General features: G+C 46.4%; 1 protein-coding gene across 1 annotated transcript; it reads left to right on the top strand.

Moving 5' to 3' along the window:
• The first annotated feature begins 51,324 nt into the window (after positions 1-51,324).
• On the top strand, positions 51,325-280,507 carry DDX47 (DEAD-box helicase 47). Its single transcript, XM_078640767.1, has 12 exons — positions 51,325-51,478; positions 107,065-107,158; positions 136,356-136,544; positions 178,003-178,074; positions 178,674-178,792; positions 179,342-179,413; positions 209,640-209,756; positions 218,612-218,758; positions 220,109-220,246; positions 276,075-276,145; positions 276,890-277,019; positions 279,776-280,507. Exons 1-12 carry the CDS (start codon positions 51,413-51,415, stop codon positions 279,899-279,901), a joined length of 1,341 nt encoding a protein of 446 aa, XP_078496893.1. The 5' UTR covers positions 51,325-51,412; the 3' UTR covers positions 279,902-280,507.
• The last annotated feature ends 7,851 nt before the right edge of the window (positions 280,508-288,358 follow it).

The raw sequence follows: 288,358 nt of genomic DNA, 5'->3' as shown, positions 1-288,358 counted from the left end.
CGTAGAAACTACCATCAAAATGCATTCCTAACAGACTGAAATCCCAAGGATGAATGGGCAATAGCCGGAAAGCCGACTGAATGTCGCTCTTCGCCAGCAAAGCCCCAACACCAGCCGTGCGCACGAGCCGTAAGGCATCGTCCACCGAAGCATAATTGACAGTTGAGTCAGCTGGATCAATAAAGTCATTGATTGATGAACCCTCGGGCCAGGACAGGTGATGGATAAGACGAAACTCCCCTTCCGCCTTCTTGGGCACCACACCCAGGGGTGATACAATCAAGTCAGGCAGGGGACAATTCACAAAAGGACCAGCAATCCTACCAGCCGCAAGCTCTGCATCCAGTTTCTTCCGCACCACATGTGGACTCTCCTTCGCAGACTTCAAATTATCCGACCACCTGCCCACCCTGGGTCCCTGATACCCAATCCGAAACCCAATTTTGAAACCCCAAGACAAAATCTTAGCGGCCTCAAAATCCGGATAATCCACCAGCCAGAGATCGAGAACCTCCTGCCTAATAGGAGTAGGGGCCCTTGTAAACAGACTGATGTTGCTGCCCCCTGCCCCCAGAACCCCGTCCCTGATCACCCCATCTCTGGCCGGGAAAACACTGGGTGAGGGCATGCTTCCCTCCACACTGTGAACACTCATGTTTATACCTGCAAGCGGGTCTGTTACAGGAACCCCTGTTAAAATGCCAGCAAGTGCCAGAAGCGGCTGATTGACCTCTGCCCCAAACCCCCGCCCCAGACTGAGCGGGGCGAGCTGAAAAGGGCCGATAAAACACAGGCTGCCCGCTAGCTGTGTGGGTCGTAGCAGGAGGGTTTGCCGATGCCATCCATTGCAACCATAACTCAGAGTCAACCGTACCCCACGAACGCTCAGGGAAAGCGGCCATGCGCGCCCTAAATTCGTCATCGTAGGACAACCAAGCAAAGCCGCCAAAATAACTGTGAGCCTTGCGGATGACATCTGCATATTTAAACATGTCTATTGCTTTCTCAGGATGACGTTGACAATAAACGCTGGCATAAATGAGAAAGGCCGAAGTCCAGTTCTCTATGGACTTCGGAACACGAGGCCTCCGAGCCAATTCTAATTCCTCCTCTTTCGACCCTTCTTTTGCCTGGACATCCCTGTGGAGAAGTCGAAAAACATCCACAAAAGCCCCAGACCAGATCAGATTCTTTGTTTTTTCGGACAAATGGGACCCCAAGGGCATCCCCACCCCAGAATAAGGCAACTTTTTCGGTAGGATACTATCCTCCGCTACCCGAGTGGCAGCCACCCCGCCATCCCCCGATATAGAAACTTCTTTTGCAACTTGCACAGTAGAAACATTTGAAATTACGGGCCGCTCAAGCCTCGGTGCCAGAGCGACTCGCTCAACCACAACCCCATCACCCGTACCAAAAGATCTTGTACTCTTAACCGGGAGACTCTCCCTAGGTTGAACATTTGAAATTACGGGCCGCTCAAGCCTCGGTGCCAGAGCGACTCGCTCAACCACAACCCCATCACCCGTACCAACAGATCTTGTACTCTTAACCGGGAGACTCTCCCTAGGTTGCCACACTGACCACCACCCATCCTTACCTCTCGGTAACTGCTCCGACTGCTGTGCGACGGCCCCACGATCCCGCTGAGAAGGTCCAGACCACACTGCCCCTCGTACACCCGCAAGGTCCGCTCGAGACTCCTGCAAAACACGAGAAACAGCGGGTTGCCCTAACCCACCCCCCTGGGCCCGTGCTGCCAAAAGCCCAACATCCTTCTCTCTCAATTCCCCTTCTTCCAAATCATCATCACGAAAACTCCCACAGAAAGCTTCATCAGAAAATGCAACTTGTTCACTCCCACTGGGCATAGCCCCATCACCGATACCCCCATCATAAAACTGCCAGTCGATGTCGTGAAAGCTATGTGCACTGAAAGCTGTAGAAGAGCCGCCCGCTCCAGGCAGCCCCGTAGCAAGCCCACCACTGGAAACAGCCGTGTGGACAGTTCCCGGGCCCGTGGAAACAGCCAACAGCCGCCCAGCCGAAGGCGCAGAGTGAAAGCTGCGGCCGCTCGAGCCAGACGAGGAAACAGCCCCTAAAACATCACCCCCAACATAGGAACCGCACTCACCCCCCGACGCCAGACCAAATCCACCCACCGACCCAGCCTCAGGACCACCCAGAAGCCCACCCGGACAGCCCCTGGGGACCGGGAACAGAGACTGACCAGTGGCCGGGGGCGCCCCCTTGCGCAGCAAACCCTTACCACCCAGGGACATGGACTTGAGGGTGGGGGGGGCCGGGGGCAAGGAGCACCAGTTACAACAGCCTCGGGGGCCGTGGGAGGCGGCGTGGCATGTGCAGCACCCACCTGGACCACAGCAGGAGCCGGGGGCGGGGCCTCAGGGGGGGGGCGCGTCGGCAGCGCAACCCGGGGGTGCCCAGCATCAATGACAACCGAGTGAGGGGGGCCAACAACGTGGGGGGGGCAGGGACAGGCCCCGACATGGCAGGGGAGAGCAGATAACACTGCCCATTGAGCCATAAGCATGGGGGGGCCCCATCCGGCAAAGGCGGCACAGAGGACAGAGGGGCAAGAGGCACCGCAGCAGTGGGGGGGGCGTGCGCGCGCCCATGCTGCTCCGCGCTGCGCCCTCGCTTGGGCCTGGGCCCCGCCTGCTGCTTCCCCGACGTCCCAGAAGAGAGACCGCCTGGACGCGGTGTCAAACGGCCCGCAGAACGTCCCCGCCTCTCCCCGGGCGCCCCTCGGGAACCAGCAGGGAAAAACGGGAATTCACATACCTGCTGGAGGGCGCCCGGGTCACACGGCGGGGGTCCTGCCTCCTCGGCATTCAAAACAAGCCCAGGCCCATCAGCCGGCATGGCCGCCTCGCCGTCGTCATCGTCCTCGGGGCCCGGCGACAGACACGCCTCCACCGCCCTGGCGACGCCCTCCGCAGCCTTGCGAGGGGGGCGGGACAAGCCGACCCACGCCTCCTCCGGGACGCCGGGCATCAACAAATCCTCCCGCCCTGCTGCACAGAGGAGTTGAACAGCCCGCCTGACCTCCGCCGCTTCCTCCATGACCCAGGTACCCGAGCGCAAAACAACCTCCCTTCACGCCTCCCGCCACGCAGTCCTAACCGCCCGCCTAACTTCCCCTTTTAAGCCCTCTGCTAATCAGCCCCCACCTGGAATGATCCTCGCGCGAACCCGCCCAGGAAGAGACCGGCTCGCGCCTGGCTCTCCCTGGGTCCCCCCTTTGTCTGTTTCAAAATTGTGGTATAGAATATATCACGTGTTGTGGACGTACAACACAAGTTTAGGGACCTTAGATTGACTGGTTGAATGTATAGTGAGGATTGCCTATGAAATTGTAGCATTAAGCAGAGGGACCTGGTGAGCCTGTTTTAAAACTTTCTGGGAAGAGAGTAGTAGGATTTATTCAAGCTTGAGAGAAGGGTGAGATAGCGTCGTCTATTCTTATCAATGCCTGACGTTTTTCTGTGGTTGGTTCAAGTCCTGCCAAGAATTCGTGTGTGTATGATCAGGGTTTTCTGTGTGAAAGTGCGTGAATGATCTGTAATGTCAACTGGGTTAAGTTTGAACTTGCTGGATCTAGGTGTCTGCTTTTAAATGAGGCTCTTTTGATTATTACCTGTTAGAAGGGTAGGGTAAGAATTGCCTTACTAGTGAATGAGATTATTCTGTGAGAATAGCGTCGTCTATTCCACGCTGAGAATACTTGAATGAATATATATAAAACTATCTCCTTGTTAGGGAAGCAGACAAATGGTTTCCTTTATGTAGTTATTAATTGCGTTCAAAAAGTAATAGGAAAGCGTTTTGTGGAGCCTTCATGGTAAAGAATGCGCTATTTTAAAATATTGTAAAGCGCTCTGAAGCCTTTAGGTAAAGTCTGCGCTGTTTAAAAGCATTAAAGGGTGTTTTGCGCTATTTAAATCCATTTAAAAGCATTGCGCGCTATTTAAAACCATTCAAAAGTGTTCAGCGTAGTTGGAATGTACAAAAAGGTGATCTGTGCTATTTTAATGCATTTAGGAGCATTTAGGAGTGTTCTGAGTTAATTAGGTTATAATAAAGGTATTCCACGTTGTTAAAAGTATTTTAAAGAATTCTGCGCTATTTTATGAGCATTTTAGGGTCCCGATCGAAAATTCTGAAGGGAGGGGCCGTTTACCGAGTGAGGAGCGAAAGGGGAGAGCTGCCAGCTGCAGCAGCTGTCTATGTCACAGCTGCCTCGCTCTCATTCGTCAGGGTGCCGCAGTGTCATAGCTGAGCTGTGCCTTGATTGGTTAATGTGCCGTAGTGTCACAGCAGAGCTGCGCTGTAATTCGTGTGGCTCTCATAGTGTCACAGCAAGATCGTGTTGTGAATGGCTTGGTGGGCGTGTTGACTGCCGAGTTGTTTATTTCCATTATGAGTGTCTCAGCTTTCATCTAGATTGTGGCACAAGTACTTTAGAATTTAAAACCATTGTGCAAGTTTGAATAAATGACTGTTTAAAGCGGTGAGAACCTGGTGTAAAATCTGCCATAAAAAGCTTATCTGAAATCTGTCATCGCGCTGTGTACAAAAGGAACAAGCTTGCTGTTACACTAATTAATTGAAATAAACACCGTGTTAATCTGCGCAGCCAAGCGTTTATTAAGACTTGTCATATGTGACTGAAAATAAGCAGGCAGGCGTTGAGGAAGGTCGTGTTGGAGCCTTACTGTTATACTAATTGAAAGTAAACATTGCATTCAGCCGAGTGTGGGGAGAGGCTCGTGCTGAAATATATGCTGTGCCACTAATGGAAAGTAAACATCGTGTGCAGGGAGCGTGAAGGTGAAACCTTCTGTTCTATAATTAGAAAATATAGATTGTGTGGAAAGCGTGATATTAGGAACTTCTCAAGGCATTGTGTGAATATATTTCTCTGGTACACAGTTTGCATAGTGCATGGTATCTAAATCAACACTGACACAACGAAGGAAAAAATAATAATTTAAATGTGGTTTCTTTTCCTTTAAAAAAGTGCTTGTTACAGCTGACTCGTGTTGCAGCAGCCAGCAAGTGTTGTGACATAAATGGAATTAGTGATTAATGGGGTTTAAATAAGTTCAAGGGAAACTAATTTGATGCTGGTTGACAGAGGGGAAACACTGAGGATCTTACAGCAGTGTGTTTAAATAAAATGTTACAAATCTTTCTCAAAGAAGTAGTGCACGAATATGTGCAAACAAGCATTCCTAAATACTTAATCATTTTTAAGTGTTTCTGCTTTTGTTAAAATAAGGTATTTTTATTGTTGTCTTTTGCCAAATATATTTACCTGTGTATTCAATTTTATTTACAAGTACTGTTGCAGTAAGGTGTGTAAGTGCAGAAATACATTTTAAACATACCCAATCACATTTAGGTGTTTGTTGTTGCAAAATAGATGTTTTACATTGCTGTTTTGTAAATGCATATTTTTTCCTAGGTTTATTAAAAATAGTCATACAGGTAAATTAGGAGTTGAATTATTTTGAGCAGGGTATAACATTTTATTTCACCTGTCCTTGATAATTAATTAATTAATTGATCAGCAAAAGATTGGAAGGCCAAGTGAACGCATTTACTTATTGTAATTATTTTAAATTGAGATTAATTATTAATAAAGGTGAGTATTTTAAATCACGGATAATTATTATCCAAAGAAGAAGAAAATGTTTTTCTGCCATCAGAAAATGAAAAATGTATTTAAAAAGGTTAAAAAGGTTGTTGCTACATGTGAGAGCAAATTAATGAATAAACAGGTGAGTAATGAAGTAACTAGTAAGCATAATAAAAATACAGATGCTAAAGATGCAGTTTTAAATGACACATATTCTGAAAGAATACCACCTCCCCCAAAAGAAATAATTTTTAATGAAAATTCGATTCCCAAATCTGTGAATGTAAATAATAAACATGTCAGAGAAGAATTAATTGATCAATGTAAAATTGATGTTGTAAATATAGATCAGGACATAAATTTAAGCAGACTCTCAGAACAGATTAATGTAACGCCAAGAGTCCCAGTTCAGATTAATGGAGTCCCAGTCCAGATTCCTTCTCAAGGTGTCACAAAAGGTAGGTATGATGAGATGCCTAGTACTTCTGAAATTATTATTCCTGCTCAGAAATTTAATACAGATACAGGATTCAGTGGAGACAAGGAAAACAGACCAGATCTAGTTAAAATTGCAAACAAGCAGGGAAACTCATTTCCTAATGTTCCACAGGACAAATTGAAATCAGAAACAATTGAAAGAGTTATTTTTGAAGAGATTGAAAAGAGTCTTTGTAACTCACCAGATGAAACATGCAGAATAGTGCAGGGTCAGAAAGAGGTTAATGAGATAATTATTCCTTGTTGTCCTATTGTGCCTAACCCAGCAGAGATCCTTTGTCAGATACCACATGATGCTGAGTGGTATTCGGTCCTAATGCACCCAGAGAGTCAAACAAATTTTGCTTTCAGGTTCCAAGAGAGAATTCCCAGACAGGTAACTATTGAGAGAAATATAATGATTCAGGCAATGGAAGCCCCAATGTCACAAAAACAGGTAAGAATGCTCCTAGGCATGGTTGGATACTGTTGCCAATGGATTAGTGCTTTCTTAGTATTTGCAAAACGATTGCAGGGACTGACAAAAGCAGATATAAAAGACCAAATTGTCCTGACAGAAATTGAGCTTGAGGCCTTTGAGCAATTTAAAAAGAGTTTGTGTGAAGCTCCTGTTCAGGGTATGCCAGACTTCAATAAAGAATTTGAGCTTCTTGATAAAATAGCAGTGATAAAAAATGCTGCAAATGGAGAGAAAAATGATCATGTCTCAAAAGGCAATGAGCACGCAGGTACCATTGCTAAGTCCTGTGCTCACGAGAGGGTTGCAATCAATGGGAAAAAATTCGATGAACATGTTTCAAGCATCCTCATACTAATCTTTGCAATTCAGACATGGCAAGAATTAAAACAATTACAAGATGAGGCAAATGATGAGGAGAAAAACACATGGCTCAAAGAAGGTTGCAGACAGCGAGAGGAGGATGAAATTTGGGTTTACAAAGATGGCAGACCTGTTATGCCCAATTGCATAATTGCTGACATGGCACGGATGTACCATGGTCCAGGTCATTTAGGAAAAGACACAATGATTCAACTGTGTAGGGAACCATGTCTGACATGCCAGAAAAACAATTCAGATCAAAAGACAATTGAGAGTTTGGGAAGCATAGGCCGGGAGGGTGGTTCATTTGTAAAAGTTCAAATAGATTTCTTTGAAATGCCCAACAAAACAAATTGAGATATGTCCTAGTCATCATTTGTTTATTTTCAAAATGGTTAGAAGCTTTTCCAACAAGAAAGAATGATACAATTTTTGTATTCCATCAGTTAGGAACAGATGTGATTCCTAAAGAAAAGAAGCAGGCTCATGATCTATTGTCAAGAGACTTGGTCAGAACAAAGGTTCATCGGTGGAGAAACTGTCTAGTGCCCAGGTGGCAGAAAGCAAGTCAGGTGATACTAGTCACAACAGATACTGGATGGATGCATATCAGTAATACCGTTCGTATACCTGCACCTGATAACCCTGATGAAGATAGTGACAACACTATAATTGATTCAGACTCAGAAGAAGAACGAGAAAATCCAGATCTTGAAGATCGACAAGGTGGTCGACATCTGGATGATGATGTCAATGTGAGGGAAACATTGAATGAAAAAGATCTAGAGATTCTAGATTCAGAAAATGATGAAAATCTGCTAGAAAAAGAATCTCAAGCAGAAAAAGAAGATTCTGAAGCAGAAAGGGATTTAGAAGCAGAAAATTCTGAGCAAGAAGATAATCAAGTCCAGGAGAGTATTGAAAAGCAGAAGAGTAGCTCTGAATGCGGGAACAAGAATTCTGAAACTGGGAAGCTGAAGGTGATCCCTGAAGAGGAAGAATTACCAAGTACCAGCTGTAAGGATGACGTTCCTAACGGAGTGAAGCTGCTGAGTAAAGAAGTTCCTAGGTACAGATTTGAAGTCTCAGAAAATGATACAGATGGGAGTGATGAAGAGTCTGAAATAAGAAAATTCAGAGGAAGGGCTTGGAAAGCTGAATGTAAAGAAAGCAAGCCTAAGAAGAAACTCTTGAGAAAAGGTGATGTCTGGCCTAAAGATTTGAAGTTCAAATTCGTGAATAAATTGAAAGAACAAGTCAAAGAAATGTCAAGTCAGAACAGTGATTCAGACAAAAAAGAGCAAGCTGGAGAAAACATTGAAATGATTACCTGGAAGAGCAAAAGACCATTGAGACCAAATGTAAAATACAAGTCTCCAGAATGGGCCTACATAAATATTGCTCCAGTGCGCTGTAGAAGTCAAAATGATGACAATGACTAGGTTTAATTTTCTTTAAGTTGAGGTTTATTTTTGGCATAAGGCTGAAAAAATTGTGTTAGGGTGACACAAGGTCGAAGAAATTGTGTTAGCTGGAAACACTTATATAAGACACAAGGTCAAAGAAAACATGTTTTAGAAAAAAAAAAAAAATGGGGGGTATATACTAATTTTTCAAAATTTACTTTTTTTTAGTTTTTGTTTTTTATTTTGTTTTATAGTACTCATATTGATATTTGTTTTGTTGGTGCAATTCAAAATGTAGTTATGACATTTAAAACTTAGTTGTCTATAAATTCATTGGGGGTTGGGGATTCAAAGGTGGAAAGGATCCAACTTAGCTGAATAAAGAAAGGGAAAAGGAAATAGAATCAGAAGGTTGTAGATCTGAGAGTTGCAGAAATATAGATAAAATTAGAGTTCAAATACTAATCCTGAGTAAGCCTGAAACATGTTCAATAGATAACATTTTCTAAATTTTGGGATTTTGTTTGGTGATTTTTAAATCACCAGATGAGGGAGTTGATGGAGCGGGCTTCAGAAATAATTTTATTCTGGCTTGTGATGTCAATCTCCCATAACTTGATTAATTCTATTAATGAGTTTGTTGCATGATTTGTTTGATTAATCCAACCTAGATTAAGTTTGCACCACACATGAACACGCGGAAATTAATAACATGTGCTCTTGTTGCATTTGCAAGTCTGTTTTGTAACACATGACTAATATTGTTTTGTTTGTCATGTCTGTCCTATTGTTTTTGTCACTATTAAAATGCGGCTGATCATTCAAGGCATGTGCTTCATTATATGTGCTTACATGTTTGTCCTATGTTGTGATTTGTCTGTCTGTGAAACATTTAATCATCTTTTAATTCTTTCAGATTCATAAAGCTGGAGTATATGAAGAATGGTAGATATTTTATGTGCTGCTTTATTTGTTTGCTTCTGCTAGTTGTCATTTATTAATGTGTTAATTACTAGCAGGGAAGGGTGGGTAACAGAAGGGTTTGTTTTACCTGAATTAATCACTCTTTTTGTGTTTGTTTAATTATTAGCCTGAATGTGGTTTGAGGCCTAGTCTTAGTTCTGATTCTGGAGAAAAGCTGGTCGGCCTGTACGTGAGCAGAGTTGGAGCCAAGTGCAGTCATCTTGGAAACTTTCCATGGAACTTTGCTTTTGCACAACCTTTGAAAAAGACTGTGGCTCTAACAAAAGAGACTTATTCATGAACTGCTCTAGATGTTCTTTTCTCAAGGCCGAGGAATGGCAGGGATGATTTTTGCCGAGCTCTGGTGGAAGTCAGAGAAGCAACTTTTTAAATTGTTGCAAAGACACTCGGAAGCTGATGTCACTCTATGTCAATGGACAATGGCATGGTGACGCTCACACCCTGGACGTAGTGATTTTGGTGGACTGACAGACAGCAACCAATCAGAATGCTGAACTTTTTAGAAAGAATTATATTTTAGTTAGATTAGCGAGCAAATAGGGTATAAAAATTGGCCTCTTGAAGGGATCGGGGCTGACTGTTTCCTGAGGGCGAAGTGCTGTTCGATTTTCCATGGACTTGTAAGCATTCAACTGTTTATTCATTATTTTCCTTTTCAGGTCAGAAAGCTAATTTAGGGTTTAGGGCCATGTTTTCTTTAAATTCATTATTTCATACAATGTTGAACTGTCAGATTTTGAGCCAATGATTAATGCAATAAAGCTTACTTATTAAAAATAAATGTTGATATTAATAAAGAACTAATTGAATTTATATAATTTTAAGAATTTTAAAATAAACGTTTAAAATGACAAGCTGGTCTTGTTTATTGAAAAGAGTTTAATAACAACATATCAGATCCATTCGCCTCATGTTTCAGCTGCTCTGTTGTTTCTTATGGGCCTGGTTTTGATTGGTAAGTGTGGTAGTAGATTATGACGTCATTTATAAAGAATTTCTGTTGGAGCGCTGGAACAGCTGCACCAGTCTAAGTGACCAGCTGTGACAGATGGACGTGGACACAGGCCTGAGAAAGAGAGAGAGAGTAAGAGCAGCAGAGAAAAACAGAGAAAGAGATGGAGAATGATAGAAAGAGAACACAGTGAAAGTAGATATTGCTAGAGTATGATCAATAGATAGATAGACAGGCACATAGATAGATAGATCAGTAATTAGCTTTGTAAAGTGTTGCCTGTCATCGTACACTAACTTCTAAGTGCTGACCGCGATGGATGGATACAAACAGTTAAGGGCGCGCTGTACATGTGATTATGTGTTACAGAGTCAGATCCAGGGATGCATTGTAAACAGTGAGCAATCTCTAACTCTTGGTTGCAGTGAAGTTTTTTCACGTGGGCTCATTCACATTAACCACAGTAGCTATAGGGTGTCAGAGAATAGCCCTAGAAGAAAAGTAAAACAACAACTCACAATCTATTGGTGTTTTGCCTGAGATGCCAAACTTGTTACTAATTATGAATGCAATTTCCTGAAAATGATGACAAAACAGCTGTGTGCATGTGTTGTCTGCTTGTCTTGTGCGTTCACGCATACGAGAAACAGCTGCAAAATTTTTATCACCACTTGCCCATTACCCCCAGTTCCTTATGTCCTCGTCCCATTTATTACAAAGTGGAGTTGACCATCTCCCGACAGAAAAAAACAAGAGGAATGCTGGGACACTAATACTGCCCCTCCCCCCGGGAGTACATAAGCAGTACTTACCCAGCAGCCCTCCTGTTCTTTTTTTCTGTCTGTCGACAGAATGGTTGGTGTGCTGGTGCTGCTCCTGCTGGGATGGAGTGGCAGTACTCTTTCTTCACCCCCTGCCCGGCTGCCTGGCTGTGCGGGTGTGGGGTTCCCTGGACTGTCTCCTGGCCTGCCGGGCTTGCTGGGCGACAGTCTCTCTTGGAGCCGGTGTTCTGCTGTGCTCTGCGTGCACCTCCCAGTCCTTTGCGGCTGAGGCTGGAGTTCCCGAAGTTGCTTCGGGGTCGCGGGCTCGTCTTCCCGAGCTTGGCCGGGGAGGCATGCCTAGCTGGATGGGCTCCTGCCGGTGTCCTGGATTTCTTGCTGTTGGAGTGGGGGCCTTGTTCCTGGGGTCGGCCCCCACTCCGGGTGAGTCCCGCTTGCCGGATTTCCTCTTTTAGTGCTTTCTGTTGGCTGCACTGTGGGGAGGCAATGACATGCTGTTGCTGGCTGTCCGGGGTCGCAGTAAGGGTTGGGTATCACATGCTTGCTCTCTATTATGTTGATGCCACGGTCGATGTATTCCCTGTGTTTCTGCTGTGTGGTGTCGAACGCTGAGGTGATGCGTTCGTTTCTGGATATTTCAGGGTCTATTTCTCCGTTGATGTGCATGTGATGCTCCTGTTGCAATTTTTTGTGGTGGAGGCCTTGTTGTGCTGTTTTTCTCCCGCCCTGGATGATTTTTTCTGTACTGGTGCCGGTCCTGGATTGCTGGCAGGATGGCGTTATGGGATTTGCCTGCCTACGCACAGAGGGCTCCTGGGGTTGATGGGATTTGACCCGGGGCCTCGTACGGAGGCACCTGCGTGTCTCCTACTCCTCATAGCCCGGTTGCCATTTTAGCGCTGGTGGCCGAGGTTCTAGCCTCGGTGTGTAATCCTCGTTCTGTGTGCTGGGCTGCTCGCTTCTCTGCCGCTGGGCTACATCCCCGCTTCTGTTCCTCCGTGGAGCATTGTGGCGCTTTGGCCCTCGCGGCTGCCTCCTGGGTGCACTGTTCTTCTGGGTGCTCCCCTGCTCGGGCGGTCTCCCTTTGGCCGGTGTTGGTGCTCTTTGGTGGCCGCCTGCGCCTCGGGTCCCGGTTGGGACCGTTTCTCCGGTGCTTGCTTGTGGTATGGGTTTTTGTTTTCCATTCCTGCTTGTCTTGTTGCTGCCACCTCTCCCCCCGCTACTCCCGGGGGTTCGTTGCCCTGGTCGTGTGTGCCTTTGGTTGGGTCTGTGATTACTGGGTGGTCTCCGTCCTGGTGCTCTCTGGGGCTCTCTCCCTGCGCCCCCGCCTTCGGGCTTGGTTGTCTGACCCGGGGTCTGTTTTTGGTGGCGGCTCCTTCTTGGCGATTTTGTGTGGTGTCCTGTCTTTCCCTGTGCAGCAGAGGTCTTCAAAATTTTGGATGCCGAGACCCCCCTGTCAACATTTTCAGGTGTAAGGCCCCCCTCCTGACAAAAATTTCGAAACCTGTAGGCAGGGCTAGTGGAAATTATGAGGCAGGTGAGGACCAAATTATGCGACAGGCTTGACTAAATTGTGTGGGTAGAAAATGTAAATAATGTTCTGTGATGCCACGTATTTTTGGATTTTTGGATAGCATTGCTTTATTATTTTGACATTTTTTTAACACTGAGGAAAGATTTCACCCCATCAGTACCAGTTTATAACCAAAATACAGCAATTAACATCAGAAAGATGTCTAGTCAACCTTTGTGAAGGGCCTCCCACTCCGCACAAATACGCGCTGCCACATTAGAAGCTCACATGGCCCTGGCCGGGAGCAGCAAGGGTTCCTTCAAACCCCGGCGGTCTTGTGCAGAGTTAGGCAGTTTACCCATGCCCCTTTCCTCTTACCCAGTTCCTTCCATCCCTCTCTTCTCTCCTCTCCCAACCCCTGATCCCTCTCTCACATTGCAGGCCATTTTCTTTCGCCCCTTTTTACAACTTCTGAACTCCCCCGATTCAACCTCTCACTTCACCTTTAATCACCTCTTGCCATTCCGTCTTTTCACTGCCCTCATCTCTAACAGTCGCATTAATCTCATGGCCTCTCTGGCCCCGTCACCTCCCGTGCACCTCAGCACTTCTCATTCACCTCAAGTCCCTCCATTCAAATTTTTGTCTATTTGTATCTTACACCTCTCCAGTCCCCCCATTCATCTTTCACATCTCCCCTTTGTCTTCTGCACCTTCTTGAACCAACGACCCTCTCCCCTGTTACCTCAGCACCAGTGCCTAATTTGAGAAGGTGGTTTCCGGTGCTCCGCACTGGCACCTTATTATGCACACTGACACTATGACAGACTTCCAAATGGTGGCTCGGTCTGTGTAATTTAGAGATGAGTAGAACAGCTGTTTATTAATTCAATATACACTAAAAATGATAACCTCCTGACACACATGCCATTCTTTATAGCTTTGGGGGCTTGAAATAGCCTGAATAGTCACACTTGTACGAGTGTTCTGGTTGGTCATTGCATAGGTATTTTCATTGGCTGCACAGGCCAGGCAATGGTGGGTGGTTAAAGTTGCAGTGGTCTACTGGTGAGGGCCTTGGCATATGTTGTATTAAAAATTAATCACTGCTCAGCACACACCCAATACTCCCTCTCTTCCCCTATCACTGCTGTCCTTCACCTATGTCGCATCAAATTATCTTTTTAGGTCACAGATCATCTCTCAGCTATCTTATCTCACAGTTTAACAGTAGCCCTCATCTTTTGCTCACACACTTCTTGCGTGTCTGCACTTCGCTTCAGAACTTCACATTTCACCTCATCCCTGACCTCTTCAATCGAATTCTCCCACTCCCGTGCTGTTCTCTCATTTCTCCTCATGAAGCATACTGGTCGGACCCGTATGCTCCTCTCGCCCTGTGCCACTCTGCTTATTGTTCTCTAATTCAGGAAGGCATGAATTGTCTGTCTCGCTGTTTTGATGCAGGCCGCGCAGTTATGGAACTTGCACCCTCCTTTGCTTCACTCGACCAAGAATCTATTATCCTTGAGGAAGATATAAAAACCTGGCTCTATGCTCTGTAGGTCACCCCATTTGGCTGGTTCTCCTTCCCCTTCTGTTTGTTTCTCGTTTGCCTTCAGGCAGCAGATGGTTATTAGCCCCAGGACACCTTTTGGTAACAGTAGTGCACTACAAATGTAAATAACCGAAAAACTATAGAACAATATCCAGGATCCCTTTTGGGGCCAAGGTACTGGAAAAGCTGAATGGGCAAATGATACCCTTTATCGCACAGGGTGAACTATTAGATCACTCACAGTATGGTTTCAGGGAAGGGCAGGGAACCGAAACTGCCTTGGTTATGGCAGCAGAAGAACTAAGAAAAACAATAGATGAGGGTAAGAAGGCCGCCTTGATCCTATTAGATCTCGGCGGCTTTCGATACCGTCAATCACCAAATTCTGAACAAAAGATTAGCTGAACTGGGGTTCCAAGCGAGGGACACTAAGCTACTGACGTCATTCTTAAACAATAGAACATTTGTGGTAGAAATGGACGGCAAAACGTCTAAATTCTTCAAGTTGCCATGCGGGATGCCTCAGGGCTCATCTCTGAGCCCTACACTTTTCAACATTTATGTGGCCCCGTTGGCAGATATCATCAGGCAATTTGGCTTTGCTGCAATATCATATGCGGATGACACACAGGTGGTGATCTCGTTATCCGACAATGTTGATGAGACAGCCGACAGTTTTAACAAATGCATGCTGCTGATTAAGTCCTGGATGCAGAAGAACTGTCTTAAATTAAATTGCGAGAAGACTGAGGTTTTGTTACTGGGCAATCATACTCCCTTCTGGTACCCAAAGTGGTGGCCGGATGATTTGGGTGATTGTCCAGTACCAGTAGCAAAGGTAAGAAATCTGGGGGTCATATTTGACCAAAGATTAACCTTTGAAGGGCATATCAACAAACTTACCTCCACCTTCTGGGGGATCCTCAAAATCATCAGGAAGATTCGCCCATATATTCCCAGGGATGCGTTAAAAACGGTGGTCACCGCATTAGCCTTATCAAGGCTGGATTACGGAAATGCTTTGTTTACAGGGCTTCAGACGCAGCTCCTGCTCAGACTCCAGCGAATGCAAAACGCAGAAGCAAGGCTGATACTAGACATTCCCAAATACGAACCAATTTCATACCGACTGAAGGATCTTCACTGGTTGCCAGTGGGCAAGAGAATTATTTTCAAATCGCAATGTCTTGCATTCAAGGCATTACAGGGGAAAGGACCCCTGTACCTCAGAACACATCTTAGGAAATACCTACCCTCCAGAAATCTACGATCAGCACAGGCTCAGCTATTGGTAGTTCCCAGGTATAGACAGCTACGCTGGGGAGGGAGGAGATTTGTCGTCGGCACGGCTAAGGTATGGAACTCCCTTCCCTTAGAGATTAAAAATAGCAACTCTTTGATGATGTTCAGAAAACAGCTGAAAACCTGGCTGTTCAAAAATTAATTAGGCTTTCAGATTTAGATCTAGTTGGTACTCTAGTCCGCAGACTATTCCAGTGCCAAGACGCCTTCAGGCATTCACTGCGCTTTATAAAATGTAAAATCAAATCAAATCAAATCAAATCATAATAATAGGCAGAAGCAGGGGATCCACTAGACCCGAAATTCGGGCGGCGGGCTAACACTTCCAGCCAGGGCTGGCCCTAGCACTGGTCGCACATGGTGCAACAGTCTTTCCACCTTCTCCATGAATCCCCTCACTACCACTCACCAACCATACACCTCATCTCTCTATAGCACCTTTCTGACAAACATTTAATTTTTTATAGCGCTACTCATAGTTTACTCACACTCAGTTCTGTGATGTGCATGGTACATGTTCTTTGTACCAGGCACTTTAACCTTCTGCACTGTGTGGGTGACAAGAGTGCTCATGTGACTGCACGGTGAGCGATGCAACAGTGTGAGAGTAGGGTAAAAGGAGTGACTGCAGGGTGAGTGAGGTGACCATATGAATTTGGGTTTGGCTGCAAGTGCAGAGTGGTACGAATTAATGCATGGTTAGTGATGGCCTTGTTTGAGTGAGCTACAGATTGAGCAGTGAGGGGGGACAGGTGAGTGAAGTGTCACATGAGTGCAGGGTGAGTAGTGTGCTTGTGTGACTGCATGGTGAGGTACATGGTGAACAATGCAAGCGCATTGTTAGTGCAGAGTGATCACTGTGAGTGCAGGGTGAGCGGGTGAATGTTGTGAGTGCATGGTAATCAGTGTGAGTGCATTGTGATCACTGTGAGTGCATTGTGATCACTGTGAGTGCAGGGTGAGCGGGTGAATAGTGTGAGTGCATGGTGATCAGTGTGAGTGCATGGTGATCAATGTGAGTGCAGGGTGAGCGGGTGAATGGTGTGAGTGCATGGTGATCAGTGTGAGTGCATTGTGATCACTGTGAATGCAGGGTGAGCGGGTAAATGGTGTGAGTGCATGGTGATCAGTGTGAGTGCAGGGTAAGCGGGAGAATGTTGTGAGTGCATGGTGATCAGTGTGAGTACATTGTGATCAGTGTGAGTGCATTGTGATGACTGTGAGTGCAGGGTGTGCGGGTGAATGGTGTGAGAGCATGGTGATCAGTGTGAGTGCAGGGTGAGCGGGTGAATGATATGAGTGCATTGTGATCAGTGTGAGTGCATTGTGATCACTGTGAGTGCAGGGTGAGCGGGTGAATGCTGTGAGTGCATGGTGATCCGCGTGAGTGCATGTTGATCCACGTGAGTGCATGGTGATCCGTGTGAGTGCATTTTTATCAGTGTGAGTGCATTGTGATCACTGTGAGTGCAGGGTGAGCGGGTGAATGGTGTGAGTGCGTGGTGATCAGTGTGAGTGCAGGGGGAGCGGGTGAATGGTGTGAGTGCTTGGTGATCAGTGTGAGTGCATTGTGATTGCTGTGAGTGCATGGTGATCAGTGTGAGTGCATTGTGATCAGTGTAAGTGCATTGTGATCGCTGTGAGTGCATGGCGATCGCTGTGAGTGCATGGCGATCAGTGTGAGTGCATTGTGATCGCTATGAGTGCATGGTGATCAGTGTGAGTGCATTGTGATCGATGTGAGTGCAGGGTGAGCGTAAAAGTGAAGGTGAGAATGAGGAGTGAGTTGTCTGAATGCAGGGTGCATTCCCAGAAACTTGAAGGGTAGGATTTCAGATATAAGTTAAACTATTGCTATAAAGGCATTAATCAAGGATCGAGGGTGGAGGAAATAAATAATGTGCTGATCTTGCAACAAACTTCCAGCCTTATGATCAGGGTTGCCAGCTCATTATTTCGATGGCCCAAAAAACAGCAGTCCCCTAAAGCTGTATTTTTAGGACTTATCTGTGAATACTAAGAATAGCAAATATAAATAGAGAGCACTTTTAATTGTGTCACTTTTAATTGTGTTCTAGGGCTGCCTCAATGATCCATGACTGAAAATTAAAGAGAACAAAGAAAAGTCACATAACTAATTAATATATACTTTTTTATGTATAACTGTATTTAGTGTCAAGAGCAGGTCTCTGCAGGCTCTTTAAACAACACACATCAGGCATTTTTCTTTAGGCAACCCAACTTTATATTCCTTTTCATTAAATGCGTTCTCGCCCTACAGCAGTAAGTGTAAAAATACAAATGTAAGGAATAGGCAGAGTGGGGGCTCAGGGGGTACTGGAACCATAACAAAAACTAAGCCTGGTTAACAAGTTAACAAAGGCATGTAAATATGCAAATGGTCTTTAAAGACCTGTGAAAACTCGGGCCTGCTGGAGATAAGACTCCAGACACTGCCCAGCCGAGCCCCCAGCAGCGCGAGCTGCACTGCAGCAGCCCGGGCTGAGACACAGGACGGGGGAGGAGGAAAGCTGAAGCCCTGTAGGCCAGGGCAGAAGTGTGACTGTGAATGCGCGACCCCCTTCACATCAATCCACGGCCCCCCTGGGGGTCGCGCCCCACAGTTTGAAGACCCCTGCTGTACAGGCTGTGTGGTTTTGTGTAGTGCCGCGATGCCCATGTCTAGGCGCTGGCCGTCTGCCTCCGAGTGCTTCTTGTACATGCTCGCATCTGTTGAGGTTTTGCGCTGCTGTCCCTGGTTTTTCGCTTCCAGTCGGGTGCTGTGGTTCCTGGTTCGGTTTTTTGGTCTGCACAGGTTCCTGGGCTCCTCTCCCTTGGTCTGTGTGGTTGGGGTTTCTCTCTCTGGCCTGTGGCGTTACCTCCAGCTCTGCCCTGCTCTTGTTTGTTTTATGGGGTGGGTCGCCCGGGGGTTCTTCTCCCTTTGGGTCGCTTTTTCCTGCCTCGGTTTGGTGTAGGTTCCTGTCGCCTCGGTGGAGGCTGGTTCCTTTTTTCGCTGGCTCGGCCTGTGTTTACTTACTGGGTTCCCGGTGTTGTTGGGGTCTCCCTGTCTGCTTGCTTCCACATTGACCTCTGCGGCTCTTGCGTCGGGAGCATGTCGCGGATGCGGGTGTCCTGGCCTGGCCTTGGGTGTTAGGCGTGCGCCTTTCTTTCTGGTGCCCTTTCCTATGATACGGGCTGGCTGTTGTGTTAAGGCCTCTGCTCCGCTTGGGTGTCCTGGTTCTTCGCTTCCACTTCCGGGCTTCTGCTTGGTTGGTCGGGCCTCTGTCAGGGTGGCCGTGTAGTCTCAGGCGCCGGGTTCTGGTGCACTTGTTCTTCGGCGTGGCTGTGCCTTCTGGTCTCCTGTGTATTGGGTTTCCTGGTTCCTGGCTTGGTTGATCCGCGTCTGGTTCTTCTTGCTTCCGGGTCTTTACTTCGCTCTGGCCTGGGGCTTCGGGTTTTTGTCCCGGTGCCTTCTGTGTGCTTGAGTTGCTTCTGGGTTCTGGCTGCTTCTGCACATCCTCTCCCTGTGCTTGCCTTTGGCTTGCTTCTGGTGTTCCGGGTCCCACCCTCCTGGTTCTGTGGTGATTCCTGCTTGGTTTGTTCCCGGCTGGGGGCCTCCTGGGCACTGTTCCCTGTAACGCGCGCGCATTTTGCTTCCCCCGAGCGCGCAGAGTCATGAGGGAAGCGCGCACACATCCTCGCGCACACATCCTGTGAATGCTCTCGCGCCGCCGCTTTTAAAACGGAGCGGCGCGAAAACGGTAATCCCAGCTGTGGCTGCGGGCTGTTTGTGGCGCTTTGTGTAAACATTTGTTAATTGCAGCACCGTCATGCGCTGCAATTAACAAACATTTTCACAATGGCTCACAACCGTGCTCCCTTAAGAGAAGACATTTAGCAAGTCCAAAAGCACGACGTTGTGCTTTTGGACTTGCTGCAGCCAAGCCTCCTAAAAGTTATACACAGCAGTAGTTGGCTGCCAGATTGTGAGCTGTGCATGGAGATAGACGAAGGCCACTGCCAGGCTTTGCTGCATGCAGCTGACTGTACATATAATAAGGGTGTTGTCCTCATGTGAAGAGTTGGATGCCGTGCATGTTCCTGGCCTCCAGCAATTTTCAGGCATCAATTAAAATGTCTAGATAACTCTGGTTATTAATCGTCTTGCTGGAAAGAGATAGAGGTTTGTCTAGTGGAAGTTTTGACTCATCCAAAGGTCGCACAGTGGGTTAAAATGCCTGCTGCTAAGAACTTGTACCCTGAAGATAACAAAGTGCATAAATGTAAATAGGTCAGTGGGTTACTGCTTCTGTAAGAGAGCTCATTTTGTTACTTGTGGTTTGTAAGTCAAAATCCTAATATAGAGCATTGAGCTATTAACTCTCATCAAACAGCTGCATGTTAACTGCAAGTATTATATTAGAGCAATATGTTTTATTGCCCAGCCTTTTATTATCCTAATTTTGCCAAGAGGGTTCATTTGGGTAAAAAAACACTGGTATGAGTGGTGCTATAATACTTAATGAATCAGAGAGCCAGTGGTTCTGGAGACTTGAGGGCTGCTGTTAAAGGGTGCTAGTGAGGGAATCCGTGGTAGAGGTGGCCATTGGGGGGCGCCAACAAACATTGACGCACAGGGCGCCACTAGTGTTAAAGGTGGCCCGGCTGTGCATGGGCGTCCGCAGCATTGTTTCCAGGGGGGTAAATGCTTAACTTCATCACCATCCCCCTTGCACCCTTTTCTACCTTGAACCAGTCTCCCTTCTGCCTTACACCCTTCTCCTCTCTGCCTTGCACCCTTCTCAGCCACCCCCTTGCATTCTTCCCACCCAATGGTGGGGTCTGCCACCTGGAACAATGGCACCATTTCAAAAGCATGATGACCTAAGGCTGACTGGGCCCACACCGGACGCACTGGCGATCCAGGGGGGGGGCAAGTGCCTCCCCTTGCCCCCCCACCCCCCTGCGGACGCCTATGCGGCTGTGCCTAGTTGAAGTTGGCTGACCAAAGTCCAACTGAACAACCTGTAAAGCAAACGTCGTTCTTTTGGACTTGCTGCATTTCTTTTAGGTATCATGTTAGTTCAAAATCTCTCTGCTTAGCCTAGTGTGCAGCCTGGCTGGTATTTTGTTGCTTCTTTCTGTTTGTGCATCCAGATATACAATACAAAAAGTTACATTACACCTACAGCAGTAAAATCTTATAATGGTACTATCATTGGAGTCTTGTGCTTTTCTGAACCCGAAGTGTACTTGTCTGTGTAACTAATTCATGTCATGGCGTGTGTCTAAATTGCAAACCTGCCATAAGACCCTTAATGTGGCGATTTATGTGTGAAAATGCAGTCTTTTCACTTGTTTAAGCATGAATTTGGAGTGATATTTGGCACTGCACCCACACGCGTGGTCTGGTTCCTGGCGCACCTAACCATGGCTGCAGCGCACAGAGACCCCCATAGTGCCGCACACAAAGGAAAAAAATTAGACGGAACATTGCTCCTGGGGGTGTCTGGTGGAGGTTTTTCTGGCTGGTGTGGTTGGGCGCCTGCTCTTCTTTACCTGACGTTCTCTCTCTCGCCTCCCACCCCGGTGGCGGTTCGCCTTTTGGTCCCTGGGGTTTGTGCCGCTGCGGTCTGGGCCTGGCCGTCTTTTGCTGCTTCCTTATCCTGGAGTGCCACCTGTTTCTCATCTTCTGGTCTGCAGTTCTCCTGGTTGGTGGCCTGTGGCTGTGCGCCCCTATCTGGGCTTGATTTGTCTGCTCTCTGTTTTTGTGCGTGGTCGGGCCGGGTTGGTCCCTGCCTGGCCTCCTGGGGCTGTCAGGTGCTGTTGGCTTCTTGGTCCGTCTGCACTTGAGTGTGTTTGCTCCCTAGGTTATTCTGGTCTCGTCTGGTTCCCTTGGTGGGTGCCTGCTAGGGCCTTTCCGCTCCTGTATGTTGGCTCTGCTTCCTTGCTTGGGCTCTCTTTTGTGTTCTGGCGGGGTGCTCTTCAGTTGAGGCCGAGTCCTGGTGGGTCCTTCGGGGTCTTCTCCTGCTGGCGGTTCTCTTCCCGGGCTAGTTTTGCCTGTGTTTTGGGGCCTGTGTGGGGGCCGGTGGCCCCGGGCCTGCCGGCTTCTTGCTCGTTTGGGGTGGCCTCTGGATGTGCCTCCTGGGGTTTCTGGCTGTGCTGTCGCTTTTAGGCCTGCTCTGGGGAGTGTTTGGCTGGGTGTTTCCTGGTTCTTTCTTGGTTCTGGTGTTCTAGCTTGCTTCTTCCTCCATTGCTCCCCGGGCTTTGTTCCTGGTGGGGGTCTGTTTGGGTGCCCCCTCCTTCTGGTTGGGGTGCTGGTCTGTGGTGCTCTTGCCTCTGTGGGGTCCTCCCTCCTAGTTGCGGGTTGTCTGGGTTTTTTTGCTGCTTGCCCTCTGCCTTCTCTTCTCCCTCCGGCTTATGTTTGGGGGTTTTCTCTGTGTCCTTCCGGCCTTTTGGGTGGTCGGAGGTGTGCTGGGGGTTCCCTGTTCCTCCCTACCCTTTGCTTTGGCCTGGGCGCTGTGTGGGCTCCTTCCGGGGTTCTGTTGGGCCGGCGGGTCCTCCTGCGTGGTCAAGTTGCTTGGCTCTGGGCCTGGCTTCCTGGTTCCTTTGGAGTCTGTTGCCCTGGGGGTGCTATTTCTTGGCTCCTCTGCGGCGTTGCTGGGGTCGGGCTTTGTGGGACTTTTTGTTGTGGTTCGGTGCTCCCTGGGGCCTTTTCTTTTCTGCTGCCGCTGCCTTTGCTACTTGCTTGGCCTGGGCGTGGGGTTCCTGTTCGGTTCTCTGCCATCTTGGCTCCTGTTTTTTTCTGCCCTTTGTGCCTGGTTTAGGGGCTGCTGGGTGTTCCCGGTTGCTCTGGGCTTACATCCTGCCTTCCATTCCCTCCCTATTTGGGAATTTTCTGGGGGTTGTGGCCGGTGGCTTTGTCCCCACCCTGGTTGGGCTTGTTCGTGGTTGGTTTCCGGTCTTGTTGGCCTCTCTTTTGTGGTCGGCTTTGGGCTGGTTTTTTCTGGGGGCTTCTCTGGCCTGTGGTCTTTGCGTTGGCCTCCTCTTCCCCTTCTGTTCTGGGTTTGGTGTCCTTCCTGGTTGTGTGGTAAATAAATAAATAATACCTCTCTTTTTGCATGTATAAATGAATAACAGATAGCTCAATAAATAAGAGTCAAGATTCGAGGTAGTAGGAGTTTTGCAGGTTTAATACAGCATAAGGACAGGAACAGGACAACCTGCACAGGAATAGGATGGCAGGGCCCTGGCAGCGCTGCCAGGATCAGGATCGGGACAAGGGAACGGATAACTTTTAATAACAGTACATGAGCATATATACATAACGCAAACACATAGCATTACATTGCAATGGGCGTAGCAGCGGGTGGAGCAATAGGCGTGACGCGTAGCAGTCGCGAAAGATAAGGGTGAAAAGAGGTGTAACAGGGCGTATACACAGACATGTGATGCAAACGTAACAGAATATGTCATGAACGGGGCGGAAACCCATGGAGGGGGCTACCTAAGGAGCCGGGACCTCTAACCTGATGGTGCGCGCAAACTGGCAATGACGTATCACTAGGAGAAGCTGGGGGCTTCGAACTCTGTGCTAGGAGCAGAGACTGAAGTCTGGAGAGTCAGGGCGACATGTACCTAAACAGTATCTAGTATCTGATGTTTAGAGAACATGTTGATATAAACTAGAAGTCAGGAGGGGAAAGGCTAACAGACACTAAGACTGGACCATGCATTATTCTACATGTAGTGCGTGATGAAGAATATTAAATGACCATTAATACAGTATTTCTCTAACATGGGGCCGTAAAGGCTAGACAATGACGGAAACTATTGATGCAGTTCAGTAGCTTTAGGAATGCAGAGGAAGAGGACTGAACTGATAATCTGGAATCATAACATACTCTTGGCAGACTCAGAGGCAGGGCCAAGCTGAACCGGGCACTGCGAGGCAGGAAGTAAGTGAAGGGTCGAGGATACAGGTGGGGGCTGTATCGCTCCTCCGCGAGGCTTCAGGAGACAGGAGACAGGAGCTGAATCTGGTGTCCGGGCCCTTTTGAGGCCTAGAAACGGGGACTTTACAATGGAATAACGTGCACACTGAGAAACGTGGCAACGTAGCTTTACATAGGCCTGATATTCGTAGTATTCACGAGAACTGGAAACTGCCATACTAGAGGTGGACACAACTGTAATTGCGTCTTTAATCAAACATGGGGAATAACATATGCATATTAATCATGCACATATAACATATGATGGATGACATGTAGGGACACAGAACATGGCAAAATTTACTTTTCCACATTCCCTCCTTGTCACTACGTTTCATCAGGAAACATCAATATTCATGATACCATCTATCATTTCATACAGTATCATTTGTTCGTCTCGAATTATCTTGGAATGGGATTTAGAACGGGGCTTGGGACTAGGAATACAAGAGGTAGCACAAATGCCGCAAATCGCAGGGCCACATTGTATACAGAGGCAGCAGCTGAATATGATCGCTACTGCAATACCTAGAAAGGACAAGACTTTCCATCCCCAGGCGGAAATTATATTCCAGAACCAACCGGACCATGTCCAGGTGCCTGGATCTTGGTGTAACAGATGGGCAATTTTATGGAGTCTGGTTATAGCTGAATAAACAGACGGCGCGTTATTTGGAATGAAAATGCAGCAACTAGATCCGATGACTCTACAGGCCCCGCCCCTATCGGCCAGTATGACGTCAAGGACGAGACGATTCTGTAAAACGACAAATCTCATAGCAGATTGCTCTTCGGTTAAGTTACCTAGAGCAGAGGCAGTCTCATTGACTACAGCTTCAAGGGTTCTGGTTAACCTACGGATTAGCTTACTATTCTGGATAGGTCCTATAAAGAAAAAGAAACCTCTGTTGAAATCTGTATACTGTTCTAGGGCAGTTTCAGTATAATCGACAATGGGAGACTCCCTTCTATGTCTAACGTGTACTAGATGTGTGTTTCTATGATAATCAGATGGGGCTAGGAAAACTGGTGGCAGTAGGAAGGCAATGTAACAGGTTCCCTCCCAATCGAGGGGCAGACGAACATATGCGGTCTGACCACAAATAAAATAAGAATGACGTGAAGCTTTGAAAATAGATTTCCTACTGTCACTATACTTGACAATAGTAGTACAATCACTATGACCTACGTGTACGGAACCATTATTTCGGACACATAATTCGCCTTTGACTGGTAGTACTGAAATTGCAGGTAAATCTGGAGTAGTATCAGACTGAACATTCAGGACCATGAAATTCGAAGAATAATTACCTAAATTGTAAACTTCATTTTCTAGATCTAACCCGATTCTGTGGGGAAGACCTTGCTTGTCTGGAAAACACGTACTGTTAAGAAAAGACATATCTGTTGAGTATAACGTTAACGTGGACCATGCTCCACACGAACCATTATGTGAAAATGGATAAGGAAAGAGTGGCAGAACTCCCTTCGGCGTCTGGAAAGGGGGGAGTCGACCACACACCCAACAATTAGTGGCATTGCTGGTCTGGTGTGAATAATGTAGCATGCGGATGAAAGAATTATTTCGCATAGCGAGGCGGTAAGAGAGTTCATGAGGAGGTAGATCACTAAACGTGTGCTCTACTGTAGCATTAGAAGACGTATTTACATGAGAAACTGGGAAACACAGGTAAAATGCATAACTGGTGCAGGAAATCATAATGCTGAGAAATAATATGAAACTTAGAAAAATGATACATCGGATTGAGTTTTGACTAACTCTCTCACTATGGGGGTCTATTTTATACATGTCAGAAACAGTCTAACCGTTTCACCTAGGGGAGGACTTAGACAATCAAACTGGCTGACTTATTTTACTAGACCTTAACTTGAGTTTATACTCCTGTTGCGGAGTTTTCTCTAGCAGGGGAGGGTTTGTAGCAATGTCTTTTGCGGGACAGTCCTTGAGAACAATATTTTGGCAATCCTTCAAATCCTGGGAAATGTTCTTTGAGACGGGTTTCAGTCCATAAAACTTCTTTATATGTGAAAGGTGCACCCAGCCTTTGCGACCCTCCAACTTCACGGCTGTACGGGTGGCGAGGAGGACCTGTCGGGGCTCCTTCCAGCGTGGCTCCAGCGGACTTGAGCGGTCAAAATTCCGGACAAGGACCATGGATCCTGGAACGATTTCATGCGGTGCCACCTCGGTGTTGTCTGGAAATGCGGCGGCAACCTGTGAACGACAAGAGTTGAGGGCAGACATCAAGGAAGCTAGGTAATCTGTCAGCATATTACTTGAAACATCGGTAATACTTCGGGGTCTAGGAGTACCCCACATGTTAGGGGGGCGGCCGAAAACGACCTCATACGGGGACAGACCTGATCTGGAATGTGCGACCATGCGCATATAGAACAAGGCAACTGGCAGAGCTACTAGCCAGTCCACACCTTTCTCTCTACATACTTTGGCGATGCGAATTTTCAGGGTCTGGTTATGTCTCTCTACGAGACCTGCTGCTTCAGGATGGCGTACACAATGGAACTTCCACTGGTATCCTAACAAAAGGGAAACGTGCTTCATTAACTCAGATGAGAATGGCTGGCCGTTATCAGAATATACGACCCTAGGGAGTCCATAACGGGGGAAGAACTCACGAACTAACTGCTTGGCAGTGGTCGCGGCTGTGTAATCTGGGACTGGATATGCTTCTGTCCACCTGGACAAGGCGCATACAACTACAAGGACATACTTGAAACCTCGACATCGCTCCATCTGAATATAATCCATCTGGAGGACTTCAAAAGGGTGGTCAGGAGGCTGGAATCCCCCTTGTTCCACCGGGACACTTTTACCTGGATTAAACTGACAACATATCATACAGGTACGGACTTTCTGCTTGGCTGCAGCTCGTAAATGCTTGTTGAACCAAATGTTCTGGATACTGTCTAGCATAGCTTTTTCTCCTAAATGTGCTGGACTATGTGCGGTATTGATAATGACTTGAACCATAGAGTCGGGGAGAAACCATGTGGCTCTACCCTTCGTTAACCATCCTTGATCTGTCTGGACCCCTCCTTGTTCGGACCATTTCTTGATTTCTTCAGGAGTAGCATGTAACTGGATATCTATGACATCTTGTGTAGGGTCCTTAACTGTCATACATGTAGTCGGATCTGGAGTGTGTGTCTGTGTCGGATTAACTGGAATGTCTGGAGTCTGTGCTGTAAGCTTGGCTGTGCGATCTGCTAGATTGTTACCTTGAGAAATAGTGTCAGTAACTTTCGTATGTGCTTTGCACTTCATGATAGCAATGGATGTCGGTAAATGTATGGCATCTAACAGAGCTTGAATAAGGAGACCATGCTGAATCTTGGTTCCATGAGAAGTCATGAAACCTCTCTCCTGCCAGAGCACTCCAAAGTCGTGTACGACTCCAAATGCGTAGCGCGAATCTGTGTAAACATTAACTTTCAAGTTCTTGGCGTGTAGGCAGGCTTGTGTCAGAGCAACTAGCTCTGCTGCTTGAGCGGACAGGGTGTCAATACGGTGTGTTTCAATAACTTCGGTGTCGGTAGTCACTGCATACGCGGCGACTAGTTCTCCTGTACTTGTTCTCATACATGAACCATCCACATAAAGTGTCAGGTCGGGATCTGGTAACGGAATATCTGTCAGATCTTGTCTTGGCTTTGTCGTAATGTTAACTACTTCCACACAGTCATGTCTGGCAGAATTCGAAGTAACTGATGGTAACAATGTAGCAGGATTTAAAACGTTGCAGCGTCTGATTTCTATGTGTGGCTGGAACAGTGTCAATTCATAACCTGTTAAACGTGCAATTGTCAAATGCTGAGTCTGTGTTCGGTTTAAAAGAACTTCCACGGAGTGTGGAACTTGTACTGTCAGGGAGTGTCCTAAGACTATGGAATCACTTTGTCTGATAGCTAGTGCTGTGGCTGCAACTGACTTGAGGCACGCAGGCAGAGCCTGGGCTACAGGATCTAATGTGCTCGAAAAATAAGCACATGGCTTGTATTGTCCTGCTTGATCTTGTGTGAGAACAGATAATGCTGTACCTTCGCGTTCTGTGACGAAAAGTGTAAAAGGCTTACTGTAGTTTGGTGTAGCTAGAACTGGAGCTTGGCATAAAGCTTTCTTTAACTCATTGAAACTGAGTGTATGTTCAGATGTCCAAGGGAGGACAGTCGATACGGCTGCCTCCTGTGTCGTTAACTGTATCAGTGGCTTGGCTAGGAATGCATACTGAGGAATCCATTGTCGGCAATAAGAAGTGAGGCCGATAAAAGCACGTACCTCCTTCTGGGTCTTGGGCTGAGGAAGACTCGCTATTAACTGGATACGGTCTGGTGTCAACTGCCTACCCCTCTTGGACAGTAAGTGTCCTAAGTAGACCACTTGCTGGACACAGAATTGAAGCTTAGAAGGGGACACCTTGTGCCCCATCTCGGCTAGGAAATACAAGACTGTAAGGGATGCTCGCTCGCAAGCACGTTCAGAACGGGCTGTGATCAGTAGATCATCGACATACTGGAGCAGGGCAGTGTCAGTTGGCATGTGAATGTTGTCTAGTTGTCTCTTGAGTGCTTGACTGTAAATACTGGGACTTTCTGTGAAACCTTGAGGAGCTCGTGTGAACATATAGCTTCTTCCATTTAAACAGAATCCGAAAAGAAACTGGCTGTCTGGATGAATGGGAACACTGAAAAACGCGTTCTTGAGGTCTATGACAGTGAAAAATGTGGCTTCGGAATCAATGGCTGTCAATAGGGAAGAGATATCTGGGACAACTGGATACTGGGGAATAATACATTTATTAAGTTCTCGTAGGTCAATCACTAATCGATATACTGGGGGTGCATTTGGATCAGTACGTTTCATGACTGGAATGATCGGAGAATTGCATACATTGGAGTCAGTTTCTACAACTACTCCTTGAGCGATGAGCTCGTCAATAATTTTGGATAAGGCTGCTACAGCCTCAGGTGGCAATCTATACTGTCTGATTCGTGGTAACACTACACCTGGCTTGAGAGTCACACGATGGGGTGTGATTTGCATATAACCAACATCAGTTGGACCTTGCGCCCATAAATGCTGCGGAACATTAGACAATCTGGGATCAAAATCTCGTAATACATAGTGACCCTTAAAGTCACGTAGGAACAGACGTATTCCCTCTGGGGAACAGCATATAACTGCACCTAATTCTTTCAGTGTTTTAATGCCTAATAAATTTTCTGGACATGACTTAGTAAGTAACAGATCAGTAGTACGGGACAATGGACCTACTTCTAGAGTAACTGGCTTTGATATTTCATTTACAATAGGTTTTCCTGAAAATCCAAGGGAAACATTTCTTGAGCCTGAGAGCGGAGCCCCTGGAACTTCGGCATGGCTAATTGTGGTCCTACTTGCCCCTGTATCAATCAAAAACTTTCTATCTTTCCCTAGTACTTGACTGTGAACATAGGGACCTTCTTGATCTACAGGTATCTCGATGAGAGGCAAGCCTACCTCCCTCTCTAGGCTGTTTCATGAATACGGTTGATACTCTGGATACTCAGACTGTGCATACTGGTACATCTGCTGTGTAACATGCTGTGTTGCAGCGATGGGCTGCGGTGCTGTAACTGTCTGTGGTGCATTCTGTGGCTGAGGAATCTGTGAAACTTGTTCTTGTCTAGGCGGACGTGGTCTTTCTTTAGTCTTACCGGTAGCTATGTTATGTTTCAGAACTGCACACTCGTTTATAAAATGACCTGGCTGTTTACAATAATTGCAGTTCCCTTTAACGGGAGCTGCAGGATGACTGGCTTGATTCGGACCCCTCTTCTGACCGTCTTGAGGAACAGATTGTGCAACTAGTACTTTCATTTTCGTGTCTTTCATACGCTTCCTTTCGTGTTCTTGCTCTTCCCTGATTCTATTCTGGTGGTATTGGAGCATCTGTAACATCTGGGACGGGGTATTAGCTTGCCAGGTACTTTCGACTTTCAAAACTCGATTTTTAATTTGTGGACTTGAATTCTCGACTAATTTAGTAACAAAAAGGTGAGGGTATGACTCACTACTTGTCTTGAGGCCACTGTTGATGCTAAAACATTTCTCAAATCTAGAATAAAAATCACTAATGTCTTCATCTTGTTTCTGTTTACAGGCTGAGATTGCATCCCAGTCTTCTTTTCTAGTTGTCAATAACCTAGGCAAAACTTGTATTAATAATTCTGGTAATTCTTTACATTTCGCTCCAAGACCGGTACCTGGTACTCGTGCCTTATCTTCAGCTTCTAGAACTGCCCAATCGATCTTTTTCTCTCCCACCTCCCATTCTTTTTCCTTGAGCTTTTCATACACCCCTGCGGGCAGCAGAACCTTTAACATTTTAATTATATCTGGATACGTGTATTCTCCCATACGGAGCATGTCTTTTAATTCTCGGTGGAACCCTGCTGGATCTTTATCATGACAGGGAATTAATTTCTTCATCTCTAGGAGTTCCATCTTTGTAATCGGAGTGTAAACAAACACTCGTTCTAGTTCGCCACCCATTCCTCTAACTGGGTGGACTTCTCGTAACGGATTCTGTCTCTCCATGTAAAATGGTTTACTTTCTGGGGGTGAGACATGAACAAAATGCGGGTTCAAAAACGTTCTATATTTGTGACGCTGTTCTAGAACGACACTAATTAAATCGGTACCTAAACCTTTCCATCTATACTGGAGTAACTCGTTCAGGATATCATGCAACAGGCCTGGATCAGAGTGCTGACCCTCATACAATGTAATGAGGTGCTGAATCATATACATACCCGCCAGTCGTTGCTCGGCTGGGGGCATTTTCAGAAACATTTGTGCCACTATTTCGTCTGGAAAAGTGGTAGAATCAGTAATCCATCGGACTGCTGATCGGACTAGTTCTTGTTCATGCATGGTACTCAACTCACTGTAACCGATTCGTGATTTCAGAATGTGATCGGTAGCTTGGAATACTTGTTCTAGAGAACCTTGTTCTGGTGCTGGATGATGGAAAGTAGACTTGTGTTCTAGGCGTAAATGGCGATCTGGAAATCTAGATTTTCCTACATACGCTATTCTGTCGGGATTCTCGTCCTCTACCTCTTCAGTATCAGAGTTACTTTCTTTCTCGCTTACTTGTGCTGCTTTACGTTGATCGTGTAACCTTATTATTTCTTTACGAATTTTCTTGTACATACTTTCCATAGCACTGATGGTTCTGTGCTTACCCTCGGCTATATTATCACTCCACTTTGTCAGGGTTCTCATTTCGGCTTGATCTTTGGACGGGTAATCTTGTTCTCTTATTAGACAATTGATCAGAAACTTTAATATCATGAGCTGGGTCTCAGCTTTCCTTTGAGACATGGCCTCGCCAATGCTTTCTGAATCATCCCCTGTACGGATGAAACGATATATTCTGTCTAGGTCTTCTTTCATATTCGGTAGGGTGACTAGATACTCGGCCACCCTTCTTACACGTAATGAATATAAAACCATATTATCCTCTCCTGGGACTGGATCATAGCCGCATTCATTAAGGGCTTTTCTTATTTCTGCTACAGACTGATGTCTGGGCGTACGCTGTGACGCTTGCATATGTAATTCGGCTGTTGTTAAACGCTTATGTGGCGGCGGGGTCTGAGGAGGACCTCCCCCTGCGGCCCCTAAACTAGAGTCGTCTACTGATGCTCTTCGTCCTGGCAGAGTGAGAAATGGAAATGTAGGCTGGACTTGTATGGCGGGCTGGACCGGGGGTACCGTAACAGGTACTCCGGTGTCTGGAGGAGCGGGAAGTGCCTGATTTACAGGGACTGGCGGAGCGCGAACAGGATTTGCATATTCTGGGACTGTGTCGTCCAAATAGGACGAAATAAAAATATCAGCTGCGGTCGGTTTGTGACGTAACTTAGTCGGAACTAATGGTGGCGGGAAATTACTGGGTGCCTCCGGGGTCGCTTTTGGCAGGCCCTCGGCAAGGAGAGGATACATACCCTTAATAAGGGCATTCCTCTGTCTCTCTGATTGTTCAGTTCTGACTCGTTCACCAATCTCGATTAATTCCCTTTCTTGGGCTCGTTCCAAGGATTCTCTACTTAATTCTGACTTTCTGATTTCTTTTTCGGTTCTTTTATGAGATTCTTTGCGCCATAACTCGATGGCATCTTTCTGTGACTGTCTGGCTTTCTTTTTCCATAATGCCTCTTCTACTCTCATGATGCACTCGGCATCCCATGTGCCTGATACGGGCCATCTATACTTTTCTTCTAACTGTTTGGTATAATCCACCCATAAATCTAGATATAATATGGCACTTATGCCATGCTTCTGATACATAAAATGACCTGGACTGTCCCTAGGCGGAACTGGAACTGCTTCTTCTAACAAACCCTTTCTAGTTTTTAACTGACGTAATCTCGAATAGAGAGACATTGTAAACTTGAATCGGAACACAATACAATAGACGAGGAACAATAACAGTTGGGAGAACAATTCAGGCATACCACGACATTGGAAATACATTGAACAACATCATAACATAACAGTTCGGACAGAATATTACCTGGAATACTGAGAACAGAAACACAAGAATTTCTCGAGAACGGAACAGACTAGAGTTACTAGATGCACTGCTGAAACAGTACGGAACATACCGGTCCCATAAAGGGACGCATCAAGACCCGTATCCACCTAGGTGAACACTTCGTTTGTGGGTCTGTGTACCACCAACCCACGGACCAGAGTCAATTTAGATTGACCCTGTCTAGATACTACCCCAGCGACGGTACTCACCGGGCAGCAAGAACGGAAGGCCTCGGATCGGACTGGACTGCTACGACGACGGACGATGAACTTCGGACTTCAGTTACGGGTGGACCTCCGGATACCTCGGACCTTGGACTCTCGGCTTGGGCTCTGGTCGGGACTCGCCGCGTTCCTCCACCGTCTCGTCTGGATGCTGGACCGCCTCCTCCGTCTCCTCCGTGGGCCTGAGGGATACTTGAAGCAGAAATATCTGCCGGTGCGCAGAAGAGTTCCGTCACGACTGCAGAGGGTCAGGGGGTCGGCGTGGCTTCACCGACGCGTGGGGAAAGGGCAAGTCCCTGTTCGGGCGCCATTATGTGGTAAATATATAAATAATACCTCTCTTTTTGCATGTATAAATGAATAACAGATAGCTCAATAAATAAGAGTCAAGATTCGAGGTAGTAGGAGTTTTGCAGGTTTAATACAGCATAAGGACAGGAACAGGACAACCTGCACAGGAATAGGATGGCAGGGCCCTGGCAGCGCTGCCAGGATCAGGATCGGGACAAGGGAACGGATAACTTTTAATAACAGTACATGAGCATATATACATAACGCAAACACATAGCATTACATTGCAATGGGCGTAGCAGCGGGTGGAGCAATAGGCGTGACGCGTAGCAGTCGCGAAAGATAAGGGTGAAAAGAGGTGTAACAGGGCGTATACACAGACATGTGATGCAAACGTAACAGAATATGTCATGAACGGGGCGGAAACCCATGGAGGGGGCTACCTAAGGAGCCGGGACCTCTAACCTGATGGTGCGCGCAAACTGGCAATGACGTATCACTAGGAGAAGCTGGGGGCTTCGAACTCTGTGCTAGGAGCAGAGACTGAAGTCTGGAGAGTCAGGGCGACATGTACCTAAACAGTATCTAGTATCTGATGTTTAGAGAACATGTTGATATAAACTAGAAGTCAGGAGGGGAAAGGCTAACAGACACTAAGACTGGACCATGCATTATTCTACATGTAGTGCGTGATGAAGAATATTAAATGACCATTAATACAGTATTTCTCTAACATGGGGCCGTAAAGGCTAGACAATGACGGAAACTATTGATGCAGTTCAGTAGCTTTAGGAATGCAGAGGAAGAGGACTGAACTGATAATCTGGAATCATAACATACTCTTGGCAGACTCAGAGGCAGGGCCAAGCTGAACCGGGCACTGCGAGGCAGGAAGTAAGTGAAGGGTCGAGGATACAGGTGGGGGCTGTATCGCTCCTCCGCGAGGCTTCAGGAGACAGGAGACAGGAGCTGAATCTGGTGTCCGGGCCCTTTTGAGGCCTAGAAACGGGGACTTTACAATGGAATAACGTGCACACTGAGAAACGTGGCAACGTAGCTTTACATAGGCCTGATATTCGTAGTATTCACGAGAACTGGAAACTGCCATACTAGAGGTGGACACAACTGTAATTGCGTCTTTAATCAAACATGGGGAATAACATATGCATATTAATCATGCACATATAACATATGATGGATGACATGTAGGGACACAGAACATGGCAAAATTTACTTTTCCACAGTTGGGTTGGTGGCCTCCTTCCCTGTTGGTTTTTTTGGCCTCCTGGGGTTTAGGTTCTTATTCCCCTCCCTGTCTATTCTGTTTGGTTGGGGTCTCGCTCCTGTCTGGCTCCTGGGCTCTTGCTGCTTCCTGGTCCTCCTCGGTGGCGTTTTGGTGGGTTTTCTCCTCTAGGATTCTCTGGGGCTGGGTCCTTCGGTTTGATGGTGTGGGCCGGTTTCTGGCCTGCGCTTTCCTCTTTCCTTGGTTGGTCTTGGTGCTTGTGCCTGCCTCTATTGGCCTTTTCTTTCTTTGGCCTTCTTCGGGGCTGTCTCGGTTTGCTCTGTGTCTGTGTGGCTACCGGGTCCTATGTGCCTTCCCGGTGGTTCAGGGCTTGGTGGCCTTGTCCGGTGGGTTGCCTCGCCGTGTCCTTTTGTTCCGCTTGCCCTGTCTCCGGTTGGGGTTCTGGCCTTCTCTGGTCTCTGGTCCTTGTTTGGTCTCTGCTGTCCTGTTGTGGGTTGCGGGCCGGTTGTTTCTGTGGTCCCCCTTTCCCTCCTCCAGTGTTCTCCCTTGGGTTGCTGCTTTCTTGTGGTTTCCTGAGTTTGCTTGTGGATGCGGAAGGCCATTTTGTTTGCTTTGGTATTCTCCACTTTGTAATGAATGGGACGAGGACATAAGGGACCTGGGGGTAATGCTCTATTACTTACCGGTAATCTTCATTACTCCGGGTCCCACTGTCCTTGTCCCAAGCAGGCCATCGCATCCACCAACTACACCCTGCTGGGAGACCTCAACTTCCACCTCGACAATCAACTGGACCCCAACACCACATGCCTCCTGGACAACCTCCACAACATTGGACTCCGCCAGATCGTGACCGAGCACACGCACTCAGCAGGACACACCCTCGACCCCCTCTTCACTACAGAAAACTCCATCACCTTCAGCCACACCACCGAACTCCCATGGACCGACCATCGTTGCGTCCACTTCACCTTCAGAACACCCACCATCCACAGACACCAGCACCTGCTTCCACAAAGAAACTGGACCAAAATCACCGACGACCAGCTCACCTCCTCACTCAACAACTCCACCCCAACTATCGCGGAAAACGACGACCCCAACACCGCAGCCCAAACCCTGCATAGATGGATCTCGGACAGCACCAACACCATAGCCCCCCTCAAGAAAAACAACAATAACCGTGCCAAGAAAGCCAGATGGTTTACCACCGAACTTCGAGAATCCAGGCGCAAATGCCGCCGCCTCGAAAAGGCCTGGAGAAACACCAAATCCACAGAAGCCCACAACAACTTCAGAGCCGCCACCAACGCCCACCATCAACTCATCAGAGAAACGAGGAAAAAAGCGATTGAAGACAGAATCTCCACCCACGCACACAACAGCAAGGAACTCTTCAGCATCATCAAGGAGTTCGCCCAACCCACCAGTGAGTCTACCGACATCCCTCCCTCACAAGACCTCTGCGACAAACTCAGCACCTTTTTCCACCACAAAATCAAGAGCATCTACGACAACCTCGACGAAGACAACCAACACACTGAACCCTCACCAACCACCCCCGACACCCAGAAACCAGCGATTGATGACTGGACAGCCCTCACCACCGAAGACACACTGAAGACAATGAAGTCAATCCACTCAGGGGCCCCCACGGACCCCTGCCCCCACCACATCTTCAACAGAGCCGCCGACACCATCGCACCCATGCTCCCCCACACCATCAACCGCTCCCTGACCACTGCCTCGTTCCCCGACGACTGGAAACACACCGAGGTGAACCCCCTCCTAAAGAAACCCTCAGCGGACCCCACCGACCTCAAAAACTACAGACCCATCTCCCTGCTCCCGTTCCCAGCGGAAGTCATCGAGAAAGCCATCAACAGCCAACTCGCCACATTCATTGAAGAACACAACATCCTCGACTCCTCCCAATCCGGCTTCAGAAAAAACCACAGTACGGAAACCGCCCTCCTCGCCGCAACAGACGACATCCGCACCCTACTGGACAAAGGAGAAACAGTAGCCCTCATCCTCCTCGACCTATCAGCGGCGTTCGACACAGTCTCCCACCGCACCCTAATACGCAGACTCTATGACGCAGGAATCCAGGACAAGGCCCTCGACTGGATCTGCTCCTTCCTCTCCGGCAGGACGCAGCGGGTCAGACTCCCCCTATTCCTCTCTGACCCCACACCTACCACCTGCGGAGTCCCCCAGGGCTCCTCCCTCAGCCCGACGCTCTTCAACGTCTACATGGCTCCACTTGCCCCCATCGTCAGAACCTACGGACTCAACATTGTGTCATACGCAGACGACACCCAGCTCATCCTCTCCCTATCCAACGAGCCCAACACCGCCAGACGCAACTTTCAAGAAGGCATGGAAGCCGTCGCCAAATGGATGAAAAACAGCTGCCTACAACTAAACATCAACAAAACAGAAGTACTCATCATGGGCCCAAACCCCGATGCCTGGAGCAACACCTGGTGGCCCACCGCCCTCGGAAACCCGCCAACCCCCACAGACCACGCACGCAACCTGGGAATCATCCTGGACTCCGAGCTCAAAATGGACCGCCAGATCAACTCTGTCTCATCTTCCTGCTTCCACACCCTCCGCCTCCTTCGTAAGACCTTCAAATGGATCTCCCTCGAACACCGAAAGACAGTCACTCACGCCCTGGTCACCAGCAGACTCGACTACGGCAACGCACTCTACGCCGGAATAAACAAAAACCTCATCTGTAAGCTACAGAACATCCAGAACGCCGCCGCAAGACTGGTCCTCAACCTGCCAAAACACTGCCACATCTCCCAGCACCTGCACACACTCCACTGGCTCCCCGTCGAGGCGAGAATCACCTTTAAGATGCTCACCCACGCACACAAGGCCCTCCACGGCACCGGACCAGCATACCTGAACAGCCGACTCAAATTCCACGCACCCCAAAGGACCCTACGATCAGCCCAGCTCTCCTATGCCGTGGTCCCCCGCACCAGAAAGACCAGATCGGGAGGCCGCTCCTTCTCCTTCCTCGCTGCCAAAGCATGGAACGCCCTTCCGCTCCACCTCAGACAGACAACATCGCTCCCCATCTTCGCAAGAAACCTCAAAACCTGGCTCTTCGACAGACCCCCTACTTGATGGAATGGAACCTGCACCCCCCCCCACCCCTAGCGCCTTAAGACCCTTACGGGTGAGTAGTCACGCTTTAACAAACCCCTGATTGATTGATTGATTCATACGCCCCTCCCTCCCTCCCGGGCGGCAGGTCTTCCTGTCTGGGCTTGGTAGTAGAGGAGAGCTACTGGGTAAGTAATGCTTATGTACTCCCGGGGGGAGGGGCAGTATTAGTGTCCCAGCATTCCTCTTGTTTTTTTCTGTCTGGAGATGGTCATCTCCACTTTGTAATGAATGGGACGAGGACAACGGGACCCGGAGTAATGAAGATTACCAGTAAGTAATAGAGCATTGCTGTCCATGCAGCTTCTCACCTTCAATCAATCCCGGACTACCTCACTGATTCATAATTACTGGACTTAAACACTTGGACCAGTGCATGAAGCATCAAAGAACACACTTCGGCTACAATGGTGGTGCATACATACCCTTGTTGAAGAGGACCATGCACTTGTGTGCAGGCGATATATCTACACAAACTATGACAACAGGGGGGCGTGGACGGACAGAGCACCAAGATGGCTGCTCGCTCTTGGAGCTCCGGAGCTGCTGCCATAGAAATGCAGACATGATCTTTCAGCGCGGCAACCCAACCGCTAAGTAACAGCTTGAGAACCAGAGCGCCGATCGGGGAGGGCCCTGTGTTGGATAGGAGCCGCTCCTCGACATCGATGGCAGAGCGCAGCTGCTCGCCTCCTGTGGACTGACGCAGCTCTCAGAAGCTCCGCGACTATAGTGGTTGCGGGCGAGTCTGAGGGCAGGGCTGCGGCAGGGCGCAGTGGCCGTGCTATTACATTGAGGCACGGGCGGAGGAGCGAAGTGCTGGCGTCGCGGCCCATAGACCGCATATACAGTGACCGCCTGGAAACGTCTCCTGCTAGCTAAGCTCTCCTGTAGGACTGCGGAGCGGAAATGGAGGAGAAGTAAAGACCCGACAGACCTTAATGACTATAAATGTATCCACTGCAGCTATATGGAGAACATTAGACAAACAAAAAAACTGTTTCTCCTAAATGGAATCGAAAAGGCGGCAAATTCAAACAAGGAGCTATATCAAATACTAAAATAATTTACGATGCCCCCTGTTCATACACAAACCCTTATCTCACAGGATTGGACAGATTTCCTCTCCAAATTCTTTGAAGATAAAATTATTGCGATTCATAACTCCTTTCCGCCACAAGAAAACATAAACCTTTCAGGAAATGACTCAGTTGCATTATCTGGTCCTCCTCGTGTTCTAGACAAGTTCTCCCACTGTAGCTCAGAGGAAGTGAGGAACCATTGTAAAAATCAAATTGGGTTCACATATTGATCCTGTGCCATCGAGATTCCTTCCAATCATCGCTATGGTGCTGTTGGATGGTCTCACGATCTAGTTAAAAGGTCACTTTCATAATCTGAGGTCCCTAAGATTATGAAAGCCGCCAGAGTCAGGCCAATTCTCAAAAAACCTATTGCAGACCTCAAACTTCCCTCCAACTATCGTCCCATCTCGCTGCTTCCTCATTTCGGGAAGATGCTTGAATCGCTGGTCAATCAACAACTCATTATCCACCTTGAGAGTCATGGAGTACTGGACCCTTCACAGTCGGGCTTCAGGGCCGCTCATAGCACAGAGACAGCTTAGGTTGAAATAACAGATAACATCAGGCTAGCTCTGGACAAAGTGCAGTCATCTTTCTCGTTCTGCTGGATCCATCAGCAGCTTTTGACACCATCTCCCACAGCATTCTCAAACTCCGGCTCTGGGAGATTGGTGTCAGAGGGGAGGCCCTGAAATGGCTGAGGAGCTAGTCAACAGATCGAGTCACGACGGTCCAGATTGACAACACCATCTCATGTAGTAGACCTGTAAAGATGGGAGTTCCGCAGGGCTCCATCCTGAGCTCGACACTTTTCAATCTTTACGTCACCCCACTGGCCAGGGTGATCAGATCTTACGGCAGGAAACAGCACAGGTATTTTCGGCAGAGAGACGGGGCTGCCATGGGGCGTGGAGACCCCAAACAGCGACAGTTGTCGTTTGATGCGGTGAAAACTCCCAGACGCAATGAGAGTAAGATTGGCGACCGAGGAGGGGCGCTGGGCCCGCCGAGCCCATCTGAGGATGGCCTTACATCTGCGGACAGCGCCACTGCCATCATGTCGGAACTACGGGTTGGCTTTAAGGCCATCGATACCAGGTTTAATATGTTGGACACGCACATCGAGGACATGCGGGCCAATTAGACCAGCATGAGAACAGGATCGAAGCAGCTGAGCAATGTATTTCAGCGATGGAAGACACCCAGATGACGATGGCGAAGCGCCTGGAGAAGGTCGAGCAACTCCTAAAAGCGACGGCCTCCAAAGCGGAAGATTTGGAGGCCAGGTCTCGGCGCAATAATGTTCGCATAGCTGGTGTAGGAAAGTAGTATCTGCTTCTTATGGGTACCCCCACTTTTTGCTGATATCACACGGTTTTTGGCCTAGTCTGACTGGGATCCTGCTATCCAGGACCCTGGTCTATCTGCTTTCTCCCTTTAATTGCAATTAATGTACTTTAGGTACACTCCTGGTTTGGATACTGGGGTACCCCTATCAGTCCCTAGTATATGGTACACTTTGTACCTAGGGCATAGGTATCCCAGGGGCCTCCCATGGGCTGCAGCATGTATTATGCCACCCATGAGAGGCCATCCAAATTGACACAACAGGTCTACTACTGAAGACTGTGTAAGATGGTGCTTGCACCACTTACTGAGATATAGGTACACTATATCTCTCTAAATCACTACACTTAAATACCTATCAGTCACCCCATGGCAGGCCTTAACAATCCTGAAGGCTGGGTGCTGGGTTTTACGTGAGAGGGTGCCCCAGCATGAGCAGAGCCCCTCTACAGCCTTCGGAGACCATTCTCTGGGGTAGTCTGTGATGCAGCCAGACATATATGTTTATGTGCATTATAACCTCACGGTAAATGTTAACTTTAAAACGGCTGCTTAGAAACATGTTGTGTTTGGTGTTAAACACCTTGGAATCATACCTCCACACCAGTAACTGGTATAGGAGGTATGATTCCACCCTTCTATAACCACTGCTGTGGGTCACCGGTCTACCGGGTACCAGCTTTCTCAATCTGGGCAGCACAAAATGGACGCTGCCAGCCACAGACACAGGTCTGCCCTCCTGCTGCTGAGCCAAGCTCGCATAGAGGAAGGCATGACAATAGGCATCCAGTCACAGGGAGGTGTAACCACCTCCCAGACAGGATTTAGTTAGTGTATTGGGGCTGGATGGGTGCACTCTCTGAGTGCCAGGATGTCTGCACTGGGGGCACATTTGGTGTCCCTGTGCATTGTCCAGCTCAAACCAGTTCTGGGAGCCATTAGCTCCTGCTCTGGCGCGAAACTGGACAAAGGACATGGGTGTAGCCTCTCCTCTGTCCTGCCCCTCCCATAGGAGGGTCCACAGAATCTATCCAACCCCATCCCATGGATATACAGTGGGTTACCTGATCACAGGACTTTAGATTTGACCTGGACAAGATTCTGCTAAGAAGAAACCAAGTACTTCGACTGCTTGCACGACGCTGGACGATTGAAGAATCTCCCTTGGAGTAAAGGAGTTACTGCCCTGCAAAAGCAGGCCCCTAAACGCATTGACCAGGTTTGCTTCTCCCGAGCTCCTGAGGACACCAAAGATTTCAGCCTCACAGGAGGTGGGTTCCCGAAGGTCTCTGAGGTCGATCTGCCCTCTCAGCGATTCTGAGACCTGTATCCCTCGTGGGGACCGTGCAACCCGAACCCCTGTGCACCGCGTACTTTTGCAGTTGCATATGCTTAGTTCACGATACCTGGGTCTGTGCTTTGGACTCCGTGTAGTCCCAACCCAGAGCAGTATTTGCACTGCGATTTCCGACCTCCACTCTGAGTGCCCTGTGGGCTGGTCCTTTGCATACTTGCTTGAGGTCTCCTCACGATCCCTGGTCCGTTGGCCTGTGGGTCCTATCGAGGGTCACCTTGTGAATTCTTGGGCTTACCTGGTTGCTTCAGACGTGCCCTGACTCTCCATTGCTTGGAGAGTCCCCTGGACCTTACTGGTCCACACCGTAACCTGTTTCTTCTGACCGCGTGGGTTGCAGTTGCCAAGGCTTGTTGGTGCTCCAGCCGTACATAGTCCCCTCAGCTCAGAACATCCTTCATGGGACAGCTTACCTCCGGATTCTGGTTGTCCTAGACGTCTCCTGGTCCCCGTGACTGCAGAGCCAAGCAACCCTTCTTCTCACCTGAAGCACCCGACATCTGTGGGCATTCGACTATCGAGCTCATGGTCACCTGACGGGACCCAGACTCTGTCCCCACTGCTTTCGGGTTCCTCTCACCTTCAATCCAGGCTTGGATTCCACTGGACACTCTTTGTCTTCCTGGCAGCAGTACTTTTGTGCAGCTCTCCATTGAAAACGACAAAGGTTTCCGACACCACTTGGCACCTATGCACCCGGCTCCTCTGGGATATGTAACACTGGTATTTTTTTATTAAACAAAGAGGGGGGGACCAAGGAGCTATAAAGGTCCAGTGTCCATGCTCCTAATATAAGTCTATTTATCAACAGGAGGACAAAGTTCCTAGATCAGGGTGCAAAAGTCACCCATGGATCAAGGTGCAGACAGTCACCACCAAGGGTGCAAAAGTCACCTAGACTAAGCTTAGGGATTTGTATAGCGGATCCGCTATACAAATCCCTAAGCTTAGTCTAGGTGTTACCCAGGAGCGGCTTCCATGTAGCAGCTGTACCACTTTGAGGGTATACAGACCCGCCCTGGCTGAGTTAAGACGGTGTTACCCAGGAGCGGCTTCCATGTAGCAGCTGTAACCACTTTGAGGGTATACAGACCCGCCCTGGCTGAGTTAAGAGGGTTCTCATTTTAATCTTTACCTATTATAGCACGTGCACTACACTGTTTATTATTGTGGTCCTGAAGAAGCGCCAATGACTTACGGGCAACAGAGGCGCAAAACATGTTGGCCTTGACTTTTGATACCTAGGCCGAATGAGCCCTTTTAGGGTCAGTCATTTTTTACACTATCACGTGCACAGAAATTGATTTACCCTCCTTTTACCCAATCCCCACACACCCGCATGCAACATCCGGCAATCCTAAAAAAAGATCTCCGAATAAGTGACCCTTCGGGGGACCCGTAGGGAATTGCAGCGCCGGCCCTACGAGGAGCAAACGCCCGATGATGAAGCATGACACCCCCCGGGGTGTGTGAGGGCAACAGAGGATGTAGAATTATTTCCCTCTCACATTAGGACATTTTTACACCTAGGATTACTTTAGTCTACCTTCTTTCTTAATTTTTCTTTGTTTTAAAATATGGGTGACTGTTAGCACCCTGATACATGGGTGACCTTTGCACCCTTGTTGGTGACTTTTTGCACCTTGACACATGGGTGACTTTTGCACCCTTGGTGGTGACTGTCTGCACCTTGATCCATGGGTGACTTTTGCACCCTGGTCTAGGAACTTTGTCCTCCTGTTGATAAATATGTAACACTGGTACCTTGGTACTCACTGGTGGGTTGGCCTTAGAATCTCCTAAGTTCCAAATGGTTTGCTCAAAGTCCTCTCAGAAGTGTCCTTAACTTGTAAATTTCCAACCACGACTTTCCCATAGAGTTGTATGGAGCACGCGTCTGTGTTTCCTCACTGCACCCGTCCTCCATGGGCTCCCTGTGTCACTCCTCTAGGTGGTTCATTGGGGTCCCAGCGATTCTACGTGCTCAAGGCACTGTATCTAGTTAAGTCGTTGTTGTTATACAATTGTTTTAGTATATGGTTCGGTCTCCCCCTGGAGCCCGCTGTGTATTGTGCTATTTACGAACTTTCTATTCGTTCGGTATTGTGTGGTTTGTGCTCTAGTCTCATATAGAGACTAGTAGAGAGTGTTCTATTAATAAATACATATTTTTATATAAACACTGTGTGGTTCTCCTTTCATTTAGTCATTTAGGAGGTGATATTCTGGTAAAACAGGGTGCTTTACATTTCTTCAAGATTAAGCCTGAAGGCTGCTCTCCATAGTTACCACTAGGATAGCTTTCAATAAGGTTATCTTTGACCTCATACATCATAAGGTTCGTGTGGACTAATACAAGGTGCCCACTTTAATTAGTGGACAGCATATACCAACCCACCTTCTCACAGATGGGATACCGGATCCACAAACATGGGCCCCATGGCGGAGTACGTTGTGAAACTACTGGCTGAGCTGTTTGGAAGAGATGCTTTCTTCCCGACGTTTGCGGTTGATCGTGCTCATAGAATTATTGTCCCTCGTGCTGCCCCTGGTACCCATTCCAGACTGCTGATTGCACGACTCTTGAACTACCATGATCGAGACATTGACTTATGGATGGCTAGTGAGCTGGGTGAACTCCAACATCAAGGTATGACACTTTTGTTATACCCAGACTTCACCCCCTTAATTCGGGATGCACTACGCAAATTTCAAGAGGTAAAGCGCCTTCTAATAGCAGCAAATATAAGATATGCTATGCTCTACCCCACACGTCTGTGTGTCCATGTCGATGGGAAGACTCACATTTTTTAATCGCTCTCAGAGGCCTCTGATTTCTTGAAACGCCGCAGGCCGAACTCGACCCCCTCTGTTGAGGGATGAACTGCTTGCTCTGAGTGCTGGACCTCAGCGTTTTATTGTAATTGCATTCTATTCAAGCAGATGTTTCTGAAATTCCGTGGCTGTGGTGTCGTACTGCCACTGGCGGTTCCACTGCGCCACTACATTTATTATCTTTTTCTCTGTATGCCTGCTCTTGCCTTTATACGCCGGTTGCATTTGACTTAACCCCTTCCGCGCTCATGACGAGCTCAGCTCGTCATGAGTTACACCGTTCGCACGCTGATGACGAGCTGAGCTCGTCATGTAACGTGGCTTTTTCAAAACCGCCACGCACAGCGGGAAAACCGCTAGCGCGCATGCGGTTAACAATAATATAATAAGTAACGTTGACATGGCGGTCTCCTGTGAGCGTTGCCTCACCCCCTAGGAGATCTCCTAAGTTCAAGCATTGGGGTGATGGGATTCACCGGATACAGGTTGGGTGGTTATCTGATGTAGGTGTGGGGTGGAAAGTTTGGGGATATTTTTTTTGTGTTGTAATGTTTGTAGATCACAGGTGTAGTATTATATGCATAGATACTCAGTCATATGGCAGGATAAGTGATAGCATCATTTTTCATGGGTTGGGATGCCAGCTGTGATGCAGTCAAGCAACTGGTCTGGGGGATTGGAGCTGGTCTGTATGTCCTGGAATGTGAGGGGCCTGTTGAATCCATGGACGGGAAGGCAAGTGCTTGCCTATTTGGCCAGACATGCAATGAAAATTGCCTTTCCACAGGCAACCCACAATGCCCCCACCTCCACCGACCATTTCCCATCCACCTGGGGGGGTCAGCAGGTTTTTTGCCAACTATAGCACTTATCCAGGGGGGTGCGCATCCTGGTACACAGGTCGGTCCCCTTCAAGGCTCGAAAAGTGGTCAGGGATCCAGAGGGATGTTATCTGCTAGTTGCTGGGAATATTAGCCACAGCAGGTACTACTTATCGATATATATGCCCCAAATATTGATGCACCAAATTTTTTCCCTGACATTTCTACACATATCACTAATCTACAGATCGACTCTATTATAATGGGGGGCAATTTCAATTTGTCAATACAACCGACCCTAGACACCACCGGTCCTGACCACATCACTAAACTGCGCTCAGTGAGGGCGTTGCAGGAGCTGCTTCAGTCCCACTCATTGGCTGATGCGTAGCGACATAGACATCCCACGGCCTGTGAATTTTCCTTCTTCTCAGCGCCACATGGCACTCAATCCCGGATAGACCACTGGTACCGCTTCACTGATTTTCTTATGAACATGCTAAAGCTGAAATACCTCACCCGAACTTTGTCAGATCACGCCCCATTACTTTTGACCCTCACAATCTCCAGTATGGCACGACCACTCACGCATGGGCGATTCCCGTCGGAGGCTCTTATGATGCGGTTTTTAATACTGAAGTCAGAGAGGCCGTGTTAGACCTTGCACCATTGGCGTGGGTCTCCCTTCTATTTTTGCTGCTGCCTCATGTTTTTTTGCTGGTGTTAGATGCTTTGGGCACTGTGCCACTGCTATCCAATGCCACAGTGCAAGTGCGCCCTATTGTAAATTGATGTATTAATCAGTGGTTCCATGTTTGGCTATTTGGTTTACTTGTCAGACCCTAGTCTAGTGCACTGAGTGTGCCTAGGGCGTGTACATCCAAATGCTGCTGGTGGGCCTGCATCACTGGTTGTGCAACCCACAGAAGCAGCCTTGTAAAATGTGTCTAAGGTCTGCCATTGCAGAGCCTGCGTGCAGTCCGGTTCTGTCATGCTGACTGGGCAACTGCACCCACTTGCCAGTCCCTAAACCTTCCCTTTTCTTCATATCAGTCACCCCTATGGTAGGCCCAAGGGCAGGGTGCATTGTAAGTATAAGGTAGGACAAGCCCTGATGTGTGTGGCATGTCCTAATAGTGAATTACAGCCATTTTCGTGTTTCACTATTGCAAGGCTAACTGTTCTCCATAGGCCAGAATGGGCTGTTAGATTATTACATGTTTATAATCCTAACTGTCTCAGAGAACATGGTAGAAATTCGAGTGTAGTATGCCTGAAATACACCTTTTAGTGAAGTTGGTTTTAACACTGTGTTTGCAAATACCACTTTTAGAAAGTAGGTATTTGCTTGTCTAACCATTCAAACCTGTCTCTGCTAGGTTGTGAAATCCTTTGTCTGGTTTTGTAAGTGACAGGGCTGGGGGATTCCAAGAGACAGGATGAGTCACCCAGTGGTGAATAGAGAGATCTGCATCTAGATGGGAGAGAGGAGTTGCACCTGAACCTTGAATAGGGCTGTGCCTGCCTTCCACAATGCTGGCTCCACATCCTGGGATGTGTCTCTGCCCTGTACACTGAAAGAAGAGAGGAGTCATGTAAACAAAGTGCTCCAGGACTGTACTTGCCTTCCACAATGCTGGCTCCACCTCCTGTGGGGCGTCTGATGTGCCTGCCATGCACTGTGAAAGGAAAGGAGAAGTCTGGTAAACAGAGTGCTTCAGAACTGGTTTGATCTGGGCCCCTCTCCCCTCAGAGAACAAAGGATTTTGGGGTATAAATATGGGGACCCTGATCCCATGAATTTAGATCACTTTTGGACTACAAGAAGAAACCTTTACTGAGGAGAGGAACTTGAAGAAACTGAGGAGAGACTATTCACAAGCTGAAGTGCTGCTTGGGGGGTTAGCCTGCAGTGGTTGCCTTACTGCCAAAGGAAGGAGAAAGGAACTTTGTGTACTTTGCTTTCAAACTTGTGAAGGATCTCCAAGGGCTTGGAAAGAGCTTGCCTCCTGCTGAAGTCTCAGGGACAACAGACTTCAACCCCCAGCTCCCCAGAGTTCTTTTGGAAGTGCCTGCTGCTGTTTAGGGCCTTCTGAGGAACTGCGTGTCGCAAGGAGCAGGAAGCGCGACTCAACAAGAAGAAGCGTGTCGCCGTCGCTGGGCCTGCCGTCGCAACTCCGAAGGAGGGTGTCACCGCTGGAACTGTTGCACTGCACCGCATCGGAGAGAAGCATGCCGCAACGAAGAGGAAGGGTGTCGCTGTCGTCGCAGCTCCGAAGAGGGTGTCGCCGCTGTAGCTGTCACATTGCACTGCATCAAGCGAAGAGTCTCGCAACGAGGTCGGAGCGTGTCGCCGTCGCTGTGTCTGCCGTGGCAATCCGAAGGAGGGTGTCGCCGCTGGAACTGTCGCACTGCACCGCATTGAAGAAGAGCACCTCGCATCCCTGAGAAACGCGCCACCATCGGAGCTGCTGCCGTTGCATCGTGGATGTCGCTGCTGTAGTTGTCGCATCGAGCGGAAGCTTCACGCATCGTGGGTGAAGAGTGTCGCCTATGGAGCTGCTGCCGTCGCATCGTCAGGGTGTCGCCGCTGCAGTCCACGCATCGAACCGAGAACTCGCATCCCCGGAGAAGCGTGCCGCATCTGGAAGATCTTCATGTCTTTATTTCTTTGCACCTGAACTTTGCCGCATTTCCCATCGCTGCGACATTGCTTGTCGTGGAAGCGCAACGCAACGTAAGGTACATTGACGCAACGTGTCGCATCTAAGAACTGAACTGAACTAAGCTTAAATCTACCATCTTAAAGTATCAGTATTGTGTATTTTTGTCGTTTATGGTCTTGTGGTAACTCTATATAAGATATACTTATTTTTTATATAAAACCTGTGTGGTGTCCATTTGTAGTGTTGTCACTGGGTTACTGTATGTGGTCACAAATGCTTAACACACAATGCCTCTGAGATAAAGCCTGTCTGCTCGTGCCAAGCTACTAAGGGGGTGAGCAGGGGTTATTTTAGGAGTGTAATCCCCTTATCCTGACTAGAGGCGAGGGTCCCTATTTGTCACAAGTACCTACCTGTTCCAACTAGAGACCCCCAAATCTAACAGGCCATAGTCTAATATTTTCGTACAAATGTAGGCTCAGTGCCTTGTTATGCTACGTTATGGGAAGCATTCAAGGTTTATATACAAAGAATATGTATGGCTAAGAAGGCAGGAAAACTCCTCACAATTCGCCAGGATCTCAACACGGTTGAGGGGAAGCTTAAAAACATGGATGCTCAAAACCCAGCGGGCGACCAACCCTCCCCTCTACATCAAAGGGCGTTGCTCCTAGTGAAGTTTCAGGGACTTGCGGAGCGTGAAATTAACTATTTGGGTAAATATAAACATGCTAGGATATATGGAGAAGTGGAGCAACCTGGCCGGGCTCCTTAAACCCACCAGCACTCGTCCTACATCACACAGTTGCAGCTAGATGACGGCACTATACTCACCGAGAGCCCTGAGATTGCCGCTACTGTTTGGGCCTATTATTCCAACCTATACACAACCCGCTCCGCCCCCCCCCCCCCCCCCCGGCTGGTACAGCCCTCACTGAATACCTGGCGGAGGTGGCAGTGGCTCAGGCAAATGCGTGTCCTTGTTTTTCACTACAGTAGTCACAGGGGTATTGAACTGTTTCAAGAGAGTCTAAACATGTATTACTTTCCCCTTTGTACATATTAAAATCATTAGGGCATGCTGAGCCTATTAGCAAAGGTCCAAATGTTTCATTGCCTAATGTGTAATGGCAATTTCTTTAGGACAGGAGGAGCAAATTAAAGAAAGAATGTCTCTGATGAATGCACCAGTGAAAGACAAGCATTTGTCCTTGTAAGAACCAGTACCGAAAAGCTCACAGGAAGTATTGTGCAACAATTAAAATTTGATAATGAGTAGACCCTATGGCGGGCATGCACAGAGAGTGAACCAATAGACATGTACAATCTCTTGATACATTTTATTCCTCCATAATTACCATAGTGAAAACTGAGGACATGCATTTATTTGACTAAGGTAATAGATATCCCTTGGTTATTTAGACAGTAGAAGTAGATAGGTTAGATATCTGCAGGTACCCTAAAATTAAGGGCGTTTCGGATGCTAATATAAAAAAACTCTTTTTGCCTTAGTGACATTTATTTCTGCCGTCACCCGGGTACTTGACACCAATTATGAAAAGCATAACTGGCATCTTTGTGCCCATCAGGTTGCCCAGTGAGGTGTGTCCTAGATTTCATGTGAACCCCCTGTTCTCGTGTTTGGGGGTTACCCAGTTCTGCTTCTTTTTCTCAATGTTGAGCTGCACCTCCTTGGTTTCAATATTTCAGTGGTATTTTAGGAAGAAGTTTTCCTTCCTCAGGACGACAGTGTTGTTGTGACTTGGGTCTACTTGACTGGGTTTGTGATAACTTCTCCTATACCTGCATACGTGCCAAAAGACCTGATTGAGGCAGGAGACTCCTGATTTTTTTAGGCAAAATGTTATTTTGGCTGTCTCCCATCTCAAATTGCCTCTTTAACAGAAACCAATGGGGGAAATACATTCTCCCGATTCGTTTTTTTTAAATCTCCCACTTTCTTCTTCTAAAATGTTGGCATGTATGTACATGCCAACAGACCTGATAAAGATGAGAGACAACTAAATTTTGAAGCAGAAAATGGCTTTGGTTAGATTTCTCCTGCCTTAAATCTTCTCTGCTTCAATGTAAGTCTGCTGGAAAAATCAATTCCCCCGATAATATTTTTCAAAATCTCCCTCTTACCACGTTCAAAATGTTGACATGCACGTTCCCCCATACTCTCATGCCTTGTGGACAGACTAGAGAAAGTCTTTAATTAAACCGATAAATAAGTGATTAAACATTTTCCATCATCTAAGGTAGCTGACTCAGACTTGTGGCATGGCAACAAGATTTTCCTGAATTTTGGGTCCTCATCCACAAAGAAATGCATTGTATCAGTACCAGTGCTTTAAATGGGCCGGTACTCTCTGATATTGACTACCGGCACTTGTTCATTTCCTCGCATCGAGTACCGGCACTTTTCCTTGAATAAGGAGAGTACCGGTACTCACGAGGGCCTGGTTTTGATGCAGGTGGCGCTCCTGTCATCAATCACCTTGTACGTCGGCAGCTCCTTACACTCTTAATCACAGTGGAAGCCTGGGCCGAGCTCGTACAAGAGTGCTCTGCATATGCTGCTCTGGAAGCCATCAGAGCAGACGTGTGGCTGCAGGGAGGTTCGATTAGCCTTTGTTTTTACACAGCGAGGGCAGAGAGGTAGCTATTAAATCTGATGGGCGAGTGTGTGAGAGGCATTGTTCAGGGTAACACAGTGCTACAATAACGCTTCTGTAGCAGAAAGCGCTATTTGTAAACTGCTACCATTAGAATTTTTCACACAAATTCGCCAGTACATCTATCCCAAGACAAGATGTTGAGCACTATGTAAAGTCAAAGGCTTGATATTGTGCATCTTCAAAACACATACAAGCATTTTTTCCAGTTACTGATGCCTGTGGTGGACCGAGAATGAAGAGTGTCTGATCAATTGCTAGCTTTTTTGCAGCTAAGCATTTACTAATCGTATGACACAGGAAGCCAGTGCCTTTCTCTTAAGTAAAATTGGGGCACCATAAGTAGCAAGAAAGTGGATAACTCTGGTTGTTAATGCGCTTGCTAGAAAGATCTGTGTGCATTCTAATCTAAGATTCAACTCACAATAAAATTACATCGAGCGTCATTGTGCCTGCTGAAAAGCATAGCATGCAACATGTAGTTCAGAGATTTTTTTTTATGTAGATAGCTCAGTAGGATACTGTTTTTGTTGCATAGATCCTTGTCTTCCATTTAGGTCACAAGTTAAAATCCTTGGCATATATCTTAGTGAATTATGCCCCTGCAGCAAGGACCTGCATGCAAAAACAAGGCATATATATATAGAACCTTACTGTTTTTTCTCAATCTTTTCATTTTTTAAGGTTGCTAAAAAGGGGTTACTTTGGGTAGTAATAAACACTTAGTAAGTGCTATATAAATGGTTATTAATGTAAAAAGCTAATGGACAGATACATCTGTTATTCTAACAATGCATGCATATTTATTGCATAAAAACCTTAGAAAGGTAAAAAAAAAAAAAGTAGCCCCGCCCCTTGTTCCGCCTTTAGCACCACCCTTATGCCCGCCCCAAGCTCCATCCCCAGTCTATCCCTCCTTTTGATGAGTACCTGCACTTATTTTTGTCCATTTAAAGCACTGATTAGTACTGATTAAGAGGTTCTATCTTAGGCCCAGGTGCAAGTCCTAGTCTTTTATCCTACCTCATGTTCAGTGCCTGAATATTTTGTATCTCATATGCATATGGAGAACTAATTAGAAAGTAAAGTTCAGTCTGCAATACAACAATTCCAAAGTGCTTTATCAATGTCTAAAATGTCAGAGGTAACATATTGCAAGCAGCGCGGTCTTACGGACGGAGCCTCATAATCCTCAATGTATACTTTAAATTACAATTCTTCTCAGATAGGGTGCCTAGATTAGATTGGCCAGGAACCAGAACACGTCGAAACCAGGATGGCCATCACACACTGTGGGCTACAGTTCTTTTTGTTCGCGGTGCAGCTCATACATCCGGAAACGTGTGTCAACACACAATGCAATGTAAAGTTTTCAAAAACTGCACATGAGGAGTCTTAGAAAGAGGGGAGCTCCCCCTCGGCGCCCGTTATCTTCGATGGAGTTGCCGTTGTCGGCGCGCACACCGGTGTACCGCAAAAGAGCCAGAGTCCTCTCTTTGTGTATGTGATCAGTTGACTGAACTGCAGTTCCCAGCATGCTCCTTTGCGCCTTCGCTTCCGGGTGAAAGGTGTATCGGGGCATACAGCATGGCGGAGGCACAGGAGCAGCAGATCGAGGATGTAGTGGTGGAGAGCGCGAGCTTCAAGTCGCTGGTGAGCAGCCTGACGTTATATTTTTCTGTTTCTTAGTTCTGTACAGCTAAGCCTGGTGGATGGTATTTTCTCGAGAGTTACAATTAAGCGTCTTTTCCTCGAACGTGTAAACTGACAGACAGTTTTCCCATCTGGGCATTCTAGGGTGAGTTCTATCTCATTTTCAAGTGCGCCACGAACAACCTTCCACACCCCAACCAGTTAGGTGCTCCCTTTTGTAGTTTCACGTTGCCTCTCGTGGTATTCCTTAGGCTTGCTGCGCCCCCACCCCCCTTATGAGATGGGGGGGGGGGGCTCACCTGTCTTCCATATCTCTGGTAGACTGCTGTCCCGGCACATCCATTTTTGGTGTAATGTCGCACTCTCCTGTTATGTTATGCAGATTTGTAGAGCTGGCCTTCACCAGGGAGGGTATTCTGGTGCTGAGCAAGTATGAGTCTAGTGAAACCTAGGGTCTAGTGGGACTACTCGAAAAATCCAGGTTCAGCTTTTTATGAAATTCAAGAAGTGAGAAGCGGCTGTTATGTGTAGCAGCAGGTTCCACGCTTTAGGAACAATCAAGGAGAAGGCTTGAATGCCTGATCTGGTTTTTCATTTGTGTGAAATGTGTGCAAGTAGGAGTTTGGACCAGTGGAGGTGCCTGGAAGTTTTGTGGAAGCTGTTGTGACTATTTAGCTATGCTGGCCCAGCTTACTAGTGTTTAGGACGTATGTGACGGTTTTGTGGGTGCTAATTGGGAGCTATTTGAAAATCTTCCTCGGAATCTTCAGGGTATGGAAGCATAAAGTAGTGTCAGAGTTGAGATGGGCTGTTAATGACGATTCTGATATTCTTGGCATGGGTGGTGGGTGTCAGTCCTTGCTCTGTTGACTACCAGGTGGCATTCCATGATGAAGTGATCGTCCTGAAGATCACTATTTTGGTCTTGTTGGTGCTTAGCTTCAGAGAGTTAGTCTTCATCCGGTGTAAGATTGAGCGTCCCTTTCCTGCACCTTCTTTTCTCTGGCTCACCCGGTCGGTATGTGTCTAGGAGACCGGGTAGCTTCATGTCATCGGAATAGCACTTTACCAGTCAAGGGCTGGCCATTCACCGGCAGTTATCTTCAGGTTTGTTAGTACAATTGGCTCAACACAAGCTTCTACAGTTCATGCTCTAGTCATTTGTTAAATTATATCCCAGAACTAGAAAACTGATTTACCGGCAATATGGAGTCATCTAGTCGCCCTATACATGCGTTTTTCTCAGCTTATTCTTCCCATTTTGAATCCTCTTTAGCTCTCTTCTTGACACTTCTCCCACCTTTTCTCTGGCTTGTTCCCCGCCTCTCTCTGTGTTGACACCCTTCATTTGTTTCCCTGGTATTCAAGTCCCTTTTTTCTGGCTTGTGCTCCCCCTCCCCTTTCTTTTGTCATTAGTTTATTTAAGAGCTATTTTGGTGTATTTAGACATGGTGCCATGTAAGTTGAGTGCTTAATTTGTAAATGAAGATATAAAACAGTAAATAAGTGACAATACCCACAGTTTTTCTTTTGAGTGGGTGGTGTCTATTGCCGCTACTGAAGCACCCCACTTTCACCTCTGGTTCCCCCACTAGTCTTAGGGCTGCCTTCTAGTTTTTGGTGCTAGAGCTAGACTAAGCTGCAAACAGTGATGTCTAGTAAAGCTGTACAATGCATTTGCATATATCTGTCTTAAATAGGTCCAGTTTTAAAAGTGAGCAAGCTCAATCTTTTTGTAAGTAGATTGTGGGGGGCTACACACTGAGACAGTTAAACACCAATTGGTTAATTTTACTGTGCATATTTCTAATAAATGCACTAAAAATCCTGCTGTTCGAAAGGCGCTCCAGGAAAATATTCCAATACATTTATGGTTGTAGGAAAGTAGAGTATTATGTAGTGAGGCTGATATGGCTTCACTATGCAATACTCTCTCAATACCCCAAATAGGTCCCTAAACTATAGGAGAGAGGAGCACCCAAAATATCAGTTTGTGTCACAATAAATTATTGAAATCCTTCTAATAATAAGTCCTCAGGCAGTAGATTCAATGCAAAGTTCTTCTTCTATATTATAAATCAACAGAAGTTTATTTCAAACATGCTGGACTTTCATTTCCAGTAGCTGAGCTGTGCTCCATAAATTCGATCAAACCCCACATTTTAAGTCAGCCAACGCATTTCGTCCTAAAAGGACATCATCAGGGCTCAAATAATAAACATATAAAAAAACTGTTCTCGTTACATCTTCACAATCACAAAGAATCCAATTTAACCTATCCATTATGCATGCTTGTAAAAACGACATCACCTGCCTATATCCATTCTATAGTGTTCTCTAAGTCAAGATGGAGAAGAAATCAATATAGTAGGTTGGCTGTTTCCTCCTCTGGGAGTCAACCTGGTTGCATATCGGAGGCAGTGTAAGCTTTAAAGCTCACTGCCTTATTGTACTACTTCACTAGCCCTCCTGTCAGGGAGGGGTGTCGCCTCCCCTTTCCAGACGTCTTTGTTTTTGACTCTTGGGAGTGTTCACACCTCCTGGCAGGGGGTCACATTCCTGTTTTGGCGTCAGCAGCTGTAGGCTGTCAGCGGGGGAACAGGAAAAGCTGTGGGCAACCAGGTGGGCAACCTCTAAGGTAGCCACCTGGGTGCAAGTCACATTAATTCCGACTTTAGAAAATGATTCGGTTTGATTAGACACGGTGTTTGATACTAAACGTGACATATTATAGTGGCTCCATAATGATGCTGGCAGCCTCTGGGTGCCCTGGTGCCAGCCCATGATAGCCGATGGCCCCCTGAACACTTATTGTAGCTCCTAATGGAAGGAGGCTACTATAGGGACATATAAGCTTGCACATATGCCCATGCCTTTAATGTAATGCAGTCTGCCTCCTGGGCTCAGGTAGCCTACCTTAGGGATAACTGACATATATTAAAAATAGTGCTCTGACCTTGCCATTCATGGTGAGGTCAAAGTCAAGTTGGAGCAGCTTGCACTTATCCTGCAGTCTGCAATGACAGGCCTGCTGTCATCTGTTTACTTGGATCACTCAGGATGGCACAATCAGTGCTTCAGACCCTGGTGACCCCTTTAACTTCCATGCCATGGGTACCTCTGGTACCACTTACGAGGTACTTATAAGGGGGTTAAAGTAATTGCCAATTGGGACTACCAATTCAAATACTGTAGTGTAGTTCCTATTATCCCAATAGGCTCTGCGCATTGGAATAATACCTTCAATAGTAAAGGCCTAGACCAGACGTTAACTAGGTCTACTACTGACGATATTAGACTTAAAGTTTTGGGTTTGCCAGCTAGCTCAGAGTTCACTAGAAACGTTCTCGAATGTTCAGGAAGGAATTAACTTCCCTGATTAGACAAGAAGGGATTTAGTTTCTGACAACCATAGAACATGACAACTTTGCTCTCCCCTAATCAAGAGTGTATCTCGAGAGTCGTGTGAACAAAAGGCAATTTATTTTACTCAGTCAGTACGTGCATTCTTAGTCTCATCAGATTGTAGAGAAAAAGGAAGAGACGGGCGTGTTCAATAAAAAGGTGTTATTTATTGATCAGTCTCTTTTCTCATACAAGAGAAATGGATCGGTATTATTGCAATACTTATAGTTAAGTAAAGTGCATACATTAAAAGCAGAAGTATAAAATAATACTGTAAAAACATTGATATGGTTTCTAAGCCATAAGATGTTTTAAAATGAATAAAATATATTACATACACATATACATTTGACTAAACGTACTCAACTGGTGTTTCTAAATATGCCTACCCCGTGTACCTGACCTAAGCCTAATACGTGGGCGGGAATAGAAAGTTACAGTTTAAGTTAAGTTTGTTTTTGCCAAGTGAATAACTAAAGAATTCTCTGCGAGGGGTTATTCAGTTCTGTACCTGGAATTAAGGATGAATGAGGGATGGTATCTCTCTCTCTGGTCTCGATATTCCAGGCTGCCTGCGAGGGCTACCCGGAAGCGCCGGTGCTGGAATTCTCGGCAGGAGAAAGCAGCGCGTCTCGTTCTCAGCGCGTCAGGAAGGCGGGGCTGCGCCAGCGGGGTCTGCTCTGCTCTGGGCTTCGGCAAGTATGGCTGCTCCGTCTCGTCACCACCGCGTGTGTTTGCATAGGGCAATATCGGTAATATTTATACCTTTAAGGTGCCGAGATTGACGTAAGGATGGACATAGATACGTCAATAAGGATGTCATACGACTTGCTCGTTAGCACATTCTTTTGCTAAAGTTCTCGGTGAAATCAAAACAATGGCCGCAGGGTTTTGCCCAGGTTGTCATAGGTTTGATTTGTTATGAGAACTCCGTATGCCTTATCAGGGGCTGGAGGAATATCGCTTGTCTAATTAGATCGCAAGCGTTATGACCTAATCAGATAACACGTTTCTGTGCCGTAGTGTGACTGCGTCAGATAACGGTATCTGCATCATGGGGGTTTTCTGCCTCATGGGCTGACTGCTAGTTAACTTGTTGGTTTGTTTAACCAGAATAGGGTCAGGAATAGGGGGATCGATTCAGAACCTATAGGAATACATCACACCCACTCCACGCTAACTATGGACATATTTACTAATCTATGCATAGTAAAACATACTATAGAGTATAGTGTATACCTTACCACCCCAAAATACATAAATGCATTTTGAAATTTTTCAAATATACGGAAGAATTGCAATCATATGTATTGTATGCACTCAAGCTGTAGAATAATGGCAAAGTAATCACGCATTTGTATACATTATTGCTATTTGGTATATGAGAATCTACACATGAAATGGCTCTTAATACAGAAAAAAGGTTCGAGACCATTCCATCACACAATAAAATATTTATGAACATACCAGCGGGCAGCTAATGTCTATAAGCTATCTAAAATTTAGAAACCTTAGTTCTCTAAGAATAGTTCTTACTTTAAGCAGAAGATAGTGTCCCGAAAAATATGCAAAAATATTTTGGGGCTGCTGAAAAATTGCTGTCCGTGAACTGGAGGTAAAATTGTTCATGTGACTTTATTTTTAAAGTTGAAGGCCGAATTCAGGGAACGCCGTGTGCGAGCTCGCTCAAAAGTCTCTATTTCTGCTCTGGTGAGAACATCATATCATTTAGGCTTTCGAAAAAGCTGTCAACCGCTTCCTGGGAAAGTTCCACTAACTCGGAAAAAGGTGTAACCATGCATTCGTGCGCATGATTGTCTCCATTGACATTCTGATTCGCATTGCTGACAGAAGGTCGTACCTGTTCGATGCTGCTTTCATCTTGAACTTCACTACCCCTTAATCGTAGTGGTGAAGCTTCCACGAATGCCGTTATCAGGATTGGTAGCCTTTGAGGGCAGCACAAAGCGTGAACCTTGATCGGGCTCAACAATGTTTCTGCATCCATTGGCGCATCCGATTGTAGCGTCAGACAGGTGTCGAACACGCATTCTTCTCCGCATAGCAGACACCTTAATACAGGTAAAACACATCTTTGCCACATTGGTCGAAATGATAGAAACCAAGTCATGTTCAGGTCTCTAAGCCGGGAGAGTCCCAGGATTTTTGATATCCGGTCCCGGTATCCAATGGCTAGGATTGTTTCTTCCCTTGTCGCAAGAGTTTGGTCTGTGACATGGGTTGCCATAACGAAAAATAAGGACTAAGAATAGGATTCCTGCAATTAGTCCCAAGATCAGGGGAAGTCCGCCAAAAATCGAATGGACGAAATCTGGAAAAATACCCAGTATGGCTTTGAATGGTGTTAATGCCATCGAAAATACTGTCTTAAATACCTTTGAGACCCCATTGGTATCAGAAATATTTAAGATTTCATTCAGGATCTCTGCGAAATGTATGGGGGAATTAGTTGATAACAATGAATGTATCTCTGCAGTCGTCCTTGCGACTTGTAGATCATACGTTTCTTTTGATGACGTGAGCCTTGTAGGCGTCTGAAGAAGCACTGTTTTCATTCTGCTTAAAGTATCTATTCGAATAGAAGTAATTTTCAAATTGGGCCATGCCCTTGCCTCCCTGTCTGGAAAGGAGCTGGGGAACAGTGAGCGTCCACAGCACTTGACCTTTGCAGTCGTAGTTACGAGATAAGGAGTCCCGGGCATAAGACTACAACATCTGCGATCTACAATTAGAATGTAACTCCCATTATAGAGTCTTTGAAAGAATGGTTCTATCTCTGTTGCAGGTGCGCCTTGCTGGTGACATGAAAGGTTGTATGAATTCCCTTCACAGGCTCCATGCAAACTAATTCCGTTACACAGAAGCGTGCCGCTTAGTGACATCGCACAATTATTGCCACTAAGAAACACTTTCTGTCCTTTATTACTGACACATGCATGTGAATAGGGCAGGTTCCATGTTGTTTTAATGTACCCCTTTCCCAATTTCTCGTACATGCCAGCCTGTATATATTTTTGGCAGTATTGAAACCTGAAGGTTGAGATTGGAATATTTATTATCCCATGTATTATCCATTCACTGACAGGTCGTTCTGACATTGTCACTGGTAATCTTTCGAGTTTTTCAATGCTCAAGATTGTATAATCAGCACCCTTTTGTGCCATACTGATTTGTCTATCAGTAAGGTTAAAGATTTGGAATAGTGACGTTGTGTTGATTAAACGCCAAGGCACATAGCCTGAACGTAGATTTTGTAACGTCCAGCCAAGCTGTACAATAGAACGCAATTGAGACTGACCGTGTTGTAGCAACAGTAAGTCTTGCGATAATATGTCGATTGCTGAAGACACAATGCTGTCCAAAGAAAAAATTCTGGAGGACAGAGTCATTAACCCATTGTCCACTACAGAAAGTGATTTTTCCAAATTAATACGGTCAATTTCCCGTATTCTCTCTGCTGTTTCAATTTGAGTAACCTTCCAGGCCTCATTGTATGCTGCATATACAGAGGCTGCTATGAAACGTTTTTGACGCTGTTTGCGCGGTCCCATAATGAAATCACGCAAGTCAGCACCATCAGTAAGTAAAGTTAGGTGTTGCTTAATTTCTGTCAGTGTGGAAGTTTGTAGCCACTGAAGGCATAATTTGCCCACACTGTAGGTGGTTATTATCCCTGGGTGATGTCTTTGAGGATATCTAGGGTCTGGCCTGGTCATTTTGAACCCCTGTGTTTTGTTCAGGAATCTGTCTTGACAGTTATTAGTATCTGTGGGCCAGATCAACCACTGTTTCCAATCTGGATGTGTTCTTTTTTGGTTTAATACATAATTTACGTCTATCTCTTCATCTATAGAGCTATTGCTGTACATTGTTGGTTTTGGAATAGACGGTTTATTTAAGTCTTTAATTTTGGCTAGGCCAAGACAGGTAGTTTGTTGAACAGTGTCATTTAAAAATATCATTTGTTCTGGGATCATGCAGGCTCTAAACAAAGATTCTATACCCTGTACTTGCCATTCTTTTGTACCCCAAACACTTTTCAATTCAACATTTTTGTCCCAATAATCAAAACGAAAAGTATTCATTTTTTCAAAGAATGAGTCTGAATATATCAATTTTGTGTTAGTTATCATGGTCTTAGTTCCTGTCTTGTTTGACAATTTGAAATAAAATGCTTCAGCATTACTTATGTTAAAACCTGAAAAGTATGAATATTTGTCATAGAAGGTTCTTGAGCTTCCTTTTGGAGGGGTTGCACAATGTTCCCATTGATTATAATTTAAAACATTTCTAGGTTGTGCAGATCTATGTAGAAAATGGTTACCATAGTGGTTATAACAGTACATACTATCATAATTTGTAGAACCCTGCAAATAATCATGTTTGGTAAATTTAGCAGACATTACTAAGTCAGACATCATATTATTAATGCTTTCGAAGTCCCAATCATCAGCAAATGAGCTTGGTTTTGCAAAGTCACTCAATGAGATCTTAATTTGGTGTGGATATTTCAGGATTTCGACCGGACCATAAATTTCATAGTCAGTGTTGTCCCAGGCTACCCCACCCGGTATCGGATTGGCTGTGAAGTTGACTGAAGAAAGTTCTCTTTTCTCGACGTGTGACGATGTGTGTGGTTTGAGGATCAAGTTGATTTTCTGACTTGCTGTGTCCATTTTAGCATATTTTCCCTCAATGAAGCGTCCCAAAGTAAGTACCATGATGAGCCAAAGTATGAGGATAAATGCACCAAAACCCACCCAAAATTCGATCCATGGAGAAATCAGATATGTTTCTTTCAGTTGTTTCAAAAGTTCTTTAGCTTTATCTTTAAAGGTTTTTGATGATGTCTGTGTCTTTGATTCACTGAAGCCTTCAGAGGAATCATCGAAGTTTATGAAGTAGCCGGATGCAGTTCTGTCAATTGTTCCAATTGTATCATGATTACTGTTTCCTGCATTTTCGCTTGGTACTTCATTGTAGATTGGTGTGTCTCTGCTAAAAGTTTTTATTTGGGTTTTCAGAGGTCTGAGTTCTATTGCATTGTTGCATAGTCCTTGTTGTTCTTCTGTAGGCGTTTCAAATGTGATGAGCCTCTTCGTTAGGACCTCTGTACTGGTAGCAAACCTTGGTGTTCGGCTACTTATTGGGAGTCCACTTGGCCTACTGTTTGTTATCGGCCACATGATTGTGGTTTTACCAGGTCGATGGATACAACTCGGTTCTCCTTTTTACCAGCAAGTGGCGGTAGTACAACTGATCTTGTCCCGTTGATAGACAAGACAGGAACTGCTTTTCTGTAAGAAGGCCCAAATTCCTTCTTTACCGCGATCTTTTCCCTGACTAGATCCCCGACTTTTGGAATCCAGACAGGTCTTGCTGGGACAGGTGGTGGTTCTTCAGTGGTTGTTGGCTGTTGTTTCAACTTTATGTTGCTCAGGTCTTTTCTTGTTTTGTTTAAGTCCTGCAAAATAGCCAAACGGTCTTTGATATCAAAGCTTTTTTCTTTCACCACTGAAGTCTGACTATCAATGTCAGAGATCAACATCCTAGTTCCAAATAATAATTCGTACGCACTGAATCCCTTCAGAGAATTTCTTGGCAAGTTATTTAGACTACGTTGGACACTTATTAGATGTTTGACCCACCCAGCTCCCGAACCTAATATCCTTTCCGTTATAGATTGCTTTATGCCTTGGTTTTTTCTTTACACCATCCCGTATCCCTCAGGAAGGAAGTGAGAAGATTCCCGCTGTGCTATGCTCATTTGGCCATGTTTCCCATCAGGCTGGAGGGCTAGAGTGAAAACAATGGTCAAACGTAGCATGCTCTTAGCGTATATGCCATTTAGACTCGCAAATCTTTGTATAACAGTCCAGACGTCAGCCGAGTGCTGGTGATCTACATTATAAGTGGAAACTAGCCTGTATATGTTAATCGCAAGCCTTCCATTTTACTCTTGATTTTTTCTGGAGTAAAACGACGAGGTATTAAACTGTTTCTCTCCCCACTGCGATCTCTGTTGCAGTTTGGGCAGTTTTTTACAAACATGGTGTGACGCAGGCTCATGCCTGGCCACCAGTACCGTGATTGTAATTCTTCCAGAGAATCTTTTAGTTTGAGGTGTCTGAGACCCTCGCCCATATGTGCGTCTGCGATTAACAAGTTTCTCCTGTCCATGTTTGGAATCACTCTATCCCCCACTCCAGGGATTCGAGCAAAAGGGACGGAGTTTGCATCGATTATGTATGTATAATTGAGTGGATAGTTGATCGGTAGCGCTGAGCAGTCGCCTTTTGATGACGTTTTCACCGCCAGCACTGTTTCACCGTCAATGTATTTTAATGTACGCTTTTTTCGAACTACGGGAGCCGATTTAGTGGCTGCCGCTGTGGCTGTCTCAGCCAATGAATTCCCTGCAACGTGAACGCCATCACGCTGATGACTCAGTGAGTGTGTCACGTGAGTCTTTGGTAGCTCTTTTTGTAAAAGAGCTATTTGTTCCCAGAGCAGTTTCTGCTTTATTGGTGCATCTGTGTCATCTTTGTAACCGTTCTGAATCCATGTCTGCAAATCCTTGTTATATGATTTGACGCAGTAATATGAATCTGACACTATAAGTGTCGGGAATTCGCGATCCGCATTATCTAGCGCCATTTTCAATGCTAGTATTTCAGTTTGTTGTTCTGAATTAGTTTCTACTGAGTGTGTTTTTGTTAATAAAGGTTTTAGTTTACCTCCGCGCCACACTTCTTTTGTAATCCCACATGTTGGGTTGTATGCCTGTTCTCCCCAAACGGGGGGTTGAGCATGTCCGTCTGTATAAATTACACAGGCGTAATGTCGTAAAGGCAGAATGTCGATTGGCAGAGGGAATGTTCTTTCATATTCTAGATTTTTTAATTCTTCTAGTTCTGGATCAAAGTAATAGTATACTTTGTCCGTTGTGATTGAATTCACCCATTGTATCTATTCCGGATTCAATGTTGTTGTTGGTAAATTACACGGTGTTGTTAGTGCCTCAAAGGCTGATTCTGCTGTTCTGACTGTGATATGTCTACCGTCAGCTTGATCTTTTTCTCTAGCTATTGCGGTTTGAACTGCATGAACAATTTTTTCTTTGTTGCTGAATTTCTGTTCAGCTTCTGTGTACAAGTGTGATTTGAATGCAATTGGTACCTTTTCTCCCTCATTAGAGGTCAGGTATGTGAATCCGCATCTCCCTGGGATGACTCGAATCACAAGATTGCGTGTGTTATCACGTGTTTCTAATTTTGTTTTAATTAGCATGTCTGTTTGTAAGGATCTCAAAATTTCTGTGTGTATTTGAGTCCAATTGGATCTTTTAAAATCTGGTTTTATCAGATCATAAAAGGGGTTTGACCCTTTCTGCGTAATTTGCAATGTATGTTCTTCCGAAATTTAGGAAGCCTAGAATCGACTGTAGGTTTTTTAGTGTTCTAGGTGCTTGGATTACGGCACATTTCTCTAGGAAATTGTCATCCAGGCTTTTGCCTTCACTTGATAATTCATATCCTAAGAACAGGACTGTCAGATGGGCAATTCTGGATTTTTTAAAGTTGAATTTGTAACCCTCTGCTGCGAACCCAAGTATTATGGTGTTCACTCTCTTCAAGTGAGTCTCCAAGTCATCATCTGTTAAGTAAATGTCGTCGACATAAGATAATGCTTCATCATCATATATTTGTAGTAATTCTGTTACTCTCGCTGAGAATACTCCCGGGCTGTTCTTGTACCCCATGGCTAACTGACAGAATTGTTTTTGAGTGCCATTTATTGAGAACGCAGACAAATATCTGCTCTCTGGTGCTATGTTTTGACAAAAGAATCCATTAGAGATGTCTAATGTTGTTTTGTATTTTTTGCGCACTATGTTATTCATTAGTGCAGCACTATGCGAATTTTGCACTGCAAAAGTTTTGCAACATGTGTTAAGGTGTCGGTAATCCAAAACTAGACGATATGAATTGTCTGGTTTGGAGACCGGAAACAAAGGGTTGTTCATTTGTGAGGTGCAAGTTTCAATCACCCCCTGATATTCTAGCTGATCTAGTATTTCTTTTACCTGTTTTTTAGCTTCTTGCTTAATTGGGTACTGCCTTTGTGCAGTAGGTTGTGATTTTAACTGGATTTTGTGAGGAGGAGAGTCCTCATCCCATCCCACGTGATTTTTATATAAAGCAGGAGCTAGAGCCACTGCTCACTTTCTAGCAAGTGTGTATTTTTTATGAATTGGGATGTGATTTGAGAAGGCAGGCATAATTACTTCTTCGCCATGAGGGCACTCCCTGACAAACTCTGGTGGCCAGTCTTTTTCAGCTAGAAGGATGTCATAGCCCTTGGAGAGATTATCCCAAAATAGTCCCCTTATTTTTCTAGTCTTATCCCCCTCTATACGTAATGTTATTTCGTATATTTTGTGAGGTTTGCTAACTCTGGTGTCCGCAGTTTCCACTTGAAGATATTCATTCGTGTCCACTGTCTCCAGATGATTCATAAGGACTTTGCGAGCTATGCTCACTTCTGCTGCGCTGTCTAGCATTGTCTGAGCCCATTCCCCGTTTTTCAGTTGTGTCCTCAGAATTCTCGGCATTGTTAACTATTTTAAGGCTGGCTACCTTCTTCTTTGGAAATTGTAATTTCTTTTTTAGCTGAGCAGGTTCCTTGTCTTTGGACTTGGCGTGCTCTTCTCTTTGTTCTGATCGTCCTCTTTCCGATTTCTGCGAGGAAGTCTGAAAAGATTGAGAGGGACGTGTATCAATGTCTTGATATCTATCAGGCTTTTTTATATTATCCCTGTTTCTAAGGTTATATCTTTTCCCAGAGGGGTCACTCTGGGGTGACCTGTGTCTTTGGTTCGGAGATTTCTCTCTTCGCCTAGGAGACCTTCCTCTGGACTGGAATTTCTTATCTTTGGGGTTGGATTGTTTGTTTCCATCCCAGCTCTTTTTCTGTGATGTTGAATTATTATTAAAAAATATTTTTTCAGGACTTTCAATTAGTTGTGGTTTTACTGGTATTCCACCTAAACTATCTCTACCTAGTTCCTCATAGGATTTTTCTATGATTCTGGCTATTTCAGCTGGTTGGTCTGCTATATCTGTCTCCTTTAACCTCTGGCGGATCGCCACGTTTGCTGCTTCTCCCTTTATGTTGGCTAATAATATAGCCGAGACCTGCTTGAAGTCTTTTAGTAATTTCATACCAAGAGTTAAAGCGGGCTCTGGACCATATTCGTCTTGAATTTGTTTTAGCACATCTGGTATTACCGAAATGGATGGAACACCGTGCGTTTTTGTGTAGATGGAAGCAAAGACTGTACCCCAAGTGTCACAGTCCTCAATGTGTGGTGAGATTCCCATTGGAAGACAGATAGTCAGAATCCTGTGCTTTTCTAGCGGGGTGGTGTCTGGAAACACCGCCTCTATTTGGGTGATTTTCTGCGCTAGCCAGAATGGTATTTGTTCCCGTTTAGCCGGTACTTTACCTAGGCAGGACTGGATGTTCTGTGGTGTAATTTTATTTGTGTTCCCCTGGTGAGGGGTCAGCTGTGGGAGTTTAATCGCTGGCTGAATTGTTGAAGTCCGCATCACATACTGGACTAATTGTCTATGTATTTTTATTAATTGTTTTAGCTGTGTTAACAGGTTAGCTGCAGACATCCCATCGATGTCTGGATGTGGTGTGTATCCGGCTTGGACCGGCCACGTTGCTCCTGGTCTACCTAAAGGACCGAGCCTGGTGATGTGATTATTATGTTTTAGGGCGCCATCAAATAAGAGCAAATGCTCTTGAAATTTGAGTGGTACTTCCACCTCCTCGAAAGGAGTGTACGTTTCAGGAGGTTCCTCTATTTTGTAATAGTGGAAGTACTTTGTTACTGGATTTGCTGCTGGAAAATTTATCCATGAATAGTATACCTCTGTCTGCCGATATTCGTGTGCCTCAATTACGAATATGACTGTACCACCTCTAGGTGTCAGTCCATTTTCTATAAGTTTTATGGTTATAGATTTCCTTTTAATGACCGGGATGAGTATTATATCCTGGTCTGCTTCCTGCATGGTAGCATCAGCTGCTGCGAGTTCAGTTGCTAATCTAACTGCCTCTCTTTCTTCATCACTGTCTACCATTTTACCGACAAGATGGTTATTTTGTTTGTTTGCAGATCAGGTTTCTTATGGAAACAAAGATTAGATGCACAATATTTTGGAACAGTGTATCCTTCAACGTTGACTATACCAAGAACCATACATAGGAGTTCCCTCCTGCGAGGTCTGGCGGATATAACCTTTTACCCACTCCAGACGTCTTTGGAGTATTATGGGAGAAAGGGGTCTGAGTGAGAAAGCACGACTGAGTTACTTTAAATGTCTTACGTTAGTTTTATCGCCCTTTCCAAACGCGTTGGGCGCCATGTAGTGTAGTTCCTATTATCCCAATAGGCTCTGCGCATTGGAATAATACCTTCAATAGTAAAGGCCTAGACCAGACGTTAACTAGGTCTACTACTGACGATATTAGACTTAAAGTTTTGGGTTTGCCAGCTAGCTCAGAGTTCACTAGAAACTTTCTCGAATGTTCAGGAAGGAATTAACTTCCCTGATTAGACAAGAAGGGATTTAGTTTCTGACAACCATAGAACATGACAACTTTGCTCTCCCCTAATCAAGAGTGTATCTCGAGAGTCGTGTGAACAAAAGGCAATTTATTTTACTCAGTCAGTACGTGCATTCTTAGTCTCATCAGATTGTAGAGAAAAAGGAAGAGACGGGCGTGTTCAATAAAAAGGTGTTATTTATTGATCAGTCTCTTTTCTCATACAAGAGAAATGGATCGGTATTATTGCAATACTTATAGTTAAGTAAAGTGCATACATTAAAAGCAGAAGTATAAAATAATACTGTAAAAACATTGATATGGTTTCTAAGCCATAAGATGTTTTAAAATGAATAAAATATATTACATACACATATACATTTGACTAAACGTACTCAACTGGTGTTTCTAAATATGCCTACCCCGTGTACCTGACCTAAGCCTAATACGTGGGCGGGAATAGAAAGTTACAGTTTAAGTTAAGTTTGTTTTTGCCAAGTGAATAACTAAAGAATTCTCTGCGAGGGGTTATTCAGTTCTGTACCTGGAATTAAGGATGAATGAGGGATGGTATCTCTCTCTCTGGTCTCGATATTCCAGGCTGCCTGCGAGGGCTACCCGGAAACGCCGGTGCTGGAACTCTCGGCAGGAGAAAGCAGCGCGTCTCGTTCTCAGCGCGTCAGGAAGGCGGGGCTGCGCCAGCGGGGTCTGCTCTGCTCTGGGCTTCGGCAAGTATGGCTGCTCCGTCTCGTCACCACCGCGTATGTTTGCATAGGGCAATATCGGTAATATTTATACCTTTAAGGTGCCGAGATTGACGTAAGGATGGACATAGATACGTCAATAAGGATGTCATACGACTTGCTCGTTAGCACATTCTTTTGCTGAAGTTCTCGGTGAAATCAAAACAATGGCCGCAGGGTTTTGCCCAGGTTGTCATAGGTTTGATTTGTTATGAGAACTCCGTATGCCTTATCAGGGGCTGGAGGAATATCGCTTGTCTAATTAGATCGCAAGCGTTATGACCTAATCAGATAACACGTTCCTGTGCCGTAGTGTGACTGCGTCAGATAACGGTATCTGCATCATGGGGGTTTTCTGCCTCATGGGCTGACTGCTAGTTAACTTGTTGGTTTGTTTGACCAGAATAGGGTCAGGAATAGGGGGATCGATTCAGAACCTATAGGAATACATCACAATACCTCATATTTAGAAAGACCGCAGTAGCTCAGGGACGTGGTTAACAGGCTCCAGTGCACTTTCAGAGTCAAAAACCATCCAAATTGGGGTACAAACAGCACAAAATGTAAAGGAGGAACCTGCAAAAAGCCTGTTTCCTTTCAGTGGCTTACTAGACATGCCGTAGAAAGCTAGGCTTACCCTCCCCAAAATATCTTTGAAAAATGAATGTAAAACATTGGCTAAAACGCTGCATGTCTTAAAGGTGGGAGAAAAATCAGATCATGCAGTTTCACGTAGCATATCCTATATTAAAATCTATAAAGCATCTTTCTTAATTTCATTTCATTTTTCCATCCCGACACGTCATCTTGTCTAAAAACCTGTGTACCTGAAGAAAGACTGCACAGGTCCGGGACAATGATTCCTAGTTTGGCGTTTGAGTTTCGCAGGGAGTTACTTGTTGGGGTTAGGGGGGGATCCGAGCGGGACCAGGGGAGAGGAGAGGGGGGGAGGCGGGAGGCGAGGGGGTGGTTGGGTTGCGATTGAGGGGGGAAGGGAGGGGGAAGGGGCAGGGGTCGGTCTTTTGAGGTCGGGGTTGGGGGGTTGGTTGTTGCGGGGGGTTACCCCTTGTCCACCTATCTCAGTTGCTTCCCAGAGGAGCTCTTTTGTTTTTGTTCCTTGCACATCACTCACTGCTCCAGAACCATCTGGTTGACCGATGCCACACACCAAGCTTAAAATTCTCTTCTTGAATGTGAGGGGCCTTAACAACCCCATTAAGCATAGGGCAGTCTTGTCCCTCTTAGAGTACACAGCAGCCGACATTTGCCTCCTACAGGAGACACACCTCCTATCCAAAGACCAGCACCGTCTCAAATCCCGGGCCTTCCCTATACAGCTTTTTTCATCCTCCTCCAAGAAAGCAGCAGGGGTGGCTATCTTGGCGTCTAAGTCATTCACAGGCAAGGTCCTGCAGCGGGAGTTAGAAATCAAAGGGAGACTATTAGTACACCGCTTCCTCATAGTAGGGCAGACTTTTATACTGGGCTCAATATATGCACCTAACGAGGGGCAGGAAACATTTCTCAAAACCGCACCAGCGGTGGCCACAGCAAACTCGGAGCGCCGGCTCTTACTGGGGGGGGGGGACCTTAACTTAGTCTTTCATAACAAACAAGATCGCTCGTGCCAACGGTGGGGTCAGGTTGGGGCCCTCTCCAAAGCCAGTCGGGCCTACCTACATGATCTTGACCTGACTGACCTCTGGAGGCATATCCACCCACACAGCACTGCCTACACCTATCATTCCGGGGCCCACAAATCATACGCCAGGCTAGACTACTTCCCATGCACCTCCCCTTTGGTGGCGCAGGCACTGGAGATGGACACCCTGCCAGCCTCGCTCTCCGACCACTCCCCAATAGTGACCACGTTCCTCGTACAAGCAACACCGCCACCGCGCCGACATTGGCGCCTCCGAGAGGCCCTCCTTCGTACCCCCTCGACAGTGGAGCGGATCAAAACCGCTATCGCACAATTCCTGACCCACAATCCCAATACCGACATCTCGAGAGCCACTCAGTGGGCGACCCTGTAAGCGGTCTTGCGCGGCGAGTTTATATCTGTAGCCGTGGCCAACAACAAGGACAGAGCGCAGAAGAGAGCCGAAATCACGCAACGAGTGTCGGAGCTGGAGCAAATGCACCAGCGCACGGGGGCAGCACGGGCCTGGCGGCAACTGTGCACCGAGAGGAAAATGCTAGCCGCGCTAGACCAGGATGCCGCGGGGTATGCAGCTCTATGCCTCAAACAGGCGTACTACTCAGGGGGAGACTGATGCGGTCGGCTCTTAGCGAGCAAGCTGCGGGAACAGCGCCAGCGGCAAGGGGTACGGGCCATACAGACAGAAGGGGGAGGCCATGCCACAGACAATACAGCGATAGCCTTCGGGGAATTCTACGAATCCCTCTACTCCGGAGACACCCTTGACTTGCAAGCAGGCCAGACTTACCTGCAGGAGGCACGTCTCCCTTCTCTGAATTCGGCATAGGCAGATCACCTAGACAGACCGATTGACCTGGAAGAGGTGATCTCTGCGATTTCCCGCCTAAAACTTGGGAAGTCCCCTGGCCCAGATGGCTACCCCGCAAGTTTTTATAAAACATTTGCCACCAAATAGCCCCTCTCTTGCGGGACCTTTTCAATTCCTTTGACCAGCCTGGCGCGATCCCCACGGAACTCCTGGAGGCATCAATCTCAGTCATCCCAAAACCCGGCAGAGACACGACCCGTTGTGGATCATACCGTCCGATCTCGCTATAGAATATCGACTTTAAACTCTATACGGGCATACTAGCGAGCAGGCTGGCCCCCTACATGCAACAACTAGTGGAGCCAGACCAGGCGGGCTTTATACCCCAGCGACAGACCAGTGACAATACCAGACGTGCCCTCCACCTCATCGAGGCTGGATCTCGCGCTCGTCCAGACTGTATGCTACTCACGATCGACGCTGAAAAAGCGTTCAATAGGGTGCACTGGCCCTACCTGGAACAGGTCCTGCAACATTTTGGCTTCGGGGAGGTCCTCTGCACCCGCATTCTGAACTGCTATAGACAACCTAACGCCACAGTCAGTCAACGGGCATACCTCCTCCTGCTTCCTGATTGGAAGTGGGACCAGGCAGGGTTGCCCCCTTTCCCCTATTTTGTTTGCCCTCTACATGGAGCCGCTGGCGCAAAGGATTAGACAACACTGCCTCATCAAAGGCATTAAATTCGGAGGTGACATCCACAAAATTAGCCTCTTCGCGGACGACATCTTGCTCTCCCTTACCGAGCCAGTTCAATCGCTTCGGGCGCTTTTTAATGAACTCCATAGCTTTGCGCTCGCCTCCGGGTTTAAGATCAATACAGAGAAATCGATTTCCCTTAATATCTCCTTATCGCCTGACACACTCTTCGAAGTGCGAGCAGAACACAATGTGCAGTGGTCCGACTCTACAGTCCCCTACCTGGGAGTCCTCCTGGGTCCCACCATTCCAGCCACGGGGGAAGCGAACTATGCCAGACTCCGCGCACAGCTCCGCGACGTGCTCCCGAGATGGAAGCGACACTCCCTCTCCTGGCTGCCACCAAAATGACCCTGCTGCCACAGATTCTCTATCTGTTCCAAACCCTCCCCCTGCGACCACATCGCAGTTGGATCCAGCAGATGCAGTCCGAGCTGACACGCTATATATGGCAAGGCCGGCGTCCACGCTTTAAGCAAGCCATCGCGGTCCTCCCGCCAGGTCACGGCGGAGTAGGGATACCAGATCTTCTACGCGGCAGAACTCCGGAGCCTGGTGGAATGGTATCAGCCGGAATCAGGCAAGCACTGGCTTTTTCAAGATCAGGCATTGGCAGGTAGGCCACTACAGGGGATCCCATTTCTCCCTAGGCGTCATCGGCCACCTAACCTATATGCTTCCCACATCACAGGCACGGTCATGGAAGTGTGGGACCGCGTTGTGACTAAGCATGAACTGTCCTCCTTCCCTTCCCCTCCCCTCTAACACCGTTCTTTGACAATCCCGACTTCACCCCGGGCCTAGATCCGAAAGCATTTACAAATTTGCGCCGCTCCCCTTGCAGAGAACTAGGGCACCTCTTCAATCTCAACGGAATCCTCTCCTTCTCGCAGCTGAAAGAGGATTACGGTATACCGGAAGAAGACCGCCTAGCTTACCTGCAGGTTCGACACTGGGCACTCCACCCTGATGTTAAACCCAGAGCGCATCGGTTTCTTACCCCCTATGAGAAGTGGCTTCTTACTCGTACCTCCGAGAAAAAGCTGATCTCGGACCTATACCAACACCTCCTCCTCACGAACATACATACATACAACGCAGGCAGATGCCGCTGGGAGCGGGAACTGGGCAGAACCCTCACACACAAGGAATTGAGTGGAATATACCACAGGGCACGACACTCCGCATACCACACCGGACTGACCGAAACTCTAACCAAGGTGGCCACCTACTGGTACCTCACACCTGCACGCCTTCATCAAGCTGACCCACACATTAGCGACCGCTGTTGGAGGGGATGCGGAGAATTGGGCACATTGGAACACCTGCTATGGAGCTGCGATCGCATACACGGGTATTGGGAGACGATATTAGATGAAATTGATTCTCACCTGGATACCCAACTTCCCCGATTTCCTGCTTACATCCTACTGGGGTTGCCCAACGGCCTGATGTATCCCCTGAAGTCCCGGAGGGGTCGCCTCATAGCGATTGCATTGGGAGCAACCACACATAACATCCTAGCACATTGGAGGACCTCGCAGGCTCCCCCGCACACAGGCTAGTTACTCAGGTTATGGATGGTGCTTGGCATGGAGAAGTTGTCCCTAGTACAGGCCGGCCGGGGAGACGAATTCCCAGAGTTGTGGCGTCCCTTCTTAACACCGCTCACAGGGGAGTTCCGTGAGCTGAGCTGCCCCAGATACTTACGCCTTCTCAGGCTAACCGACACTCAAATCCCAGTGCCACAGCTGCGTACACTTCAACTACAAAAAGACCACGACCCACAACCACCCACAACCAATTCCCCGAAGAAACTGGAATAAAATTACCACCGACCAGCTCATCACATCGCTTCACCAAAACCCTCCTGCAAAACCATCGGACCCAAACCAAGCAGCCACCAACCTCACACAATGGATCACCCACAGCGCTGACGAATTAGCACCCTTGAAAAACCATCAAATCAAGCAAGGCAGCAAAAAAGCCCCACTGGTTCAATGATGACCTTAAGAAATCCAAGAAGATCTGTCGCACCCTCGAGAAAGCCTGGCGAAAAAAATCCAACCACTGACAACCTGGCCACCTTCAAGAACGCCACCAACTGATCCGATCCACCAAGAAATCAGCATTCAAGGATCGACTCGACAACAACGCCCACAACAGCAAAGAACTATTCAACATCGTCAAAGAGTTTACCAACCCCACCGCCGGCACCAACGACATCACTCCCTCCCAAGACCTCTGCGACTCTCTAGCCTCGTTCTTCCATAACAAAATCGCTGACATTCACAACAGTTTTGGAGACCAACCCACCCCATCTACCTCCGAACTAAAACCTCCCTCCAACAACCTTTGCGCCTGGAACCCACTCACCACTGAAGACACCATCCGCCTAATGAACACCATCCACTCAGGATCACCAACCGACCCTTATCCCCACCACATTTTCAACAAAGCAGACTCCATTATCGCACCCCATCTCCGAGACGTCATCCACTGCTCCCTCAACTCCGCCACCTTCCCGGAAAGCTGGAAACACGCCAAACTCAGCGCCCTCCTGAAGAAACCTACAGCCGATCCTACTGAACTTAAGAACTACCGCCCCATCTCGCTCCTCCCATTCCCTGCCAAAGTCATCGAGAAAGCAGTCAACAGTCAACTCGCCGCCTTCCTCGAATCCAACAAATCCCTCGACCCTTCACAATCCGGCTTCCGAGCCAAACACAGCACCGAGACCACCCTCATCGCAGCAACAGACGACATTCGAACTCTACTAGACAACGGAGAAACTGCTGCCCTCATCCTACTTGACCTCTCCGCAGCCTTCGACACAGTCTGTCATAGCACCCTTAAACAACGCCTCAGCAACGTCGGAATACAAGGAAAAGCCTTGGACTGGATAATTTCGTTCCTCGCCGGAAGAACCCAGAGAGTCCGCCTCCCTCCTTTTAGATCAGAGGCCACCGAGGTCATCTGCGGCGTGCCCCAGGGATCTTCACTCAGTCCCACCCTATTCAACGTATACATGAGTCCTCTCGCATCCATTGCGCGCCAACACAACCTCAACATTATCTCCTACGCAGACGACACTCAGCTGATCCTATCCCTTACCAAAGACCCAAACACCGCCAAAACCAACCTACACGAAGGAATGAAAGAAGTAGCCGAGTGAATGAAGAACAGCGGTTTAAAACTAAACTCGGACAAAACGGAAGTCCTCATCTTAGGATCATCCCCCTCCGCCTGGGACGACTCATGGTGGCCACCGGCCCTGGGAACCGCACCCATACCAACGAACCACGCACGTAACCTGGGCTTCATCCTGGACTCCACCCATACCAACGAACCACGCACGTAACCTGGGCTTCATCCTGGACTCCTCCCTATCAATGACCAGACAAGTCAACGCCGTCTCATCATCATGCTTTAACATCCTACGTATGCTCAAAAAAATCTTCCGCTGGATCCCCACCGAAACAAGAAAGACGGTCACTCGTGCACTGGTCACAAGCCGACTGGACTACGGAAACACCCTTTACGCCTGCACCACAGCCAAACTACAGAAAAAACTCCAACGCATCCAAAACGCCTCAGCCAGACTCATCCTAGACATCCCCCGTCAAGCTCACATTTCCGCTCACCTGAAAGACCTCCACTGGCTCCCCGTCAACAAGAGAATAACATTCCGCCTCCTCACCCACGCACACAAAGCCCTCTATGACCTAGGACCCGAATACCTCAACTCGCGTCTGTCCTTCTACACCCCCACCTGCCAACTTCGATCGTCCAATCAAGCCCTCGCCGCAATTCCACACATCCAAAGATCCACCATGGGAGGAAGATCCTTCTCCTACTTAGCGGCCAAGACCTGGAATTCCCTCCCCACCCACCTCCGCCTCACACAGAACCACCTCTCCTTCAGAAAACAACTAAAAACTTGGATATTTGATAAGTAAAGCTCCCCCCCCCCCTCCCTCAAGCGCCTTGAGACCCTCTGGGTGAGTAGTGCGCTATACAAATTTTAACTTGACTTGACTTGAGTGCCAAAAGCAACCACTGGAGTGCGACACCACAAACACTGATGCTCCTATCATACTTCCTATTTTCTGGTTACAATGGACTTTTTCCTTTAGATGGGTGGACGGAGGGGGAGGGAGGAAGGGAGGGGGGTTTTCCCTACTGTTTTGTGTTTACAGACATAGACGGCCTGCATCGCTATTCACCCAGGCAGGCACTGAATGTACCTATCGCCTCTACACCGACACTTGCCTTGCTAAACTTGTTTAATGGACTATGGCCCTATTGTCTTGTTCTTTGTGAAAACTCAATAAAAGATTTAAACCATAAAAACCTGTGTAACAAATCTCACAACCCCATGCCCCAAAGAGCAGTGCTCGAGAAATCCTACAGACTCATACAGCAGACCTGCTGACCAATTCCACACAACTGTCCAGATCCGAGGACAGATGCGTTGCATCACTTTTATGTTCTCTGGCTTCAGAGAGCATCAGTTTCATTGTAGAAGATTTTCTCAATATAGAAGGTACGTCCCTTAACGAAAGTTATGAAACAGCCATAGCCAGCAGTGGATTTAATAATCTACTGTGTGTACACAAATAATATTCAGAACAGACCTATTTTCTTATACATCCCAAAGTTCTCACTTCGAATAGAGTGGTGGAACAGAGCTGGGCACATGCTAGGGTAAATGGACTGCTACATCTTTTGCATTTGTTTATTTGTTCACTGAGCCAATACTAGGCCGCAGGCCACTTTAAATAATTTTTTATTTTTTTTTCATTATGTTCACTGTAATGTTTCATAAAATCTGGTCACTTTGTCACACTGCCATTGGCAAAATTTAAGTTGTTGCTTTGTCTAAATACTGTACCCAGTAGGCAAACACCACACCATCAGCTAACCAATTAACTTTAAATGCAGTGACTTGTCGAACCCTCTCTAATCAATTAATAATTAATGCCAGTTAATAACTTTTTACATTTTATAAAAAGAAACATTACAGATTTCAAATGAAACTATTTTTATAACCATATTTCATTTTGTAAATGTACTAAAATATAAACAACGTTAATATAACCACTTTAGCATTTTTTACTCATTAACCTTTAATATTGTAATACAGTGTCAAAGATAATTCTGAAGATTTTGCAAGAAAATCCCAACTTTCAAACTCAATAGTTTCACGCATGATAGGCCTTTTCATATTAATTAAGGCAAGTGCTGCACCTTTGGTTTCTGTTTTGCAATCCGCAGCACCATCACTCTGACTGCAGTGTACTCAGGGTTGCTTGTCTTCCAAACCCACTCCAACTGCCTCCCCTCAATCACCTTGCAACAGTATGAGCTAAGATCTTCCTGTGACAAGGGGTGCATAGGTGCCTGCATTCAATAACCGCACCCGGGCTGAGAGTCACTACATATGCAAGTATATATAAATGTACAAAAGAAAGTACAGTACCTTGACCACACGTTTTACTGCTAAAACTCTTTCCTAGTAAGTGAAGTCATTTGAGTGAAACTATTGTAAGTGCAGTAAGGCAGTTATGCCCGCAGAAAGAGCTTTCAGAAACGTCTTCCTTATCTGAAATGTAATTGTATTGGAGGGACCTTACAATAAATGCAGCATTCCCTAAGGACTGAGGCAAGGTATAATATCCCATTACTCACATGGAGTATGAATCTCTTCAGTGCAGCTCACTGTCGGTATTAACAGGCTGGGACAGTCGTACAGGTGTGCAGAGGTAAAAAGTGTGTTGGCATATCTGACCCACTCAAGATAATGTCTTGGCTCGTCTGGTCAGACTATGCATGGGCTTTAATTGGAAACCTTTCCTTTTGTATCTGAGTCTCTCCAGAGTGACACAAACTGGAAGAGCAAAGAAACAGCCTAGGGCAGCAGGGCTCAACAGTTCATTTCCTTGCACCACAGCGGTATTTCATTCAGCTTACTATTAAAATAGTAAGCTAAAAGAAGCGCCACTAATGGGCTCCATGAAAGAAAATTCACTGATGGACACTCTATCCGTTTTAACACTTCTTGAAAGAACTGGAGAATTCCTACTTCTCTCTGAACCAAGAGCCTAATTTAAAAAGCAAAGATGGCCTAATTTGTTGGACCCCTTAGGAAACTTAAAATTGTGTTCATAAAATGACAAACTTCAGCATTGGTTAATTGTTTACGGTGGTCATACTAGACCTTGCTTCTAGGATTTTGGAAGAATTCCCATTCCCAAAAGCGCTGGCCGTGGTCACTTGCTCAAATTAACCACTGATTGAACTTGTTGTTGTCTAGCAGCGACTGCCTTAATATGTAGCCATTTTAAAGGCAAGTTTGATGATTAATTTATTAGAAGAATAAGATTAACCGTATTGCAGCAGCAAGGCTAGCTTTCAGAGGTGCCAGGCTACTTTTTGGATGGCCCTATGGAAAGAGTATTGTCTAATCTAAGCATTAGAGGTCAAGTGATTGCCCTGTTGTTTTTTTAGGTCTTGTAGGAGGGGTTTACAGTTAGAAAGTATTTGAAGTTGAAAAATGTATCCGTTACCAGGTTTTTAATGTAGGATACAAAATGAAGGATTTTGTTTGATACAAAGCCTAATGATGTAGCAGATTGTGCAATTTGTGGCTTAAAACCAGCGGATTAGGTTGCGATTGTCCTGTCCTCATTCAGGGTGCATTTCAGGATTGGCTAAAGAAGTAGAAATGTAGTTCCCATTTTTAATTACTTTTAAGGTGTCTACTTTTCAGGCATCTTTCGGTGTCGCATAGCACAGTGAATGTGTTGTGCTGCGAGACACATTGTTAACAATTCAGTGTGCTTACAACCTATCCAAAGAATACTGTTAGCTGCATGAATACTTTTCTGGATTCATGTGCTGTGCATTATTCTGACATCTATTGGCTCTGGGTCTGGATTTTTATAGTTAGTCCTTTTTTTCCTTTTCTTGGGCGGCGTCTGTAGCCATTTGGTGGTATGTCTGTTCTCCCATTATCTCACATGTGCATCCCATAGGCTTCTACATCTTCAGCTTCCTTTTTCCACCATTGGCTCTGGAAGCACCAGCTGAAGCTCTACGGGTGCAGAAAGAATCGTTGAAGGAAATATGACGAATCATCGAGACATGGAGAGGAAAACAAGAGCAAAAGTTAGATAACTGTAAACCACAGAGAGGGTGACTAAAGATCACTAGAGAAGAGTACCACCTAAAGTTTGCCCAGAGGGAAAACTTAGAGGTCTGCCAAATCTGCCTGCTAAGGGATCGCAACACGAAGAGCTTTGAAGCGTGCACCAAGTTCAGACTGAAAACCTTGACAGGAAGGGAGAGGCAGAGGAGAGAACACCAAACAACCACATAGACACAGAGAAAAGAGGGCCTCTGCCTGTCAAACGAGGAGAGGGACAACGTTGAAGAGACAGAAGTGGCTCTAGTGGAAGGCTTCAATGCTGAGATTGAAGAGGCCAGTAAAACAGCTGATAAAGAAACCCAAGGATGGGAACCTTTAAAAACATCAGATAAAGTAAAAAAAAAAAAAACACTTCATGCGGCTGAGCCAAAGACTTCTTACTCGAAGGTTCACAAGAGCACCTTGGTGACAAAGTATTCAGAGACCAAAGAGACGTCAAAGACTAAAAGGCCCCACAGGTCCCAAAAGAGAGACACCAAAGGAGAAAAATCTTCAATGGCGAAAGGCAGTCTAGAGAAAGAGAGGGCCAAGGAAGGCTCTGCGGAAACGCCAGACTAGAAGAAAAGGGCATTGAAGTCTCGACACAACGAAGAGCGGGCCCCCGAAATCGAAAGATAGAAGAGGCTACTTGAAGACAAATGGCTGCTACCCTGCTGAATAAGAAAGATTTTGAGGTTTCTGTGAAAGAATTACGAATTCCCTCTAAACCTCCAGAGGAGAGGAGTTGAGAGGAAGAAGTGTATTGGGAGCTCGGCTCACCAGTGACCCCTGAACCGCAAGAAGAGCTGTTCCTGTATGAGAAGGACCTGGAGGGCCACAGGGTCTTCCAGGACACTGAAAACGACTACTAACGGTGGTAGGGCTTCAGAAGGCACTCTCCCTAGGAATCTGTTGACATGTATCCCTCGAGGCTATCACCTACAGTCAACATTGCGATTTATAATGCCATGGTGACAAGAGCAGCAGATAAGTGCAGTGTACAACTAGCAGAGGAGAGGACACAGGTCTTTTTCCTCCTAGAGACACTCATACTATCCCAGAGCAAAAATCAATACCTCCCCATGCTGTCAAGCATTTTGGATCAAGGGATGGAAGCTTTTAGAGAGCCAGAATCATGCAAGGCTGTAACACAGAATAGAGGAAAAAATATAACAACATTCGTCCAAGGACCTGTTTACATCGAGGACAATGCAGTGGTGGATTACACCATTGGCCAAGGTAAGAAAGAGAGCAAATGTTCCAACATCCACAGATCTCCCACCAGAAAAAAGAAATCAAGAGAGTGGAAATGGTAGGTCAAGAAGTAGGGAGGGAGGCTGCGACACAATTGAGGATCGTAATCTCAAACTCTTTTTTATGACTCTTTTTGTGAATGGATTTCTCATGCCCTTGATTCTCTGATCCCATTGGTCTGGTCTAAACGCCGGGCTAAAGATCACAGCCCTTGGTATGACAGCACTCTAGCGTCCCTCAAGAGAGAATGTAGGCAGGCCGAAAGGCGTTGGAGAAAATCCTTTGACCCTGCGCTCAAAATTTGTTACACGGGCAAAACAAAAGTATATCATAGAGCGGTATGCAGAGCTCATGCAGCTTATTATGCACAGGAGTTTCTGAATAGCTCCAATCCCTCTAAATTGATATTCAAGGTAGTAAAAGATCTTATGGCCAAGAGGATCACTGCAACAGAAATATGTTCGGACCCCCATTGCGAACGTCTGGCATCTTTCTTAGACATCACGGTTACTGGTGTGATTTAGTATTTCAGATTTTAGTGTTTTTACATTTGTTCTATTCTCCACACACTTACATGGGTTGGGGGTTCTGACTTCTCGGTTATGGGGAATAAGGGAGTTAGCTTAGGTTCTACTAATGATGCCTGGACGCAAGAACCCTTTAACAACCTGGTGTTGAGTCCCTAGGCAGGCCTATGTCCTCTGAATGCAAGATAAAAGCCTTTCAAATTGGATTACGTTTAAGAGCTGTTCAAAGAAAACCCGTAAAACGTGTCTATGCTGTCCCTTCAGATGTTACTGCATATCACTCTGCTAGCCTTTCCATTCTCGAGAGACCATGTTCTTCTAGGAGGGATGAACAGGGCAAAGTTTCGTTCAGCAAGAGACCTGCCAATTAATCAATCAACCAAGTAACTTTATTCGATCCAGTTAGGCGACACAGATATTGAAAGTACAATACATATTAAAATACAGCAACGGGTTAAAATACACAGTACATTACCGGTCAATAAAATATAGTGAGGGATTAAAATACAACTTATATATTACAAACCTTAGACAGCAGGGCTTCAGGTCTGGCTATTCTTCGACAAACTGAATTTAGTTAATTAGTCCCGCTAACCATAGTAGTGAACACAGTGCAGATTCAAATATCTCCATTGCCAGCATGATCCCCAAGGTATAAATGGCTATAAATTGGTTGCAGATAAACAACTACCAGACTCATAAGAGAAATAACAAGCGGGAGTTGTGTGAGCGCGTGCGCAGCTGATGGCGGCGCGGCCGCCTGGGCTTGGAGGCTGCTGGAGCGCGAGACGGGCGCACGGACAAAGAGTTGTGCGGGGGGCACGCGGGCAGCCGCGAGGAAGCCGGAGCCTCAGGAAGACACGCGGGTGGAACAACGGGGCACAGTGGCGCCTCCCGCTGCCGCCAGCAGCCAAGGCGCGGGCCAGGTGTGAGACCTACAAAGAGCGGGCCGAGTCGGAGAGCGTGGGCTAAGGACTGTGCATCAGAAGGGTACTTAGGTGAGAGCGTGACCTGAAACGCTGGAGGGAAGAGGGGAAAGGGGCAGGGGGCGTCTGGTGTGTGTGTGTGTGTGTGTGTGTGTGTCTCTCTCTCTGTTGTTGAGTGAGATAAGTACGGGTGCACTGGTCGGGGGCGGCTGGTGCGTGTGTATGTGTGTTTTTCTTGCCGCATGCAGCTGCCTTGCCTAGACTGAAGAGGGACAGGAGATATGCAACGTGGTGAACGCACGCGTCCCGATCCGATCGGCCTGCAGCCTGTGCGTGCCCATCTCCTTTCCCCCTTTAAGCCCTTGAAAGCATAGCAGACGGCTATAGGTCTCGCTGCGACAGCGCTTCACGCTGTCGCAGGTGCGAGACCTAAAAAGTGCTTTCTGGCCTGAAGCCCTGGGTGGCCTTTTGGAATAAACTCCCGTTGTCTGTCACAGCAGGATTGCAGTGGCAAAGATGGTGCTCCAGCCCAGATGTGTCTGTGTTCTTCAAAACACACAATGTCCATTAAACCGGTGTACATTTTAAACATCATTGATAGTTTACTAACTACACTCATTTTAGTAGGCAAGGGCAGTAGAGTTGAGCTGAAAACACTAAAACTTGACACAAATGTGAGGTCTCAGCCTACCAAATATGTACGTTTATTATATAGAGGCACAATTACAACATACTGCCAAGTGGTGTGAGGGGATGGCCCAATTTGGGAAAAATGATTACTGGCTGCAGCACAGGGTGCAGACAATCTGCCCTAATGTCTCATGGAAGCTGCCCGCCTGAGCGACCGCTGCCCCTACATAACAAGGCAGGTGGCATGAACATGGTGATTAAGACATATACTCCAGAAACCTCTGTGCTCTAAAAACGTACTGATATGGTGGCCAGCAGCGGCCGCCACTGGAGAGCACCAGGGCATCGTCCACCTAGATTTCAAAGTTATGTGGATGGTAATTGCCAAGAGCAATTACCATCCACATAAAGTTGCTTTTCAATCAACTAAGGGCTTTAAGCCCATGCTGGGCACTGCCCTCGGTGCCTGGCTGCCGCTGGTCCTTGCAGAGATAAAAGTCAGGTAGCCAGGCACTCTCAAGAGGGACATAGCGAGCATGTGCCTCACAGCCAGCATAATTTTTTAATTCCTAAACAGACTAAGTGCAGACTTGCCGCCAGCCAAGGCCTGACTTTTCGGGATCTGAAAAAACCTCCCATTCATGAAACACAGCAGTGTCATATTAATAAGCTGTCCGGGACGTCTAGGGCATAAGCCCTGTATTCCTGGGACTGCCTGTCACTCACTTCACAGGCTGCAAAAAACACCCCTGTGACGAGTTGGGAATGGGTGTTGCTCGGAATGGGTGTTGCTCGCAGCCTCTGATTGAACTGATAGCATGTGATCTTAGGTCACACATTTACAGCTCGGAAAGGGATCATGAGCAAAGAATTAGAAGAAGGACGAATTCTACAAAAGCAATGTCACACCTACCAGGCAGGCATTTTAAAAAGCATAACATAAGTTTAAATGCGTGTCCCTGGAACATCATAGCTTATGTATACTCTGACAGCAGGTGAAGAAATGTAACGGGGGGAGCGAAAGCAAACCTGCTGTGCCCCAGCATACTTCTCAAAATGAACTTTCCTTTCCCTTGAACTCATGTTAGGCCATACATGTGTGTGGTTTGCTTATTTGGGATGGCATCTGGTGCACGTGTCGCTCTTGCTCACTGTGAGAAATCTATACATCAATAATGTAATAATGTATTACATTATTGAATGTAATACATCTGTTTCAGATGTATTACATTTCAAGCGAGAGCAGGACTTCTGTCAGGATTTAGTTTTTGGTGCATGAAATAGTCATTTATGACAGACAAGTGATTTTGAAGCTGCCCCCTTGAGTAACATTTGATCCGCCGAGAGACGGCTGCTGCAGCTTCTTCGAGATAAGAGTTCGGAGGTCGGTGCGAGTTCACTGCCACCAGAGATGTGATACACACCTAATAAAATATCTGTTGTGTATTCACAGCCTCGTAAAAAAGAAAATGACTGCATTCTCCAAATTTCGCGGGCAGTTTTGTAAAAATCGCGGCCTTATTACAAAACTGCCGATTTCGCGATTTTTTTGCAAATCGCGAAATTCTGGAGGGACTGAATGCCACTGCCATACCACCAACAATCCGCTCCACACCAGGGAATTCAGCAACAGTGCAGTTCAGAAAACTGTAGCATCAGACCTTTTGGGCAGAGACAGAGGAAATCCTTCCAGGGGGGTAGTCCGCTCCTCCAGCAAGGGGCTTCGTCTATCATGCACCCTACCTCATAAAACACCAGTGGGGGGCAGGATAGAGGCCTTCCTCCAGTAGTGGAGTACGGTCACATCAGACAAATGGATCCTCAACATCATCCAACAGGGTTACAGCATAGACCTTTGTTGTAAATATGATTTTACTTTGTCTGGTTTACTCAGTCTGTTTTCCTTGTCTTTGGTAGTTTACATCATCAGAATATTGTGAGTACTCTTTCTTGCTGGTGACCTCGCTAGTATTCCAGCTGTGCCAGTTGGAGCCCGGCCAGATGGTGGGAGGCACGTTTGTTCCTGTGCTGTTATTAAACTTCTAACCTACTACAGAAGTCTCTGCTTCCTTCATATCTAAGGATCTACAACAATTTGGCGAAGAGGTTGTGAATTGGTATCTGGCCAGGCAGTTTGATGTATCAGCAACACAGCGGTATTTAAGAAACAGAGAATAAACGGTGCGACCATCTCCAACGAAGCCACAGCGTGCTAATGTGAGTCTGCATAAATATCTCACTTTGTGGAAGAATCCGACTCTAAAGGAAATTGATCTCGTAATTCTTTCAAGTGGAAAGACTTAGTTCTTGACTGAGCCACGTTTAAATTACAGCGCGAGCGGACTTTCAACTCATCAGCTGATGAGCGTCATCGTTGACAACGTTGCTATGGAGTTGTTTTCCTGCTAATTATCACGAGTTTTGTGACGTACCTGCCTAGGAGCGTCCTTCACGACGAAGTCTCCAAGCAGCTGCGCTTACGTTGGATCGCGAGTAGCGAATCTTCTTCCGCACGCAAGTGACATCTGACCCCATGTGACGTCAGTGCGTAGGACGTCGGCGGCCATTTTCGAGTGACAGCTTCCATTCCCTGAAGTGTTCGTGTGTTGCCGACGCTGCATTTATCTGACTTAGCGTTAAGCCGGAGACTTCATCGAGGGGTGCAGTGATTACTCTGAAGTGTGCTGTTTCATGTGGCAGTGGCACGCTTATCATTATTTTGCTGTCGGACTTCGGAAAATGTCATCGGCAATAACAGTAAGACCATCGTTTTGTATACCTGTAGAGTTCTTTCATTTTAAAACTTGAAACCGACCTATTGTACAGGCAATCCACAACTATTGAGGTTGGTGTATTCTAAGAAGGGGACTAATCTAAAGTTATCTAATTATTGAGTTATTGGTCATCGTCCTCAGATTTAAGTTTGGTTTTCCTCATCTTAAGAAATTTTAAACATTTCAAATGTCTCAACAAGTTAATGTAGCTTTGCCACCTCAGTTCCTGAGTGAACCAGGGAATCCCACAATTTCCTCGGAAGATTGGATAGCTATGTTTCATAACTACATAGAAGCATTGGATGGAGAGGATTTTTCACCAAAACGTAAGAAGGCTTTGTTGATGACCACATTAGGTAAAGGTCAGAGAATTTTTAAATATTTGCCTCAGGTTCTGCCTTCTAGTTCTCAATCTGCTCTTGATGAGTTTAAGGAGGCAGTAGCTAGACTGGAAACAAGGTTTGCGAAGGAAGAGAACCTGGTGATGAACAGGTACAAGTTTTACAAGAACAGACAACGTGAAGAGGAGTCCATTGATGATTTCATTACACGGTTATGTAAACTGTCAGTAAAATGTAATTTTGGTCAGATGACTGACAAACTCATTCGTGACCAACTAATCGTTCAATGCAACAATCGCAAAATACAGGAGAGGTTGTGGGCAGCGAAGAACCCAACCTTGAAGGTTGCAATCGACCTAGCGAAGATAGTCGAGGAATCCGAGAAGTGTAAGAAGGAACACCAAAGAAGCAGTTCAGAGCATAAAATTGCCGAATTGTCTCACAAATGTTTAACTAATAGTGACAATAGTGATAATGATGGTGGAGCCGTAGCTTTGGTTAAAAAAAAAAGGGTATACTTTACAAAAGAAAAATGTTCAGCAAAGTAACAAATGGCAAAGCAGGATATGCTCAAGGTGTGGCAGTAACGCTCATAGTTCAGATGCGAAGTTTTGCTTTGCCAATAAGAAAGAGTGCCTGAAGTGTGTAAAAATAGGGCATTTTGCCAAAATGTGTAAAAATAAGACTAGTGTGAAAGTGAATATTGTGCATGAACAGGTCTTGAAAAGGGATTTGAACAAAATTTTAGTTGTAGAGGACTCAATTGTAGGGTCTTGTCATGAAAAAAGAGAGAAACGTCCCAAAGCTGACTTTGCTATTGATAACAAAAATGTCAATTTGATGGTCGATTCAGGTTCTAAATGGACCATCATTCCTGAGTCTTTATTAAAGCAGATTTGGGGTCATAGATCCCTTTTGAGTATTGATATTTCACCCACTGGTTACCAAGCGGTAAGGATAGATTTACTTGGTTATTTTGAAAGTGAGATATGTTTTAAAAACAGATCAACTGTTTGAAAAGTTTATATATCAGTTGATGGCCCAGCTATTTTAGGTTGGATGCATCAATATGATCTTCACATCATTGTCAACCCCAGGGCTGATGAACAAGTGATGGTTGTAGATGGTTTTAGTATCAATGATATTTTACTTAATTTCCAAAGGGTCTTCAGAGAGGAATTAAGGGAGTTACTAGGATATGTACATAAAATTCTATTGAAAGAAGGTGCAATCCCAATTCAGCACAAAGCTAGGAGAGTGCCTATCGCTGTGAGGGAGGATGTCAAGGGTGTTTTAGAGGAGATGCTTCAAGGGGGGGATCATTGAACCCGTTGAGACGTCCTCGTGGATTTCTCCAGTGGTTATTTCCCAGAAGGCTGATAAAAAAATGAGGTTTTGTGTAGATCTGAGATCTTTAAATAAGTGTGTTGTGGCTGATGTCTTTCCATTGCCTAATATAGGTGATCTTGTCTCCACCTTAAAAGGTGCTAAGTTTTTCAGGAAACTCGACCTCAAACATGCTTACCACCAAATCCGACTTCATGAGGAGTCGAAACACCTCACAGCATTCATAACTGGTGAGGGGACATTTCAGTTTATTTATTTATTTATTTATTTTGTGTACTTATAAAGCGCAGTCCTGTCACCCAAAGGGCATCCTGGCGCTTTGATCTTCGAAACGGTTGCACTTTTCACTGCTCAAGCAATTTTAGGAAACAAATGCGTTTTTAACGCTTTCCTGAACAGAAGGTAGTCCCTGTGGCTTCTCAAGGATAGTGGCAGGGAGTTCCAGAGTTTGGCCGCTGCAACACTAAACGAGCGGCCACCCATCCTAACTCTCTGAAACCTCGGGACTACAAGCAGTTGCGCCGAAGAAGATCGGAGGGGCCGCGAGGCAGAGTACCAGGCAAACATATTTTGCAGGGGAACTGGGCCCTGTTGATGTACTGCCTTAAACACCAGACACGCAGCTTTATACAGCACTCGCAGGTGTACCGGGAGCCAGTGTAGATCTCTTAGAGCTAGAGTAGAGGAGCTAGACCTAGGGCGGGAGAGAGCCAACTTGGCGACCATATTCTGCACCCGTTGTAACTTCCCCAACAGGTTTTTTGGGGCCTCCAGAAGTAGCGCATTACAGTAGTCTAGACGACTTAGTATGGTACCGCGAACTACTTCCGGCCTGGCTTGGGCGGGGAGAAGGGGCAGAACTTTACGCAACATGCGTAACAGCATCATGCACGTAGAAGTGGTTTTGTTGACGTGCATGTCAAGCTGTAGGTTTGGGCCGAAGATCACCCCCAAGTTACAAGCTGATTCCGCCGCCAACACTGGCTCGAGAAAGGTGGCAGGCCAGAAGTTCTCTGGAAGTACCCGCGGGATCCGATCTATGGAACAATAGAGCACCTCCGTCTTGGAGCTGTTAAATTGTAAGGAGTTAGCTCGTAGCCAGTCCGCTGTGGCTGCCATGCAGCGATGAAATGTCTCCAACGAGACCGCATTGTTTCCTTCCAGAGAAAAAAACAGCTGGGTGTCGTCGGCGTAATTAAAAGCCGAGACACCAAAAGATTTTATAAGCTGGACCAGAGGGCGGAGGTACAGATTAAAAAGTATAGGGCTGATGGCTGAGCCCTGTGGGACCCCCTGCCCTACTTTCCAGATTACCAGATTGCCGTTTGGGCTGATATCCGCGGCCAGTGATTTTCAAAGAATGGTCTCTGAAATCTTCAAGGGTATTGAGAAGGTGATCTTTTTTTCAGGATGACATTTTGATTTTTGGGGATACTATGGGTGAACATAATGTGATTCTTGAACGAGTTTTGATCTAGGATTGACGAAGCTGGGCTCACCTTGCGAAAGGAAAAATGCTCATTCTTGGTACGTGAAATAGAGTATTTGGGTTATGCTCTTTCCGCTGAGGGAGTTAGACCTAAGGAGAATCTACTATCTGCTATTGAATTGGCACCTTATCCTGCTGATAAAGATCAGTTGAGGTCCATTATGGGCTTGATCGAATTTTATTCAAAGTTTGTGAAAGATTTTTCTAGCAAAACTGCTGTTTTGAGAGGTTTGTTAAAAAAGGAGTCAAGTTTGTCTGGGGGGCAGAGCATGCGAGTTGTTTTGATCTGATCAAGAGTGAGTTGTCTTCTGCTAAGGTTTTGACGCCATTTGATATTAAACGCTCTTCAATTGTAATGGTGGATGCTAGTAGCATTGGTTTAGGAGCGGTTATTTTACAAAGACATGGTAATGAAGAAAAAACCATTGCGTTCGCTTCTCGACCTCTGACCTCCTCAGAACGTAATTATTCTGTTATAGAGCGGGAGGCACTCGCTGCTGTCTGGGGCACGTATTACTTCAGGACATATCTGTGGGGAACAAGGTTTGTTTTGCGTTCAGACCATAAACCCCTAGTGAATGTATTGGCTCCTGGTGGTGCTGGGAAAGGTTCACCCAGGCTAGCGAGGTTGGCTTTGAGATTGCAGGATTTTCAGTTTGAATTACATTTTGTTCAAGGTTGGAAAAATATCCAGGCCGATTGTTTGTCCAGGCTCCCTGTTCGACTAGAGGGAAGTGCTAGTGATATTTTGGAGCCTCCGGAAGAATGTGCTGTTGCTTTTACCCAAGATGTTGTCTCTCTTAGTGGTGGTTCATTCACCTGGGAGGAGTGGACCTCTGGAATGGAGAATGATGTTGTTTTAAAGAAGGTCATTGACCTTATCAATTTGGGGACCAGAAGAGAGAGTACTGTTGAGCCGTCTGTCCGGCCTTTCATCAAGGTGTTGGATGAGTTATCGCTAAATAATGGCAAGGTATTGATGAGGGGTGATAGATTTGTTCCTCCTTATTCTTTAAGACACAAACTACTTTCTTTGGCTCATAAGGGGCACTTGGGACAGACTCTTACTCAACGAAGAATAAAAGTGAATTTTTGGTGGCCATCTATTGAAGCAGATGCTGTGGAATGTGTTGAGCGTTGTAGTTTTTGTAAGGAGGGCGAGAAGAGGCTAAAAGTTGTGGGTGCCCAAGATGTTGGTAAGATTTCCTATCTTAATCGGCCATGGCATTGTATTTGCTTGGATTTCATAGGTCCAATGGATGAATTACCCATTAATCAACGCTTTGCTATTGTTCTAGTAGACTGTTTTTCTAAATGGCTCACTGTAAGTTTTGTCAGAGATATCACTACCGATTCCACTATTAATTTTCTGAAAAATGTTTTTATTGATGAAGGTTTTCCTTCTATTTTAATAACTGACAATGGGACGCAATTGACATCACATAAAATGAAATTGTTTTTGGAGAGTTGTGGAATAACTCCTCATCGGACCAGTCTGTATAATCCTCAGGGCAATGGTTTATGTGAGAGGGTTAACAGACTTGTGATGGGCATTATTCAGATGACTTGTGCGCTAGGTTGTTTTTCTAACGATAAAGTTCAAGAGATGGTGTGGGCTTATCGCTCCACTCCCCACAAGCAAGATCTCAAATCTCCTTTTGAATTAATGCGAGGCAGACCGCCCAACTCTAAACTGACACCTTCTTGGTTAAAACATGTTAATGAAAAGTGTCTCTCCCAAGTAATGGTAGATAAGGTCTCTTTGCCTATTTCTATTGGGGATTTGGTCAAAGTTAAACCTGGGAGAATTTCAAAGGGGCTTTCGAAGTTTAGAGGTCCTTTTTCTGTCAAACAGGTCTTCCCTCATTTTGTCCTTCTGGAAAACGGTGAAAAATTGAATTATCGTAGAGTTGCCCTATATCGCAAACATTCTAATGTCAATTCTAATGATGTTATGTTTGATTTGTTTGGCCGTCCTGTTTCCTGCAGACGCTGTCGCTCCCCACGCTGCTCCCCGCCCTGCCTGCCTTACAGCCTGGTATCGTAGCACATCGCTGCGGCTATTGCTGAATTAAGCTACTCATTCAAATTGATTGCTGGACATAGGAGCGCTAGAGTGCTTTAATTGCTTTTCATTTTATTCACTGGGACATCGTAGCGCTAGACTGCCTTGACCGCTTTATCTTTATATTCATTCAGACTTCGTAGCGCTAGATTGACAAAGTGCGCAGCTAATACAGTTTCATTTGCCTGCTTGTAAATTTAAAGGTGTGCCTGACTGTACCGGTGCCACTGCCATTTGCTTCGCATTGGCTTACTATCGCGTTTTAGGCTGCCTGCCATTTTGTTTTTGTTGTTGTTGCTGTGTGCCCCCCTGCCCGGGTGTCCGCCCCGCTACCGCCTCTCAGCTGATCCTCCCTCCCACTGATACTCTCAGGCCCGCTCTCACGCGTTAACGCTGTGACCGTCCTGTTTCCTGCAGACGCGGTCGCTCCCCACGCTGCTCCCCGCCCTGCCTGCCTTACAGCCTGGTATCGTAGCGCATCGCTGCGGCTATTGCTGAATGAAGCTACTCCTTCAAATTGATTGCTGGACATAGGAGCGCTAGAGTGCTTTAATTGCTTTTCATTTTATTCACTGGGACATCGTAGCGCTAGACTGCCTTGACCGCTTTATCTTTATATTCATTCAGACTTCGTAGCGCTAGATTGACAAAGTGCGCAGCTAATACAGTTTCATTTGCCTGCTTGTAAATTTAAAGGTGTGCCTGACTGTACCGGTGCCACTGCCATTTGCTTCGCATTGGCTTACTATCGCGTTTTAGGCTGCCTGCCATTTTGTTTTTGTTGTTGTTGTGTGCCCCCCTGCTCGGGTCTCCGCCCCGCTACCGCCTCCCAGCTGATCCTCCCTCGCCCCTCCCCTTCCACTACCCACATATGACAGATGCACTCTCGCGCAGCGGACGCACCCCATGCGCGCCGAAGGCACGCCAAAGGTAAGCCCGTCCGCGCCCAGCGCCAGACCCCCTGCCCCCCGCAAAACCCATTCCACCCGCATTACGTACGACACCGCAACCCTCTCAGCCCTTAACCCCGGCCGACTCCCAAACTGCTATCTAGCCGCGCCTGGACACACCCATGGACCCTTCACCTGCCACTCCTGCAAGTTCGACTGCATCAGGACCCACACCAATTCCACAAACTACAAACAGAGCTCCGACACTAACCACCTAAAGTGCATCCTGCTCAACACCCGCTCGGTCCACAGACACTCCATTGAACTCTGGAACCTACTCGAAACCACATCGCCGGACGTCGCCTTCCTTACAGAAACATGGATGAACGCCTCATCAGCACCCGACATCGCCATAGCCATCCCGGACGCCTACAAGATCATCCGAAAAGATCGCACCAACCAAACAGGAGGAGGCATCGCTATCGTCCATAAGAACACCATCCGCATCACGACCAGTTCCGACGATAACCTCACTTCCGCCGAACACCTTCACTTCCAGATTCACACCGACCCCAAAACCACACTCGGAGGCACCCTCATCTACAGACCACCAGGACCCCGCACACAATTCAGCGAAGACATCACTGACTTCATCAGCCCACATGCCCTCCCCTCCGAGAACTACATTCTACTGGGAGACCTCAACTTCCACCTGGAAAAGAAAAACGACGGCAACACCACCACCCTCCTAGACAACCTGGCCAATCTCGGACTCAAACAACTTGTTGACACCCCCACCCTCCTTGCCGGACACACGCTCGACCCTATCTTCACCTCCAGCAAGTACGTCTCCTTCGATCACACCACATCTCTCCACTGGACGGGCCACAGCTCGTTCACTTCAAGTACAAAAAGACCACGACCCACAACCCCCCACAACCTTTTCCTCGAAGAAATTGGAACAAAATCACTACCGACCAGCTCTTCACATCGCTTCACCAAAACCCCCCTGCCAAATCATCGGACCCAAACCAAGCAGCCACTTACCTCACACAATGGATCACCCACAGCGCCGACGAACTAGCACCCCTGAAAAACCATCTAATCAAGCAAGGTAGCAAAAAAGCCCCCTGGTTCAACGATGACCTTAAGAAATCCAAGAAGCTCTGTCGTACTCTCGAGAAAACCTGGAGAAAAAACCCAACCACTGACAACCTAGCCACCTTCAAGAACGCCACCCGCAAACACCACCAACTAATCAGATCCACCAAGAAATCAGCATTCAAGGATCGACTAGACAACAATGCCCAAAACAGCAAGGAACTATTCAACATCGTCAAAGAATTTACTAACCCCACCACCGGCACCAACGACATCACCCCCTCCCAAGACCTCTGCGACTCTCTATCCTCATTCTTCCACAACAAAATCGCCGAAATACACAACAGCTTTGAAAACCAGTCCGAAGACCAGTCCACTCCACCCACCTCCGAACCAAAACCGCACTCTAACAACTTTTGCACCTGGAACCCAATCAACACCAAAGACACCATCCGCCTGATGAACTCCATCCACTCAGGATCGCCAACCGACCCATGTCCCCACCACACTTTCAACAAAGCAGACTCCATCATCGCACCCCACCTCCGCGATGTCATCAACTGTTCCTTCAACTCCGCTACCTTCCCGGAAAACTGGAAACATGCCGAACTCAGCGCCCTTCTGAAGAAACCCACAGCAGACCCCACCGAACTTAAGAACTACCGCCCCATCTCGCTCCTCCCATTCCCCGCCAAAGTCATTGAGAAAGCCGTCAATAGTCAGCTCGCCGCCTTCCTCAAATCCAACAAATCCCTCAACCCTTCACAGTCCGGCTTCCGAGCCAAACACAGCACCGAAACCGCCTTTATCGCAGCAACAGACGACATCCGAACACTACTGGACAACGGAGAAACAGTTGCCCTCATCCTACTTGACCTATCCGCAGCCTTCGACACAGTCTGTCATAGCACCCTCATACAACGCCTCAGCAACGTCGGAATACAGGGAAAAGCATTGGACTGGATCATCTCATTCCTCGCCGGAAGAACCCAGAGAGTCCGCCTCCCCCCTTTTAAATCATTGGCCACCGAAGTCATCTGCGGCGTACCACAAGGATCATCACTCAGTCCCACCCTCTTCAACGTATACATGAGTCCCCTCGCATCCATCACACGCCAACACAACCTCAACATCCTCTCTTACGCAGACGACACCCAGCTGATCCTCTCCCTCAGCAAAGATCCAAACACCGCCAAAACCAATTTACACGAAGGAATGAAAGAAGTAGCCGGGTGGATGAAGAACAGCCGTCCTAAACTTAACTCGGACAAAACGGAAGTCCTCATCTTAGGGTCATCCCCCCCTGCCTGGGACGACTCATGGTGGCCACCGGCCCTGGGAACCGCACCCATACCTACGGACCACGCACGTAACCTGGGCTTCATCCTAGACTCCTCCCTCTCGATGACCAGACAAGTCAACGCCGTCTCATCATGCTTCAACATCCTACGCATGCTCAAAAAAATCTTCCGTTGGATCCCCACCGAAACAAGAAAGACCGTCACCCACGCACTGGTCACAAGCCGACTGGATTACGGAAACACCCTTTACGCCGGAACCACAACCAAACTACAGAAAAAACTCCAACGCATCCAAAACGCCTCAGCCAGACTCATTTTGGACATCCCTCGACAAGCTCACATTTCCGGCCACCTGAGAGACCTCCACTGGCTCCCTGTCAACAAGAGAATAACGTTCCGTCTCCTCACCCACGCTCACAAAGCCCTCTACGACCTAGGACCCGAATGCCTCAACACGCGACTTTCCTTCTACACCCCCTCCCGCCAACTACGATCGTCCAACCAAGCCCTCGCCGCAATTCCGCGCATCCACAGATCCACCATGGGGGGGAAGATCCTTCTCCTACTTAGCGGCCAAAACCTGGAATTCCCTCCCCACCCACCTCCGCCTTACACAGAACCACCTCTCCTTCAGAAAACAACTCAAAACTTGGATATTCGATAAGTAAAGCACCTCCCTCCCTCAAGCGCCTTGAGACCCTCTGGGTGAGTAGTGCGCTATACAAATTTTGGAACTTGAACTTGATTCTTGTTCTAACAGTAATTGATACATGTTCGTCTACCCAAAGTAATTTAAATTCATCTGTTTTGTCTGAAATAAGGAAGGAAGAGGGTGGTGGTGATGCTTCGTGTTTTGGAAGTGTCCAAGATCAAAGCTTTAGTTCTTGTGGCACAATGATCCTGCCAATAATAGTATGAGGAGTTCTCGTACTCGTCGTCCACCTGTATATCTTGATGATTATATTTGTTGATCCTTTGTTTTGTTTGTTCTGTTTCCGTTTCTGTGTTCCAAGGGAGGGAGAAGTGTTGTAAATATGATTTTACTTTGTCTGTTTACTCCGTCTGTTTTCCTTGTCTTTGGTAGTTTACATCATCAGAATATTGTGAGTATTCTTTCTTGCTGGTGACCTCGCTAGTATTCCAGCTGTGCCAGTTGGAGCCCGGCCAGATGGTGGGAGGCACGTTTGTTCCTGTGCTGTTATTAAACTTCTAACCTACTACAGAAGTCTCTGCTTCCTTCATATCTAAGGATCTACAACAACCTTGTAAAGACTCCACCTGAGGTAAAACCAAAGGAAAGACCTCACTAGGAGTATGAAAGATGCTGCCTGCAAAGCAAATTGCAGGACCTAATCAAAAAAGGAATTGCCCACAGCAGAAGCTGATCAAGGAAAGTACTCTGCATACTTTCTCGTCCCAAAATGGAGCAAGTTTCGAACGGCAATCCTGGACCGGCACTTAAACAAGTTAATAAAGACTCAAACATTCAAAATGACCAGACTGCAAGAGGTCATCCCAAGGCTGAGGCAAAGGGACTATATGACCAACATAGACCTAACGGACGCTTACCTACACATTCTTATGAACCACAAAGGCAAAAGATATGTATGGTTTATAGTGAACAAGAACCAGTACCATTCCAGGGTGCTCTTCTTCGGAATCAAGTCAGCACCCAGGTTATTCACAAAATGCCTAGCTGCAGTCACAGCGCACTTAAGACGTAAGGGAATACATGTCTTTCTCCCAGTGAGAACAGTGGACAGACATGGACACACTATGGACAAGAAATAATGAACGACATTGAAAAGTCTTCAGCTAAACCAGAGAGAGATATGACTTTCCTGGAAGCAAGAATCAACACTATGGTGTAAAGAGCCTTCCCCACCTTCAAGAGGATTCGGGCAATGACAGCCCAGGCTCATCGCTACCACAAGGGTCGGTCTCTGACACTGAGAACTGTGGGGAAGATGATGTGCATGATGGCCTCAGGCATCCCCTGATCCCATGTGTACGGATACACATGAGACCACCACAGAAGTGGATACAAAAAAATGGTCCCCAGCAAAGAGTACAGAAGAGATGACATGGTGGAATATGGACAACATAACTAGGCAGACCTTTCAGGCATCTGTAACTACCTGGATAGTGAGAGGATATTACTCAAGCCCTCTTCCAAATGCGGAATTTATCACATCAAAATAGTGCTTGGATTTTAATTACCAAATGAGCAGTGCTCAGTTTCAGTTAGGTTTTGCTTTCCCATGGATTTGGACCTCGTCTGAAAGGGACATTAGCTGGTCGAGGTGGAATACATATATCCCTTGTGGGAAGAGGGAGCTTCAGGGTACCATCCAGTGGGCCTATTTTATGAGAGTCGACAGAGTACAATGGAAGACAAGAGCGCCACCATGTGGTAGTTGAATGAACTGCCATTCAGTCACCGCGTGATGTAGTTTTGCTTTTCACTTTTTAGTGCCGCAGCAGGCTAGTTAATCAACGTAATGGTGTCTGCATGGAGACGGCATATGCTAGACCCTTATGCTAGTACAACCGTTACTGTGCGGATGGCCTCGTCATCCAACCACGGGGTGTATTCTGGAATGTTGGCGGTTGCCTTGAGCACCAGCGCTCTGTGAAGTCACAGGGCTCGGGGGTTGCTGTGCAGTCGTCCCTGGGCAGGCTTGGGCGCCTCCACGGCTCTGCTGTGCGCCTTATAAAGGACGCGGTCTTACTCTGAACCTGGAATAGGATGCTCTCACTTCATTGTGGCGACTCCTTACACCTGCCCACGCGCCTACCTGTAAAGCAGCCTTGGGCAGACCCCACGAGAAGGCGGCCGCATAGAGTCGCTTGGGTGAGCCCCTTTCTTGAAACTAGCCTTCAGATTAAGCTCCAGCAGTATTTTTGCACTATTCGTCAAGGAGCCATTACCACGCAGTCCTAAAGCTGCTTAACTGCCCTCAATGCCGGTCTGCGGCAGCCCAAGGGTTTCAGGTAAGCCCCGAGTAGAGCTTCGGCCTGTCGAGGCCCCCAGTCTTCTCTATTGCTAAACGCGAGGCCCATCTGTCACAAATCCTGAAATTGTGGTGGGGGCATCAGCGCAGCTCTGGCGGTTGTAGGTCACTGACAGCAGCCTTTCTTAATGCGCCTTCACCTGTACTTGAAGAGTGTCCACGCATGCGCAGAGTCGGCGCTGTCTCGACCTATGAACGTGAAGGTAAGGCTGGCGATAATGTATGTGTATGGATGTGCGAAGGGCCTCTCACTGCTCCAACAAGCTACAGGGTAAAACATAGGAGTTCTGGAACCAAAAAAAGAAACGCACTGTTGATTCCCCTTAAAACAAAATTCAAGTCCCTGACAGTCTTCATCGCTATTGAAGGAGTGTATCAATTTCCCAAGCTTCTCTTCGTGGGTTAGCGCCCTTGGCCACTAGATGGAGTCGGTGTCATGTTTTGCTAAAACTTGCATGATCACAAGCCCGGTAAGTGTACTTTTGACAGGGGAAACACGTTCTTTTAACAGTGCCTTTTTCAACATATTTATGTAAACTTTTGGGTAATACAAATTGGGCTTTTTACATAATGGCCATTTTGCGAATATTACTATTTTGTTCCTTTTCATTTTTTGTTTTTGCAAAACGGTAAATCCTGGAAGGTGGCAGTTGAGCCATTGTGTGGCTAATGTCGCTGTGTTCCTTCTGTCTCTCTTTAAAGACTAGATTACTGGCTGCGCTACTTAGGTCGTTAACCTTTGGTCATCTCAGAATACCTCGGTACAAAAGACTCCCTACTAATATCTAGGTGCGAGTTATTGGAAGACCCTTCACTCAGTTTGCCCCATTGGTGATCATCTGGTTATCTGGCTATAGTTTTACTGTCCGACGCCTCAACGTGGTTCTTCCCTGCCTGAGCTTTGCGCTCAATTTCCTTTACCGAACTTCATGGCATTCTACTCGTTCATCGAGTTTGTCGGATTCCGTAGGGTGATACCGGAAGTCTGGAATTCTTGATTCCTGTTGATATTGACACACACAAATTCACTAATTTCAATTTTTCATCTTGGAATAATAAATAATGAGGTACCCGTGAATACTGGGTTCTTTTCTATGTAGTTTTTCTTCTTACGGGGAGATAATAGCTGACCTTCTTAAGAGCAGGCAGAAAGTGTCAGTAAAAGGCAAGTTTGAGTTGGGGATTAGGGTGGAGCTGCCGCGTCTCTGGGGGAGCCGAGGGGTGGTGGTCTGAGGCCTCCTGGGGTGGTGGTTCTGGGGCCTGCTTGTGGGTGGATTCCTTGTATTCTGCCCTATGATGCAGCAGAAGTCTGGCGGGGCTGGGCTGCTTTACTCATCTCAGCCCCTTCTTTACTTCCCTTGTGTGCGTCTGACCCTGTGAAACCAGGCCCAGAGTTTGCAAACTCAGGATTTCCGGATACTGGCACTACTTAGTATCCAAATGTAAAGTACCAGATTATTCCAACAATGCCCCCCATAATCAGTAAATTACATTTTCCCAGCACAGGTCCTTCACCCCAATTATCTGGTGATTCCCCGCCCACTCCAGCCTTCTTGTCTCCATTTCTCTGCAGGAGACGAGAGTAGGGAGGTGCGAAGATGGGGAATGTCTTGGAAGAAGTGTTGCAGTGTACTCAAGCAGATGAGTGTGTGTTATTGGAACCCATATATTGTGTGTGATGATTGAGAGTGTGGGTAATGTGTGAATGTTTGTGAGAAGTGTGGAATACTGTGGTAAGCGTTTATAGCCTCTCTATTGGGCCCTTCAGTCGAATCTCCATTGCTCCTTTCTATCTCTTGAACTAGGTGCCCCTGTCTCTCCTGCGGCCCCCACACAAATGGTGTCTATAACCTCTTTCTGATCCATTTGCCCCTTTTTTGTGCTCTAGAGCATTTTCTCCCTAGCCGGTTTTCACTTCGTGGTCTAGGTGTCCATAATCCGGGCTCTTTAAAAAGGACATTCTTTGGGGACGCTAGAGGGCCTGCGTCAAGATGGCTGCGCCTTAGTGCAGCTCTGCTGGCCAGGTGTAAAGATCTGACAAAAATCCTTGGTTTGGTATGTCATCTTTGTGGTAGAGCTGGGGGACCCACACTAATGGGGTGTCAGGCTGGAAACTTGCCTGCTAAGTCTTGGAAAATCCTCACCATGAGCTGCTATCCGGCGCCAGAGTGGTAGTACTGAAGGATCATGCGGCGTCAAAATGGCAGCCACCCGACAAAGCTTACTTTGACTGGAGACCCAATACAGCTGCACAGAATCTGCGGTCGCTGCGGATGCCCACCGCCAAACAATAAAGTGAGCTGCTGCAACAGAGATGGAGATCAGCGACGGTCCGGTAATGGGCTGCAGGCTGGAGTGGCCCAGCTGGATGTGCCGTGAGGTGTGACGGCTGCCCGCACGGAGCCGTGATTGTGTAGGCGCAGGTGATTAAGTGGGAGCCCCGGGGACACTGCGAATATTGGAAGTGCGGGGTTATGAGACAACGCCGTGTGATTTGATTGTGTAGCACGGGAGCAACCGTAGCAGCCCCATTAACAAGGCCGGATGACCACGACCCATAAATGGAAAACGGGGCCGCACTGAGCCAACGCGTTTAGGGCCCTTGTGGTTTAAACTGGTAATAGCTGCCCCGGCACTGGAGGGGGGAAGGCCCTGATCCTCCGCTGTACATTGAGCTAGTTAAGGGGACGAGGATTACACAGTTTGGCCATGAACTCGCTACAGGATTGATTAAAATGCTGTGAACCAGGAAGAAGGGCGAGTGTGGTGGATTAGCGAGCTGCACGCTGGAAATGAGCGTGAATGTGAATGTGGAGGTGTTAAAGAGACTAACACAGCGTCAGATATAGGAAAGCAAGAGTTATCTGTGGTACTGAGGTGGATTGAGTCCCACATCACATCTACAATAACAATAGAGAGGTTGGCTGGCCGGAAAGATGGCTTCACTGGCACTATGGGGAAAACAGACAAACAACAAGCACTCTTCACCTTTGAAGCCCAAAAACCCTCCAGGCCACAGCAGCATGTGCTCTCTGACTCGGAACAGGAGCCACAGGAAAAGGGTGCCACCGCGCTGGAGGCTATGCTCCTAGCAATACAGAACAGCCTGCAATCAATAGACGAGAAAATGGATGCGTTAAATCTGAGAATGGATCATCTGGTGGCTAAATTAGACAAACAAGGGGCCAGACTGGGGGAAGCTGAACAGCGTATATCAAATACGGAAGATGGCTTACAAACTGTCATCTCTAAATGCCTAAATATGGATATGTGTTGGCAGTAATAGAGGCCAAAAATGAGGATTTAGAGGTGCGGTCATGGCACAACAATCTCCAAATTACTGGGTTGCCGGAGTTAGTAAACACAAGCAGACTGGAGTTGTATGTTGAGACAATGCTCAAACATATTCAGGCCTGGAACTGTGTCTGCGGTCCTGTTAGTTGAAAGAGCCCAAGGGTCACTCGTGGCATGGTCTGTCCCCGTTGCCCCGCCGTGCCCGATCATTGCAAAATTGCTTAACTATGGAGACTGGGACAATGTGCTGCGCCTTACGAGGGAGAAACCGACTATTAACTATGAAGGGAATGACATTGCATTCTACCCGTATTTTACTGCCTCAGTTCAAGTGGCACAACAGGAATTTCTGTCAGTGAAGAAGTTGCAAGCCGAACATCTTCAATACGCAATGCTCTACCTGGCCCACCTGAGTATTGAGGTTTGGAGAAATAATTTAAGATGTTTAGCTCACCAAAAATGGCTATGGAATCCGTCGGATCACTCTCCAAGAACCAGCGAGATCATGCAGACAAGCTGTACGATGACACCTCTAATGGGGACTTGGCAGGAGGCATGAACCGTTGGTGATAGCTGGGCATTGTGGCTGCCAGAAGGTGGCAAGATTGGACACTAAGGGCCAACCATGTCATCTGAGTCATTAACTGTCTGACTGCCGGAGGGGTATTTTGTATTGGGGGCCAGTTTTCGAGGAGAGCTGATATAGAGGCTTTTCAAGTGAACTGGATTGATTTGAGTCATGAGCGGGGCTATATCTGCCTCCATGGGCCTTCGCTCCCTTATGCTTAACGTATATTGAGTTTACAAAAATAATGGGTATACTAGGCCACCTCCCCTATCAACGGGAGGGATCCCCCCGGCGGGTATACCCCTACGACAGATGTGCGATGACTTTAGCAATTTGGGGGTACTGCAGTGGGTGAGGGGGGAGGGCTGAATGTTTATTTGTTGTAGATGCAGTACATGTCATGTATAATGAAGATTGTAGAGCTGCACAACTGGGGATGGGGGACACCTCACTGGTTCGATAAAGACATACTCTGGAATTGCCGGTGCAGGGGGGTGTAATCAGACTGATAACATGGAATGTGCTGGGTTTCAACCCCAAGAAAATAAAGCAGGTGCTGGCATACCGCGACAGGCACGATATACAGGTGGTGTTGTTGCTAGAAACTCATCTTACGAAACACACCGAACAGAACATAGGGAAGAGGTGGGCTGTTGGAGTGGCCTTGTCATATTCCAAATGCTCCAGGTGTCTTATGCGCTGTTACTGATGAAAAAAGGGACCAACTTTACTCTCACTCACATGGAAATTGATGAACAGGGTAGATTTCTACTGATACAGGGTTGTTTGAGTGGGTCAAGGGTGTTGTTGGTAAACCCATACAGCCAATGTAGACAATCCTGCATTTTACAATGATCTTTGGAGACGCATGGTAGCTCTTCCTTCTTCCATGGTGATATTAGGGGACACCTAAATGTATACATCGATCCTCTGTTGGATCGATCAGCTGCGACTGACTGGCATGGGAAACAGGTTGCCGGAATATTACGGGAAATCATGGAAGCTGAGGGATTGGTGGACATATGGAGATTCAGGAACCCCAACTCCAAGGAGGGGACGTATGTGTCCTCTGTGCACGGCACATGGTCCCAGTTGGATTATTGGTACGTCTCTAGAGGTGTGCACATGGGTGGTGGGAGTTTCGCACTTGGCTAGGAGGCTGTTGTATCATTTCCCCGTGCTACTGGAGATGGAGAGCCCCACACATTAGACCTCCGTTTCAATGAGGGCTGCAGCCTATGTATTTGTATTTGTATTTGTATTTGTACTGGGTTTTATATCGCGCCAACTCACCGACAGGTCTCAAAGCGCTACTAACCAAGTGCAGCTACAAGAGGCAAGATGAAAATAAGAGATTATAGATCTAATAACCAAACACTAGGAAGTAAATGCGTCTATGAAGAGTAGAGTCTTCAAAGACTTCCTGAAGTGGAGGAGGTTGGACTCTCTGCGAAGCACCTCCGGTAACTTGTTCCAGATGATCGGAGCCTGAACTGAAAAGGATCTGCCTCCTTTAGTTGCCAGCTTAAAGCGTGGGCAGGACAGCAGGAAAGAACCGGAGGATCGCAGGGCGCGCTTAGGTTCGTATAATTCAAGTCTCTCTTTTATATAGGCTGGCGCCTGTCCATGGATTGCTTTGTGGCAGATGCACATGCTCTTAAATTCAACTCTTTGCACCACAGGCAACCAATGAAGCCTGTAGAGCAATGGGGAAGCATGAGCCCGCCTTGGCACACCAAATATCAGGCGCGCTGCGTCGTTCAGAGTAACCTGAAGACGGTTGGATAGATTTTTTGGGAGGCCAAGATATAGCGCATTGCCATAATCGATTCTCGACACTATTGTAGCTGAGACAATGGTTCGCAGCATATTCCATGAGAGTAAGGGAACGAGCTTCCGCAGTTTCCTGATTAGGTTGGTACAAGAACCAACTACAGCGGACACTTGGTTAGCCATCGAGAGTTCCTGATCGATTTTCATGCCGAGGCTCTTAACGCTAGGGCACGGTCTTGGAGTGGGTCCAAGTTCTTGTGGCCAAAACAGATCGTTCCAGGGGGAGGTCAAGGTTGAAACTACGAGAACCTCCGTTTTGTCTGGGTTGATTTTCAATAAATTGGACGACATCCAGTTTACTGTAAATCGTAATATGTCTTGGGCCGTGGACTGAGCCGATGGTGTATTGTCGATACTCAGCAGCAGCTGAGTATCATCGGCATAGTTAAAAACTTTGCAGTTCATTTTTGCCAGGGACTCTATCAATGGCTGTAAATACAAATTGAATAGAAGTGGAGAGAGCGCAGAGCCCTGCGGGACTCCACAAGATAAAGCACCCTCATCGGAGACCTGATCTGCTACCTGGATTCTCTGCGTCCTCTCAGATAAGAAGGCTGTTAGCCATTCGAGGGCTCGCTCTCCTATCCCAAACCGAGCCAGTCTGCCCAGAAGCAATGCATGGCTGACAGTATCAAACGCCGCTGAAAGATCTAGTAATATCAGGGCGCTTGGCTTTTTACTGTCAGCCATGCATCTGAGCTCATCCAGTACAGACAGCATTACCAATTCTGTGCTATGGTGGGCACGAAAGCCAGCCTGCCGCTCTTGGAGAAGATGGTGAGATTCCAGGAGGGCTGACAAAGATTTTAACACGTGCTGTTCCAACACTTTTGACAGAAATGGCAACTGAGAAATAGGTCTGTAGTTCGTCAGGCTGGATGGATCTGCCCCGGGCTTTTTTAACAGGGGTCTGACGCGTGCCTCTTTAAAGGAGGTAGGTAATGCGCCAGTAGCTAGTGAGGTGTTTAGGAGGTGTAAGATCTGATCCTCTAGGATCGGGATTGCTAGTCGGAGGATATCGGGATATGTCATTGCTGGACCCTGTGTTCCGGGGCACTATAGGCACTGCTATTATGCATTTTGTTCATGAGAATGAGGAAACGGTGCAGGGTGCTGGGATGTTGTGGGAGGCCTTCAAGGTCACAATACAGGGTGAATGCCTAGGGGTGCAGGCAGGGATTTTGAAATCACTGCGCAATAAATTGCAAAATATTGAAAGCAAGTTAAACACCCTAGAGGGGCAATACGAACAGCGACCCACATGTGCAATATTGGCTCAAGTGAGGGATTTGATCTCAGAGCACAGGGATATTGCTTAGCAAGAAGTGTGTCATAGGTCTAGAAGATGGAAGGCAAGGGTATATGGGGAAGGGGGTAGACCAGGGCGCTTGCTTACCTGAAAATTAGCAGAACCAAAGGTGCAGGACCACACAGCAGAGATCGTAGGCCGAGACTCGGTCCCACGCTACAAAACACCAGAGATTATGGCAGCCTCCTTTGAGTTCTATACTGAGTGCTACGATCCTAGTCCCGAGGCATCAGATGGTGAGGCGGCTAGCTATCTGGATGATGTCACTTTGGGCCGGCTGTCCCTGAGCCAAATAGAGTACTTAACGCAACCCATGACAGTGGTAGAGGTGAGGTACGCTATTCTGGCATTACCGAATGGGAAGGCGGCTGGGATGGACGGACTGTCGAGCGCCTTTTATAAAGCTTATGCAGACAGTCTGGCTCCGCACCTGCTAGCTATGTATGCTGAAGCAAATGAAAAGGGTGCCTAGCCTCCCACTCTCCGTGATGCCCTCATAGTCACTCTTTAAACTGGATATGGACTCGAGACGTTGTGAGTCATATAGGCCACTCTCAATGATAAATATTGATACCAAAATCTTGGCGAAAGTAATAGCCACTAGACTGCAACCTCTTGTGCCAAATTTGGTACTTCCGGACCGGTCGGGGTTTGTGGCTGAGAGATCCACGGTGCACAACTTAAGAACCATGTTAGCTGTGCTGCATCAATTAAACCCAGAGTTAAAGGCTGCGGTGATGCTCCTGGATGCCGCCAAGGCATTCGACTCCATACATTGGGGATATATGTTCAGTCTTACATTGTATGGTGATGTCGGGTGCATTTTTGATGTTGGTGCGCCTGCTCTACACCAACCCAATAGCGCGGATACACATAAATAGTGTAATCTCTGATACAATTGGGATAAATCTACAATGTTCCCCCTCACACAATGCACCATCCCATATGATTTGGAGTTCCCGCTGGTTTGGACAACAGAATCGGTTAGATACTTATGTATCTGGGTTTATCGCGATCCAGAGGTAGTGGTCTATATGAACCGGTTATTTCAAAATTAACGGACCAGGTTGCCAGATAGATACATCTCCCACTGTCATTTGTGGACCGCATTGCCATCATGAAAATGACTGTACTGCCCAAGTTTTTGTATTTGTTTGTGAATATACCTGTAACACTGCCCAAAGCATAATTTAAGTCCATCAAATCATGCATGCTGACACTAGCATTGTCAAGCAAGCAACTCCGATGCAGCTGGGACAACCTGATAAAGCTGTGTGAGAGGGGAGGCTTTGGCACCCCAGACATGCAATTATATTACTTGTGTGCGCAGGCCCAATTCACACACTAGTGGCTTTTCGCATTACATGCTCCACCTGCTGGTAGAAGCAGATGAGACCTATCTAATCCCGCTAACTGCCATGGTACTTCACAGCAGGCCTGAGATTTCTAGATCGGAAATAAATACTGTGGCTAGCACCTCCAAAGCTTATAGTGGACTGGTAGACATGGCGGGCAGGAAACATATATACTCACTAGCCATGCCCCTGGCTGCACACCCTCATATATCAGTCACACATGAAACCAGAGCATTGGGAATCCTGAGAGGCGCTGGGTTGACTACACTGGGTGATCTATACACTGACTTGCATTTTGTGACCCTGGATGCACTCACTGCTGTGCAGCCGTATACGGCGATGCTTGGATTTGTCTACATCAGGCTCCATGCGGCTGTGCGGACATTATATCCTGAATTCCCATGCGAGCCGCAGATGTTAAAAGCATTACAGCTGCTACTGACTATTGCAGAGCGGAAGGTGTTGATAACAAAACTATATCACACATCCCTCAGGGAGAACCCAGAAGTTAGATCTACTGCCCTAGATAGATGGAATGGTGTGCTTGAGGCGCCCCTATCTTGGGAGGACTGGGAGTCATGGTGTGCCCTCACAGGATGCCTTACAGCAAACTGCAACCATAGAATAATACACTTTAAGTTCATTCAACAAACATACTACTCACTTGCACGGCTTCATCGCTATGGGCTGCAGGAGGATTCCCGGTGTGTGAGATGTGGGTATTATATGGCAGATTTCTTGCACCTTTCCTGGAGCTGTAAGCTTATTCACAAATTTTGGGCTCGGGTGTCAAAAATGTTATTACAAATGGTAATAGAAGAGGTAAGGTGCACTCCGCAGCTGTGCTTGTTGGGGCTTGTTAAATTGCTTAAGCCGCGCAATCACAAGCAGGTAGCCATCACTGTGCTACTGGCCGAAGGACTGGTGGCAAAAAAGTGGGGGGGCTGGGGTGGGGCTCCTAAGGTGACAAGATGGCTCAAGGATGTTGTCTATTCTAGAGAACAATTGGACATTTATGTGGAGGAATTACGTGTTTCTTCTAGACCTAAAGACTTATGGGCCCCAGTTACAGTATTTTTTATTAGAACACCCTGAAATTTTTATAAATGTTAAATTGTGCGCTGCGGCCCAGTTTGGCTATGTGAGGATGTCATGTACTCGTCGGGCAGGGGTGGCAATGGGTACCACACTTCACTATAAGATTGTATAATACTACTGTGATGCATTGGGCACTGCACTTCATTTGAGGTCCTGAATTGGGGCACCCATTCATCTCTTCTGGGGCCCTGAATCGATTGGTACTGCCTTTTCTATGCTAGACCTAGCTAGGCACTCAGTGCCACTCAGTTGTTCGTTTTTTTTTTTTGTTTTTGTTGCCTCTTTTCTGGGTCATGAATTGAGTTCCCATAGCATCTTGTGGCAGTGGGTGTCCCATCCTGCTCTCCTGGCTCTTTAGCTAATTTGGCTCTGAGATTTCTTCTAATATCCGAGCTGGAGTTTTTTGTATCTCTTGACCCATTGATTTAGGTACCTATGGTTCCTCTGTTACTCTTTCTTTGACTTTCATGTTTTAGCTCATATTTTTTCCCATGTTCAAATATCCCTGTTCTGAGTGGCCTTCTTCAAATCCTAGAGGTGGGTGAATCAAGATGTTCTTGTGATATCTCATCTGCCTTTAGAAAACATTAACTAAACAACACTCTTTGGTCTAGCGGCAGCTTTAGGCTGACTGCTTCTGAATAGAAGAATGTGCAAGCTGGAGATTGTAGAGTGGCTTGTCACTGCTCTCCCTTTTACATTAACACATAGGTAGTTCTATATTTGGGAAGGCTTTGCAAACAAGTCTTTCTGGAGAGCATATGTAAGGCACCTTAAAGAGGTGTAGTACTTTAGATTCCTGCCCCACTCTTTAAAGCAGACAATAATATGTATAGTGCTCAGTGAACAAGTGTTCATATGGACACAGCACCTTCTTCCAGCTTATAGGTCTAAAGATGCAAGATGTCTGTGTTCTTTTGTCTCTTTTAATGTACTTCATGATTTATACTGGTCTCCGGACGAGTGCCTCCACTGAGTAAGCGTGGTGGATGGCTCTACCGAAGACTATTATTGTTATTAGCTGGATTAAAATATAAAAAATTGTGTTAGCAGACAAATTGTGTATACATGGCTTTTTTCTTTTATACTGTTATTGGTAGTTTAAAACTTCAGGTGAGCTTATTTTGAGCCCCATTGGATCGAAGTCTGTAATTTGTTGCACTAATGCATCATCCCATAAAGGAACAATTTAAATTTGTTTTTGCAAGATTTTTTTTCCTAACTGACAATTTTAGTTCACCTCGGAGTCTAGGGCCTTCCAGGAGGTGTGTGCCTCCTTCAGACTTCTGGTGCTAGCTTTACAAGTTTATCTGCTTCGGATCGGTTCATGGTCTCAACTGGGAAATTCATAGCTATGTTGCCAAGCATTCATGTAGGTGCAGTATATGATTAAGCTAAGGGCCTCAAAAAAGACCAGGGTCAAGCCCTCTTGGAAATATATGTTCATATTTGAAGATTCCCTTTTGCCTCTTGGAAATATATTATGTTCATATTTGAAGATTCGCTTTTGCCTTATCTTCAACCTGCTTCTGAATAAGGCATACTTGAATTGTATTCCTTTCAAGGTTTTCACTCCAGCTCAGCTTGTAGTGAGTTAATGGGCAAACCTTGTTTTTTATCTGTGGTGCTTGGTGTTCGTTATGCAAGCTTTCGACTGCCAACTTGATGTCAACCTTATAAAGGACGATGGACACCCATCCTGGTAACCAAGTTGGCCTCAGGGAGCTCAAAGTTTCCCCACTTTTTTGCCTTCCTGCCTGGTGCTCTGTATGGCAATCGGTGCACTCTCCCCCAGAAATGAGAGCTCCATGTTGATCGGTCTTGGGCAGAAACAGTGGGCCTAGGTGCACTCCTCCAACGTAATATATATGCTTCTCCCTAGTCTCAATATCTTACATGCTACCTTCCTTCCTGCCGGTCAAACACCTGAGACCGACTCCTGAATACACACTCAACATCTACATGCTCCCCTCCCACCCCCCCTCGCCGCCATCGTCAGACAGCATGGGCTCCGCATAGTATCCTACACCGAGGACACCCAGCTCATCCTCTCCCTCACGAAGAATCCCAAAGACACCAGACTCTGCTTCCAGGAAGGAATGAAGAACGTTGCAGTCTGGATGAACAACAGCTGCCTGAAGCTCAACTCAGAGAAGACAGAGGTCCTCGACCCTCCTCCACCGCCTGGGACAACACCTGGTGGCCTTATGACCTCAGAAACCCACCTGACCACACCCGAAACCTTGGCATCATCCTAGACTCCTCCCTCACCATGACCCGCCAGATCAACGCCGTCGGCTCAACCTGCTTCAACTTCCTCCGCAAGACCTTCAAGTGGACCCCCCCATTCCCCCCCCCCCCCCGAATGCAGAAAGACTGTCACCCACGCACTCATAACCAGCAGACTGGACTACGGCAACACCGGAATCAACAGAACCCTGCTACACAAGCTCCAAACCATCCAGAACACCGCAACCAGACTCGTCCTTGGAACCCCACGACACAAGCACATGACCCAGCACCTACTAGACCTCCACTGGCTCCCCGTCGAGAAGAGAGTAACCTTCAAGCTACTCACCCACGCCTACAAATCCCTCCGCAACATCGGACACAAATACCTTAGTGAGAGAGTCTTCTTCCACATACACAAAAGGAACCTCTGCTCCACCGACCTCGCCCTGGCAGAGACCCCACGCCTCCGCAGAACAAGAGCAGGCGGAACAGCCTTCTCCTACATCTCAGCAAAGACCTGGAACGAGCTCCCAGTCAACGTCTGACGCTCCCCTACTTTGCACACCTTCAGCACGATATATAAAACCCCTGATTGATTGATTGCTGTGTCCAGTGCATCACTGTCTGGGTCAAAGGATGCTGATAGGAATGGGCAGGACAGCAGGTAACCCTGTTACATGCACTTTTGATACCTGGATGCGTGGGGGGTACAATAATAAGTGGCAGATTGTATGTTAGAGGCTAAGTGATGGTTTTGGAGACTTGGCAATGTAGCCAAGCTTGGGATGAGGGAGGGGGTGCTGGGTTAACGAACAGACTGCAGACAGAGCAGCTTGGTGCATGTAGGACTGGTAAATTGTACAGTGGGGGGATTAGTAATGGGAGTTGTGTGCTGAGAGTGAGTAGTTTTGTGGGATGGAATACAGGGATAAAATGACAGATAAGGGGAGTCACTGGTGTATACATGAAGATGTTGAAGTAGTCCTTTTCTTCATGCATCTCTGATCATGTTTTAATTTTGATTCCTCAGGGAGTGACTGACGTCTTGTGCGAGACATGCGAGCAGCTGGGATGGAAGCATCCCACCAAGATCCAGGTGGAAGCAATTCCTGTCGCCCTGCAAGGTGAGAGCTGGGGTGGTGGCATTGGACAGGCATGCATTGGATACGTATAGACCTGGGGAGTGATGGAGCATCTTTGAGAGACTGAGCTTGCAGCACTCATGGGAGGGCAAGGAATCAGGAGAGACATGGTTTATATGTCCACAGTGGACGGCAGACCACCATTGAGGCACTGAACGTGTATTGCAACAGAGAGGGAAGGGGCATCGAGGAGGAACAGAGTATGTGTGAACACTGGTAAGAAGTCGAGCGACATGGAGATAGCAAGGTTGCACTTCGGAGTTACATTACTGTTGTAAAGAAGACTCTTGAAGCAGATGAAGGTAAGAACTAGTCTTTATTCTGTCACCCACTCTCCAAGACTGCCTGCGAGATGCCAACATTCTATGGCAAGCTCTAAGGGGACACACCAACAGGGAGAGGGTACACGGGGGAAAGGAGTGTACCATTTGAATATATAAATGGGGGAAGATACAACACATCTCCCTTCGCTAATGTATGACAAACAGAGATGTCAGGAGAGACATCGAGGAACAGCATACAACGATGGAGAACCTGCAAAAAATGATGGAGCAAAAGGGAGGGAAGAGAACAAGGTATCCACCACTGGCAAAGAACAGTGACTTAAGGGGTACACAAGAATAACAGGGTAAATGTTGTTCATAGGTCACCCAACTACAATTTCATGACAAACAGCTTCCTGACAAAAAGACCTGAAAAATATATGGAAAGCATCTCCTTAGGATTCCAAGAGTCGCAACCTGTCCATTAATTATTGTTACTCAGACATACTTGATCTACATTAATAGGGTCAAGCACTATTCCTAGCTCTTTTATATGATGCCAGCCTAATAGGTTTGACCCTTCTTTTGCAATACAAACCGAACCACTTGTAGACCTTCCTCTGAATTCTATTTCCATCTTTACCATGCCCACCAGGTGTATGGGTTCCCCAGCATAGCTAGTTAGCGATACATCGGGTTTTGACACATTAAGAGTGGAACAGCTAAACCGATCATTCATCTCACGTAGATTAATCATCGTAAATGGAGAACATGAATCTGCATAAGCGACCAAAGGTTTTTTGTTCAAGAGAATGGTACATTCAGGATACAGATGTTGCATAGTATCACTCTTGGAAGATTTCACCTTCACACTGATCACTTGAAAAACGTACCGAGGAGAGTGTTCCTCTCCATTGCTAACAAGTTTTACTTGGTTACTCTCCCCCTCCCTACACACGCTCGCAAAATGTCCCTTCCTGTTACATTTCATACATGTTGCATTACAGGCAGTACAATGAACATTGTTCGCAAGGTGGTTACTGCTGCCACACCTAAAACACTTTAATCCTTCTGTAACACTAATAGGTTTTTCTGTCTTGACCTCTCTAGCTTTGACTTTCAAAATCTCCTTGCCTAGTTGTCATCCTGATACCCTTTGGCATTACTCACACTACAAACTGGTTCTTTGGGAGGGTTCATTTCCAAAATACACTTAGCAGTGTGTTCAATAGACTGCGCCATACTAATAGCCTCTCTCAAGGATGGGTTTTCGGATAGAAGTTTCTCTCTGATGCGGGGATTGTGGGTACACCTTACTAACTGATCCCTGATAAGGGAGTCGTTGAGTTCCCCAAACTCACATAATTGAGTTAAACCTCTGAGAGCAGCAATATAATTGCTAACGGACTCTTGTTTACCCTGCACCCTAGTAAAGAATTTGTGCCTTTCTAGGACGACGTTTACTTTGTCACCAAAGTGACTTTCCAACTTCATAAGAGTGATTTTGAAAACATCCAAATCAACCTCGTCCTCTTCTAACTCGCGATCAGGTAGAGTATCATATATTTTTCTCCCTTGGACACCCAAGTTGTGCAATAGGACATGTTGTTTTCAAACAGCAGAGAACTCTTTCCCCCCCCCCAATAGCAATGAGGTAGGAATCGAACAGGCGAATCCAATCCTTCCAATGAATTTCAGGATCCCCAATATCATTTAAAAATGAGGGAGGTTTGGTCATGGACGAAGCAGCCATGGAGGAAGGAGAGCGTGGGAGAACCCCCCTTAATTCAAAGGAAGGAGCAAAAGTACAAATATAAGTGCTCACAATATAAATTGCTAGAGGTACAGAAGCACCCAATGGCAGGGGATCCCTACACTTCTAACCCAACTAGAAGGGAGGAAAGGAAAAGGTGTAAGTACACTTACCAAGGGAGGTGCTAACTAAATATGAACACACTAAAGTACTCTGTAGGTACTAGCAGTACAAAACTGACTGTATGTGAAACACTGGGTTACAATGCACATGCTTTCTGAATCAGGATTTCACAAATTGTACGATATCACTGCAGATCCTGATAACAATGAAAAATGCACACACTTGAAATACATTCACAGTAATACATTAAAGTGGAACTAGATGGCCCAGTGCAGAGTGAACTGAAAATCACACGGATCTAGCCTGGTTACACAATACTATAAGTGGCTTTTGAGAAACTATTAATAACTATAAACTGGTACAAAGAGGGATACCAAACACATGAATAACTCGGGTAAGAAATTCTTATACCTGAATAAGCATGGTTATCCAGAAAATGCGAGGTACCATACTGTAACCATTACTGTAAGGAATATAAGCGCACTAGGTGAGAAGGTACATGGTATACTGAAAGTCACAATCAATCAATCATACCACTTGTATAGGGCGCTACTCACCCGGGAGGGTCTCAAGGCGCTTGAGGGAGGGGGTCCGCTACTGCTCGAACAGCCAGGTCTTGAGTTGTCTCCTGAAGGCGAGATGGTCCTGGGTCAGCCGAATGTGGATGGGGAGGGAGTTCCATGTCTTGGCCGCCAGGTAGGAGAAGGATCTGCCTCCGGCGGTTGCTCTTCGCATGCGTGGTATGGCGGCGAGGGCGAGGCTAGTAGACCATAGCTGGCGGGTGGGCGTGTAGAAGGTCAGGCGGTCGTTGAGGTACTTCGGGCCCAGGTCGTGGAAAGACTTGTGTGCGTGGGTGAGGAGCCTGAACATGATCCTCTTGTTGACGGGGAGCCAGTGCAAGTCCTTCAGGTGGCCGGAGATGTGGCTGCGTCGGGGGATGTCCAGGATGAGTCGGGCGGAGGCGTTCTGGATGCGCTGGAGTCTTTTCTGTAGTTTGGCTGTGGTTCCGGCGTAGAGGGTGTTTCCATAGTCCAATCGGCTGGTGACGAGGGCCTGGGTGACTGTCTTCCTGGTTTCGGTCGGGATCCATCGGAAGATCTTGCGAAGCATGCGTAGGGTGTGAAAGCATGATGAGGAGACGGCGTTGACTTGTCTGGTCATCGAGAGGGAGGAGTCCAGGATGAAGCCCAGGTTGCGTGCGTGGTCTGTTGGCTTGGGAGCGGTGCCCAGGGCTGGGGGCCACCAGGAGTCGTCCCAGGCAGAGGGTGATGGTCCCAGGATGAGGACTTCCGTCTTGTCTGAGTTCAGTTTCAGGCGGCTGTTCTTCATCCAATCGGCGACGTCTTTCATCCCTTCGTGTAGGCTGGTTCTGTCGGGGTTGCTGGTGAGGGAGAGGATCAGCTTGGTGTCGTCGGCGTAGGAGATGATGTTGAGGTTGTGTTGGCGTGCGATGGCGGCAAGAGGTCTCATGTAGACGTTGAAGAGGGTGGGGCTGAGTGATGATCCTTGCGGAACGCCGCAGATGACTTCGGTGGCCTCGGATCGAAACGGGGGGAGGCGGACTCTCTGTGTTCTTCCGGCGAGGAACGAGACGATCCACTCCAGTGCCTTCTCTTGGATGCCGATGTTGCTGAGGCGCTGTATTAGGGTGCTGTGGCAGACAGTGTCGAACGCTGCGGAGAGGTCCAGGAGGATGAGTGCCGCTGTTTCCCCGTTGTCGAGAAGGGCTCGGATGTCGTCGGTTGCTGCGATGAGGGCCATCTCGGTGCTGTGGTTGGCTCTGAAACCGGACTGCGAGGGGTCGAGGGATCCGTTCATCTCGAGGAAGGCGGCAAGCTGTCTGTTGACAATCTTCTCGATGACTTTGGCAGGAAAAGGAAGGGGCGAGATGGGGCGGAAGTTTTTGAGGTCGGTGGGGTCCGCTGTTGGTTTCTTCAGTAGGGCGCTGAGCTCGGCATGCTTCCAGCTCTCCGGGAAGGAGGAGGTGTTGATGACGTCTCGGAGTTGGGGTGCGATGGTGGAGTTGGCCTTGTTGAAGACGTGGTGGGGGCAGGGGTCAGTCGGAAATCCGGAGTGGATGGTGTTCATTGTGCGGGCTGTGTCTTCGGTGGTCACCGTGGTCCAGGTGCGGAGGGTGGCGGTGGGGGGCGTTGGTTCGTCGGTTGGGTGCGTGGGTGGTGCGCCGAAGCTGTTGTGGATGTCGGCAATCTTGCGGTGGAAGAACGAGGCGAGGGAGTCGCAGAGATCTTGTGAGGGAGTGATGTCGTTGTTGCTGGTGCTGGGGTTGGAGAACTCCTTGACGATGGTGAAGAGTTCCTTGCTGTCCAGTCGTTGCTGTCCAGTCGTTCCTTCAGTGATTTCTTCTTGGTGGTGCGGATGAGCTGGTGGTGCTTGCGGGTGGCGTATTTGAGGGCGGTCATGTTGTTAGTGGTCCGGTCGAGGAGCCAGGCTTTCTCGAGGGTGCGGCAGGTCCTCTTGGAGTCCTTGAGTTCGTCGGTGAACCAGGAGGCCTTCTTGCTTCTGGGTCTGCTGGGAGGGTTCTTCAGTGGTGCGAGTTCGTCGGCGCAGGCGGTCAGCCACTGGGTGAGGTTGAGGGCTGCTTCGTTGGGGTCCGTTGTGCTGGTGGGTGGGTTCTGGCTGAGGGAGGTGGTGAGCTGGTCGGCGGTGATATTGCTCCAGCTTCTGTGAGGAACCTGTTGTGGTGGTGGTGGGTTGTGGTTCTTCTGAAGATGAAGTGGACGCAGCTGTGGTCGGTCCAGTGGAGTCCGGTGGAGTGGCTGAAGGTGATGTGCTTGCTGGATGAGAAGACGGGATCAAGCGTGTGGCCGGCGTAGTGGGTGTGGGTGTTGACCAGTTGCTTGAGTCCGAGGTTGGCGAGGTTGTCCAGCAGGGCGGCGGTGTTGCGGTCGTTGTTCTCCAGGTGGAAGTTGAGGTTCCCTAGGAGGATGTAGTCAGCGGAGGGGAGGGCGTGTGGGCTGATGAAGTCCGTGATGTCTTCGCTGAATTGTGTGCGTGGTCCCGGGGGTCTGTAGATGAGGGTGCCTATGAGGGTCGTCTTTGGGTCGCTGTGAATCTGGAAGTGGAGGTGCTCGGCGGCGGCGGCGAAGGTGTCGTTGGAGTCGGTCGTGATGCGGATGGTGTTCTTGTGGACGATGGCGATGCCTCCTCCGGTCTGGTTGACGCGGTCCCTCCTGGTGATCTTGTACCCGTCCGGGATGGCGATGGCGATGTCGGGCGCTGAGGAGGCGTTAATCCAGGTTTCCGTGAGGAAGGCGACATCTGGTGATGTTGTGTCGAGCAGGTTCCATAGCTCCACGGCGTGTCTGTGGACGGAGTGGGTGTTGAGCCGGATGCACTTGAGGTTGCTGCTGGTGTTTGGCTTGGCGGGCGCGGTGCAGGTCCGGAGGCAGGTGAACTTGCAGGTTCTGCAGGTGAAGGGTCCGTGAGTGCGTTTCGGGGCGGGCCGGCAGCAGGCGCGGTTCCGGGCGGCGGCGTCGTAGGTCTGTCGGGTCGTCTTGCATTGGTGGGGGCAAGGGGTTCTGGCACTGGGCGCGGTCCAGGCGCAGACGGGCTTACCTTTTGGTGCGCCCGCTGCGCGTACGCATGCACTCTGAGAGAGTGGGGGGTGGCGGAGCGAGGGAGGGGCAGCTGGGAGGCGGGAGCGGGGTGGCGAGTGGGGGGGAGCAGTGATGAGATGCGGAGGGAGCGAGTGTGGGGCCGCGGGGAAGCAGCGGCAGGGAGCGGGGTGGGTCAGGGGAACAGGGGGTGAGTACAGTGATAACACAAAAAGCAATAGGAACAGCAACAGAGTTTAGGGCACAAAAAACAAAGGCAGAGCTAAGTTACAAGGGGCAGGGGATCGACGGAGCAGACAGCAACACGAGGCAACGCAGCAAAGCAGGACACGAGTCCAGACGGCAAACCTTGGCGGCCCGAGCGAGTGGGCAAGAGCAGGGGGCCACTCCACACAGGGGCAGAGACTCGGCCTGGCAGCGGTGGCGGGGGGAGCGATCGGGTCTGACCAGGGCTGGTCAGTCGGTCGCAGCTCCTCGTCCCGCGCGCCGGGCTTAAGTACTACTTAGTGGGAGGGAGGGGCAGCAGGGAGGCGGGAGCGGGGTGGCGAGTGGGGGGGGAGCGGTGATGGGATGCGGAGGGAGCGAGGGTGGGGCCGCGGGAAAGCAGTGGCTGGGAGCGGGGTGGGTCAGGGGAACAGGGGGTGAGTACAGTGATAACACAAAAAACAATAGGTACAGCAACAGAGTCTGGGGCCACAAAAACCAAACGCAGAGCTAAGTTACAAGGGGCAGGGGATCGACGGAGCAGACAGCAACACGAGGCAACGCAGCAAAGCAGGACACGAGTCCAGACGGCAAACCTTGGCGGCCCGAGAGAGCGGGCAAGAGCAGGGGGCCACTCCACACAGGGGCAGAGACACGGCCTGGCAGCGGTGGCGGGGGGAGCGATCGGGTCTGACCAGGGCTGGTCGGTCGGTCACACAATTCCCACTGAGGTACGCAACATTGGTAGGTGGCTCTAGTATCTGAAAACAATATAACTTGGTTTCAGTGGGGATCAAAACTTACATCGTAGATAAGGAGACAAGGGATTAGAGGTGTACGTGTCCTTGTAAGAATCAGGAATTCCACAGGTGAAGACTCTGAAGAGATAGATAAGCAGATTGGTGTGTGTATCACCGTGAGGACGCAGAGACACACAACTGATAGGAAGGGAGAGTGAAGGATGGAGCACGTCAGGGAAAAGAGGCAAAAATACCATGTGTTTCCCTAAGAAACTATGTGCCTCAACTCAAACAAAAGGCATTGCGGAACATGAGGAGGGAACTATGTGAATATCACAAGTTGTTCTCAAAGGTTGACTGGGTATATAAATCAGTTCTTGAAGAAAAGCATCACAAGGGATACCGAATGTAAATATGGAGATACAGGCTAAAATCCATTGACAACAGAACAGTCTTACTTGAGGAATATAGCCGACTTTATGGGAGAAGCTCTTCGAAAACAGCTGAGGGAATCCAATATTTGACCACCACACATGAAGCACCCAGGGGAGGAGCGCACACCGGTGGCAGAGAGGCACTTGGAACACCGCCGAGAATACCGCTGACTGGAACTTGGAGAAAGAATCTGGAATGGCGGCTCAGAGGTGACTGGGGGGCAACGTCCTGCAGCTGACGGGATCCTCTTCCGGGGTGAAAGGCTTGCAGATCGGAACTCTCAACAGGAAACTCTGTCAGGGCAGGAGGACATAATGGTGCATACTTTACTCATGGATTCACCACGTCTCAGATAACTCTTAAAAGTACTGTAATGGGACCCGAAGATCGGATTGCGGTTACTTTATCGTGAACCAGCAACTGGGCACAAATAATTACATTCTTCCCCGCAACTCCCTCGGAACACAAAGACAGCCGGTGACAAGACACGCGAAGCAGCTGACAGGACCAGCCGGCGTACATACACCACTGAGAACTTCTACTGTACTGTAGTTGGACACGACATTCCCCTCTGGAACTGGCACATAGGCACTAATCACAACAGAACTGAACTTCCCACCGACTCTGTCCAAACCACCTGAAAGCCGGTGACAGAACACAGGGTCTGTAGGATGTCGATATCTTGTACTCTGATCACCAGCAACAGCCGTACTTGCCTCCAAATACTCTTGGTCAGCTGATGTCAGTCACACAGAGTACTCCTCCAGGAACCACACCGTCGGCTGATTTCTAGAACATCTGTCACCAAGGTACCGGGCACCAAGTACTGGGAAACTGCAAATCATCAATTGCCACGAAGGAAATCTTCACTCAAAGTACCTTGAATACCATCTTGCACTGAAGTAAACGGAGAGAGTTCTGAAAGGGGAGGTGACAGTGCGGCCCCCTACGCCGGTCTCGTCGCCAGTGTTGTAAAGAAGACTCTTGAAGCGGATGAAGGTAAGAACTAGTCTTTATTCTGTCACCCACTCTCCAAGACTGCCTGTGAGATGCCAATATTCTATTTTTAAAGACAGTGGTCCTTAGACAAGAGGGAGATTTATAAGGGAATGAATATAGACCAAATGGAACTATATTTTTTAATAGGAAATGTCCAGCCGGACAATTTATTATCTTGATGAAAGTAATCACAAAGCAATAAAACACAGAGTGTGATAAAAGTGGGACACCAGCCGATGTCCGACTAACACACTGGGGGGACACAAACAAAAGGGAAAAGTGGTAGGCAATATCGGGTCATCTGAATATCATAAATCATAAAACAGATAATCCACAATATACACACATGCAAGAACAATTTGTGTCAGCTATGCATTTAGTGCATTAAGGTCGACGACGTTTCGAACCATACAAAATATCGGTTCATCCTCAGGACAGAGAATAGTTGCCTAAAGAATTAACAATCACAGTTGTGCCCACTAAGTGGGAATCAATATGCCATACAATAACAGAAAAAATAAAAGGGAAAAAAGGGGAAGACATAAAAGGATAAAACATGTCAATAAAACAGACCCTTATCAAAACTGCGTATACAGTGCAAAACTCAAACCATGCAAGGCGGAGTGAGATGCATGCTAAATACAAGCAGTGAACTGGAAGTTGAAGGAGCGAGGTGGGTGGCGCGACATCCCAATAGTGAGTCAGACTAACTGGTTTTAATTTGAAAAGGGGAGATGAAGAGGATTACTATAGTGCGAATATACAGGTGGTCTGTGTCTATAAATATAGCCAGGTGAAGGACTTCTAAGGGGTTGTGAGAGAGACGGTGCGGGATAGGTCTACACGAAAAATGGCAACAAGTGGCTTACCAGTGGGGTGTAGCTGAAAAGTTCAGCGCAAAACGTAATGTTGAGCAATAATCTGGGGAGGGAGGAATTAGATAATTAAAAAACGATCTACTAGCCATTAATCGAGTTACCATGGTAATGGGGGAAAAAAGGCTTACCGATGAATGGGTCCAAGGCAAAGATTAAGGTGATCTGTGAAGAAAGGGAGAGGGTAAGCTAGGATATCGATAATTGCGTGAAAAGTGAAAAGGTAAAGTGCTCTACTTATTGAGCTTACCAGCGGGAAAATGCCCTCGATGAAAAATCTGTGGGGAAGGAAAGTAACCATGAACCATTATTGTGGGTTCAGAAGGATCGTGTCAATTGCCTCGAGCATGCCGCGCATCTTCGTAGGCTCACCTGACAATATGAACAAGCATTGGCATTGCCAATAGGTCTCGCTTGTGGGACCTTAGAAGTATTTAGTTTTGCAGCACAATATCCGATTATGCAACAAGGATATTGTGCTGCAAAACGAAATACTTCTAAGGTCCCACAAGCGAGATCTATTGGCAATGCCAATGCTTGTTTGTCAAGTAATGCTGCTGCGACAGATGTGTAGAATGAGGGGTAGTTAAAGCGGTTGCCCCCGCCTGTCCAATACCCCGCTGGCTTATTCCGCTTCGTAGTTTCGGTGTCCTGGCATTCGACACACTTTCACCGTATTTCTAAGATGTCTTGTCGTTCCGGCCCTTCCTTTCCGCCACTGTGTTTGTACATTATTATGACTCTGCTCACGTGACTTGCTGAAACTGTTCACCGTGTCAGTATTCCACAACACTTCGCCCTACTAACTGGACGGAGGAAGTGTGAGGGGAGTTTGGGGAATGCATTTTACACCCCACAAACCCCGCAGTCTTTATTAGCACTATTAAGGTGACGGCCTCGAGCGGGACCACCTTCTTGCACTACATGAAGCACTTCTTCGATGCTTTTGGTGCTCATGCACTTTAGTCCAAGGGGCCTTGTCTGGATATGGGAGTGTGACGTGGTGACGGACCTAACCCGAGTTCAATGGTTTGGCACGGTTAGTATTTGGAGTTCAGACTTAGCAGCTTGCAGTTTTTCTTATGAATCACGCAAAAGTTTCCCACGACCACCAATTCAAAGGAAGGGGCATATATTATTCCTGAAAAAGGACTGAGTACACCACCATTACAACACGCAGTAACAATTCATGAAAGCGAAGAAGTGGATGCAGGAAAGGAAGAAGCAGAGCGGGAGGGATGATAGGAGGGAGTCGGGGAAGTAAGGCTGAGAGCAAGCAAGCTAGGGAGTACGGATGGATGGGAGGGGACGACGGAAGAAAGAAAAAGAAACGCGGGAACCGAGGGAATAATGTTTGGAATAGGAAGGAAGGCAAGAAAGGGGACGGAAGACTTGAGGAATGGGAAAGAATTGAACGTAGAAGAAATTAAGGCTATAAACTGGTGGGGGCCTGAAGGAGGAGGGGGTGCGAGGGATGAGGGAACGCGGCCTGGGGGAAGCTGGCTGGGGAGGGGGAGGAGAAATGCAGGAAGGCTGTGTGCGGCGTAATTAGGGGAGGAGAAGCCGCAGAGCGCACGCTGGGCGAAGCCCTTTGATGTACTGTGCGGCAAATGGAGGGAGGCTGATGCGCGTTCATGTTTGAACACGTGGTTCACATGAGCTGCATGAAAACGCCAGCAAAAAGCTGGTGGTTTCATGATGTTTTCGCCACTTGAATTCTCGCTCCGCTCGATGCGCATGCGCGCATCGATAGGTCGCGAGACCTAAAAAGCAGGTCCGCAATGGGGGTCCTTGCAGGTGTGAAGATTCTACACGGCTCGCACTCGGCGAAGTGTAAACAAAATGACGAAGTCATTCGCGATCACGTGGAAGCGAGTGACCAATGGGAACACGGCAGAAAGTGTCGGCCATTTTGGGTAGGTCACGAATTGTAAAGGCTATGCAGCAAGGGCTTATGTGGCGGCCATCTTGAGTATGCTAGGGCCAAAGGGTCCGCAATTAAGAACAGAACATACAATTGCATAAGCGCTCTAAGAATCAAAGGAGTGCATTTCGAAATTCCCACAGTATAAAAGCACACAATGAAATGTTTGCAAGGTCAGGCAACATTTAGACAATGTCAAAAAATGGGCAAGAATTATAAGACACAAAAAGAACATTTTACAGTAAACAAGAAGGGGTGAGACTGGTGGTAGAAAATTAATAAATAAACCAGTCAAAGTCATGTACTACTATGCAAAAGTCAATGGTCCAGTACACCAAAAGACGTAGAAAAGTTCCATTCTATGGCAAGCTCTAGTGGGACACACCAACAGGGAGAGGGTACAAGGGGGGGAAAGGAGTGTACCATTTGAATACATAAATGGGGGAAGATACAACAATTACCACAGAGAGACTAAATATGTATTGCACCAGGGAGGGATGGAGGGCAACAGGAACTAATCAAATGCTGCCTAGGACCTAAACGTAGCTTTTGATACTTGTTTATGTATACATTTTTTACAGTGGTGATGTATTCTTAAAGCTTGGAGTTTCTTTAAAGGTCTCAACTCTACCTGTAGCTCACGGCATCCCCTCTGCAGAGCAGAAGGCGCGGGCTACTTAAAGGAGATTGTCCCATTCTGCACATTGTTTGACCTGACACTTCGCTCTCGTAAAGTAAAATCAGAGAGTTATTTTGTTTATTTTATTTTGAATGTTTTATATAGCGCGGGAAGACCCTTGCGGGTATCAGAGCGCTTTACAGTCATATGTAGGATACAAACAGTTCAGTGAAAGCACACAGTAAGAAATACAAGTTATATACAGGGTTTAAGTGAGTTTAGATAAGGGAATAGATTTCACGGGTTAGGTCTGGTTTCTGTGGGCAGTGCATTCCAATTCTGGGCGCCATTCCTGAGAAAGCCCGGTTACACGTTTTCTTCTTGGCAAAACATTGAGGTTTCAGTAGAAGGTTATTGGAGCTTCTGGAGGATCTGTTGCCACAGGAGAGCACTAGTTTATGTGCTAGGTAGATTGGAGTGTTGTGATATATGGCCTTGTAAGTCAAACATGCGATTTTTAGATGGATCCTAGCTTCGAAAGGTAGCCAGTTGAGGGCTCTAAGGTCAGGAGAGATGTGACCGTTTCTTTTTGAGCCTGTTATGAGTCTCGCTGCTGTGTTGATTGAGGCTCTAAGGGGGGCAGCCGTTGATCTGGGGAGACCGCAGAGAGAAGCACTGCCATATTCCAGTCTTGGGATTACTAGTGCTTGCACCGCCAGTTTAAAGTCGTTTGCGTGAAGGAAGGGTTTAAGTCTTCTCAGGGTGTTTATCTGAAAGTTTGCTCCTTTTGTTGCGATGCTGATGTGTTTCTGCATGATTAGATTTTTATCAAGAGTGATACCCAATGATTTCGCTGAGTCGATTATGAGGGGTTGGCAGTTGAGTGATGTTAAGTGTTTCATCCAGTTTTGAATGATGGTCGATTGTTTAGGGGGAGCGATAGTAGGAATTCGGTTTTCAGAGTGTTTAGTTTCAGATGGTTTTCGGCCAGCCAGGTCTGTGTTTTCTGTAGCGTTAGGTTGAGAGATTTGATGTCCTCAAGTGAGTGGATTTTCAAAAAGATCTGTGTATTGTCTGCATACATGTGATAGTGGACATTTGCGGAGCTTAGAATTTCGGTGAGGGATTCCATGAGTAGGAAGTATTGGGGAGAGGGAATATCCTTGTGGGACTCCTAAAGTGACTGGAACGGTTTTAGACAAAGATTGATTAACCTTGAAACGTTGTGATCTATTTTGCAGGAAGGAGCTGATCCAGATTAGAACTGATCCAGATAATCCCATTCTTTATTTCAGCAGGTCTAGCAGGTTGTCATGTTTGTCGGTATCAAAGGCTGATGATAGGTCCAGCAAGATTAACATACTAGCGCGGGGACACACTGGCTAGTGTAACCAGGCGCTGTATAAGCTTCAGTTATTATTATTATTATTATTATTATTAATATTAATATTATTATTATTATAATACAGGCTTTGTTTTGATCAAGGATTTTTAGGGTGTCATCTATTATGTGGGTTACAGCAGTTTCATAGCAGTTTCAGTACTGTGGTATTGGTTAAGTAGATTGAAATGGTCTATATGGTTAAGCATTTTTCTAGTAGTTTTGCCAGAGTCTGAATGTTGGAAATTGGGCGGTAATTATTTAAATCCGAAGGGTCAGCTTTTGGTTTCTTTAAAATGGGAGATACCTGTCCAGATGTGAGTTGTCAAACAGATTAATCATTCATGTTTGTATTACAATCTGCACGCCACTGTGATAACTGAAAATACTAAACCAGATTAGTTAAAAAGTGAGAAGGACTTGCTTGTACAATAAACGCAAAACCTTATTGGTAAAATACCTCTTATGGGAACAAGCAGTGAGGGCACAAATTAAGCCAGGTGGGTGCTTGAACCGCGAGTAATAAGAGGCTAATTGAGCATCCAGGTACCTCGTATTAGGCTCAAGGCATCTGCCCCTTGAATGGCACTTTTCCTAGTTTATCGTGCTAGCTGATCCATTTTTTTAGGTGATGGCTTTTAGTCCCAAGATCCCCTAGCTATCGGGGATGAAGTTGATTTTGAGTTTTGCATAAACTCAATAACTTCTCGCCATTTCAGTTGATGGCATTGTCATTTTTAATCATGTCTGGTAATAGTGCGTCTCTGTTGTGCAAACCCGCAGTAAATGGTTGAACCCCAGTTTGAAAATAAAGTCTGGATCTGAGTCTCTAGTTTCATTCGTAATGCCACTTAAGGGTTTGTCCTAATCATTGGAAAGTTTCTTGTTCCATTTGGATCATGCACTAGGTCAGAGTATATGTATCGTAGGCGATGCAGCGGGCAATGTGCGCATTAGCTAGAGCACAGATCGTATTCTGATTGTTACTCTAAATTTAGAGTAAAACTTCCTGACAAGGGTGTTTCCCTCAGGGAAATAGCTGCTGCATTCAGGGTGATAAGACAGCAGTGTGTGAACCGTTGTTTATTTCCACATTTATATAATTATAATTTGCAGAGTTAGTTTGTTCTATCCACCCACTCCACCCTTCTGCAGTCTATCAATCCTGGTCTTAGGAGAGACTTTGTCTGAATTCCCTGTGTCAGATATGTTCAAAATCTGACTCCAGCTGATTGATGAAAAATGGGTTCAGCTGTTGCAAATGGTTCCATTGGACTATACATCAGTGCCCCAATACTGTGCAGCACACAAATGCAACTCCCCAAGTGAAAATAAGCACTCTGAGAGGTTCTAAATATCCAGAACCGGTTTCATGGGAGTATTACTATCTATAGGGAAAATGTTAATGCTCTTTTTCCATCTTATTTACAATAATGTTCAACCCCTTAGCACTCCCCATTCTCCTGATAAGTGTATGTCTGTTTCAAGGCTGAGTGGATCAGACACAGCAACCCTATTATCAAATACAATAAGCCTTCAAACATTGCAGGAGTTCATTCTAAGAGTTCCATGATTGTTTTTGGTGGATTTGTGTCTAGGTTGGGATTTAGGAGTGACCATGCCCAGCTGGCAATTGACCTGGTGATATTTGCAGTATCTGGAAAACCAAAAATACATTAGTTCGAGTTCAAGCTCAGGCACATATACATCGTGTCAATATGCTGTTAAAAAAGTTCTTATTTGAATAGATATACAAGCTGTAGTGATGCACGTGGTAGGTAATAATAGCTAGCTAGTTCATAGGTCACATTACACATCCTGGAGTCTATTTTGTACATACATCAGGATGGGCCCATTGTTTTGTTTATTTTTTATTTATTCTTTTTACCGTTTTAATACACTAATATTTTACCCCACAAGACATTTTCATTTTGCTAATGCTGCTTTTTTGGATTAGTGTCAAACAAGTTCCCTGTGAATGTATTCCGCAACGATTGTTGGTTTCATTTTCAGTGCAGAGCTCTTCGATGTCTGGTACCTGTTGAAAATATTGGTACTCTCCTGTATTAAACTGTCTCTAGTCACTATCACAGTCCCCTTTGGGCATAACGTTATGTTCTCTTTCCCTTCCTTTGCCTCTTAGCTTCCATCAGTCTTGCCTGTCTTTTTGTGTGTGTATGTTTAATAATAATTTAGCGGCAAGATGCCCTTTGGGTGAACGTTTGCGCTTTACTGATGTTTTAATTAAATCTATTGTGGTGTTCACCCAGGTTATGGGTACTAGGAGAATGTCTTCATCCATCATGGCCAGTTCTCCTACATTATATGAACAGAGCCATGTTCCATCTTTCCGAAGCAACACTCTGGTGATATCATTCCAGAGGCCTGCATGAATCAGTTCACTATGGAAGCATGCTCCAGAACGTTGGGCTGTTAGGCATTCATTTGTTGATGTCTGACAATAAGGACTGGTTGTGCTTTCCCAGCCAATATGGGAACTGTTAAAGTGGCTATCAGTCGGCCAGCTGACGCATATGCAGTTGAACTAATGGTTGCTAGTTGTCCTCAGTGTTCCCAGGTGATTTATCTATTGCAGCAAGGTGGATTTTTTTTCTCTACTACCCAAATAAATATTGCTCACATTTGCCCTTGCCCATGTTGTCGAATGATGAAGGGTAAAGAAGCAGTTTGTCTTGCTACATTTTTGCGACTCCCCTCTGCACTGTTACTCCCCTTGGCACGGTCTGTGAGGAATATGCTTTGTTGTGATTCAAATTCAAAAATACTTTATTTAGACACTCTAGTCCATTAAAGTGCTAAGGGCCATAAAAAGATTAAAAAGAAGGATCATTACTTAATTTTAACCGTATTATGTTAAAAAGTAATTGGCAAGTAACAGCTTCTCAGTCGTACAGATTCAATCACTTCATGTAAAAGTGATGGTTTAGAGCACATTTTTTAATAAACATGATATTTTAAAATGTACCTTGTCAATAGTGTTTTAAGGGCAGTAATAGAAGCCTCATGCAAATCAAGCTGTGAGAGAACTAATAGGGTATCTTCAAGGGTTAACTTTATCAAGTCCATAGTACCCTCATCCTCTGAGACCAGTGCCCACTTTAATCTACGGCAATCAGTTTTAAGAGTTAAAATTAAGGGGTCATGATCACTCTCCGGTCTACTCTTGACCTTCATATCCTCTAGCCTTACCCACAGTTCCCAATTGATAAAGAAGTAGTCAATTCTGCTACTTCTTATCCCATTATTAAAAGTATGAGTACCCTCACAGTCTGATTTTGACCTTCCGTTTACAGTCCTCGGGCCTAATTCCAGAGATAAGCGTTTTAGCTGAAGGACTGCCTCGGACCATTTGTTAATCGGGGTGTGCTCTAGTAATGCTATACCCCAGGTTGCATCCTCATCCCTGGACAGGCTTCCATCTTCTATGCGCAGGGGCTCAAAAGTACAGTTCAAATCACCTGCTACTTCTAGGTGGTTTGCCCCCTTCAATGGTTTGATGAATAGATCAAGTTTAGGCTTATTTAGGAGAGGCTTTCCCTCCCACTAGCCCTCTTGCGTAGACATTGGCAAATATGAGATCTAGCCCATGTTCGAAACGAATTTTGATAGCCAGGATGTCACGGTCATCTATTAATAGCTCTTCCACCTGGCAACATGCCTGTCTAACCCAGATGAGCAAACCCCCAGATGGTCTCCATTTATGACTAGGAATAGCCGATTTTCCAAAAGCCAAATACCCAGGACGAAAGATCGTGTTCAATGACCAAGTCTCCTGGAACATAATGATGTCTTGATTCTCTATAAAGCACGACCACTCACTAGAGAGAGTTTTTGTTTGAAGACCAGCAATGTTCCATGATATCATATTTAATCGGGGGAGCAATGCTAATCCCCCTTTCTGAAAAAGACCTAATCGCACTTCTCTCTGGGGAAGGTGGTAAAGCCCGCTGGGGACTCCTATCATTCACAGGGGAGGGAACAGGTCAATCAGCAGTATTCTCGAACAGGGGCATGTTTGTGGTTGGTAGTCAATCACATGCATCTAAACCAGAAAGAGGAGCAAATCTATTAACTAAATTTAAGTCATCTGGTCTGTGTAGGATTCTGTGGGGTGCCCTTGAGTTGTTCATTGCACGTGGAATAACCCAACCCATCATGGGGGTGTGGCAGGGTCTATAAAAGAACCCTAGGGGCAGAAGAGAGATTTTTCTTATATCATACTCTAAATTAGTGCCACCTAGGTGGCCCAAAAGAAATCTTACAACAATCTCAGTATTAAAATTAGCAGCTATACAATCCCCTCTTCCGTCGTTTGTAAAATAAACTATCTATGATGATCGTCTGGCCATAATCTTCTGGTTACAGATATCCTAGTTCCCTACCCCAGCCTCCTTCAGTTGTGTTGTAAGCCAGTGCATGGTTTTAGCCATCAGCTGATCGGTGGTTTTGATCTGACCGTCCTGTAATACTGGGACATCCCTCAGAACCACCACCAAAAGAGCTGCGGCCGGGGGAAGATGTAAGACTCTAAAGCCCTCTAGCGCTGGGCTATTGTCTAGTCCCTTGTGCATCCGGGGGTACTCTTGGCCTTGTGGCCCTGGTATAAAGCTAACCCAAGTTACTGGTGAACGCGTAATTGACTGTTGTACAATTTCACCTACTGGCCCTATACATTGTCTACTTTCCTCCCCTCTTCGAGCACCCTGGTTAGCTAGTCCAAGACCACTAAGCACATTCCCTATTTCACCCACTTCACTTCCTACATTCGTTACCCCAGCTTCATGGTTAATGGGGACAGTACCATTGTTCCCTGGCGGCAATGACATTAACCTAGTTGCCGGTAGATTTGATGATTTGGAATTGGTTACTACTGCATTTCTCAGCTCTGAAGATGTAAATAATCGGTTGCCTTTAGTCAGTAAACCTTCTATAGTACTTTGATTTGTCATGACCTTCTGTCCAAAGTTATTTAGTCTCTCCTCGATCTTAGTCAATCTGTGGATAATAGGAGTTATGGAAGTTACAATTAAATCCCCCAATTTGTTCCACATAGCCTCATTGCTTCAGCATACTGAGGGCCGAATCCCCCGTCGCTACCATTGATGAAGTAGTACTTCCACCATTAGTGTTTGTCCTTTGGGTCTTCGCCGGTTTCTGTCTCTGAGGCCCCCTTCCCTGCTTTTTTTTAAACAGTGGATCTGGGATTGGAGCGGGAACTTTGTTTTTACGTTGGGGTGCTGACCTTGTAGCAATGCGTGGAGGTGGGCTGCTTTGAGTGGGTGCTGCATCTGTTTGGACCGACTCAACATGATGGGATATATTATCAGTGACCAGCAATGCAGAGGTTTCCAATGGCCCATTAAAAAACTGACCAGCATCACTTGCCTTATCAGGGGAGTCAGCGTCTACAACCAAAGAACTGTCAGGAGTACGTGCAGACGCTATGACGCCCAAAGATGATCGTTTAGGCAGTTGGGGAGCAAGAGATAGACTGCGCTTGGTCAGCGCTATCTCATGGGCAAGGACCGAGCTGGCTCTAATTAAAAACTGGTCCAAAGTCCCCACCACACTTCCTGAGGGAGGCCCCTTACCCTCTTGCAAGTTCATCCTCAAGTGAGAATTTAGATGGAACAGGGAGTAGAATTAAAGCAAAAACACAGCAGACGTCCTCTGTGTACTCCACTAATTAACACCAATATGCTGATGAGGACTAACCTTATGAGGTAAGCAGTCTCAGAGGGTGGGCTCGGCCCGGCCCCGTCCGGTCTCTAACGGACTCAAATGGGCCCGCCCTTGGCCCAGGCTTCGCCTGGCGTACGTCCGCCCGCGTCCTGCGAAGCCGGAGCAGCGAGCTGTAAAATAGGGTGTGACTGGCTCAGGTGCGGGCAATCAGCAGCAGGCCCCCTGGGACTTGCAGTCCTTCTCTGAAACACAGCAACCTCCTCGAAGCACCATTCAATATTTCACTTCTCCTGTACCATCATCTTTTAACAACAGCTAAAATCGGCCCATTACAGATATTCCCAGCGACTGCGCGTCCAATTTTTTTGTTCTCTAATAAATCCAATATTACTACTTTCAAACCACATTCACCTTCCTTGGATATTTTCTATTATGGTATTCGAGGCAATACTGCATTTTGTTTAACTCTAATCACCACATGCTCTATTTGCATACAACCAGTGTCATTTGGACCTCGCCCCATAAGTTAGGATCAATATTCAACAATTCTGGTGGCATATCTTGTCTTTCACCCTAAAACTTTTACAAAATGCATCCTTTCTCTATGTTAAATAAACACCTACATGGAGTACAGTATATTGTTGCATGCATAAGTTTTGATGTTTTCAATTCCAACACATTAAGGGGGCATTCATCAGTTAACACAAAGGGTATCTGTCCCGTGATCGGTCCTATAGTGAAATCCAGTGACTTGGATATTGTACTGGTAACGACAGTGTTAGGATAACCCACCGGCCTGTTTATTTTCCCCGAGAGAGGAGCAGGAGGGAGCAATCGATGAGGGATAGAGGTGTTTGTGGCACCCGTAGCTAATAAGAATCATTATTCCGTTCCTGCAACTGTCATTTTAACATACAGTCTAGAAGAATCTACAGGTATATACTCGCTCCCCTTCCTCTCTTGGGAAACTTCATGCATTACAATCACAGTAATCCCCGTCCTCTGATTAGTCCTAGGTGCAGTATATTTTAGTATTTCTGTCAAAGTAGTTCCTGTCCTGTCTGTTCTGTAACATCCCTGATAAATTGTCCTCTTCCTCAACCTCTTGCCTGTCCTCTGCTATTCTGTCCTTCTAGAGAAGGACACTCATTCTTCGAATGACCTTCCTGGAAACAATAGGCACATGTATTGTAGCCTAATCCTGTTCTCTGTGCGCCTGAGTTGATACAACTCGGCCAACTCCTTTTCTACATACCCCAACTTTCTGGCAACGTCATCAGTTTAACAAACATTCCATATCAGGGAACATTTGTGCATTAAACCTTTTGTTTTTAACTCTCATCTTTTGATCTTGTTTACTGTTTTCCGCATTTTTTTTTTCTCCATAATAGTCTGCAATTGTCCGCAAGTCAGCTGGTGTCATAGTAGTATGTCTGTATTCCGTTCCTAAATTCACTACTCCGAGTCCTGACAACTTTTGTTGCAGAATGAAGTCTTCCTACTACAGCAAAATCTGTCTGTCAACCTAAATTTTCTGACTCGGGCATCTATAATCCGTTTTATTTTCTGATCTTCATATTCACAATCCTTTTAGTGAACACTTTTCTTCTGCCAAAGTCTATGAACTTCAATCATTGCTGGTCGAACCTTTTCTCTGTGTATTATCTGCTGTAGTTTCAGTATGGGGCCAGGCGTTGGACAATGCTCGAACTACTCTGCCCCCTCCTTTGCTTTATCATTGCCATGTATTATCTTGTTCCAGACCTCTTTTGGTTCCTCATACTCAGATAATGTTACGATGTCCTTTCCAAACATGCGTGTAAATACTGAAGTTTTGCCAAACTAAAGGTACCATTTATCCGGAGCTCCAAATCTTTATCCTTTTCAGTGTATTTCTGGGAGTTGGGACTTTCGGCTAATTTGTTATAGGAAGTTATGCATCAGACCTTGTAAAGTGTACTAGCAACATTTTCCAAAGTCTGCTTTACAAGTTCGTGGCAACTCCCCGTTTAACCATTAAAATCTATTTAATCTTTGTTCCGCTAGTTCCCTTCTCTGTCGACAGTTACCATTTACCACTATACCAGACATATGTCAACAATATCAATCAATTTGGGCATCCCCATTTTCCCAAACCAATACCAGTATTCCAATATCATTGATAATGTAGCGGACCAATCTCACCAATATATCAGTACTTGTCCAACCTCCGACTACCAAGTCTTCAGACAAAACGTCTTCTCCCAAAAAATCAATTCTAGGACCTCTGCCAGGGAAATCCTGTTGTCGGGAGGCCTGTTTCGGACTTCAGATGGCAGCTGCTGAGAAACGTCATCTCTTTAGTGCAGGGGGCCTCACGATCAGTTGGACCGCGGTTGAACTTACTCCACAGTACACAGCCTGTTGGATGTCCCTCGGAGAGGTCCCTTCGTGGTCGCCAGTTGTGGAAGTGCAATTTTTTCTCCACTCTCATACTAGAAGACCAGCAGCCGAAGGTAATTGAAAGTGTGTCAAAATGTATTATTACTAGAGTGGGCGCACCACCTTAAGGCGCTAGTGGACATGAGAAGAGAGCACATGTATCAGAAATCTCACAAGCTTTTATACATTTCTTACACAATATATGCATATGGCAGGAATACAAAAATGTTAATCCCATTCGCACCTGTGGTACAAGGTAGGCGCTCTGAAAACATATAATTCATCACAGATCGGTACAGCTGTCACCGCAGAGTTTCTCAAACGTTACTCTAGGCCAGGTGCAGAATACAAAAATACTGATACTGCTCGAAACTACACGCCTAACAGCCGAAGTTTGGAACATTCTGTGGTCACAAGCAGTTCTTGTAATATTTTCATCAAGCAAGAAGTGCAGGTAACAGAAGCTGATTACTAATAAGCCTAAGGCGAGCAGAAATCAGAGAGGCAAGATATGTGACACTACCAGGTGGGCGAAGATGCACACAAACAATCCTTGTTTCCGTAGGCATGGGGGATTACAAAAGCACCAGAGCTCATGCTACAAAATGTCGGCTAAATACAAAATTGAAGAACTGATGTTCACAATATTAAGAAAATACATTTTCACAGAAGCCCAATTGGGGTTCGGCTTAAAAGAACCACATTGTTCACATATGATGATTTGCTCATTTTGGTGCATGGCCGATGGCTACGTTTAATGCCGGTACCAGGTTACTCATGAACAGATTAAAAAGAGCCGGTACTGATGCGCATCCCTGCTTGACGCCTTGTTCAAATGCTTATTTTGTCAGAGACAGATGTATGACATCCCAGTTTTACTCTGGCCCATGTAGTAGAATTGAGCATCAAAATGCCTCGTAGTAGTGGTTCCGGGGTTTGCCAGTAGTTGGCGATTAACATGGTCGAAAGCCTTGCTATAGTCTATAAAACACAAAAGTTGTTCCTACTTAATTTTTGCTGCGAGCATTCTTATGGCCAGAAAGTTATCAATAGTGCCAGACTGTGTTCAAAAGCCAATTTGATTGAAAGGCACCATGTTGTTTCTAGCTGCCCATTCTTCTAGATCCTCCTGCAAGAGTGACACAAAATATTTTGCCTCGCCATCCAGCAATGAGATGTGTTGATAGCTATCAGGGAGTGACACAGGACCTTTTTTGTATATAGGACGTATCAAACCTTGCCAGGAGGTTGGAATAGATTCACTAATTATACAACATTTGAACAGATTTTCCATTGCGTCTGACCAAAAATTGATGTCCTGTTTGTAAACCAATGCAAGAATACCGTTGGGGCCTGGGGCACTGTCAGCTCTGCTTTTCCGGATCAATGTTGCTATTCTCTTAGCATTGAAAGTTATTGCGTATTGGCGAAGTTTCGCATATATTGCAGCAGATTTCTGTTGTACTTTTTTTGTTTGCTAAGGGCTAGGTGTTGATTGGGCGCTTTAGATGTGGCTTTATACAGAGTGGTGACATGTTCTCTGATGTGCCATTGTTTCAATTTATTGTAGTTGGTCCTGAGCCCCTATTCAGACGGTTTATTGTTATCCAGAAGCATTTTGAGTTTTTGTTTTTCGACATGCCAGTCAGAGTTCAGTCTAGAGTGATTCCTTGTGTTTTTGTTTAGCTTGTTACATTTGTTTTTTACACTGGCTGTGTAGACTTTCGACTTAGGAAAGCAGGGTGGAACTTGATCGAGATTTGAGTGATCATAACTTTTTAGTCCATGTTCTTTTCTGATCCTTAGGTCGTTTGTAAACCATGGTTTAGTAGCAGTGAACTTTGGGGATCAAATGCCTTGTTGACTGCTGGCCAAAGCGAGAATAGTTTTTGAGTGAGAAGTTCTCAATCATTGAATGTATAGATTAAGGGCCTTCCCAGGTTAGATATTATACTTTGTGGCAACTTCCGAGCTCCATTTGAGCAGTCTCCAGTTATGTTGCGAGTCATTTAAGTCAATCAGGCTTAGAGTGGCATAGACTTTGATGTTTTTTTTTCTTTCATGGAGGAAACCTGGGGCATATATGGTTGCTTTCACAGCACGGAAAGCTGGAGTATGAGGAAATATGTTAAAAGGGTGACTGAGCAGAACGTTGATCTTTTCGGGCAGTGATGGGTAGGGCAGGTGAGTTTGTTTTGCCAGAAAACGCCATTCGGTGCTTGCAGCAACAAGGCCTCCAGGGCTGTTAACGGAGTCTGTCCAATAGAGTCTGTTCTTTGTGGCCTTAAGGATCACCCAATGCGTGTCCTCTATTTATCTGCTATGCTACAAAAAGGATTCTGTAGCAGGTTTAAGTTGAATTCTCCAGTTGGGCGAACGTGAGCGTTCACATTATTAAACTTGATGTCGACAATCAGCTGCTCTGATTTCTTCTCAGACCGATTGATGCTTCTCTGAAGATTTTGGATGTATGTACATATCCATCAGAAATTACTTGCACTTGTGTGGTTGTGTTGTCTGCAATTTTTAATTTCTGGGCATACAAAATCTTTGTAGCTTGTGACGTGCTTTGTAGTTGCAAAATCCCATATTGCATGACCCTTTATGTGCAATCTGGCTGCGGGGGATTGGAACTCACAGTAGCCTTCTATTGGTGTGTCTGGATGCATATAATATCATGCACAGTTAAAAAAGATATTGTATCAGAATCTGTTAAATGATTTTCTAGTCCTGCCACTTTCTAGGAACTGAAGACCTTGTTGGGCCTTGGTCACATTTCCTGGTTTGGATTTATCATTGTTCCTTGATGCATGTCAATGTGGGTTTGAGCTGGCTAAAGTTGGTGCAAGCCAGCCCCAGTCCTCATGGGATTTTTCATTGTTGTATAAGTATATGCTGTGTAGCGTTTCCTGAAAACCATTCACTTTTAATTTTTGTTAATCTAAGTAGTGATACCTTCTAACAGTACTACGGCGCTGTACAGTTAGTTGCACTGACTGCTGGTACAACATGAATGTCTGACTCGCAACTTTAGACAATAGAGAGATACGGTGTTCACTCTTTTAGCCTACCCTACACTTTGCTTAAATGTTTATATCTCAAAAACTACTGAACAGATTTCAACAAACAAACAAAAGCTCTCTTTCTGCAAAAAGTTTGTTGAGCTTGCTTAAATCTGTTTAGCGGTCTTTGCTATAGGTGCAAGCAAAATTTTCATTTAGGACTTAAAATGTGGGGACGTTTTTTTTTTTGCCAACCTTCCCTCCCCTCCTAACTTCTTTTCCTCTCCATAGAAGGGCACGAGATTTGACATAAGACAGCTGACAAAACCTATTGTTTGCCGAATTTCATGCAGATCGGTCCATGGTAACATAGGAAGCAAAGTTCTAAATTAATCAAAAATACTTTTAATGTAAAGCGGTCTTAAACGTAACTATGTTGCAACGATTGGACTGTGCTGAATTTTTATATATATATATATATATATATATATATATATATACAAAAAAGGAGAGAACTCTGAGTAGTTCTCAAGTTTAGGTGGAAAGCAGCCCCTGTTAGAGCACTCTCAACACCAGCGACACTCTAGATCTGCTCACCTCAAATGTCTGTTTTTCTATCAAAGTTTTTAAGCATAGGATTAGCACAGTGCTATCCACGCCGAGATAGAATATGACAAAGTCTTTTGCAATTTATACAGCAAAGTCTTTAAGCATAGGACTAGTACAGTGCTGTCCTTGCCGAGCTGTAAAATTACATAAGCCATTTATCACTCCAGGCACAATATTACAGCTTTAAATTGGTGAAATACCAACTCAAGCCAACCTGAAATGAGTAAAAGCAACCCCTGACAGTGCTTCGCTCCAATTAGAGCTCTTCAGAGAAGTATAGCTTTGTCCAGACACAAGGGAGCACCCAGTATTAAGTCAAAACAAAACCCTTTCAGGCATAGAGTGACGGATTGAAGATCTGCGGCGCATCCCCCCGGACGCCCCCTCCCGGCCGCCGCTGCACTGTCCCGTATCAGAGCACTGCCCTCGGGGCGCACCTTTAAGGTTTTGTGTCTACCCTCAGGCCTTAGATATGGAATGTGTCCTGTCCCATATCAGAGCACTCTCCCCGGGGCGCCATCAAGACCCCTGCCTCTGTCCTCGGGCCTTAGATAAAGGACACGCACTGCCCCACATCGGAGCACGGTGAACCCACCCCCGGGCGAACGCTAAGACCCTGGTCCTCGAATATAGGGCATGTACTCTCTCATGTCAGAGCACTGTCCCCGGGGCGCACTCCAGGACCCCTGCTCTGTCCTCGGATATGGGACAGAGTGCTGGCCTCGGGGCGCTCCTAAGACCCCTGTGTCACCCGTCGGTAACCCTTGCAGTGCCACGAGAGGCCACAGGGGGGCGACAGGATGCAACACGTGGCCTCAGGGATGCTCTGGCCTCTAAGGGCGCACACCGGGCACGGGCCAGAGTCATGCCGGGGACCCCCCGGCCCTGAGATCAGTGACCCGCGGGAAACACCAGCCTCGGACCCGGGACCGGTGGAAATACGGAGGATGTTCCAGGTGGGTCTGTGTGTGTGAGAGAGATAGTGTGCGTGTGTGCGTGTGTGTGTGTGTGAGAGTGTGTGTGTGAGGGGGGAGGGGAGGGGGCATACCTCCAAATGACAAGCTTTGCGTTGGGTGACAGTCGCCTAAAACAAGCCACACCAATTGTCTTTGCCAATGCTGGTCTGTGGCATCAGATAAATTAGTTACTGCAGCAATGCTGTTGCTGTGAATATTTAGAGCTGAGAATGTTCTAATTCTGTAAATGAGTGCATTTTTTCTCCACTGCATTTGTAACTCCGTACAGAGTATTAGTACGAGTTCCCGATCTCTGTGGAGCGCTGTAAAGCATTGTGCTGGCTCCAGAGTGGTTTGTACTTGCCCTCGGTGGCAAGCAGTGCTGATGAGCTGCACTTTGTGCGGTTGGTGGCGGAGCTGCCCTTGTGCTCCAGAATCCATAGAAGGGACAGTGTCCTCTGCAGCGTGGCGGGTATCGAGCAGGCGTCCCGGCCCTTCTGGGTGTCAACACAGGGTCTACGGATAAAGCAGCACCCGCTGTGAGCACACATCCCAGCTCCTTCGTGGAAGAGAAGGCAGTTCTGAAAACGCAAGTGTACACAGGCAGCCCAGAGTTGGTGGATAAACTCAGTTCAATGGCTTTTGTCATTGAGCAGTGCTTTATAATTGTATCTATCTCCTTCGTGTAAGCGGCGGGCCCTTTATACAGTTACTGAGCAGATCGCCAAGTAACAGAGCTCTTGCTACAGACGGGTCTTAAATGCAGGGTTAAGGGCCTCGATGTGACGGGGCGGGAGTCTGAGGTCTGCGGCCCGTTCCCTGCACACAGCTCCCCGCTGGCCCCACAATGGGAGCTGCAAAGAGCCGTCAGCCCCCCGGGGAGCGGGGGCAGGAAGCGCTCACTCTTTATGATCCCGAACAGGGTTTGTTTTTCCAACACTTCCCATGTCCCACTTGAGCAGCCACTTCACAATGCGGAGTGTGATAATAAAATTTTTTTTTTAAACATTCCGAGGACAGAGCCCCTCCCACTCTCTGCAGGTGAGGATTTAACGCCTCATTAACCAGTCCATCATGGAGGCCTTCCTTTCGGGCCCAGCCCCAACTCTGGATTGTAACCTCATTTTACGTAAGGAGGAAGAGGAGCCGGGCGGGGGCCTGCGCCTACCTTCCCTAAGATTAGAACGTCTCTGCCGAAGCTCAGCTAAATCTACACAGGGCTCGGATGGCTGTCAATGCATTTTATTGACCAGGCATAAAATACTATGACCGTCGTCATCTGGTGCAACACATAAATACAAATTTTGTCATTTACAATGCCAATAGCTTTAACTTTTCCAAAGGCAAAACCGTTGCATTGTAAATGCTTGTTGCAATTGGAAGGGCTGATATTTCCCTTTTTGGTATCCAAAAGCAGTTATTCTAAGGCTTATAATGTATTCTTCTGATGTAAGCTAAATAAAATGTGGGTAATATTTCCAAACAATTCATCGCTACTGTGCTATAAATGAAAGAATATCTGTACCAGTTGAAAGGAAAATGATAGTCCTCTGAAGTTGAGGGCTACCCTTCCCCGATGGCTTCGGAACAGTGACTTATTCAAAGCTCGCAGAGTGGTAAACTGACAGTATAAAAGCAGCTCTGAGTTCAGCCTCCATGTTGCGGTGCCAACCAGCCCTGCTCACAGCTGAGCAGCCCTGGGCAGGAAGCGATTTTCATTGGTTTATGCCATTAACGTGCAAACAGACACAGGGCAAGAATGGCCATGTAATAGGATGTGAATGTACTCGTTTACATGGGGCAACCATGATGTAAGGGACCCCCACGCTGTTCAGTTCACAGTTTGAGAAGACGGCGGGGAACAATTTATGATAATTCATGAATACACACTTAAACGATCAATTCTGAAGATTTGTAACACATTTCTATTCAGAGTATGAACTGTAATCCAGTTTGGTGTTAATAATTGCCAAATAGTGTAATATTGCTTCATTATGTTATAGCATAAGAATGAGCAACTGTTATACAGAGAGTTTTGTTCTTTACAATACCCAGTCTTCATAACGAGGCATGGGAAGACTGCTTCTGGTCTTTTCTCTCGTTTCAGCAAGAAAGGAGGGTGTTTTCGTAACGTAACACTAAAGTGAGCTGGCAGATTCAGAAGAAAACCAGTACACTCAACGGCCACTTTTTCGTCAAAGTACGCTGTGACAACCATTTTACAGCGGCCGCTTCATTAATAAGCCGCACGCCGCAAACTCAGCCAGGCACTCCACCAATTTCTAGAAAATGAAACCACTCCAGGTGCAATAGCAACGTTTGAAACCATGTAGAAAAAGCGAGGGAAGTGTGCTTTATAAATTCTTAAATACTGTCAAATGCAAATCGTAGAAACAAACCTTAATAATCGCCAGTAGCTTCTATGTCAAGGTCAAACCTGCTCTTAAATTGATCTTTTTCTTGCATACAGTCTCATTGCCAATGAAACATTCCTTATTGAATATGGCCAAAGATATAAAGGACTCGAAAAGCAGCGGCATTGATGTTGAAGAAAGGCTATCCTTGCAGTCTTGCACCCCTGTAAATCATTGCTACTTGCCTCAAGCAAATAAATATGGTTTTCGAGCCTGGAGCTATATCTCTCCAAGGAATCTGGGGTGGGTGGCATCTGTTGTTGGCGTCTTTTCTCACAGCAGGCAACTGTTCCTATACAGCAGTCGAAGTGCATGATAAAAAAATTATCAAACCCCCTGACATAACAGCAGCACCTTTTGAGGTGAACGAAGGAAGACTCCAACATGGACCCAGAGTGAGAGGATGTGATGCAGCAGTCAGAGCTGCCAACTCAGGAGCAGGGTATCTGTGTCGGCGTCTGCTCAACATCCTGTGAATCTGGGCAAATTACAAAATCTTACCCCTGCCAGCGTAAAAATTTACTAATTTAAAAGTTCAAATAAAAAAGGCAGCAATGTCGGAGGGGTGGGGGGGGGCGGGCAGGCAGTGTTGTGGGAGGGGTGGGGGTGTACAGCACAGGGATATTAAGTGGGCAGGCAAGTGAAGCTGCTCAAGCCAAGTTTACAGAACACTTGAGCAAAGGCAGGCTAACACTAAAGAGTGTTCTCGTAGCTCTTTAAGTAAACCGACGAGTAAGAGCACGTAATGAGGACAGTCCTCATGTGAGGATACAAAAGTCCAAAAGGAGGGACTCCTAATCGTATTAGCCAAACAAAAGCCTGCATTTCCAAAGGACATAATAAGGAACCAATTAAAAATATGGGCAGTACTCCAAACCCAGATTCTGAATACAGCATATCTCGAAGATTGTGCATGCGCTGCCTATGCGAGACCTAAATAACTTAGATGACACAATTTTACTCATTTACTCACCCGTTATGTAATGTCCTGCAGTTCAAAGCGTCTCTTTTTAGGTTGTCATCTCCTGAAAATGTAATCTGTTCCTTTTGTTGTTCCTGTGTTCCATTAGTAAATGTTAGCAAAGATTTGGTGTTTTCTTGGGTTTGGCACAGTACAACATTGTCTTGTTGAGCTATGTTTATGGTTATACCTTCATGATCGCTCACTCTATCTCCTCCACAGGGCGCGATATCATTGGACTGGCTGAGACTGGCTCAGGGAAGACAGGGGCCTTTGCTTTGCCCATCCTGCAGCACCTCCTTGAGGCCCCCCAGCGGCTGTTTGCTCTGGTACTGACCCCCACGCGTGAGCTCGCCTTCCAGATTTCTGAGCAGTTTGAAGCCCTTGGATCGTCCATTGGAGTCAAGAGTGGTAAGATAACACCTATATGTAAACAGTGGGGGCCTTGGGAAGAGTTAGCAGTGTAGCACTGCTCGTGAGATATTTTTTTCGAGTACCGGGGCCGGCAGGAGTTACTTGACAGTATCTCGTTTTGGTTGCTGCCATTTAATATTGGTGTCCCAGTGCCACAATACTGGTAAACTCCAAAGTGGACAAGCTTGTTGTTAATTAGACACATGACTCTGAGTGTAAAGAGGGAAAACAGTCAGGGAATGCTGTAGATGTCAGAGGGGAAACCGCCTTTACATCAAGGTAAATACATTGTATGCATTTGCCTCGAATTCTTTAGCACGCATGTTTTCACTGAGATTATGCATTTACATTGCAGATCAATACCACATATTTAAGGTAAGTATGAGGGGTGGGGGGGGGTCTCCCCCTACAAATACATTGTTTTTAAATATAAAAACAAGGCATGGTATTGGCATGCAATGTAAATGCATAATCAAGGTGTAAAAACATGCATGCTAAAAAATTTGAGGCAAAGGCATGCAATGCGTTTACCAGTGTTGTACTGTCGTCAGTGCTTTAAATTTGCCGGTACTCGCAGGTACTGAGTACCGGCACTTCTTGTTTTTATCAAGCTGAGTACCGGCACTTTTCCAGTGCCAATGAGGAGTACCGGTGCTCAGATTGGGCCGATGCCTGAGGGCCAGCTGTGTCCCGTTTATTTGACAGTATGTTTGCCGTTTTGGCGTCTGTCTGTCTCCTTCAGCTGTACGGCCTGCTGAGGAGCTGCCGCAGGGGCAAGTGGGCGTTAGCTCCTAGATGGAAGCTCTTAATGTCATTAACCGCCCCTGCCAGGCCTCCATGCTGGGTCGTCTTGTTGTTAGTGTTTTGCACATCGGTAGCACTCTGCGCATGCCCAGGAACCTGCAGTTCTTACTGTCTGCCACTTCAAACTCTCCGGCCGTGGGGCCTTCTACCGAGGGAAGAGAAGGAGAATGGGATGAAAGAAGGTGAAGTGTGAGGGGGCAGAGATAGAATGAGCAGAGGACAGTTTAAAGGGGGGAAAAATAGAGACATAAGGGGTAAGTGCAGACCCAGATGGGGAAGAGATCGAGATGGCTATTGAAAGAGTAACAGAGGCACAGAGATGGCAGATTAGAAATAGAAAGACTGATAGTTAAGGATTATAGATACCTTTGGGGTAAAGAGAGTGGGGCAGAGACAGAAATGGATACAAATGGGAGAGAAGTGAGGGGGAAGGGAATCGAGAGATTAGAGATGTGAAGTTTGATAGAGAGTATTTGTCTGCTGGTTTGTGTGCATTTGCCTGGTTGTGTGTATGTTTGTGTGTAAGAGAGGAACTAAATCAGAGAGGAAGAAAACCAGGACACTCAGGAGGTATTTGAAAAGAAATACGCCTAATGCTTGTTATTAATGATGCTATGCCCAATCTCGCTCGTCCTGGTGCACATTGATAGTACTGTTGATTGCTTGGCTGCATTCAGGGTTTAGAAGCTCTTTGCATTGTTCCCAGAAGTACTTGACACCACCCTTTATTAGCATATGTACCTGTTAATTTGCACATATGGAAAAGTTTGAGACAACTGTCAAGGGCAATGAAAGGGCAAAATGAATACTCAATAGAAGTGTTTTCTATCAACATGTCCAGGCCCCGCCTCTAACCCCGCCCACTAGCCACGCCCCTAACACAATCTAATGCGTACCTGCACTTATTTTTGTCCATTTAAAGCACTGACTGTCGTACAACCATTTTGTCGGAGGTGTTGGAAACTCAGACAAAATATGACTCATTGAATTCCTCTGAAACTCAATGTTGAGCCAGGACCGTAACTTAAAAGAAAAACAGCTCTTAGTAACTAGAATTTCAACGAGCATTTGCGATGCAGTCTGTCTTGCATTTGCAAGAGTTAGATCTAAAGGTATTGTAAATGACAATGTCTTTTACCATGTGTTTTGGTTTGAAGTGGATGTATGTGGTTTGGAATGGAATTAAGTGGGTTGAATTGGAATTAGTTGTTGAACTGTGTGGTGTACTAGAATTATGCTGCATGGTGGATAGGGGTGAGAGCTGTGCTGCACAGAATAGATAGAAAGGAAGATAGTTTTTTTGTGCACAGAGTATTGAATGAACTCCAGGTAGAGGAGCAGAGTTTTTGAAAAAGAAGGGGAGAGCAGACCACAGACGCATAAAGAGGGTGTGCCTGTGTACGCAGACTACACCCCAAGATGATGAGAGTATGGGTTTGAGGGACGGAAATCTTGAAAAGGCACGGGAAAGAAATTGTGCTTGAAGACCTGAAGTGAACCAGAATGAGAGAGGCAGGAAAGTGCGTAAGAGTGAGAAAGCGGTGTGAGAGAGAAGGATGAGTGAGAGGGGCTTCCAGAGGGAAGGGGGAGGCGAAATGAAGACCAGCGCTAGGAGGTACAAGAAGGAAGCATGTGTGGCCAGTCAATATGGAGAGGAGCTGGGGAGTGTGAGGGAGGGATGAGAGTGGGTAGTGGAATTGCAAGATCAGATGGGGTAGTGGGAGAGATGAGAGAGGCAGTGAGTGTGAGGCGGAGAGATGATGGGGTTGGTGGAATTGCCATGGAGAAATGGGTTATATATTGGAATTGTTTGTTGTGGAATTGTGTGGTGTGGAGTTGTGTAGTGGACATATCTGGCATGGTGTGCAGTGGAATTATGTGATAGTAATTAATTGGTATTACTGTTGTGGAATTATGTAGAGTGAGATTGTGTTATGGAGTTATTTATGTGGAATGGTATTGTGTGTTGAGTGGCATGTTGTGGAGTTGAATTATGTGGTTTGCTGTTAAATATTGTGGCATGATGAAATCTGTAGTGTGTATGGAGGCATGTGTTGTGTTGTGGAATTGTGTTGTGTAGTTGAAATGTGTAGTCTGGTGTGGAATTATGTGGTGTTTTGGAAACGTGTAGAGTTTAATTGTGTGGCGTTGAGTGAAATGATACTTATTTGAATTGTCATGTGTAGTGCATTTATGTGGAGTGCTGGTATGTGGCATAAAGTCCATTTATGTGTGATTTTCTTGTGTTTTGAGTAGAGTGTAATTATGTAGCGTGTAATTACATGATGCAGAGTGGTATTATGTGGAGTGTAATTACGTTGTGTGGTGCAGAATTGTGTGTCATTGGATTGTATTGTGTTGAATCATGTGGGATGGTTTGGGGTGGTAAGGTCATGGTGTGGAGTAGTATTGAAAGGTGTGGAATTATTTTGCATGTTGCAAATTAGAATTTATTTTGTGGAGTGTAATTGTGTTTTGGATTTTAGTGGTAAAATGTGGAGTGTAAATATGTGGTGTGAAATGTTGGTTGGAGTGTAATGTGTAGTGGAATTATCTGGAGTTAAATTATGTGGACTGACATATTGCTTGGAGTAGAGTGTAATTATGTAACATAGTGGTATTAAGTGAAGTGGTATTCAATGGCATGGAGCGGAGTTGAATTATGTGGAGTTTATTTTATTGGTTTGTAATTATGTAGCATGGAGTGGAATGATGTGGAGCTGAAGTGTGTGTAATTAAATTATGTGGCATGTTGTTATGAGCTGTTAACATTTGTTTTGTGTAGCGGATTTATGCGGCATGGATTTGTGTGTTGTGGCATTGTGTGACACCTTCAGCTAGTTATGATACTTTACCCAACTGTGCTTTGCATTTTGGATCTTACAGGTCTATACTTATAATAGGAAAAGTGAAACTACAGGCTCCAACAATCCAAATGCTTCTGAACATCTGTCACTTACCTACATTATCAATAGTTTTTATATTATTTTTTTGGGAATGCCTAGCATATTTTGGAAAATAGGGAAATACCAAAAGGATGTGTTTAAAGTTACAAGTTTGCGATTGGAATTTCTACTAATATTACTTGTGTTAGGACTGCATTGACATTTGAAGGGTTACGGATCTTTGCCATAGGCAAAAAATTATTTTACTTTGTCCTGTTTTGAGATTTATTCTAGATGAAGGCAATGCTTTGGAAAAACAGCACATTAGGTGGAGCAGTGCGACCTAAGAGCTATTTGTTGCAGCAAGAATCTGAGAGTATGTCTGGGTCTTTAACGTGTAGGGAAGGGTTGGATGGTGGCTACGGGGTATTGGGGAGGGGGTCATCCTTCACCTTAATCCTAAAACAAAAGGCTTCAAGAAAGCCAAGCATTGTCATTTATTTATTTATTTATTAGGCTTCTAAAGTGCGACAGCTACCCAAGAAGGGTTTCCCGGCGCTGAAAAGATACTATATCCGTGAGCAGATTCTAAGGCTCTGAGGAGGAGCAGGAGCAACTTACTGATTAAAGAGCCATGTTTTTATGGCTCTGCGGAAGAAGTTGTAGCGGGTTTCCAAACGTATGTTCAGTGGGAGAGCATTCCAGAGTTTGGGGCCCAACAGGGAGAATGATCGTCCTCCCATCCTCGCTCGGCACACTTTAGGCACACAAAAGAGACCTTGAGATGAAGATCTCAGGCAGCGAGCCGGCGTATAGGTCTGCACGAGGGTTTGTAGGTATCTGGGGGCATTTCCCCATTTAATTCTGTGCATAAGGCTCAGTGTCTTGAATTTGACTCTGTTTTCGATTCTCAACTAGTTGAGTGCCTTAAGATGTCCAGACATTCGTTCCATTCTGTGACATTTTCAAAGTAGTCTTGCAGCGGCATTTTGGACAAGTTGGAGGCGTCTCATAACTGCCTGTGATGACCCCAAGTAGAGGACATTTCCGTAATCTAAACGGGAGGTGATCAGTGCGTTGACCACAGACTTCTGTGTGTCGTCCGGCAGCATCCAGATGATTTTTCTTAGCCACCTCAGAATGTTGAAACAGGTGGAAGTTAAGTTGGTAACTTGGGGCTCCATGGTTAGGCCATTATCAATGATAATGCCCAAGAACCTATGCAAATTTTCTTGATGGAACTGTTAATCTTTACGCTGTATCATAGTTATTTTAAGGTTAACAACAAATGGTACCAACAATTGGTCGGAACCTCAATGGGCAATTGCGTTGCCCCTGTATATGCAAATTTATACATGAAGGCATATGAGGAACAATACATCTTGAAAAACGCAACTTGGACCGACAACCTGAAAATGCTAGTTCGTTATATTGATGATGTATTCATCATATGGAAGAACAGTGAAGAATCACTTCAAGAGGCACTAACTGAATCGAATTCTAAAAATGACAGGATAGAACTTACCTGGGAAATTTCTAAGTCTTCAATCACTTTTCTGGATGTTCGAGTGAATTTGCACCAAGGCAAGATAGAAACGGAAATGTATACAAAGTCTACTGACAGAAACAACACGGTTCATTTCCAAAGTTTCCATCAGGATTCGCTAAAAACTCACCTACCCACATCCCAGATGATGAGAGCAAAAAGAATTACCTCGGAATCCAACAAAATAAAAAGCACATTAGAAACCATGGGCGAAAGATTTCGCAAGAGAGGATATCCAACTAGCCTGATTGAACAATCAATTGAGAAGGTGAAAGGCATCCCGAGATCAGAATTAATGAAGACGCGAGTCAAAGCAAGAAAGAATGACTGTAGTATCTAAATACTCAACGATGAGCTACAAATTCAAGAAGATAATACGAACTCATTGGAACATCTTACGAGCCGAAAGTGACTTCGATAAGAGTTTTGAACATCTTCCCATCTTTGCTTTCACCAGAGGCAAGAATCTCTGCGAATTATTAAAAGAAAGGAAACTGAGAGATGAAACTTATCGAGGCACCAGACCTTGCCTACAATGTGGGCACTGTAACAACATCATCAGAGGAAGTGCAATTAGACATCCAATGAAAGGACACAGTATCAAACTCCGTGTAAATGCGACTTGCGACACGGCCAATGCTATCTACATGCTGAAATGTCCTTGCGGGAAGGTTTATGTAGGGAAAACCACCCGCAAGTTGAAAACACGACTAAATGAACACAAGTCAAACATCAGGACTGGCAACGTCAAGTCATCCGTAGCGGCCCATTTTAAGGAAGAAAAGCACAACGTGTCTCAGTCACAATTCACAGTTTTAGAAGTGATCGAAAAAATTGAAGGACGGGACAATAACAAATTTCTCCTTCAGAGGGAGAACAGTTGGATGTATATGTTGAACTCACATAAGCCTTTCGGGCTTAATGATCGTGTGGAATTTACCTGCTACTTATAGACATTTTCCATAAATTCAAAGAAGCACATGTGTGCTCAGCCTTACCTACGTCTATGGACGTCGGAGCCATCTGTCGTAAATTCATTTAATTTAATTGAGTTTGTTTAATTATGCTGTTATGTTTTACCACTTTTGTAGAAACACATCCCTCATTGATAACTTAATGTATTTTATTTTGTGGTAAATTGCGTGGTTTAGAGCGAAGAACTTCCTATATGTCACCACAATGATAGCTTTATTGTACCCTTTTCTCGAACGCTTACACAACATCTGAAGGGATAGACTCGCTCCCATTGGCTATAGTCCCGATCACATGATCGGACATATAACCAATGAGAGCGAAGCATACGAAAGAGCGTGTGTAACGTTCAGTTAAAGCACGAGCAATTGGACCGGCATCGTGCTAATGCCGAAACCCTTCGTTTTGTTGAAAGAGCGAACAGGATAGAGAAGACGTTTTCCATACGTCAATTAAGTGAGTAACACAGACATGTGAACCGGACAAAATAGAGATAGGAACGGTACGTTTTGGATAAGCGTTTTCCCATTTTGATTTTGTCCGTTTTTCTTGTTAATTTCCCATATAGTGTTGTGTTCAATGCGAGCAGTACATACAGAAAAAAGTGAGTGCCTGACAGGCGTTTTTTTGTCACAATAGAGCACTAGAGCATGTCTACACCCGGGTGTCATCACAGATGGTCACAGTTTTGTTTTAATTAGCATTATGAATATGCATGAATGTTTCTTGTTTATATTTCATTATTTCACCACTGATATATAGCATTGTTATGCCTTGTTTCAGCTCAAATGGTCCCAGATGAAGGTCACAACGACCGAAATGCATTGGACTGACATAAGAACAGAAATGTATATATAAGATGTTTAAACGATGAACACAAGCAGCAAAAGAATGAATTTTGTGTGAAAGAATAAAAAACATGAACAGTTAAAACTTAGTGTGGAGTGAATCACAGAGGAACTCTGGGTAGTCCCCAGTAGGATCTTACAGCAGTGCATCAAGGGATGCTCTCACCTCTTTAGTGGATAGCACGACTTTGGATTACTTATGGGACGCCTAAGGCAAGAGGCGCCGCTTTGATTGCACGCTCAATTTACAAAGAGGAGCTTTTTGAACTGAGAATCTTGAGCCATATACTATAGAGGCAGTGCGCTCAGAGCCTCTCAACGTTACGTCTCTGTCGAAAAGCCAGGGCGAAAGCCCGATTGGGAAGGGTGAAGTATGTCATTTACCTCAGAGTACCTAGCAAGGTGACCGTGGACGTGTTTCTCCAAAACTTTGGAGAATGCAGGTAGTAGTGATATAGGACGAAGGTTGGCCAGGATTTTGGGGTCTGCCGATGGTTTCTTTAGCAGTGGTGAGACCATGGCATGTTTCCACATAGATGGAACCTTTGCTGTGGATAGGGATAGATTCAGAGTCTGGCAAATTACAGAAAGTTGCGGAGTGTCCAAAAGTCTTAGTACAGAGATAGGGAGGGGGTCAATTGGGGAGCCCGATTTCAGTTTCCCTAAGATAGCTTGAAGGTCCTGAACATTAAGCTCAGGCCAGGATGACAACGGCTCATAGGACAGATCTGTCGAGCAGGAGGTGTTCACCTCCCTTGGGTTGAGATCTGGGTTCATTGGGGCATGTGTCTGATGTTGCCTGACGATATCCTGATAGATGGTCTCAATCTTATTTGTGAAAAACGGTGCCAATTCTTCACATTGAACATCATTCAACGGAAGAGGTTTGGCTGTGGTGTTAGAACCCGCTAAATCCTTTACTAGATTGAACAGTATTTTAGATTTGCTTGTGGCCTCGGCAATAGTCTTTGCCACATAATTTGCTCTGGCTGTGGTACAGGCTTTGTGATAAAGCTTGAGTTCATTTCTGTAGGTCGAACCCGCTGCAATGGAATAGTCTTTCCTCCATAGACGTTCCAGGCGTTTGCACTTGGATTTTGCGGCCTTCAGTGATTCATTGTACCATGGCGCTGGAGGATTATGGATTTTAAATTTTTTGTGAGCCAGGGGCAGACATGTGTCTAAGGCTCCTAAAAGCCAATTGTTAATCTTAGTGGCTACTGTCTCCATATCCTCCGTGTCAAATATCTCGCCCAGGGGTGCAGAATCTAAGACAGAGATGAGGTGGTTTATATCCAGCTTCTTCCAATTCCTGTTACCTTTGTGACCTTGTAAGTGTTTAGCCATGCAGCACATTAGAACCCTATGTGCAGATTCCTCTTTTACATGTAAACACTGCTAAAAGTGTGAGTGAAAAGTAGTGCAGCATGTAAAGATTTCCATGTTACGCTGTAAATGCCCCATTTAGGGCCTGTGAGAAAGTGCCTTTTTTGACATAGTTAGGCCTCACTTTTTGACTTGTATTGATGTGGTTTGAATTATAGTGCACAGGGTCCCTGCCATTTAGGTCCCCTGTGCCAGTGCGTCTTCCCTAAAACATATTCCCAAGTGTTACTTCTGCCCCCTGTAAGTCCCTAGTAAGTGGTACTCTGGGTGCATTTGGCCTGGAGGCTGAAGAGGGTCCCCTGGGACCCCCTCACTAGGACCATCCCACTGCCCTTGCAGCTTGCAAGTCCTAGTGAGGTGAAAAACGACATTGTCGACATGGCATCCTGCGTGGGTGCCATGCCAGCTTGCACTGCCTGTAGGTATAGGTAAGCTACCCCTCTAGCAGGCCTTACAGCCCTAAGGCAGGGTGCACTATACCACAGGTGAGGGCATAATCTGCATAAGTAGATATGTCCCTACAATACTTAAGTACATTCTTACACATATTGTAAGTGCCAGGGAATCCATAAGGAGTACATGGGCTGGAAACTCGACAGCTGGAGTTCCCCAGCACCATGATGGCTTCACTGAAACCAGGAGTGTCTGGTACCAAACCACTCCTTGTAAGAAAGCCACACTGATGCCAGTGTGAGATTTATTAAAACATGTACTCGGAGGACACCTCAGAGGTGCCTTGGTGAACTGAATCAATGGTGCCCCTATGACCCTCTACATCTCTGCTTACCTCTGCTTGTCATTGGTCTCCTTCCTGCAACCTTCGGTGCGACACCTGCAGCCTGTTTGTCCCGACACCTGCAGCCTGTTTGTCGAAAGCAGAGTCTCCATTGAAGAGCATTGGGTGCCTGATGTCGAAACTGCACCCTCACCTGGCCGCACCAGTGCCGCTGGTGGTTTGTTTGGGGCTGCTTTGTGGCTCCCTCCCCTCGGTGTCTAACCTAAACGCCAAAGCTTGGTCCCTGAAACTGATTTACTTACCTGCAAGCAGTGTGGCTTGGAGTCTCCTTGAAACGCATTGGGCCGAACTCCGATTTTGACCTCTGCAGCCGGCCGCTTATGAGTGCGGCAGGAAGCTTGCGCCCTTCTGCAGCTTCGTCTTCTGTTGTATGTAAACAAATAACGCAAGCGCATGGCTCCCAGGCTGAAGCAAAAGGTCGTTGAAAGGGGGTGTCACATGGAAGAGTGTCTGATTGCCCCAGTATTGGAACTTTCATAGATTCCCATGCTTTGTATCATTCCCTGTCGTCGGAATGGGAGCCTCGGTAGTATAAAAACCATAGAAACAAAAGAGAAACCTAGGCCTAGGCCTCATCTCATTTTGTATCCTATCACCCTCTTTTTGTAAAAAGAGACCAAACTTTTGCCAGGACCAATCAGAACAGCCTCACCCTCTACAACCTTCCTGAGAGAGCTCAGAGCCTCAGATTTTTCTACCGCACGTTGTGCTAGGGAGTCTCCTCTGAGCTCTGCTCAGTTTTTTCTCAACTTTCTGGTTGTTTCTTCACATTTTTCTTCAAAACTTCGAGATGTCTGACAAGGAGAAGAAGGCCTTGTTTAGGGCCTGTGCCTCTTGTGGGAAAAAACGCCTGTTTGTGGAAGATAAGCATGAGAATTGTATTTATTGCTTATATCCGGACCACAAGGCCACAGAGTGCAAGATCTGCAGGACCTTCTCCACCAAGACCCTTCGTGACAGAGAAGGTCGGCTGTTAACCTGGCTGCAGAAAATGAAGACTCGCAAGGAGGTGATCTCTTCAGACGAGGAGGATTCCACATCTTTTGCTTCCTCCCACAGATCGAGAAAGAGGGGTAGGTCTCCTACTGCTGCTTCTACTTCGGAGGCCCCTCTTCATGCCTCTCACAAGATCTCTGATAGGTCTGAGAAGGCTGGTCCCCTTCAATCTCCTCACGGCAGTGAAAAGGAGAGGCAGGGACAGGCTGCTGGTGGTGTTACAGCCTTAAAGGACAAAAAGGAGGTTGCTCTTCCTTCTCCTCCGTCCAAAAAGAGTAAATCCAGTGACAAGCACTCTACTGTCACTTCTGGATCTGGTCAGGACAAAAAACAGCGTCCGTCGACGACGAAAACACCAGGTACGTCGACGACGGTTACATCTGTGAAAGTTCCCGCTGTTTCTGTTCCGCCGTCGACGGGATCGTCGGCGGCAGGTTTGCCCACGACGACGACTTCGTCGACGTTCAAGATCCCGAGTTCGTCGACGCTGACGACTCCCACGTCGACGACGATGACAGGCAAGCTACTGTCGACGGCCGCGTCGACGACAAAAACTACGACGACCACCACTTCCACGCCGACGAGGATGGTGATGACGACGAGTTCGTCTACGAGACCGTCGACGACATCGTCGACGGTGAAGATTGTGTCGACGAAGAATGTGATACCGTCGACGATTCCGCTGGTGGCTCCGCCGACGACGGCGGCTCAGGTGACGACGGCACCGTCGACGAGCCCGTCGACGGGCCAAAAGGTGGTGTTGACGATTCGGAAGATGAAAATTACGCCGGCGATGACTTCTCCACGACAAGTCTCTTCCCATCTCCCAACAATGCTGCTGGATGATGATTCTGAGGCGGATGAGATGGAGGAAGATGATAATTATGGCCCTGCATATAGTCCTTCAGACTTGCATGTCAAGATGCAGGACACGGACACGGAGGAGTATGGTGAGCGGTCTGATGGCCAGCAGTTCCATCCGTATGTTCAGGATGAACGACGCACGCCTGTCTTGGGACAGGGCATGGTGGCCATGCCCTCTTCGCTTATATCTGATTTGCACATGATGATTCAAGATTATCGCAAACGGTTTCCGTCGGAACCGCTTGGACACTCTGCATCTCCTACACCTCCAATCCAGCCACAGGTACAACCGACTACTAGTCTTCCAGTGGTATCCTCTTCACCACCGCCAAGGCCATCGTTGGTGCGGGTCCGTACACCAGACCCCTTACCAGTTCAGCCGGTCCCTCAGGATACCTCTTCGGATGAGGAGGCGATACAGGTGGATCCCGTGGTTGATCCGTTGCAGGACCCAGACTTGGATCAGGGGGACAGTGCACCACATGATCCGGACGCCTCTGGTCGTGACACGTCCGTCTCCCCTCCGGTGGATATAGGTGGTTTTCATCATCTGATGGAGCGGGCAGCAAAGAGGTTTGGTTTACCTATTTCGAGAGAGGAATCGGAATGTTTCCTTTATGACTTTAAGGAACAATATCAACGATCGGTCAAGTCTATTCCCATCATTGAGCATGTATGGGAGGAGGGCATGAAGATCATGCAGAGTCCAGCCACGGTGATCCCAGTACTCCCCAGGCTGGAAAAGAAATATAAAGCTCCGGAAGGCAGTCCAGCTTGCCTTCTTGGTCAACCGAAGCCTGACTCAGTGATTTCTCAGGCGGCACAAAGCAAGTCAAAGAATCCGTCCACACCGTTAACCACACCCCCGGACAAGGACGGCAGACGTCTGGATAATGTTGGAAAACGGTTTTCCTCTATGGCCAGCTTGCTAGTTCGAGCGGCGAACGCTCTTGCCATCTTAGGCCGTTACGACCGCCAGATGTGGTGCAACATGGAACACTTCGTGGAACTATTACCAGAGCCCACAAAGGAGGAAGCCAAGAAGGTGCTGGCAGAAGGGGAAAAATCTTCTGCAGAAGTAATTGACTGTGCAATGGACATTGCTTCCACGGCGTTTCGGGCCTTGGCCGGCTCCGCTGTGTTACGGCGTCAGGGTTGGCTGAAGGCCACCTGGTTTCGTCAGGAGGTCCAGAACAGAATCCTGGATCTCCCATTTGATGGGGAGATGCTGTTCGGGAAACATGTGGACGATACCCTACAGAATATAAAGAAGGACACAGACACGGCAAAGTCCTTGGGCTCACTCTCCTATCGCAAGGTCCCCTTTAGGGGTGCACGAGGTAGAGGATTTGCGTCTTACAGAGGAAACCAACAGCGATATTCCTCAGTCTTCCCAGTCCTATAAACCACAATACTCGAATCAGCGACAAGGGCAATCAGCATCTTTCTCTCGCAACCCTCCGCGAGGCCGTCAACATCGACAAGGTCGTGACAACACCAAACGACAATAGCGGCCTCCCGGCTCTACCTACTGTTCCTCCCCTCCCAATCACATCAGTGGGGGGCAGGATATCACTTTGTCTGGACAGTTGGAAGTCAATCACATCGGACCAGTGGGTCCTAAACATCGTAGAGAGGGGCCATACGTTGGAGTTTCACAACTTTCCTCCAACGCGAGCTCCGGGCACCATCCGCACAGGACATCTAAGATTACTCCATCTAGAAGCCCATCAATTGTTCCTCAAAGGAGCGATAGAACCGGTACCGTTCTCTCAGAGGGGTCGGGGGTTCTATTCAAGATTCTTCCTGGTGCGGAAGACTGCAGACACTTGGCGTCCCATCCTCGATCTTCGGGAGCTCAACACCTATCTCGTAAAGCTCTCCTTCAGGATGGTCACTCCAGGAAATTCTTCCTCTCTTGAATCCGGGCGACTACTTGGCGTCGCTGGATTTAGAAGACGCATATTTCCATATTCCAATACACCCAGCTCACAGGCAATACCTTCGCTTTACAGTGGGAAAGAGCCATTTCCAGTTCAAAGTGCTTCCATTCGGCCTTTGGTCGGCACCGAGAGTGTTCACCAAGGTATTGGCACCGGTGGCAGCTTTTCTTCGACGACAATCTCTCGAAGTTTTCCCTTACTTGGACGACTGGCTCGTCAAGGCACCATCTTTCCAGGAAGCTTCGCAAGCAGTGTCTACTTGCCTCCATTTGTTCCGTTGCCTGGGCCTTCAGTTGAACGAACGCAAGTCAGTCCTACTGCCTTCCAAAACTGCCAGATTCCTGGGGTCAGTGTTGGACACCACGCAATGTACAGCTCGTCCCTCAGAGGAGCGGCAACAAAAGTTGATGGTTTCAGCTCAACTACTCTGCCGCAGAAAATTCCTGTCGGTCCGCCAATACAAATCCCTTCTCGGATCGATGTCATCCTGCATACCATTAATACCGCATTGCAGGCTGCGAATGCGTCCTCTGCAGGAGGAGCTAGACAAGCAATGGCGCCAGGCAGAGGGGTCGTTCAACGACAGAGTGGTAGTGACATCAGCAATGAGGACAGCGAGCGAGTGGTGGCTTCTGAAAACCAATATCGCCCAAGGTCTGACGTTCAGGACTTCGCCTTCGCCCATGGTAGTGACCACAGACGCTTCATTGGAGGGCTGGGGTGCAGTTCTCCGAGAGCTTCAGGTCAGTGGCCACTGGAGTCCAAGACAGCGCCAGTGCCATATCAATTTCCTGGAGTTGACGGCCATTCGGTTGGCCTTGCAAGCTTTTCTGCCCAGAGTGGGCAACCGTTCAGTGCTGGTCCGGACGGACAATACGACGGCCATGCACTATGTCAACAAACAAGGAGGTACGAAATCGCAGACTCTGTCCGCAGAAGCTCAACGGATTTGGGATTTCGCGATTCTCAACAACATCACTCTGAGAGCCGAGCACCTGGCGGGAACTCTCAATGTCAAGGCGGACGCCTTGAGTCGACAGACGGAAGTGACTCACGAGTGGGAGTTGAATCAATCCATTCTAGACAGTGTGTTCTCGGTTTGGGGGCAGCCAACCATCGACCTCTTTGCTTCGCCAGAGAATGCCAAATGCCGGTTCTACGCAAGCAAAGTTCACCATCAGGAGTCCCTGGGGAACGCTCTTTCGATGGCTTGGTACAGCGCGTTCTTTTACGCTTTTCCTCCAATTCCCCTCATTCCTCGAGTTCTCAAGAAATTGAAGGCAGAACCCTGCAAGATGATTCTAATTGCTCCAGCATGGCCCAGACAGTTCTGGTACACAGAACTCCTGAGGCTCTCCCAAGCTCCTCCAATTCACTTGACGCCCATTCCGTCCCTTTTGTCCAGGAGTCAGGGGCAGGTTTACCACCCGGACCCGAGATCGCTTCACTTGACGGCGTGGCTCCTGAACACAGAGAATTCAGTCATCTAACACTCTCTCGGGAATGCAGAGAGGTCTTGGCTCAAGCCCGAGCACCAAGTACCAATAAGACTTACAAAGCGAAATGGAAGAGATTCTGCTTGTGGTGTCAACGGGAGGGTCTCCATCCTTTCACTTCCCAACCTCATCAATTGTTGCCATATTTGCTGTCTCTGGCTAAGTCTGGCCTGGCACATTCATCGCTCAAGGTACATCTGGCAGCCATATCACGGTATCGGCGCAGTTCTTCAGGTCCTTCCTTATGGTCCTCTAGGGTTGTTAAACAATTCTTGAAGGGATTATTCCGGATGTATCCGCCAGTCCGCCCTCCTCCGCCAGTGTGGCAGCTCAACATTGTCTTGGCGCAACTCATGAAAGCTCCGTTTGAGCCTGTGCACAAAGCAGATTTAAAGTTCCTATCTTGGAAACTAGCCCTTCTTGTGGCTCTAACATCGGCGAGGCGAGTGGGTGAGCTTCAGGCACTCTCCATAGTGCATCCATTCCTGCAATTTAAAAGAGAAGGTCTTGTTCTTCGGACCAATCCCAAATTCATACCTAAGGTGCCATCTGAGTTCCACTTGAATGAACCCATGATTCTGAAATCTTTCTTTCCGCACCCTTCTACACCTGCGGAACGTACACTACATTCTTTGGACGTTCAACGATGCTTAAAGTTTTACTTGGAGCGCACACGTCCCTTTCGAAAGTCAACTCAAATGTTTGTGTCCTACAGCGCACCTCGTAAAGGGTTGCCTTTGACAAAGAGTGGCATTTCCCGCTGGATCTCCAGTGCGATTCAATTCTGTCATCAGGAAGCAGGCAAGCCACTGGACGGAAGAGTCTGTGCACATTCCACGAGGTCGGTGGCATCATCTGTGGCTCTCTTTTCGGGAGTTGCCATTAAGGACATATGCAGGACAGCAACGTGGAGCAGTACTCATTCCTTCACGAAACACTACTGCCTGGAGTCTGCAGGACGAGACGACGCGGCTGTTGGTCAAGCAGTCCTGCGGAATCTTTTTCATTGAGAGGTGAGCTTTCCCTACGATCCCTCCATCCTGGTGAGCACATTTTGTTTGTTTTGCTATGCTATATGTATATAAAGAAGGACACAGACACGGCAAAGTCCTTGCCGTGGTTATGTGTTGCCATGTATTTACAAAATGTGTTCTTGGGAATTTACTGCTAGCTACTCTGATACAAAGCATGGGAATCTATGAAAGTTCCAATACTGGGGCAAGAAAACAAGTTACTTACCTGTAACTTTGGTTCCCCAGTATTGGTAACTTTCATAGATTCCCATGCGCCCGCCCGCCTCCCCTGGGAAAGCTGTCTGTTACAGAGTTAGTGGCGGTTTGCACAACGGCTACGAAAATCTGAGGCTCTGAGCTCTCTCAGGAAGGTTCTAGAGGGTGAGGCTGTTCTGATTGGTCCTGGCAAAAGTTTGGTCTCTTTTTACAAAAAGAGGGTGATAGGATACAAAATGAGATGAGGCCTAGGCCTAGCTTTCTCTTTTGTTTCTATGGTTTTTATACTACCGAGGCTCCCATTCCGACGACGGGGAATGATACAAAGCATGGGAATCTATGAAAGTTACCAATACTGGGGAACCAAAGTTACAGGTAAGTAACTTGTTTTCTTCTGTAGCCAGCCAATCCAAGCTGGAAAACGTTCTTATCTTGTTATTTTAAAGCACACAATCACTCGTCCAAGTTCTAGAGCGCTGTAGCAAAAACTTTGCAATAAAAAAAGGGATTTTCATTTTTCAGTCGCTTTAAGCAAATGTAATAAGAGGCTAACTGGGTGCACAAAAAGGCATTTTACTCTATGGCTGTGTATTAAGAGACCCGGCTTCTTCTTATTAAAGATCAAGGGTTCTCTTTTCCTTGAGATTAAAAAAACTGTGTGGCCTTTAATTAGGAAGGAGCATTCAACACGACAACCGCAAATCTTTCCTGGAGTTGGTAATTGGCCCAGGAGAGCCCGCTGTCTCCTGTGAAGCAGAGGGCTGAGAAATGTCTGCATTTTACAGCTCCTTTAATTTCTGGGAAGGAGCGCACATCTGATTGCTGGGAGCCAAAAATAAAGTCAAAGCTTCAAAAGATTCTTCATTTTATTGGGTGTAAATAACGCGCCAAGGAAGTACGATTAGAATATTATGTCTAACTAGCAACCTTCATGTCAGCCTGGGCGTCATCATAAAAGAAAATGAACCGAAACTGTGAGCATGAATAGGTCACACTCTCCAGCCCCCAGGGATCTCATGAGCAGTCTCTTCAAAACCAGGAAATACATAACTTTAAAAATTGCAGAAACGCTACCTTGCCAATCGCGCTTGCTGCGCTCCCCGCCAGCCATGAGGCGCCCTCCAAAGTTTTGAAGATTAAATATAAGAACAGGTCAATGCAGAGCATAAAAAATACGTTTTCTATCGGAAATGTAGCGCATCTGCGTTTTTAAAAAGTATTTGCTTCTTTTTTTATTTATTTTTTTAAAGGCATCGTGCTTATTCCTTGCAATCAAATTAACAAATAGCTTTGAAAATCGCTTAGACGTTACCTTGCACTGCTTACAGCTCAGTAATCTGAACGCTGGGTATTAAAATGTTGCAGAAATGTGGAGCGCAGAAGGCAGGTCTGACCCAAGAACATTACAGCAAGCCGATGCGGACTATTCACACTAAGCTCTGGAAGGAGAAGTCCGAATTTGAAGAACCAGTGCTTGCCCACGCCTACGCCTGCTCCTGAGCTCCCTTTCTGACATAAATGCAAAACAACCAATGACTTTGGGGAGGGATGTGGGGCGGGCAGCAAGAGAGTGAAATGCTGGGTGGGAGCAGAAAGGAAGCGTCACGAGCAAAGCATTTAATATCTATTAAAACAATCCTAGATCACAGCGCGAGCAGCAGAGAAGCGACGGCGGCCAGCAACATGAAAGTAGTGGTAGCGACGGGCGCTGACACGAGCGGGAACAGTGCGGCAACGGATGGGAGGTGGTCGGGGGACGGCACAGTGAGCCGAGACAATATAAAAAGTAGCGCTCCGGAACTAACTAAATGGCCAGAAGTTAGCTGATCCATGCAACTGGGTCAGTCTCCAGGGCGGGAACAAAACAGCCAAAAGGCAGGACAAATATAAATCATTTTCCAAAGAGATCAAAGGAATTTTGAAAGGCGAGCCTTTTTGTCACATAACCCATAATCTTCTGCATAATCTACACATTTTAACAAAACAAAAATTGTTTCTAGCTCAAACGGTTCAAAAGGTACTAAAAACACAGTAACGTGTTTCTGCACAGTGGAACATTGTTAACAAAGGTTGACTGGCTTCCTTTCTGTTGCTTATTGCTGAATTTGGGAGATTAACTGGTACTAATGAGGCGCAACCTATAACCAGACAGTGTTAGGAGGTGTAAAAATGACAAAATAAGGAAGTAATACGATCCCAAGATGTTGAATTACACTGCATAAATGTCCTTTTCTTGCTGCATGGTTTAGTCAACCCTGCTGCATAATTTGTCCGTCCCCGGTCACATAATTCCAGTGCCCCGACTATAATGTTGTCCATGTATAATAGTAACCCAGGCCACCCAGAGGGTTCACAGAACAACTGACTTGCCTCTTAGTTTACTATTTACATTGTTGCCTGGCTGGGGTCTAGTGGAATATTTTAAAATCTAGTTTTAAAACTATAACTTGAAGAAATAAACAGTTCTCATTGCACTCATAGAATCTTATGCATTATGGTGAAACACTGATGTGTGTTAATGCAGTATACTTTTTGTATTTTGAAGCGACTTATCATATTTTGACACGTTTGTTGAAAGATGAGTGTTCCTAAAGTTAAGTGGTGCAGGTCTCTTAAGTTACTACTTTAACTGGAGTTAACCTGTAAATAAAACGTTCTTATTGTTATTGCTGAGTCAAGTAAACAGCAGCTCAGTGCTGCTCTTGAGAAAGGAGAGGTTGGGGGCGCATTTAAATGATGAGGTAAGCTGCATGCTGCCCATGACCGTACTTTGAGCATCACTGCTATTCAGTGACTGGCCATAACGTACCATACTGTACAATGACCGGCCATACCACACTATACAATGGCAGTTCATATCATACTACTCAATTGCAGGTCATTCTATACAATGACATGCCATACTATTAAATTACAAGCCATGCCATAGCATACTATACAATGAAAGAGTATAACATACCATACTATAGAATAACAGACCCAACCATACAATAACAGGTCATCCCATACTGTACAATGACAGGCTAGGCCATATCATTCTATACTATATAATAGTCCATACCATAATATACAATGACAGTCCCTACCATAATACCATACTGTACCCTGACAGACCATCCAATACTGTACAATGACGGGCCACACCATACCATACCATACTATGATATGCAATTACAGCCGTACCATAGTCATACCATACTATAAAATTGCCGGACCTCACCATACTGTACAATAATACGCCATGCCGAACCATTCTATACGACAACTGGCCATACCCTACCACTCTCTGCAATGACAGGTCATTCCATACTCTACGACAAGCCATACCGTACCTTACCATACTGTACTATACAATGATCAGTCATACCATACTATACAATGAAGGACCAGACCATACCATACAAGGCCACACCATGACACCATTCTATACAAAGACCGACCATACAATGACAGGCCATCCAATACCATACTGTACAATGACATGCCTTAACAAACTATACGACTGGCCATACCATACTATACAATGACTGGCCATACCATGCTATGCAATGACTGGCCATACCATGCTATGCAATGACTGGCCATACCATACTATGCAATGACTGGCCATACCATACTATGCAATGACTGGCCATACCATGCTATGCAATGACTGGCCATACCATACTATGCAATGACAGGCCATACCATACTGTACAGTGACAGGCCATAACATACACTGACAGGTCAAACCGTACTATATAATGACAGGCTATCCCATGCCATACAATGACAGGGCATACACTACCATTCAATGACAGGCCATACCTACCATACAATGACAGACTATACTGTACCATACTATACTATGAAATGGCTGGCCATATTATACTATACAACTACATGCTGTACCATACCTTATCATTAAAGGCCATACTGTAATATAAAATGACAGGTCATATCATACTATACAACTACATGCTGTACCATACCTGATCATTACAGGCCATACTGTACTATAAAATGACTGGTCCTATCATACTATACAATGACTGGCCGTATCATACCATACTGTACAGTAACAGGTTATACCATACCATACTAAACACTTACAGGTCATACAATACCCCACTATACAATGACAGGCAATACCATATTATACAATGACAGGCCGTGCCATACCATAGTATACTTTACAATGACTCACCTTGTTATACCATACTACAGTATGCAATTGTAGGCCTTAACATACTATACAATTGCAAGCCATCCCATACTATGAGTGGCCATACCATGCATACTAAACAATGACCGCCTGTACCATACAATGCCAGGGCGCACCATAGTATACAGTGAAATGTTATCATATATTAATCACTGACAGGCCATGCCATACTATACCGTGATGGTGCATACTATACTGTACAATGACATACGATACTATACAATGACTGGCCATGTCATAATATACATTACAATGACAGTCCTTACGATACTGTACAATGGCATTCCATACCATACAGTGATAGGCCATATTATACAGTGATACCATACCATAGTACATACACAATGACAGTCCATGCATGGTCTGGCATACAGTTCTTTACAATAACTGACCATACCATACCATGCTACTGTAAAAGACCTCTTTTTGTATGATCACTCCCCAAAGTTTTGGGACTGATGCTGCTTGCTTTTAGACTGAAGTTCACTAGGCCCTGCTGACCCAGTGCATGTGCTCTGACCCCTCCGTGTGCGCACAGTTGGCTAATCCCTGATTGACAACTTTCACTAACCTAGAAGTCCCCAGTATATGTTACGGCGTGTGTTATTGTTTATACGTCACCCCCAAGGAAGGCTTTAGTAGCCCACATGTTCCTTTTATGTTTGACATGTCCTGAAAGTGAGAACTTGAAATTGTAATTTTCACTCTAACAAGGCCGGTGTTCCCATGGCTAACAGGGAGTTTAACAAGCTCAGCCACTAAGTGCTGACTTCCATTTGGGACCATCAAAGACAGTACACCAAGGTGTCAAATTAATTGTTACATTAAATCAGACTCATTGGTGAATTCTGATTTTAAAGTAACTTTTACTATTAAAGTGACTTTGGAAAATTACCATTTCTGGCCCATAGTTCTGGTAGCTGTTGGTGATTAACCACAGCAAATGTCACCTGTGACAGCCTACTGCCCTCCAGCCTGGAGGTGTGAAGCACTCCCAGAAAGGGAAACCAAGGGTTTGCTGGAAAGAGGTGTGTTCTGATATGATTGCCCAAGGGTGGTGGCCACAGATGTCCCAGCTTCAAAGGAGCCACAGCCTCCGAGGCAATTGTGAGTCACAATTTCCTTTGCCTGCTCCTTTATGTAGGTAGACAGACTTGCATCTCCTCCAGGGGAGGGGAACCAGTTGCAGAACCAGTTTTCTGGTGGGGGGGCTAGGAAGGGGGAGGGGGGATATTTGTACTTGACACTCTGGGGTGAGCCCATAGCTCTGACTCCGGGAAAAAGTGTCCCAACATTTTGGATTTGTGCAGAGATACTCTGAGGGATTGTTTAGCGTCGGTCCCAAAGGAAATAATGTAAGTGTGATTAGGGTTGCCCAGTGGAAATTGTAGCCCCATTGGTTAGGGAGTCCTCCACTCCCACAAACTTGACATTGACATAAAAGTGGAACCCCTGGCTACCAGCTTCAGAACACACCCTGAAATAAACCTGTGGCGACCAGAAAGAAAGGCTTATCCAGGAAGACTGCACCGTTGAACCAAGACAGGGCTTCAGAAAGAGAAAGAGCTTCTCCTACTATCGACTTTGTGGCAAGAGACCCGAAGTGCTGGACCTGCTGCCACTCGTGCCAAGGACCAGTGAGTGGACTTCAAAGGCCAATTGACTAGGCTCTTGTTAAACTTCAGGGACACAAAAGCTAAAGAAACCTGCACAGGAAGTGCCTTGTTGACAGTAGCCACAGCACTTGCCCTGGACTTGACTGGTGTGGCTCGTGAGATTGAGTCCTTGCCCCCAAGATGTACCTCCCAAGTCTTGACTGGTGGCTGGCTAGTCTCTTTCTCTCCACAGAACTGCAGCTTGTTAGCCTAAAGCAAAAGATTTGAGCACAGTCAGAGACTCCTAGTCCAACATGAGAAAGGTGGCTGGGAAAGGCACACAAACTTAAATGTAGACGTTTCAAATGTCTCAATCAGTACATAACATCAAATAATGGGTGCTCTGGAAGGGAGAAGAGCCACCACTACTTCTGTTGGATAGAGTCCAGGTCATAAGTAAAACTTAAAGCACTCCAAAATGAGTAAAGGTTGAGTCGCATAGTACGTTTTCACCAACAGCCTTTATTTCTCTCAAAACTTATTTCAATTCTTTGCCAGCACGTGTTCCTTTGCTGCAGATGTGGCAGCAGACTTCATCAAAGCTACAACGATAAACATACATGACTTAAAGGTCATCTCTGGACATGAAATAACCTGGGAGCTGTCACCTGGGTCACACTGACCCATTTGCCACGTGTACAGGAAATAATATTGTGAAATTGGTGAGTCCCATTGGCAACTAGACTACATTGAGTATAATATAAAGGGAGAACTGTCTTTTTGATATTTCACGATATGATTTCCTGTACAAGTGGTGATTCGGTCAATGTGATGATAAAGTCTGCTACTACATCTGCAGCAAAGCCGAAATGCGTGTTGGCAAAGAATTGAAAGAGGTTTTGAGAGAAATAAAGGCTGTTGGTAAAAACGTACCTCCGAGCTCAGCGTTGACTTATTTTGGAGTGCTCAAAGTTTTGCTTATGGTCAGAGGCTTATAGACTACCACTACTAGCCACTTCGCAGGTAGCCCCGAATGCCACAAGAACGAAGGCTCTTCACCGGATCACTGCCCTTCACCTGTCCATCGCCGTCAAACCCAACACTGGCATCAAGCCACAGAGGATCCCGCCAATCTGTCCATTGCGAAAAAAAAACAGGAAAGTTTCTAAGTGCAAAGTAAAAAGTTTGACTGGGACCAACTCTGCTCTCACATTCGAGACAACCTTTCATCTTGGTTAACCTGGAACTTTGACTTTGCTCCAGACCCTACGTTCGAGGCTCATAGACTACTACTAAAGTGAAAAGCATTGATATAGGAAAATCTTGCAAAAACCATAACTCTGGTTCCCTCCTTCTGATTTTTTTTTTGTTTTGGGGTCTGTTTAAAGATTACAAATATATACCTTTTTAAAATTAATTGGAGTCGGATTTTGTTTTGTTACGTTTCTTGTTGACTGTTTTGTTACGGACAAAGGTTTTATAATTGCCTTCCCTTGAGAAACGCCTGAATGTGCTGTGCCACAGCTACCCAGGACTGAGCTAAGATTTAATTTAAAGAAACCTAATTGGACCTGATATGCAATAGTTACAATATTACTTGATGACGTCTCTCAACCACCCCAATTTATCTCACCTGTTCAACGCAATTAAAGGCCATACCATTCTATAAAATTACAGGTCATATCATACCATACTAACCATACAATGAGAAACCATACAATGACAGGCCATACCATACAATACACTGACACACCAAACCATACTATACAATAAAATTACAGGCCATCCTGTACCATACTATGCATTTAATGACAGGACATACCATACAATTGAATGACACACCATCATTCCATGGCATACTATACAATGACAGGCATGCTATACCAAACCGCAGCGGGCCATACCATATCATACAATGACGGGTCATACCATACTGTACCCTATCATACAGTGGCAAGCCATACTATACAATGACTTACCATCCCATACTGTACAATTACAAACCATACCATGCTGTACAGTGACAGACCATACTATACAATAACAGAACAGACCATACTATGCAATCACGGACCATTCAATTCCTTACAATACAGTGGCAGACCCTATGAATACTATTCAATGATAGTCCATAACATAACATAACATACCATACTATACAATGACATGGCATTCCCTACTATACAAGTACAGTCCATAACATGCCATAAAATGATAGGTCATGCCATAGCAAACTTTGAAATGACATAGCCATACCATACCTTACTATACCATTACAGGCAATATAATACTGTACTATACATACTGTACAACAGCAGGCCATACTACACAATGATGGGGCATACCAAACCAGGCTATAACATACTATAAAATGACAGTTCATATATTATACAATGATTGACCATACTGTATAATGTCAAGACATGGCATGTTATGCCATGCAATTATAGGCCATACCATACTATACAGTGGCATGCCATACCATAATATACAAAGACAGGCCATGCTGTGCCACACTATACGATGACAAACCATGACCATATTACACATTGACAGACCAGATCAGACCGTACTATACAATTATAGGCCGTACCACACCATAACATACTATATTAAATAATGACAGGTTGTACTATACTATAGCATTACAGGCCAGACTATTCCATACTATAAAAAGACAGACCATACTACACAAGTTCAGGCTATACCATAGCATACTGTACTATACAATTACAAGTCATACCTTATCATAAGATTGGCCATACCATATCATACTATTCAATGATAGACCATACCATGCTATACTATACAGTGACAGCCCATGCTATAACATTTCATACTATAGAGTGACAGTTCATACCATACTATACGATGACAGGCCATACAAATCTATACAGTTGATAGAGCGCGCGGGTCACCCGACCAATAATTTCGCCACTTCCGGATTCGGGCCCATATATTTCAAATCACCATATACATTGATCGGATGACCTCACGGTCTACTATCAAATATTTGTGAGTTCCTTTCGTTATTCTTCAGCGTACCCGACTTACCATCCACCGACGCGGGTACCTATGACCACAATGGATCAGGGAGCTAGCTGTAAAAGGAAAGGCAGCAAAATACAAACCCAACAAATAACATTCAATAATCTTTGTAAAATGACCACGGACAACTGGAAGTTTTAAAGTCTTTATCTAATTTAGTAAAATTCAGAAATCATCAAATTCACAGTAATTAAGCAATCGATAATCAGAATGACAGAAAGTACATAGCTGAATAGCAAGTAAGTCAGTGCAACCATTTATAAACTAATGGAACCAGGACACACTTAAAATGAAGGATCAGGAATTAGAACGTTTTAAGATGAATCACTAAAGATGGGATAGGCTTCGATTAGGACTAGTATTCTAGAATTATCTCAGAGAAAAATGAGACAGGAGTTCGGGACATTTATATCTATAGGAGAGTCTATGAAGAGAGACACGCTATGCTTTAAGGCAAAAGTTCTTTAGACAGTTTAAGTAAGGAGGTTCTAGACCATATCAGGAAATGACAAACTGCAATGCAAAATATAATTTCTAACAGGTAGGGTAACATAGGAGCACGTTACGAAACAAATGCAAATGACTTTATGATTCAATGGTTGCGGCAAAGCATGGAAAATTTACATATGCAAAGGTATGTCTTTATTGAAGCAAAAGACAGAAATTCAGAAAGGTGCAAGATTCAGAGTTTTCAGAGTGATATTTACCTAGACTGGTGTGAAAACCAAACCCTGGCCACGGGTCAGTTAAGGACAGGAACCCCTCAAGGAAGGATACCCCTCAATGGACAGCAGGTGCAGAATGGACACCGAGGACAGGACAGGAAGACCAGATTAGGATCAGGACAGGACCGTCAGGACAGGAACCCTCAGGACAGGACCAGCACCCGCAGTTCGGAAGCAACGCCTGCGCTCCACCCTCTCTGCAGCTATCGATCAAGACCCAGATTGGGTCAGCAAAGTGCTCCGCCAGCACTTTAAGGTTTAGTAAAACCTTAGTCTATGGTCAATTTCGGACAGAGTGCTCTGCAGTACTCTGTATCTTTAGTCACCTATTGAGTGCGTTGGGTCAGTGACAGGTCAGCTAAACCAGACAAGTCGGACGTTTTCCCTAGGTGAACCCAGGGTAGATATACTGTTTTGGGACGGTGTACCACCCCCCAATGTTGCAAAGTGTCAGAATCCCTCAATTTGGATTGGTCCTAAGGTAGGCTTTGGGTAACACACCAATCAGAACAGACTATTTGGAGGCCTAATTTGCATCTCTGGGTACCGCCTAGCAAGATTGGGGTTCCCATGGGAAGCTGTACAGCAAACAATAGCGCAACACACATTGTATCATATAAGGAGCAACTTTCTCCGTTCTCGTAGGGCAGAGGTGGCTTTCCCATGAGCATCTTGACTGTGGCTGCCAGCTGGCTGAGTTCCACTGTCCAATGTTGCCACCTTTCAGTGCACCACGAGTATGCGCAGAAGGGACCTTCAATATGGCTCCCAACCGGTTCGGACCCCCATTTCCCGCAGTACATGAAAAGTAAGCGAGAACAAATTAAAACATAGAAATAAATGAATGCATTACATGTCATAATTTTGTACTTCATTCTTATCACTATAAAAAATATACTATGCAATTAGAAATTAGCAAAATATACACTGTCACAAGAGCAACTGCACGAACAGCACCACGTTATTACCAAAGCTGTGTATTACGCATGCGCACCCTTTCCCACCAAACTTATAACTACGTCAGGTCACGTGAGTGTGACTGACGCATGCGCAGAAGCAATTTTCCAAGCGGCGGCCATGTTTTAGAGACATGGATTAGTTGTATTAGAAAACACATAGGCAAGCTTCATCTACTTCGTTCGAATATAAAAATAAAGATTAGTAAGACGTACAAAATTTATTAATTGATTACACACGGGCGAGGTTCATGACTCGAGCAAGTCGCGATGCGAAGCTTGCTCTATCAATCCCCTCTTTGATGATATTTACTATCATCACAAAAATAATGGAACCAGATGCCAACTTCTCACACCTTATACAACTCTATCTCTTCCAACAAGCGATTCAGCTCCTCTTTATCATTTTTGGTAGGGTGAGAATTCTTCACCTTTTTGTATATCTGATTATTCATTTCCTCTAATTCAAGCTCATCCACACTTCGTTTCACTCCTCTGGCATTCACTTGATGCTTTCTGGTGTGCTTACGGCATTTGCAACAGACAAATATGAAAAATAGGATAAGACCTATAATTCCAATTGGCATCAGTACCTTAAACAATAAGCTTTTACCTAAACTAGCAAGCCAATGACCTACATTTGAGAGACCATCTACCAGTCTCTTCCAGGCACTGTCAACCTCGAGTGGTTTGAGTTCCTTTTCCAAATTAGTAATGTTTTTCACATATCTTTTGAGCTGCACACTTTTGTCCGGAATATAAGTGCAACAATGTTGCGCCTTCAACATCCGGCAGACTCCTCCCTCTTTTGCTAATAAGGTGTCAAGAGCAAGTCTGTTCTGCAAAACCCTTGATCTGATCGCAACCATTTCGGTATTGACCAGCAGAAATCCATGAGCTGTGTCCGTAGACAACACATCCACTATTGTGGACAATTTGCAAATTCTGTGAGTGTTCAGAACCACTCCCACTCCAGGTCTCAGTGCACTAAAAATACTACCCATTATTTCGCCTACGCTTTCTCTTTTACTACGCACTAAGCCATTAGTATTTTCACTGCTTCCAGCAACTTCATTCACGTGGTATATTTTCGGGAAGACAATGCCAAAGTAGCAGCTTCCATACCAGTGATCCGGCAATTTGAAATAAGCCTTGTCTCCACATATATAATAGATTCCAGGAAACACAGGCTCTGATCCATTTTTGAAACCCCATCCTCCAATTACCTTGTAATTATGTTCACATTCACTGGAACCAATGAAAATGTTATTATAATAGCTAGTCTTCTCGCGGTGAAGACATAGCTTTCCTTTCAAAATCCAGCAACAGAGCAGGTCCCGCCCCACCATTTGAGGTGCCTTCCATGTTCTCAGACCATTTTGGCGTTTTCTGTCTTTCGTCATCTGCCTTTCTTTGTATTTTTATTCTCCTCTTCTCTGCCATGTTCAGGAACATCTTTTCCTGCTCACGCAAAGAACAGGTCAAGTTATCTCTGTGTGCGTCACCTATGTCGATATTACCTATAGTCAGAAAGTATTCGCCCATGTAGCGAGTAACGTCACTTTTAGTATGTACAGGATTCAGGTTCCCACGTATAGGAAGTTCAGAAAAGATCACGTCATTGTTAGAGTAATAGTACTGTAACGGTCCTCTTTTGTAAAATAAGCTTGCTAAAATACTACAGGATATTCCGTATGTCAGGGGCAGGTGATGGTATGTCACGCCTTCAGCTACAGAGGTAGGTAGCTTCATGCAGACATAGCAATCCTCAATTTCCATAGTCTCTACATAGTGTATTAACAAGTTTGCGAAAACATTTAAATGTGTCTTATTCTTAACTCCATGATAATGTAGTCCTCCCTCATCTGATGCTTCTAGGTCTCGTTTTGTTTGTTTGAGTGCTCTCTCATGTCTTGCTACACTCTGTGTTGTCAGCTCCTCATTGTCAGTATTTACAATCTCAGTAGGGTCAACATTAGTGTTTTTGCTCACCGCAAAAGGAATGAACACTGTTAGTCCTATCCAAACTAATATCACTATAATTATACTACATACACTTACCTTGCAGCATGTTTTGCAACAACTGTGACTAGGTCTACCATTCACGTTTGAATCAGACATTTTGGCTCAGAAGAAGTTTCTCGACCCCTCTTTGTGTCTTTACACAAGTAGCTTACTTTGTGCAATTTCACGGTGGCTCATCTTCTTCTTCGGCAGAGTACTCGGCGACTGGTTCTCCGTCGCTTTCGTCAGTTATATCAAGATCTTCCAATTCTTCCAACACGAGCGTCCATTCAGGAGACTTGTACTTTTTGTTTTGTCTTTTTATTCGATCGCTCCTTCTTTTGGAAGTGTCTTCTGGTTGCTCTGCTATGCGAGAACTTCTCCTTTCTTCTGCACGTTTTTCTTCTACCGTTTTTATCCTCAGTCTCAATTTCTTTATGAATCCAGGCTCAATGTGCTTTCTTTTCTTAAGTCTTTTAGTTGGCACTGGGACTTCGTTTTCTTCTCTTGCCCTTTTATTTTCATTAGTTTGTGGCAATTCTGCTTCTTCTTCTTCCCTTCCTATCTCACTAGTTCCAGGGCTTGCATCTATTTCTTCTGCCTGGTTACTAATCTGGCCTTGTTCAGGAGAATTTTGTGTTTGCTTTTCAAATGTCTCTGTTTCTGTGTCCTGAACACGTTCTTCTAATCCTATCTGATCCTGTTCGAGCACTTCGATCCCTTGATTTTCTTCTGCTCGAACTATTACACTATGTCTAGTCTGTCCCTTTTCGACATCAGGAGTCAGTGGAGGTGTATCAATTATTTGCTCAGTCCCTGTCTGACCTTCTCCTTCCTCAGTTTTGACGTGAATCTCAATAGTCTGAGGTTCTTCGCCTGTGCCTTGCTTTTCCTCTCTATTCCACTCTCTACCTTCCCAAATTCGCTCTCTTGTTCTGATGGGGTCTTCGGTGAGGTCAATCAAGGGCATCCACTCATCTGGCCATATGCTCGGCAGCTCGTCATCAGCTACTTCTGGACCAACTTCTGGGAACCCCTCAGCAGGCTGGACTCTTGGTAGCTCGTCATCAACTACCCTTGGACCAACGTCTGCGGACCCCTCAGCTTGACTGGTACTGGGCTGTACGTCGTCAGTTACTTCTGGTCTTGCTTCTGCAGGCCCCTCTGCTGGACGGCCTTCTTCTCCAGGCTCCTTGTCGGGTAGTACCTTCTGGGTGTGGCTGGCGTGGATCCAATGGGGAACACCTGCACACTTCACTGCTGTGGTCGTTACCAGGATTACTTGGCGCTTCTGTCCCCACCTTGGTTCCAGGCAGCTCGACCGAGTATGCTTCTTGATTTTGACCCAGTCCCCTGGAACCAGTTTGTGGAGAGGAGTCGTTGGATTGGCGACGGCGTCTTCTCCGATCTGGCGAGAGATATAACGCACTTGGTCACCTAATCTCTTGCAGTATTCAAGCACCAAATCATCAGTAATACTCAACAGTTTGCTTCCTGGTACCCACGCTTGTCTCATTACTCTTCCCATCAGGATTTCATGGGGGCTCAGGCCTGTCTTCCGGTCTGGAATACTTCGGAGTCCCATCAGAACCAGAGGCAGGGCCTTTACCCAGGTCATGCCAGATGCATCACACAATTTCGCTAGTCTTGTTTTGATAGTCCAGTTTATTTGTTCCACCACTCCAGAAGCCTCTGGATGATATGCACAGTGGAGTTTTTGCGAGATCCCAAATGCCTTACAGAGTTGGTCGATCACATCATTCTGAAAATGTCGGCCTCTATCTGATTCAATAGTGACTGGAACCCCGAATCTAGGTATCAGTTCTTTCAGTAAACACTTTGCTACTGTCAGTGCGTCACTTTGGGGAGTAGGGTAAGCTTCCACCCACTTTGAAAATAGGCAGACAATGACAAGGACATAACGTTTCCCCTCACAACGTGGCATGGTGATGAAATGAACCTGTATTCTCACAAAGGGACCCCCTGACCTCCCAATTTTCCCTAGTTCCACCATTGTTCTCTTGCCTGCATTGAACTGTTGACATGACAGGCACCTCTGGCAGAGGGACTCTGCTACTTTCCTGAACTTTTTGCTGTACCAAGTCTGTTGGAATACCAGAATCATGGCGTCCCTACCAATGTGTGATCCCTCATGTATCAGTCTAGCCATTGTGCCAAGCAAGTGTCTGGGTAACACAGGCATACCATTTGGGCCCAAGATGACACCATCCTCACGTCTTGGTCTACACCCTTCTTCCTTCCACTTCTCGCTCTCTTGCCAGGGTGCCGCCTGCTGCCATTCTCTCACTTCATCCCATGTAGGCACTTCTTCAAACACTCGAAGTTGGCAGCTGTTTCCGGGCCCCCCCCCGTTTTGTATTTATGATCAATCGATCCCTGGCGCATAATTGTGCCACTCGATCAGCAAAATCATTTCCCAAGGATACAGGGTCAAAGTCCTTCTTATGGGCAACACACTTGACCACTGCCAATTCCTTTGGTAATTGGATTGCCTCTAAAAGGTCTTGAACAACTTTTCCATTTCGAATAGGGGTACCTGATGAAGCCATAATTGGCCAAAGTCATGCACAACTCCAAAACAGTACTGACTGTCAGTATACACTGTTAGGCGTTCGTTTTTCCCCAATTTGCAAGCTTTTATCATAGCGATCAATTCGGCTACTTGTGCAGACTTTACTCCAAATAAATAACCTGCTTCTTCAATTTTGGTTAAGGAGACTACAGCATAGGCAGCATTCAGGCCTCCTTGTTCATGTCTTAGGCATGATCCATCCACAAACAATTCCTTGTCATGTTTAGGCAAAGGTGTTTCTTTAATGTCTGGGCGTGGTTTTGTGCAAAATTCTGTTAGATCAATGCAGTTATGCTCATCTTCCTCCCCATCTTCCATATCCATTGAGTTGGGAAGCAGAGTGGCGGGGTTCAGGATGTTGCACCGGACAATGGTTATATTCGCAGCACCCATGAGAATCCTCTCGTATTTAGTCAGCCGACTAGGGGTGAGATACTGAGTTTTCGTTCTGGTTAGCAAAATTACCACTCCATGTGGAACATACACAGTTACAGGATGTCCCATGACAATGGATTCACTCTGCTCTAAACTTGTGCAAGTAGCAGCTACTGCTTTCAGACATCCTGGTAATCCAGCAGCCACTGGATCCAGGGTGGCAGAGAAATATGCCACAGGCCTTCTGGTTGTGCCATGTTCCTGGGTTAGGACTGACAATGCACAATTATCGCGAGTGTCACAGAACAGGGCAAATTCCTTGGAATAGTCTGGCATTCCCAATGCAGGGGCTGTACACAGACAATCTCGCAATTTTGTGAAGGCTGTTAAGCTTTCATCATCCCATTCTACAATATCCGGTGTTCCTCTCTTGGTCATTTTTATCAAGGGCCTAGCTAGGACTGCAAATCCCACAATCCATTGCCTGCAGTATCCTATCACTCCAAGGAACATTCTGATTTCTTTCTGAGTACGGGGTAACTGCATCTTTTGAATTATTCTCACTCTTTCTGATGTTACTTTCCTGATGCCTTTCTCTATCTGGTGCCCCAGATATTTCACTGATTTTGCACAGAACTGTAATTTTTCAGGGGCCACTTTATGGCCCTTCTCACTCAGGTGATTCAGTAGGGCAATGGTGTCAATCACACAATCCTTATGACTTTTGGACGCCACCAAGAGGTCGTCAATGTATTGCACCAAGACAGAATTTCCAGGTAAGACCAAAGTTTCCAAGCATTTTTTCAAGATCTGATTAAAGATAGAGGGGCTCTCTGTGTACCCCTGGGGGACCCTGTTCCAGACATACACGTGACTGTTGAAGGCAAATGAGAAAAGAAATTTGCTGTCTGGATGCAAGGGAATGGAAAAGAATGCATGACATAGGTCTATCACAGTGAACCACTCAGCATCCCAGGGAATCTGGTACAGAATCACTGCTGGGTTTGGCACAATAGGACAACAAGGAACCACTATTTTGTTGACCTTTCTTAGGTCTTGCACTACTCTGTACTTGCCACTAGGCTTTTTGATGCCCATAATCGGTGAGTTGCATGGGCTACTCATTACTTCCTGTATGATGTTTCCTTCTAGCAATTTCTGTATTTCCAGGGCAACCCCTGCTCTCACTTCTGCATTCATTCTGTAGGGTTTAGTATTAGGGTATACTGCATTGTCCTTTATTGCTATCTGTATGGGGTCTACGTTTTTCATTAATCCTACATCTTTTCCGGTAAAGTCCCATACCTCTGGCTTCACTGTTTCTTTGAGTTCTTTGGGCAAATCCTGCATAGTCATTCGTTTAATTTCTGAGTCAGGTCTGATCAACATTAATTTATAAATGCCATCTTCATCTGGGGTCTGAATTTCAACACCCTTTGGTGTGCAAAAGATGGTACAGTTCATTTTGCACAGCAAATCACGTCCCAGTAAGTTCACTGGACTGGTGTCACAAACGACAAATCTATGCATTTCTTTAAAGTTTCCAATTGAGATCTCCATGGGCTCGGTAACAGGAGTACTAATCAGTTGATTAGATACCCCCACTACTTGGATTGCTTCTCCCGAGAGGGGTAGGTTTGGAACGTCCACTGTTCTTACAGTAGAACGGGTAGCGCCAGTGTCCAACAGAAAAGTGACATCATTTCCGTCAACCTTTCCTTCAATGTATGGCCCTGACTGGTCTACCGGCAAGGAGGCGCCAAGTACGCACTCCTCGTCCTCCCCTCTCAGGCCCCGTCAGTACTGGTCATCACAAAGGAAGGTATCATTTAGTAAATACTGCGAAGTTGCTGTATTTCTGTTCTCATTGCTTCCCCAGACTTCTACGTCATCACCCTGCGTGGATTTTCCCTTAAATACTTGCTTTGGTGCTCGGGGCAACTGAATCGTTTTTACCTGTGGTTGGGTCTTTCTTGGTCTTTCATTCTGCGTCTGTGGAGTTAAATCAGGTGTTTTGGAGTTATCATCCGGCAAATAGGGACACTCGTCTCGCCAGTGTCCAATTTCTCCGCACTGGTGGCAGGGAAATTTCTTCTTAGCCTCCTCCCTGCTCATTTTGGGCCGGGGCTTTCCTCCACCCCTACCCCCAGGACCTTGGTTCTGAGTAGTTTTGGCCATTTTATTCAATTGTTTTTCCTGCTGTTCTGCGAGCTTCACTTGAGCCCACATAACCTTCTCCTTGAGAGCCTTTTTCTTTTCTGCCATCTCGTCCTCACAGTACTTTGCGTACCGTAGGACCTCATCCATCTTTTTAGTATGCCAACAGATTTTGTTATCTTTTATCCACTGACAAATTTCGGGTCTTAAACCATTTACAAACCTGTAAATAAAATGTGTCATCTCCTTCATCTCGATGTTATCTATTCCACTGTATGTTTTGAACACCTGCAACAGCCTTTCATAAAAGGAGTGCACTGTCTCGTCTCTTTCCTGCGTGGTTCTATCTATCTTGGTCCAATCAGTTTCCTTTGCTGGCACTTTTAGTTTCAGATGCTGAATTACTTGTTCATATTTTCTCATCACTTCTTTTGATGGTTCCCCTGTTTTGCCATCTCTCGGGTATTCCTCACTAGGCCAAGCTATGGCTATTTTACACTCGGTCCACAGATCTACCGGGACCACAATGTCGAAAAACCCATCCAGGTCTTTCCACAGGCATTTTTGCACCTTTACGAACCTTTCCACCTGCCTGTACCAGTCAACTGGCTTCTCGCGCAATTTCGGAAAATCGTTAGTAAAGGACACAATATCCTGTCTGGACCATGGAACGTGCACATACTTTCCACCTGGTACTTCGCGCATAGGGCATAACTGTTCTGGTTTCTCAGTTTCCCTTAGAACAAATTCGGGAGTTGCCTGCCTAGACCTGGCCTCATCCTTTTTCTTGGCCCATCTGGCTTTCCACCTTTCCACATCTCCCCATTTTTCCAATACTGTCAATAGTTCTTTGACCTGTGCTTTCTTCCCCGACATATTCAAGTTTTCCAAATCTTTGTCTGAGAAATCTGCCCTGTATGGTTTTCGCAGCGGTTTCGATCTTGAAATATCTATTCCCATGCTAGCAGCAGTGTCTGTCAGTTTTTCATGAAGCACTCGGGTATTTCGAGTGAGACTCTTGCAGATAAACAGCATTTCGTCTTCAGAGTAGGTATTTAATCTGTCTAATCCTACGTTTCCTGCCATCAATTCCTCTATTTCTATTCTCATCTTGTAGAGATCTAAAGGTTTCGTTGGGGACGCTTGTTTTTCAAATTCTTGACTCCATCTTTCGATTTCTTCAGGAGTCACCATTGTGACACTCTTCGTACCTGAGGTCGATTCCATCTGAATTTCCCTCGCATTAAAAGGATTATGTCTTTTCTGTATCCTTTTTCCTGTATTTCTAACGGGCAGATCTAGCAGCGAGACCTCCGACTCGCACTCACTTGTCTGGTCATCCACAATTAATGGTTCTGGTCTGGTCGATGCAATGACAGGAGTAATTACGGGAGGTTTCGGACTTCCTTGACGGTCCCCATACAACGGAACCACCGGTCCGATTGTTACTGGGATCGTCAAGGCTTCAGGACTTGCATTTAGCGGTGACATTTTCTGTATTATCTCAGCTCTCTGATTTCCTAACGCTTCTCGTTCTTTTTCTTCTAATAACCTGTCCAAAGTGTTTCCATGTAACACCTGCGGGGTTAGAATGGGAGCATAACTCGGGGCAGTGGGATGTGTCTCACTTGGTCCTCCGCCATAATTAGGTTTCTGAAACAGACTTCCTGTGCCTAGAATTCTCTGATCTTCCTCATCCCGGGGCTGCAATCGTGGCATTCCTGAACTCAAGGACCTCACCTCACCTCCGTAGGGGGGACGAGAGCAAAGATCTCCTTCACGTGAATATCCCGTCTCCCCGCCCACGGGTCTCCTGGGGTAAATACTTCTGGTTTCTACGGGTCCTAGATTCTCAGTATAAGGAGGAATTGGATAATCCCCTCCTACACTTGCGGACCTGACCTCTTCCCTCTGTAGGGGTCTCCGGGGAATATCTCCTGCACTCGAAGGTCGGTGTCCCTCATTATAAGGAGGCGGACTTCTCATGCATATGTCATCTAACAATTCGTCATCTGATTCTCCCAGGGGCCCCCAGTGTTTGGATTTCTCTGTCCTTTCCCCCCCCCCCCAGGAGGATCTTCTGCTGGCATCATGGGAAACAGTCCCTCAACAATCATGCTCTGTCTCCATTGTTTCATCTTTTTATCTCGGGTTTCTTGTTTCAGTTTTGGGTAATACTTTGTCAGCCCTTTGTCCATTCGGGGCTTTTCTCTTTGGAAAGCCTCAATCTCCCATTCCTCTAATGCCTCATACTGCGTTAGTCTCGGTCTGGGATGTAATTCATTCATTCTGGTTCTTAAATTGAATAGGATCCTACCATTAAAGGTACCTTCTAACGGAAAGGCCATTATTCCGTCGTCTTTTGTGTATTTCACCCAATTTTCTAACCACACACATGTATTGTACCCTCTGTCAAACATCATGAAAGAGGCGGGAGTATTTGGTGGTGGAATAACAATATTTTAAACAACGAAGGAGTGACTTAATGAAAACAAAATAAGACAAAACAAGGTGTGTTAGGTTATGCAATGGTCCCTACCCGGTTGGCATAACTGTAAGGTTGGAAAAATCCAATCCTAACAATCAGGAGGTCGCAACCCAGAAAAGTAGTATAACTACACATAACTGGAAAGGACAAGTAAACCTCTTTGTTAAAAGGACCCTCACTCACCACTAGTTGGTGACATGCTTCATCATAGGGTCCCCGCTGGGGTGGCCGAATGCCCCCCCAGCGTGCTACAACGCCTGATTTACAGCGGAGCGGGTTGGTGTTGAGTGTGACAGTGGTTTAACTCAAAAGAAATTGTTGCAAAATAAGTGAGTGCAGAATTTAAAAATTACTAGGTTGAAACCCACACAAAATCTTCAATGTGGGCCAACCTGTATCCAGATTAAAAAGGCGGACAAAATAGGTTCTGAATTTGGAGACCTGTGTCCTTGAGTGAGATATAAGGTCAACATGTTTCTGCTGTAAAAATGCAGGATCGCACAGCATTCGTCAGGACCATAGACCAATAGCACTCCGGTGGTATGTACACACTAAGGTACACCCTCCCGTGAGGCACTTGATGTAAAAAATTGAAAGAGTATGATGTAATTACTCACGGATATTGCCCGTGTCGGCACACTGTGATTCACAGCAGCCCGAGTTACCTGTAGAGAAAGGAGAGGGACACACTAACACATAGACACACAAATCAACATGTTATCCATTTTTACAACATGTAGCAAGGTAACGTGAGAATTATCACATCACCTCTGTTTCCTTAACACCCTATTAGAGTGGTAGGATAAAGTACCCTCATAATCATGAATTCGATATAGAGGGATGTTTAGTTACAGACTTCTAAACAAAAAATTATTCATATTAGAATAGTGGAACCAAAGAGGGAGGTTCCTGAAACGCAGTAGATTTATTTAAATCAGCGTATTTTGGGCTAAAGTTTTTAGAAAGGCTAAGGATTTCTTACCCCTCCATAGTTTATACTTAAGCCGGGTATATAATCAATAATTAAAGCAGACAAAATATATTATTTTGGAGACTCATAAAACGGCAAAAGGGGGGGCCTCACAATGTGGAAACCAGAGCGACAACATGCATTAATCTGCAAGGTTCAATAGCGTGTCAGCAAGGAGCTCAAAGCACTTACAGCTAGAAGGAGGGAAATTCTCTTCATGGGTCAAAACAATGCCCTCTCTAGTTTGAATCGGCTTGTCCTTTTTGAAGTAATTCTTTACCTTATTTACAAGGGACATTTTTCGCTTATTTCCGTACATAATGCCGTATCTATTAGCCTTCCACTGATCCCTTTCAAAACCTAGGTTTCTTGCATCGGGTCTAGTCTCTGGAGTATACGAGTGCCACATACGATTTCTACGCTTAACCTTGTTTACAAAATTACCTCCAATCAGAATGCGTCTTGCAATTCCGTGCGACCAATGGGGTGCACGAGTTCAAATATTTTCGGCCAATGGGTGCGCGGCCTTTTCGCGAGACAGTTCTCACGCTTCGGCGCTCACCCCTCCTTCACTATTCCAGCCCCGCTACCCGCCCGCTGTTTCTACCAATCCCAGCGCGGCACAGAGTGACGTCAGAGAAGCTTCGCGACTGACTCCCTCCCTTCACAAGGTAACGGAAACTTTCTTTCTTTCTAAAGTGCTAGTGCTTGGTTATTTTACAACGAATACACATTCGCCACAGTGCTCAAGTGTCTAGACAGGAAAGAGTTGTTTTACTGCAAGTAAACTACTTCCATTTACTTTTCACACGCTGCGGGTAGATCTCTTCCGCCTACCCTTCACTCTAGCATCAGTGAACCTGTTACTTCCCTAGACCCATCCACTCTTTCCGGGATATATCCGAGTCTAAGGTTTCCCAGCGGACCCCTTTGCTTTCACCCAAGCTCCGATGAACCTGCTACTCTTCCGATGTGACCCTTACTAGGTTATGCCACTATTGGAATTTTGCCATTGAACCTCGTTACTAACATTTATTCACACATGTATTCAGGAAAAGCCCTAGTTAGTGCTTCTGGTTCTACCTAACCTGCACCTAACTTTCCTTGAGCCTGCGACCTTAAGGCAAATGGATTCTATTCACCACTTTGCCATTCAATTCCCCGGGGAGTTCCGACAACACTTAGCAAAACGTTTTACATACGCATGGATTAATACATATAACAATATAAGAACAAGAATAACAATTTTCAAACAATTCATAAATTTCAAAAGCAACACATTTCAAGAGAGTGATCAATTCCTCGAAACGGCCGCTCTTGTAGCAGTATCAATATACTAGCAGCTACCGACTTGACTTAGCCTAACTAGTCCTACCTAACCTTTAACTATTCCCTAACCATAACTCTGCTACCAGAAAATACTGATCGAGCGCGCGGGTCACCCGACCAATAATTTCGCCACTTCCGGCTTCGGGCCCATATATTTCAAATCACCATATACATTGATCGGATGACCTCACGGTCTACTATCAAATATTTGTGTGTTCCTTTCGTTATTCTTCAGCGTACCCGACTTACCATCCACCGACGCGGGTACCTATGACCACAATGGATCAGGGAGCTAGCTGTAAAAGGAAAGGCAGCAAAATACAAACCCAACAAATGACATTCAATAATCTTTGTAAAATGACCACGGACAACTGGAAGTTTTAAAGTCTTTATCTAATTTAGTAAAATTCAGAAATCATCAAATTCACAGTAATTAAGCAATCGATAATCAGAATGACAGAAAGTACATAGCTGAATAGCAAATAAGTCAGTGCAACCATTTATAAACTAATGGAACCAGGACACACTTAAAATGAAGGATCAGGAATTAGAACGTTTTAAGATGAATCACTAAAGATGGGATAGGCTTCGATTAGGACTAGTATTCTAGAATTATCTCAGAGAAAAATGAGACAGGAGTTCGGGACATTTATATCTATAGGAGAGTCTATGAAGAGAGACACGCTATGCTTTAAGGCAAAAGTTCTTTAGACAGTTTAAGTAAGGAGGTTCTAGACCATATCAGGAAATGACAAACTGCAATGCAAAATATAATTTCTAACAGGTAGGGTAACATAGGAACACGTTACGAAACAAATGCAAATGACTTTATGATTCAATGGTTGCGGCAAAGCATGGAAAATTTACATATGCAAAGGTATGTCTTTATTGAAGCAAAAGACAGAAATTCAGAAAGGTGCAAGATTCAGAGTTTTCAGAGTGATATTTACCTAGACTGGTGTGAAAACCAAACCCTGGCCACGGGTCAGTTAAGGACAGGAACCCCTCAAGGAAGGATACCCCTCAATGGACAGCAGGTGCAGAATGGACACCCAGGACAGGACAGGAAGACCAGATTAGGATCAGGACAGGACCGTCAGGACAGGAACCCTCAGGACAGGACCAGCACCCGCAGTTCGGAAGCAACGCCTGCGCTCCACCCTCTCTGCAGCTATCGATCAAGACCCCGATTGGGTCAGCGAACTCCCCGCAAAGTGCTCCGCCAGCACTTTAAGGTTTAGTAAAACCTTAGTCTATGGTCAATTTCGGACAGAGTGCTCCGCAGTACTCTGTATCTTTAGTCACCTATTGAGTGCGTTGGGTCAGTGACAGGTCAGCTAAACCAGACAAGTCGGACGTTTTCCCTAGGTGAACCCAGGGTAGATATACTGTTTTGGGACGGTGTACCACCCCCCAATGTTGCAAAGTGTCAGAATCCCTCAATTTGGATTGGTCCTAAGGTAGGCTTTGGGTAACACACCAATCAGAACAGACTATTTGGAGGCCTAATTTGCATCTCTGGGTACCGCCTAGCAAGATTGGGGTTCCCATGGGAAGCTGTACAGCAAACAATAGCGCAACACACAATGTATCATATAAGGAGCAACTTTCTCCGTTCTCGTAGGGCAGAGGTGGCTTTCCCATGAGCATCTTGACTGTGGCTGCCAGCTGGCTGAGTTCCACTGTCCAATGTTGCCACCTTTCAGTGCACCACGAGTATGCGCAGAAGGGACCTTCAATATGGCTCCCAACCGGTTCGGACCTCCATTTCCCGCAGTACATGAAAAGTAAGCGAGAACAAATTAAAACATAGAAATAAATGAATGCATTACATGTCATAATTTTGTACTTCATTCTTATCACTATAAAAAATATACTATGCAATTAGAAATTAGCAAAATATACACTGTCACAAGAGCAACTGCACGAACAGCACCACGTTATTACCAAAGCTGTGTATTACGCATGCGCACCCTTTCCCACCAAACTTATAACTACGTCAGGTCACGTGAGTGTGACTGACGCATGCGCAGAAGCAATTTTCCAAGCGGCGGCCATGTTTTAGAGACATGGATTAGTTGTATTAGAAAACACATAGGCAAGCTTCATCTACTTCGTTCGAATATAAAAATAAAGATTAGTAAGATGTACAAAATTTATTAATTGATTACACACGGGCGAGGTTCATGACTCGAGCAAGTCGCGATGCGAAGCTTGCTCTATCACAGTCATAGGCAATACCATATCATACTATACAATGACAGACCATACTATACAACTACAGGATATAATTGCTATTCGACAGGCCATACCATATGTACCGTATATTGACTTGCTTTACTATACCATCCCATGGCAGGCTATATCATACCATACTAAACTATACAATGAAAAGACATGCCATACTATTCAACGACAGGCCATGCCATACTATTCAGTGGCAATTTATACAATACTATACACTTACAGACCATACCAAACCATACTTTACAGTGAAAGGCCATTTCATAGTATACTATGACATGCCTTACTAATCATTCTGTACAATGACAGGCCATACCATAGTATACAATTACAGGCTGTACCAAACTGTACCATACTATGACAGACCATACCATCCCATGCAGTGAAAGTCTGTGCCATACCATACCATACTATCCAATGACCGGCCAGGCACATTATACTAATATACAATGACAGGCCATGCCATACCATGCTATAGTATAAAACAACGGTCCATATCATACTATGCAAAAGGTATCATACAATTATCTTTTACTTTATTGTATTTAGATTTTATTTTATTATGAATCCTTCTGTACAAAAGTTGTACAACATGACCAAATAAAATTGACAAAGCCAATCTATATTACTAAAGCATTACCTGTTCACTTTTACCAATGCTTGTTCTCAACTGCAGAGAGGATGCAGTGTTGGCATCTTGTGTCAGACAGAAGACTTGCTCCTAAGGTTGTGGAATAAGCAAACTATGGGAGCTGTGGTAAGGGCATGGGCTAGACCTTAGCTGGGAGGAACAATAATGGACTTGAAAAGGCATATGTTCCCAGATGTTGTTTGCACCTGTTGTATTTTTTAACCTCTGGATCTCTGGACAGGAAGTAAACATTTCATTGGCTAAGGTGATTGGGGATTATTTCACTTCTTCATTTGCACTGTTAGGACAGACAGAGTTCTGTCATGAAGCTTTCCTGGCTTGACCTGTACTTCTTTTTTCTTCTCTTTCAGCCGTCGTGGTTGGTGGGATCGATATGATGTCACAGTCCCTTGCACTTGCCAAAAAGCCACATGTAGTGATTGGTGAGCCTCTGTTCTCTAGCATGAATCTTTTAATCTTTAGCTCCCCCTTTTTAGGCCCTTCTATCCTTCCTTCTTTGAGCGGTTTCCTCAGCTCTTTATATGATTTCACCATTAGACCAGTTGATAGCATCCATATTAAACTGCAGTTTGAAGACTATGCATGATTTTTACATTCAGCTAAGCTGGATTTCGCACTCTTGCATTTTCATCAGTCTTACTCCATCCCATTCTCAATCCTAGTTTCATAGGAGTCTCTAAGTTGTACTTCTATCACACTGTCCCCCTTTTACCCTTCCTCTCGCATATAATATTCTTACTCCATGCACTAAGCTGCTGTTTTTCACATTTTGCACGTTTCTTCTCCACTTGCCTTCATTCTTTTCTACCACTTTTTCTACTTCTTCCTCTTTCCTACCATGTTTCTCCACACACACTCGCCTTTCCTCATGTTTTTATTTCCACATCTTCTGTTTATCGCCACTCAATCTGCTTCCTGTTTCTCTGTTTCCATCTATTGTCTCCTCTCTCTATCCTTGCTCCTATGCCCCAGTGGTCTCCTTTTGTGCTACCTATCCCTGACTGCCCTTCTCTCCTGACAGCCACCCCAGGACGCCTGATCGATCACCTGGAGAACACAAAGGGCTTCAATCTGCGGGCACTGAAATACCTGGTGATGGATGAAGCTGACCGCATCCTGAACATGGACTTCGAGACAGAGGTGGGGGCAGGATAGAATGGTTGTCTGCATCTACCCATTTCATTGATATCGACTTTCATTTGGGGTTATGGTGTATATTGTTTGTTTATAGAGAAGGAGAATTGTTAAAGTGGCTGAAAGGGTGAACTTTCTGGGCAGGTGGAAAAATTGCAGTGTTTGGTTGTCTAGTGCCATGTAGACTTCAGTTGTATTCTTGTTCCCCTGACTTCTCCCCTTTAATCTCCTCATTTCCCAGTGTCTCCTGGGTAGTTTTGGTTTTTCTATAGTTCCCCTTGGTTCCCTCTTTTTCCTGTATTCCCAGCCCCATTTCCCTGAGCTCTACAGTGGGTCTGCTACTTTGCCTTTGTTCTTCTATAGCTTAATTTATTCTTCCCTTACATTCCTCCAGATTCTCTGCCCAGATTCCCTTCAAACTCTCAAAGTTCCTTTATATGTTTCCGCAGTTCGGAGTCTGGTTATCTTCTCCTGCTTCGATTGGTTCAGTCTGTTCTTCTCACTGATCACTTGATTCTTCTGTCTTAATATTTCTTTGTGTTTTATTATCTCCAGGTGGATAAAATCCTGAAAGTTATTCCAAGAGACCGAAGGACTTTTCTATTCTCTGCTACAATGACAAAGAAGGTGACAAACAAGCTGTGAGCTGCCATGAAATAAGTCACCCCTCTGGAACTGTCTACTAGGAGAATTTTGCTGTCTCAATCTGTGCTTCTCATGTTTTGTATCTCACTCTAATCCAGGGGTCTTCAAACTGGGGGGTCATGGAGTGATAGAAAGTGGGTCCCACCATCCAGGTCACACTTCTGTCTATTATTATTATTATTTCCAAAAAAGTGTCCTGGGGCTAATAACCATATTCTGGCTGAAATGGCAAATAAAGACACAGAAGGGGAAGGAGAACCAGCCAAATGGGGTAACCTACAGGGTATAGGGCCAGGTTTTTATAGCTTCCTAAAGGATAATAGATCAATGGTGGAGCGAAACAAAGGTAGGTGAAAGTTCCATAACTGTGCGGCCCACACAAAAACAGTGAGGCCGACTATTCATGTTTTTTTGCAGTAGGTAACAACAAGAAGAGTGGCACCGGCTGAGAGGAGCATACGGGTATGCCCAGTGAGGAGAGATGAGAGGGTGAGAGTTGGTGGGATGAGAGAGGACAGCATGGGAGCGAGAGAATTAGATTTATGAGGTCAGGGATGAGGAGAAATGTGAAGTGCCGAAGAAGTGCAGAAACGCAAGAGAAGAAGTGAGTGTGAGCGAAAGGTGAGGGCACAGAGGAGGGATACTGTTAAACGGTGAGAGACGATAGCTGAGTGATGATCTGTGACATAAAAAGAGAATTTGGTTCGACGTGGGTGAGGGACAACAGCGATGAGGGAAGAGAGGGAGTACTGAGGTTGCTGAGGTAATAGGGGAGAGGGACGTTGGTTCAAGAAGGTGTGGAAGAACAAAGGGGAGATGTGAAAGATGAATGGTGGACTTGACAGGTGTAAGATACAAATAGACAGAAATTTGAAGGAAGAGACTTGAGGTGAAGGAGAGGTGTTGAGGGGAGAGAGAGGTGATGTGTACAGAGAGGCCATGAGATACATTCGAGAGAGGAAGACAGTGAAAAGACAGAATGGCAAGAGGTGATTAAACATGAAGTGAGAGGTTGAATGGGGAGAGTTCAGAAGTAGTAAATAGGGGTGAAAGAAAATGGCTTGCAAAGTAAGAGAGGGATCCAGGGTTGGAAGAGGAGAGAGGGATGGAAGGGAGGGGGTGAGAGGAAAGTGGCATGGGTAAACTGCTTAACTCTGCATAAGGCTGCCAGGGTTTTAAGGGACCCTTGCTGCTCCCGGCCAGTGCCAGGTGAGCTTCTAGTGTGGCAGCACTTATTCCTGAGGAGTGGAAGGCCCTTCACAAAGGTTGACTAGACATCTTTCTGTTTATTGATGTATTTTCATTATAAACTGGTACTGATGAGATTAAATCTTTCCTCAGTGTTACTGTGTGTAAAAATGTCAAAATAATGCAGCAATACTATCCCAAAATATGCGGCATCACATTATTTTTTCTTACCATACAATTTAGTTGAGCCTGCCGCATAATTTGGTCCTCACCTGCCTCATAATTCCAGTAGCTCTGCCTATAGGGTTAGAATTGTTTGTCAGGAGGGGGTCCTTACGCCTGAAAATTTTGACTGGGGGGTCTCAGCATCCAAAAGTTTGAAGCCCTCTGCTCTAATCACTTGTGTGCCTGGTGGCGTTCCACTTACTCTCTTCACTTTCTCTTTTCCCTCCCTTTGCTGTCTCTCTCCCCTTTCCTTCACAATGTCTTGCTCTCTTTCTCCTTGTTTCATCGTCGCCCTAAGTGGGAAGGGTATGACCAGACATGGGTCTCGTGCCCTCTGCGCCACTGGATTCAAGCTAGCCTAGCTGATGAGGGGTGATGGCTTGAAACCGGTCCGAGGATGCTTTGTCCGGTCCTGGGAGGACCTGGCTTGGCAGTTAAGGCTGGACTGTTCCCATAAGGAACAGGGTCAAGCCTGATTTGCATACGGCTGGGTCCAAACTGGGGTGGCATAGTGAGCAATAGAACTATGGATTAAACCCAGATCCTTGTGACGAGGGGGAGAATGTTTGCATTGTTCAGCATTCCGTACATAATTTGGTCCTTTTGCTTCTACATTGATTATAAAGCAGTATTTCTTCTAGTTAGTAGGCTGAGTCCTTTAGAGTGTGGATTTACAAACAAATGTTTCAGCGCTCTTTGCACCATGTCTGCCTCCTTGTTGATCTGGATGTACTCACATTATTTTTTTGTGAAGGTATGTACTGATGACCATGTGGCAGCTGTACAAATGTCTTCGAGTGCAATGCTGCCTCAAAAGGAGGAAATTGCTCCCTTCATTCTTGTTGAATCTGCCTGTTTTTTTTAATGTAAGCATTGTTCCTCCTGCCTTGTGACAATATTGTATTGTTTGCAATATCCATCTTGCAATAGTTCTTTTGGTGTCCGGGAATCCCCTATTTGCGTGTGTGAAGGACACAACACATTGTTCTCCTTTCCTGATCGGTTTGGTTCTTTCCGTACAGTACATAATTGCCCTGTGGATGTCTAGTGTGTGTAACGCTGTCCCTGCCTGTATTTTCTGCTCACAAAAGGTCTGTAAGTGGGTGGCTTGGGTAACCTGGAACTTCAGTAGTACTTTTGGTATGAACTTTAGCTTTGTCCTCATTGCTACTTTACCTTTATGTGTCTACAGAGAACTGTCCCTGGTTGGTGAACGCTTGTATTCCACTGACTCTCCTCAGTGAGGTGATAGCAATGCGGAATGCAGTCTTGAGAGTTAGGAATTTGAGTTGTGCATTGGTTTGAATGGGATGTCATTAGTTGCATGAGTACTATATTCAGTTTCCATGTAGGCATGGGCGTGCTCTTTGGAGGTGCCACCTTCTTTGTTCTCTTCAAGAAGCGTCTACCACTGGTGTGGTGAAGAAACATCTCCATATTGTGCCTCTTATGTATGCTACAATGGCTGCTAGGTGAACTTTGACAGTGGCATAGGAGACATGCTTGTTCAAGTAGGTGTCTCATGTATCTAATGATTGTGGCATCCTGTCTCCAGTCTCTCTGTGCTTCTCTGGCGTGTTGCACCATTGCTGAAATCTCCTCCACTAGTTGCTGTAGCATTTCCTTGTTGTTTTTAAGCTTCAGAAAAAAAGTTTATTCAAGAAGAAAAGACAAAAAAAGGCATTAAAATGTAAATACATAGTATCCCATGAAGTCATACATAAGGTTATATTTATGCAAAAAGGTTGATAAGAATATATACAAGGTGTGGCAATCTATTTTAAGATTACAACAGTATAACTCTATTAAACAGATTCAATTAGTCAGAAGTATAAAATACAGAAGTCAAGAAGGCTTTGAAACTTCTTGTTCCGAGGGAGCACTTGTGCAGGAAAGTCTGGCATGAAGATCAATAAACTTAGTAACTGGTGACCATAGCTGCAGACGTTTTGTAGCTTGAGAAATAGGATTTTTGCAGCGTGAATCTTTCTGGATTCACTATGCTGTGCATATTCCGCAATCTGGTAGTTGGGTCCGGAATCGTAGTCTTTTTTTCTCTTTTTTTTTTTTTTTTTCGTAGCCCAGGTGGGCGTCGATGTCCCACCATTTGGTGTACCTTCGGTGACGTCGGCGTGCTTCCGGCGGAAGCTACCACCCTTGGGCGCCATCTTCAGATTCTTTTTTCCGCCGTTGGGTCTGGATCGTCGCGTGAAGCTCCAGAAGTTTTGGAGGAGGAAAGAAGAAAATACTGCAAATATTCACAGGTGAAGACCTAAGAACATCGACAGAAGAGGACCTTTAGAGAGGAGACGACGAAGAAAGGAGAGAACTTCGAAATCTTCGACCTCCTTGAAGGAATGCGCACACAGGGGGCCCCCTGAGCGCAGGGATGTACAAGACGCCGTTTAAATTCTGCAAGAACTGCCACCACAAGTTCGCACAGAAGGACCAGCACCCAGTCTGCAACCTCTGCCTGCCAATCGACCACGAGAGCAGAGACTGCTCCGTCTTCAAGCCGAAGACACTCCGAATTCGAGAAGGACAGAGGACGGCTCACCACACGATGCAGTGCAAGGGCCAAGCCCCGACGCTTTACGGACTTGGCCTCTCCACCGACGATGAGGACAACATCGCCGAAGGACCAGATGACTTCACGGTCGCTGAGACCGATAAGAATACGCCTGATAAGGTAGGAGAGTCTACGACCCCGAAAACTCCCACAGGGCCTCAAACCTGAGGCAGACTCTCGAAAGTCAGAGCACAGAGCCTCGAAAGGAGCACCGGCGCCGACCAAATCGACGACCGAAGCTGCATCCTCCGAAAGAGCCCAGCGATCCTCCGAGAAGGACTCCCGGAGGCAGAAGACCAGCAAAAAGCAAAGGTCATCGAAGCAAGCCCCCGAAAAAGGGCCTTCGACTTCGAAAGAAAAAGAGCCGAAGAAAGCTTCGACGCCGAAAAGGGCGGCCGAAACGCTCGACGACTAGCAGGCCGCAGAAATGCAGAGAAAGAAGAGAAGGCTCGAGGCCGAAATGGAGAACATCCTTCAGAGAAAGAAGGACTTCGACGAAAAAATGAAAAGTTAAAAGATTCCCCCGAAGCCGGCACCGGCCGTCGCTGAGGTACAGGAGCTCGAGGAGTTCGACGTCGAAGAGCTGCCGAAAACTCCGGAACCTTCGGAGCACGAAGAGGAGGAGGACCTCTACTACACAGAGGGGGATTACGGTGAACAGCAGTCAAGCTACGGTTCAGGTTCCTCGACGGCCCAAGACCAGGAATGGCAGGACATCGAGGCCGAAAACCCAGAGGAGGCGGTGGAAACCTACCCCTCGAGGCCTTCGCCACCGGATGACATTGGGGCATACAATGAGGTGGTAAGAAAGGCGGCAACAGCTTATGGAATTAAGCTGGAAGAGGAGAAGCCAAAAGCAGACTTCCTGCTCGAGACATTGCTCCCCATACAGACAAGGAGCCAGTTTCTGCCCATGCTGAAGAGTATCACAGACCAGGGAAAGGAGGCCTTCAAGGACCCGGCTTCATGCAGATCTGTAACGCCGAGGACCGAGAAGAAATACAAATTCTCCTCCGAAGACCCAGCTTACATCAAGGGATCCGTCACAGCAGATTCTATCATCGCTGCAACGGCCAGAAAAAGGGCAAACGTCCCAACGACGTCTGGACCCCCACCTGACAAAGAAAGCAGGAGGATGGACCTAACTTGCAGGAAGATTGAGAAGAACGCTGCAACGCACTGGCGGATGGCGAATTCCAACGCCCTCCTGAATAGGCATCAATACCAGCACTGGGAGGAGATGGGACAGTTGCTCAAGCACCTCCCGGAACAATACCGTGAGAGAGCAGCACACCTGGTAGAGGAAGGGAAGAGCATCGCCAACTCATGCCTGAAGACAGCCTTGGATGGGGCAGAAACATCCAGCAGACTGATGGCTATAGGCATCACAGAAAGAAGACCAGCATGGCTCAGGATCTCAGGATTCAAGGCTGAAGTCCAGAACAACATCCTGAACACACCCTTCAGCGGTGAAACATTGTTCGGAGCCCCAGTTGATGATAAGCTCACCCAACTGAAGAAGGACAACGAGACGGCAAGGTCCATGGGAGCCCTGCAGTTCAGAGGGATGAGAAGGGGCACTCCTTCACGGAGGCCGAACGGCAGAGGTGGAAGCCAGCGAGGAGATTCTCACCAGAGTTTCCACCAGGGGCAACAGAGTGACAGCCAAGGCCACCAGGGACAGCAGAGGCAAAACTGGAACTACCAAGGCAGGGGCCAGTCCTTTCGGTCGAGAGGAAATGGACGGGGACAGAGAAGAAGAGGCGGTGAACAGCCCCCCTCTAAGTGACTTCACAAGAGAGAAAGCGCTCCACCACCCACACCCTCCGGGGGGAGGAGCACGGAAAAACAAAGAGGAGAGGGCTACACGGACAAGACACAAAGGAACATACAACTCCGGTAGGAGGACGATTGAGATTTTTTCTCCAAGAGTGGAGAAAAATAACAGACAAGTGGATACTCAATATTATGCAGTTCGGGTACTGCATAGAATTGGAAAAAAGGCCACCAAACAGAAAACCAAAGAAAAGACAGCACTCAGGAAGAGAGCTGCAACTACTGCAAGAGGAGGCCCAAGAACTCCTCCTCAAAGCGGCCATAGAAAGGGTCCCCTTCAAAGAACAGAACATGGGAGTGTACTCAAACTACTTCCTAGTGCCAAAGGTGGACGAAAGCCTAAGACCCATCCTGGACCTACGGTTCCTAAACAAATACGTCAAAACGCTAAAATTCTAAATGACGTCCCTACAAGAGGTCATTCCTCAGATAAAAGCAGGGGACTTCTTGTCCACCATAGACCTCAAGGATGCATACCTGCACATCCCCATGAACAGGCAGCACAAGCACATGCTAAGGTTCACAGTAAACAAGGATCACTACCAATTCACGACCCTAGCTTTCGGCCTAAAGTCCGCACCAAGGGTGTTTACCAAATGCCTCGCGGCAGTGGCCGCCCACCTAAGGAGAAAGGGGATACACGTGTACCCCTACCTCGACGACTGGCTGGTGAAGGCAAACTGCTACAGGACATGCAAAGAGCATGCAGAACAGGTGACAAGAATGCTAGCAAACCTGGGTTTCTCCATACACTGGGGCAAAAGCTCGATGGAACCAGAGCAGGTGAAGATCTTCCTGGGAGCCCAGATCGACACCATACAATGCAGAGTCTTACCGAGCGAAAAGAGAAAGCTCAGCCTACTGAGGGAGAAACGTCACTACCAGAAGGGGCGATCTCTGACACTGAGGAGTGTGAGCAAGATCTTGGGGATGATGGCATCATGCATTCACCTAGTCCCCAATGTACGCCTACAAATGAGACCACTCCAAGAGTGGCTGCAACAACAATGGTCACAAGCTACAGGAAGTTGGGAGGATCTAGTGGTTGTAACGCACAGGGTGCAGGAAGAGATAAGGTGGTGGACCAAGGAGAGAATAACAGAAGGGAAACCTCTAACACCACCGGACCCAACAGTGACCATCACCACAGACGCATCCCAGAAGGGGTGGGGCGCACACATGAACAGGCTCAGAGTGAGGGGTCTGTGGAGCCCTACAGATGCAGTCAGGCACATCAACTACCTGGAACTGAAAACTGTGTTGCTAGCCCTCAAGGCCTTTCAGAAACACCTACACAACCGGAAGGTGCTAATACAAACAGACAACACCACAACGATGTTTTACATAAACAAACAGGGGGGAACTCAATCGTTCCCGCTGTCAAACTTGGCACAGGAGATCTGGAAATAGGCCATACCACTAAAAATAGACCTGCTAGCCATACACCTGCCAGGGAAGGACAATGTAGAAGCGGATTGGCTCAGCAGGCAGACTTCAGCATCCCACGAGTGGGAACTCAACAGTCAGGAAACAGAGTCTATTCAGGAAGTGGGGCACCCCAACAATAGACCTATTTGCAACACACCGGAATGCAAAATGCCAATACTTTGCATCCAGGCAACCAGAGGCACGGTCCCAGGGGAATGCCCTATGGATAAGCTGGTCAAAAACATTTGCCTACGCTTTTCCCCCGATACCACTGATCCCCAGGGTTCTCAACAAATGTATGAAGAGCAACATGACGCTCATCCTTGTGGCACCACAATGGGCCAGACAGACGTGGTATTCTCAGATAATGGAGATGGCGCAGGGGCCCCCCCACAAGTTCTCAAAAAGAAGAGACCTACTCTCCATGGAAAACGGAGGAATTCTACACCCAGAGCCAGAGAGCCTCAACCTCTCAGCCTGGCTCCTGAGGACTTAGAATTTGCACACCTGAAACTACCAGAGAGCACCCTGCGGGTGCTGCGAGAGGCAAGAAGGCCCAGCACACGCAAGTGCTATTGGGAAAAGTGGAAAAGATTCACTCAATGGTGTTGCAAGAAACAGCTCCAAAGGAGACTGACCAAGGAGTCCACGGTGCTAAGGTACCTCACACACCTAATTAAGGCAAAGCTAAGCTCATCCTCACTGAGTGCACCTAGCAGCGATTGTGGCATACACAAGAGGAGAAACAGGGAGAAGCTTCTTCACATCTCAAGTCGTGAAAAGATTCCTGGAAGGGGCTAAGAGAATAGCGCCGCCAAAGAGAATGCCGCCACCGGCATGGAACCTAAATGTGGTACTGACAGAGCTCATGAAAGCACCTTTCGAACCCATCCACAAAGCATCACTGCAAATGTTGACAATGAAGACGGCCTTCCTGGTGCCAATCACCTCACTACGAAGGGTGAGCGAACTTCAGGCACTCACACTGCAGGAACCCTACATCCAGATACACAGTGACAGGGTCGTGATGAGAACTGACCCACACTTCATACCAAAGGTGGTGTCAAGGTTCCACATGAATCGGAGCATTCAGATCCCTAGCTTCTTCCAAAACCCCACTACAAGCGCTGAGAGGTCGCTCCACACCCTAGACGCAAGAAGGGCTGTGAGGCACTACATTGAAAGAACGAAGGAACACAGGAAGACGAAACAGTTCTTCGTGTCCTTCGCTAACAGTTACATGGGCAAACCAGTTACTAAAAACACCATAGCCCGATGGATCGCACAGACAATTCAGTCCTGCCACAAGCAAGCTGGCCAGGAGCTAACGGGAGGGGCACAAGCGCACTCCACCAGGAAGAAAGGAGCGACAATTGCCTTTCTGGCCAACACACCGATTCAGGACATATGCCTGGCGGCAACATGGGCTTCAGTGCACACTTTCACGAAGCACTTCTGCGTGGATGTACAGATGAACAAGGAAGCACAAGTAGGACAAAAAGTGCTTCAACATATTTTTAACAACCAACACTCATCTTCCACCCAACCGCCACAAAAGTAACGAAAACCGCTACAAAATCTATGCACAGCATAGTGAATCCAGAAATATTCACGCTGCAAAACGAATAGTTTCATACCTGTCGGTGTAGTTTTGCGGCTTGAAGATCTTTCTGGATTCACTAGCGAACCCACCCGCCTCCACCAGAAAGATGAGGCTGGAAAAACATGGAAAAGAAAGCAAGTTGGAACAATTACAAGATACGTGGAAAGAACAACGTTGAAAGAACGATTAACAAACATAGCCATGGATTCACTACAAAGACAAAAAAGAAAAAGAGACAGAAAAAAGAATCCGAAGATGGCGCCCAAGGGTGGTAGCTTCCGCCGGAAGCATGCCGACGTCACCGAAGGTACACCAAATGGTGGGACGTCGACGCCCACCTGGGCTACAACAAAAAAAAAAAAGAGAAAGACTACGATTGCGGACCCAACCACCAGATTGCGGAATATGCACAGCATAGTGAATCCAGAAAGATCTTCAAGCTGCAAAACTACACCGACAGGTAAGAAACTATTCGATACACAAGCTGTATCCAATCTGTGATTATGGCAAACTGCAGACCACCAAGCTTGAATGGGTAGTTTGGACGAGTCTTTCCAATATTTAGTTATGTGTTGAAATGCTACTGCTATTAATAAGTAAAAAATGTGTTTATTATGGAGGAGCTTCGCGCGCAACCAAGATGGCCGGGTGAGCTTAGGGCTCCCGAGACCCTCGCAACCTCCCGCAATTATCCTGTCTTATATCCTGCTTCTCACTGCTGTCTACGTGAAGACGAACCACGCGTGAGGCAAAATCTGCAATTGGATCCTAAATCGGACCTCGGGATCCGGAGTTATGGCGCCTTGAAGATTGCGGCCTATCCCTCCATGATGCCCGGCGGTGCAGTTGCCACGCTGCCCGATCTGTAATTGAACAACAGCGGCTTACAGGAGACTGGTGCGACCGATCTGATTGGTTTCACTTTCGGTTTTGATCCCAAAGTGACTGGTGACTGTGAATAGGCTTACCCCTGAGTTCGCGGATAACGATTGGGCCACCCGCGACTGTGATACCGCCTGTTCCCACCAGATACTGAGAACTTTTGACCCGTGCCCACAGTCCTGGGTTGTTGTCGCCCTATGAGACCGGGGGTCGCCTTTTTCCAGTCCAGCTCGACGGAGTCACGGTGACCCGTCACCACCAATGGCGGGGAAACCTGATGGGGACAAGCTGAAATCTAAGACCACTCGTCGAGGTGGCTCCACGCAATCTAACAATATGGACCGCTATACCCAGGTGAAGGGTTCTCCCGGGGGAGCCGGCACGAAGGAGCAGCCTACATCGTCGACCGAACCGACTTAACAAGATGTCATGGCCGCCATAGATGGCATCAAATCCTCATTGGGACACCAAATTGAGGCCCTTGCACATAAACTCGATACCGTGGCAATTGATGTGAATCTGATCCGTGCGGATTTGGGCAAAACCAATGAAAAAGTCAAATCTTTAGACATTAAGACGTCCAGCCTAACAAGTGATGTTACCGCACTGCAGACAGACGTCAATCGCTTGAAGAACAGCAGCGATCTCATTGTACGCCGTCTCGAAGACTATGAAGGGAGGGCTCGCCGGAATAACGTCCGCATCATAGGGGTTCCGGAAAAAGCGGAGGACCCGGCTGCAGACCTTTTCGTGCAGGACTTAATCATTCTCCATCTTGCACCCAAGGGACTGAGTACATTCTTTACTATTGAACGTGCCCACAGGGTCCCGGGTGGCCGTCCAAAGCAGGGAGCTCCTCCACGTCCTATAATAGCCAGAATCCTCAACTTTCGAGACAGGGTCGCTGTGCTGCAGGCTTCACGAACTAATGGCCCTACGCGGTTTGAAAATACCACGGTCAGTTTTTATCCGGACTTCACTCAATCAGTCCAGAGACAAAGACTTGGCTTCATGGGTGTGAAAAGACGACTGCGAGACATGGGTCTCAAGTACGCCATGCTGTTTCAGCCAAGTTAAGAATTGAGCATGCAGAGCGGACCTATTTTTTTCGATTGTCCAGATGTTGTGACTGACTGGCTTGATACTCTACCGAATCAGTCTTCTCCGGAGAGCCAGCCTGGTGGAGCGGAGGAAGGACAGCCAGAACAAGAATAGGTGCCGGCGGATGGTGTCCTGAGGTCTCTTGCTGACCTCGAACTGTGGTTCGATAACTCTGACAATTGACTTGATCATTATATTTCGGGGGTTGCAGGGTCAGTAGCGGGTCTTTTCCTCCTCTGTGTTTCTTCTTGTAGCTTAGTTAGATGGGGGGGGCGACAGGCACACTGCAAGTTTGGGAGGTTTTCTAGTGTTACGCAGGGTTGCAGGGTGGGGGGTATTGTAACGGGTTGTTGCTGGGGGGGTTGGGGGTTTTTGTTGGGGACAGTTTGTTACTTTTTGCAAGGCAACGTATATCTATCCTTTTTGAACGAAGTGCTGTATTCTATCAGGGGTTGGATCTTCTTTCCTTTCCGGGATGGGGGGTTGGTAGCTGAAATTGATGAGTTGGAATGTGAACGGTTTGGGGGATCCGGTAAAACGTAGTGTTGTGTTACAGCTGTTGAAAGGTCTCTCTCCAGATATAGTTCTCCTTCAGGAGACGCACCTGATTGGTAACACCTGTTGTGCTATGAACAGGAGAGGATACCGTCTGGTTGCACATGCTGGGTTCTCCTCTGACTCCAGGGGGGGTGGGTGTCCTGATTAAGACTTCTCTCCCGCTTGAAATTGACGCCACTGTACTAGATGACGGAGGGCGTTATGCTGCCCTCACGGGTAGGTGGGAGGGCCGGACCATTTCCCTGGTCTCTGTATATGTCCCGCCTGGCCTTCAATCAAATACTTTTGCAGACCTGGGGCCGGTTATTCTGGCTCTCCCTGAGGGATCATTGCTTATAGGTGGTGATTTCAATGCGGTTGTCTCTGGTCTTGTAGATCGACACCCACCCAGGGACCTCGGGGGTACGCAGAATTGGCTGTTTGATTTCCTAGACAACCTGGGTCTGGTCGATTGTTGGAAATTGTTACACCCAACGCAGCGCCAATATACCTTCCTTTCTGGTGCACACGGCAGCCTCTATAGGATTGATTATTTCTTGGTACCGGCAGGGCAGGCCCTCTCTGTCACTGAGGTTAAACATTTGGCCCGTGGTATCTCCGATCACTCCCCGTTATGGCTTAGGATGGAGCTGGGCTCTGAGACGGAGGGCCGTGTGGCTCCGATTAACCCCTGGTACTTTCGGAACCCCACAACTCGTAGAGCTTTGGTGAAATCTATTGATCAGTACTTCTTGGAGAATGAGGGTTCGGTTTCCTCGGCTGTATCTCTCTGGGAGGCCTTTAAGACGGTTCTCAGGGGCCAGGCCCTGTCATTGATAGCGAGTGTCACGAAACAGAGAGATGAGGAGGTGGTTAAAATTGAGACGGAGATTTCTGATTTGGAGCTTGAGCGTGGGGTCACCGGTGCTGTGACGCATGTACTACGGTTAAAACAGCTTGAATACAAGACATTGGTCACTGACGCAGCTAAAGCCATGAGTAGGGAGCAGCAGGGACGCCTATATGATGGCGATAAGGCCGGTAAATTAATCGCGTGGCTAGACAAGAGGAATAGGGCCAGTAGAGTGGTACCAGTGATTAAGACGGCTGGTGGTGCTCGGGTTTCAGACCCTATAGAGATTGTTCAGCAGTTTTCGGATCATTTCCAGATGGTATACTCCTCAGTTCAAGGCATGTGGGCTGCTAAATTCATATCTATTGCATAGATCGCCGCCTAGTGTTGGGTCCGGATGATTGCACATTGTTGTCCTGGAAGAGTCTTCGAAGTATCACGAGATGGGTGGCTCCTCCCCTGGACTACAGTGCGCATGGGCATCGACTCCATCCCCAGATTGTTTTTTTCCGCCATTGGGTTCGGATGTGATTTCGACGTCTCCTGTTCGGAATCGATAAAACAATTTCTTTAAGGCCAAAAGGCCTTCTTTACTTCGTCGGTATTGTTCGCGTTCGGTCTCGTGTGTACTCCAACTCTTCGAGTCGGATATCTGAGGAGTCGGGTGACTCTTCGGTCATCGAGGCCCTGTCGACGCAGCAAGACCCGGACGACGCTACGATGGAACGGAGCCTGTTCAAGTACTGCCCCGTGTGTGGATCGAAGTACCCACACATCGACGTGCATCCTGTATGCAACAAGTACCTGTCGCCGGACCACAACGAGGCCAACTGTATGGCCTGCTCGAGATTCAGGTTGAAGAAGACGCTCAAGATTAGGCACGTGGCGCGCCTCGAGGCCCAGCGATCGGCGCCGGCAGACATCTTTGGCGACCCCGAAGCAGACGAGCAAGAGCTTCAACTGCAGATCTCACCTACATCGGCGGAGGTCGAGGCCGACTACGGAGAACCCGTTGAGGACCTGGACCTAGACGAACACGTCGAGGAGTTAGGGGACGACGAGGAAGTTTATGGGGCCGCGGAAGATAGCTCGGAGGAAGAGCTATGCCCCGTGCGTACGTTTTCTAAGGCTCAGGTCACGGGATCGCCACACGGCCTTACCCACGACCCTACTCCTCAGTCCTCGGCCCCGCTTCCTGGCCCGGCTACAGACATACCAGTGGAGCCTCCATTATACAAATCGAAACCGAAACCATCAGAATCGAAAACAACAAAGATGGCTGACAAACCATCGACACCGCAGACGTCTGGGACTACATCGAAACCGTCGTCTTCGGAGCCCTCGAAGCCGCAGAAGGCTGTCGAACAGGCTAAGGTACCGAAAGGGGCCAAGGAGACCGGCTCGAAGAAGGTTGTCGAGCCAGTGTCGAGTAAGATGGTCGAGTCGAAGTCAAAGAAGACTGTCGAGACACCTTCCTCCAAGACTGCCGCACCGACAGGCAAACGGACAGTCGAAGCGAAGTCAGCGAGGGGCACCGAGCCGCAGTCTGGAGCCCCGACGCAGACAGATAAATCTGCTGCTCCAAAGTCTGCGACGTCGACGACTAAGGCCGGGACGGTGAAGCAAAGCGCAGCTGTCGAAGGTGCGTCCGCGTCCGCGCCTCCGCTACCCAAGGAAAAATCGTCGACGCTCGGTTCTTCCCCTGCGGGTGGACAGAGGTCGTCGGTCGGATCGACGAAGCCGTCCGCTTCTTTTACGAAGCATGTCTCGGACTCCCTGAAACGGTTGAGAGACAAGGCGTCGGAGCCGACCACGCCTTCGGTACCGAGGACATGTGTTCCACTGAAGAAGACTTCCTTGCCGATCCTCTATACGCTACCACCGAAGGTGGCGCCGAAGGCTTTTGCACCTCGTACGGTGCCCGAGGACTCGGAGCCATTGAGGCAGACTCAGCTAAGTGGAGGCTTTGGTCGACCACCTTTATCTGACGAACAAGAGGAGCATTTTATCGACGCCGACACGGGTAGATTAACGCTCTACAAGAGGAAAATTACATCCCAGCCTGTGGAATCCTATGTAATACCTCTAAAGAAGAAAAAGCCTGCACCAGACACGCCAGAACTTGTTGAACCCATTCCACAACGGCCTAGGCGGAGTCCTACCCCTTCACCCACTTGCTCAAATGGAGATGAGGATGAACAAGATCAGGGGTATAACTTCCCAGACAATACTGACCCTGATGAGCAGCAGGACTCATGGGTACACTCTGGTGATCAGGGGGACCAACAGGTGGTCGGTGACCCACAAATGTATGGGGTGAAAACTTCTCCAACTGAAGACTCTGCGGCGTTTAATGCTTTAATTGAAAGGGCGGCTGCAAACCATAAGGTGGAGATGCATGCCGACCCTGTGGAAGTTGACTTTTTGTTTGATACTTTCTCTGCATCAGAAAAAACTGTGAAAACACTTCCAATGCTTAAGGGGGTTCTCAAGCATGCCACAGACATTTTCGAGGAACCCACCAGAGCGAGGGTTGTGAACCCACGAATTGAAAAAAAGTACAGGCCGGCACCTGGGGACCCTACTTATATATGAGGCCAGTTGCCTCTAGACTCTTTGGTGGTCTCACATGCCCGCAAAAGGGCGAATTCGCAGACAACGGGTGAAGCTCCTCCCCCGGACAAAGAGTCAAAAGTGCTGGAGGCAGGGGGCAAAAGGGTGGCTGCGCAGGCAGCCAACATATGGCGCATATCTAACACACAAGCCCTATTAGCCAGGTATGATAGGGCGCACTATGACACCTTAGAGCAGCTCTTACAACACCTTCCAGACGAGTTTAAAGAAGGAGCCGAGTTGCTGATACAAGAGGGCAAGCTCATTTCTAACGCTGCAATTAAATGTGCGCTAGACGTGGCAGATACAGCGGCGAGAGCAGTCAACACAAGTGTTATGTTGAGGCGTCAGGCATGGCTCCGCATCTCAGGGTTCAAGCCAGAAATACAGACGACTATCCTCAACCAGCCCGTCAATCCAGACAGACTGTTTGGGCCGGAGGTTGACACCACCCTCGAGAAGATCAAAAAAGATACTGAGACGGCTAAGTCCATGGGGGCACTTCAGTCTCAGCAATTCAGAGGAAACACTTTTCGTCGCTCAAGTGCGCGGGGTGCTACCAGAGGACACTTGGCACAGCAGTCACATTTCGGCAGAGGAGGCGCCCAGGCCTCGTACCCAAAACAGCATAGAGGTGGTTACAGAGGCAACAGCGCCAAGGGCAGAGGCAGAGGCAACAATAGTTCCCGTTCCTCTGCTGCCAACAAACAGTGACTCTCTGTCACTACCCCCCGACCATCCAACACCTGTCGGGGGGAGACTCCAGCAGTTCCTGCCAGTCTGGACGTCCATCACCACAGACAGGTGGGTGAGGAAACTTATCCAGTTCGGTTATTGTTTGGAGTTGACGTCCACTCCACCCAACATACCACCAAGACAACGACCTATGTCAGCAGAGCACTTGCACTTATTGCAGCAAGAGGTTCTTGTAATGCTGCAAAAAGGCGCAATAGAGCTCGTGCCGGTGGAGGAAGAAGGCACAGGGGTTTATTCCCTGTACTTCTTAATCCCAAAGAAGGACGGCTCGCTCAGACCCATTCTGGACCTACGCCCCCTCAACCTGTACATACTCTCAGAACACTTTCACATGTTAACACTACAGCAGGTTCTTCCATTGTTAAACCAGGGAGACTTCCTCGCAACCTTGGACCTCAAGAATGCTTATTTTCACATACCACTCCACCCATCCCACAGAAAGTACCTCAGGTTCACCATACAAAACAGGCATTACCAGTTCAAAGTCCTACCCTTCGGAGTGACCACTGCCCCCAGAGTGTTCACGAAGTGTCTGGCGACTGTGGCGGCGCACCACAGGAGACAGAAAATACATGTCTACCCTTACCTAGACGACTGGCTCGTTCAAGCAAAGTCGGAACAGCAGTGCGCCGCATACATGTCCCACACAATTCACCTCCTTCACAGTCTGGGGTTCTCACTGAACTATCCAAAGTCGCACCTTCAGCCAGCCCATGTGCGGCAGTATCTGGGCGCGACAATAAATACTTTGACTGCTACGGCTCAGCCGAACCAGGTGAGGATCGACAACATCCAGTCGCTCATCCAAAGGTTCAGACCGCAACACTCACTCCCAGCGAGAGTGTTTATGCAGTTGATAGGCATGATGGCCTCCTGCATCTTCATAGTCCCGCACGCACGGTTGCATATGTGTCCGCTCCAAGAATGCTTGGCACGTCAGTGGACACAGGCTCAAGGACAATTGAAAGACCTAGTGTTGGTAACCGGTCGGGTATACAGCTCTCTGCATTGGTGGAATCCACACAACCTTTGCAAGGGCCGACCGTTCCAAGAGCCTGTGCCGCAGATCATCATGACGACGGACGCTTCTCTCCAGGGTTGGGGAGCTCATGTGCTCCACTACACGGTGCAGGGGCTATGGACTACACAGCAGAAGAAGATGCACATCAACTATCTAGAATTGATGGCAATCTTCATGGCACTCAAGTGCTTCAAGGTACATCTGTGCAACAAAGTCGTGTTGATCCGGACGGACAACATGACTGCCATGTACTATATCCAGAAGCAGGGGGGTACGCACTCTCCACAGCTGTCTCATCTGGCTCAGAGCATGTGGAAGTGGGCCATTCAGAGGAACATTTTCCTCATGGCGGAACACCTCCCGGGCAAGGACAATCAGATGGCGGATCTGCTCAGCAGGTACAGCCACCAGATGCACGAGTGGGAGTTACATCCATCAGTACTCCGCCCGTACTTTCAGCAGTGGGGTCATCCAGAGATAGACCTGTTTGCCACAAGGGAAAACGCAAAATGCCAAAGCTTTGCCGGCAGGTTCCCTCACCCACAGTCGCAGGGCAATGCGATATGGATGAACTGGTCAGGCAGATTTGCGTACGCTTTTCCCCCAGCACCTCTAATACCGCTGGTGGCAAGAAAGCTAAAGCAACACTCGATGACGCTCATCCTGGTTGCTCCAACGTGGGCACGCCAACCATGGTACACCACGTTTCTAGAACTCTCCGTGATACCGCATCAAAGGCTGCACCTCACACCCAGACTTTTGACGCAGAACCATGGCGACATTCAGCATCCAGATCCGCACCAGCTCAATCTGGCGATCTGGCTCCTGAGGTCTTAGAGTTTGGCTACCTTAACCTGCCTCCAGAATGCATGGACATCATCAGGGAGGCTCGGAAGCCCACTACAAGAGCTTGCTATGCAGCAAAATGGAAGCGGTTTGTCATTTATTGTACAGCACATAACATAAACCCGCTAGATGCCTCCATTCCTAACATCATCTGCTATTTGCTGCATCTTTACAAATGCAATCTAGCGTACGCTTCCATTAGAATACACTTATCCGCCATAGCGGCTTATCTTCAAAACAGGCAGCATCTCTCTGTTTTCAGGGTGCCTGCCATTAAAGCTTTTCTAGAAGGGCTGAAGCGGGTCATTCCTCCCAGGACCCCACCCGCTCCAGTGTGGAATCTCAACGTGGTCCTCACTAGGTTGATGGGCCCGCCTTTTGAGCCTCTACATTCGTGTGAGGTTCAGTTCTTGACATGGAAAGTGGCTTTCCTCATTGCTATCACGTCTCTCAGACGTGTTAGTGAGCTACAAGCGCTCACAATTCAAGAGCCATTTATTCAAGTCCATTCAAACAGGGTAGTGCTCCGCACTAACCCCAAGTTCCTTCCAAAGGTGGTGTCACAGTTTCATGTCAATCAGACGATTGAACTGCCCGCATTCTTTCCAAACCCAGAAACAGTAGCGGAAAGAATGCTCCACACGCTGGATGTTAAAAGGGCATTAATGTACTACATCGACAGAACACAACACTTTAGAAAGACACAGCAACTTTTCGTTGCCTTCTCAGCACCGCACAAAGGCAACCCTATTTCCAAAGCTGGAATAGCCAGGTGGATCGTTAAATGTATTCAGATTTGTTATCAGAAGGCTAAACGCACTTTAACGGTCCCCCCCAGGGCGCACTCCACACACAAGTTGGGGGCCTCCATGGCATTCCTAGGTAACATTCCTTTGGAAGACATTTGTAGAGCAGCCACGTGGGCTACACCACATACATTTACCAAACATTACTGTGTAGATGTGCACTCCAAACAGCAGGCAGCTGTAGGACAGGCTGTTCTCAAAACTCTTTTTCAGACTTCTGCAGCTGGCACGGGCGGCCGCCGCTAATGAGGGGACTCCTATGTATTCTGTGCAATAGATATGAATTTAGCAGCCCACATGCCTCGAACTGAATATGCTACTTACCAGTATGCATCTGTTCTTGGCATGTAGGGCTGCTAGCATTCATATCGCCCACCCTCCTCCCCGGCGCCTGTAGCAGCTGCAGATTACTTCTTACATTTCATCACTAGCATGGACATCATTTCTACTATCACACTCCATCTTTGCCACAAAGGCTAAAAACAATCTGGGGATGGAGTCGATGCCCATGCGCACTGTAGTCCAGGGGAGGAGTCACCTATCTCGTGATACTTCGAAGACTCTTCCAGGACAACCATGTGCAATCATCCGGACCCAACACTAGGCGGCGATCTATGCAATAGATATGAATGCTAGCAGCCCTACATGCCAAGAACAGATGCATACTGGTAAGTAGCATATTCAGTGTCAGATAGGCCGGAGGAGGATTTGCATCTCTTGCTACGGGATATCTCTTTGCCTCGTCTCTCTGACATGGATAGAGAGCTGATTGACACTGCAATAACGGCTGACGAGGTGGCTCTTGCGATTCGTTTGCTGCGTTCGGGGAAGGCGATGGGTCCTAATGGCCTACCTATTGAACTTTACAAGTTGAAGCCTGATAGAGTTGCTCCCTATCTGCGAGATATGTTTCTGGAGTCCCGGGAGTGTGGCTGTCTCCCTCGTGATCAGCGTTTAGCGACCATTGTGGTGATTCACAAGGAGGGAAAGCCCAGAGACAAGTGTGCATCGTACCGTCCCATATCCCTCTTGAACGCTGAACCTAAGATCCTGGCAAAGATCCTGGCGAACAGATTGATCACTGTTATCGGAGACTTGATCCATCCGGATCAGTCCGGTTTCATTCCGCACAGAAACACCGCTCTTAATCTTAGGCGTTTACATGGTGTTCTCGCGAGAGCATCGACGTTGCGTGAGCCGGCCATCTTGGCGTCTCTGGATGCCACGATGGCCTTCGATACTGTTGAATGGCCTTACGTGTGGGCCGCCTTGGCTAAGTTTGGATTTGGACCTGGTTTTATTGGTTGGGTCAGGCTGCTCTACGTGGACCCCCTTGCGCAAACTGTTGTCAATGGCCGTGTGTCTGCTCCTTTTTCTCTTGAGAGGGGGACTCGTCAGGGTTGTCCTTTATCGCCACTCCTGTTCACCCTGGCGCTCGAGCCCCTTGCCGCATGGATTAGATGGGAGCCTTCGATGAAAGGTATTCGGTGGTCTTCTACCTTTGAAGATCGTATCTCGCTTTACGCGGACGATATTTTATTACATTTGACCTCGCCGCGGAAATCTCTGATGGTACTGTGTGATGTCTTGGCCTCGTTCGGTAGGAACTCTGGCCTCATTATCAATTGGACGAAATCCTATTTATAGGTCCTCTCGGGCGATGTTCCCTCTCTCCTGCGTAACTGTCCCATTCAGATAGCTCACACAGGGTTTAAATACCTGGGTATTTACATTTCCCTGGACCTGGCAATTCGTTATCAGCAAAATCTTCTTCAGCCCTTGTCGTGATTAAAACAGGATGTCGCGGGATGGCGAAGGCTTCCACTTTCACCTTTAGGTCGTGCTGCACGCTTTAAAACTATGTCTTTGCCTCGTTTTCTCTATGCTCTACAGAATGCCTATGATATCATCCCCGCTAGCTATTTTCGAGCGATCGAGGACCTTCAGAGAAAGCTGATCTGGGACGGTAGACCGCGTATTTCTCTTGCTAAGCTGACGCTCCCGTGGTACGACGGGGGTATAGCCCTCCCGGATATAAAGCGTTACTACTGGGCGTCCCATCTGGGAGCTATAAACCATGGCATATATGGTCCCGAACCACACCCCGCTTTCGCCATGGATAGATGGCTACTGCCTGGTGGCGATTATTATAGGGCGCTGTATTCCAGGTCTGTCATCGGGGTGCTGTCCGGCCCCACGAAGATAGCGGTACGCTTATGGCGAGACGCGACCAACGCGACGGGGTGGACTGATCGTCTGACTCGGGCGACCCCGCTTTTTTGTTCAGATAAGCTTGGTAAACTCTGGAATACTAAAGGGTTCGACAAATGGGACCTTATCGGTATTCGCAAGGTGGGTGACCTCTGGGTTAAGGGGCAGGTAAAATCGTTTGAGTCGCTACAGGAGGAGTTCAAATTGAATAGCACTGAATATTTCCGTAATGTACAGGTTCGACATGCCCTGCGCTCGGCCTTCCAGGTTGGGGAGGTGGTTCCAGAGTCATCTCCACTCGAGGACAGGTTATTGGATGGTTATGTGCCGGATAGTACCATCTCCCTAGTTTATAAAAAAACTGATTAATGATAGAACAGACCTCCTCACATATCTCCGAGAGCAGTGGACCCGTGACGGCCTTGAACTGGATGACTGGCAATCTGCGATCTCCTCCCCAAAGGAGGTCGTGATCCCAGCTCGGCTCCGGTTGGTCCAGCTTAAGATTCTACATAGGATTTACGTCATGGGCCCTCGTCTGATCCATATGGGTTTCTCTAAAGATGGTCTGTGTAAACGTGGTTGCGGGCAGGTGGGGACATTCCTTCACATTATTTGGGAATGTTGTGAAGTCTCTACCTACTGGAGTGAGGTGCATGATGTGATGGATGAAGTCATGGGGATTACCCTTCGGCCGGAGGCCAGGCGTTGTCTACTGAATGTATGGGAACCAACTGATCATAATGTAACTCGGACGTTATGGGTCACCCTGGGGGCCATGATTGCTAAGAGGGATATTGCCCAGTTGTGGGGATCCCCGAGGGCGCCCACGATTGCGGCATGGAAGGAAAAATGTTTAGGGAAAAGACGGTATACCTAGCTCGCGGTAAACCCCGAAAATGGAGTAGAGTATGGGGACCCTGGAATGAGTACAGCGGAAATATATGTACACCACCTGTACTAGATGTCCCAGATGGTCTGCTATCTCCCTGAGCCTACATTCCACTATCGTTTTACATGTGTTCTGCAGTTGATTTCTCCCTTCTCCCCCCCACCCCCTTTTCCTCACCTACATTGAATATTGACTATAATGTGTTGTTTTTCCTTCCCCGTCTTGGAATCAGTACTGTAAATGATGTCTCCTCTTGCCTTGCTGTTTTGTATGAAAATTGTCAATAAAAATAAATATAAAAAAAGTGTATATTTAGTGAGCAATTAGTCCAATAAGATAAAGCGCCTAAAACAATATTAGTAATAGAGAGGGAAATAGTATGGTCAAATATAAGGGTGATCTGGCCCCAAACTTGCGTCCAAAAATCATGAACAAAAGGGCAAGTAAATAGTAAATGTTTTAAATCGGACCACATATGGGAGCAGGACCAGCAAGCATCAGATATGTCAACGTTCATCCTGTGTAGAGTCACCGGAGAGAGAAGTAACCTATTATATATATAAAGAAGATGTCTGTGTTGTGGTTGCCCCTCTAGAAGTTATTCTAATTTTGGTCCAGATTTTATTCCACATGGAAATGGACCATTCCGTATCCAGATCCTGTTCCCAGGCGTGACCTGGCGTAATTATGTCCAGTAATTTACTTGTGTGTTGAACTATGGGAGTGGATAATTGTTTGGGTTTCTGAGTGAATAAGTGCTCTTGAAAGGAGAAAGGACTAAGGTAGGATTGTTCAAGCAAGCCCCACAGTGGGAAGTGCTGTGAGGATCCCGGGATCCACCTAGAAGATTGACGCGGTAGAAACGCTTTGTGATAACTGGGGGAAAGACAGGAAATTTGCTCCACCTTCTAGTTTTTGGCTGTGTGAGTTTTAATAGACATACAGACCCTTTTATTGATCCAGAGAAAAGAAGGTAATAAGGAATTGATTTTCTTATTATTTGTTTTTTGATATATCTATTAGTATATTAGAAATAGTCTAAAATAATATGGGGAATAACCTCATCTTGATAGTATCCAAACGTGCCCAAAAGGAAAGATAGAGGGAATGCCACTCATCTAGTAAAGCAGATATTTTCAGTGAACATTTGTCTATATTAATGGAGATTGGTGATTTCATTGACAAAGTAAAGTACATACCCGGATATTTTATATGCTGGGAGTTCCATTTAAAGTTGGATATGTTAAAGTCATCTTTAAATGTAAGTTTGGTTAAGGGCAATGTCTCGCATTTGTCATTAATTTATATCCGGAAACATAGGAGTAAGCAGTCACGTCTTTTAGAAATGCAGGAAGGGATGAGTGTGGTTTCAAGAGAAATAAAATATCATCTGCTGCCAATTTAAGGTGTACATTGTTAAATGAAAAATCATGAAAGTCTAAGTTTTGGCGTATTTTAGATCAAAAATGTTCTAACGCTCGATTAAAAAGAAAAGGAGACCGGGGACAACCCTGTCGGACACCGCTTACCAAGTTAAAATATGTGGAAGTAAGCCTATTGGCAAAAATTGTTGCTCTGCAATTTGAATAAATGAGAGACAGGGGTGTGGAATTTAATAAAATATCTACTTGTCCAGGGGGAAGGTTGCTTCAGAAATCTACTTGTCCAGTAACAAAATCCACTTGTCCCTTTAGTGCCATGTAGTGTGGCGACAAATGATGGCAGCAGTCTCCGTATATAAGAGCTCTGATATAGCCTCTCTGATTATGCCAGGGCTCATACCATGGGAGTATTTGAATACTTGCGATCCCTTTATGTTGCCACATTTCAGCAGATCTACATACTGGGGCTGAAGGTAGTGGTACGCAATAGTTCCAGGGTTAGAATGCCCTTTTGATTCTGTGCAAACCTACTAACTTGCATGTTTTAAGGGTTTTCAACATCTCTTCTCTGATCTTTTCCCATACTGAGAAAGTTTGGAAATGTACTCCTTACAATGGCAGACGTAAACCTTCTTTCAGAGTTGGGAAAAGGGTGATTGGAGGGAAAGTGAACTTGCAAACGCACAGATGTTCGCATGAGCAAAGATACACATGCATATTTGCTCATGCCAAAATGCACTTCACAAATATTTTCTAGGAGTACTATTTTTTGTCCTACTTATGTAAATTCTTGGGAATTCACGAAAGCCATTTAGCTGCATTTAATGCAAGTACATATAACATGGGTGCACTTTTGAGACTTTCTTTAATAATTGGTCCCCTAATTTGGTCTGGCGTTGACCATGACGTTTTGCATTTATTAAAATGTTGTCTCTCTCTCTGTATCGGCTGGCTTCACTGTGAGTGATAGCATTCTGCTCTTTCAGATGAGTATATCGGCACACAGTAGTTTTTCTCAATGCCAGTAACTACTGTGGCAGAATATGCTATTTAAGACCAAAAACAATTGTTGCTTTTGCTAATGTTTGTTATAATGGTGAGGGCCCGGCAGGTCCCACACCAATAAGGTTTTACAAAAACCATGCCAAAACAATTCGCACCTTGACAAAACTAAAAAGCTGACCACCAATTTCACACCTACTGGCTTTGCCGATGCTTGTTTATTTTTGTTTCCCATAATGTTACTGAAACTGGTTACACTGATTTTCCACAATGAATAGTTTTGGGAAATACTAGCGTGCATCAACACATGTTACTAAATGATGCTGCAGCTGCAAATAAATGGTACCTGAAATTTTACAGTAGTTTAGCTAAATGTTTTTTTTTTCTTGCTTTCATTTTTTTATGAACATTTTATTTTGAAAGCAAAGAATCATCAATATTGCTTTCGAGGTTCTTCAAATATTTGCATCAAATCCGAGAGCATTCTTGGAGCATTATACATAGCCTCATATTGCTAAACTTTGAAAACGTGTGTACATGTTTCTATACTGGAACCACAGTCAGAAGTGCAGTCGGAGCTTACAACATTTACTTAGAGCGCTCACCCTAATAATACATGCTTTCAATTACTTAACCATAAATACAAGCTTGAACAGCATTAATATATGGATAAAAATATTACCTTAACTGCAGACAGTGCCCTTCCCTGTTCCATAATGTGGTACTGCAAACTAGCATCCAAAGGGTTTGTGCTGCAGGGGGTTGGGCCTACTTGTCCCAAGGACAAAATACAAATGAAAACCTGTTGCCCGTGGCCCCAAACAATATGTTCTGGGGGTCGGGCTATAGGAATTCCACATCCCTGGAGAGAAATTGAGTTTATAATTTTTGGACCAAAACCAAACCATTGAACCATTTAAAAAATAAATGGCCAATATACCCTATCAAACGCTTTTTCCGCGTCTAATGCAATTGCAGCGATAGATTCGGATATGAGATGTTTTGGACAGTATATCAAAAAGCAAACGAGTATTGTCTGTAATAAAGCGTCCTTTAATAAAACCAGATTGTTCTTTACCAAGTAATTATTTAACAACAAGGGGTGGTGATGGACAGAGTTTCTGAATTAAGCAGAATACTCTCACCCAGTCAAGAGATCAGGGCTAGATCCAACGCCGTTTTTTAGCTCACTGCACCATCCCAGTTCAGAACCTGGCTATATGCAAATTAGTCTGTTCCTGTCCCAGTGCATGATGGGAACAGGGCAAACCAAACTACCAAGCCAATTCTTACACTGGGAAGGAAACAAGCTTCCGGGGACCGGTTTCTGGCATTTCAGCCGTCGTCGGCCCGGCTTGCTTGAATCCTGATGGTGCAATGAGCAAGGGACTCACATCTGAGTATACCCTTCCACGCTTAGGGTGGACAAAATATTTAACAACAAGGGGTGGTGATGGACAGAGTTTCTGAATTAAGCAGAATACTCTCACCCAGTCAAGAGATCAGGGCTAGATCCAACACCGTTTTTTAGCTCACTGCACCATCCCAGTTCAGAACCTGGCTATATGCAAATTAGTCTGTTCCTGTCCCAGTGCATGATGGGAACAGGGCAAACCAAACTACCAAGCCAATTCTTACACTGGGAAGGAAACAAGCTTCCGGGGACCGGTTTCTGGCATTTCAGCCGTCGTCGGCCCGGCTTGCTTGAATCCTGATGGTGCAATGAGCAAGGGACTCACATCTGAGTATACCCTTCCACGCTTAGGGTGGACAAAATATTTAACAACAAGGGGGTGGTGATGGACAGAGTTTCTGAATTAAGCAGAATACTCTCACCCAGTCAAGAGATCAGGGCTAGATCCAACACCGTTTTTTTAGCTCACTGCACCATCCCAGTTCAGAACCTGGCTATATGCAAATTAGTCTGTTCCTGTCCCAGTGCATGATGGGAACAGGGCAAACCAAACTACCAAGCCAATTCTTACACTGGGAAGGAAACAAGCTTCCGGGGACCAGTTTCTGGCATTTCAGCTGTCGTCGGCCCGGCTTGCTTGAATCCTGATGGTGCAATGAGCAAGGGACTCACATCTGAGTATACCCTTCCATGCTTAGGGTGGACAAAATATTTAACAACAAGGGGTGGTGATGGACAGAGTTTCTGAATTAAGCAGAATACTCTCACCCAGTCAAGAGATCAGGGCTAGATCCAACACCGTTTTTTAGCTCACTGCACCATCCCAGTTCAGAACCTGGCTATATGCAAATTAGTCTGTTCCTGTCCCAGTGCATGATGGGAACAGGGCAAACCAAACTACCAAGCCAATTCTTACACTGGGAAGGAAACAAGCTTCTGAGTAGGTGTGGCAGGGTATACTCAGACATGAGTCCCTTGCTCACTGCTCCATCAGGATTCAAGCAAGCCGGGCCGACGACGGCTGAAATGCCAGAAACCGGTCCCCGGAAGCGTGTCTCCTTTCTGGTGAAGAATTGGCTTGGTAGTCTGCCCTGTTCCCATGATGCACTGGGCCAGGGACAGACTAATTTGCATATAGCCAGGTTCTGAGCTGGGATGGGTCAGTGAGCTAAATAACGGTGATGGATCAAGCCCTGATCTTTGGACTGGGTAAGAGTGGTCTGCTTAATTCAGACACTCTGTTCATCACCACCCCCTTTTCTGAATCCTTTACCAAGTAAGTCAGGAAGAAAGGATTCCAACCTCAAGGACAAGGCCTTAGAACATTTTTTATAATCCATGTTTACTAAAGATATGGGTCTGTAGTTTCTACAAAAATGAGGTTCCCTATCTTCCTTGGGTATGAGACCTATTAAAGCTTTCACAAAGGATCCAGATGATGTACCAGCACGTGAAAAAGAGACTATCCGATCTCGTTGCTTGGGAAGAAGCAGATGAGAAAAATGTTTAAAAAAAAATAATCTACCGTAAAAAAGTCCGGTCCTGGGGCAGTCTCTTTTTTGAGTGTATGTAATACAGTGCGTAATTCCTTTCGATGAGATATCAAGTTCCAATTAATCAAAATGTAGTTGTGTATCAAAGGATTTTTCAATAGAAGAAAGATATTCTGAAATCTCCTAGTCTGTAGGCATGGACTCCGGTGTGTACAAAGATTCATAAAATCGATGGAATTCTTGTAGGATTTCAGAGTCTTTGCATCTAGGAGATTTTTGATAGTCTATGATTGATTCAATGTTGAATTTTTTTTTTACCTCGATTTATTCTGGCCACCATAACATTTTGCACTAGATTTTAATAAATCTAGTGATGCATTTTCCTTAGAATCCTTATTGAACTTAAGTTTAGTTGCTATAATCTGACAGACATTCTTTCAATTTGATAGTATTGTAGGAATGTTACAATCTCTTTATTTTTGCAAAAAGATCTGTGGCATGTTTACGGGTAAAGTTTTGCTTCTTAGAAACGTAGTTGATGATAAAATCATGTGCAGCCGCTTTAAAAGCATCCCATATTATATGAAAGGGTAAGCTTTCTGTTTCATTAAGTTGAAAGAACTCTTTAAAAAAGGAGGTGAAAGAGGAGGTGAATATAGAGTCTAAAAGTACCGAGTTATTAAAACGCCATTGGGTGGAAATATTTGACTTATTAAGTATGTCCAATAAGATAGAGACAGGCGTTTGATCAGATATCAATATAGAACCAATTTTTGCAGATTGTAAGGATTGAGAAATGTTGTGGGATACAAAAATGTAGTCAATACGTGATTGGGTCTACTAATTTTCGCTATTGAGTAGACTATAAAAATGATTTATGGCTTTATTTGGTATGAAGGAGATCAGAGAATTACGGTCGATAAAGGGATTTACAATTTGATTGCAGTCACCTGCTAAAGTGAGATTGTCCTGGGGACATTGCAAGAGTTTCTTTGTAAGGTGAGACCAAAAAAGGGAGTTTCCAGTAGTTAGGGCATAAATGTTAAACAAGGAAATTGGAACCTTCCCAATCGGCAAATCAGTAAACAACCAACGACCAAAATTATCAGTTTCTTGAGAGATCAATTTAACACAGAGAGATTTGTGACAAAGTGACAACACTGTTTCTTTTACCATCCCCTGGGGAGAAGACTGCACCTACCCAATCTCTCTTCAATTTTAAGGACTCTCTCTGTAAGGTGTGATTGTCTTGTTCCTGTAGGTATCCTTTAAAAGACAAGGATGAAAAAGACCATAATGAGCACCAAGAGAGAGAAGATTCGGTCTTAAATTTAGAAATTCTTTACGTCTATCTGCCGTACTCTTGGCATAATCTTGAGAGAAAAATAATGCATGACCTGACCAAGATATGCTGGTTTTTTATATGAATGCAGAAAGGACTTGGAGAAGATCTGTATACTCCCAAGAAGTATAAAATGACACCTCTTGGACGTTTTGAACCAGAAGTATTTACTTGTTGACGACTTAATCTGTGTGCAAGTTGAATGTTCAGAGAGGTGCCTTCAGGTAGCTTTAGCACTTTGGGAAGACATTTTTTTTAAGAGAGTAAGAGGGTCTGGGCCCTCCGTTTTCTCCGTTAAACCATATATGTGCAGATGATTTCTCCTGTTTGTTTTCCAAGTCTTCAACTTGTTTCTGCCGAGAAGAAACTTGAGATTGAAGAGAGTTCACTTTGCTGTCAGACTGTAAGAGGAAACACACTGTTCCACCACTTGTAGACGTTCATCTGTTTGAGACTACATTTCAGTAAGGTGATGTAGCTTATTTTTCTTTTCCTCCATAAAAGGACGTAGGGCACACATTTCTTCGAATAAGAGGTCCATGGAAGCAGGAGGGGGAGACTTGGTAGGGGAGGGTGGGTCCTTTTTCAGACGTTTCGTGGAGGCTTTTCCAGAACTCGGCGGTACAGTAGCTGTGGTTGATGCAACGGCAGACATTGCATTTTTTGATTGAGATGCTCAACAAGATTCCATTGCAGCAAAGTTTGTGAAGACTGTGGAATTGTTAATGTATCTACGTGTTGGGGACAAAGTAGAGGGACTAAATCTCCTCCCTCTTCCCATAGGTGATGCAAAAACTCATTGAATAGCACCAACTCTTTAGTGAATACAAGCAATTATGATAATGTTAGAAAAAAGGATGAAAACAGAGTTTGATAGGACAGATTTATGTCAAAAATAAATCCAGATTTATGTCAAAAATAAATCCAGATGTCAAAAGCCTGGCACGGTGCTTGTAGTGCCGTACAAGGAAATGAAAAAAACAAGCAAGCAAAGCTTTTTGGATTTTTTCCTTTAAAATTACATTAATAATGTACCTTTAAAGTCTTTTGTTATTTTTAGGCATCCTCCCACATTGTAAGACCCTATAACTGGTAGGAACATCACCTCAGTACTCTGCTTCGTTAGTAAGAAGCGGTCGCCTCTCAAAATGGCAGCCGCTTCTGAGGGAGAGGACGTCATAGATAAGAGAAAAACACCGCTCCTTACTAGCGGCGTGCTGCAGTCCTCATTAAATTGTTGCCGAATGCTTCTGTCTGCCGGACCTGCATTTTGGCTAGTCTGCAGGCTCCCAGGACTGCGCAAGAAGCAGTCGTCTTGCGCCTCCTCACCGCGAGTTACGAGGAAGCCGGCATCTTCTTAGGGCCCCTGCATTTCCTTGTTGTTGATGGTCTTTCTTCCTTTAGAATCTCCATTGCTCTCATTGGTTAATTGTGGTGATTATGTCTGACTTATGTGTGGCACTCTAAAGAGCCAGGCCTAGGTGAGCAGCTTAGCAGTCTGCACTAAGGCAAGAATGTTATTGGGGTTTGTGATACCACAATAGTTTTTGTTTTAATCCAGGAGGCAGTGGTTGTCATTTGCACTTCAGGGGGCTGGAGAAGCAGCCTAGTTGGGTCCATAACTGGATTATCCCAAAAAAAACAGTGAGTGGAAATGTTAACGGTTTTGGTCATTCAACTGGCTGAGCTGTCCACCTTGCAATCACTAAGGGGATTGGATTAAGGCAGGGAGCTTGTTGGTGTTACAGCAACTCTTCATCGGAGAGGCAGTCAGTGCTCTATATTGACTATGATCTGGTTATATTTATGCTTGAGGAAAAGCATGATGCATCTATTGGCTATCCTTTATGTACACTGTTTATGCTATGTAATTTCTGTCTAGTGTGATCTTCTAGTATGTTGTTGAATTGTCCAGCAAACACTTGAAGGCACACTCATTAATCTGCCATTCCACTAATACCCCCGACATCATCACTGTCTTCTGTTCCAGTAATCAAACACTCAACAATGTAGGGTATGACTAAGTGGCCTCGATGGTAAATGAATATGGCTGACTGGCCTCCACAGCCCTATAGAAATTATGGTAATCGTATGCAGAACTGATGTAAGTGAAGCAGTGCATACAAAATTATACTTCCACAGCTACATTATTTGTCCCTTCTCTTCCTAATGTTCTGTCACCCTCTAATCTGATGTTGTTCATCCCAGGTGCAAAAGCTGCAACGCGCAGCTCTAAAGGATCCTGTAAAGTGTGCTGTGTCCTCGAAGTACCAGACCGTGGAGAAGCTTCAACAGTATTACCTCTTCATTCCTTCCAAATTTAAGGTGGGGACTTCTTCTCTTAACTTATCCCCAATATCCTCCTTGTTGAATGCTTGCAGTTTTCCCCCCTACTCTCCCTCATCCCAACCTGTACCTAGGTGGGAAATGTAGGTTTTTCAGCATGGATGTCTTCTAGATCCCCATACTATGCATATATCCCTCAAACTATTGGTTGGAGTCAGAAAGTGCTAAAAAAAGATTTTTTTTCTTCTAATGTGTGTTTGAAACCAGATCCATCTGGCTTCGGCTGCCACCCCCTTTGTGTGAGTGCTAGATTATTTTTTCCGCCATGGAGATTGGAAGTGCCTTAAAGACTGCTGCGAAAATGAAGCAACACAAAGATGCAAGAAAGGACTCCTACCAGAGGGGACATAGGTGTTGTGAAGGAAGATTGCATTAGGGGGTAAATTAAGTAGCCATTCCCTGCCTTTTTAAAATTCTCTCTCGAGGTATTTGGAAAATGTGATGCAAGAAACTCATGCTGCACCGGAAACCATAATGGACAAAGTAAGAATTTACTCTTTACTATATTATAGGAGCAGGAACCCACGTGACCTGTTCCATGCTTGAGCAAAGACATTTTTAAAATGCAATAAAAATCTATTTAACAAATTCTGTAAATATCAGAATCTCAAACATGCCTATTCTTACTGCAATGTGCTGGTACACACATTGTGTTCTGTTTTATCTTGCTTTTCAACGCACTCAAGGGTTTTTTGTAGCTGCATTTGAAATGTATTACAGTATTTCTTGGGGATATTTACTTGCTTCCCAATCTTTCCTTAGTTTGCAAACATTACTAAAGGCTTAGTCCAAGGATGTGCTCTAGCCTTCACAGTCTTTAACATTGACAAGAGAATATGGCTGGTTAAAGAGAGTTTTGGGGATCTCTAACAATTTCATCTCAGTGGTGGTGTTTCCCCCCAGGCATCAGACATGTTGGCATAAGAAACATTCAGTTTGTATGCAAGACACTTTTGTTGCACAGGCAATAAACATGTAGTCACAAAGCAAATTCCATGCTGCCCATATGGAGCTCATATCGGGAAGGCTATGGCAAGCGGCTGTGAAGATCGTAAAAATTACCTTCATGTCGGACAAACATGGGTGCTCCACAACGGGGAAGTCTCCAGCAAGGGATAAAATACTCCATAAATTGGCTTTCAAGTCTGGCGCAAATACCTCATAAATCATATGCTTATTTCCAGGAAGCGCATACCTATCTGCCCTTGAACCAAGGGCAGGAGGCCAGAATTACAGTTCCAGAAAAGGGAAGAGAGGGCTGCATTATTCTGTTGAACTTTGGCTTCTCAAAGGCAAAGTAGGGACTAACACTTTTTAACCACAAGTATATTTTACATGCACATAAGTGTTTTTTCTTTCCCACAGCTATACTAGATAACATGTAGCCCTCAAAGTAAAAGAACATGTGTGCCTAAAGAACACACTATATTGACAATTGCAACAGTTACCAGTTACTACAACCATTTGGTAAAATAATTTGCTGCATAGTATAAAGCGCAAGCAATGGGAGAACAAAAGTTCGTAAGGCAAGTACTAATGCTCGCACATGGGACGCTCTTTCAAGCGAACCACAAAGAACTCTGTAAACCAGTGGCATTGGTATCTTTTCTGTGTCGTAACCTACTGTACAATAAGCATTACAAGAAATCACCTAACAACCCGTGATCACAGGTACACCCCCATAGGTACATGGGCCCCAGATGTGTACAAGCACACATATAGCCTTCTACAAATCATAGGTACACCCAGTTAACATTCTGGGTAATAACAGGAGTGGTTGTTTCTGCTCCCAACAGGACAAAATGTCACTGTTAAGCTCAGCTATAGGGAACAAAGCTAAAGTAATGCCTATATAGAAATAAAGTAATCTTTACAAGTTCCACACTGCAATATGCCTAATTGCATTGCTGTAGGCAAGCACAGTTCAGATTATTTTATACCCATGGGACAGAAGAAGAATAATCTTTATTGTATTTAGTTATTTAAAACCATTATAACAGTACAAAAAGAATATAATTGATAACATTTTGTTATTTACAACTAAAAATATCACTGTTCATTAGGTGCATCCCCAATGTTACACCATTCTGAGTTCCAGTTGCTGATTTTCTAAAACTTCATATTCTTTATATACACTATTGATTTTTTCTTAATGATCATTCACGGTCACAATTTTGATGTATAACAGCACATTTTTAAAACCATCAATAATTAATTTCTCCCAGAAGTTTTCTACAGATTATAGGGACAGTTCTTAGTCCTGTAACCCAATGTTTGAAATTTCCTTAAATAGAGTTGTTATGAACTTTACTCCCCTACAGTCGAGGGCAACTGAACATCCACTTAGCTAGATGATAACGGCTTGCCGGCATGAACGTATTCCCATGCCCTTAAATAATGATTTCAAAAGAATTTTCCTTTGCCCCAAGGGTACAGACACATAGTAAATGAATTAATGTTTCGTTGTTCTATCCACATAATCTACAAGATAGATTCTGTAGTTATTTATTCCAGGATGGGACAAAGTCCTTAGATTACATAATACCAAACTGGAATAACATCCCAGGGGAAAATCTGGGTAACAATAGAAGGGTTGTTTTCTAATCCCAACATAAGAAGTCACTATTAAGCTGAACTATAGGGAAAACTCATGACCCGTGAATGGGGACACCAAAGAAAGCAACAATAAGGCCTGGATAAAGATGGATACATTTTTATCAGTTGCACGCCTCATTTTACACAAGTTCATTGCTGTAGGCAATCGCAGATTCCAAGGCATGCATGGATGGTTTTTCATATATGTAGTTACACAGAATGAGGACATGTAATAACTCTCTGCCTCTACACATTCACATGTACAGCAGTTAAAGATCATGGACTAATGTTGTTCGCAAACCTGTTTGCACCTACTTTGATTTCAACCTTTCTTTCCGGGGAAAAGCTTGTATGGCAATTCCATACACTATCCGAATACATCTACTCAGTATACTTCTAGTGAGGGGATGGTCCTCACTGACATGGGAAGACTTACCGACCACTAGTAACAGATTACATCCACAAAGGCCACACAGCACCTTTTTTACCAAGGGAGCCTGCCCCCCCCCCCCCACCCCCCCACACACAAAGTAAACATGCAAGGCTGTACCTCGCTAATTTATTACTAAACAAGGTGTTTATCACTAAAGACAAGGGGCTCTTCAGCTTTGGTTAAGAAATAGTATTTTCGACCACATGGTGGGCGTGGCATCCCTAACAATTATGATTGTTCACACAGGGGGGAAAAGAAAAAAAAGCAAGAGCTTTAATGAGGGCGACGGATCTCAGCCAAAATGGGGCGTGTGACCCCAAAAAGTGCAAGTCTGCTCCTTTCAGAGACACTGATCTTGACACCATAATAGGCCGGTGAGTCTTCAAAGGGGTTTCATCACGACCTCCAAATGTGCCACAGGGGGTCGGCAACTGGGGTTGAATCCGACCTCTAAATGCTCCACAAAAATATGGTGGGATGACACTCCACCACCACATCAAGCACATTCACCCATACACAAACCATGAACGATCACCACCTCAAAGCATACATATTATATACCGAGGTAAAGCTTACTGGGGCCATACTTTAGGGTCCCTTACAACCTCCGACCAGGGCCTTCTGCTCAGCATACTCTATTCGGGCAATAACCTGCAAACTCAGTTCTTACTGGTTTGCTTTTTTGTTACAACGCGCATACATGTACATCTTTAGAGGATTAAAAAGTGCACCTTTCAAACTGTATTGCAAAATAATAAATGCTTACAGAGTTGGGACAGAACATACTAGTGCAATTAGTGGGTCCAAAGCCCACGGTGCACGGGAAAATTAAGGGTAACGTAACCCAATAGGCAGGTGTTAGTCATTTTTTTTTATATATATATTTTTATTAATCATAACACGAGTAGAAATGTCCATTTCGGGTATCGTTGGTAGTACATATTACAGTGGCGAACGGGCAGATGAATTCGAGAAATACACTACAATTGTAGGCATCCGAAAAGTATCAGTACCAGCCGGAGCTGGGTCAAAACAATACAATACAAATAATCATAAGCAAACATTATCAGAATCTGCCCACCAAGGATACAGGATATAAAAATGGACACTCTACACCCGAATATGCATAACAACAAGCTCAGGAGAATATGCCACATCTCTTGTGAAGAAGGGAAAAGGGAAAAAGATAGGTCATAGAACAAAATAAAGGAAAAATAACCCCCCCCCCAACCCCCCACCCTGCACCCCTGCGGATGGCTACGACCTAACCCCACTAGCAGCGTGCCTGTCGCCCCCTAAACTACACCCCAAGGAAGGGAAAAGATGGAGGAGGAATGTTTTACGATATGATGCGGGCTCCCGGACTCCACTCCCCCCCCCGCCGCGAGCAGATGTTCCCTACCATGGTACTAAGCGAGGTAAAGCAGGCTTATAAACAAACTGATAGGGGAAATCACCAAAAGAGAAAAGACCATCCCGCCCAGCCCCAGACACCACAGAGGCAGCAAATCCCATTGTCGAACACAGTCAGTACACCAAACCCAAAAAAGCAGAATCCCATCTGGCCCTCACTTCCACCGATACCACCCAGCAGTATCAAAGGAAGTCCCTGTACAGAATCAAAACAGTCAAGTTCAGCCCTGGCCTCTACGATCCATCACACAAACACTATTCGATAGGACCAGCATAACAGCAAAAGAGTCAAGACGTTGTAGAAAAGGGAGGAGATCAATATAGCATGAAAGGGTCAGAAGAGTCAAGTCACGAAGTCCATCAGAAACACGAAAGTCAATCCAAAGAATATCAATGGAGGTCTCCGGAAACGAAGAAAGAAATAAGTCCTGTGCGGGCGAGGACTTTGCCGAACTTGCTGGCTGGTCTGGGGCTCCAGTCGCGGGCTGCTGTAGGTGCGCAGATACAATAGGCATCAGATTATAATGATGCTCGGGGCTCTCCTCTCGGATAAAATCAAGCTTCGCGGGGGTCACAATATGTTGCGGGTCTGACTCTGGGCTAGGGTCCGATCTCGGACAAAAAGTCTTGATGCGTACAGTCAAGTTGTGGAGAGCAGCCTCCATTTGCCAGTGAAGAGCCCCGATGGCGGCCATTACAGTCCCCAGTGTCGGTCCACACGTCGTCCGATCCATCTCCGCTAATCGATGACAAAGCAAATCATCAACCCCGGAGGCCGGCTACTCCGGGGAAACCAACTGGAGTGGGGTGGGCGAAGGTGACTGGCGACTTTCAGGCTTGGCGCTCTGTACACCGCTGCCGAGAGCGGGGCCCCCCCTCCCCCCGCGGTCCCTGAGGGCTGCCGCAGGGTCCCAGGAACCGGACCCCCACTCACCGCGGCATCCACGTCTCGTCGCCGTCTGGCCAGTGTACGCAGGGACTCGAGACCACCACCAGGATCGAGAATTCGTGTCACTCTGATGAGAATGGACCCTGCCAGGTACCCGCGGCCCATATTGTTCAACTGAAACCCGGCTGGGTCAGTACTCGAGCCCCCGGCTTATAGTCTGGAGTAGGCCCGAAAATGACAGACGGTTTAACTTCGTCAAAAAAGGTGATAAAGACTCCGGGATTGCGCCCCTGGACTCAGACGATTCAGACACACGGGAGTCCGGCGGGAGGTCAGGATTAAGTTCAGGATATATCCGCCAGCGACGGAGGTCGACGGAGCCGGGAGCTTATGCGGCCATCTTGGTTGCTAGCGTAGCTCCTCCCGTGTTAGTCATTTTTAATCCACATTTTGCCACACAGCATAAACCGTTTTTCACAATTCTCTTATGCTGGGCCAAAAACCAGTATAACACATATGCATATAGTTCAGATTGATGTATCTCAAATACCCACCCCCCGTTATAACCATATCGAGGAATGCATCCCACTGAATTAGAAGCATACCTCCGCAATCAAGAAACTCACAGGCCTATGGGCTCCACAGAATCTGTAAAGCACATACATCTCCTACAACTCAAGACGATCTTCCAAGCACTAAAGACCTTCCATACCTGGTTAACGGGCAGGGCGGTGGTGACCCAAAAACTGACATCGGGGCCTTTACTTAGGTGTGGAGTGGTGTTGGAAACCACCGTCGGATCCAATGGAGGACTTCAGGAAAGTGCCACTGCTAGAAGAGGAGAAAGCGTCCATGGGAATCCAAACGTGAATTCTTGTCGAAGAGTACCTGAAAGCAGAGGGGACAGAGTCTGGTTCACAGGAGAGTGACCAGGGGCTCGGTAGACAAATGCCCACCGATGTCTGGTGCTTTAGGATAGTTGACAGTGATGACCTTGACTGTGCAGCTGTGGGGAACAGGCGACAATGAGGATGACCAGGAGACTCATACGAGCTGTCCCACGAGGAAGTCGAGAGCTATGGGGTCTGGGTCTGGCGGGAGCCCCAACAAGCCTTGGCTAAAGCAACCCACGCAGAAAGTCAAAGTGTATGGTTCAGACCAGCCACGTCCAGGAGACTCACCACAAGCAGGGGGGTCAGGGCAGGCCCGAGGCAATCTGGGAGCCTATGGAAATCAAAGGTGAGCCTCAAATGCACCCACAGGCCAACGGCACCGGAGTCGCGAGAGGACCTCGAGCAGCTAACCAAAAGAGGCAGGCTACGATGCACATAATGCGGTGTGGCCAATGATTCTGGTCATAGGAGGTGCTCTGGGTTGAGGCTACTTGGAGACCGAAGATCTTCTTGCAGAGAAGTCAACAAACTTTTAAAACTTCCAAAGGTGACTCGGTACCCAGGGGTTTGGTTATTGTACCCCCCACTCGAGCTGCTGGCCTCATACTTGGTCAGAGGGGAGAGCAGGCCTCGGGGGCTGAGTTGCAGAGCTCTTGGAGTGCAGAGGAGCTCGGGATCTGCAGACCGGTCATCTTCGTTGCGGTGCCTGCGAATGCAGGTGAGTGACTCCTTCACTTCAAGGGAGATTACTTTGGTTGTCCTTGATGCTTCACAGGCCTTGGAAGGTTTCTGGAGGATGTACAGGCACAGACTGGAAGGGAGACAAAGTAGGTCTCAAACGAAGTCCAGATTGCACAGACGGCAAAAGTGCAGTGGTTTCAATTCTAAATCTTGTCCATGACAAATCAAAGGTCCTACAGCCAGGTAAGCCCTTAAGTACCCATGGGAGAGGGTTGGAAAGATTCAGGGGGACCCTGTCAGGGGAGGGCCTGGACAGCGGGAGGTTACTCCCATGTCCTTTGTCCAGTTTCTGGCCATAGAGGGAGTTAACAGCTCCAAGGACTGGTTTGAACTGGACAGGGACACCAAAGGTGACTCTCTTGCAGACTTCCAGGCGCTGGCAAGCGCACCCACCCAGTCCTAATACACTAATTCCTGTCTGGGAGGTGGTCATACCTCCCTGTGACAGGATGACTATTGTTCTGCCTTCTCCTGCTTGAGCTTGGCTCAGCAGTAGGAGGGCAGAAATGTGTCTCAGGTCGGCAGCAACCATTTTGGGCCGTCCGGAGCTAGAAGACTGGTACTGGGAACACCGAGAGCCCCACAAAGGGCCTTCTTGGTTGGTAGAATCATACCACCCACACCGGTTACCGATGTGGGGTTATGATTCTAACATATTTGACACCAAACACGATAGGGTTTGTTGCAGCCGTTTTCGCGTTGGTCATCACGCAGTCACTTAATGCCCGTCTTTATTAGTATGGCTGCTTCACTGACAATCCGGGAGAATGGACTCCGTAAGCTGCTAGGGCGTCCTGCTCATGCAGGGGCACCCTGCCTTCTGGATTGTAAAGGCCTGCAATAGGGGTGACTTATAGGTTTTAAGTGCAATGACCCTTGGATATAGTAAACCTATATCTCTAGTAAGTGATGCATGCACCAACTTACACAGGCTGATTAGTAGGATCCCAGTCAGACTAGACAAAACACAGCTTAGTATCAGGCAAAAAGTGGGGGTACCCATTCAGAAAGATCCTACACCATGGTTTCCATGTTACAGGAAAACCATAAACCTAGAAAGGAAAGGACTGACTATAACGCGTCTGCTGAATCCACATAGTTTATGCTTACTACTAAAGAAGGCTTCAAATAAAAAAGAACATACATACCAAGCACCCAGTAACCCATAATACACATCTACACAAAGCATTAAGGGTTCGCCCGCTACATCACATAAACTACAAACAGTCTGGTTAACTAAACAACCCGCAAATGGTTGGTAACAGTAAAATCAGGGATCTCTAAATCCACGCATAGAGCAGACGTAAAATAACCAAATTCAACTTTACCCAAAATAAGGATGTATTTTTTCATGAGAATAGAAGAATCCATAAACCAAGCATAAGAATACAGATATTAATACTCTTTTGATTGTGGGCCAAAAATATATATATACTTCAATATGTGGTACACCCAACAAGCACTGCCCCTTTTTCTAGGGAAAAGGTGACCCTTCACACTCACTACGATAAATACCTGCACATAATATTAAACCTATTCACCTGGCTTACACAATCGCAAGGCATAAGGAGAAAAGAGTCTGAGAGTTAGGGGGTTGTTACACAAAGGTGGGTGGTAGCCGAAGCCAGAAGGATCCGGTTTCTCACACACCCATTAGAAGAAAAAAAAATACAAAACAAGTAGCACTTTCCGACTTCAGCCACTAGGTGATGGGATATATGCATAGTATGTGAATCTAGAAGAGTTCAAGCTGCAAAACTACTTTTACAGATAAGTAACTAGTTTCTTCCATCCTTATTGACCCAAAAATAAACTTCAACAGTAGGTCTGATGACTGACTCCTCTTGTCTCTTTGTGCTTCTCCCACCAGGACAGTTACTTGGTATACATCCTGAACGAGCTGGCTGGAAACTCCTTTATGATCTTCTGCAGCACCTGCAACAACACCCAGAGGACTGCATTGGTGCTGCGGAACTTGGGATTCACTGCCATCCCGCTGCACGGGCAGATGGGACAGGTACAAATGGGTTTGAGATCAGGAGTCTCAGGGGCTAATGTCTGGCTATGTGCGTAGCATGTAAAGTTGTTTATAGAAACTTGTTCCGCATAAATGGGATCATCCTTCTAAAGGACTGCATGGAGTTTGGAATAAGTAGGTCCAGGCAGACAGAATGTGGGAGTTACGCCTATCTAATTTACGGATGGATGGGACGGTGCAATGGGTGGGGTCAGAAGAACCGAGTAAATAATTGCTCCCCGCAGCATGGGCCAAGATTCAAGGGACACTTGAGCGCTATCTCATAGAATCTAACATTGCCTTACCAGAACACTTGTCACCCCAAAAAATAATTATTTAGTGGGTGGGACACAGTAGTTGGCATCTTTTGTGTCTCCTCCTCCACGCTGTTTTGTTGAGAATAAGAAACCTGTGCAGACATACTGGTGAGCGTCCACCATCTTATTCAGGAGGTAAGGGTTATAAAAACAGCTGCACCATCTGTGTAATTGCACATGCTCATATCTACTAGTGTTGGAATAGATTCCTTGAACTTAACATGTCTTTGCTTTTTCTGTCTTGCCCTTGGACACTCTGAGCTGCTTGATACCGGTCCAAGATAGGCCCTGCCTTCCCAATGCCTTTCTCTGTCATATTAAAGAGCTCTAATACTACATGCTACTTGTGCTGAAGACACAGGCAGGCAGTGATTTTTATTTTTATTTGTGGTCAGGTCCCACTGTTTGTCTGTTCCATGGTTCATACCAAAGGTTGCTACACTCTAACCACTTAAGTTCCTGAACAATAAGCAGAAAATATGTAGTACTGGGGCAGGTCGGTAAGCCAAGGTTCCAAGATATTCATCGGAGCTTTTCTTTGGGGGTCCAATATATACTTCATATTATGACATATGAAGAGGAGCTCCTCATGCTTTTGCACCTATGAAGAGAGATGTAATGCGGGGAATTCCCATCCCATCCCATCCAATCCAAGGAGATGGTTGGTGCATTACTGGCAGAGACAGGGCCTGTTAATGGAGGTTCAAGGCATGATCTCACAAGAATTCAGCAGAGGTGGCAGGGCACCCACTGAAATGTTCCAGTGGGTATTCAGAGTGCTGGCTCCCCTTCAAAGTAACCACATTTCGTTATGATCCACCTTTTGTAGAGTTCGATTACTGGATAGATTGCTGTGTAAATATCTTCCTGAATTCATATACCATTGATCAGGTCACCAGTATATAATCCTATGGAGCTCCTTTCACTGCTCTATTTATCAAGTCTATTCTCACACTATGATATTTGCTGCCCTACAGTTAATATTGCGGTCTTGTCTACACACACTAACATATCACCCGCTTTCTCTTCTCAGAATAAACGCCTTGGAGCGCTCAATAAATTCAAAGCCAAGACGAGATCCATCCTTTTGGCAACAGACGTGGCGAGCCGCGGGCTGGATATTCCCCACGTGGACGTGGTCATCAACTTCGACATTCCAACGCACTCCAAGGTGAGTTTGGCAGCACAAACACGTTCAGAGTCACACAGTTATCACAGCCAAAGAAGCGATCATCATCTCAGAACCCCAACAAACAGTCACACATACTTCAGAAGCACATTCCCACTCTAGCATTCTCACACATGTCACCACAAAGATACTGCCGCTGGTGCACTATAACACATAACCAAACTGGCTTTCACACACCCCAGATGGTGCTCTAATAACTGTGTAGATACTCTTGCTCATTCCTATAGCAGCGACATTACACACCGTTATGACCGTGTGGGGAGGACTCCATGCTGCCCTACTACAGCCCCTGTGGCTGATCATAGTGTTCATCCTGTGACACAAGCACAGATGAGATGTTTTTTGGTGCGAACACAAATGAAGGTACAGGGAAAGGCTGGTGGTGCAGGTAAGGACTGTAGAGATTTCTTTAGTGCAAAAACCGCTCTGGCCTGACCCGAAGCACAGCAGAAACAAGAGTTTCTGATATAAGACTTCTAATCTCCAATTCCTCACATTTTGAATATTTCCCCATGAATCCGACTGGATCTGGAAATCTTTTCAGCAGTACCTCTGTGCACCGCTTGGATGGCCCCGTGCAGCTCTGCACTAACGCTGTTCTTCTCTGGAAATGAGCCTTTATAGGACCCACTCCCTAGAGCTGACGGCCGTTCCTTTCTTTTTGCGCTACCAGATGCGGATTCAGAACTACCTCTTGTCTCTGAGACTCTTTACGGAAAGTCACCTCCCAAAACTACAGGTTTTAAGCAAGTTAGGACTGTCACAAACGTCTGACAGAACCTATCCGGTTTGCCTGTGGTGCCTGGGATCAAGCCACAACTCTAAGGCCTGCAAAGACTGTACGTTGATGAACCCGAAGGCCATACAACACTGAGGTCAAACTCTGTACCCAAGCACCCTAAAACTTCTTAACAAGCGTGGATCAAGTCAAAGGGTCTGTCTCATTCCCATTCCTTAAATAGCAGGAGTAGTTTCCAAGGTTGATTGTTGTTGCACTCAGTCTTCAGGTAAGTCGAAGAAAAACAATAAAAAATCCAAGCAAGATGTAGCCCCTTCCCACCTCTCCCATTCTCATAAGAAGGGCCCAGTGTGTTGCTCCATGCTGATCACTGGAGCCTTGATGCTGATGCCAACTGAGGACGAGGTGACTGTGGTCCTCTCGGACTCCTAGTCGGTGCGGCCACAACATCGACTGAGGTCACACTTATTTCTGTCAAAGCGCTACCTCCCTAACTTGACTTACCACCTTTACAGGGAAGAACACATATGTTGAATTCCTTATTTGCTACATATTCAGACAACGATTATGATGCAGGTGTTGAGAAGGGCAACCATAGCATGAAGAAAAATGGTATAGTGTCCTTCAAGATTCAATCGGCCTTGATATTTCCCCGGAGTCCAGACTCCTCTCACACCCGACCCGGCTACTGAGGATGGTCAATGGTCATGTGTAGGGTGGCCAAAGTCCTTGACCTGCAGCTCCTTACCTTAGAGGTCAAAATCAATGTTGTGACGGAAGTGCTCCTGCCGATGCAAATATCTACTGAGCAGAAAGATGTACTATGACAAGTAAGAATATTCAAAATATTTAGTAAAAATCCTGATAGTGAATCCTGTAAGAGTGCATCTCTGGGTGAAAAAGTGGTGCATGTGAGGAGATCTTCCTATTTAGGAAGTAATGCCCTCACACACCCGTGAGTGTGTCATGCTTCATCGGCGGGTTTTTGCTCCTCGGGGTATTGGCACTGCAATTCCCTACAGGCCTCAGGAGAGGACTCTTTGGCAGAGATCTTTTAATCAAATAGCTGTGATGGTGAGTGCAGGTGTGTGGTATAGGTGAAATTGTGAGTTAAAAATACCTAAGGAGTACCAAAAAACGAATTTATTCAGGGGTCCCTTTGGTAGAGATAAAAGCAATGTGTCAATTGTTAGCTCTTGGCAATGAAGAGAAACAATTGAGCAGCGTGTGCAGATATTTCAATAATTGTACCTGTCAGAAGGCACAATCCTCTAGAAATAGCTGAACCATCAAGGGGTTTTCCAGGTGGTGAACCGTCTGGTAGGATCTTTAAATTAGGCAGACAAACTAAGCCTGTGATGCCTAGCAGATCACAAGTGGCAGTGACACCCTTAGGTGGTGCAAGGTCTCTTTGTGACTTTGGCTCCCTCTATTTGCCACTGCTGAGAATGTGCAATGTCAGCAGGTGTGTGCTTTGGACTTTTCATGGGGTCTCTTGCTAAGAGACTCATACTGCTGAAACTTCTTCTGCCCAGAGTTCTGAAGATCAGGACCGACTGGACCAAAGTAATCCTAGTGGCCCCAGATTGGACACAGAGTATGTAATCCATAACTCCTGGGTTTGAGAACCTGTCCTCCGATCAGGCTGCCCCTCTGGGAGGACCTGCTGTTACAGCAACAGAGCAGGGTTCTGCACCTGGGCCTTCATGCATGAAGATTGGGTGGACAGCTGAACACCTTTGACCTTCCTCCAGAGGTGGCTGATGTCTCCTTGGCAGCGAGGCAGCGCTTGTCGAAAACTGTATAAGCCAATTTTTGGAACAAATTTGTGATTTCTCACATACCCTCCCATCCTCCCCATTCTGCGAATTGGTCTCTCTTCATTATTAATATCCCAGGTCTAGGAATATGCACACTGGCCACAACCGGTTGACTTTTGGGGCTTTGTGATTGGGTGGCATGGACAGTATTGAAAGTAACTGATGTCAGCACCAGGTAGTGGCACCTATATAGTCTCTGTGCATCATTTCTGAAGCCTAGCGGTTTCCGTGCAGAGCTGCTCAGCGCTACCTACCAGCATGCAGAGGTACTGCTGGAAAAATTTCCAGATCCTGTCTGACACTTTAGGAAATATTCAAAAGGTGAAGAATCTGCTGTTGGATAGCGTGTAACCAGAAAGGTAAATAATTTGTTGTTATTGTTACACTCAGTGGCGAGAACAAAGTCTCGGTCATGGCATCTGGTAATAATAAATGGTGGCGACTTACTACCCAAGACACAGCTCCATATCAGAAATTGTATGAATGAGTATTGTGAGAGGCTAATTCTGTCAATGCCTGCGCAGTCACCTGGACCAGTAAGTGTAGGGCACTTGGGTATCTTACCAGCTTGTATGAGCATTAGTGAGCCAAATGCCTGTTATTAGGAGGATATCAGAAGATTAGCCTTCCAAGAAGTGTTCTGAAAACATAAGATGAAGGTATTACTGTATATATATGGTGCTTCTATAGGCCAAGCAGGGCTCCTTTTGTTCTACAGCTTCAGTCGGAAGCCACGGATGCTTGCAGACAACATCCTGTAGAAGAGGTGATACCTGAAGGAAAAGGATATCTAGAAAAGGGGACCCGTGCCAGGCTCCCAAAATGGTGCCCACAATCAAAAATGGATCGGTACTTGTACACACAAGTACAGATTCCAGATTGCATCAGACTGAGTGGCCCCAACTTCGGCAATATTAGTAGTAGGCTACCATCAGGATTGAATGAACAGCCCTCTTTGTTACCCGGGTATGGGACGTTAACTCTTCGAGAAGTGTACAGGGGACATCCTTCAAGTTCATGTTAGCATTTTGGGTTAAATAATTCTAAGCTAACAAAAGAGCATCACTTTGTGTTCAGTTGAAAACTGTCAGAAAAACATGATCTGCATATTTTTGGAGAGCTTCTAATGTAAACATTTGGTGACAAATGTTTCTTGTAAAGGGTTTTTGTTTTCGCCTGATAGTATTCATGCTGATAAAACATTGGTATTTCATTGGGAATATGAAGGTAAGTATATCATACTGTGTTCTGAGTAACTCGAGTGAAAGTGAGGCTGCCAGTGGGTTTAATCCCTTCCCTTTTTTAGGTCTCGAAGACCTGCGTTGCAGCGCATGCACGCTGCTCACTCTGCAAGGCTTCTTGTGATTGATGTACTTTGAGAAGTGGAGTGTAGGCTCCGACCTTTCTTTCTATAGGCTTGCATCATCCCCCATGCTAAACACTGGCTTCACATTGTAAGTGAGGCTTTTTAGTCCCTCCTGGTTACTGCCCAACCGGACTGGAGTTTTTACTTGCAGCGGTACACACTATCTTTTAATCCGTGGGGATGCACTTTTTTTATTCCATTCCGCAGCTGCAGCCGGAAGGTAGTGTTTGTGTACACTAGTTTTGTTTACGTTTCTCTATTGGTTCATCGCGGAGCTGCATGCTGGAGTCGATGTATGTTATGCAGCGCAGCAAGACACCAACACTAAGCATTGTCTCCGGGGTGTGTGTTCTCAGCATGTTGTGTTAAACCCTCATAAAACTCCATGCTGTGTCACAATCCTTCACATACTGTCCGCAGCTGCCGAAAAGTTGATATCTGTCCGGATTAAGACTCGCGCAAGCGCTCACTCGTGGTATTAACTGCATGTTGTATTAAACCCTCACAAAACTCCACGCTGTGTCATAATCCTTGAAATACTGTCCGCGGCCGCCGAGAAGTTGATGTCCGTCCGGAACATGACACTCACACGAGCGCTCACTCGTGATATTAACTGGTAATGCTTGGAGTAATAATGCTTGAAGTCCTCGTATCATTGCCGACGTGCCCCACTCACAATGTATTTGTGTTATTGTCCTTCTATGTAGCTCACCTTTGTGTCCCTGTTTTTTTAAATGTCAATGTACGTGTATTTTAAATACATATCCAGAGCCCGGAAATAGTGTTTTTTTTATTAAATACATTTTCAGATTATATTGAGGCCCCAACATTGATGTCTTGTGCCGCAAGGCGAATTAATTTAAATATACTCAAAGACTGTTGTGTTAGTACCAATAGTAGTAATATTAGTAAAATAGTAATAATAATAATAATAATCCAAATAATTGTTTTTGTTCTTATCCACATAGGCGTGATAGCAACAGAAAACGTTTACCATATGGTTATTGCTGACATTTCTATTGTTTTCATTCTCATGTTACTTTTAACATAAGCCTGGTACTCGTATCACTAGTGTTTTAGTGTAATATATATATATATATATATATATATATATATATATATATATATATATATATATATATATATATATATATATATATATATATATATATATATATATATATATTCAAAATGAGAAGTGCTATTATTTTATTGTGGAAAACCCCGCACCTCCGCCATGACGCGTTTCGAGCCTCAACGGCCCTTGATCACATGACACGCTATGGAGTGCTCACAGGCTATTTAAAGTGACAGTGCATTCATTGTGCTGATTCCCAACATCGAGCGTCATCATAGACATAGAAGTTACCAATTTGACTCCTGGTTATCTCCTACAATTTAAAATAAATATTATTTTAAAACGTAGCCTTTTTACAAAACATTCATAATGTTCACGAATAATTTATGCATGGCTTAAAAACGTACATTAATACTAAAATAGTAATTAGAAACCATTATAACATTGATAGTGCAAAAACCATTATAACATTGATAGTGCAAAATTGCACTGATCTTGTTATGCATATGTGTAACAATGTTAAATACATATTGCGTTGGCAGATATTTGAATTGACGCATCTCATGCATATTTTGTAGTGTGTAAATATCCACACTCTAACAATCAGTATGTGAACCAGTATTCAGCCCAAGTGGGCAGTCAAAAATGAAGCTCTTGATTAAGTGCAAAATGTGCATATATTAAAATTGTAGTGCAAACCAACCTGTGCAAAGTATGAAAAATGTGCAAAAACACAATACTTTTTTTGAAAATTAATATATATATATATATATATATATATATATATATACAACAACGGAAAAGGCATAGATGTTAAAATAACTATGTTCATATTTGAGACAAGTCAATGATGTAAGACCTAAAAACCCCTGTCAATTGAGTGAGTTGTCATAAGAGCAGAGTACGCATAAAGCCAACCATTTATAGACACGTGTAAAAATCCTCACTGGCATTAAGACCTGATGGGTATTTGCTATCATGATCTAAAATGTAATGCGTTTCAAGTTTCCGTAGGATCCCCTCTCTGTTTCCTCCCCTTCTGAGAGGACTGACTGCATCAATCACATAAAACTTGAAAAATTTCAGATCCCTCTGATGACAGTCATTAAAGTGTCTGGCGACTGGATATGTTTCATCACAGTTGGTAATTGTCCTCATGTGCTGGAGCACCCTTTTATGAACCTGAAGTTTGGTGCTCCCTACATATCTAAGGGCACAAGGGCACTCCCGCACATATCTGAAAGAGACACGTTAGTATTAGATTCCTTACCTTAGAATATCCCCAGGCGTCAGACTGGATCCGGAAATTTTTGCGTAGCAGTACCCTTGCGCGTCGGTAGGCGTCGTCTGCGGCTCCGCGTCCGTCGTCGGCGTCGTGGGCGCCGTGATGACGTCGTCGGAGTACTTAGACGCCGCCTCCGCGTGCTGACGTCAGTTCTTCTTTTTTCCGCGCCAGCAAGCGCAGATCTGGAAAAAGCAGTAACCCTAGTCAATTTTGACTAAACTTTTTGATCCTTTTTGATTACTATTTCGAGTCTCTCGACTCCGAAACGGTGCCGATAGGGATGCCCGGCTTCAAGCATTGCGACGATTGCGACCGGCTGATGTCGGTCACGGATCCTCACCGCGTGAGTTTGTCGTGTTTGGGCGTCGACCACAACGACAAGGCCTGCTCCGACTGCCGGGCCCTCTCTTCGAAAGCCAGGCGGGAGCGGTCCCGTAGGCGACTCGAACTCCGGCAGTCGGTCCCGCGCCGCGAGAGGTCCCGATCCCATGGGAGGTCGAGGGACAGGTCGCGGGCCCGGAGCCTCCACAGCTCCGAGAGTAGGCCGCACTCCTCCGGGTCGAAGTCGTCGTCAGGTAAGCGGCACAAGAAGTCCAAGCGGCGTCATCGCTCCTCGGACTCCCCCCGACGCTCGCGCGATGCGGCCGGGGGTTCGGGTGACACCGCCCACGCGGCTCCGTTGGAGTCGCGGGCGCCGCGTCCAGCCCCATACCCTACGGTCCCTGGGCTCAACGCGATGCCGGAGGAGGTCGAGCGCTTCCTCATGGCCATGAGGAAACTCTCTCCTCCGACGGGCTCCGCGGCGCCTCCGGGCCCAGCGGACCCGTCTGGGAGCCCTAGCGGGTCGGCGGCTCCGGCCCGACGCCGTCTGGTGCTTCGGCCCCGACGCCGCCGATGCCTTCGGGCCCGGCACCGCAGGCCCCTGTTATCCCGGCGCCGAGGGGTCCAGTTGTTCCGACGCCGCCGGTGCCTTCGGGCCCGGCGCCGCAGGACGCCGCTGGTCCTCCTTCGGGATCTGGTTCGTCGCCGGTGGATCTGACGACCTCCCCGGCGTCGGGCCCTCAGGTGTCGCCCGAGGACGGCGCCGACCCCGGTTCTACTTCCGTTCCTGTTCGGCCGTCGGGGCGGCCCCGTTGGGCGCCGCTCCAGACGCCGTTGGGTGAATTTCACTTTTATGAACAGGCCCCATTGGCTGAGGACCCTGAATTTCAGGAGATGGGTGAAGGAGAGGACTGGGAGGGGTCTGAGGACCCTCTGACCAGGGAGTGTCAGTCTCGTGAGGACTGGACAGATGACCTTGGGGAGGCCAGTGGCCTGGACACCTCTCCAGACCCTGGGTTTGTCTCCCCTCCTACCGTGGCTTCGGAGGAGGGGGCAACATATAGTGTGGTGCTGATGAGGGCTGCCAAGGCCTTAAACCTTGAGCTCCCCGTCGCGGCCGTGAGGACTAACCTCCTCACTGAGGTCCTTAAACCGCAGTCAAGCTCGGCCGAGCCTCTGCTGCCCTTTAATGAGGCCTTGAGTGACGTTCTTCTGGGTACTTGGTCCAAGCCCGCTACGGGTTCGCCCGTAGATAGGAACGTGGCCAGACGCCACCGCCCCGCCCCGGGCGACCCATGTTTTCTGTCCTCCCACCCTACCCCCGAGAGCCTGGTTATCCAGGCCTCCAATTCCCAAACCGCATTCCCGTCGGCCCCGCCGGATTGGGAATCCAAGAGGTATGACCAGTATGGGAAGAAGATCTTCTCATCCATTAGTTTGGGCCTGCGGTCTTCCAACACCGCCTGCCTCTTGGGACGTTACACCCACTCTGTGTGGGATAAGGTCGCGGAAGTGCTGCCAGAGTGTCCGTTGGAGGTACGGGCCAAACTCGGCCAAGCCCTTGTGGAGGGCCGGGATGCAGCCAAGTATTCCATCCGGTGTGGGCTGGATACCACTGACTCGCTGGGTAGAGCGATGGCAACGACGGTGGCGGTCAGACGCCACGCCTGGCTGAGGTCTGCCAACTTCTCGGCAGATGTCCAGAGCACGCTCATGGACATGCCGTTCGATGGCCGTCGCCTCTTTGGCGACAAGGCAGACCATGCGCTTGAGCGTTTTAAGGACTCCAGGGCTACGGCCAAGTCCTTAGGCCTCTCGGGCCAACGCCAGCAACCGGCTGCCTATCACTCCTTTCGTGACCACGGAAGGGGTGCGCCCGCACGTGCCGCCAGCCACGCGCCGCAGGGCAATTCCCAACGCGGTGGCGGCCGTGGGAACCGCCGTCCGGGCGGTCGTGGGCAGCGGCGAGGTCAGTCCACACCTTCCCCCGCAGCATCCGCCTCAAAACCCTCCTAGTCCGTGCTTTCAGGCCCATGTGACGCCAGTGGGGGGCAGGGTTCGCCATCACCACCTCCACTGGCGCACTCACGTCGGACAGGTGGGTGCTGCAGATCGTCCGAAGGGGCTACTCCCTCCCCTTCGAGGCGACTCCTCCAACCATGCCACCGCAGAACCACCGTGTATCGGGGGATCACTTGCGACTTCTGCAGGAGGAAGTTACGGCCCTCTTGGCCAAAGGGGCCATCGAGCGCGTTCCTGGGCCAGAAGTAGGGTGTGGTTGCTACTCCCACTACTTTCTGGTGACCAAGAAGGGCAAAGGGGGCCTGCGCCCTATCTTGGACCTACGGAACGTCAGCGGCTTCCTCCGGAAGGAGAAGTTCAAGATGCTGACACTGGCTCAGGTCTTAGCTGCCCTGGATCCAGGAGACTGGATGGTGGCGTTGGACTTGCAGGACGCTTATTTCCACATCCCCGTCCTGCCGGCCCACCGGCGCTACCTGCGGTTCATGGTTGGCCACGAGCACTTTCAGTTTACCGTGCTCCCCTTCGGCCTTACCAGCGCCCCACGGGTGTTCACAAAGGTGATGGCGGTGGTCGCAGCTCATCTGCGCAGGTTGGGGATTTCAGTCTTCCCCTACCTCGACAACTGGCTGTTGAAGGCGGGCTCGCCCCTGACAGTCGTCAGCCACCTCCAGACTACGGCAGACCTCCTGCATCAGCTGGGGTTCTCGATCAATGTGCCAAAGTCACACCTGTGCCCCTCTCAGAAGCTCCTCTTCATCGGAGCGGTTCTAGACTCGGCGCAGTTTCGGGTTTATCCACCCGAGCAGCGGGTCCGGGATATTCAGGCTCTGATTCCCATCTTTCAGCCGTTATCCCGGGTTTCGGTCAGGTTGACGCTGCGGCTTCTGGGGCTGATGGCCTCCTGCATCCTGCTGGTGCATCACGCCTGCTGGCGGATGCGGGCTCTGCAGTGGGACCTGAAGTTTCAGTGGGCCCAGCATCAGGGCAACCTATCCGACCATGTCCTGATCTCGGAGGGCACTGCGAGACAGCTGCAGTGGTGGCTTACGGACCGCGATTGGGTCAGCGGCAGATCCCTCTCCCTACCCCAACCGGAGCACGTAGTTGTGACGGACGCGTCCCTCCAGGGCTGGGGAGGCCACATGGGAGAGGCGGAGATCAGAGGCCTCTGGTCTCCGGCGGAGTCCCGGCTCCACATCAACCTGTTGGAGCTCAGGGCGATTCGTCTTGCACTGAAGGCATTCCTCCCCTCTGTCCGGGGTAGTGTAGTGCAGGTGTTCACGGACAACACCACCGCCATGTGGTACTGCAACAAACAAGGCGGTGTGGGGTCGTGGATCCTTTGTCAAGAGGCTCTTCGCCTTTGGCAATGGCTGGAACGCCAGGGCGTGACCCTGGTGGCTCAACACCTGGCAGGTTCTCTGAACGCCAGGGCGGACGAGCTCAGCTGTCGGTGCATGATGGATCACGAATGGCGTCTGAACTCGGGAGTGGCGCAAGGCCTCTTTCAGCAATGGGGAGAGCCTTGGTTAGATCTATTCGCCACCGAAGAGAACGCGCAATGTCATCAGTTCTGCGCGTTGGAATTTCCAAGGCAGCACTCGCTCGAAGACGCTTTTCGTAGCGAGTGGAGTTGCGGTCTGTTGTACGCCTTTCCGCCTATACCACTTCTGCCCAGAGTGCTGAAGAAGATCAGGCGCGACCGGGCCCAAGTCCTCCTTGTGGCTCCGGACTGGGCTCGAAGGTACTGGTATCCCGAGCTACTCAGTATGTCAGTCGATCCCCCGGTTCGTCTGCCTCTTCAGGAGGACCTTCTGTCGCAGCAGCAGGGGACGGTCCTCCACCCGAACCTGTCCAGTCTCCACCTCCATGCTTGGAGATTGAGCGGCGACAGTTGAGGCCATTTGACTTGCCTCCAGAAGTCTGTAACGTCATTCTGGCAGCCAGGCGTCCCTCCACAAAGTCGTTATACGCCTGCAGGTGGAACAGATTTGTGGCATGGTGCACAGCAAAGGCTGTGGATCCTCTTGCTGCCCCTCTTTCAGAGGTTCTTCTCTTCCTTCTTTCTCTTGCCAAGCAGGGCTCTGCTCTGGGCACTATCAAGGGCTACCTTTCTGCCCTTTCAGCCTTTCTCAGGCTACCTGATCAGCCTTCTTTGTTCAAGTCCCCTATTGTGAACAGATTTCTTAAAGGCATCACTCACACATTTCCCCCTGTTCCGTTTGTGATGCCTCAGTGGGACTTGAACCTGGTTCTAACTTTTCTGATGTGCGCTCCCTTTGAGCCACTTCACAATTGCCCTCTTCGCCTTCTGACTCTGAAGACTGCTTTCCTGGTTGCCATCACCTCTGCCAGGAGAGTGAGTGAGCTCCAGGCTCTTTCTTGTACTCCACCTTTCCTTTCTGTCCATCCGGACAAAGTGGTGCTTCGTACCAAACCATCTTTCCTGCCCAAGGTTGTTACGGCCTTCCACATTGGGCAGTCTATCACCTTGCCTACCTTCTTTCCGCCTCCGCATCCCTCTAAAGAGGAAGAGCGGCTCCATCGTCTGGACCCAAAACGTGCGCTCTCGTTCTATCTGGATCGCACACGCCAGTTCCAGGTGGATGACCAACTCTTTGTTGGTTACGTGGGCGCTAAGAAGGGGAAAGCGGTGCACAAGAGGACCATCTCCCGGAGGATCATCTTGTGTATCCAGGCATGCTACTCTTTGGCTAGGAAGCAGCCCCCTGCTGGATTGCGGGCTCATTCTACCCGAGCCACGGCGACTACCACTGCCCTGGGCAGGGGTGTGCCCTTACAAGACATCTGTCAGGCAGCTACGTGGGCATCGCTGCACACGTTTGCAAGACACTACTGCCTGGACAGCCAAGTCCGGAGGGATGGCTTCTTTGGCCGTTCCGTCCTCCAGGACTTTCTGGTGTAAGTATTGGTTCGCAGACCCACCACCGGGGTTGGTATTGCTGGGGTATCTATTCTAAGGTAAGGAATCTAATACTAACGTGTCTCTTTCAGATGCACAAGTTACTACTTGTGTAACGATATATCTGTAAGAGACATTAGTTAGTATTAGATTCCTTACCGACCCACCCATCCTCCCCGTTCTGCGAACCAATATCTAGGGTTAGGGTTGTCCCCTTCAGGGCCCTAGTTTCAATGGCACCAGTGTTGGTTTTTAACATGGCTCTGCGTTTCTGGCGCGGAAAAGCTGTGTCTAAGAACTGACTGCAGCACGCGGAGGCGGCGTCTAAGTACTCCGACGACATCATCACGACGACGGACGCGGAGCCGCAGACGACGCCTACCGACGCGCAAGGGTACTGCTACGCAAAAATTTCCGGATCCAGTCTGACGCCTGGGGATATTCTAAGGTAAGGAATCTAATACTAACTAATGTCTCTTACAGATATATCGTTACACAAGTAGTAACTTGTGCATATGGCATACTCAGTTTTACATGTGGAGAAGTGTGGCTCACAGGTTAGAAGCGGCAGACCCTGAAGCGGAGGTCGGCCCTGGACCAGGGTTCAATTTCCGTCGCGGCAGGGTCTTGGGTCAATGTCCGCGGACTCTATAATTCATGCCTAGGTGCCTAAGCTAACCATGGGTCCCACTCTGCAACTCTGGGCAATAGCTTGCTTAATCACCTCAATGGCCATATCAGTGCCGGGGATGCCTGGCTTCACCTTGGGGGTGCCCAGGAGGGACCATCTCACAGGGAAAGCCAGGACAGGTTCCCCAGCGGTATACAGCGCCAGGACACTGCGTGATGGAGTAACAGTGCGCTTTACAAGTATACATTTACATGTACATTTACATTTACATTTACACTTGAGATATTTAGTGATTGGAATGGCCTTATCTTTAAAAGGTGTAGTGTAAGAAAGCATATTGACTCCATGCTTACATGCCTTACAGGAACGTGCATTTAAAAAATCCTGTACGTGAGCTGAGCCAGTTCGTCTTAGCCAAGACTTCTGGACTGCTGCTAACTAGGCTATTCTGCATTGAGGCCGCTTTTCTATATGTAATAGTGGGAGATATACAAGATCCCATCTTGAGACTAGGATCATTTCTGATGAGCCCAATGCTTATTCATGATATTGCTTATGGCAAAATGTTGTTTACTGTATGTAACTGTATGTAACCACTAATCTAGTTGGTTCCGAGTTTGACATAGGACTGGTGGCTTTCTTCATTGTTTTAGTTGTGAGTGCCTCATCTCTAGTTAGGGCATCTGTACGTTTCATGGCTGCTTTAATTGTCTTATCTGAGTAGCCTCTAGCTAAGAAACGTAAACGGCATGATGCCGGAGCTTCTTTAACATCCTCTTGTGTGCTGCATATTCTCTTAATGCGCAGCATTTTCCCTTAGGGGATGCTATGGATTAGATGTCTTGGATGATGGCTAGAGGCGTGCAGCACAGTGTTTCCTGCAGTGACCTTACGATTGACGTTGGTTGGATAGTGTTGTTATCAATGTAAACCTCCACATCCAAAAAGTTAACAGACGTGGCACTCAAGTTAGAGGTAAAATGCAGATTCAGTGAGTTGCAATTCAACTCCTTGATAAAGGAACATGCTAGACTTTCCTCTCCCTTCCAGATAATAGACAAATCTATATATATGTATGACGAGGGGAACGGGGGAGAGGTTGTCGCGATGTCGCTTAAGTTTCAAGACTCTGCTTCGGTGCAACATCCTGTGATTCTGGGCAATTCACTTAATCTCCCCCTGCCTAACACAAATGGATGTGTCCTTGTGTAGTGTAACTGGTGCTCGTGTAAAGCACTCCAATAACTTCAGGTCGAGTTCGCACTATATATAAAAAACTGCAAATTGAAAACAAAGCAAGGGTATGCCTAAACTAGTGAATCCAGAAAGTCTTCAAGCTGCACAACTACACTGACAGGTAAGAAATGATATGTTACATGATCGTTTACGCATCCTTGCCGTTCTGTTTGTTAGCGTCAAACACTGGGTGACACCTGATCTAGGTTCAGAACCCAGAGGTGACTTTTGAAAACACCTTAAGATATATTCCAATAAGGGTTCATTATTCTATACAACACCAGAATGGTAATGCGTCACATGCATAAACATTCACTCGCTGATTTGACTGGCTGGTTTTTTTTTCAAGTGAAGCTGTGCACTAACTATGTGAACATGTTTAATTTTCTTCACTCATGAATCAGAGAGGGAGAAGAGATCTGGAGGTAGAGAGAGAGAATGGATCAGAGAGAGAGAAGAGAGAAGGAGAAAGAATGGACCTGAGAGGGAGACGAGAGAAGGAGAGAGAATGAACCAGAGACGGAGAAGAGAAAAGAAGATGGAGAGAGAAAATGGACCAGTGAGGTATACGAGAGAAGGCGAAGAAGAGAGAATGAATCCGAGACGGAGAAGAGAAAAGGAGATAGAGCGAGAGAGAGAGAAGGGATGGACGGACGGAGAGAGAGACTTAGTTCGAGGAGAAGGAGATAGAGCGAGAGAGAGAGAAGGGATGGACGGACGGAGAGAGAGACTTAGTTCGAGGAGACAAAGGCAGAGGCTGGGTTGAGCTGTCTTACCATCCCTGCTTACGGCTCCCCACTCTGGCCTTAAGCACACGTAAATAACTATCTCTGGCTTTGCATGTATTACACATCACGTCACTTCAGGGACCCCTGCCCCTCTTATTACCTGCTTCTTTTGAGCCGAGAGGGGCACATCACCTGGGTTTAAAATCCCCTTCCAGCTCTGGCAGGTGTGTCGTGGATGCCACTAGAGTGTCCTGTGCGCTGTTCAATAATGCAGCCGACCAGCCCGAGGGGGCACGGTGCTGACCAAACTACACATCTCCCCTCGCTCTGCCTGGCGGTGCTACATGAGAAACTGGGTGCGGCGTAGTATGGTATTTAAATTATATTGATATAGCGCCTACTACCCACGAAGAGTCGTTGAAATGCAAAATACTGCTCCCTGGGAAAGGGGAGCATTCAGGTGGGGTAAACGAGGCTGGAGGGGGGAGGTGGGTTAACACTTTAAAGATCACTACTGAGGCAACATGAGCCGACCAGACAAGATTCACTTCTTGGGAATGCTACTGGCGCGTCGCTTCCAGCTTTAACTGCCACCCAGCAGGACCATGGTATTTATATTTTCATTTCATTTTTATTGTGCAAACTCACCTATCAATGATTCGGAGCGCTGTACAGTGTATTGTAATAACAGAAGTAGAGTAAATAGTGTGTTTTTAATATTATTTAAATCAGAATTTCCCCCTTTCTTAGATTTTGGACTTTGCCCTGTCATTTCAAGTGCCTGTGGCGAGGTCGGTGGTCTTGTCGCAACCCTGAGTCTCGGCTGCTCCCCGCATGAGACACAGCTAGGCACTGGACTAGCACTAGCGCCTAGCTATCCTTGTTGTGCTGTCGTGGAAGCAGATGCTTGTTTGCTGCTGCAGAGGGCGGCGCCATCTAATCCTTAGAAGCCTTTTAAAATGACCATGATCTTTGCGCCTTTACAGAGACGTAGTTATTTGATGCCCCACACAAGCCTGGCGAATTATTTGAATAGCCCCCAAGATGCTGTGTGTTTCTGCAGTGTAATAACAAGGGGAATAAAGGCTTCGTAAAAACAAGCATTTGCAATGCAATAGGTCTCGCATTTACGCGAGTTTGAGCTATTGGCATTGTAAACGACAATGCCTTTTATTTATGTTTTGGTTTTTAAAACATAAATAAAAGCCATTGTCATTTACAATGCCAATAGCTCAAACTCGCTTAAATGCGAGACCTGTTGCATTGCAAATGCTTGTCATTTAGTGCATTCTGTCCTCTGTGGGTGGAATCTTCCAATAGTCTTATAGCTCTTCTGCCTCGGGCTATACCGGTTGTTAAATTCCCTCTCCCTAGTTATAGGCTCGGGCTCATGCCCTTTAAAAAGCGGTGTAGACCTCGGCAGCTGGCTGTAATAATGTGCCTGTTGCACAAGTAACTGCCGTAGAGTGAGGCACAGAGTAGCTTTATGGTAGCGGCCAGTCCACTGATGCCAGACAATCCGTCCCACACTAGTAGAGGCTCATCTGAAGCCTTCAAAGCCAAACCAAGTTTTAGTGGTGCTGCCATGGCTCGCCACCTGGGCAGCGCAGGACCGGTCCATTGTAGCACGTAATCAAAGTCTCAAGGCACTGTGCCTCGCCAGGCTTTGGTGTTTGTTGGCGAGCTGCATTTGCTTCTCACAAAATCCACACTCTTAGGAGTGTGTTCACTTCAAACACAGACATCCTCTTACTTGTGGCTACTTCAGCGTCGGTAGCTGGTTATTTTTTAACAGGCGATCATGCCAGATCCCTGGAATGTTTGTCATCCGAAGAAAATTGAGCGAAATTATACATTTTACAGAACAATTTAAAAAAAAAAAAAAAAGAAATGTCGTTAAAAAACCATTTTTGCAAGCCAAATACAGTTTGGAATGTTTCCTTTTTTTCCAAAGAGTAAAACAATGTTTTCGGATCCTACCCCCCTCCCACATTACTTCACGTTTTACTACTTTGCGTCTTCCACACTGAATACTGGTCTTGAAATTATTGTGAATTGGATTGAAAATCAGATGGGAAATTGAAAACGCATACAACACACTTCTACCCACAGGTCTAAACAATCAAATAAACAAACATGAGAGACCTGAAAGGACGTGACCCCTAACCTCTAACAAACTGTGAAAGAAATTCTCTTGACATGAGTTTTTTAGAGTCCTACTCAAAAGGACGGATTCCCATCACTCACCAATGGCGACATGCGTCATCATCTGGGTCTCCTCTTAGTGTCACACTAGTGACAGTAAGGGCTGCAACCCTTTCAGAAGGAAAGGGAGCTCGCGTATTTTTTTTAACAAGAGCTGTTAATTGTGCTCTCAAAAATAGTGTGCTTTACTGATGGACCTGCAGATATGAGCAGTTATTTTATGTGGGAAAAGAATTGTGCAGTGCGGAGATAGTTTGAAAAAAGTGAATTAAAATTGAGCAGGGAGAGAAAAACACTTGTATTAATGTATCCCAATGCTCAAACCTAAATAAAATGCAATAGACAGTTTTCAGCAAATAACTGTCTCATGGGTCAAAATGTTTCAGCAATTGAGGAAAACCTTTATCCGCTGCCTTCTTCAGGACCACAAAGAGATTGCTACTGCAAACGTGAAATCAGTAAGAACCGGTTGGAACCAATACATCCTTATCACCTGTAATCAGGAATGTACACCATGTGCTCTGCAAGTGACGAAATGCTAATGGCTTCTGTAACAAAAAATAATGAATAAAAATGCTAATCATAGCGTTAGGGTTGACACACTCATTAATAAACAATCCTCTCATGTTCATGAAACAAATATGTACACAGTCCATTCCTTATAGTGGTGTATTTACTCATCATCTATCATATTACATACTAGTAAAATGGCATTACATGCTTACCCGTAATGCATGAGAAGACCTCACCTCACCTGGCTTGGGCTCCGGAAAAAGGAGGCACCACTCTGAGAAAAAGTAGAGGACCACAAACATTATGGTACCCTACTTGTCTTATTACCCTGATTCATTTCTAAAATCGCAAGTTATTTATTCACAACTGCCACACAGGTCTATCTGGGGAACTGCCAGGTTATGTCTAAAAATCATATATATTACAGCCTGATGGACGCTGTCTGTTATTTTGTCAAATTCATGTATATATAAATGGTAAAAGTAACACATGATACTGAGTACTTATCTATGGCACAGTACTATACAAATAGACCATGCTGAGAACTCGCATTCCCGTTCTCATAATATCAGTGTCATAAGCTGTCTACCATTTGTGTAAAGGGTCCTATCCCTGTTGTTCACAAATGGGTTAAGTGTATAACAAGGTTATAGCTTTGTGCGTCCACATTCTGCACACTACGGCACCTGCGAGATCGTTCCCATTCATCTTGTGTTTCTAAAATACGCAACCAAACCTCAAGACACACTCTTTCATGTACGCGCGAACAAATGTATAATATGTTCGCACATATCGCAACTCACGGCTTGTGAGGAACGCGCGGACCGTTTCTAACGCAACAATGCTCAGAGGTACTATCAAAGGGCTCACCTATCTATCCGTTGGTACCTCTGGCGGTCAACCAAACCGCCTGGGGAGGTAACGGGCGTTAGACACGCCCATCGTTAAAAAGAGAAATTCCCATGTTGTTCGCGTCTGTCTCCGCCCATTCACGTAATGCGACTCGTAGGTAGTATGGGGATTATAGTTTAGAGCTGAATCTTTCCAAAAAATTTGTTAACTCGCATCTAAAAACATTAGAACGCATAGTGCAACTTATTCTCAATAGGTTTTGGTGTTTCTAAACTGTGTTGTTTCTCACCCAAACCATATTACGGCCCTGATTTAATCCATAATCGTGATACAGTGTCTATGGAAACAGCGAGTCGTGCCTCCCCGGTAAATGTTATTGAAGGAGGTGCAGACTATGGTATACACTGCACTCAAACTGTGTATCCAAACCATGTACCCCAAGTGTATACATGACCATGATGTATTCTATGCTGTAAAACAAACTACGTCAAGGGGGACAGCATTTCCAGTATTAAATTGTTGGCATAATAAATCACAAAGATGGAGTCCTCTGTCAGTCATCGCCAACATTTAACCTCCTTCGTGGTTAAGTGCTGCAAAACAAACCCCATAAAGGTGAACATCATATCTCAGTATTGGAATGCTGCCATCATTAGTCACAAAGATGGAGTCGTCTGTCAGTTATCGCTAACATTTCGCCACCTTTGTAGTTATACCAACTCCTTTTCAATATTCTCAAAGGAACCCACTATTTCCTATTTCAACGGTAATGTCTATTGTGCCCTCCCCCTGGCTATCATAACAGTATGTAAACCAGCGGTGTTAAAAAGTGCGAGACTGTCCTTACTGATATGTCATTCTGTTTAGACCCCATATATTCAGGCACCGTATATTCTACCTTTACTGTAGTAGCCCCTGTATGTCGATATTCAATCCAGATCATAATCATAACCACGCCCACGGTATTTCATCATTTAATCCCAGTATGTCACTCTGCAGTTTGAAGACCCATGTTTGTTCCTTCACAAGTAAGAACCGCGAAACATGTGACATGTTCAGTAATGAACGGTTGTTCTAATACCGTCCAACTGAAGTCATCCGGACCATGATTAGCGTCTAAGAAGAAATTGAAAACGCACCCAGATCTCCTTGCCTCTTCCCTTACACGAATGACGGCTCATATTCTAGAAGTTCGGGCAACAGACGGAGACCTTGGGGTATACCAAACGTGCAAGCTCAGACCTCATTCAAGCAACTTTTTAAAGTAAAAATATCAACATAGAACGCTGTCAATAGAGCTCATGAAATGCCTCTGATTAAATCATGAAGGAACTCCCATGACCACAAGAAAGTGCCTTGTAGCACCAAGCTATCAGTAGTGTCCCCAATCAGCAAGTATTATCAATCGAATGTCAACTCGAGGCATTTCGGTAATATAATAATTTTGTCTCGAAAAATGATTTTGTGATTCTCAGTAAAGCAAGATCTTTTTCCCCTAGATACAGGATTTAGTTTTTCTTAAATACTCATGTTGTGATTGTCATTTTGTAAATATACACTGATACCCGTATGTTAACATTCCTTTTCAATTTAACCGCATGCGCGCTAGCGGTTTTCCCGCTGTGCGCTGCGTTTTGCGAAAAGCCGCGTTACATGACGAGCTCAGCTCGTCATCAGCGTACGAGCGCCGTAACTGATGATGAGCTGAGCTCGTCATCAGCATCGAAGGGGTTAATACTCTCATTTTGTTCCCAAATTGAAGCTTCAACTATTCAATGAAAAGCAGTTACTTAAATGCAGCAACAGTTTTGCAGCGTGAAGTTACACTAGTCGCATCTTTGCATGCTCCTGCCATCTATTGGTTTGTCAGAAAAATGCTAATCCATGCTAAAACACCATATAAGTACAAGCTTTCTGAGGCTGATATCCCATGCAAAATTACTCTCAAGAAAAAAAGTGTAGGCACTGGTGCTTTCCATACACTTGCATCATCTCCTCCTCCTCCCTCTCCACCACAACTTGATCCATTACAAATTACACCGAGTCAGTCTCCTCTACCTCATTTTTACACAGGTGACACTGACTATGACCATGCACAATTATCAGACCTTTGGACGGTCTACACAATTGATCCTCCACAGGACACAGACCCAGATCTTTATCCTGCCAGGCCATCTCAACCTGATGACAATCTGTCTTACCAACACCTTATTGCTAGAGCAGCAGAATACCATGGAGTTCAGTTACATAAAAGTCTTTAGAGGAGGATTTCCTCTCTGATACTCTAGGATCCCATAAGTCTACTCAGACACTGCCTATGCTCAAAGGTATGTTAAGGCACACAGACTATATTTTTAAAGATCCTGTCTGTGCCAGAATCCTTACTCCTAGAGTAGACAAAAATGTAAATGTTCCCCCAGAGATCCTATTTTTAATACGGGTCAGTTACCACTTGATTCTTTAGTGGCATCAAGTGCTAGAAAGAGAGCTAACTCTCAAGCATCTGGGATTGCCCCTCCATCAGATAAAGAATCAAAGCTTATCGATGTTTCAGGTAAACTGGTTGCTGCGCAGGCAGCTAACCAATGGTGTATGGCTAATACGCAGGGATTACTAGCAAGAAATGATAGAGCCCACTGGTAGCAAATGGAACAGTTACTTCAGTTTCTCCAAGAGGAGCATAGGGCAAAGGCTCAGGATTTAGTCCAGGAAAGCAAAGGAATTTGTAATGCCTCTATCAGATGCGATATAGATGCAGCTGACACCGCAGCTAGAGAAGTAAATTCTAGCATCTTACTATGACAACACGCATGGTTGCAGATATAAGGATTCAAACCTGAAGTCCAACAATCCATCCTGGCTATACCCTTTGATAAAAACATCACTTTGGCCCTGAAATCTATCAAGCTCAAATAAAAAAGGACACTGATGTAGCAAATCGATGTGAGCGCTTCAATCTCTCTCCAATAGAGGTTCTATTTGGCGATCTTTTTTATAGGGTAAGATCCAAGTCCACAGGCACATACTAGAACACTTACTCCTACAAAGGCAATTCTCAATCCTCTTTTACAAGATGATTTTTCTGGGAAGGTTATAGAGGAAACAGTCCCAGGAGCAGAGGTAAAAACACACCTCACAGTTCCCCTTCCTAAACCAAACTGTGACTTCCCAACACTTCCCTCTGACTATTCCACACCTGTCGAGGAAGACCTCAAGACTTTCTCCCCATTTGGAAATCAATAACATCAGACAAATGGGTGCTTGGAATTATCCTACTTGGTTATTGCCTGAAGCTTATCAATAATCCTCCAAACATTCCTCAATCTCACAAAATATCACCAGACCACCAGCATTTGCTTCATCAATAAGTGCAATCTTTATTACTTAAAGGGGCTATAGAAACAGTCTCACTTCAGTACCAAGGGTCAGGGGTTTATTCCTTTTACTTTCTTATTCCCAAAAAGGATGGCTCCTTGAGACCTATTCTAGATCTCCGAGAGTTAAATACATATTGTCAGAACACTTTCACTTAGTAACTATTCAACAAGTACTTCCTCTCTTGCAGCAAGCGACTTTGTCTACTCTAGATCTAAAAGATGCCTACTTTTATATTCCGATCCATCCTGCTCATCGCAAATACCTTGGGTTTGTGATGACTGGCAAACATTACCAGTACAAGGTACTTCCATTTGGCATCACCACAGCCCCCAGAGTGTTCACCAAATGCCTTGCAATAGTAGCTGCTCATCTCAGAAGATAACTTATACATGTCTTCCCTTACCTAGATGACTGGCTTGTCAAAGCAGGCACTTACCAGAACTGTATTCTACACACTCCGACAACAGTGCACCTACTTCACCAGTTAGGTTTTACAATAAATACACAGAAGTCTAACCTGTGCTCTGCACAAGTGCAGTTTTATTTGGGAGCTTCCCTCGACACTCAAAGCTCCAGCCACTCCCAAATGTAGCCAGAATTCACAATATTCAGGCCACTACTACAGTTCCAACCCAACCATTCATTAAGTGAGAGTCTTCATGCAACTTGTGGGAATTATGGGGCAGATGTATCAAGCGTTTTTTTTTTGTCGCAAACGCTACGAATCCAAAATAGCAGCATTAGCGACAAAAAAATGGGAAATGCGATGTATGAAAAAAATCGCATCTCTCAAAATTAAGGAATCTCAAAATTTGCGATTCCTTAATTTTGCTCTACCATTTAAGGACTCGCAAAAAGCGATTCGTTAAATGGTATGTAAGAAAGAAGAAAGTTTTGCGATTTCACTCTAAGAAATCGCAAATTACCACCAACTTGTAGTTGATGGTAATTTGCAAATTCTTTTACAAATGCACTTTTTGCAATTTGTAAAGTTGGCATGTAACGCTCATGCATGCCCTTGGGGCATGTATGTACGCCATATGCGCACACATGTCAATTTCAGGGGGGGTGCAGCAGGGTGTCCTTAACACCCTTGCACCCTTGAAATTATTCTCAATTTGCGATTCGCAAATTACGAATCGCAAATTGAGAATAATTTCACATTCATTCCTATGGGCCTCCTGGCCCATAGAAATTAATGGGAAATTATTCCCTAATTGCAATTAGCAATTTGCTAATCGCAATTAAGGAATTTTAAGAAATCGCTAAAAAATTGCGAATTTCTACATACATACCATTTTGCAATTCTCAAATAGCGATTCCCTAAAAATCGCTATTTGAGAATCGCAAAAGGGTATCTTAATACATCTGGCCCTATGTCATCCTGCATTGCAATCGCACCTCATGAAAGGCTTCACATGCGTCCTCTGCAAGAATGTCTAGTGAGTCAGTGGAATCAGTCACAGGGTCTATTAACCAATCTAGTGTTGGTAGACAGCCGCACTCATCACTCTCTGCAGTAGTGGAACCCTCAAAACTTAGCAAAAGGGCGGCCTTTCATAGATCTGATTCCACAGACTACTCTGACAACAGACTCATCCTTAACAGGTTGGGGTGCCTGTCTTGAACATTACACAGTACAGGAACTGTGGTCAGACAATCACTAATGTCTCCACATCAACTACCTGGACTTTCTAGCAGTGTTCCTAGCACTTAAGGCTTTTCTCACCCAACTTATAGGCAAGACTGTCTTAGTTCGCACAGACAAAATGACAGCAATGTACTACCTACAGAAACAGGGAGGGACTTACTCTCTCCAACTATTGCACCTTGTTCAAAGCATTTGAAATTGGGCAATTCACCACAAAATGTTCTCCTTGCAGAACTCCTTCCAAGAGTAGACAATCAGATTGCAGACCTCCTCAGCAGACACAGGAAGCAAGTACACGAGTCGGAACTTCATCCCCAAGTTCTTCTTCCTGTCTTTTAATAATGGGGTTTTGCAGCATGAATCTTTTTGGATTCACTATGCTGTGCATTATTCCGCGGTCGTGTGGTTGGGTCCGGATTCGTAGTCTTTTCTTTGGGTTTTTTTGTAGCCCAGGTGGGCGTCGGCGTCACACCTCCTTGGGTGCATTTTCGGTGACGTCGGCATGCTTCCTGCGGAAGCTCCCACTCTTGGGCGCCATCTTCAGGTTCTTTTTTTCCGCTGTCGGGTCTGGATCGTTCCCGTTTGGGCTCCAGACATTTTTGGAGAAAGAAGGAAAATACAGAAATTAGAAAGAAAAGTCATCTGAAGACTCCAGGAGACTTCATCGACCAGGAGTCCGCAAAGGAGAAGGTGAATTCATCGAGATCTTCGAACGTCGCCGAACACGCGACCAGGGAGGCCCTGAGCGCTCGATGATGGACAACACGCCGTTCAAGTTCTGCCGTAACTGCCACCACAAGTACGCGCAGAAGGACCAGCACCCGGTATGCAACCTTTGTCTACCGGTAAATCACGAAAGCGAGGACTGCAACGCCTGCTCCGCCTTCGCCCCGAAGACCCTTCGAGTGAGGGAGAAACAGAGGGTAGCGCACGCCAGCCTGCAGGGGAAGGCCCCGACTCCGTCCCTCTACGAGCTGGGGATGTCTTCCGAGGAAGAGGACAACGCTGCCGCCGAAGACGACAGCTACACGGTCGTAGAGACCGATTACACGAAGACTTCTGATAAGGTAGGAGACTCTCCGGCCCCCAAGAACCCGAGAGACTCTGAGTCTCGAAAAAACGAGGACAAGGCCCCGAAAGCGCCAACGCCAAAAAACCTGGCGTCCGCGAGTACTCACAGGCCCAGCGGATCCTCTGAGAAGGAGTCCCCGGCGCCGAGAGCTGTTGAACAGCAGAAGTCGTCGAAAATCGTCTCCGAAAAGGATCGATCGACGCCAAGGGAGAAGGACCCTAAACTACCGACGCCGACCAGAGACCCAAAATCCGGTTTGACGTCGAAAACCTCGGCACTGAAAAGCACGACGCCGAGCCAACCACTGAAAAGAGCGGCCGAACCGTCCGACGCGGAACACGCAGCCGAGATGGAGAAAAAGAGAAGGCGCCTCGAGGCCGAAATGGAAAACTTCTTGCAGCGGAAGAAAGAATTCGATGCAAAGATGAAAACCTTCACGATTCCACACAAGACCAAGCCACCAGTGGTGGAGGTGGTCGAGGAGGAAGACGAGGTCGCCGAGGAGCAAGACCCGGACGTCGAGGTGGTCGACGACCAGGAAGAGGAAGAGAATCCCTACGATAGTTACAACTATGGGGAGGAAGAGGACAGCAGGACGGACGCAGAGTCGGCCCCTCTGACTTACAGGAGGTGGATTACCTAGATGTCGATACCGACAGCCCGGAGGAGGCGGTCGACACATATCCCTCGCGGCCCTCGCCGCCGGACGACATCGGGGCCTACAACTCGGTGATAAAGTCTGCCGCAGCGGCATTCAAACTCAAGCTCGACGAAGAGCAGCAGAAAGCAGACTTTCTTCTAGAGACATTGCTCCCCACACAAACAAGGAGCCAGTAGCTACCAATGCTCGACAGCGTCTTGGCTCAAGGGAGGGAAGCATTCAGGGAGCCTGCAACATGCAAGGCAGTAACTCCCAGAACAGAGAAGAAGTACAAACATTCCTCAAAAGACCCACCCTACATTCAGGACACGGTCTCCGCAGACTCCATTATCACGGCCACAGCAAGGAAGAGGGCTAACGTGCCCACTACTTCTGGACCACCACAGGATAAGGAGAGCAAGAGGATGGATCTGGTGGGCAGAAGGATCGAACGGAATGTCGCGACCCACTGGCGCATGGCTAATTCCAACGCCCTGATAAACAGGCACATGTACCAGATCATGGAGGAGCTGGGGCAGTTGGTGAAGGACCTGCCCCAGGATGCCAGACAGAAGGCCGAAAAACTGGTTGAAGATGGGAAGAACGTGGCAAATTCTTGCCTTAAGACGGCCCTGGACGGAGTAGACACCTCCAGCAGGCTCATGATGATGGGTGTCACTGAAAGAAGACACGCCTGGCTCAGGATTTCAGGTTTCAAACCAGAGGTGCAACACAGCATCCTGAACACACCGTTCAACGGCGATACGCTTTTCGGAACAACAGTTGATGAGAAACTCAGTAAACTAAAAAAGGATAACGAAACAGCAAGGTCCATGGGAGCATTGCAGTTCAGAGGCAACAGAAGGGGCACCCCGTCACGGAGGCCTGGCGGGAGAGGTGGAAACCAGCCAGGTACATCACACCAGGCTTTCCAACAAACGCACCAGGCAGACTCGCAGGCTCAGCAAGGTCAGCCGAAGCAGTCCTGGCAATACCAACAAAGAGGCCAGTCCTTTCGAGGGAGAGGAAATGGACGTGGACAGAATAGAAGAGGGGGACAGCAGCCCGCCTCTAAGTGACTTCAAAAAACTCTGTGTGCCCACCCACAGAAAAGTTCCCAGGGGGCAGCACGTACAGATGGGTCAAGACAAGCTAGACATCTACGACCACATAACACCAGTGGGAGGAAGATTAAGATTTTACCTCCAAGAATGGAGAGAAATCACATCGGACAAATGGATCCTCAACATCATCCAATTCGGATACTGCATAGAGTTGGAGGGGAGGCCAACAGGCAGAAAACCAAAAAGAAAACCACTAGCAGGCAAACAGCTAGAGCGTCTTCAGGAAGAAGCAAAGGAACTCCTGCAGAAGCAGGCCATAGAACGGGTACCCTTCAAGGAAAGAAACAAGGGAATATACTCAACGTACTTCCTGGTACCAAAGGTAGACGAGACAATGAGACCCATTCTGGACCTAAGGTTCCTGAACAAATTCATAAGAACGCAAAAATTCAAAATTACCTCCCTGCAAGAGGTGCTCCCGCAATTGCAGATCGGGGACTTCATGGTCACGATAGACCTCAAGGACGCCTACCTGCACATCCCAATGAACGGAAAGCACAAGCATATGCTCAGGTTCACCCTCGGAGAAAGCCACTACCAGTTCACGACACTAGCCTTCGGGCTAAAATCAGCACCAAGGGTCTTCACAAAGTGCCTCGCAGCAGTCGCAGCGCACCTACGGAGGCAGGGAATACACGTATACCCCTACCTGGACGACTGGCTGGTGAAAGCAAATTCATACCAGAAATGCAAGCAGCACGCACATACAGTGACGAGCACGCTCATAAGACTGGGGTTCTCCATCCACTGGAGGAAATCATCAATGGAGCCGGAACAAGTGAAAATCTTCCTGGGAGCACAGATCAGCACCTTACAGGGCAAGGTGTTCCCCAGCGAGAAGAGGGCGAGGGCGCTGGTGAAGGAAACTCGCCTCTACCGGAAGGGACAAGCTCGGACAGTGAGGACTGCGAGCAAGATCATGGGGATGATGGCATCATGCATCCACCTGGTACCAAATGTACGTCTCCACATGAGACCCATTCAAGAATGGCTACAGGAGCAATGGTCACAAGCTACAGGCAGTTGGGAGGATCTAGTGGTTGTAACGCATGCTGTGCAGAAGGAGATGACATGGTGGACCATGGAGAACATAACCAGGGGAAAGCCTCTAACGCCCCCAACGCCAACAGTGACCATCACCACAGACGCATCCCTGAAGGGATGGGGCGCTCACATGGAGGAGCTCAAGGTGAGGGGACTGTGGACGCCAGCAGATGCCACAAAGCACATCAATTACCTAGAATTGAAGACAATCTTCCTTGCACTGAAAGCTTTCCAAACAAGACTGTACAAGCACAAGGTGTTGCTACAAACAGACAACACCACCGCGATGTTCTACATCAACAAGCAGGGGGGCACACAGTCAGCCCCGCTTTCAACACTGGCGCAGGAGATATGGAGATGGGCCATCCCTCTCAAGATAGACCTGCTAGCCATACACCTACCAGGGAAGGACAACATACAAGCAGATTGGCTCAGCAGACAGACATCGGCATCCCACGAGTGGGAGCTCAATGCTCAAGAGACAAGGTGGCTGTTCGACAGATGGGGAACACCATCAGTGGACCTCTTTGCCACACGCCGGAATGCAAAATGCCAAAACTTCGCATCCAGACAACCCGAGGAGGGGTCACTGGGGAATGCCCTATGGATAGATTGGTCCGGGACATTTGCTTACGCCTTTCCCCCGATACCACTGATGCACAGAGTGCTGAGCAAGTGCAGAGCGAGCAACATGACCCTGATACTGGTCGCACCACAGTGGGCCAGGCAGACATGGTACTCGCAGATCATGGAGATGACACAGTGTGCACCCCACAGATTCGGCAAGAGGAAAGACCTACTCTCCATGCAGAACGGAGAGGTACTACATCCAGAGCCAGAGAGCCTGAGCCTAGTAGCTTGGCTCATGAGGACATAGAGTTCGCACATTTGAGACTGCCAGAAAGCACCCTGAGGGTCCTTCGGGAGGCACGGAGGCCCAGCACTCGGAAGTGCTACGTTGCGAAATGGAAAAGATTCACAATGTGGTGCAGAAAAGAAAGACTTCACAATAAAATGAAGAAGGACTCCACAGTGCTTAAGTACCTGACACACTTGCTGGAGAAGAACCTTAGCTCATCCTCGTTAAGAGTTCACTTGGCAGCAATAGTCGCCTACACAAGGGGAGAAACGTGCAGGAGTTTCTTCACATCACAGGTGGTGAAGAGATTCCTAGAAGGAGCGAAAAGGATCGCACCACCCAAGCGGGTGCCGCCACCTGCATGGAACTTGAACATAGTCCTAACGGAACTCATGAAAGAACCCTTTGAACCACTTCACAAGGCCTCCCTAAAGATGCTAACTATGAAAACCGCTTTCCTGGTTGCAATAACGTCCTTACGCAGAGTAAGCCAGCTTCAGGCGCTGACGCTACAAGAACCCTACATACAAATACACAATGATAGGGTTGTGATGAGGACTGACCCACACTTCATGCCGAAGGTGGTGTCCAAATTCCACATGAACCAGTCTATACAGATACCGAGTTTTTTCCAAAAACCAACCACTAGCGCAGAGCGAGCTCTGCACACCCTGGACGCCAGAAGGGCAGTCATGCACTACATTGAGAGGACGAAGGGACACAGGAAAACAAAACAGTTCTTTGTGTCATTCGCCAACAGTTTCATGGGAAAGGCAGTAACCAAAAAGACTATTGCACGATGGATCGCACAGACAATTCAACTCTGTCACAAACGTGCAGGACAAGAGCTAGCAGAGGGGACACGTGCCCACTCCACTAGGAAAAAGGGTGCTACAATAGCTTTCCTGGCTAACACACTCATACAGGACATATGCCTGGCGGCAACATGGGCTTCGGTGCAGACGTTCACGAAGCACTACTGTGTGGATATACAGATGAACAAGGAAGCACAAGTCGGACAAAAGGTGCTCCAGCACATATTCAATAACCAACGCTCATCTTCCACCCAGCCGCCACAGAAATGAGAAACCGCTACAAAATCTATGCACAGCATAGTGAACCCAGAAATATTCACGCTGCAAAACGAATAGTTTTCTTACCTGTCGGTGTAGTTTTGCAGCTTGAAGATTTTTCTGGATTCACTAGCCAACCCACCCACCTCCGCCAGAAAGATGAGGCTGGCGAGAGGAGAGGTGGATAAAAAAAAAAAGGACTTAAAAGTACAAAGCGGTAAAATATCACCTAATTAGAACATTGCCATTACTTCAGAAACGAAAGAAACACTGAAAAAAAGAACCCGAAGATGGCGCCCAAGAGTGGGAGCTTCCGCAGGAAGCATGCCGACGTCACCTGAAATGCACCCAAGGAGGTGTGACGCCGACGCCCACCTGGGCTACAAAAAAAAACAAAAAGCAAAGAAAAGACTACAAATCCGGACCCAACCACAAGACCGCGGAATAAAGCACAGCATAGTGAATCCAGAAAGATCTTCAAGTTGCAATACTACACCGACGGGTAAGAAAACTATTCGTTTTCCACAGATAAATCTGTTTGCCACAGTACACGGCGAAAAATGCCTAAGCTTCTCATCCAGGCTCCCACACCCAGCATCCAAGGGCAATGTTCTATGGATGAATTGGTCAGGGATTTTTGCTTATGCTTTTCCACCTCTCCCACTAATTCCATTACTGGTTCGGAAGCTCAGACAAATGTTCCTCACACTTATCTTTGTAGCCCCCATTTGGGCTTGGCAACCTCAGAAACCACCATGTTCCACATCAAAAGCTACATCTCACACCTTGCCTCCTCACTCGGAGCCATGGAGAAATCAGACCTCCAAATCCCAGAGAACTGAACCTAAGGATTTGGCTCCTGAAGTCTTAGTTTGGTTATTTACAACTGCTACCGGACTGTATGAATATTCTCAGAGGCTAGAAGACCTACTACTAGAGGATGTTATGCAGCAAAATGGAAACTATTTGTTGTCTATTGTAACAGCGTCAATCCACTTGATGCTTCTGTACAGGACTTCCTTTGTTATCTGTTACATTTACAACAATGTGGACTAGCTTACACATCCATTCGCTCACATCTAGCAGCAGTAGCTGCATACTTTCAAAATAGACACCACTTACCTCTATTCAGAGTACCAGTGATTAAAGTTTTCATGAAAGATTAAAAAGGGTGATACCACCAAGAATTCCTCCTGTTCCAGAGTGGAACTTAAACACAGTCCTTACAAGGCTAATGTGTCCACCTTTTGAACCAATGCACAAATGTCAGTTACAATTCCTATCATGGAAAGTTGCTTTCCTCATAGTGATAATTTCACTAAGGATAGTTGGTGAACTTCAGGCATTAACTATACAAATATTATTATTATTATACAGCTTATAGAGCGCCTGGCAACTCCAACGGAGTGTCCCCGTGCTAGAACACCAACAATGCCTTGACAACTGGCCTGAGCCACCCACCCTCCCTACAGCCTAGGTCCCCCGAGGAACAGCTACAGAGGCCTACTTACGGCCACCAGGGGGTGCTGGAAGAGCCTTGTCTCGAGTTTTTTCCGGAACGAGGTCTCAGACGGGCACGTCCTTAAGTCAACAGTTAGGTCATTCCAGGCCTTAGCCGCAAGGAAGCCTAAGGAGCTCCCACCAGCCCATACCTTCCGCAACTTAGGCACAATCATCTTGGCCATGCCCAAGGACCTTAGGTAACGTGCAGGTCTATATGCGATAAGAAGGGGGTGCAAAAAGCTTGGACCATTCTTGTTGAAAATCAGAAGCCAAAACACAAGGAGTTAAAGGTGACTCTAGCCTGTATGGAGAGCCAGTGTAATTTCCTCAAGGCCTCCCCCACCGAGGCCTGCCTAGGAATATTTAGAATTAACCGAGCTGCAGCATTTTGAACCTTCGGCAGGATGTTCAGATTTTTTGTAGTCACCCCTAAGTACATGATGTTGCAATAATCTAGACGGGACGTAACGAGGGCCTGTACAATGGTTTGTTTGGCATCTAATGGGAGCAGGTCCAGGATCTTTTGCCGCATTTTAAGCATACCAAAGCAGGCACCAGCCACAGATATCTGCCCGGAATAGGAGCTGGTGTCCTCGAACCATACTCCCAGATTCTTGACCTTAGCCTTAGGGGTCGGAGTAGGTACCAGTTCCTCCGGCCACCACAAATGTGACCATAGAGAGGGCTGCTTACCAACTACCATCACCTCCGTCTTCCTTGCATTCAGCTGGGCTTCATCCAGTTGGCAAGCTCCCCCAGGCAGACCTTAAAATCAGATGCCGTTCCTGCCTCCTTTTGCCCCAGGGTAACGATCAACTGTGTGTCATCTGCATATGACAGCAGTTTTAACCTGCGTCTCAGCACAATATCTGAGGCACCCCTTGAGACAGAGGACAGACTCTGGATTTAAAAGGATGTTGAAAAACCTTGAAGGGTCTATTCTCCAGGAAATGTTTAATCCACTCCCATGTCCGCCCACCGACCCCGGCCTCCCCCAACCGTTCCATCAGAAGGCCATGCGAGACCGTGTCAAAAGCAGCACTTAGGTCCAGAAGGATCAGTGCAGTAGTTCTTACCTCATCGGCTGCGGTTTTCAGGGCCTCTGAGGCAAGAAGAAGGGCCGACTCTGTACTATGTCGTGGCCTAAATCCCGACTAGGTTTCAAGGAGAACCTGTTTCCCTTCCAGAAACATGGACAGTTGACTGTTTAAATGTTTCTCTGCGATTTTAGCAGCATAGGATAGCAGAGACATAGGTCTCAGTTTTTCTGGGAGAGCAGGGTCTAAGGAAGGTTTCTTTAGCAGTACAAGAGCCTGTCTTTCAACTTCACAAAGATAGAGTGGTTCTTCGCACCAATCTTAAATTTATCCTGAAATTAGTTTCTGCTTTTCATATCAATCAATCAGTTGAGTTACCTGTGTTCTTTCCTCATCCTGATTCTGTAGCAGAATGAGCCCTACACACACTTGATGTTAGACGTGCTATACTTTACTCAATAGTAAGAACCAAAGATTTTAGGAGAACAAAGCAACTATTTATTGCTTTTTCTCCACCTCACAAGGGCAATCCTATATCCAAGTCCAGTATTGCAAGATGGATTGTAAAATGTATACAAACATATTATGCTAAAGCAAAGAACTTTGTTAGTACCCCCTAGAGCGCCTTCTACTCGTAAAATAGGGACTACTATGGCATTCTTGGGAAGTATTCCCTTAGTTGATATTTGTAAGGCAGCAACATGGTCTACACCTCACCCATTCACCAAACACTATTGTGTAGATGTGTTAGCAAGACAAGAGGCAAATGTAGGCCAAGCAGTACTTAAAACTCTTATTTTAAACAACTACAACTGCTACAGGTTAGCCACCGCTTTGGGAGTTTACTGCTATATAGTCCAATGCAAGCATGTGATCTACAGCTCGCATACCTCAAACAGATAATGTTACTCACCCAGTAAGCATCTGTTCTTGGCATGTATAGCTGTAGATTCACATGCGCCCACCAACCACCTCGGTCTCCTGTAGTAGTTGTTCTTAATTCACATTCATACGCATGGACAGCTCTATTCTCCACATACTACTCCATTCTCACCCTCTGCGGGAAAACAATCTAACAATGGAGTTGATGCCCATGTGCACTAGCACCGAAAGGAGGAGTCACCTACCTCGTAACTGGAAAGACTTCTTCAAACAAAAATAACATGCAAACTTCCGGACCCAACACTACAAGGCAGGAGTAGTCAAAGCTTGTGAATCTAGAGCTTTTTTGAGTTTTATATAGCGCAAACTAGACCCGAAGATATTTGGTATCAGAGCACTTTACATAGCGCCAGTGAGGACACATTTATTTCTATTGGGCACTACATGCCAAGAACAGATGCTTACTGGATAAGTAACATTATCCTTTTTTTTTTCAAGCAACTTTTGGAACATTGATATGGTTCTGAAAAGTTTCCTGTTTTTAGAAAACCTTAAAATGTCCTTGATGCAAACAGTGTGGCACTTCTGAATATAAGTATTTTATCTCTGGCTAACTTAAGCAACTGTGCCAAATGTGTCTGTTACCAAATAGTCATTGGACTTCTACCGTGTGCTGAAATATCTAGGCTGTCTGTTACATCAAGCCCACACACAATATGAAGGGAGGAATGTTTGCAATTTGTCTAATCACTGGCAATAGGTCAGGGTATTATTCCAGCTCATTATTCTTTTGCCCACTAGGCCACCTCAGATTAGACCCAACCATATGCAAAGCAGTCTTGGCCCTGTTCCAGTAGGTACAGTCCAGCTTGAGCTGCAAAGCCAGATCCTCGCTGAACTGGCATACAAGCAGCCCAAGACCGGTTTCAGCCTGATTAGTCGTCCTCATTTGGTTACAGCTTGTTTCCTCACTGACCAGGCTGAAACCGGCATGGGATCGATTGTGTTTCCTTCTGGAGGGGGCTTGTCTGGCAGTTCCAAATAGACTGTTCCAATGAGGAGCAGGGGCAGTGCTAGTTGAAACCATCACAACCCGTGCTGAGTACCTCCTTTGGCAACCACTCTGCTACACCTTAACTTGTTTGAATGAAACTTTTTTGTAACAATAGCTCTTCAACATTTTTGGTGGCGCCGTGCAGCTTCAGCTGTAAATTTGGCTGCCACAGGTGAAGACATTGGCATATATTAGACTCCATCCAGTCAGCTACCTCATTTCCTGTATCTCTACAGCTCATTGAAACAGAGCTCTCTGGGTACCTCACTGGCGGAAATTCCTCCACTTTTTGACAGCATCCATTTGTTGTGTGGTTTCTGATCAGAACGCCTAGGCCTGCGACTCATGTTGTCTGATACATCCAAGGGTCATCCGAGAGCAGGAGGCGAATCTGTTTTGGCCAAGTACCTCAGACACATGTCCAGCTCTAGATAGGACCTCCCACAAATAGGAAAAACGAAGGAAAAGTATTGTTCTTCCTGGAGGCAACAGTCATGCTCCCAGGACTGGTACGGGTCCTTGACACCATTCCTGATGCAGGGTTCTTTGTCAATAGTGCCAGTTTTGCAGCGTGAATCTTTCTGGATTCACTATGCTGTGCATATTCCGCAATCTGGTGGTTGGGTCCGGAATCGTAATCTTTTTTTCTCTTTTTTTTTTTTTTTTCGTAGCCCAGGTGGGCGTCGACGTCCCACCATTTGGTGTCCCTTCGGTGACGTCGGCATGCTTCCGGCGGAAGCTACCACCCTTGGGCGCCATCTTCAGATTCTTTTTTCCGCCGTTGGGTCTGGATCGTCGTGTGAAGCTCCAGAAGTTTTGGAGGAGAAAAGAAGGAAATACAGCAACTCTTCGACGGTAAAGACCGGAGAAGATTGGGAGAAGATGACCATCAGAGAAGAGACGACGAAGAAAGGAAAGAACTTCGAGATCTTCGACGTCCTTGGAGGAATGCGCACACAGGGGGCCCCCTGAGCGCAGGGATGTACAAGACACCCTTTAAATTCTGCAAAAACTGCCACCACAAGTTCGCGCAGAAGGACCAGCACCCGGTTTGCAACCTCTGCCTGCCAATCGACCACGAGAGCAGAGACTGCAACGCCTGCTCAGTCTTCAAGCCGAAGACACTCCGAGTTCGAGAGAGACAGAGGACTGCTCACCACACGATGCAGGGCAAGGGCCAGTCCCCGACACTTTACGAACTGGGCCTCTCCACCGACGACGAGGACAACATCGCCGAAGGTCCAGATGACTTCACGGTCGCAGAGACCGATAAGAAAACGCCTGACAAGGTAGGAGATTCTACGACCCCGAAACCCCCACAGGGTCTCGAAAGCCAGAGGCAGACTCTTGAAAGTCAGAGCCTAGAGCCTCGAAAGGAGCACCGGCGCCGAAAACTTCGACGACCGAAGCTGCATCCTCCGAAAAAGAGCCCAGCGGATCCTTCGAGAAGGACTCCCGGAGGCCGAAGACTAGCGAAAAGCATAGGTCATCGAAGCAAGCCCCCGAAAAAGGGCCTTCGGCTTCGACCTCGACTTCGACTTCGAAGGAAAAGGAGCCGAAGAAAGTTTCGACGTCGACGACGCCGCCGAAAAGAGCAGCCTCCGAAAAAGAGCCCAGCTGATCCTTCGAGAAGGACTCCCGGAGGCCGAAGACCAGCGAAAAGCATAGGTCATCGAAGCAAGCCCCCGAAATAGGGCCTTCGGCTTCGACCTCGACTTCGAAGGAAAAGGAGCCGAAGAAAGTTTCGACGACGCCGCCGAAAAGAGCAGCCAAAACGAGCAGCCGAAACGCTCGACGACGAGCAGGCCGCAGAGATGCCAAGAAAGAAAAGAAGGCTCGAGGCCGAAATGGAGAATATCCTTCAGAGAAAGAAGGACTTCGACGAAAAAATGAAAAGTTACAGGATCCCCTCGAAGCCGGCACCGACCGTCGCTGAGGTACAGGAGCACGAGGAGTTCGACGCCGAAAACTCCGGAACCCTCGGAGCACGAAGAGGAAGAAGACCTCTACTACACAGAAGGGGATTACGGGGAGCAGCAGTCAAGCTACAGCTCAGGTTCCTCGACAGCCCAAGACCAGGAATGGCAGGACATCGAGGCCGATAACCCGGAGGAGGCTGAGGAAACATACCCCTCGAGGCCTTCGCCACCGGACGACCTTGGGGCATACAATGAGGTGGTCAGGAAGGCGGCAGCAGCCTATGGAGTTAAGCTGGAGGAGGAGAAGCCAAAAGCAGATTTCCTGCTGGAGACATTGCTCCCCACACAGACAAGAAGCCAGTTCTTGCCCATGCTAAAGAGTGTCACAGACCAGGGGAAGCAAGCCTTCAAGGAACCGGCTACATGCAGATCAGTAACGCCGAGGACGGAGAAGAAATACAAATTCTCCTCCCAGGACCCAGCTTACATCAAGGGATCTGTCACAGCAGACTCAATAATCGCTGCAACGGCCAGAAAAAGGGCAAACGTCCCAAAAACATCAGGACCTCCACCTGACAAAGAAAGCAGGAGGATGGATCTAACAGGCAGGAAAATAGAGAGGAACGCCGCAACGCACTGGCGGATGGCGAACTCCAATGCCCTCCTGAACAGATATCAATACCAGCATTGGGACGAGATGGGCCAATTACTCAAGCACCTCCCGGAACAATACCGTGAGAGGGCATCACACCTTGTGGAAGAGGGGAAAAGCATCGCTAACTCGTGCCTCAAGACCGCCTTGGATGGGGCAGAAACAGCCAGCAGACTGATGGCTATGGGCATCACAGAGAGAAGGCAAGCCTGGCTCAGGATCTCCGGCTTCAAGGCTGAGGTTCAGAACAACATCCTGAGCACACCCTTCAACGGTGAATCACTGTTCGGAGCCCCAGTTGATGAGAAGCTCACCCAACTGAAGAAGGACAACGAGACGGCAAGGTCCAGTGGGGCCCTGCAATTCAGGGGGATGAGAAGGGGCACTCCTACACGGAGGCCTAACGGCAGGGGTGGAAGCCAGCAAGGGCAATCACACCAGACATTCCACCAGGGACAACAGAGTGACAACCAAAGTCACCAGGGCCAGCAGAGGCAAAACGGGAACTACCAGGGCAGGGGCCAGTCCTTTCGATCAAGAGGAAATGGATGGGGCCAGAGAAGGAGAGGCGGTGAGCAACCCCCCTCTAAGTGACTTCACACGGAAAAAGGTGCTCTCCCACTCGAACCCTCCGGGGGAGGAGCACGGGAAAACAAACAGGAGAGGGCTACACGGACAAGACACAAAGGAACATGTGAAGCCAGTAGGAGGAAGATTGAGATTTTTTCTCCAGGAGTGGAGAAAAATAACAGCGGACAAGTGGATACTCAACATCATGCAGTTTGGATACTGCATAGAGTTGTAAAAGAGACCACCAAACAGAAAGCCAAAGAAAAGAGAGCACTCTGGAAGAGAGCTGCGATTACTCTAAGAGGAAGCTCAAGAACTCCTCCTCAAAGCAGCCATCGAGCGGGTTCCATTCAAAGAACGAAACAGGGGAGTATACTCCCAACTACTTCCTGGTTCCAAAAGTGGACGAAAGTCTAAGACCCATCCTGGACCTTTTGGTTCCTAAAAAAATACGTAAAGATTCAAAAATTCAAGATGACGTCCCTACAAGAGGCCATCCCGCAGATAAAGGCCGGGGACTTCTTGTCCACCATGGACCTCAAAGATGCGTACCTGCACATCCCCATGAACAGGCAGCACAAGCACATGCTAAGATTCACAGTGAACAAGGATCACTACCAATTTACCACCCTGGCGTTCGGCCTAAAGTCCGCACCAAGGGTGTTCACCAAATGCCTCGCGGCAGTGGCCGCACATCTAAGAAGAAAGGGGATACACGTGTACCCCTACCTCGACGACTGGCTCGTAAAGGCAAGCTCTTACAGGACATGCAAGGATCATGCAGAGCAGGTCACAAGAACGCTAGCAAGCCTGGGATTCTCCATACACCGGTGAAAATGCTCAATGGAACCAGAGCAAGTGAAAATCTTCCTGGGAGCTCAAATCGACACCGTCCAATGCAGGGTGTTACCCAGCGAGAAGAGAACACTCAGCCTACTGAGGGAGAAACGTCACTACCAGAAGGGGAGAGCTCTGACAGTGAGGACTGTGAGCAAGATTTTGGGGAGGATGGTGTCATGCATACACCTGGTCCCCAATGTACACCTACGGATGAGACCACTCCAAGAGTGGCTGCAACAGCAATGGTCACAAGCTACAGGAAGTTGGGAGGATCTAGTGGTTGTAACGCACAGGGTGCAGGAAGAAATAAGGTGGTGGACCAAGGAAAGAATAACAGTAGGGAAGCCTCTAACACCACCGGACCCAACAGTGACCATCACCACGGACGCATCCCAGAAGGGATGGGGCGCACACATGAACAGGCTCAGAGTGAGGGGTCTGTGGAGCCCTACTGATGCGGTCAGACACATCAGTTACCTGGAACTGAAAACAGTGTTGCTAGCCCTCAAGGCCTTTCAGAAACACCTGTACAGCCAGAAGGTGCTGATACAAACAGACAACACCACAACAATGTTTTACATAAACAAACAGGGGGGAACTCAATCATTTCCTCTGTCAAGCTTGGCACAAGAAATCTGGAGATGGGCAATACCACTCAAAATATACCTGCTAGCCATACACCTGCCAGGGAAGGACAATGTAGAAGCGGATTGGCTCAGCAGGCAGACTTCAGCGTCCCACGAGTGGGAACTCAATATTCAGGAAACAGAGACTATTCAGGAGATGGGGCAAACCAACAATAGACCTGTTTGCAACACGCCGGAATGCAAAATGCCAATATTTTGCATCCAGGCAACCAGAGGCACTATCACAGGGGAATGCCCTATGGATAAGCTGGTCAAAAACATTTGCCTACGCTTTTCCCCCGATACCTCTGATCCCCAGGGTTCTCAACAAGTGCATGACGAGCAACATGACGCGCATCCTGGTGGTACCACAATGGGCCAGGCAGACCTGGTACTCTCAGATAATGGAGATGGCGCAGGCCCCCCCCGCCCCCCCCACAAGTTCTCAAAAAGAAGAGACCTACTCTCCATGGAAAACGGAGAAGTTCTACACCCAGAGCCGGAGAGCCTCAACCTCTCAGCCTGGCTCCTGAGGACTTAGAGTTCGCTCATCTAAAACTACCAGAGAGCACCCTGCGGGTGCTGCGTGAGGCAAGAAGGCCCAGCACACGCAAGTGCTATGGGGAAAAATGGAAAAGATTCACTCAATGGTGTTGCAAGAAAAAACTCCATAGAAAACTGACCAGGGAATCTACGGTGCTAAGGTACCTCACGCACCTAATTAAAGCTAAGCTAAGCTCATCCTCGCTGAGGGTGCACCTGGCAGCGATTGTGGCATACACAAGAGGAGAAACAGGGAGAAGCTTCTTTACATCCCAAGTCGTAAAAAGAATAGCGCCACCAAAGAGAATGCCGCCACCGGCCTGGAACCTAAATGTGGTACTAACGGAGCTCATGAAAGCACCTTTCAAACCCATCCACAAAGTATCACTGCAAATGCTAACAATGAAAACGGCCTTTCTAGTAGCAATCACCTCGCTACGGAGGGTGAGCGAACTGCAGGCACTCACACTGCAGGAGCCCTACATCCAGATACACAGTGACAGGGTCGTGATGAGAACAGACCCACACTTCATGCCAAAGGTGGTGTCGAGGTTCCACATGAACCAGAGTATTCAGATCCCTAGCTTCTTCCAAAACCACACTACAAGCGCTGAGAGGTCGCTCCACACTCTAGACGCAAGAAGGGCTGTGATGCGCTACATTGAAAGGACGAAGGGACACAGGAAAACAAAACAGTTCTTCGTATCCTTCGCAAACAGTTACATGGGCAAACCAGTGACTAAAAACACCATAGCCCGATGGATCGCACAGACAATACAATTCTGCCACAAACAAGCGGGCCAGGAGCTAACAGGAGGGGCGCAGGCCCACTCCACCAGGAAGAAAGGAGCAAAAATTGCCTTTCTGGCCAACACACCAATTCAGGACATATGCCTGGCGGCAACATGGGCTTCAGTGCACACGTTCACTAAGCACTATTGCGTGGATGTACAAATGAACAAAGAAGCACAAGTAGGACAAAAGGTGCTTCAACATATATTCAACAACCAACGCTCATCTTCCACCCAGCCTCCACAAAAGTAACGAAAACCGCTACAAAATCTATGCACAGCATAGTGAATCCAGAAAGATTCACGCTGCAAAACGAATATTTTCTTACCTGTCGGTGTAGTTTTGCAGCTTGAAGATCTTTCTGGATTCACTAGCGAACCCACCCGCCTCCGCCAGAAAGATGAGGCTGGAGAAGAAGGTGGAAACACATAGAAAAGAAAGCATGTTCAAGCTTACAAGATACGTGAAAAGAATTATGTTGAAAAAAGGATTAACAAACATAGCCATGGATTCACTACAAACACAGAAAAGAAAAAAGAGACCGAAAAAAAGAATTTGAAGATGGCACCCAAGGGTGGTAGCTTCCGCCGGAAGCATGCCGACGTCACCGAAGGGACACCAAATGGTGGGACGTCGACGCATAGTGAATCCAGAAAGATCTTCAAGCTGCAAAACTACACCGACAGGTAAACTATTAGTTTCTGACATTAAAAAAGATCAGACCAGAATTCCAAGCTCTATTGACTGACTGAGTAAGTTAAGACTTTCCGTGTGGCTATGCTGGATTGGTTTCATATCCGCTCTGGCACCCCTGAGGCCGCTTCCATGTGTTTAATGACTCTTGCGCCTCCCGCCCCGATTTCACTCCTACACAGCCTGTGCCCTTGGCACTTTAAAAGAGGCTTCTGGCCAAGCCGTCACCCATTTGGGGGGCCGCCTTTGGTGCTGCCTATGAGTCGTTCTCAAAGCTTCGGTCTGTGCTGCCCTCAAAAAATATAAGCTACACTGATCTGATAAGTGACCAAAAAGAAGGTCAGAACATTACCTACCGTTGGCAGTCTTTTTGTAGGGTCCAAAGATTTGCCCGGATGGGAGAATTAATTGATTCATATTCCAGTGCCATGATTTCTGAATTGTCAGGCAGGACAGAAGATGGCTGAGGCAAACAACCTCTTTCCTCCTTACTATTTCAATGCTAGCCTTTATTTTAATTTACAATATGCATGTTGCTTAGATCCTCCACTAGGAGAAGATATCCCTTCACCCTCGGGGCCATCATCAGATGAAGTGACTTTGTTCACAGTGGTATGAAAAGCAAACTTGTTCTGCAGCAGCTGAGCTTTGGATCCCTTTCAGTGAGGCATTACCAGAGGCCTTCCTAGCTACCTGGAAAAAACACTTTTCGGAACTGCAGTATAATGACAATAACAAGGCAGTATTGACTTTCTCCACATGACCTGAAGTCCTTGTCAACCCTTTGCCAGAAAGCCTAGTGGCCTAACCTTCTGTCTCAGAATTAAACCAAACTGTCTTCCCCTTCAGATATAGCATAAAAGAGAGAGAACTTTATGGGTAAAAATACAGTCCTTGTATTTCACCTCTGGACACTGTCCACCTCCTCCAATCCATAGGAATGACCAGCACACTGCACTGCCATACTTGCATGCATTATGCTGGCTTTTCAGTGTCAAGGCAACTGTATGGACATGCTCCTTAATGGATAGTGATTGTTCGGTTAGAAAGAGCTCTTCAAAAATTGCACTGCCACACTTGCTCGCAAGGCCTGCACTAGCCTCCTCAGGGGTGCAGTTGCATGAGAAATACAGAAATGTACAGACCTACTGTTAGACCTGGCATCTTTTCCGCGCGGTTTCCCCTGCTGACCAGTGCAAAAGATGTATGTGCTCTCTATCTAAAATGTAACGGCATTTGGTTTATCCATGATTGGCATATGTGATTTACTAATAAGCCCCTATTACTGTGCACTACATGTGCTCAGGGCCTGTTAATCAAATGCTACTTGTGGGCATGCAGCACTGATTGTGCCACCCACACAAGTCACCTTTCAAATATGTCAATGGCCTGCCATTGCAGGGCCTGTGTGTGCAGTTTTAAACTGCCATGTTGACCTTGCAAATTCATCTACTTGCCAGGCCCAAACCTTCCCGTTTACTACATGTAGGGTACCCTTAAGGTAGGCCCTAGATAGCCCCATGGGCATGATGCTGTGTATTTAAAAGGTAGGATATGAGTTTTACATGTCCTGGTAGTGAAAACTGCTAAATCCATTTTTCACTAATGCAAGACCAATCTCTACCATAGGTTAGCAGTGTATCTTCCAATTGGTAGCAGATAATAAATTGGAGTTTTGGTGTCCTTGGGCTCACACCTTAAAAACACATTTTTAGCGAAGTTGGGTTTTAAATTTCAGGTCAGAAAATGCCACTTTTAGAAAATTTGTAGCAAGGTAGTGGGCCAGGACCTGTGTTATTTTTATGTCTTAAATTAGCGCCAGACCAAATTATTTATTTTATTTTATCTGATATTTTATTTATACCTATTTCTTCAGCTTTTAAAACAATTCTTTGTTGCATATTTGGGACAGAAAAAGACAATGTCTATATACAGAACATGTGTGCATGTGATTAACAAAACATTAAACAACACAATCTAAATAAACATTAATGTGAACAATTCATAAATCACACTTCCTAATGTCTGAGAAGTCTTATATCAAGATCCTATTTCGTATACAGATATTTCATAAACTTTCAACAAATGTACGTATCCGCATTGAAGTTAAGAAAACATGAAAAAATGAACAAGCACAGTGAAAAGATTAGAGTCAAATACATGGGACTTTTCCTCTATATTCTGACAAAAAAAAAATCATAATTCCTTCAGGTTCAGTTGATCTCAGACTACTGTATGTGTTTCTACCAATTCTGCTACTGCTAAAGGTGTGAAAATATCAAGCACAGCTGATCCTGATCAACCCAGTATGGGTGAGGAGGAACTCATTTGCAGAACTGTTAGCTCCTAGTATTCAGCCGCAATTTCCTCTACTGCAAAGGGTAGTTGACCTCTCTCGCTGTAGGATGATCTGATCATCCAATCCGCCAACACTCAGTTTCCACATATAGAGATTGTGCAGTGCCAGTCAGTCTTTTTGCGTTCCTTCTGAAGTTGCAGAGATCATCCTGGATGCCTGAGAAATTATTTTTAAATCATTTTCTCCAGCTTGCTGGAACAAGTCTTTTCAGTGGCGTGAGTCAGAATTCCTGAATCCCTTTCGGCATCGGCTTTCTGATATCATGGGGTCCACCAGCAGTGCCTACAATAAAAGGGTATTTGGCTACTCTGTGAGCCTTCATGTTTACCTACTTTAGCAATTTTTGGCTAGATCGCCACTAGTGGTACTGTTTCTGAAATGGTATATTTGTTACCCTCCCCCTCTTCGATGTGCCTCAGTGGGATTTGATTCTTTTATTGACTTTTCTAAGACAACCCTATTTGAGCCTATCCACTGCCGAGCTTGTCATAACGGTCAGAACGCTTGCACGCGGGGCTAATTCCCCCGATGTGCTGAACGTTCTGAAGAAACGGAGGGGCCGTGACGAGCTCAGCTCGTCATGAGCACACTGGCACCGTGGCTCATGACGTGCTGAGCTCGTCACGAGCACCGGTGCGCTGTGCGCGCCCTGCCCCCTAGCACAGCGGGGGAATTACCCCCGCGGCCAACGGGTTAACTTCTCACTCTGAAGACTATTCAGTTGGTGGCAATATCTTCAGCCAGTAGTTAGAGAACATAAACCTCTCTAACTTTCCACCATTCAAGCTGTTCTACCTAAATAAGCTGGTCCTGCCTATCCTCTCAAACTAAGGTACAATTTGCCATTCATAAGGGCCAGTTTATTACTATTTTTGTTTCCCCCACCATGGACAAAGAGTGCCTTCATAGACTGAAGACTAGTTGCAGTATCTTGCGTTGACCCCTCTATGGATGATCAGCTCTTAGTGGGTTTCACTGGTGCTAAGAAGGGCAAAGCATTGACCAAATGCACCATTTCACGTTATATCATCCTCTGTTTCAAACATGGTTATGCCTCGCCTAATAAAGATCTGCCAGAAGGCAGCTGTGCCCACTTCAGTTCCATGGCTGCTTCCATTGTCACCATTGGCATTCAGTAGCTGTAATCTGCGCATGGCCACCCTTGCACCTTACAGCTTCATAGCTCGATCATGCTTTGCCATGGTTGCTGCATAGGTTCTGGGTTTCATTGGCACTTAATTTCTCACCTTCCATAGAGCATTACATTGGAACTCATTAAGAAGGTGAGGAATCTGTGGTAGAGGTTTCCATCAGAAGAAAGTTATTAATCTTCAGTAACATAGATCTGGTGGGTATTTAATCTTTCTGCAGATTCCTTATTTCCTCCCGACTCCCCTTGGAGTTAGTGCTGTGATACCCAGAGCTCGGCAAAAATGTGCTTTTTTCGATGTTGCTTTTTTGGTTACCATCTACTTACCTTAATGAGGTGCGGCAAAGGTACCAGGAGCTGATTTTAATGTGCAAGTTGGCACCTAATATACTCTGTTGTCACATCCAGTGAGAAGAGTAACGGCTAAAGCAGTATGGGCCACATGGCAATGTGGTATATAAATAAATAATACCGGGACTATTTTTGACTATATTAACAATAACAGATAGCTCAATAAATAAGAGGCAGGATCCGATGTGTCCGAGTCAAAAGGATTTATTCAGGCAAAAGGGAAGGGACTGGAACGGGACAGCCTGAAATAAAACAGGTAGGACGGAAGGCAGCTGCAATGCTTCATCGACAGTGCAGCATATATATAGTAATACATTTACATTACATTACATACAGTAGGCGTAACTTATGACAAACGTAAGATAAGAGTGCATGGGTGGAGAAAGAAGGCGTGTACAGGGCGTACACTGAGACATGTGGTATGAACGTCACAGAAGTGTCATGAATGGGGCGGAAACATGGAGGGGGCTACCTGAGCAGCTGGGACCTTTAACCTAGTGGTGCGCGCAAACGGGCAATGACGTGTTTACCAGGGAGAACTGGGGGCTATGACTTCTGCACTAGAAGAGGAGACTAAAGTCTGCGGTGTCAGGACGACATGTACCTATAGCATATCTGGTATCTGGTGTTTGGAGTACATGTTGATAGAATCCAAAAGTTATCAGGGCAAAGGCTACTTGACACTAGGACTGGTGCATGCATTATTCTACATGTATTGCGTGTGCTAGGAATATTCTATGAATATTAATACAGTATTTCTCTTACATGGAGACAGAAAGACTAGACCATAGCTGGAACTGTTGATGCAGTTCAGTAGCTTAGGAATGCAGAGAAGGAGGGCTGGACTGATAACTAGAAGCATAACATACTCTTGGCAGACAGGCAGGCAGAGCCAGGCCGGGCCGGGCACCGCGCGGCAGGAAGTAAGTGAAGGGTCAGGGATGCAGGTGGGGGCTGCATTGCTCCTCGGAGAGGGTTCAGGAAACTGGAGCTGAATCTGATGTCCGGGCCCTTTTGAGGCCTAGGAACGGGGACAATGCGATGAATTAACGTGCACACTGTGAAACGTGGCAACATAGGCCTAATACTCGTTGTTTTCACGAGAACTGGAAACTGGCATACTAGAGTTGGACACAACTGTGATTGCGTCTTTAATCGATCATAGGGGGATACATGCATATCGGTCATGCACATATAGCTTAGGATGGGGAACACGTAGGCACATATAACATGGCAAAATTTACTTTTCCACATTCCCTCCTTGTGCCCTACGTTTCCATCAGGAAACATCAATATTCATGATACCATCTATCTGTTCATATAGCATCATTTGCTCGTCTCGAATTGTCTTGGAACGGGACTTAGGACTAGGAATACAAGAGGTAGCACACATGCCGCAAATCGCAGGGCCACATTGTAAACAGAGGCAGCAACTGAATATGATCATTACTGCTATACCTAGGAATGACAATACTTTCCATCCCCAGGCAGATATGATACTCCAGAGCCAACCGGACCATGTCCAGGTGCCTGGATTCTGGTGTAACTGATGGGCAATTTTATGAAGTCTGGTTATAGCTGAATAAACAGACGGCGCGTTATTTGGAATGAAAATGCAGCAACTAGATCCGATGACTCTACAAGCTCCTCCTCTATCGGCCAGTATGACGTCAAGAACGAGACGATTTTGGAGCACAACAAAACGCATAGCAGATTGCTCTTCAGTTAAGTTACCTAGAGCGGAAGTAGTCTCATTCACTACTGCTTCAAGGGTTCTGGTTAACCTACGTATTAACTTACTATTCTGGACAGGACCTATAAAGAAAAAGAAACCTTTATTGAAGTCTTGATATTGTTCTAGAGCAGTTTCAGTTTGATCGACAATTGGGGACTCAGTCTCCCTTCTATGTCTAACGTGTACTAGATGTGTGTTTCTGTGATAATCAGATGGGGCTAGAAAAACTGGTGGCAGTAGGAAGGCAATGTAACATGTTCCATCCCAATCGAGGGGCAGACGAACATATGCGGTCTGACCACAAACAAAATAAGAATGACGTGAGGCTTTGAAAATAGATTTCCCACTGTCACTATACTCGACAATAGTAGTACAATCACTATGTCCTACATGTGCGGAACCATTCTTTCTGACACATAATTCGCCTTTGACTGGTAGTACTGAAATAGCAGGCAAATCTGGAGTAGTATCGGACTGAACATTTAGAACCATGAAATTCGAGGAATAATTACCTAAATCATATACTTCATTTTCTAGATCTAACCCTGTTCTATGGGAAAGACCTTGTTTGTCTGGGAAACATGTTCGATTCAGAAGGGACATATCAGTTGAGGATGACGTTAACGTGGACCATGCTCCACACGAACCATTATGTGAAAATGGATAGGGGAAGAGTGGCAGAACTCCCTTCGGTGTCTGGAAAGGGGGGAGTCGACCACACACCCAACAATTAGTGTCATTGCTGGTCTGGTGTGAATAATGCAACATTCGGATAAAAGTGTTGTTACGCATAGCAAGACGATAGGATAACTCGTGAGGAGGCAGATCACTAAATGTGTGCTCTACTGTAATATTAGAAAACATAAGTACATGTGAAATAGGAAAACATAAATGTAACGCATAACTTATGCATGTAACCATAAGACTTAGGAACAATAAAAAGAATAGAACGATAATACATCTTTTGGAGTTTTGACTAACTCTCTCACTGTGTGGGTCTGTCTCATACATGTCAGGAACCTGTCTAACCGTTTCACCCGAGAGGGACTTAGACAATTAAACTGGCTGACTTACTAGACCGGAGCTTTGCTTTATACTCCTGCTGCGGAGTTTTCTCTAACAGGGGTATTTTAGATTCATATTCGGGGCAGTCCTTGGGGACGGGGCAGTCCTTGAGAAATGTCTTATTTCTGAGTCCATGAAATTTCTTGATGTGGCTCATATGTAGCCACCCCTTGCGGTTTTCGAGCTTCACTGCAGTCCGGGTGGTAAGGAGGACCAGACGGGGCTGCTTCCAACGGGGCTCCAGCGGACTTGAACGATCAAAATTGCGAACCAAAACAAAATCCCCCGGAACGACTTCATGCGGTTTCACTTCGGTGTTGTCGGGAAATGCAGCGGCAACCTGTGAACGACAAGATTGTAGTGCAGACATCAAGGAGGCAAGGTAATCTGTCAACATATTACTGTCAATATCGGTAATACTACGGGGTCTAGGTGTACCCCACATGTTAGGGGGGCGGCCAAATACTATCTCGTAGGGAGATAGACCTGAACGGGAGTGAGCGACCATTCTCATATAGAAAAGGGCAACTGGCAGTGCTACTATCCAATCTACACCTTTCTCTGCACACACTTTGGCTATGCGGATTTTCAAAGTCTGGTTATGTCTCTCTACGAGACCGGCTGCTTCAGGATGGCGTACACAATGGAACTTCCACTGGTACCCTAACAGAAGGGATACTTGTTTCATGAGCTCGGATGAGAATGGCTGGCCGTTATCTGAATACACGACCCTAGTTAATCCATAGCGGGGAAAATACTCACGAACCAACTGCCTGGCAGTGGTCGCGGCTGTGTAATCTGGAACTGGATATGCTTCTGTCCACCTGGACAAAGCGCATACAACTACGAGGACATACTTGAAACCTCGACATCGCTCCATCTGAATATAATCCATTTGGAGGACTTCAAAAGGGTGGTCAGGAGGATGGAATCCACCTTGTTCCACCGGGACACTTTTACCTGGATTGAACTGACAACATATCATACAGGTACGTACTTTCTGCTTGGCTGCTGCTCGTAAATGCTTGTTGAACCAAAGGTTCTGGATACTGTCTAACATGGCTTTTTCTCCTAAATGTGCTGGACTATGTGCGGTGTTGATAATGACTTGAACCATAGAGTCGGGGAGAAACCATGTGGCTTTTCCCTTCGTCAACCATCCTTGATCTGTCTGGACCCCTCCTTGTTCGGACCATTTCTTGATTTCATCGGGAGTAGCATGTAACTGTATGTCTATGACATCTTGGGTAGGGTCCTTAACTGTCATACAAGTAGTCTGTTCTGGAATGCATGTCAGCGTTGTGTTAACTGGAATGTCTGGAGTCTGGGCTGTAAGCTTGGCTGTTCGATCTGCTAGATCTTTACCTTGGGAAATGATGTCAGTGACTTTCGTATGTGCCTTGCACTTCATGATAGCGATAGCTGTCGGTAAATGTATTGCATCTAACAGAGCTTGAATGAGGAGACCATGCTGAATCTTGGTTCCATGAGAGGTCATAAAACCTCGTTCCTGCCAGAGCACTCCAAAGTCGTGTACGACTCCGAATGCGTAACGTGAATCTGTGTATATATTTACTTTCAGGTTCTTGGCACTTATGCAGGCTTGGGTCAGAGCGATAAGCTCTGCTGCTTGAGCAGACAGGGTGTCTATACGATGTGTTTCTAAGACTTCGGTGTCAGTAGTCACTGCATACGCGGCTACTAGTTCCCCTGTACTTGTTCTCATACATGAACCATCCACATAAAGTGTCAGGTCGGGGTCAGGTAATGCAATATCTGTCAAGTCTTGTCTTGGCTTTGTCATGATGTTAACAACTTCCACACAGTCATGTGTGGCAGGATTTGAAGTAACTGACGGTAACAGTGTAGCTGGATTTAAAATGTTGCAGCGTCTGATTTCTATGTGTGGCTGAAATAATGTCAGTTCATAACCTGTTAAACGTGCAATGGTCAAGTGCTGAGTCTGTGTTCGGTTTAAAAGAACTTCCACGGAGTGTGGAACTTGTACTGTCAGGGAGTGTCCTAACACTATGGAATCACTTTGTCTGATAGCTAGAGCTGTGGCTGCAACGGACTTGAGGCACGCAGGCAGAGCCTGGGCCACTGGATCTAATGTGCTAGAAAAATAAGCACAGGGCTTGTATTGTCCTGCTTGATCTTGTGTGAGAACAGATAATGCAGTACCATCACGTTCTGTGACAAAGTGTAAAAGGCTTACTGTAGTTCGGTGTTGCTAGAACAGGTGCATTACATAAAGCTTTCTTTGATTCATTAAAAACAAGTGTATGTTCCTGGGTCCAAGGGAGGACAGTCGATGCGGCTGCCTCCTGTGTCGTTAACTGTATCAGTGGCTTGGCTAGAAATGCATACTGAGGAATCCATTGTCTGCAGTAAGAAGTGAGGCCGATAAAAGCTCGTACCTCCTTCTGTGTCTTGGGCTGTGGAAGATGTGCTATTAACTGGATACGGTCAGGTGTCAACTGCCTACCCCTCTTGGACAGTAAGTGTCCCAAGTAGACCACTTGCTGGACACAGAATTGCAATTTGGAAGGGGACACCTTGTGCCCCATCTCGGCCAGAAAATACAGAACTGTAAGTGACGCACGTTCGCAGTCACGTTCAGAACGGGCTGTGATCAGTAGATCATCGACATACTGGAGCAGGGCAGTGTCAGTTGGCATGTGAATATTGTCTAGTTGTCTCTTGAGTGCTTGACTGTAAATGCTAGGACTTTCTGTGAAACCTTGAGGTGCTCGTGTGAATTTATAGCTTCTTCCATTTAAACAGAATCCGAAAAGGAACTGGCTGTCTGGATGAATGGGGACACTGAAGAATGCGTTCTTGAGATCGATGACTGTAAAGAACGTGGCTTCAGAATCAATGGCTGTCAATAGGGATGAAATATCTGGGACTACTGGGTACTGAGGTATAATACATTTATTAAGTTCTCGAAGGTCAATCACTAATCGATAAACTGGAGGTGCATTTGGATCAGTACGTTTCAGGACTGGAATGATAGGAGAATTACATACATTGGAGTCAGTTTCTACAACCACTCCCTGAACAATAAGCTCGTCAATAATTTTGGATAAGGCTGCTACAGCCTCAGGTGGCAATTTGTACTGTCTGATTCGTGGCAAAACAACACCTTGCTTCAGAGTCACACGATGGGGTGTGATATGCATACAACCTACATCAGTTGGACCTTGCGCCCATAAATGCTGTGGTACATTCAATAATCTTGGATCAAAATCACGTAATACATAATGACCTTTGAAATCTCGCAAGAACAGACGGACCCCTTCTGGGGAGCAACAAATGACTGCTCCTAATTCTTTTAATGTCTTAATGCCTAACAAATTTTCTGGACAAGACTTCGTAAGTAAAAAATCGGTAGTTCGGCACAATGGACCAACTTCTAGAGTAACTGGTTTCGATATTTCATTAACAATAGGCTTTCCTGAAAATCCAAGGGAAACATTTCTTGAGCCTGAGAGTGGAGCCCCTGGAACCTCGTCATGACTGATGGTAGTCCTACTTGCCCCTGTATCAATCAGAAACTTTCTGTCTTTCCCTAATACTTGACTGTGTACATAGGGACCCTCTTGATCTACAGGTATCTCGATGAGAGGCAAGCCTACCTCCCTCTCTAGGCTGTTTCATGAATATGGCTGATAATCTGGATACTCTGTCTGTGCATACTGGTACATTTGCTGTGTAACATGCTGTGTTGCAGCAATAGGCTGTGGTGCGGTAACTGACTGTTGTGCATTCTGTGGTGGCTGGGAAGTCTGTGAAACTTGTTCTTGTCTAGGCGGACGTGGTCTCTCTTTAGTTTTACCAGTAGCTATGTTATGTTTCAGAACTGCACATTCGTTTATAAAATGACCTGGCTGTTTACAGTAGCTGCATGTCCCTTTAACGGGAGTTGCAGGATGACTGGCTTGATTCGGACCCCTCTTCTGACTGTCTTGTGGCACAGATTGTGCAACTAGTACTTTCATTTTCGTGTCCTTCATACGTCTCCTCTCGTGTTCCTGCTCTTCCCTGATTCTGTTCTGGTGATACTGGAGCATTTGAAGCATCTGTGACGGAGTATTAGCTTGCCAGGTACTTTCGACTTTCAGTACTCGATTTTTAACTTGTGGACTTGAATTCTCGACTAGTTTGGTAACAAAAAGATGAGGGTACGATTCACTACTTGTTTTCAGACCACTATTAATAATAAAACATTTTTCAAATCTAGAATAAAAATCACTAGTATCTTCGTCTTGTTTCTGTTTACAGGCTGAGATGGCATCCCAATCTTCCTTTTTCGTGGCTAGTAATCTTGGCAAGACTTGTATCAATAACTCGGGCAATTCTTTAGCTTTATCCCCAAGACCGGTACCTGGTACTCGTATATTATCTTCAGCTTCTAAAGCTGTCCAATCTATCTTTTTCTCTCCCACCTCCCATTCTTTTTCTTTGAGTTTTTCATATATGCCCGCAGGCAACAGGACCTTTAGCATTTTAATGATATCAGGATACGTGTATTCTCCCATACGGAGCATGTCTTTTAATTCACGGTGGAACCCTGCTGGATCTTTATCATGACAGGGAATTAACTTTTTCATCTCTAAGAGTTCCATCTTTGTGATAGGGGTGTAAACAAATACTCGTTCTAGACCACCACCATCTTTCTTGACTGGATGTACTTCTCGTAACGGATTCTGTCTGTCTATGTAGAATTGTTTACTTTCTGGGGGTGAGACGTGAACAAAATGTGGATTCAGAAACGTTCGGTATTTGTGGCGCTGTTCTAGAATGACACTAATTAAATCGGTACCTAGACCCTTCCATCTGTACTGGAGTAACTCGTTCAATACATCATGTAGAGGACCTGGATCAGAATGTTGTTCCTCATACAGCGTAATGAGGTGTTGGATCATATACATACCCACCAGACGTTGCTCGGCTGGGGGCAGTTTCAGAAACATTTGTGCCACTATTTCGTCTGGAAAAGTGGTAGAATCAGTAGTCCACCGGACTGCTGATCGGGCTAATTCTTGTTCATGCACTGTACTAAGCTCGCTATAACCTATTCGTGATTTCAGAATGTGATCGGTAGCTTGGAATACTTGCTCAAGAGAACACTGTTCTGGTGCTGGAGGAGGAAAAACTTTCTTGTAATCTGGGCGTGAATGTCGGTCGGAAAGTCTAGTTCTACCTACATACGCTATTCTGGAGGGATTCTCGTCGTCTACCTCTTCAGTAGAAGAGTCTTTCTCGGTTGCTTGTCTTTCTCCTAGTTTCTCGTGCATCTTTATGATTTCCCTACGAATTTTCTTGTACATAACCTCTATACAATTTTGTGTCTTGTGTTTTCCCTCGGCTATATTGTCACTCCACCTAGTCAGGACTTTCATTTCTTCTTGATCTTTTTCTGGACAATCTTGCTCTCTTATTAAACAGTTAATCAAAAACTTTAAAAGCATGAGCTGAGTCTCGACTTTTCTTTGAACCATGGCTTCGTGAATACTTTCTGGATTCACTCCTGTACGGATAAAACGATATATTCTGTCTAGATGTCCTCCCATATCGGGCAGGGTGTCCAAATAGTCGACAACCCGTCTTAAACGTAATGAATATATGACCATATGACCTTCGCCTGGAACTGGATCATAACGGCATTCAGTAAGTGCTCGCTTGATATCTGCGTATGTAGTAATTTTTGGCGTACGCTGTAACGCTAGTTCATGTAGCGTCAGCCGTCTGGTTTGAGGCGGGGTACGAAGAGAACCTCCCCCCGCGGCTCCTAAACTAGAATCGTCGGTGTATACTGTACGTGCTGGGAGAGTGATTGACGAAGCGGGTACATGTACTGTGGGCTGGGCCGGGGGTGCTGTAATGGGTGCTGTAACGGGTGCTGTAATATGAACTGAACCCACGGAACCAGCGACTGGAGGAGCAGGAATTACATTATTAACGGGAACAGGCGGAATAGGATTTGCATATTCTGGGACTGTATCGTCCAAATAGGACGAGAGAAAAAAATATCAGCTGCGGTCGGTTTGTGACGTAGCTTAATCGGGACCAATGGTGGCGGGAAATTACAGGGTGCTTCCGGGGTTGCTTTTGGCAAGCCCTCGGCAAGAAGAGGATACATACCTTTAATAAGGGCATTTCTCTGTCTGTCTGACTGTTCTGCTCTAACACGTTCACCTTCTTCGATTAATTCCCTTTCTTGGGCTCTTTCTGAGGATTCCCTACTTAATTCTGTTTTTCTGAATTCTTTTTCGGTTCTTTTATGAGATTCTTTGCGCCACAACTCGATGGCATCTTTCTGGGACTGTCTGGCTTTCTTTTTCCATAATGCTTCTTCTACTCGCATGATGCACTCGGCATCCCATGTACCTGATACGGGCCATCTATATTTCTCTTCTAATTCCTTGGTATAGTCCGCCCATAAGTCTAGATATATTATGGCATCTAAGCCATGCTTGTGATACATAAAATGTCCTGGACTGTCCCTAGGAGGGACAGGAACTGCTTCTTCGAGCAACCCTTTTCTGGTCTTTAACTGACGTAATTTCGAGAATAAAGGCATGACTGGAATATACTTGAAACACAATACACAATAATCACAGTAATAAAACGGGGAACAAAACACTCATACCACGACATAAAAATACATGAATAACAGTTCGAACAGAATATTACCAGATACACTGAAAACAGAACACATGAATTTCTCGTGAACGAAACTTTCTAGAATTACTGGATGCACTGCTAAAACAGTACAGAACATACCGGTCCCATAAAGAGACACGTCAGGACCCGTATCCACCTAGGTGAATACTTCGTACTGGATCTGCGTACCCAAACCCATCGGACCAGGACCAACTAATGGTCCTGTCTAGATACTTCCCCTGCGACGGTACTCACCGGGAAAGCAGAAACTGGAAGGCCTCGGACTGGACTGGACTGCTACGACGTCGGACTACGAACTTCGGAAACTTCGGTTACAGGTGGGCCTCCGGATACTTCGGACCTTGCTCTCTCGGCTTGGGCTCTGGTCGGGACGAACCGCATTCCACACCGCTTCGTCTGGATGTCGGACCGCAGACTCCGTTTCCTCCGTGGGCCTGAGGGAGACTTGAAGCAGAAATATCTGCCGGTGCGCAGTAGAGTTCCGTCACGGCTGTAGAGGGTATGGGGACCTGCGTGGCATCGCCAGCGCGTGAGGAAGGGGCTCGTCCCTGTTCGGGCGCCATTATGTGGTATATAAATAAATAATACCGGGACTATTTTTGACTATATTAACAATAACAGATAGCTCAATAAATAAGAGGCAGGATCCGATGTGTCCGAGTCAAAAGGATTTATTCAGGCAAAAGGGAAGGGACTGGAACGGGACAGCCTGAAATAAAACAGGTAGGACGGAAGGCAGCTGCAATGCTTCGACAGTGCAGCATATATATAGTAATACATTTACATTACATTACATACAGTAGGCGTAACTTATGACAAACGTAAGATAAGAGTGCATGGGTGGAGAAAGAAGGCGTGTACAGGGCGTACACTGAGACATGTGGTATGAACGTCACAGAAGTGTCATGAATGGGGCGGAAACATGGAGGGGGCTTCCTGAGCAGCTGGGACCTTTAACCTAGTGGTGCGCGCAAACGGGCAATGACGTGTTTACCAGGGAGAACTGGGGGCTATGACTTCTGCACTAGAAGAGGAGACTAAAGTCTGCGGTGTCAGGACGACATGTACCTATAGCATATCTGGTATCTGGTGTTTGGAGTACATGTTGATAGAATCCAAAAGTTATCAGGGCAAAGGCTACTTGACACTAGGACTGGTGCATGCATTATTCTACATGTATTGCGTGTGCTAGGAATATTCTATGAATATTAATACAGTATTTCTCTTACATGGAGACAGAAAGACTAGACCATAGCTGGAACTGTTGATGCAGTTCAGTAGCTTAGGAATGCAGAGAAGGAGGGCTGGACTGATAACTAGAAGCATAACATACTCTTGGCAGACAGGCAGGCAGAGCCAGGCCGGGCCGGGCACCGCGCGGCAGGAAGTAAGTGAAGGGTCAGGGATGCAGGTGGGGGCTGCATCGCTCCTCGGAGAGGGTTCAGGAAACTGGAGCTGAATCTGATGTCCGGGCCCTTTTGAGGCCTAGGAACGGGGACAATGCGATGAATTAACGTGCACACTGTGAAACGTGGCAACATAGGCCTAATACTCGTTGTTTTCACGAGAACTGGAAACTGGCATACTAGAGTTGGACACAACTGTGATTGCGTCTTTAATCGATCATAGGGGGATACATGCATATCGGTCATGCACATATAGCTTAGGATGGGGAACACGTAGGCACATATAACATGGCAAAATTTACTTTTCCACAGCTGGAGAGCTGGGTAGGGGAATATTTTTGGGAATTAATCTCTAGGAAGACAGTGTATCCTCTAAAATTATAATTACCGAAAGTAAGTAACCTTTGGTAGGCTGTAAGACTGTTTACCACCAATATTTCTGCTACAATCTCCTACTCTCAAAACACAACTCCCCCTCCCCTATCCCTCTCTCTGACTAGGTCTGCACTAATGGCTTTTCTCTCTCTAATTATATTCCTGTCTATTTTTGGAATGACTCATTGTTGGCCTGCTTATCTGTAATGTTCAGTGCAGTTCTATGGCAGTGTTTATGGTTGTCTGCGAGACCTGACACCAACCTAAAATTAACAGAGTCAAGAAACAAACAATGTACCCAAATATAGATGCAAAGGAAATAGTTGTTAAACTATACGAGTTCCCATCAGTCTACCATCGAGACCGCCCTTCATCATCTGGGATCTCTTGTGCATAAATTCTGTCACATTTAAGGGTAAAAAAACCTGTGCTGGCAGATGACTACGCCAGGCGCAGGAAAAACCACAGTGTTGTTTACAGATTTAATAGACACCCTCACACTCCTAAATCAATAAAAACAGTGCAAAAGTGGTTTAACAAATAACCACTAAAGATTAGTGGTTATTTGTTAAACCACTTTTGCACTGTTTTTATTGATTTAGGAGTGTGAGGGTGTCTATTAAATCTGTAAACAACACTGTGGTTTTTCCTGCGCCTGGCGTAGTCATCTGCCAGCACAGGTTTTTTTACCCTTAAATGTGACAGAATTTATGCACAAGAGATCCCAGATGATGAAGGGCGGTCTCGATGGTAGACTGATGGGAACTCGTATAGTTTAACAACTATTTCCTTTGCATCTATATTTGGGTACATTGTTTGTTTCTTGACTCTCTGTTAATTTTAGGTTGGTGTCAATCATGTACAGGGGGCTTAACAGTTAGGGTCTATAAACTTACCCCTGGGACCTCCTCTGTGTGTGGTAGTGTCTGCGAGACCTGTCAGTGCTAAGATCATTTGTGTATCCAAGTTATACAGTGAAATTATTTTCTCTGATCTAACCAGGACTACATCCATCGTGTGGGAAGAACAGCACGAGCCGGGCGGTCTGGAAGGTCCATCACGTTTGTGACACAGTAAGTAGATACCAGATCACAAGCATGAGAATATTAACAGTCCACGCAACCAGGTGTCACTGTATGAATGGTATTTGGCTCTCATCCCAGAGGCAGTGTTACTTCATCAGCAACCTCGGCCCTCTCCAGCAGGTGCCACTAAAAGGGCATTCCCTTTCCAGGGACTGAGCTACTTCAGCAGGTGTCACTGTAAAAGTAGCCCTGGGTGCTCATAAGCCAGGTACTGTATCATTTCAACAGTACTCCAACCCTTCCAGCAGGTGTCACTGTAAGAGCATCCTTGGACTCTTGTGCCCCCTTCCTGGACATGCAGCTGTAGTGCAAGTTCTCAATGTGACCAACTCGTAACTTAGCCTGCAGAGCTGCAGTACCATGATACAAGGACCCGCGTGAGTTCAAGGTTTGGTGTTCAACAGTGATATTTCTCACTACCCCGGGCCTTCCTCGCTTCACTGTAAGATCGCCTTTCTGTGCCCCCAAAAAACTTGGATCTCAGATCCATCAACCTGCAGCTATTGCTACCGCCAAGCACAGAGGCAGAGCCTTGTAATCTATCAAACTCCCTTCCTTATCTCCTACAGGAACGACTTAAAGCGTTGCTGAAAATTTCCTGCCCATCAACAACAAAGGACTCCGTGCTTTCCTTGCATTAAGACTGGTCTGTCCCTTGTGCAGTCAGATGATTGTGGGACATGTACCCCTTGCAAGTTCTTTAAATGAAAAATAAAACATTCTCTTCCCTAGATACGATGTGGAGTTATTCCAGAGAATTGAACACTTGATTGGAAAGAAGCTCCCTGAATTCCCCACGCAGGAAGAAGAAGTGATGATGCTGGCAGAGAGGGTGGCAGAGGCCCAGAGATTTGCACGCATTGTAAGTACAGCGTATAGGATGGAATTGATCATCTTAAACCTACAAGCTGATAAGGGAGGAAAGACGGATAGGAGTTCTGCTGCTTTGAAGATGGTAGTCATTATTGCAGTTGGTATGGAACAATTTTCAGAGGGCTGATAAAGACTTTGTCTGGTTTCTTCTCTCGCTCTCTCTTTGTCTGTTTCTCTGGTTTTTTTTGCTGGTTCTTATTCTGTGTTTGCGTCAATGGTAGTATCGTCTGACACCCTACTGTGGGAACAGAAGTCCTCTATGGTTTTGAAAAGTGATGCTGCCCTGCAATGTTAGTTTTTTCACCTCCTTTGGTTTTCCTATATTTTACTTCACAATCTGCAGGTCTGCTAAGGTGTTCCACCTTTTATACAGATACATTTGAAAGGATGTACATCCCAAGTGCACCCTGCATTATAGTGAACCAGGTTTTGATGTGGTGGAAAGGGGTTACTATTCAGAGGGACAGGCCTTTTTACATGCATCACTCACTGACGGTGAGGCTGCCTACCGGCCCTCCTCTGTAAAGCCTGTTCAGTCATCCATAACTGGTGCCCTTAGCTTCCTTTTAGTAAGGCAAGTGTATTTCATGTGTGTATGATCCTGAGACTAATGACTTGCATCCATTTTCAGCACTGTTTGTCAGAGGTGGCGGGTTCCCCTGGAGGTTGCTTTAGATAAAAACACACCCTTATAAAGCCAAGCAAACCAGAAGCTGTTTGCGACACCTGACCATTGTCCCATAGGATAAGGTTAGCCACAGGACTCTAGGATATAATATCTAGAGTGCTGTGGCTATAAAAACGGTTAAGCTTGCATCTCGGCCCCAGAAAGCCTTTGGACCTACTGTTTTTTCCCCATATCATAATTTTAGCAGCCCTTCTTAAATCCCTGTTAGTAAATTCCTATTCTTCCTAGAAGTTACAGCGCTGTCTGGGCATTGTTTGAGTATGTACTGTCCTTCCCTCCTGGAAAAAACCCTTGACTACTCAACTTCACAAACCCGAACAGCGATGTACCCAAAGGAAGGAATTTCGTTTTCCAGATAGTTCTGGGACATAAGTGATAAAAAGCAGTGCCCACCACTATAGTGTTCTGTATCTCTGACTACCCGAGGATCCCTTAAAAAGCCACATAGAGATGGGCCAAACAATGGGAATGCAAACATCTTGACAATATAATCCATTTAAAGATGTTAGTTTATTTCCAATAAGAGGCCATTTAAAGTGGCAGATAACATGGTGTGGGGAGAAGTCTTGTAATGGAGAGCTGCAAGTTAACTGATCTAAAGGAGATTAGTATAGCTAAATGGCTTCACCCAGCGGACGCTACAAAATGTAATGCCTCGCTTTGTTGCTTCTTAGCCCAGTAGGAACGGGTCCTCCGAGCCAGAGACTAGCTTGGAAAATATTGTCCTCCGTTTCACTGTTTATTTTCTGACCTGATTTGTTTTTCCTTCCCTGGACATAACAGTTTGTGATGCTCCGCAGTGAAGCCAAGGTAGCTCTTCTGAACAGGCTATTGTACCTTCACACTAGTCTATAGTGGTGAGTGCTGGCAGTGCCAGCAGACCATTGACCAGGGATATGTAGGTATTTTAGCTTGCACCCCTGGCTGGGAGGATGTGTACCTGCTCTCACCTTAAAACGTTGGATGAGACCCCCTCAACATGGGTCCTTTTCTTGTGTGTGTGTTATGTTTGTTTGAGAGAGAGCCTAGAAGTCTGTTTAATCAGTTGTGTGCATTTGGGGATGCCGTGTGTGCTTCATAAGGTAACCGATTCACTGTGTTCTGTCGTAGACTAAACATGACTTGTCTAAGAGCACCCAAACGCTGCCCTATAGAATAGCATTGGCCTTAGGGTTCAATGCTATATGAACAACTATTGCATAAATGTTGTAAGTCGTTTTAGGGATCTATCTCGACCCAGAAAATGCTAGCACCTTTTGTTTTTATTTGTGTATCATAGTTTTAACTGTCTTATTTCAGTATCTATTTATTTCTATTTTTCCTTGAAGTTACAGCACTTTTTAATTTCTTCACTTTCTAGAGTAAACGTTTACTGGTCACACTGCCTTGGAGAGTCAAGTGCCCAAAGGGAATTATCCAGTAGGAGTGTAGTAGCATTGGTGGCCCAGGGACACTAGTGATACAGCAGATAATGCAAAAAAAAGCCACTCACTTCCTCAAGACTCCAAAAGTAGGCCTCACATTGGTGAGCAAGCGCATGGGATCACTAGATTTAAGCCTTCAGAATAATCTAATACCACTCAAGACCCAGTACATTTACAGTTAGAGGCCAGATTAGATGCCATTTACCAGGAATGGTGTTACAGGGTTTGCTCTAAGGAGCCTCAAGTTAACTGAACTGAATAGTTTAAGTGTTTAACTCGCCATCCACCAATAAAGATCAGATCATTGCTAGCAGTCTTGTTTCCCAGTCCAGTGGTGATGGATACTTTAAACCATTGATCTGAGATAGTTCTGTCACTTCAGAGGAAAGGCCAGTTGGCAGTACAGATTTCTGCCCTTCATTTGCTCCTTCAGTGATCCTCCTTCCCCCAACAACCTCTGTACTTAGTGGGTCCTAAATTGCTCAGACAGTGCTCATGAAGATAGTTCTGGATGAGACAGTAAGAAAAAGGATTTGAACCAAAGAACCATGCTGTCTGTAAACAGGCTGCTGTAGTATTCTCCACCCCCTTGCTCTCTACTTGGGTAATATCTGATCCCTCTTCTCTCTGCAGGAGCTCCGGGAACAAGGCGAGGGCAAGAAGAAGCGACCACGAGAGGAGACAGCGGAGGACGCTGAGGGCTCTTTGGGCGTCCGCAAGAAGGTGGCAGGCGGGAAATTTAAGCGAAAAGTTCACTAGCCCAAGACAGCTAAAGCGGTTACCATAGGACATTTCCCCCCTCTTCGCCCGGAGTTGAGGGACTGCACAAGCCATAGACTCAACTTGTTTAACACTTACAGGCCAAACTTGGCAGAGTCCTCTTTGTGTTCAAGAGATGAGCTAACTCTGGTTAGCGTGCTGAGGAAATTTTGGATACCGATGTCCCTTGTCACATTCATACCCCATCCATACTCTTAACTTTAGGGTGATATGTCTCCCTCATGTCAGAAGACCCCATCATCTCTGGAGGACAAGTGTGTAAGAGTAAGAAGAGGTTTCCATCTTCATGATCTCTGCATATTTTATGTAAATAGTTGGATTTGTACAAGTGCAGTTCATGCCAAGAACCGCAACAGATGTCTGCCAACGATCATCACTTGTTGTTGGGAACTTGCTGCAGTGGGCTCACCAGCAGGAAAAGGTTGTTTGCAGGGTGCAAGTTACACTGTCTAGTTCTTCCTGTCATGTCTGCTGTTTTGCCATCAGAATAAAGAAATGACTCACTTTGTGGCTTAACAACTCCCTATGAACACAGTTTGTTGGATTTCACAAATAAATTATTTTTGTATGTCTTGCGGCTCATCCTAGAATACCTCTCTTCCTGTTGCCATCACCTAAAGAGCAAAAACAGACAAGAAAAGTGTATGTCTCCAGCAGTGTAGACTACGAGCAGAGAACTGTGTAAAATCAAGGCAGTGCAGCTGTGGTTTTTGAGCTAGAGAGTTGAGTTCATTAAAATTAACTTTGTATATGTTGGTTTATCACTGTGAAGCTCCAGTTCTCCAAGTAACACAATTGAGAAGTATTTTGTCTTGCTTATCCTTTGTTCTAGCGTCTGCCATTGCTTAAGAGTAACCTTGACTGCTCAGGCTACCCCTGGAGAGTCAAGTGCCCGAAGAAAGTGACTTAGACAGTTTGAGTGCTCTGGTACTGGCAGTCATGGGACGTTCGTGGTCACTAATACTATTGCATCTTAATGTCTGATCCTCGCCTCCAGTCATGTGCTGTAAATATGACCCCAGTGATGTTCTCTGTCTCTGCTGTGTGTGTACGGATTGTTCAAAAGCTATTTAAATAGGCTCTAAAACCCATTATCACAGTAATATACCTACCGGCTACCCTGAAATAGTTGTAACTACGACCACAAGAAAGCTGTAATGAAAACCGCCAAAGTAAATGTCAGTTTGGCCTCGTGGTATGCCTCATTGTGACCTCACTGGCTGTAAAGAATGGCAAACTAGTTGTAATAGTTACAGAATATCTCCAAGTGGCCCCAAATAGATATAACAAAGCTGTAAATGCTATCAAAATATGTGTGATAAATACAAAAGTTGTGAATCCTACCCTAAAACGAGTATATCCATTACTTCAAAATTGTTGTGCATGCCTTCACAATATCTGCAATACTCACTTGATCCCAGAATAGCTGTAAAGATTACCCACAGTGGCCCAGAAGAGCTGTCACCAATTGTATTGCAGTGACTTAAATAGCCAACAGTGGGGACTGGAAATTGTTTCTAAGGTTGTTTAAATCCGAGTTGCTTACACCTGGGTGACTGTAGAATATCACGTGAAAAAAGAAAGTACACTCTTAAGTGTCTGTGATTTTACGTTTTAAGGAATACCTGACCTTCAGCTAGGATTCAGCATTTCCTAACAGTACATATATCTAACTTAGTAGGACAAGCAGCACACTCAACTTAGTAATTTATCTGGCATTATTGATTTGTGGGAGTTAGTGTACTGCTACCACATAAGCTAAAAATGTAATACTTGGAATGCTGCACTTTTATACAAGTATACTTGATCAGTAGGAAGTGTACCCATCTTTAGGAATACTCAACTGTTTGATCTGGAGGATTCTGATGTGGTAAAACACTTCATGATATGGTCAAAATTTATCTGTAGCAGTCTCAGAGAAAGACTCATTGCTTTTTACTCTAGGAAGATATCAGCAACATCTTCACAACCACATCTCCTACCTCATCCATCACAGGATATCCCAGCCTAGGTATCCATGCTTTTCCGCATAGCTAGTACACAGCCACTACTACTTCTCGCAAACAGCCCCGCATCTAGCAAGAATCTCACCTTCCATTATCTACAGCCTTTTTACCCAACTGGGATGCCTCCATCCAAAGAGCAACTCTTGAGCACTCTATTCAGCCCTCATCACCTATTGGTGAAATTGGAATTTGTGGGTTATCATGTTCCATAGATCGTCACCATATTTCTGCCCCATAGAAACGCACATTAGGTCAACACAACCCTGCCACGTCCTCGGATTTGCCAGGAAAAAGTGAACCTCCTCACCAAGTCCTCATCGGAGGCCAGCGCTGTCACACAATATTTACTGCCATCCCACAGCGATTTAAATACTGTGATAGGTGTCAGTCATCTTCTCCATCAATGAAGGTTTAAACCCTCAGAACAATAACCTACTCCCCATAACCCTCTTATAGGTGCACTCCCTTAACTGTTACTCTTTTCTACCAAATGTAGTGCACTGCTAACTGCTTCTCTTTTAAGGTCTCTCCCTCAACACTTTTTTTTTTTTTTTTTTACATTTTTGCTGTTCTTTTCCTTCTTTCTCTTCTCCCAGCTCACATAGCTTATGCGACAATCATCTGCCACTAGGTCATGTGTATGCCAACACCAACTGCAGCATCTGACCTGCTTAACTCAGAGGTTCCTCTGATTGCATGGGTAGCATGCTGCGTAATGATGAACCAATGTGCAAGGAGGCATTGAATTTCATAATTGGAAGGGAGTATACTGTCTCAGCCACTGGGCGAGGTTCCAAGCACACTTTCTGCCAGTCCAGCTTACCTATAAAGGCACTCCCTACTCTCCTGCTGTGGTGTGAGTAACCCCATGAAAGCAGAAAGTACTGTATTTTAAGATTGTCAATCCTCATGCACCAGTCCACCTGTTTTAGTCACATTGAGATCCAGGGAAGGGGCGCCATGTGTCCTTTGGTGACCAAACTCCTCAGCTTTGAGGACTCCACCACCATGTCACATTCAGACCATCATCTGAGCCCAGGGTCCCAAGCTAACATCTGAATGTGGGTATCAAGACCAGCATGTTTCTGCAGGGATATTAAACTACTTCTCCCATTAAGGGTGCTCATCAGATCACAAAGTCTCAATTTTTGTCCAGTGTCTCCAGAGATTTGGACATAAGGGAGTGTAGTCCACCTTCTATGGGGATACTCTGTGGCAGTCTATGTCTAACCAGGGAGTCCCATCTCCATTACTCCAGCGTGCATGCTGTTCAGGTGGTATTTGAAGGGCAGCCTCATTCAGTTAGTATGTAGACGGCATCATCGTAGAAGCAGCACAGGAGGCCAGCATGAATGTGAAGTCTCAAAAGAAGCAGCATTTTACTGCTAGTGAAATTCCAGCACCAGGAACCTTTGTAGATATCACTCAAATGCTGAAGGCACACTGTTCCCAAGAACGCTTAACCACTGCTATCTTTCCTACAGTACCAGATATTTGAGGTAGATAAGTTGCACTGGTCTATTTACTGTTGCAGGGCTATCTGGTTTGAACACTTTGGAATAGAGCTCATCCTGAGTCTTACCCCATTTGCCAAACAGTAAGGTAATGCAGACTCCATGAACAATAGGTCTGAATTATATCATCCATTGACCCAGCACCAAAAAGAACCTGCACTGCCAAAAAACTCCCTGCTTTTGTCAGTGTGCCTTGGTTCAGGCTTTGCTTTGATGCAATCTGCAGTCCTCAGTTTAGTGACACCCCTAGTGTGCAGCGGCGGCCATGGGATTCTGTTGTGATAACTCTGCTTTAAATACAACTGTGGCCCCCACAACCCAAGTGTAGTTGCTGCCAATCCAATTGTAGGTCCCGAACACCAGCTCCAATCCCCTGGGTCACAACCAGCACTCTTGGTCCTGATCCAACTGCTGGTGCCAGATTGGCTTCCAACTAGTCCAGCATGGCTGTGTGATGCTCCTGTGGATCCATTCACCAGGCCTCCTTCCCACAGCAGATTATTTGAGGGAATTGGATATTGGTGCCGGAGACCCCAAAGACCTGTATATGACCAAGTGCTACTATACATTCCCTGACTAAAGCTCTGGTAGTGATGTCCCTAGAAATTGCATTGTCCAAGCTATGAGAAAAAAGGCATTTATACTTCTGGCAAATAAAGCTTTACCAGAAGCGCCCTTGAGCCCCAGGTACTAAAGTAGGATCATGAGACCTGGAAAGAAGCCAGTCCCAAACCCTGCATTCTCATAATCTGTAGTCTTTGTCTCTGCAACTTCCCAACTCCGTGCAGAACCCGTTATGGTAATGGCGGCTTTCTTAATGGGCAAGGCATCATCCTATCACATGAACATTATGTGTCCCGAGCCATGCCAAAAGAATATGTACCTTTCAGGTGGTCTTTCCCCAACAGTCCAGTCTCAAAACCATCATGGCACCTATGGGAAACTGTGTCTGGGAGAGTACAAGTACATGCCTAAACTGGGAAAGGTGGCTGCAGCGCAGAAACTGCTGTACCAGTTCCTAATTAATACTTCCACCAGAAGCATGAAATCTGGTTTGGCTAGTTGCTTGATATTATAGCATCCATATTCAGAAAAATCCATGAACCTCCTTTTTGAGGAGAACAACATATTTGATCAATCAGCTGATGTGATTGTGCACGAATACAAACAGATCACAGCCAAAAGTGCTGAAAGCATGCCATACAGTTCTGCCCAGTCTACCACCTCTTTGCTACCATATGAAGGTCTTCAGCCCTTTTGCTTCAAACCTTGATAGGAACATCTTCCTCAGCCAAGCCTGTTCTCTTGGCCTTAGCAGAAGTGAAAAGTACCAATGACTTGCTTGAGATCGGCTGCCCTCAGCAGCTGCATTTTAGAAGGCTTATTCTTCACTACCAAGTAACCTCTCATGCACAGATCCTACGCTTTACAGTCCCCATCTTGACCACCACTGTTCCAATCAGCATCACCACATCTTTGGATGATTTACAGTCTTTGCCTTTTAGGAGTAATGAACCCGTTCCATCCTCCGAGATGGAGTAGGACTACTGCTTGCACTATTTCCTTAAAAGGAAAAAGAGCAAATTACTGTGCACGATGTTGATTTAGAATCCGGTCCTGGTAGCTGTTCAAAACAACATCTAGTTGTTTCTGGTGGACAGGTTAACAGCCTTCATGTACCTGTCGTGCTGCAGCATAAGTGTACCTTATTTTCCCCATCAGCCCAGGAAGTCATCACTGGATCTCCCATCATCCACCTGCACTGGAAGTGACATCACTGCACTCCTACCCCCTCCCAGGACCTACTTAATGTCAGCTGCACTGTAGGTATGTGCAGCGGGTATGCCAAAGGAAGGCCAGTCTGTGCTGGTCCATGCCCTGCGGCAGAAACCCTGGTCCAGTCACCTTCAAGCAATACTCTGCTGTGCTCCTCAGGTCACTTGACCTGGGATGCCACTCCCCCACGGCTGCTGTGCCACACCGTGGTAGGAGCCTTTACGTGCACCCACTAACTGTTCTTCTGCAGTCACCTACGCACACACACACCCTATGCACATCCCCAACCAACACAACATGCCATTGAAAACCCGCATCCATGCTACTTAAGACATGGTTTCTCAGCAAACATGAGATCGAAATCTTGGATCTTCAGAGTAGCAACGCACAGGACCTTCTCTTCCTTGCAGAATCTGGGCTCATTTCCACATCGGCACCCAACATCGCTGTAGCAATCCCAGTGGGTTACAATATTGCACGACAGGACAGCCCTCACAAGCCAGTAGGAGGACTTGCAGTCATCTACAAGGACTCTATTGAGTGTTCAACATCCACGGAGAGCGCCACTCCGTTCATTGAATACCCGCACTTCAAGTTATAAATCCCTGAGAACTTCACCCTGAATGGAACCCTTGCCAACCGACCAACCAGACAGCGAGCCACCTTCAGCAGCCTCCTCACTTACTTTGTTGCCTGTGAGAAAGTACCCTCTTTCTCCATGGTTGCCCCCACTTTTTGCTGAATTGCTGATGTGCTTTTGACTGAGTGTGCCCTGGGCTCCTGCTAACCAGGTCCCCAGGGCCTATGTTCTTTGCCTAAAGCTGCATTGAAGCCTAAACCCAATTGGCATCTCTGGCCACCGGTCAGCACCTGGTAAATGGTACCACAGGTACCTGTGACCAGAGAAGGCCTTTAAGGGCTGCAGCACTTATTGTGCCACCCTTAGAGGTCCTGTACCTTCACACTCACACACTGCCTTTGCAGGCTGCGGGTTTTGGTGCAGAACAAAGTGGAGAGCGATATGGCACACATGAAACAATGCACAGCGTGGGACGAGTTGCCAAGCCTCCTCCCCTAGTATGGGCAGGGTCCACGGAGGGGAAACTTCAAAGGCTTGCCGACTTTCTGCAACTTGCTGCTTTCTGCAACTGGTCCCCACTGGTTCTGACCCCTACTTTGGGCGGGAAAAACAAGTGAGGAAGAGAGGTGTGCCCACCTCTGCCAACTCCACCCCTCAGGTGGGGGAGGCGAGGTGAAGCACAACTCAGTCCCCGCCATCTTGCAGGGAAAGGCTTATGCCCCCCTTCCATTGGAGGGTGGCATAATAGAGGGTGTACCCACCCCAGGGAAGGAACCCATTGGTCCCAACCTTTTACCTACCTGTAAAACCCCTAAATCTAGTATTTAGGGGCACCCCTGAATCTTGCTTCCTCAGACCGGAAGAAACTACAAGAAAGGAAGAAGGACCGAACAGCTGTGCCGAAGCTAACAAGAGGAACACGCTCACTGACTTGGCCCCAGCCCTACCAGCCTGTCTCCACCTCAAACATGCTCCTGCAAATTCCCCGTGTGTCCTGCAGCCAGCAACCTCAAAAACCCCGGAGGACCTGCCTGCCTTCAACCACAAAGACTGTCTCTCCCGTGAACACCAGATTTGTTAATCTCCAACCTCTGGCTCCAGCCGGACACCGCAAATCCAAACCACTCTGCACCTGCCCTCCACGGCCCGAGCTCGAGTGGGCAAACCTCATGAGGAGGTCTCCCCGGCGATCCTGACCCAAGATCCTGCGACCCCTAACCTGCTTCAAGCCTCCAGCTGATACCTGCAGTCTAAATCCGGAAGGTCCCCCCAACCGCGACCAGGAGCTGGTAAGAAGATCCGACCCTAAAAGGCCCGATGCCCCACGGACTTGGGTGGCCAAAACAACTGTGCCTAACCAACCCCCAACATCCCAACTTACCTCTCGAAGTGGTGTCCCCGAACCTGCAGTGACTTTGCAAACCGGAGGTTCCCCATTGCAAACAGGGTGCCCAACGTCAAAACAGCACCCTGCACCTGACCGCCCTAGTGCTGCTGAGGTGCACCTTTGGTGCTACTTTGTTTCTCCATTTGCCCTGAGCTAAAGTCCAGGAGCTTTGCTCCCGCAACCAAGTATTGTAAAAGGACAAGGAGACCCAATTCGTAATTGTTCAGGGACCTTTGGGTAATTAACTTTTTTCTAAAGACAGTGGTCCCCAGACAAAAAATAGTTTAAAGACCATAAATATAGACACGATAGATAGATACTTAATGTGCAATCAATTCAATATTTACAAAGAGTAAACAAGAAGCAGTTATAAGTGGGACACAAGCCTGTATCCAACTTTAGCAAGGAAGACGTACAACATAAAGTGAAGGGTTCAGGCAAGGGAAAATGTTTGTTTTCAGCACATTTTTCATAGAACAAACCGAATATACAGTAGACATCATTACACGAAAATTAGGACATTTTAAACGCGTATATGGTGTACAAGGTGTTGACAGCGTTTCGATCCCTTAAGAAAATATTGGGATCATCTTCAGGACATTTTAATAAGCATGCCTGTTTACATATGACTTCATTGCAGGTAGCAGGGTTCCAAGTTGACAATAGTTCAAGTTGGAGAGAGCTGCTTGTGCGGACTTGAGTAGGATTCTTGTGCCAGTGTGGTTAGGCAAAATCCAGAATGTATACCAACTTGGCTGTCAGAGCTATGACCAACTCCCACTGACCATGCCAGGAATCTGGGGATCATATTGAATGACAAGCTCAACATGACTGCACAAGTTAACGCGGTGAGCGCTGCCTGCTTCCACATCCTAGGTATTCTATGAAAAACCTTCAAGTGGATGCCACAGTGAAACTGATGTATCCTCACGAAAGCACTCCTCACTAGCAGGCTCGACTACGGCAATGCACCCTGCCAGAATCTCCAAGTAGGTCTTGGACTGCAGACCATCCAGATTGCTGCTGCAAGACTCGTACTCTACCTCCCATGCCAAACTCACGTCTCACCTCACTTCAGAGAGCTCCCCTGGCTCCCCATTCACAAACCAAGGCAATTCAGACTCCTCAAACACACATTCAAAGCCTTACACAACACTGGAACAGTATACCTCA

This window comes from Lissotriton helveticus, chromosome 1_1, assembly GCF_964261635.1.
Source record: "Lissotriton helveticus chromosome 1_1, aLisHel1.1, whole genome shotgun sequence".
NCBI lineage: Eukaryota > Metazoa > Chordata > Amphibia > Caudata > Salamandridae > Lissotriton > Lissotriton helveticus.
This window is presented reverse-complemented; position numbering and strand designations above follow the sequence as displayed.

What these genes read in the sequence shown, in the direction of transcription:
- DDX47 (XM_078640767.1), top strand. Translation starts at nt 51,413, where the DNA reads ATGGCGGAGGCACAGGAGCAGCAGATCGAGGATGTAGTGGTGGAGAGC. An exon ending in AATTCCTGTCGCCCTGCAAG is followed by an intron (nt 107,159 to 136,355) that starts GTGAGAGCTGGG and finishes TCTCCTCCACAG; the next exon opens with GGCGCGATATCATTGGACTG. An exon ending in AAAGCCACATGTAGTGATTG is followed by an intron (nt 178,075 to 178,673) that starts GTGAGCCTCTGT and finishes CTCTCCTGACAG; the next exon opens with CCACCCCAGGACGCCTGATC.